The sequence below is a fragment of the Peromyscus maniculatus genome, chromosome 18 (assembly GCF_049852395.1).
Source record: "Peromyscus maniculatus bairdii isolate BWxNUB_F1_BW_parent chromosome 18, HU_Pman_BW_mat_3.1, whole genome shotgun sequence".
Lineage (NCBI taxonomy): Eukaryota > Metazoa > Chordata > Mammalia > Rodentia > Cricetidae > Peromyscus > Peromyscus maniculatus.
In genome coordinates, this window is record NC_134869.1 from 39,225,265 (window position 1) to 39,513,622 (window position 288,358).

Genomic DNA, 288,358 nt, shown 5'->3' on the forward strand with positions numbered 1-288,358 from the left:
GGAACAATCCATTCATGTTTTATTCTTGGCTTCTCTAATTGGCAAAATTATTTAGGACCAGTAACTTCCAAGTTGGTGAGGATGTAAGAAGCGGGGACTCTTAAAAAGTCACTAGCTCTTTCCATCGGCGACATACTTAGGAAGGTTTTGGAAAGCAGCATTCCGGCCATTGCCACCAAAGTCAGAAATGTGCACACTCACCGATGTTGAAACGCTACTTCCAGAAATAAGTTTACCCCGTGAAATAACCACATGTGCTCAGAAATAAAGAGATAATGTTTACTTCATAAAGGCTATTTCTGACAATAGGTGGGATAATGAAAAATTGTACATAAAGATGCCTGTGACATACAAATGGTTAATCATGGGTGATCTATTTGTACTGTAAATATGATTCAGTTGTGTAAGAGATATATAAAGTAGACTTATTCATTTGATATGAAAAATGCTTTCAAAGGTGCAATATGTATACTACAGTCCAGTCCCTTTGAGTGCAATGTGCAGCAAGCGGGCACAGAGATGAGAAACTTTTAACATGACACCTGACTCCAAACTGTGTCTCCTTAGAAATCTACACAGTTGAAAAAACAGAAAGTGTGACTGTATTGGTTACGCTTCCTATCACTGTGATAAAAATAATTGAACAGCAGCACTTTCAGGCTGACTTGTTATGGTCACAGTTTCTAAGGACAACAGTCCATCATAGCGCAGAAGGATGGCGATAGGAGTGATTTCATTTGTGGTGATGGAAATATGCAGATGATTTTCTCCTATCTTTGCAGATCAAGAAGTACTGGGTATGATGGGTAAGAGACAGGAATAACATGTCTATCCAAACCAACTCTTGTTGCTGGAGGGCTTCTCTCCAGGTTCCCCAAGCCCCGCAGTCCCACAATCCACTTATAAAATAATCACTCAGATGCTTATATCACTTATAAACTGTATGGCCATGGCAGGCTTCTTGCTAACTGTTCTTTTATCTTAAATTAACCCATTTTTATAAATCTATACTTTGCCACGTGGCTGGTGGCTTACCAGAGTCTTTACATGCTGCTTGTCCTGGCAGTGGCTGCAGTGTCTCCCTCCTCAGCCTTCCACTTCCCAAAATTCTCCTCTCTCCTTGTCCCACCTACTTCCTGCCTGGCAACCTACTTCCTACCTGGTCACTGGCCATCAGTGTTTTATTTATATAGCGCAATATCCACAGCAAACTCCCAGTGACCTACTCATCATAGAGCCGATCTTCTAAATGCTCTAAACCTCCCAAAACAGCAGCACTACTTAGGAACCAGGTGTTCAAACACGTGAGCCTGTGGGACATTTCAGACTCCAGCTCTAGCAATTACTACACAGAACGATTAATACAAAGAGAGAGGGGCTAAGAGGGGACTAAGTTTGATGGGGTGGAAGACAAAAACTCATGTTTATACTTTTTTCTCCACTCTTTGTCTCTTTGAGATCTGCCAATTTTTCAAAGGTGTGTTCATTATTAATTGTATGACAAAAAAGATAATGGAGAGATAACTATTTGTCCTTAAAAATAACACTAGGAAAGAACGATCGGAACAGTAATAGTCACTTAACATTTATTGTCTACAGAATCAGGGGGCAGACATTCAACCAAATGCTTGCCCCATATTTATCTATTCAAGAAAAGCTTGTGAGATAGTATGTGCTATTTTAAGCACTTTCACTTTAACTACAAATCCGGTTTTCTGTCGCATAAGTATGGTCGCAAGGTCCCATTTCACAGATAAAGTAGTTAAACCAAATCTTGATACCTAGTAGCTGAACTAGCTGCTCAGTTGGGTTATAATTAAATTGCTACCTCCTCTATGACAGAAGTAAAGGAACTCACACTGCACAGAAGTCTTGTTTTCCTATCCACACTTATGCTTATCACAGAGGTAGCAATTTGTCTCAACATACAGAGTACTTGCTGCTCAAACATGGGGACCTGTGTTAGGATCCTCTGCATCCACATAAAAATCATACGTGGCACACTGGCCTGTAACCCCAGCACCTGAGGGCAGAGATAAGTGGATCCCCAGGACTGACCAGCCAGACTAACCAAAATGGTGATCTCTAGTCTCAATGAGGGACCCTTGCTCAAGAGCTAAGGTGGGGAGCAGCAGAGAAAGATGTCTGAAGTCAAACTCTGGCCTACACACACACACACACACACACACACACACGCACACGCACACGCGCGTGCGCACGCACACGCACACATGCAAGCATGCACAACGAAAGAAAACATAAATCTTTAAAATAAACTAGAAGCATTTATACTCTTGCACCCCTAAAATAACGGGGCAAAAATGTGGTGGTATTATCTTTGATTACACTTGATATATAGCCATGACACTAAAAATAATGGCTATTACTCTAATCCTGAAAAAAACAAGCTAATTAATGTTAGTGTATGGTTACCTAATACACCTAATATTCCCTGGATTGAGATTGGCAATTCTAAATGATAAGCAAGGATTAGCTAGTGCAACATCTTAACCCCTTAAAAAAAGAAAAAAAAAAAAAACTAAACATGACCAAAAAGAGAAGGAAAAGCTAAACATATATCTTCTTTGAACATCATTATTCAAAGAGAGCGTTTTCCGTACAGTTGGAAGCTGCTTCCCCGAAGCACTGGTGAAGCTAACGAGTATACGTCTTTCCAAAATTAAAGGAAGCACTTGACACCACACAGACCTCTCGGGCTTCTGCGTCTGCTTTTATTGTCTACTCTGTGCAGCATGAACCAACACATCTGCAAGGTTACGATGCCCCTGGTACAAGGGTCTTAGAAAGTTTGAGACAGAAACAGGAGACAGGACCCAATTTTCCCCCACAGTAGGAGCCACAAACCCCCACCTATGTGGCATCTATCTGTGCAAAGAGGATCTGATCCGCTGCGTCAGCAACGCGTCTTAATGGAAGCTACACTGCAATAAAATCTACCTAGCTCTCAAAAGAAAGAAATACACCCCACTCCTGGGGGTGAGACAGGAATCCTGGTAGGGACATTCACTGCACACACACACACACACACACACACACACACACACACACACACACACGGGGGGGGGGGGGGGACGGGACGGGGGGGGGGACGGACCCCACAGCTATAGGGAGGAGATAAAACAGGCCCATTGTGACAGAAGAAAGAAAAACCCGAAATCCTTTCAATTACTTTTGTAGTATGTGGTAGTCTGAATAAAAATGGCCCCCCATCAGTTCATATATTCAAATACTTAGAGAGTAGCACTATTTGAAAGAATTATGAGGTGTGACGTTGTTGGAGGAAGTGTGTCACTGGGGGTGGCCTTGGAGGTTTCAAAACCTCAAGCCTGGCCTGGTGGCTCTCTCTTCCTGCTACCTGTGGATCCAGATGTAGAACTCACACCTCCTTCTCCAGAATCCTGTCTGTCTGCATGCCTCCATGCTCCCCACCATGACAATAATGGACTAAACCTCTGAAATTTAAGTAAGCCCCAGCTGATTGCTTTCCTTAGTAAGAGTTGCCATGGTCATGGTGTCTCTTCACAGCAACAGAACACTAAGACATAGTCCCTTTGAAGGTCATCATAACCCTGATCTTGGTTTCTCTTATAATGCCCCCTTTGTTTGCCAAATGAACTAAATTATACATGATACAGAACTTAAATGTCCACAAAGGGCTGGGGATATAGTTCAGCTGGTGGACTGTTCTCCTGAGATGCATAAGTACTGGGTTCAGTTTCCCGTACTTTTTAAAAAGGTAATAAAATGAACAAAATGAAGGTTTAAGAATGCAAAAAAAAAAAAACAAAGCTAAGATTGAATCAATCTTAATTATAACTCTGTCAAAATGAAGTAATCAGATACATGTCACTGTTTTAGGGTTTCTATTGCTATAAAGAAACACCATGACCATAAAGCAAGTTGGGGAGGAAAGGATTATTCAGCTGATACTTCTGTATTGCTGTTCATCACTGAAAGAAGTCAGGACAGGAACTAAATAGGGAGGATCCTGGAGCCAGGAGCTGATGCAGAGGCCACGGAAGGGTGCTGCTTACTAGCCTGTTCAACCTGCTTTCTTCTGGAACCCAGGACCTCCAGCCAGGGATGGTACCACCCACCATGAGCTGGGTCCTACCCCATTGATCACTAATTGAGAAAATGCCTGCAGCTGATCTCATGGAGGCATTTCCTCACCTGAGGCTCCTTCCTCTCTGAAGACTCTAGCTTGTGTCAAGTTGACACAAAAAACCAGCCAGTACAACTGACCCCTCGTCAACTTGACACACAAACACATCACTATTAAGCCACGACCCTCCCCTTCTTCCTCATCCCCAAGATCTCATATTAAATTCATAATTTTAAAAGTCACCCAGTCTTTACAAATTCAAACACATTAACATTTCAGTCTCCTTAAAAGAGATTGGATATTTTAAAAGTTCAAGTCTTTCATCTGGGGACTCATTTAAAAATCAAAATTAAATACCTTCTTCAAGAGGGAGAAACCAAGGTACCATCCACAATCTGAACCAAGAAAAACCAAACTCCAACAGTATAAACAACTCAATGTCCACTTATCTGGGATTTACTCAATCTTCTGGACTCCAAAGGGCTTGGGTCACTTCTCCAGCTCTACCCTCTGCAATACACACAGCTTGTCTTCTAGGCTCTGGCTGGCTCTACTCCAATGCTGCTACTACTTTTGATGGTCTTCCCATGGCACTGGCATCTCCAAAATACTGGAGTCTTCTGTTGCAGCTGGGCTGCACTTTCACCAATAGCCTCTCATACGCTCTCTTCATGGATCAAGCCTCAGCTCCTCTGCATGACCCCTTCCGTCCTGGGCCTTCAACTGCTACCGAGGCTGCACCTTCTCCAATGACCTCTCCTGGTTCCTCACAGTGCCAAGCCCCAGCAGCTCTCAGTGACCCCCCTCATGCTTTCAAACCAGTACCACCTGGGTGACTCTGACATATTACCAAGTCCTGCCGCCAGCACCTTGGCCACCTCTGGAGCACAGCTTCTCTGTGCTCTCAGGAAACATTTCCCAGAAGATTTCACCTCAGTGATGCTGCTGGTCTCTTCTTAATCACCACTAATTTCTTAGCTCCAGCTGACCAGCATCAATTGTCTCAGTAACATAAAGGTTTCGCTTTAGTAGTTCTGGTATCTTGTTCATCACAGCTGATTCTTCAGAACCACCTAACCAGAACCACGGAATCTTAAATCAAAATAACAAACAGCCCTGATAGAGTCTTTAATCTTCCCTCTGAAAGTTCACAAGCCAGGCCTCCATCCTCTGCACTGCTCTCAACATTCTTACCTTCCAAGCCCCTACATCCTACTGAAGCCTCAACACTCAATGGCTTTTCTAGCCCAAAGTTCCAAAGTCCTTCTCCAATCATCCCCAAAACAGGGTCTGTCACAATAAACCCCACTACACTGGGTATCAGTTGTCTTAGTTCGGGTTTCTAATGCTATAAAGAAACACTGTGACCAGAAAGCAAGTTGGGGATGAAAGGGTTTATTCAGCTTACACTTCTATTTTGCTGTTCACCAACAAAGAAAGTCAGGATAGGACCCCAAACAGGGCAGGAACCTGGAAAGCAGGTGCTGATAAAGAGGCCATGGAGGGGTGCTGCTTGCTGGCTTGCTTCCCATGGCTTGCTCAGTCTGCTTTATTATAGAACCCAGGACCACCAGGCCAGGGATGGCACCACCCACCATGAGCTGGGCCCTCCCCCATTGATCGCTAATTGAGAAAATACCTACAGCTGGGTCTCATGGAGGCATTTCCTCAACTGAGGCTCCTTCCTTTGATGACTCAAGCTTGTGTCAAGTTGACACACAAAACCAGCCAGTATCACCACATTTCTCCATGGCCAGCTTAGCTCTTTGGGTCAAGGAAATCCACAGGGTAAACGTTCTTGATGAGACTAGATGTTAGGATAAGAGCTCTTTCCAAAGTTTTATTTACAACAAAGACAAGAGGAAGTCGAGAATAAACCTCAAATTAAAACTGAATCCAGTTAGCGTTTCCTTCCCCTCTCAAGGTGGTTTTCTAAAAGTGAATTCTCCAGAGGAGGAAACACGGGTTGTTTTCAGACAAGTAGGAGCCACTCCATATTGCCAACAGGAAGGTGGTAAGCAGTCTCGGTTATTCCCGCCCGTACATTTCAGCCATCCTGTTTATGCAATGCAGAAGACGGACAGATAATTGCATTATCGCACTACAAACAGGCGCTGAACGTGGAGCGGAACTCGGGAGTGGGAACCTTGTCAGTTACTGTTAGCGAATCATCATACGAAACCAATTGTTCACTTTCTGCTCAGTCCATTAGCTCCAAGGATGAAAGGAACTGCTCTCCCAACACATAATATTCCAATTTCCAATTTCACTTAGCACTTCCCCTTCCTACTCGGCAAATAAGAGACATTTGTATTCTGGACTTCATTTGCTCCTTCTGCCTAGGACTTTATTTTTGTCAGAGACAACACTGAGTAATCGCTGTCTGAAATGGAGCCTTGGGGACACAGATGGGACAAGTTGGGCCTTCTATTTAGTAGGTGGTCTGGGGACTGGAACACAATGTCCAACCACCACTTAAGACTTCAGTTCTTCCATTTTAAACAATTATAAGATGGCTCCGCTCCAACTTGCCACAACTTAATAAAATTTATGTGTGCATATTTAATACACACTTATGCCCTACATGATGGCATTACAGTCAGTAACAGATCGAAGACACAACAATGGACAATTAAGATTACGATGGAGTTGAAAACTTCCTCACACCTAATGATGTTGTAGCCATCAGGATGCCTCAGCCCCATGCAGGACTCACACCTCCACGGTAGCCCTGGTGCAAGCAAACCTACCACATAACCAGCTGTATAAAACTATAACACATACAATTATGTGTGGTGTGTAGTGTTTGATAATAGCAAGTGGCTGGGCCCACGTTCAACTCTGCTTTTTATCGTTATTTTAGAAGACTAAGTTTTGTCTCTGTTCCTGTGACAGTTTGAATGAGAAATGCCCCCCTTCCCTCCCCACCAGAGGGGATGCTTAAAGTGTGGTCTTATTAAAGAAAATGAGTCACTGGAGTGGAGCATTGCTCTGACAGGTTTGACAGTGCTGTTTTTTGGAGGAATGTAGACAAATTTGTAACTTTGGACTAGAAAAGCAGTTGGACATTGTAAGTAAAGCTTAATGGGGCACACTAGTAGAAACTTGGAAGACAGTAGAGCTGAGAGCTATGTAGACTATGGAGCCCCACTCAGCTCAAGAAGTCTCAGAGAGGAACAACAGTAGCACCTGGACTTGAGACCATTCCTGTGATAGCCTGTCAAATACTGTGGCTGCTTTCTACCTACGTCCTAAGAACCTTCCTGAGGCTAAATTTTGAAGCAATGGACTAATTTCTTTAGTGGAGGAGATTCCAAGACAGCCAAATATTGACTCTGTCATATGGTTATTAATTATGCAGATCCTATAATGGAAAAGAGAAAGAGGAACAGAAAGAAATACAAAATATACAGTTTGAAGAGGAAAACAGCACTAGGAAACGTAATGGTGCTCCAAGGTTTATGCTGAAAGAGATAACAAGATTGAGATGAGGTCTGATTTGAGAGTGTAGGCAAACCTACCACAGTCAGCTATATAAAAATATAGCACATACTTTATGTACAGTATATACTATTGATAACAATAAGTAACTGTATCAGTCATGGTTCTCTAGAGTAACAGAACTGACAGAATGATATATATCAAGAGAGCAGATTTATTAGAATGGCTTACAGACTGTGGTCCAGCTAGTCCACCAATGGCTGTCTACCACCAGCAGATCCCAAAATCCAATAGTTGTTCAGTCCATGAGGCTACATGGCTCAGCTGGTCTTCAGGATACACCAGAACCCCAAAGAAGTAGGTTCTTATGCCAGTGAAGGGATGGATTTGCAAGCAAGACTGAGGGAAAGCAGGCAGAGAAAGAGCCAAGTTTCTTCTTCTGTATTGTTTATATAGGCTGCCAGCGGAAGGTGTGGCCCAGTTTAAAGGTACATCTTCTCAACTCAAAAGATCTGGGTAAAAAGTGAGTCTACCCACTCCAAATGGTTTAATTAAGAAAAATCCCTCACAGCCATACTCAGCCACTTAGGTTTTAGTTAATTCCAGATGTAGTCAAGTTGACAACCAAGAATAGCCATCACGGTGACTATGTTCACCCTCAGGGCAAGACCTAACCTAGATAAGCTTCCATATTGTGAAAGGAAAAGGCCTAAAGAACTTTCTGCTCCCACAAAGGATCAACAAACAAAAGCTGCTCCTAATGAGCTTCAAGGTGGCCAAGGCCTATGCAAAGTTTGTAGCCAGATTTGGCAACGTTCTATACCTGGTGCTGGCTTTAGAGTCATAAAGGCCTCATGAGTAAAGGGTTCCTAAAATCTTCCTCCATAGTTTCAGAGAGCAGTTGAGACCAGACAACACATGGCAGGGGTGCCCTGCATGAAGGCCTTGAGAGGACATTGTATGACGGTGTGAAGGGAAGCCTGGGTGGAGTTGAAGACCCCATGATGTTGGAGATGCCAGAGTTGGGAGACATCTGCAGAGGAGCTCTGCACACAGAGAGTGGAACCATCCCAAGAAAATGAAGGATGTTTCACACCAGACATGAAGCTACAAGATGTGGAGTTTGCCCCCTAGATTTTGGTCTTGCTTTGGTACAATATTTCCTCACTATGCCCCCATTCCTCTCTGTTGAAATGGTAATGTGTATTCTGTCCCATATACATTGGAAGTATATAATTTGCTTTTTTTTTTTATTTACAGGGAGGGGATTACAATCAAGAGACAGTTTTGATTTTCAAAAGAGACTTTGTGCTTTCAAACAGAAAGACTGAAGGACTATGGGGAACTTTCGGAGTTGGTTTAAACGCACTTTGCACTATGCTGTGGCCACAAGCCTGTGGGGGAGGGGTGGAGTGTGGTGGTTTGAACAAGAAACATCCCCCATCATCTTGGGCATTTGAATTATTGGTCCCCACTTCGTGGCGCTACTTAGGAAGACTTAGAAACTGTGCTCTTGGAAGAAGTGAGTTACTGGAAGCAGGCTTCGAGGTTTTAAAACCTTGTGACACCCCCCAGGTGCCCTCTCTGGTTTGAGCTGTGGTTCAGGATGGGAGCCCTGGACTTCTGCTCCAGCCTTGCCTTCATACTGGCACACTTCCCCGCTGAGAGGATGATGAACTCCACCCCGCTGGAGTCGTCAGCCCAAACCAACCCTTCCTCCTGTAAGGTGGCTTGGTCCTGGTATTTTATCACAGCCATAGAAGAGTAACGAATACATACCATGGCCAAAAGCAACCGGAGGGGAGGGAAAGGTTGATTCTTCTTACAGGTTACAGTCCGTCACCAACTGAAGCTTAAGCAGAAACTGAAGCAAATCCCGTGGAGGAATGCTGCTTACTGGCTTGCTCAGTTAGCCATACAGCATAGACGAAAATACCCTGCCTATGGTATATTGCCCACAGTGGGCTGGGCTTTCCTACACTAATTCACCATTCAGAAAATGCCCCCATAGACACGCCCATGGGCAATCTGATTGAGACAATCCTCCAGCTGGGACTCTTTCAGGTAACTCTGGGCTATATCAAGTTGGCAGCAAAAGCTAACTAGGAGAAGGCCATTCCCATTTTTTTTAAAAAAAAAAAAAAAAAAAAAAAAGATGTTTTCTGTGAACAGTGCATTATCACAGTGTGCTGACAGTACTTACCCATCTTGTGTTTATCACATTCCTTGATTGCACCAAGAAACCACATCAAGTTATGGACCTAGACCATTTACATTCATGTGAATACACTGTGATATTCACACAATGACAAAATTGCCCCACAAAGCATTTCTCAAAAGGAACCCCCACCATTTAGCACCCAATGACTGAATATACATTTAGTTTTCATAATTCTGCAAGCATGAGGTATGTTCATTCCCACTTTACAGAAAAGTAAATGGAAGTTTAGAAAGCGTCAATAAATCTATTACGGTCACTGAGTTAGTAACCAGACCAAAGAAGAATTTGAACTTCTGTTTACCTAGTGTTTCATGTTCCCATGTTCTATTTATCATACTCGGGGAGCGAGTTTGACGTTAGGGAAGGTGTGTGTGCATGAATATATGGAGGGTGAGAATGCACATGTGTACTCATGCATATCAAAGCCAGGCATTAATGTTGGGTATCTTCCTCAATCACTCTCTACCTTATATTTAGTGAGACAGGTCTCACTAAAGCAGGAACTCACCACTTAAACAAGGCTGACTGGAAGAGTGGGTTCCAAAGGACCCTCCTGTCTCTGTAGTACTCAGCTCTTATGTAAGTGCTAGGGAATAGAATCTGGATCCTCATGCTTAGGTAGAAAACCCTTTAGCAACTAGGCCATCTCCCCAACACCGGTAGAGAGGCTTTTCATAAGAAAAAATTGCAATGGAAAACTGCAACAATAAAAGATATACTCAGTTATTAAGGTGTCTCTCAGTTTAAAAGTTGAGTTACTTTGATATTCTCTTCCCATTGGCCAGATCAATGACCTGTACCCTGAATCTCAATTGTCACCTACAGCCCAGTTAAACCCTTCCAGTTTACAGTTTACATGCTGGCCATGTCTTACTGGAAGAAGTCTCATCTTTCTCAGAATTAGAGGAGAAGAAGCAGACCGGACTGTCCATCCTTTGATGGTACAGATCAAGCCAAAAGAACAATAGAACTTTTCAGAGAAGCTCCAGTTCCCAGAACCAGAGAGAGAAAAGTGAAGAAGGAGAGCTAAAAATCATCTATTTTGCCTCCCATGCTTTTATCCTGTGTGCTAGCACATTCTTGTTGCCAGGAACAAGAGTGAGCAGGAAAATGAGAGCAGAGGAGAAAGGACTCACAGACTTTGCAATCCCAAAAACACAGCCCAAGTGTGTCTGGGAACTTGACAGTGTCATTGAAACATTTGTTAATGGCCATCCATGAAAACATACATACAATTAACACTATACACACCAGGTAAGTTATACTTAGCAACAAACATGTATATACATACACCGTATATGCATGAATAACAATTTTTCAAAGGCTGTGAATTTGAAAGAGAAAAAAAACAGGTGAATTGGGGGTTTTGAGGAAGGAAAGAGAAAAAGAAATGTGATTATAATCCCCCAAAAAAAATCAAAGAAAAAAAAAAAGACATTTTGGCCCTTTGCTGTTAGTCCTACTTTCTCTATATGGGTGTCTGTGTAAGATACAGTCTTACTCTGCCACCCTTAAAGCACATTTCTTTCTCAAGGACTCCAGTTGGCTCAACTCAGAGGATGGCTAGCCCTGAACCAGTCACTGTAAGCAAACAAAGCTCATTAACCAAACTCTGGTCAAAAGCTAGATTTAAGCGGTGAAATCAGCCCCACCCAGGGTAGAAACTGAGTCAGGGGTGGGAATCACAAAAGGGATTCTCAAAAGCACAAAGCCAAGACGTGGCGGCATAAGCCTACAGTCAGGAGGCTGAGGCAGGAGGCATGCTGGTTAGATTTTGTCAATTTGACACAAGCTAAAGTCACTTGGAGAAACTGACTCCATCAGATTTGTCTGTGGGGTATTTTCTTGATTACCAATTATGGGGGAGATTGAAGCTCACTGGGGGACATGCCACTCGCGTGCAGCACCACCATGGACAAAGTGTCCCTGGTCGCATAAGAAAGCAAGCTGAGCAAGCAAGCCGTGGGAACAAGCCAGTAGACAGCGTTTCTTCGTGGCCTCTGTTTCAGTTCCTGCCTTGAGCTCCTGCCCTGACTTCCCTGATTAATAGATTGTGACGAGGAAGTGTAAGCCAAATAAACCCTTTCCTCCTTGAGTAGCCTTTGGTCACGGTGTTCACCGCAGCAACCATAAGCAAACTAGGACAAAGGTATTGCCACGAGTTCTAAAAAAAAAAAAAAAAAAAAAAAAAAAAAAAAAAAAAAAAAAAAAAAAAAACCACAGGGATGTAGTTACTGGACAAAGGCAAGAAGGTAGATAAACTACCATTGGGTGGTATAAGCAGAGAGATAAGCACTCAAAAACACATATTTCCAACATGGAAAAGGCCTCCATCTAGGCTAGAAATCTGCAGAAGTAATAGGGATTTTTTTTTTCTTTCTCTCTCTCTCTCTGTTTCTAGGCAGTAGCTCAAGAGGCAAACTCAGGCTGGCAATTAGCTGTCAGCTGATCACCAATTCAAATGTCCTGGAGTGGGCCGGGCTGATGATCTGCACTTGCAGTAATCATTTGGCTGGGTGAATCAAATTATACTTTCCAATGCCACTTCAAATCAGGATTGCTCTGTCTGCATTCATTTTTGGCAGTAAGTATTACCACGCAACTTATTTTCTTTGATATCGACTCTACATGGGCAAGGGAGGAATTTAGGTTTCTTTTTACAGTCTGCTCTACAGGAAAGACCAAAAAGTTTTCGAGATTTGTAAGGAGACTAATTAGGATCTATTCCATTTTAATGGCTAGGCTTTCACACTGAAATGGATAGGGAAATGTGTTCTGCTCTTGCATGGTAGAGATTTTTCTTCCCAGTAGCTATCTGATTTGGGAACCTCATTCTTTGATAATGCCATGTGCAGTGATCAATCAGATGTAATGATCAAAAGGAAGTTGGCCTCAATCAATCCCGATAAACAAATAACTGCTATAGTAGCAAACCTAATGTGTTCTTCACTTCGAATTCTGTTGCCAATAATTGGCCTCATTAACGTCTGTGAAGTTAGCTGTTCACTACACTTGGGCAAGCTGTACATTAGATGTGTTCAGTGGTTTGCAAACCTTTGGGAATAACAGACCCCTGAGTCAGCATCTTGCTAGTTCCTTGGAAGGGAAGAAGGGAAGAAGTGAGGAGCTGAAGGGACACAGGAGCGAAAGGGGATCGGGATGTTCCCATAACCCATCACCTTCCCGTAAACTAAAATTTTCCTTCTCAAACTAAATACGAGGGTTAGCTTTGCATCTTATTTTTTTTTTTTCAGATTTGATTTTGACAGAAAATGAACTTGATTTCTTTGTGCCATCTAGCTTTCAAATTACCCTGCCCACATCTGTCAGATGCCTTCATGGTTCAATTATAAAAACTGTATCCAGGCTGGATCATGAGTCTGCTGTTTGCCACAACCACAGACGCCCTTGGGTTGAACATCAGGCTCACTGCAATCTTCCCAAAGAAGGAAATATACTTCCAGCTGTTACACCAGACTCATCCTTCATGGAGAGAGGGGGAGCACAGCAAGTGAGCCCTTTGTAGAGTGCATAAAATATGCAGATGGGGAGACAGGAGGCAGCAGGAAGAGTGGAAATAGATTTACCAAAATCATGTACACTCCTGTAGAAACAGCCAGAGTGGATTGACTGTGTGGAGTATCTACTTTGCCCGGAGATAACAAATATTTTTGTCCTGAATTACCCTATGTATCAGTACCATGCATGTTTCTCAACAGTGCTCATTTTCTAATTCATATTCTCCCATCAGTGTCTTTGAATTACACAGGGAACATATCTTTTTTTTTCCAGTCTAGCTTCTCTTTCTTAGGTGCTGTCCAGGGAAATTTCAATACCATGTTGTTTTGTCAACATTTTAGGTATTTGAGAAAGGCGAAGGATCTCATTAGATGAGTGATTTTCTAGCCAAATGAGAACCAACCCAGGTACCAGTTGTTCCAATTTCCTCTGGGATTTCTCACCTGCCACCTAAGTTTAGAGCTTAGAGGCCAGCAAGATTCTGACTTTGCAGGACCCAACACTACAATGACCTCCTAATTGGTTTTCCTGTTTGGATTCTTCTTCTCACACCAGTTCATTTCCACACAGCAATGTCAGTAAGAAGTATAAAGTGCTGCTTGTCAATGTCTTCCTTCCAGCCCTCCAGTGATGACATTGCCCTAAGAGGGTTCCTGACTGCCATGGAATTCCACCTTAGCTCACCCAGGTTCCCACCTGACCCGTCATTCCACTCCAGTCCCCTGACAGCCTTGTTCCTCGTGGGATGCTCTTTTCCCAGCTTCCTCCTTCTTGGCTTCTGATATCACGGTTCTTGGTCAACGTCATCTACAAGTAAACCCATCTTACTTAGTACCCCTGCCCCATTACTTTTCTTCCCTTTGTTTTTGAGATTGGAATGTAATTACATCATTTCTCCCTTCCCTTTCCTCCCTTAGAACCCTCCCATACACTCCTCCTTGCTCTCTTTCAAATTCATGGCCTCCTTTCTTATTGATTGCTGTTACATGCATATATGTACATGCATATCTATTCCTAAATATAAATTGCTCAGTCTATATAATGTTACTTGTATGTTTTCAGGGCTGACCATTTGGTACTGGATAACCAACAAGGATGCTGTTCCCAGTGGAAGATCATTTTTCCTATTCTAATAGCCCTTAGTTGCCTATAGTTCTTTTATGTAGCAATGAGGCCCCATGGGCTTCCCCTGTCCACTTTGGTGCATCTATTGGTGTCATCCTTGTTTAGGTCATACTTCGGCAGTCATATTGGTGAGACTTCACGGATGTAGCTTCTGACATGACTAGGCAGCAGAGCCTTGCAACAAACTCCCTGATCCTCTGGGTCTTACAATCTTCTCCCCCACTCCTCCATAACGTTCCACAAGCTTTAGGTGCAGGAGTAGATGTAGCCACTGGGACTGGGATCCACAACTCTGCATTTTGATTGGTTGTGGTTTTCTGTAACAGCTATATAAGCTTCCAAAGGAGGGAAGCAACCAACAGTCTGACCCAGCTATGACACCGATGAACCACAACAACCACCAGCATGGCACAACAACCCTAAGGGTACAGGAGTGGCATGCATACCTTGGCAGTAGCCATCAGTTTTCTGCGACTTAATACCAGTTCACCAAGAGGGAAAGCATACCTGCTACTGGAAATATGGCCTGGGGCTACTGAAATAATGTGTCTCGGAGAGGAAGAAACAGACATCACTTCACTTAACCTGTACCTGACTGCACTCTAAATAATTTGCCCTTATACCCACATATCAGTATTGTTCTCACCCCTCATCAAGGAGACTTCTCTTCGCAAGACAGAGAACATTATAGAAACCCCATTACTTTTTCTCGGATCACAGTGATTACTTTCTTCATAAAATATGGCATCATTTTAAATCACACAGGTTGTTTTCTTACCTGTGTCTTTCCCACTAGAAGGAAAATTTGAAGTGGGTATAAACCTCCTCTGTCTTACTCTCTGCTCCATCCTCATATTCCAAAATATATCCTAGTATGTTCTAAGCCAATGGAAAAAAAATGTTTTGAGGTACTAAATAGTATAAAACATACCACCAGTTCATGTTTCACCAGTTATTTTCAGAATACACAAACCTAATGTTGAATACCAGTGGTCTACTGTTAAATCTCTTGTCTCTTCCTAATATGACAATCTACATAAGAATCGTTTTTTCAGACTAAGACACTGTCTGTGGAAATTGAAGAAGAAAAAGGGAAAAAGGGGAAGAAATGGGGTGGGGGATAAGTTGGAGCACACCAGAAAACTCTAGGCTGCTTTCTTTTTCATTATAAGTCAGACAAGGTTCATGAGAGTAAGCATCAGCACTCGGCACTTCAGAAGTTGAAAATTAGATCAAATGAATTGGAGGACAACTGCATCTCGTGTTAATGTTTTCCTCTTCGAATGAAGAAAATGAGATGATGTGAGCCATGACTCCATTTGAAAATGAAACTTCGTATTTCTATTTGCTTCTACATTAAAGCGCACTTTTTTTTTTTCATTTTAGACTCTTCGTTGTTGGTAAATGTTTCAATATTTTACATTTATTAGGATCAGGCCCATTTACTATTGTGCAAGTCAGACAAGCACAGATAGAGAGTCCCTCTAAAGCATAATTTCTAAATCACACAGTAAACAAATGAGACTAAGCTAGAAACCTCACAACCCTTCCATTAATGTGTTTAAAAAAAATAGTCAAAGTTTCCTACTTTTAAGAGGTAAATTTACAAATAGTCCACTGCATTTTTACTGGTTCAAGTGAACAGACTATCCAGGAATCCCAGAATATCCAGGTAGATACCCTACCTGTCTTATAACACACAAAAATGTTCAAAAATAAGCCTATAATCAGAATTTTTTTTGCCTATCTTTTGCAAATAGTAACACATAAGAAACTTGATTTTACTCTGAAATATACGTTGATTTCTGATTAGCTGATTATAGAAGTCAGGAGAAATGCCAAAATGAAGAGATGACTCACCAGGGGATGACAGTGAGCAAGTGTCTTGAAATTTATAATTGCCCTTGGATCTACTTAATTTAGCTTAAAGTCACGAGACATAATTGAGACAAATGGCTGCACAGAGCAGGTACCAGACATGACGAGAGGCTGCCTGTGATCATTTTTTTTTTTTCTTGCACTATTCCCACCCGAGGACTTTTTCAGCCAACACTTTTCCTAAAATGGCTATTAAATTTTATAGGATTTTTTCCCACCATTAGCTGTAATGGCATTTACATGTTAAATGCTTGCAACAAATGAAACCCATGATTCCATTGTTTCACGGGGTGAAGGCCATGATTACTGCTATTCTGGATGGAGAACACATCTAAAAAGCATCATCTAATTCCTCCTCCTTGCATGGTACCTATGTGAGCTCTGTGGGGGACGCCTGTTTGCTTTGCAGCTTCTTCTATTTTTGAAACAAGATAGATTCTTGCACATGCAAGAAAACTGGAGATTTTGCAATCAGCCAAGCAGAAGACACCTCAAATGTTATTTTTGTCTAGGGGACTTGTTTACAATTAGATATAATTCTCCCTCAAGTACATTTGACTGAGAAGTTGTCCTTTCACAGAGCTTCCAGCAAACAGTTCACCGGCCACTTATGGCTATGTGTTTGTTTGTCTGTTTGTTTGGTTTTTTTTTTTTTTAATGAAAAAGAATGGGACAACACTCTCCAGGATTTGTGCCTGAAGCTCTCCTCCATCACGGAAACAGCAGGGATGGCAGACATTTAAGATTTCTCAGCCAATTTTCTCCTCCAAGAAAACTCAGCAACTTACCCTAAACATTTTAGATTTTTCTGTTCCAGATTATTATTCTGGGTTATTACTTGTCGGGAGATATTCAGGGTCATTTGGATCATAGTAAAATAAGGTCTGAGAAGCTGTATCTATGGTTCTATAAAACTATTAAAACACACAGCTGTGTGATCCTTCTAGAACTTTTTGACTTCGTTTCCCGTTTCTCTGCCACCAATAACTTTCCACAGCACTGTCACCCCCACCCAGAGTAACAAACAAGCTGAGGCAATCTTCACATTCTGTAGACCAAATGTCTTCACAAGAACTCAGCTGTTCCAAGGATGCTTCCGAAATGACGGGGTTCCTGTAGTTATGAAACCAGTGTTCCAGCTTCAGAACTTTTCATTTCCTTTGTGTTTTAACTGTTTGCTGTGGGCCTTTGATGTGTTTATTTTGTTTGGGTTTTTATTTTATGGTGCTGTAGATCGAATCTAAGCCCTCACACTTCCTAGCAAACACTTGGCCAATGAGCTAAAAGATACACGCTCCGGCCCAGAATTTTCATCTTAGTCTGATCTTTCAAACTAATACACTGATATGTATTTGAACTATTTTTTGTTTCTCTTCTATATATTGATACCTAAGTTATCTGATCAATAAGGGGTCCCATATAAGAATCTGAATTGATTTTAAATTGTATGTTATGTCCTATTTTTAAAAGGACATCCTTGTAAATTGCTCAAGGCTCCATTCCAAGCAGGTTTCTAACTGTGTTGGTTTGGATGATAATGGTCCCCATAGGTTCATATGTCTGAATCTTGGTCCCCAGTTGGTGGAACTGTTTGGGAGGGAATGTGTGACCATGTCAGAGGACATGGGCCTTGGGCACAAGCTCTGAAGCCTCAAAAGCGCCCTGCCATTCCTAATGCACCCTCTGCCTCCTGCTTGCCCTTTAAGATATGAGCTCCCGGGTGTTCAACTCAGTTAAACATCTTACTGTATAAGCTGTCTTGACTTGGTATTTTTTCACCACATGGAAAAGTAACTGATACAGAAACTGGTACCAGGAGTGGGGTGTTGCTGTGACAGGTCTGACCACGCCCCCCCCTTTTTTAGGAATGTAGGCGGCTTTGGAATTTGGGATTGGAAAAGTGGTTGATGGCTGCAAGTGGAGCTTAATAGGCCTGTTATGCCCAGATCGCGGGGACCCCCAAAAGACCACCATGGAGACGGAATCCCACGTGTAAAAGCAAAGAGCCATTATTTCAAGCTCCAGAGCTTGGTCCCTCTGTCTGTTTGACACAGGGGTGAGAGCAGAGAGCCCTGAGCTCAGGTAGGGCAGAGTTTTTTATCACAGCAGAGGTTGAGGTGAGGGGATTTCCAGGGTCCAGGACCCTGATTGGCTGACAATTGTCTAGGGGTATCTGTAAACAAAAAATAGGTATGTGCTAGACTCAGGGACATCTGGCCACCTTATGTAATGGTTGGAATGTTTGGGATGTCAGGTGCTTCCTCACCCCTGGTAGATTCCCTGGATGGTATCAGCTTAAGGCTTTTCCTGGATCTGGGTGTTGCCTGCCACAGAAGCTGTGTCTACGCCCCCAAGCCTGTCATGGCTGCTGTGTGGTCAAGCTATTTGGGGCCCCTTCACAGGCCACCCAGTTAAGAGCTTAGAAGACAGTAGTGCTGATAGCTGTATGGACTGTGGAGGCCCAGCTCAAGAGGATTCAGACAGCAGCAATATTAGCAACTGGTCTAGAGACCATTCCTGTGCCCATTCTGGCAAATAACGTGGCTGCTGTCCAGCCTGTCTTAAGCACTCACCTGCGGCTAAATTTAGAAGTCCTGGACTAATTTCTGTAGTGGAGATTTCAAGCCTGGTATTGATTCTGTTATGTAGTTATTAGTAATCCCTTTGATGTGGGTAGACAACTGAAAAGAGCAAGTGGAGCAGAAATACCAAATGGACAGTTCGGAGATGACCAGGACACTGGCAAGTTTACTGCCGCAGCTAAAGCTTGTTAACAGTAAAGAGATCAACTCCATTAGTGAGAGCCAAATCTGCACTGGAATAAAGGGAAAGGTGCCCTCAGCATAACATCCAACCCAGCTAAGCTTCCAAATTGTAAAAAGAAAAAAATATATATATGGTTTAAGGAATTCTCTGCTCCTGAAAAGGAACAGCAAACAGACGCCCCTGCAAATGTGGTTCAAGGAGGGGCCAGGCTCCATCCTAGGAGGTAGCCAGACCTGTCGGTCTCATCCCTGTGGTGCTGGATTTAAAGTCATGACAGATTATATAAGTAAAAGGGATTATGAAATCTCCCAGGTCACAGAGAGTCACCGAGCCAGGAAACGTGTGTAGCAGGGATCTCCCTTCATGAAAGCCCTGAAAGGCCATTGCATGAAGGTGTGAAAGTCAAATCTGGATGGAGTTGGAGATCCCCAGATGTTGGAGCTGCCAGAACTGTGAGACATCTGCCCGGGAGAGCTGCAGACGAGGAGTAGAACCATCCTGAGAGAGAGAGAAGCATGCTGCAGGCAATAAAGCTGGATGCCTAAGCCCTCAGACACCGGAAACGGAGCTGCAGGATAGGGAGTGTGCCCTGCTGGGTTTGATCTTGCTGGATCGGTATTGTTTCACTGTGTCCTCTCCCAACCCCGCCCAGATCGTCCCTTTTGGAATGGTAATGTATATTCTGTGCCACTGTATGCTGGAAGTTTGTGATCTGCCTTATGATTTTACAGGGGGTGGCATTTAAGAGATTGCCTTGAGTCTTAGAAGAGACTTCAGAGTTGGGGGCCTTTGAATAGCGTTGAAACTAAACGACTGTGAGGGCTTCTGAAGTTGGATTAAATGAATTATAACATGGCCATGAGCATCTGGGGGCCCGGGAGTGGAATGGGGTGGTTTAGATGAGCCTGGCTCCATAGGCCCATCTATTTGAATACTCGGTCTCCAGTTGATGGAACTGTTTGGGAAGGATTAAGTAGTCTTTTTTGGTGGGAGGGGGTGTGTCACTGGGGAACAGGCTTTGTGTTTTCATAAGACTCCCACCGTTCTCTGCCTCCGGCTTGTGGTTTGAGATGTGTGTTGACAGCTGTCCCTGACACAGTTCCTTTGTTTCACCCTCATCCAGCCATCCGGAAAGTTAACCCCAGTTTAACAGTTTTCTTTCACAAGTTGCCTTGAGTGTGGTGCTTTATCGCAGTAATAGAAAAGTAACTAAGACACTAACCTAAAAGTCATTTTCCCATCTCTTTCTTCTGCACTTCTTCCCATTCCCATCCTCTCCCACTCCATCTCATCTCTGTACTACCTCCCAAACAAAGCAGAATCAGGGAGATTGTTCAGTGAGGGAACCCATCCGAAGATTAAATTAACTCAGTGGTTCTTCATTTGCTCACTTAGACACTTGTTTTGTTTATCTCTTATAGCAAGGATCACCAGAAATGTGTGGCAAACCACTAGTGTTTACCCAGAATTATCCAGACTTTGAGAAAATAAACCACTCCCCACAGACAGGGCCTGTTTTAGAGCTGTTGGAGAAATAGATGTCCTGTTGGGGGCCAAGTTTCTGTTAATTGATAAGCTTTAGTTTTTTAAACATTAGTATTCCTTCTGTGCCAATGCAAACACAAATGTATGTTACAGTGGATTTGTCAGCAGTTCAAAATCCATGAGAATGCCATGGATTATGACTGCTACACACCTCACTGTGCCAAGCTGCAGCAAATTCCTTTGCTTCTCCATAACTCAGTTTCCAAATATTTAAAATCAGAGATGGTACTACATCCCTGTGACATTCAGGAGTCTTAGTCTATAGAAATGAGTCAGATGCCTGAGATGATAATTCATTTTATTCCAACAACACATTCACAGTCCCAAGATTTTTTTCCCCTTTTGTTTAAGCTTTCTAAATAGTCTCAAAGTGGTTCCTTCCAAAACACTTCAGGAAGCTTGCCACAAATCAGTTTCAACAAGGTCAGTGCAACCTATACATCCCGTGCATAAGAAGTTTTCTTTTCTTGCACAGTATAAATACTCAGTCCAAAATCACTTCAACCACTGCGTTTCTGAACAATTTCTGAAGTAGAATACTAAACCTTTTGTTGCTGTGATGAGAAGCTTGGAGTGACTCTAGTTTGTCTGAAATAACACTGATACTATTGAAAACAGAAACTACGTCCCAACTATTTTCATTTTATCTGATGAATACAGAGGAAAAGTCTCAGGTCTAAGGAAGAAAAGGTCAGCCACTAGAATTGTGAGATGAATGTCTGCTACAAATTTTAAAGACACAGTTTAAGTTGCTGTTTGTCCACAAATCAGAGATGTCAAATCTATTTGAGACATTTAACTATATCACCATCTTCCAAACAATGAATGGTTATCTGCATGGGTTGCTTAGAGTGTTTTTGTATATTGATGCCATAAGTTACACGGAGGTATAGACATACAGAATTGCATGCTTACTAGCTAACCATGACACAGAAAGCTATTGATGTTGGAAAACACTGATTGAATTGTTGCTAAGTCCCCCAAAACCCCATGCTGACAACAACACTGGTTTCTAGGCATCAAATCCCCAGATACTGGTTCATTTTATTCAGGGCATCACACACTGTGTTCAAATCACTGCGTAGGTCCTGCACCACATTCTCAATACTTCTGGTGTCTTTCAGGATTTCGATGCTCTGTGTGTAGGGGTTGAAGTATACTGAGAAGGGACGGGTAATTGACTTTGCAAAGTCCCTGTAGAATAAATGAAAATAGAAGGATACACCGTCAGCCACCACTGGTGTAAGAAACAGATAGGAAGAAACAGCCAGAGAAATTTAAAAGTTACTTTCTGCAGAAGAAAGAAAAGTAAGTTTACCTCATCTTCTCTTTGGCTTCTTCAAAACTTTCCGAAACAAAATAGACATCCTGGAAGGTGGTGATTAGGCATTCCTGCAAGCAGGTTGTCTTTGGGTCAAAGGCTTTTATGCAAGCCTTGTCAGAAAGAGCATGCTGCAAAACATACCACAGAATCCAATCAACTCCATTCCAAAATGCTACGGCATCACACTTACTAGCCCAGTAACCCACAGAACTGCTCAGTTGCTAGTCTACCATAGAGCATAGAACCCTCCCAGTGCAGGGTAAATTGGGTATTGAGGAAGGGTTGTTTTGTTTGTTTTACTTTAGTCTCTTGGAAGTTGAGGGAGAAAATGCGCTCCTGTTATTATTTCATATAAAATCAGGCAAATTCATGCTGAAGGACAGTTCAGAGCTATCCCCTGACACAAATGGATTTTTAAATCTACACCATGAATAGAAGCAGGTACAGCAGAAATATGCTCCTAAATTTGTTGCTATAAGCAATGTACTGAAATTTCTCTTAAATGGCAGAAGTAATAATTACCTACGCAGAGAGGTAATTGAGACTCTCACTGAACTATTTGCGGACTCATTGGGAGACATTTTGAGGCCAGGTACTGCGTATCAACAGAGATTGGAGTGGGCTTATACATTGGAGGGTGCTTGCAAAGTAATCATTTACCTTCCACAAAGTACAGCAGAGTGATATACAGCAAATAAATATTGCCAGTTGGGGGGCAAAGAACCAATATTAATGGTTATATTTAAGCCCAAAGCAGGCATTAAAAAACAGGAAAGCCAGTATAATTACTCTTTGAGCCATCATTGGCTCCATTCAGCTCACTGCATTCCTGGCACTAAGAACATCAAGGAATCCTGAATGACTGTGTCTTCAAGATAAATCCAGTGATGCTAGAAGTTAGTGGTCATTCCTTACCCACCCCACCTGCCTACTTCTAGACTGTTAATGGATGGTTCTGAAACATAATGTGCAGAAGAATCGTTGAAGAGCGTATGAAACCATAGACACCCAGGCCTTCGTTCTATCCAGTAAATCTAAATGAAATCCAGAAATGAGCACTTTAAAGGCATCCAAGGTGACTCTGACATAAGTGTTTGTGAACTATACTCCTCCTATAGATTTTGTTACTAAGAGGCAGGGGTTTTGTTTGTTTGTTTGTTGTTTTGTTTTGTTTTGTTTTGGTAGAAAGGGAGATGGCAAAAATTGCCTTGAACTGAGAATTAGAAAACAGAGGCTGTAGACCACGTGCTGATGTACCTACTTGTAACCATGGTAGATCACTTGACCTATCAGAGTCTCCACTCCCTCAAGGGACACATTTAGAATGGATGGTTCTAAAGATGCTACTGAAGGCATCTCCTTGATCCTACCCAAAGCGTTTCTCTGCCTCTTTGCCTTCTCAACCAAATAGTGAGAATTTCTTGAAAACTTCCAAACCAATGCCCTCCCCATCAACATTCCCGGTGCATTCCCTCCAACAATTTCAAAGTGCACACACTTATTTACAGCCCTTGGTTATTTACAGGCTGTGGTTTTTTCCATGTCTGAAAATACAATTGAGAAGCCACACTGACATGAACAGAACAGGGCAAAGGGCTTGTGATTTGTTTTTCCACAAAATTCTGTTGTCCAGATCAATGCATATATGAATCATGGAATGTGGAGGACCTTCAGCGTGAACTCATTCTTTTTCTGGAACACAGAACAACATCATTCTGAGGCAGAAGGTCATCGCACCTCCAAATGCACTTTTGCAGAGCCCAGCACAGTGAACGTCGGGCACGTCTGGTTCCACATGACCAATAAATCCTGTCCACATTTTCCAAACAACTTCACAGTTTTACCAAACAGAATGTCTTTTGATGAGAGCTATTCCCCCTTTGCAGAGAACTGGCTTCCTGTTGGCTTGCTAGGGTTTTTCAGAACTAGAAGTTGCTTCCTTTGCAGCCATCCACTATGATTACATTTAACTGATGTGTTACTCAAATTGTTCCATTCATCCATGGGTACACACTGAAGGAAGGACACTGACTGACCCAGTGTCCTCAGTCTATCTAACCTCTCCCCCGCACTGGGAGGCAGAGGCCGACTGTTAGCAACACAGGCTACAGGCACAATTAAACCATGGGTCTTCGGGACATCTCTGCTGAGCCAAACACTTTTCACAGAGTTGAGGACAGGCGCAAAAGGAAATGAAACTCATCAGTGAAACTATCAGTCTCCGAAGTCTCTAGAAGACTTTAGCAACCAGTCAGTGTGTGTGCAGGGCACCTATGCAGTGTGTGTATTCAACATCGGTGACTGAGAACAGTGCAGGTTCTGAAACATTCATCATGGGGCTCTTGTACTGACTCTCCAGATGTCTGCATTCATTCATTTTAGTAGGGAAAGAGGATTACAGTATATCAAGAGAATTCTCAGAGGACAGGGTGCCCTGCCTTAGACTTCAAGGGGAAAAAAAAAAACCCAGTGAGTACACAGCTTACAGTTTAAGGTAAAGACTATTAGGTACTATATACAACACTTAGCCAATATAATACTTAAGTGAAAATTGGGAGTTGACTAGATTTTGTTGTCATTTGGTTGGTTGGTTAGTTGGTTAGTTGCTTTTAAAAAAAGACAGGGCCGGGCGGTGGTGGCACACGCCTTTAATCCCAGCACTTGGGAGGCAAAGGCAGGTGGATCTCTGTGAGTTCGAGGCCAGCCTGGGCTACCAAGTGAGTTCCAGGAAAGGTGCAAAGCTACACAGAGAAACCCTGTCTCGAAAAACCAAAAAAAAAAAAGAAAAAAAAAGACAGGTTTCATTGTGTAGCCCAGGCTGACCAGCACTGTCCTCCTGCCTCAGCTTCCCAAGTGTGGGGATTACAGGAAAACACCACACAGACCCAGCAGAGGAAGTTAACTGTTTTAAATGCTCAAAATTGTGATTTACTCTCAGGAACTGTATATGATATTGTGTGTGTGTGTGTGTGTGTGTGTGTGTGTGTGTGTGTGTGTGTGTGTGTTATTCTGGTTTACAAGGACCTCTCCAACCATAAAGCATGAAGCCAGGGCTAGCTGCCTCTTTTCTACTAATAAATGTGAGGACATTATTAATAGCCATGGATTAGCCTGAGTCGAAAGAGCAGCCAATGAATGAGATTGTTATAGACTATGGGGACTTTTGACTTTGAACTGAATGCATTTTTCATTATGATATGGCCAGGGAATAGAGTGTGGTAGTTTGTAAGAAAATGCCCCCCAAAGGGAGTGGCACTAATGGAGGTGTGGCTTTTTGGAGTAGGTACAGCCTTGTTGGAGGAAGTGTGTCACTGCAGGGGGTGGGCTTTGAGGTCTCATATATGTTCAAGATACCACCCAGTGAGACAGATCACTTTCTCTTACCTGCAAGATGTAGAACTCTCAGCTACTTCTCCAGCACCATGTCTGCCTGCATGCCACAATGTCCCACCATGATGATAATGGACTGAATCTCTGAACTGTAAGTGAGCCACCCCAATTAAATGTTTTCCCTTATAAGAGTTGCCGTGGAGCCGGGCGGTGGTGGCGCACGCCTTTAATCCCAGCACTCGGGAGGTAGAGCCAGGCGGATCTCTGTGAGTTCGAGGCCAGCCTGGGTGAGTTCCAGGAAAAGGCGCAAAGCTACACAGAGAAACCCTGTCTCTGGAAAAAAAAAAAAAAAAAAAAAAAAAAAAGAGTTGCCGTGGTCATGGTGTCTCTTCACAGCAATAGAAACCCTAAGACACTGATAGATAATAATACAAGATAATTCAGAGCGTACATCTTAACCTTGGAGTTTAACTTTGGTTCCTTTCCTTTCTATGCAATTTGAGGAAACTAATGGACTCTATAACCCAAGGTTGTGGTCCGAATTAAATGGAGAATATATGCAAATGGCTAACATGGGAAGTACTCAACACACTTAGTTATCATTCCTCATTCAGTCCAGACAGGATTATTAGTATCCACGTGTGCTGCCCAACAAGCTTTTCCTCCCTCTCCCCGAGGGGTCTAGAACCTGTAGGGAAAGAATGGCCCCACATATGAGACATGGAAGACCCACACTGTAATTGTGCCTGTTCTGGCTCATCAGCCTGGCATCTTCTTTCCTCTCAGACACCCCTTTATGCAGTGACACAGAGGTATTATCTCAACTACTCTAGATGTAAACCCTGTGATCCTCACTCTCTATATCAGGACTGGTTAAATTTTGAAGGGAAAAAAAAAAATCCCAAGTGTGAGGCCAGATTTATGGGTAATTTGGGTCCTAGATTCCAAATAAGGTTTTGCAAAGATTCCTATGTTCACAGCACAGTCACCTTTTCCCAGAACAACAAATAGGTGGATTTCATTATGTATATGTGCACTATGCATGCACATAGGTAATATTCTTTGAGCCTCATTTACATACTCACTAAAGCCTCCAGCAACTGAGGGACCAACATCAGGTCAACAGTTGCAACAGTATAAAATTTTTCAGTGCAGTAGATAACTTCCTTTGAAACTACAGGATGTTCACATAGGGATTATGATAATGCTATTAATTAAAGCCGTCCCTACATGGGATCGATATCCCTATTGCCAAGTTCAGCAATGTTCATCACACTTAATTTTCCTCAGTGATGCTAGGGCATTCTTGGTTTGCCTAAGCTGCATGGGTAAGGGAGCAGCCTCCTCCTTCAGCAGACACAACTGAGGAGTTTCCATTCCTCAATCCTCCAGCATTTTCTCTGTCATTCCTAACAGTGCCCACCACCACCTCCACTCCCTGCCTTCAAGAAAGGAAGGGAACAGGGAGGGAGGCTTGAGCTGCCCAAGCCAGTAAGGGCGGAGAGCTCAGCAGCTGAGTCCACTGACCTTCCAGGTAACCTCAGAAAACCTGCAAAGCCCCAGAGGCTCTCCTCCACAGCCTGGCAGTAATTCTGACCACCTCCCAGCAACAGCTGAAAGAGGCAGTAAATACAAATGATCATAATAAATAGAAAGCTGTTTGGAGAATGCTGATTAATAGCTATATAAAGGTAAAACCGGTAATTCACCATGCAAGGACATCCTAACACTAAAGCCCAAAGAACACCGGTAATCAAATTTGCTTAAACCTGAAACACAAGAGAGATGTATTTATATGTAATATTCCAGCAATTACTGTAGAGTGGATGCCGAGGCTACCTAATCTTTGCTCTGAAAGGAATAAAGAACTGGAATTCACCCTTATCCCTGGAAAAGAGAAGAAACTGCCTTTCACTTTTGAAATAGATTATTTTTTTCTTTCTTTCTTTTCTTTTTTTTTTTTTTTTTGTTTTTTGGTTTTTGGTTTTTCAAGACAGGGTTTCTTCTGTGTAGCTTTGGTACTTGTCCTGGAGCTCACTCTGTAGACCAGGCTGGCCCCGAACTCACAGAGATCCACCTGGCTCTGCCTCCTGAGTGCTGGGATTAAAGGCGTGCGCCACCACCGCTCAGCTGAAGTAGATGAATTGTTGAACGGCAAGGCTCACCCTTCACTGCCGGAAGTCATTTCCTCACCACCTATCGCCGTTTGAACGTGCAGCCTCCACAGGCACGTGTGTTTCCACACTTAGTGTCTAGTGGGTGGCACTGTTTGGGGAGGCATGGAACTTTCAGGAAGTGGAGCCTCGTTGGGAGGAAGTGAATCACTGGGTAGTAGTGTTGAAGGCTGTAGCTGAGCGGGGAGATATGAGCAAGGATCATCACCATCTCCCTCCACCATAGTCATCAGCCATTCCTACCGCCACGCCTTCCCCAGAAGACGGACAGCTTCCCCTTAAACCCGAGCCAAATGAACCCTCTCCTTCCTCAAGTTGCTTTAGCGAGGTGACAAGAAAAAGTAACTAATCCCGGTCCCAGAGTGAACAAACTTCACTGTTGGTTCCCCAACATGATAACCCCTTCCTCAGGACTTCCCTACAAGACTCTGTGTGTCACAGCTTGGGCCATCCGTTTGGGGCTTATGGAAGAAAATGAATGAATTCACAAGGAAGTAATTAATGAAAAAATAATAGACTCTACTGTTAGGTCAACTGTAGAATGGGGAGAAAAAGTGTGGCGTGACTGTTCTCTAAAATGATGAAAATGCAGAAAATCCCCCCTTCCCAGGCTTTTGGAGTTCCAACCAGTATGTCAACCATCATGGTGTGGGTAGTTTTTAATCAGATTTATGCTAGCATTCATAAGATTTTCCATATTTGATTTAGGTCTGTCTCTGAAAGAGAAATCAAGTGCTTTTTTTATGAAGAAAAAAAAATCAAGGTCCTCCTCCAAACTACAGATACCCGTCTTGGAAACACTTGGCCAGTTCTAAAGAGCAGCAACTATGCCCACAGGAAAATTACAGCACAAATCTTACAAGTTTTATGTTCCAAGAGAAAAGGTGAATTGTGTGTACTTAGATAAAAGTTATGAAGACTATACCAAAGCCTCCAGAAACTTAGAGACCATTGTTAGGGCCTCAGTTGGAGTAGTAGAAAATACTTTACTGCGATAGATAACTTCATTCAAAATTGTAAGGATATTTATACAAGAATTATGATAATGGTATTAATAAAGCCATCCCTACATTCAGGCTAGAACCATAGTATCTTTCTTCAAACAAAAAAAAAATATGATATACAGGGGAATGGAGGGGACTCAGAGTGCTTGATGCTCTTTCAGAGGATGAGAGGAAAGCTCATAACCCCCTGGGGGTCTGATACCCTCTCTGACTTCCATGAACACCTGGACTCATGTGCACATGCACACACACACATACAAGCAAACATAATTGTTTAAGTATTTAAATGAGCTGTGAAATGTTCTGAGCACTTACAGGAACGAGACAGACAGGAAAGAGAAGGGCTGCTAAGGAAAATTCCGGTGTTCTGTATTCTCTGTGAACAGTTAGAAGGTATTTCTTGTAAAAAGAACATCTGAATTGTAAAAATGGTCCAAAACAGCAATCATGGGGATGCTGGAGTGCTGAAATCTGAGACTGGAAGAATGCTAATGACCAGAGGTGATGGACCTGAACAGGATGTTGCACGCAGACAATGCCCTTTGCTATACATATTTCTAGCCGATTTCCATTTCTAGATGATTCTGTCCACACCAGTCAAAACAAAACCAACAGATTCACCCCAATGCTGCCTACACATGCCTCATTAACCAGACCAGGAGACCCTGTCAAAAGTTGGGGGCCATGAGAGAGATTTGTTTGTTTCCAGAATAATTTATAAACCCTCTGAAGAGAATGTAAATAGATGTAGCTCAGGAAGTTTTGTTTTCTGACTTTCTCAGGAGAACCAAGAAGAAGTCTTAGAGGGCATGGACTTACAGGGTATGGTGTCCTATTATTGCTGTAGGCTTTGGCCACTGTAGTAACATTAAATTTATTATTGTTGATGTTATTTTTTTTAAAGAGCCAGCAAAATGACTCAGCAAGTAAAAGGGCTTGCTCAGTGTCCCATCCAACCTGAGTATCATCCTCAGACCCGCGTGTCAGTGTCCCATCCAACCTGAGTATCATCCTCAGACCCGAGTGTCAGTGTCCCATCCAACCTGAGTATCATCCTCAGACCCGCGTGGTGGAAGGAGAGAATAAACTCCTCAAAGTTGCTTTCTGACCACACATGTACTGTGGAACACATACACATACACACATACACACACAAGTGCGCACACATACACACATGCAGGGTTTTGACTGAAGCCCGTGTGTTACACACTCCCTTGGTCCACTGCTCATGTGTGCATCCTCTCCATCCTGCTGATTCCTCAGGACTCACTGTGAGCAACAAGATTCTCATCAGGAAGCCTTTCTCAAGCATGGCCGATGATGTGCCAGACACAGTGGTCACACTTTTTCTATTATTTGCTTGGTTGTTTATCTGGCACTAATGTCAAGTCCTGGATGATAAGAGCCTCAGGCTGTTGAACCTAGAGCTCTGATACTACAGTCTGCACTTGGGTCTGGCTCTAGCACGTTCGTGTGTAGTTTAGGCAAGGGCTGTAATGGCTTTCCTCAGCTGTCTCATCTCTAACAATAATGACATCGGGTTCGTATAGGGACTGAGTTGATATGTGACAAAATCCTAAACTCTGTTTAAGAATTTGATAACTTCCGGTGTCATTTTCTTTGGATTCATGTTCTTCATCATTCTCTGTCTCTTGATTCCCAGTATCTGGCATGGTGCATGCCACCTGTAAGCATCCAGTGAAGGTTTTCAGGAGTGAATAAATTATCTAATTAATGAAGTTATAAAACTACAGACTCGATAAAACTGCAGTGAGATGGCATCTTTCGAGAATACAAATAAGCAAAACACCCCAGTAGCAACTCATTTCCCAGTCGTATTCTACAACAACAATCAATGCTGAAGAGAACACCCTAGGCTAGTCTCTAATCCTCATCTTAGACTGAATAATCAAGGAAAGATTAAGTTATTGTGAGTATAATTCTCCAGATTGTACATCATATTGCCTTCTAAATGCATCAAAACTTAACTAGAATGTTAAAATTATCAGAATGCTCCAGAACCCACCATTTCTAAATAAATGATCATTTTACTATTTAAAGAAAAGAAAAACAATTTCTAAGCATCACAAATACATGCTACATGCCTCCCTGACACTGTGCTTATTCAGCTTATTTTCTCTTAAACTGCTGATAAGCACAAGTATTTTAATTGCATTAATTTTGGAGAAGATGGAATATCCTCAAACTCCTCTTTGAGAGGTAGAAGTCCATGGAGCCATGAAGGACATGGAAACGAAAGTAGGAAAGCCAGACTTGCATCCCATGCAAGTGTCAATCAGGAGCATCCCATGCAAGTGTCAGTCAGGAGCATCCCTGTTAACTCACTGCCCACTTTCCAGCACTAAATTTAGATCAGCCATTTGTTTCCCAGCATTGGAGCATACATTATTTTGTCATTCCTGTTGATTTGGGTGCATGGCTGCTCATCCATTTGAGTCACACCACCAACCCAGAATGGCTTGACCCATTTTCAGAGGTGCAAAAAGTTAGGTCAGCACCCACATCTGAGGTGCCAGATCCTCTGTATTAAATATGTATGGAGAGCTGTGAGTAGAAATGTTCAGACCAACAAATCAATATCTTCCATGACCTTGAACCAGTTTGCTCGGGAAGGATATTCTCATTCACAGCTTCGTACCTTCAACTCTCCAATGGAGGAAAGCAGCCCTGCTCCGTATGCTCGTAGTTGACCTTCTTGCTTGCAAAGGCCAAACTCGATTGTGAAGAAATAACACTGGGGGAAAAAAAAGATGGACACACATTCAGTGAACTGGTCAACAAGTTCCTTCACAGAAGAAAATGGCACCCAAAATAAAAAGTTGCGCTGTACATAACTGCCTTACATTTTTAAATAAATTTAAATCAGGAGTATTTATTGTAATCCATTATCTTGCTGAATAACCCTGTTCTCGTTTATATACCTCAATAAACTTCTGTTTAATATCAGCACACAATTTTTGCAAGTTTTTTTATGATTAATATTTTAAATAACAATCCTGCCCTCAGCTGAAAGAATATGGGAAAATTATAAACCCCTAGGAGTCTTGGGAGTCCTGTATTCAGGAACTTTATGGATCAAAACATATCTCCTGTAATAATTTTAAAGTTATAAATTATAAAGTTGTAAATGAGTACATCTTCGTAACACGCCACAAAGAATATGGTCCTTGCACCTACCAAATTGTGTTTCCGTGGCATAAATAAGAAGATACGGAAAGATGAGTTGGCATCTAGTCATCTCAAATGTATGTATTTTTTTAATCTGTTTATTCATTCCGAAGACATGTATTCAGCTGGGGCGATAACTCAGAGAGTAGAGAGCCTCCTGAACACACACAAGCACCTGACTTTGGATCCCCAGCACTCACATAACAGCTAGGCATGGCAGCAACTTCTGTAACCCCAGAACTAGGGGAGGCAGTCAGATCCCAGGATCTCACTGGCCAGCCAGTCCAGGGAAAAGATGAACTTCAGATTCATTGAGCCCCTATCTCAAAAACAAAGGTGGGACAATAATACAGGGAAATGCCCGACATCAACTTCTGGCCCTCCTCACACAGGAGCAAGCACACCCATGTACATAATTACATACAAAACACACCAAAAAAAATATGCAAATAAACCTTTTTTAATGGCATTTGTTGAAAAGTTCCTAGGTGCCAATGCTTGGGAGATAAATAAAAGAGAGATCAAGAATACAATTATGTACTTACCAATCTATCAAAACTACAATGTATGTTTTTAGTAAAATCTTAAATGCATACTAACATATGCATATGTATATGCATGTGTGTGCATATTTTTTTTTAAAAAAGGACACAGTTCAGTGGGTTTAGAAGGAGAATCTGAGAGGAGCTGGGGAAGGGGTGAATGTAATTGAAATACATTGTACAAAATTCTCAAAGAAGTAGTAAAAAAGAGGAAAACAATAGTAGAATCTGCAGTTACTGCTGTTGTGTTCAAGAAATCAACCTGGACAGAAAAATGTCCGCTGCACAACTAAAAAAACGCACAATGCCATTGCAAGGGGCTGAAATCACACTGTTTTATTTCTCTAAGAGAAAAGTGAGAAGCTAGCAACACATAATAAGAATTGAATCAAATTAACACTGTCCTGCGTCCGTGGTGCTAGGGCAAGGAAGGTGTGGAGAAAGAGAGCTTAAACACTCCTGAAACGGGGCAGAAAATAATTAAAATTTCTAGCCCATGGCAGCTTGCTCTATTTTTATCCAAGGGTTGAGATGTCCTCTGACTCTGAAGGGTTTTGTTTGCTTTTTTAATGCAGGGGTAACCTCCGGGTTGAGTGGTCCCATGCTCTGCATAACTGAGCTGCACCCAAAGGACTGGCCACTTCCAAGCCACGGAGCGTCACCTCCAGAAGCTAAGCCTCCCTCCAGATTCAACTGCCAAAGAGGTCAAAATTATAGTCCATGCCAACCAACAACTCATCTGCGATGTCCACCGATACACCTCCTTTTACTGTCCCACATTTTCTTTGTGTTCTGATCTTCTGCTTTTTGACAACTCTGGGGTACTTTTACACATCATCTCCACACTGAAATATAAGCTCTATGCAGCAAGTATTACTTTCCATTCCTTAAAAGCAATGGAAACGCCAGCTCCTTTGACACTTTAGACTACATCGTTCTTTGTTCGGGGAGGTTGTCCTATGTGTTATAGGATGCTTAGCACCATTCTAGGTACTGATAAAATCCCCCGCCCTCAGGATTTTTAGTAGCTCCATAACGTGGCTGTTCCTCTTGGTTTTGTCAACTTGACACCAACCTTCAGATATCTCAGAAAATGGACTTTTAATTGAGAAAAAATGCCTCCATAAAGTTGCCTGGAGGCAAGTCTGTGGGGGCATTTCTTGATCGCTCCTAGGCAGGTGGCCCTGGGTGCTGTAAGAAAGCAGACTGAGCAAGCCAGATGGAGCAAGCCAGTAAGCAGAATCCCTCCATGGCTTCTACATCAGCTCCTGCCTCCAGGCTCCAGCCTTGAGTTCCTACCCTGCCTTCCTTAGAAAATAACTACAAGCTGTAAGATTAAACAAACCCCTTTTCTCCCCAAGTTGCTTTTGGTTATGATAGCAATAGAACCTCTAAGACAGTGGCTTTTTATTAAAACTTCTTTATAAAGAATTTGCAAATAAAAAAACATCGCATGTGCCAGGCGGTGGTGACGCACGCCTTTAATCCCACCCAGCACTTGGGAGGCAGAGCCAGATGGATCTCTGAGTTCGAGGGCAGCCTGGTCTACAGAGCAAGATCCAGGACAGGCCCCAAAACTACAGAGAAATCCCGTCTTGGAAAAAAAAAAATCACATGCTGAAATTAACCAGACCCAAAGTCTGTCATCTCAATGAACTTCTATACAGTTACAATAGCTGTGGAGCGTCACACTGGATTTGGCCCTTTCACTACTGGCTATATTTTTTAAAAGATTTATTTACTCATGTATTTTATGTGTATGAGTGCTCTGTCTTCACAGATTCCAATCCCATTACAGATGTGGTTGCTGGGAATTGAACTCAGGGACCTCTAGAAGAGCACTCAAGAGCTCTTAATTGCTGAGCCATCTCTCCAGCCTCTGCTATTGACTATGTTTTTATGCCCTGTTCACCATGGAATTTTAAAAGCTACATGAGAACATGTGTTTTCCAGTCAAAAAAAAAAAAAAAAACAAAAAAAAAAAAACAAAGAATGACATCCCAAATGCCCCCTGGGAATATGAATGAAACTGTCTTCAGGGCCTTTGTGCCTACTATTCCCTCTGGCAGGATGCTCTACTCCCTAGGTATTTATATAGTGGTCATTTTTATTTTTCAGTTGAAAGTTGGTTTGTTAGAAGGATTGCAACTTAAAAGTCTAGTCGTTGAGGACTTCCCTGACCACAAAAGTAGTCATGCTTCCTACCTAGACTCAGACTGACATGTTACATGATGAATGTCTTGCCCCTGACATCACCCTATCCATTGACTTCTGTTTCCCTTACTGACCATGTCACTCGGTAGCATGAGCTGTGATCAGATCAGAGACTCGCTTCCGGCTTCAAACTCTTAGCATTTAAACCAGAATCTAGCATAACATAATTGCTAGAAATATCTGTCGAGCAGGTGACTGAGTCCACGGATGGAAGTCACGGTCAGGAAGGATGCAGTCACATAGCTAAGAAGGAGTGGACTCCAGACTGAAACTCGAGTTCCCCGGTGGGTTTGTTTTCTTTTATTTCATAGAAGACACACACAGCTAACTTGTCATCCATTTGCTGATCCGTTCACTTTATACCCACCAATACTCAGCAAGCTCTTACAGTGTTTCAGGAATTAATATAAATCAATCAGGGATGGTATTGCGTCCTTAGGAACATTTTGTTTGTTAAAACTGAGCTCTGTCCTCAGAACCGCATGGTGGGGGCGGGGAGTGTGGAGGGGGAGACACACAGGACAGGATGTCAGGACATTAGAAATCGCTCTCACTGAGGTCTCCTGAGAACAACACACCTAAGAGCTGTCAACGTGTTAATGGTTAAAAATGAAACCCTCAAGTCTGTCAAACAAACAACTGTGCACAATCCTGGGCACAGGGAAGCCAAGTGCTCATATATCCACGGAGAAGCCCAGAAGACATGTGGTAATCCGGCCCTTCCATTTCACAAAAAACGGAAAATGTAAGCAGATGAGTGATTGATATCCAGGCCTCGTCTCAACAGTGACACTCACAAGATCTAGAGCTCAGTGTTTTACAGAGCTCGACACCAGCATCTGCCATCATTTAAGGCTTCTAAATAAAAAATTAGTAGGTGTAGGATTTTCCTTTATGGCCAAATGATGGGGAAATGAGAGTCCAAAGCAAGGAAACTGGAAGCTCCTGGTGCCTTCTTAGAGTGCCTTTGGTTTGCCCCCCTGATTTGTCTTGCATTTCTAGCTTGCCACATAACATCCTTGGAACCCTAATGCTGAATGTAGAATACTTTGTGGGGAAATGGGTTGCCATGTTCAAAGGCATCCCAAACACACATATGGAGCCAACTATGGGAGCATTTAGGTCAGCTATGAAGTGCATTTTTTAATTTCCCTCACATTACATCACTTGCATACATAATACATGGCCACAGTTATCATCCAAATCAAAACAGGCCAGAGAGCCTCCGAGAAAAACCTGCTGGACCAACCACAGCTTCTTCCCCCGGACTTGCCCTTCTGTCTGATGTCTGATTTTACAGCAAGAATGCAAAGGCCTGCTTTGGTTTGATGAAAGATCCAAAAGTTGAGTGATGGATGATCCAGTGTCTCTTTAGCTAATATGCTTCTAGAAGCAGAATGGCCTCCAAGGGAAGAGCCCTGTGCATCTCCCTTCCCACGGCTCTGATGCTCCCTGGCCCCTTACCTCATCTGGGAGTCTCTCCAAAAGCTCTGCCCTTACACAGCTCCATCTGTTCCTTCCCTGCCTACCTTCCCCTTTTGGCTCCCCTGAGTCCATCAGCAAAGAAAGCCCCTGGATGCAGCTGCTGCAGCCCGCTTTCCTCGGAGAACCAGACCTTTTGCTCTTTGAGACCGTTTTCCATTTTCAGCTCTGCATGTGGCCGACAGATAATAAGGAATGGTGAATTACATCCAAAACCCAAATGTTGGCAAATTGGAATTAGGGACTCGCTCGGGATGCTTCTCTGTTTCCAATAGTGGTGAATACCTCTTGTCGGATCACTGATTGAAGAAGGGACTGATCATGCAATTCTGCTTCCTGGCTTTGTATGCAAAGCCAGCTTCCAATTGAACTGGATGACCCCCGGGTAATGTCTTAGAGTTCAAGAATAACTAATTGCTTCCGGAAATTTTAAGAAAAATATTTATTTTCCTCATAGAATTCTCCAGATGTGGATCTGTAACATGGTCCCTTGAGATTTTCCAAACAAATATCCTACCTATTATCAGAAAATAAATATGCATAAGGTGAAGAAAAAACAAAAACAAAAACACCGAACCTTGTAAAAACACCTGCAAAAGAGAATTGCTGATTCTTGGCCGCTAATGTCTTTTAAACAGAAACAAAGAATAATAGTAAGACTCACACCTCCCAAATTGAAGGGTACCTTTCATCTACACTGATGCTCATGAATTCTAAATTTTATACGCTCTAGTGATATATAATTATTTGTAAATATTTTATTTGAATATAATTACATATAATCATTAGCTTAAAACCAAAACAGGAATGATAGATGGGACCTCTTCCACAGAAGAAAAGCAGAGTCATTTACATACACAGTCATTAAGCAGAAAAAGAAAGGCTGAGTGACAATTGAAATCCAAAGAGACAGCAGAACATACCTGAGTGCGCTCAGGAAACAGATAGGTCGCCCAATGCTGCCATCTTCAGATCACTACTGGTAATACACCGTTCTCAAAACACATCTGCCCAGATGGGTGATCAAAGTTTAAAAAAGACCAAATCGAGCGAGGATGTGAAATCACGCCAGCAAAATACAGAATGGTCTCATGGGATGACTGAAAAAATGACTCTCTACAACGCTATCCTTATGTTTGGTGTTAACATCCTGAAGGTCTTTCTGTAGCCATGCATTCCGGTTAAAGGGAAGTCCAGCTTCAACAAGGAATACTGAATGAAATAGACATTTTCTCTCCTTACTTCCCTGCTGAAGAGTCTCCCTGCCTTCCACCTCTAAAATCCCTTGTACACTTGGAAATAATTATGTTTCCCTTTTCTGGGAGGTACTTTGTTCTGATGAATTGCATTTAAATAGTGCCTAAGAACGTCTAGAATAAGGACACTACTCATTTCTCTCCCTCTAGGAAACAAGCTTAATTGTGTCACTTAACAAATTCCTGAGTGGATGAGAACATGAGTGATACATTTCCTGTCACCTTTCCAAAGATTTCATTCTTGCATAGTAGTCACATCTATTTTTATTTAATAATCACACACATCGTCTCAGATCTAGAATTCTACTATCCACTTATCTAGGCAAGGTATAAGAAGTTCACAAAGATTCTGAAAAGAGCCTGGCTGATGCTGTGGTCAACGCAGAAGCTGTGCAGTGAGCGAGTTCTATACACCGTTCTTATACAAGACTCCTTCTTCACACCCTTATTCCAGTCCTCGGTGGCCTTCTGCAAAATTCTAACCAAGCTTAGTTCCCGGGTTCCTAAACCCACTTAACATAAAAGAACAAGAACGAAGCACGGGAAGAGAAACCAGAAACCCCAAAGGCACAGAAGCATAGTATTCAGTGATTGGATAAGTGCTTCCAAACTTGGAGTTATCACTGGACAGTAGAATTTACCAATGACTTCAAAGCATTGACTGGGAACCTAGCCTGGCTTCCCCGAGCATTCTCATATGAGTTGTCTTCCCGCATACTAGTGAAGCAGACAGAGACGTGATTGGCTGCACGGTTTTAATGAGAAAACTGGGACCCGAGTTTCTGCAACTATTGGTTATGTTTATCAAACTCGAGTTTGATTCACACTTTAGACCCAGCAACACCGTTCCTCATTAGTGACTGAGGCTTCCATACGCAAAGCTATGGCAGCCAGTAAGAGAAACAGTATCAGACTTGGCCCAGTGTTCTGGGTGCCGGCACTAGAGCAGATCTGTAGATAAAGACTGCCACTGTACTAACAGGTCACAATTTAGACCAGACTTAAAATTTGGAAAAGAGGCCTGGGGATGTGGCTCAGAGGTAGAACATGTACCCAATATGTATAAGGCCATGGTTTCCATTCTAGCACCAAAACCAAAAAATGTGTGTGTGTGGGGGGGGGGGGTGCAGTGTGGTGTGTGGTGCGTGTATGGGGGTGTGGGGGTGGGGGTGGTACATGTGTGGCTTGTGTAGGGGGAATGTGGGGAACAGGTGAGGGGGTGTGGTGTGTGATGGGTGTGTGGAATGTGTATGTGTGCTCACACATACAAGCATGTGTGTTAAATGTTACTGTACTCCTCTTCAATTAAAATCCGGGGAAGAGATGTCCTCTGTTCTCTTGGATGGCCTAACATACTACAGATGAGGAAAGACGACCAGCAACAATCTTAAACCTTCCAGCAACAATCTTAAACCTTCCTGAATTTGATTCTCCCACAAATTTCTCGCTCTATCTTGAAATCACGGGCACTTTCCTGTCTTGGGTCTGGGAGAATTTAAAGCCTATGTTGGACTTTGATGGATGAATGGGTTCTTAGATGAGCTTTAAGGGAAGAAGCCACTGGAAAAAGGCGACCCAGTTCTTCCTGTAGAACCATGAGATTTGCAGTATCAGGAGAAGGGCTTACCAAGAACCCGAAGGTCCATCACAGGAGAGTGTATAATAAGATAAGCCAAGTCCCCAGGCCCATCTGCAACCACAGATGCTGCAGTTTGAAGAGAGAAGAGTTAACTTACTGGCATGGTGCTCACCCAGCATGCACAAAGCCCTGGATTTGATCTCCGACTCCACATTAACCGAGTACGAAAATGCACACCCCCTAATGTCAACACTGAAGAAGTAGAGGCAGAAGGATCAAGGCCAGCCTTGGCTACATAGTAAGTTCAAGACCAACCTCAGCTACATATAGTAAGTTCAAGGCCAGCCTTGCCTACATAAGACTGTCTCAAAGAGATTGGGGGCCTTGGCTACATATAGTAAGTTCAAGGCCAGCCTTGGCTACATAAGACTGTCTCAAAGAGATTGGGGGCTGGCGGGCAGAGAGGAAGAGGAGGAGGAAGAGTAAAAGAAAAAAAGTTTTTTTTCTTTTGCCAGTAGCCCTCTTCCAGCCAAAACCCCATGGAAAGAAAGAGAAAGCCTAGGATTTGAGTGCCATACTGTCAGCTACGAGTGACCCGAAGTTGTAAAAACAGCAAATGTTGTCTTAGTTGCAAGCACTTATTGAATGAATTAAAATGCAAAGTCCTAAGCTCCGAGGAAGCATTATGGCAAACCTTGTGGAAAATTGATCATCAAATATAAGAGGCACACTTAAAGATGGAAAAAGCGTCAGCAAAAAGGAAAAAAACAACAACTTTTATTGAAGAATGCGACGACACAGAGATTTTTCAGCACCCTGTGTTAGTGGGAATTTTCCTGGGTTTAAGTAACTGCTGCTCCTCAGAGCTTTTTGCTGCTTTAGGAATAAATGCACAATTTGTTAAGAGCCCTCTGGCCATTCAGTTTTACTACATCATCTTCAGCTTATCTGAGAGAATTTTCCATTTCAAAGAAGGCGACCTGACTTATTTTCATTTAGCACCTACTTTTTCCTATATGAGAATTTAATGGTATTTTTTAATGAAAAAAAGAAGAAGGAAAAGGAGGAAAAAAGGAAAGGAAGGAGGGAAGAAGAAGGGGAGAGAGAAAGGAAAGAAGGAATGAAGGAAGGGTGCTGTGGGAAGGTCTGTATGTCAAATCTGTTGCTCTGATTGGTCAATAAATAAAACACTGATTGGCGAGTGGCCAGGCAGGAGGAAGTATAGGCGGGACAAGGAGGAGAAGAATTCTGGGAAGTGGAAGGCTGAGTCAGAGAAACTGCCAGCCACCACCATGACAAGCCGCATGTGAAGACACTGGCAAGCCACAAGCCACAAGGTATAGTGGCAAGGTATAGATTTATGGAAATGGATTAATTTAAGCTATAAGAACAGTTAGCAAGAGGCCTGCCACAGCCATACAGTTTGTAAGCAATATAAGTCTCTGTGTTTACTTGGTTAGGTCTGAGTGGCTGTGGGACTGGAGGGTGACAGAGATTTGTCCTGACTGTGGGCAAGGCAGGAAAACTCTAGCTACAGAAGGGGAGAAAGAAGAGAGAGAAAGAGAGGAAGGAAGGAAGGAAGGAAGGAAGGAAGGAAGGAAGGAAGGAAGGAAGGGAGGAAGGGAGGAAGGGAGGAAGGGAGGAAGGGAGGAAGGGAGGAAGGGAGGAAGGGAGGAAGGGAGGAAGGGAGGAAGGGAGGAAGGGAGGAAGGGAGGAAGGGAGGAAGGGAGGAAGGGAGGAAGGGAGGAAGGGAGGAAGGGAGGAAGGGAGGAAGGGAGGAAGAGAGGAAGAGAGGAAGAGAGGAAGGTAGATAGATAATTGATCCCTGGCTTCTTCTTCCCATTCAAGTACTAATGGAAATACCATGTACTTATTTAACATCAGGACTACCTAAGCAATGGGACTAAGATAAGACCTATTTTAAGACACTTCCATGCATCTAGAACTCAGTGTCAAAGACCAGTGGTTCCCATAGGAATCCATACTAGGAATGTTATGTTGGAGCTATAAAGAGAGCCACCAAACCTGGAGACTAGCAGAAATTTGACAAAGGGCTGTGTGGTGGCCCAATTACACCTCTTCACTGTACCCCTGCCCTGGAGTCAAGGTCAAAACTTACTCAGGTGGCAACAGAGACTCCATGTTCCTGCCCCTGCCTTCTCCTGCCCATTACTTTGCTTCTGTCTTGATCTTTACACTTGTGTTTTCTCTGCCTGGAAATGCCCTTGGCATCACACAGCCCTTAGTCAAATCCCTGCTAGTGTCCAGGTTAGGTCGCTCTCCTTACATTCCCAACATACCTTTCCTAGTCCAGAGTCCTACTGAAACCACAGGTCTTCAGGCCTGTCCCCTCCCCGACACTAAGCTTCGTGAAGTCGGGGAACAAGATTTATCTTCCTATGGTACTGCTTCTGTTGACTGTCTGCCCTATCCCCTTAGCTGACACATAGTAGGTATTCAGCAAATATAGAAGCTAAGAAGGGAGTAAGGATAAGCAAAAAGATTTTTCCTGTTGGCTGTTGCCTAGAAAGTCAATGCCAGCCAACCTGGATCAGGAGTCGCTAATCTCAGCCAATTTTTCTAATAGTACAGGCTTGAAAACAAATGAGAACTTCTCTACAGTATCCCTCAAATAGATTTTTCACTTACAGGTTCGGAAATAGATCTGCCCACTGGTGACCTCATTCAACATTTTTCCTTCACAGTAGCCCCCATGTCGGTGAGGAAGGGAGAAGCTGGCTTCCTGGCCACAGTCAAGCCTTGCACATTGCAGGCCCTAAGCAGCATGACTAGAGGCTAATTGGCAGGCATTGCCTGCGGAAGCTGGGAAGCATGGTAGCCTGGTGTCTAAGTGGTTTCTGGCTTCCTCCTTCCAAGCCGTGACTCTGAAAAACTCGTGGATTCTGACATCTAGATCCTCATCTGAAAATGTCAGAATAAAAGTTTTTCAGTCTGCTGTTTCTGAAGGCTGTAGCCAACTGAAGCCTAGCCAGGGAAAATGCTAACGGTCTGTGGTCAGAGTGTGGAGGAGTTTATGATGTGACAGATTCAGGCACTAAAGTGCCTCCTAACCCAGACTATTCAAAATTAACAACTACAAGGAATTTCCATCAGTATCACCACCCAGACCTTCACTCAGCGGATGATAGCACACAAGATCAGACAGATACTATTTTTCTCCTGGAGATGAATCTCTAAGATGTCCATCCATCCAATTCTGCTTCCCACCACATCCATGGCTCTTTCAAAAACATATTATGAATACAGATAGGCTCCTCTTCATGCTCCATGGACTTGTAGGTTATTTTGAGTTTCACAAATCAAACACTAGTTTTATATTCGTGGCATTGCTTCTCGGACCCTAAATACACTGCATGAGCCCCATGGTAACATCTCTATAACACAGAAATTCACAGAATATGGATATGATTTTAAAGCAATCCCAACATCTTTTTCCAAAAGGCTTCACTGAACTCACTTCACAACAACTAAACTTTCCAGTGAAGACATACATACACACACACACACACACACACACACACACACACACACATACCACACACACTCACTCACTCACAATATGTGTCTCCATCATTTTCCTACCAGATGCATGGATCAGCATCCAATTTGTACATGTGCTTAATCTTCCTTGCACAGAAGACCTGCTTAAGCATATGCTACAGGTTTGGAGCTACCCAAGAACTGACTCGTAACCTAAGCAATTTTGCGCTCCTTGAAGGAGAAGAAAACTGATGAGCATATCCTCGGCCATCCATCCTTAGGCATGCCCCAAAAAATGTTCTGCATCAAATCACACATTCTCCCCAGATGTGATTTTAAAGGTCAGCTCTCCAATGCTCAGATAAAAAATGAGGTTTTTACTGACTTACAAATGAGCTGCGGGTTGCCGCTACCTTAAGAGGGTCATTTTATTTTTATCCCTACATTACCAAAAGCAACACCTTCTCAGACATTAGGGCTAACAACCTTACACTTACTGATTTCTTTCCAGGCAAGACCATGAATTCTAAAACATTGTGTGTGTGTGTGTGTGTGTGTGTGTGTGTGTGTGTGTGTGTGTGTGTGTAATAGTGTAATATTATATATATATATATATATATATATATATATATATATATATATATGTATATATATGGAAACTTGGGGGGAATGCATTTTTAACAGGAAAAAGCAGTTCTCAGCCCTCCATTGCACTAAGCCTTTTACTTTATGCTTTCAACATGAGGGCCTGTTTCTTTCCTAGTCACTAACCAATGCCTACGCCTGTCATCCTCTCTCATATTCACAACTGATACCAACCATCTGTATGTGTAAAGGGGGCTGAAAAGATGTACCCCCTGAATCTGAGTCCCTGTCCCATGATGGGTGGACAGTAACTGAAACTCCAGACAGCAGTCAAGCTCAGTTGAGCTTCCATCTCTAATAATAATCGCCACCGGTTATTGGAGCCTACACTTCACGAGACACAGGATTGAGGCTTTACATCATGCTCGCGGCAGCCCTGAGTGGAAGGCGCTATGGACGTAATGTCATGTGGATGTCTGAGCACACTGACTATAAATGAGAACCATAGTTCAAGGGCAGCCTCCATATTAATTCTGGGAAAGTTATTTTACCATTCTGTATCTTAGGGTCATTGGAGAGGGAGGGGGGAAGAGGGAGAGAGAGAGAGAGAGAGAGAGAGAGAGAGAGAGAGAGAGAGAGAATAACATAAAAAACACCTATTGAACTCTTACTATGTTTCAATGCTAAACCCCCCATTTTACAGATAGAGTTACTGAGACTCAGGTTAAGCAGCTTTGCGAATTTAAGGGACCATAAAGATGGGTTATAAGCAGATGATCATGGCCCCTAACTCTGTACAGTTTGCATTGCATTTTCAACGATGTCTTCTTTCCATTCCCAAAGTGACTGAACACTGTGGGACACTAGAATTGAGTGGAGTTCACAGCACCAGAACAGATTAAGGCCATCTTGCCTGCCCACAGCCATCCTTCTATAGACTGCTCTGGAATGGGTGCCCTCGCCATCTTGGATGGGACCCCTAGATCAGCTGGGTATCACAATACAGACCTGTTGGGAGTCAGTGAGAAGCACACACTGTAATCCAGGCATGAAAGAAACTGAGTCACCTGGGCCTCACTGAGGGGATACAGAACTGCAAAGAACATAGCTCAAGAGAGCCAAGACTGTGACAAATGAGGTTAGGTCAGAAGTATAATGCACCATTTTTATAGTTTAAAAGTCATATTGCAAAGCATAAAATAAAGTAAAACATAGCATTAAACTACAGCAATACGTGTTTGCATTTGATTTAGATGCATTATTTTACAGTCACAAGATTAATTCTAGATCATTGAGAATTCATGAGACAATAAAAAATACGATGACTTGAGATATTTCTGTTCTCCTGACAAATGATTTTGCCAATCTCTCTCTCTCTCTCTCTCTCTCTCTCTCTCTCTCTCTCTCTCTCTCTCTCTCTCTCTCTCTCTCTCTCTCTCTGGTTACTAGGAGAGCTGATGTTTTATGGCTTCCTGGGATGACTATCCCTCCACTGGCCTTCCCTTTTCCTTAATAGGTACAGGAAGGAAAACAGGTGGATGAGCGTGAAGTTAAACTTACTTAGCCCCATCTAATGGAACAAGAGCATCTCAGCTCTGGCCAGTCATCCCACTGCACAAAGGTGATTGGATTGCCACGGGGCTGCTCTTAGTGGGAAATCTGGGAATCAAGGCATTTGTGTGATACCTCCTGGTGAATAAATACAACTTTTAATTTAAACAAGATGTAAGGGTATATGTATGTGCAAGAATATAGTTACACATACACACACGCACACACACACACACACACACACACAGATTACAAATCAGCTACTTTGGGTGTACTAGAAAACCTTTGTAAAGAATCAGAATCCAGTGCCCTTTTACCAGTGATAGCCTTGACTTTTTCTTGGAAAAAAAAAAATATGACTTCTTAGGTTTGAGAAAAAGAAAAAGTAAGCAATCAAAAAAAAAATGCCTCTGTAATAAACAGCTCAGCATTAAGTGTTTCTAAAGTAAATCATTTAAAGGTACTTCCCCACTTGGTTCATTACAAAGAATTTTTTAAACCTTGCTGGTTGGGCATCAACATAGGACCCCTGTGTGCAGGTGTGGAAATGAACCCAAAGTGCGTCCAGCACCAGACAACAACCTCTTTTGGCTCTCATCCAATAGCTTCTTCATATAGTTTGATATTAAATTCAGCCATCTTCCCTCCAAACAGCAAACACCTGGATGGGGTTATCAGAAGCGGGAGCTCGTGTAGAGGAGCAGCCAAGACCTGAGACCCCAAATTTATTGCTTTGTTTGGTTATTAAGGGAGGGTTTCGTTGAGCAACAGCATCACTCCTGATCTGCCTGAGAAGTTCCGCCAGGAATTCATATTTCACGCACTCTCTCTGGCACAAACAATATTTTCTCATTTATTTGCCCAAGCTGTGTCCTGTGGCTTGCCTTTCTCTGTTTGCTCAGGGGAGGTGTGCTATTAAGTCCTAGGCAGCCCCTCCATCTCCAGGGAGAAGCTTGACATCGTTCCAGCGAGGCTTTCCTTCTATTATTTATAGATAAAAACACTTTACATTGTAAAATAGCAGAGCAGCCCACCCACCCTAAAACCCTTTTATGAAATAAACTGAACAGTCTGCATTTCTGAAAGACAAAGCTGGGGTACTGAAAGTTAGATTACCCCAAGGTCACAAGCAAAAGTGGAAACTCTCCAGGGGCCTTCCCTGTGTGTGAGTGCTGATACGGCCACCTGGATGCCTAAGAGCACAGTGATGTGAAATGGACTAGCTGGCACTATTTTAACACAACAGTGCCAAGCAGCTTCCCAGTGCATTAGCCCATCGATTTTCCAGCATCTCTATGACATTAGATAGTAGTATTAGTCTCATTTTAAAGATTATGAAATTGGAACACAGGAGATGGTATTAAGATTCTTTCCTTGGCTAGACGCTAGTCTTTCTCAGCCAGACCTTGACTTGTAGGCTTCCATGTTCATCTCTACATTCTCCGGTTTTAGCAAGAAACTCGTTAGTTCAGTGTAGCCAGATTCCCCCATTTCCAGAATCAAACAGGCTCCTCTCTTCCACCATCTCCCAGGCAACCTCAGCAACCGTCCTATAAAATCAGAAAAGCCAGAATCCCTCCTTATTCCTCAGGATTCTCTTGGGAATTTTCTATGCAGTGACCACCACCTTTCTGCTCCTTGGCTATAAATTCCCACTTCTCTTTTTTTTTGTCTTACAAGTTGAGTCTAACATCTCCTGCTCCAACGCCCATCCCAGTGCCCTATACTGACTAGGATACCAATGAGTCAGGTTTGCCTTCACATTCTCTGGCAAGGATCATAAATAATATTTGCTTTGATGATACCCAGCCTGCAACTGACAGAGCCTAGATTTGGACCATAATGCCTACACTCTGAATGGTCCACTTCACTCTACTGCCTCACTTGCTGGTCCCTAAGATGCTCAGGCTTGGGAAAGACAAAGTAGAGTTGATTTGGCTCTATAGATCCCAGGTCCCCCCTTAAGGTCTACTAGTATGAGCATCTTGGGGGGCCAATGCTATGAAGAAGCTTGAGAACTCTCATCTACTGGTGTTTATGATTGTACTCAAAAAGAGAATAGGAAGAGGTAAAGACTGTTGAATTGGACAAATTATCACCTACTGATGGGAACATGACTGATGAAAGATTGGCAAAATATGTATGGAAACCAGGTTTTTAAATAAATATGTATCTGCTCATTTTTGTTTGAAGACAAAAAAAAAGCGAAAACAAACAAAACTCATGTGACCCATGTGATGGTCACAGGAACACATTGTGACTTAGCTAGGTAAAAAGTTACAAGGCCTGGCTTCCCAGGGTTTTTCCAATTCTTTCTTCTGTAGATAGAGGAGACAGGCTTTCTCCGGGCAGCACAAGTATTTGATAAATGGATGAACACCTCGTTACTCCTTCCTCCAGAGCCAGAAGCCGCTTACATTAAGTTCTCATTCGATGTGGCAAAATGACTTCTCAGGAAAAAAAAAAAAACGTGAAGGCTATATGCCAAAATGCTAAGTGTGGTCATTGCCGCTGAGATATTACAAATGGCCTGTATTTTCTTCCCTTTCCCAGTCCATTTTTTAAAATTTTCTATAATGAGCATGTGTCACTCCTATAATAAGAAGGAGAAACTATGGCTTTCGTGAAGACTTTGCAGAAGAGGAATCATTAAGACAGCCAGCACCGGCCCCCACTTCACCGCTGAGAAAAGGGTGTTTTTATGGACATTGTAAAGGACAGACTTGCAAACCTTGGGAAGAATAATGGAGCGCCTCTTGGCGATTTATTCCTTCCCACCCTAAGTGCATTTCTCCCTTACACCTAGTCTGGATTTCAGCTTTCAAATGACAGTGTTTCCACCTCCGGTAAGACCTGTCCTGAAGTTGCCATCCACCCACCAGAATTATTCTACAGATGGCAGTCCTTACAGAGACGAGCATGTCAAACTGCCGGCGAATCGTGACATTCCTAAGAAGCAAGCAACGAGATTTGTAATCACCGCAGGTTCGGTCTCACATTGAGTGTCTTATTGTGCTACCATTCACTGCGGTGCCTCATAATGTACGGTAATACATTTTACATCTCCTAAATGTACTCTGAGTTTTTATATCACAGTTCAGAAGAAGGGCTTTGAAAATCCTTTTGACTCCTTTATTTGAAAACTACATTTGTGGAATGGGGTAATTAAATTCCTATAGTTTAATATAACATTACCTCCACTATTCTAGCTGATAAAGAAAAAAAAATCCCAACCATCTTCTTTCTCCTTTTGCTGGAAATGGAATTACACAGCAGATATTTCTGTTAATGCAAGTTAAGATCCTGAGAGCCTATAGCATTGTAGTTAAACCAGAAACCTCTTTCTCCACTCTATCTTCATGGAAATTAAAGTGACTACAGAAATCTCCTGGACTTGATGAATGCATTCACACTTTGAGAAGAAAAAGAAAGAAGTCCTCGGTGTCAAGATTTTTAAACCACAGTACGATCTGGGGAACAAGGGGGCTTGAAGTGACTTTAGAATTCTTTAACCAACACGGTGCTCCTCAGTTGGGATTTGTCAGGCAATGAAAGCCAGTGTGGCTGTGCCCAAGTAGGGTACCAATGATGTCATGGTCCCCGAGACAAGGGTAGGTTATCTTATTTGTTCTTCACCCCGCACCAAGTGACGGAACAATATTCCTTCGGAGGCATAAGGAGGTCAGAGAATTTGCGCCTAACCTGAGGACAAGTTAAGAAGTGATGAAGCTGCCACTCAAGCCCAACTGTGAAGACTTTAAGTTTGGATCCTCTGCTCTCCATGGTGCTTTGCCTCTTAGGGCACTTAGGGCTCAGAAATCAGTATTTCATATTGATACCTTGAATTTCTAGAGGTGTAGCCCACTGTTTGTGCATATTAATAAATCTGTATGATCTTGTCTTGTTAATCTCTATCATGACTGAGCAGACTCCAATGTTGAGCCTTCAAAGGGAAAGTCGGGCAGGGAGGGTAGGAATTTCATCCTTCGTTAGGGATTTAGCTCATAGAGAGCTCTTGTATGGTAAGGGCAAGGGCCTGGGTTCAATCCCCAGGACCACGGGAAAGAAAGTTAGATGAGGATAGATTTCCCCGGGCTACCCACCAGACATCCCAAATATCCTCTTCATCAAAGTCTATGGAGCACCGCAAAGTCCAGCCATTGAATGTGGGGTGGTGTGAAGACACGTTGATGTTAATATAGAATGGGTAGATTCAGTGTTCTCTCAGTGCTCAGAGAATGATGTTACCATGGCAACTCTGTTTTTTTATAAGTTTCCAAATATCTAAACTAGGCGGTCTATGTTTGTTTTCTTTTCTCGTCTCTTATATGATGGCTCTTGGAGGCCCCTGGGATATAGTTATAAATGACCGGGAAAGATCTGAGTTGCTAAAGTGTACAACTATTTCACACTACAAATAGATTTGTTCCTGAACAAGGTGGGCAATGCAGGGCTCTCATAATATGAATCAATGACGAACCCCTCATAATAGCAACAACACACATCGTAAGTAAAACACAAAGGGACAGAACAAAACAGCCTTGGCCATAATATTAAATGTTCTCAGAAGAGAATTAGTCCAAAGAAAGGACGGCCTCGGGGCATCTGGACAGAAAGAGTGATGCAGAAAGACAGTCATAAAAACCATGAAGACAAGTTAGTTAAAGAACTAAAGCATTGCTTACAAGATGATTCCACTTTTCTATATGCACAACAGATATAAAAGTGAGCGTAATGAGTTGGAATAGATATTATTAACTTTTAATTAAGTTCCTTAGTAATAACTTGCAAACTGATGGTCCACCCAAACATCTCAATTAAGGATGCAGAAAAGCACAAGCCTTCCAGCTCTTTGTCAGCTTTGTTATCAAACAACTCAAACAGCTGAACCAGTGCAAGACTCGACACAGAATAAATAAGCCTGAGGCTTAGTCGAGCTTTCTATAAAGAGACTAAAGTGGTCATTTTTAATGTCATCCGTGTTCAGGAAGAACTCCAGCTCGACACACATCTTCTAGCATCCTAAGTTTCTCCACCCACAGGCAGGTGTGTGAAGAAAAGACAGTTCAAGAAACAAGTGGGCCAGGTGGTGGTGGTGCACGCCCTTAATCCCAGCACTCGGGAGGCAGAGGCAGGTGGATCTCTGTGAGTTCGAGGCCCACCTGGGCTACAGAGTGAGTTCCAGAAAAGGCGCAAAGCTACACAGAGAAACCCTGTCTCTAAAAACCGAAGGAGGAGGAGGAGGAGGAGGAGGAGGAGGAGGAGGAGGAGGAGGAGGAGAAGAAGAAGCAGCAAGTTGGTGTACTCAGCAAACTGCAAATATCAGTAAGAACTTCATTAACTAAAACTAGCCTTGTAATGACACTTATAATGTGAACTATATTTGATTCTCAACTTAAGACTAATTATACATTTCAATGCTGCTCTCAACAGAAAAAAAAGTACAGGTTAGACTTAGAAATTCAAACAAAATTTGATAATAGTCATCAAAGCCCCAGCCAGTGCAAAACTATTTTAGAAATAAAGTATTTGTTTGATAAGGAAAGTACAAACAGAACTCAGTGTGATTAATATCAGGTTGATTTTTACTAGAAAAAAAAACTTAGCTGATGGTCAGGCCTCCGCTTAGAATGAATTCTACCATTTCAGAAGACAGTCTAGACTTTTATCTCCTAAGACTGTGCTTCTTAGAATATTAGTAGAGTGGGATACCAGTGTGCAAAGGGGGCTACTGTTCAATGCCTTTTCTCCATTCTCAAGTTCAGTTTTCCCACACTTTAACTCCTTCAACACGGACCTTCATCTTTCAATGTCAAAAAAAAAGTTTGCCAGTTGAAATCATCCCCTAAACTAACAAAATGAAACCTGCTATTAAATTGGCAGTATGTGCTACAGCCAGTGGCATCTCAGAATGAAGGAAATGTGTGGCAAACTTATAAAAATTAACTTCTTATCACTTGTGGAGACTCGCTTTGCATGTTATCTTATGATAAAAAAAAAAAAAGGTTCTAAAAAGTCCTGTCATTTAAAGCAAAGCTTTTTGTTTGCTTGGTGTTTCCCAAACTGTGCCCACAGATGTTTGTTTTGCACAAGGCTCACATTCTGGGAACACGTCCTGGGAAAAGACTGTTTATTCCCTCATCGCCCTTGGCGGCCACTCTCCTCTCATCAGCATTATCGAAACCCAGTAATAAAATCCCTTCAATCAGAAAGTGAAGGTAAACACACTTCAGGGTCAGCAGAACTGAATGGATAACCTACAACCCTATATAGATGGGAAATTCCAAATGGGCCAGAGGCCAATTTATTCTGCTTAGGAAACATCTGTGTTCAGATTGATTGCTTCTCCTACAGATGATGCACCGCTTGGTCTGTTGCAAATGCCATTATAATGTGAGGAACGAGCTGACAAAAGAAGCCTTCTGCATCATAGGGCAGGGTGCACCGTTTGCTGACAGATTCCTACCTACATATTCTAACTTTGGGTGGAAGGTGGATTTTCTAAGGCTGGTTCTTCAGTTCCCTTGATCAGTACATGACTGTTTGCACATGACTGTGCAGCTGAGTAATTGGTCTCACAGACAGAACAGTGTGGTACCAAACAGAACACCAGTGCATGGCCCTTGTCATTGTGAGGGTCCATTTTCAGGATGCACAGCAGGAAGTTTTATAACAAAGAGGATATCCTATGGTACTAGTATTTACATAATAAGGCTCCTGGATATACAAATGAGGTTGAGAGATTACTGCGTGGCTTTGGAAAGTCATACTGGAGCACTGTCTAACCAGCCTACCTTTCTTCAATGTCACTGGTTTCTTCTGCTACCAAACTGTGAAGGTGACTGGTTTCAACTTGGCAGATCTAAAAATCAACTGGAAAAATGGACTTCTGAGCATACTTGGGGAAGATTATCTAGATTAAGGTTAGCCTCTGAGAAAGTCTATACGGGAATATCTTGATTATATTAATTGATATGGGAAGGCCTGTTTAAATTGTGAGCAGGACTGGTGCCTGGGCAGAAGATCCTGAGCTAGAGAAAGACAGCTGGGCACTAGCATACATACATGCCTACTCTGCTTCTGCACTGTGGATGCTATGGGACGGCTGTCTCAACTTCCTTTTGCTTTGACTTCCCGCCATGATGAACTGTACCCTTGACCTGTGAGCTGAAATAAACACCTTCTCCCTTCCATTGTTTTTTTTTGGGGGGGGGGGTTGGTTTTTTGTGTTTTGTTTTGTTTTTTTGTTTTTTGTTTTGTCATGCTATTTGTCCACATGCATGCAAATGATCTCTGCCTGGCAGAGTAAAAGAACATTGAACCTTGAGATTGTAGCTTTGAGCAGGGCATTGTAGTGTATTCCTATAATCTCAGCAGTTCCAGAGGTAAAGACAGAAAGATCAGAGTTCATGACCAGCCATAATTATGACAGGACCAGTCCCTGGGCAGAAGATCCTGAACTGTATATGGTAGAGAATTTACTACATAGTAAATTCAAGTCTAGCCTGAGCTACATGAGACTTTGTCTTGAACAAACAAAGAAATTATGACTTTATTGCCTACAGAAACAAAGCATTTTATACCTAACTGTGGAGTTCTACCTTGTGGTGCCTATCAGGTCTCAGTATCTCAAAAGTTGCACTTGGTTCAATAACCATCCTGCTGTCCTACTTTTCCCATATTAATGAACTGAATACATTTTGGAACATGCTCAGGACATATGTATGAAAATCATGTTTACAACCATTTGGGGTTATAATTCAGAGCCTGTGGGATGGCTCAGTGGGTAGACACACTTTCCAGCTGAATTTCATCTCCAGACCCCACATGGTAGAAAGAACCAAGTCCAATGAATTGCCCTCTGACTTGCACATTTGTACTATGGCACACACACACAGACACATGCACATGCATGAACACACACACACACACACACACACACACACACACACGTAAATAAACAGATATAAACAACTTTTAAGCTATAATTCAAATCAACTTGCCTTTCAACACAATAAGATATTTTATTGTAGTAGCCATCTCTTCTCAGAAAAAAAAAAAATTCTGTTGTCTAACAAATAGAATTGTATAATTGGGGATAAATAGTATAATGCAAAGATAAATCTTACATGATCTTGTTCTTTAAATGTGGTACAGTCTAGCGTAAAATCTCACTTCCTAAACAAAGGCTGGCCACCTTGATTTTACAGTTCTGTTTCTGCTTATAGATGTGATTCATTGCCAATGGACATTTAATTTTGTTTTAATTTTGCATCTAAAGGCAGTTGGGCATACTATATTTTCTCCAGTTCTCCACAGACTCTAAGGCTTCTCATTAGTTTATATCAGGCTGTTTCATAGATGTTTGCTGCCTATCTGGTCACTGAAGGCATTTAAGTTTACAAACCCAATGTACACACTAATGTATTAAATCCACCTTAACCAGCAATGAGCAGTACTTTATCTCAAAATTATAACACGTGCCATGTAGCCCTAATTGGAAATATTTTTGCGTATCTGTCATGCACAGACCTGGGACAGTTATGCGGAGTAAGAAAAGACTCTAGCAGCCAAAACTAATGGCCTTATTCATTATCCACCAGAGGGCAAATTATTTACATGTATAACAATGCATTTGAAACACATTTTCCAAGCATCATCATCAATTTCTTTAGATACAAAAGAGGTTCATTTAAATGGTTCTCAGGGACATAAAAACCATTGCCCACAGAAAACAGCAGAGATAGCTTCATTCTCGAAACTGAGCGTTATTAACATGTCAAAATAAATACCAGGCAGAAATATAGCAAGGGGATGCAGCGTCTACAAGCAATGCAGCCTGAACCGTCTCTAAACCAGATTCACATGTCCAAAAGCAGCCTTAGCCTAAACCAAGTTTGGCAGTGCCAATTAGCCTGAGTGGATGCTGTTTTTCCCTTCAGACTGATTTGTTGACAATGCGTCCCAGAAAGTTATTAAGTGTCTCCTTTCATGAGTCATAATTCTTCTTTTATATGTGCTTAAATTCACTATAAATAAGGAAAAGCAGGCACTATATAAACACCAGCATTAATAATATAAATCTTACCTAGAGTATAGGGATAATACAGCCTGCCTCACAGTCTATATAAATAGCCATGGCTGTAGCTCCCCATCTGTCCTCTCCGTGGATTTTTCTCCTTTGGTACATCTTATCTCTCATTTTCACCTAGTGTTTCTTCAGGGGACTTGATGCAAACCAGTTTGTGGAGTGGATTAATAACCGCTCTCTTTCTCATCAAGTGTAACCAGCCACAACTCCTCCCCAGCCCTAGGACTTCCTGCCCCTGCCCGTGAGACTTGAACTCTCAAGCTCTTGGTCTTTACAAATGAGTCCATTTGCCTTCCAGCCTCAGTGTGTGGCTTGAGAGTCATTAATGTGCGTGTTATCCGGCAGACTGCTTATCCATCGTGTACTCTGAAATGATCTGCTCAAAAGCTGTGTTGTTTCCCAAAGACCTCTTTCCAGTCTTTTCCCATTCATTCCGGTTTTCACTAAGAGACTAGCAATATCTCTAGGTGTCAACAGCCACTGTATTACCCATTTCATAAAAGTCACCAGCTTTATCACAGTGTGAGCATCCTTCTCCGCATTCACCACATCACACAGAAAATTCTTTCCAGATCCTTTTGTGGTTTGCCACACTTCAAAGTAAGCAACCAATTTACGAAATTGGAAAGCATTGGAACTACAAGGCTTGTGAGAAACTGAAAGTCCGAGGGATTTGTGATGGGAGAGTCAGGCAATAGTAATAAAAGAGAAGTGAGGAAACCAAGCAAAACGGGAGGATTAATATCATAATCTAGATGTTACTAGATGTGTGGGCCTTTTTCTTTTTTTAAACAGAGTAGTCCTGGCTGTCCTACAACTCATTCTGTAGACCAGGCTGGCCTCAAACTCACAGAGATCTGCCTGCCTCTGCCTCCTAAATGCTGAGATTAAAAGCCTATGTCCAGGTCTTGAGATGGGAAGATTACCACAAAGGAAAAAGTGGACACATACACACCATACACACACACACACACACACACACACACACACACACACACACACTCACACATCTCTACTATATTGGCAGAGATTCAAAATATTTTGCACTAAAGTCCTCTGTAAGCTTACATTCTGCTTTTTACAGTTCAAAACTAGTGCAGGATTGCAAGCAGGCTGCACTCCTCAGTGGGCTCTTGACCCAATCACTTCACAGTTAGAAAAGACTGTCTTTTCCAAACGCTGCCCTCGATTATGAACCCTAGTCTCCAACACTGTCCTGGTTAGTTTTTATCAAGTTAACATGAACTAGAGTCACCTGAGGAGGAGGAACCACAGTTAAGGACCTGCCTCCATGACGCTGGCACCTGGGCATGTTCGCGGGCTATTTTCTTGATTAATGATCGATATGGTGGGACCCCGCCCATTGTGAAAGGTGCGGTTCCTGAGCAGGTGGTCCTGGTTGTATAAGCCAACTGAACAAGCCAATGGAAAGGCAGCCAGTAAGCAGGGTTTCTCTACAGTTCCTGCCCTGGCTTCCCTCAGTAGTGGACTGTGATAGGAAGTGACAGCCAAATAAAGCCTTTCTGCCCCGAGTTGCTTTTGCTTAGCATGTTTTATCAAAGAAACCCATATACAAACTAGTTGCAGTTCAGAGAAAAGACAATGGGGAGGGGGGAGGGAAAAAGAGAGAAGAAGGCAAAGGAATATAAAAAGCGGCCTAATGAACTCTACCAATTACAAGCGTTTTATTGTATGGAGCTAAGACAGCCAAGGATATTAGGAACCGAATAAGAAATTTTCTTAACAAAGAAAAGTCTTGCCTGCCCTTGTAACAAAGGTTTCAAATTATAGGTATTATATTTTCCCTAGAAAATACAAAAGTAGAAATGAAGACTCATGCTCCCAAAGCTATCCAGGCCCTAATCCTCAGAACGTGTGAACATGTACCTCTTGTAGACATTATTAGATAGATGGGTCTCTTTTATTTTTTTTTTTAAACAGGGTAGTCCTGGCTGGCCTACAACTCATTCTGTAGACCACGCTGGTCTCAAACTCACAGAGATCCAACTGCCACTGCCTCTGCCTCCCGAGTCCTGGGATTAAAAGCCTATGTCCAGGTCTTGAGATGGGAAGATTATCACAAAGCAAAAAAGTGGAGCTCCTTCTACTCTGGCTTTTCTTTGAAGAGAGAAATCTATCTCATGATTTCCACGTCGCTAACAAAAAGAAAGAGAAGCTAGATTGAAAGAGCTTGGTGGGGATTTTTTATTTTGTTTTAAAGAAAATTAGGAGCGAGCTGGGGAGACATCTCAGTCAGTAGAGTGCTTGTCTTGGAAGCACAAAAATCTGAGTTCATTCTCAGAATCTGTGTTTAAAGAAAAATAGATAAATAGTGAATAAGAAATAAAAATAAATTTAAAATAAGAGATTAAACTAATAAATAAAAACAAAAATAAATTTTTAAATAAATAATCAAAGGTCTGGGCATGGCAGTAAAGTACTTGCTTGTAATCCCAGTACTGGGGAGGTAGAAATGGGCAAACCCCGGCTAACTACTTGTTGAGTTTCAGGTCAGATAGACAATGCCTGAGGAACAAGACTTGAGGCTGTCCTCTGGATCTCTACTCACACATATAAACATACATACATACATACATACATACATACATACACATACACACACACATACATACATACATACATACATACACACACACACATATACATACATAAGGAAATGTGTTTCCACTCTTTATCTGTATATATGTGTATGCATATTGCACACATATGTGTAAGTAAGTGTGCCTGCTTGGAGGTCAAAGGTCAATGTTAGGCACCTTCCTCCAGTGCTTTCCACTTTAGTTTTGGGGACAAGGTCCCTCACTGAACCCACACCTCACTGACTGGCTAGATTTTCTGGCCAGCAAGATTCAGGGACGTCTGTCTGTCTCCCACCACCACCACCATCACAAAGCTGGGATTACGGGGACATGCCACTGCACCTAGCTGATAGCTGCGTGCTGAGGATTTGAACTCAGGTCCTCATGCTCGGTTAGCGAGCACTTAACCCACTGAGCCATGGTCCCAGCCCTGAAAAAAATATTTCTTGTTGGGAGTAAAGAGTATTCTTTCAATATATAACTGTGGCAAACACACTCAACTGAAGACTGCCTTTCCTTCCTGGGTGGCTATCCTCATTTGAGCTTTCTGTCCCTGCAGGTCGGCGAGCTTCAAAACATCTTTCTACTCCTAGACTCTGAAATAATTAAACAGTAAGGTGCGTAAGCTTCCTAGATTTGATTCTTTAACATCTTAAACACAACATCCAACCCTGCCTTTCCTCTTACATCGCTTATCTGGGGAAGACCCTTCCTGATATCATAACATCTAGTCAATCTTTTCTGGGTTTGTGCTTAAAATAACTGTTGAGCCTGAGTTTCTTAATGCTGTCTCAAATCATATCTGATTATAACCATATCAACTTGTCAAAGAAATAATACTAGCTGCAATTCCTACCATGCCACAAATGTACACCTTTTACTATGACAAATATTTCTACAGGATTCAGTAAACTACAGCTATAGTGCAAATCTAGCCCAGCTCTGGCTTTTGTGAATAAAGTTTTATTGGAATACACCCATAAGCATTCATTCATGTATTATCTATGGCTACTTTTGTTCCACAGCAGCTGAACTAATTTTGACGATGATTACCACAGCTCTCAAACCTAAAATACTGACCAATCCTTTATATCCACCCAGCCAACCTCTAAAACAGGAAGACTAAAATACATATTTTGGTAGTTAATGAACCAAGAGTTCATTATCTTTTGCAAAATGAGAATATAGCAAGGGTGAAATCATGCTCCCCCCCCCCAGAACATTTGCCTACGATTCACAGTTACTGGCCATGAGCTTTATTTCACCATACAATTAGGCATTGAACAGATTTTTAAGCTGAAAATTAACTCACCGTGGCTAGTTTCTGAACATCATCATCTGATGCTCCCAGAGATGCTAAGCCGATTTCTTGTGAAAACTGAGCAAACTTAGGATCTGCCAGCAGTGGAACGTGTCCCAAGAGTTCATGGCATGTGTCTCTGTAAGGAAAAAAAAACATGAAGGCATGTTACACAAGGAGTTTTAAACTACCACCTGTAGAACAAGACTTTTTTTTGGGGGGGGGAGGTTTAATTGGTTTACAGGTTACAGTGTACCATCAAGGGATGCCACAGCAAGAGGTCAGGGAAAGAACCTTCAGGCAGGACTTGAAGTGACATCATGGAGCGATGTTGCTTACTGACTTGCTTCCTCTGGCTTGCTTACCAGTCTTACAAGACTTAAAACCCTAAATCTAATCTTCTTCTATAAATGATTACCATTAATCATACCTAAAATGCAGATGCATCGTATGATTAATGGCGACTTAAGTTGGATGATATGTCATTCATTTGTTTGTAGGGAGGGTATGAAAGTGTGTGTGTGTGTGTGTGTGTGTGAGAGAGAGAGAGAGAGAGAGAGAGAGAGAGAGAGAGAGAGAGAGAGAGAGAGAGAGAGAACATATGTCCACCAGAGCATGTGTACATGTGCCTATGGAGGCCAGGGACAACCTTGGGTGTCATTTCTCAGGTATCATGCACCATTTTTTTTCTCTTTTAAAACAGGGTCTTCCATTGGCCGGAACTCACCTAGTAGACTCAGCGGCCTAGACAGTGAGCCCCGGGACCCAGCTCTCTCCACCTCCTCAGCACTGTAACCTGACTTTCTTCTTACATGGGTTCTGAGCTCAAATTTATGTCCTCATCCTTGAGAGCCAAGTACTTTACCAACTGAGCCATTTCCTCAGGCTAGGGTGCAAGACTTTTAATAATGCACAATAAAAGCCATTACTTTTAAAGAGACGCGGCCCTACCATATAGCTAGTGGAGGCCTGGAACTTCCACATTTCCCAGATCTGCTTCCTCAAGTGGGAAGCTTACCCAACAGGAACAAGCTACCACCTCGGGAAGCTACTTCTGTTTCTGAGTATCACTACACGCCAAGAACATGGCGTCTGTTTTGCACATGACATCTGGTCATTCTCCAGACAGCCTTAGGAAATGGAACTTCTTGGTGTGAGATCCTGCAGCTCAGGATGGGCAAGCTACTAAATCACTCCCAGTTTTGGCCACCACGATTATATACAAAGTTTGACGGAAACACAGTCATCCCCATTTATATATGTATTCTCTACGGTCATCTTTGTCTACAACAGCAGAATTGAATAGCTGTAACTGAGATTGCATTTCTGCAAATTCTAAAATAACTGCTATCTGGCCCTTTAATAGAGAAAGCTTGCTGATTTTCCACATAGGTAGTAATAAACTAAATTAAATTTAGGCCAGAGGATGCCTTTGAAATTGAGTCTTTGTGTAACAACTACGGCCTAACTTGGTAGAGAGTGACTGAAGGCCTAATTTGGGACTAAAGTCTTATAACAAATAGCTGAGTCTTAGCCAATTCCAGCAGCTCAGCTTCAATCACAGGTGGCTAGCTGATTCAAATAAGGCAATCACCCAGGTATCATCAATTAAGCTGTCCCTGTGGGCCACTTCCATTTTGTGCCCATAATTGTTCTCTGACCACCTTGCAGACTTGACTCACTGCGGTTATAAGTCCCAATTCAGAAATCACAAATAAAAGCCAATTAAGTATGTAAGAGTGTGTGTGTGTGAGTGTGTGTGTGGTGCTTATGATTGACCTACTGATAGTTTTTAAACTAAGTCTGTTGTCTTTTGACAATAGTAATAAAGCCAAAATTTGGGTTCAACTTGTCATGATGCTGAAAATCTTGTGCTCATCCTTAAATCCTTTTGTGCCCTTGTTAGGCTTCATGGGGTAGTGGGAAACACCAAAGGATCATGTTATCAAAGTCGCTGTCCACAGATAGTTGATCTGTGGGCACATGCTCACTTCCTTTGAGAAAGGCCCATAGAAGATCCTCCCAGTTCTCAGATCTGGACATGAGCCTGGACATAGCAAAAGCCTGCAATGTTCTCACTGGCTTGAGCTTCCATTTGGAGCTGAGTAAGAGGCCAAGGGGTAGGTATGTGCCACAACTAAGGCAGTTGCCCTCCTAAGTCATTGACATGAATAATAAACTGTTTCCTGAGAGCACCCTACATTGAAATTAATTTTCTCGTGACTCTCTGAGCATGGATCGAGATGCAGAAAGATTTGTGCTCATGATCAAAAAAATAATAGGGTACATAGTAACTGAATGATATTTCTGAATTCACCTGTGCTCCTCTGAAATGTATCTCTTCCTAGGTGCTATAAAACAAAAGCTTGGTGCTACTGCCATTATTACAAAAACAAAGTTGGGTGAATATAATGAATCGTGGTAAATGGTATGAGCTTGACACCCACGTGAAACAGATGATGTCACTCAAACAAATAACCTTATTCTCACAACCCAAATCACATGACCAAACATGTCATAGACCAGATTGAGTGTTTATATGTAAGTAATAACCCCACCCCTTTGTTCCGCAGGATGCAATAATGCCACCTCCCTGTCCAACTAAATAAACACACTGAGCTTCAGAGGTGCTGTAGCCTCTCCAGCTTTTGTATGTCCATGGGTGTGGGTTTTTTCTCCATGCCCTTGATGCCATAATCCCCAGAACTGTGCAAGGATGAGGCAAGAAAGAATACACTGAGGAGGCTGGGGGTGTGCTTCAGTGGCTAGGGCACTTGACTACACAAGCATAAGGACTTGAATTTGGTTTCCCAGCACCCAGGTAAAAAGCCTGGCATCTGTAATCCCAGAGCTGAGGGATGGAGGCAAGCTAGCCAGAACAGTAAGCTCCATGTTCAATAAGAGACCCTGTCCCCAAAACTCAGGTGGATAGTGACAGAGGAAAACATGCTCTATCAACTTCTGCCTTCAACACATTCATACACACACACGGACATGTGCAAACACATGCACACACACATACACACACACACACACACACACACACACACATATGCATACACACACAAAAGTGTACTAAACTGTGAATTGGATACAGTGCTTGAGGTTTTCATGTCATGTAAATGATTTAACCTTACAATGAAGCTTTATTGTGATATCCTTTTGATGAATGGGAAAACTAAAATCGAGTGAACTTAAACTTCTCCATCCTTTTAGTAAAAGACAAGACTTGAAATTCTTCTGGCTCCAAGCTGTATTCTTTCTACTCTCTGTTGTCTTAATTTACAAACAGAGCGTAAAGGAGGAGGAGGCCATGTCTCAGAGCATACACAGAGATCATAAGGAGAGTCACAGTTAGCATGAACTGACTCTCCTTTTCAGCCACTACCAGCCCCCTATGCTTCCGAATCACTTGAGGGGCTTTTTTTTTTTAAAAAAAAAAAAAAAATTATTTATTTTATTTTACAATACCATTCAGTTCTACATATCAGCCACGGGTTCCCCTATTCTCCCCCCTCCCACCCCCTCCCCTTACCCCCACCTCACCCCCCATTCCCACCTCCTCCAGGGCAAATCCTCCCCCGAGGACTGCGATCAACCTGGTAGACTCAGTCCAGGCAGGTCCAGGAGGGGCTTTTAAAAAAAAAAAAAAAAAAAACACCAAGTGTCTAGACTCCACTTATGGCCAGTTCAATCAGGCTTCCTGAGATTGACCAGGAAATCATTTTTTCAGGCTCCCTAGGTGAAAATGAGACATAGACAGAGCTGAGACCCATTCTTATGGTTAACGGCACTGGACCCTCTCCCACAAATAAATAGTGCTTAAAACTAAAGTTGAGGGTGCTTATATGGTTTGAGGATACTACCTTGATTTCCTCTAAAGCTGCATCATGATCCTGGAGAATAATGAAAAGCCATGACTGAATAACAGGTAGCTAATTATGCTTCAACCTGCATTCAATTCAGGTGTGTGCCTAACATTTCCATGCTGTGAGGACTCTGATCTCATTCCTATGGTCTACATCAATGCTGGAATTAAGGTCAAGTGGCCTGCCCTGGAAAACTCTGGGTACTCCCATTAGCCTTTGATATAAATACTAAAGCACCCCTTCTAATCTTGGGGGGGGGGGGAACATAGCAACAATAACTCCACATCAGACCAGATATCTAGCACCTGGAAAAAAAATATTGAGAATAGTATTAGCCTAGTATCAGTAAACCATGGGAACAGAAAGAAGATTAACAATTGCAGTGAATGCTGTGCTGAGCCAGGCATGGTATTGGGTGCTTTACAATGCTAACAATTAAATCATAGCTACTGTAAGGCTTGGTTATTGGGGTAACTTCAAATAAACCTGAAAGCTTGCTTTACTGTAAATTTATGTATTGTAAATTTAAAAAGCCTGACACAGAACAGTCTTCCCTGTTAGACTGTAAGAACGGAGGTCAAAAAGTTGTTTTAGAGTAAAAGTTGGCAGCTACAAAGGAAAAAAAAAAAAAAAAGCACAAGATGGCCAAGAACACAAAGGAATCAGTTCTCAGTGGAAAAGGGCTGTGACTTGGATTGTCAGAAGTCAGTAATACACTATCCAACTTAAAAATCTCCACGGTCCTCACAATGGCAAGGTAAGCAAACTGTACCTAGGTTAAAAGAAATTATGAATTTGGAAGAAGCAAGGCATGCAATGTAACAGAGTGAGTTATATTGTTCCATTAAAGATGAAAGCCTGAAGCAAGATGTCTAACAGAATCCTTAACAGAATGTTAGGGATGCCCTTTGCTCTGTTATGGGTAGAAATGATTGTGCCATATTTCACTAGATTGTGCTCTCTTCCTAGTTCCTCCATGCAGGAGCCCTGAGAAAGATTCCTAAAGAACATCTGGATGCAGACTACATAAGAGCCTTACTTCTCATGGGCCAATGCTACCAGGTCCCCTCTTTCAAGGCCAGGAACAAGATCATTCTCCTTTAGGGCTGGTGGAACATTGAAATAAACACTGTACAGTTCTGTCTCCATTGCCTTTGACAAAGGCATGTGCAGACAAAGAAGGAAGCATCCAGAAACACTGAAACCAATGAGCAAAGAAAGATGTTCAACATTTCTGATTTTAAAAAAAAAAAAACAAAACAATCCATTAGGAACTGGAGACGTGGCTCCGCAGCTAAGAGCCTTTGTTTTTCTTCCAGATGGTCTCGGTTCAATACCCAGCACCCACATGACGACTCACAGCCATCTGTAACTCCAGTTTGAGGGGATCTGGTTCCCTCTTCTGGCCTCTGTGAGCACCAGACACGCGTGTTGTGCATTTAGACACGCACATTGTGCATTTAGCATGCAGATAAAGCACTCAAACACATGCAATGAACAAACCCGAAGCCATTTTTTAAAGAACCCACTAATTATGAAAAGTTCTATTTCCTTTCGTTTCTCTCTAAAGGACACAGGGCTGAATTTGATCATCGTTTTAGGACTCTGAGATGTTCCAGGGTGTCGCACTTGAGAGTGTCCTCTCCAGCCTTCTTGCCTATCAAAGACTGTGGGACTGAAGATGTACAACTTCACCCTGGTCTGCTGCTGCTGTGCCCTGATGTACACCTGAACAAGGCACCTGTGGTAGCTGAATTCTCCGCAGCTGTACTCCTTGGTATCTAATGAACAGGCTCCCATTGGGAGACAACTACTGCTTCATTTCATCTTATCTCTCCTAAAAGATTCAATTATTTGGTCATAATTGCGCCTGCCAGCACAGGCTGCCTCCAATCTCTACATCAGCAAACTTTCCTTTTTTTTTTTTTTTTTTTTTCTTCTATTCCCTTTGATGCATTTTCTCCTGAATAATGCTTTTCAGGGCCCTTCACACAAAAGCGCTCTGTTCCCCGCAAACGTGGGACCTTTTCAAAACTGTTTGCACTGTAAAACATCATGTCTCTTTAAAAAAATAAAAAATAAAAAATAAAAAAACCACGCTTGCACTGATATCAGACCCTAGACTTTTGCTGCTCTAAATTGGAATCTTCTCTGATAAGCCCAGTGAGGAGGATTCTAAAGCCACTGAGATAGGCCCACAAAGGGGCCCGGGCGAAGTGTCTCCGGGGAATTCTTAAATCATTCTAAGAAAGTTGTGATCATTTTGCCGCAGGGAAATAAGGGTCTTGGTTGTTAAGTTCAAATTCAAAATGAGTCTGGCATTTTTCTCCTCTTATCAGTTTTCAAAGCCGACTCCCCTTGTTCAATGTTGAACAACTGCTTTTTATTTTTGCCGTAAATTAAAGCCTTTAAGAGGTGGTGAGTGAGCGTGTGGCATTCGCTCTCCAACCCACATCAGCGGGTCTGGTCTTTTTAAATGCTTCTCCACGGGTTCTGTTTGCTCTTAGTGACAGAAGCCAACATACTCGCTAAATCATAAGAAAGAAGAGAAAGGAGATAAGGAGGAGTAGGAGTCGGCCTTGATGAAAAGAAGGAGGGGGAGCCGGGAGCCAGAATTGAGTATTTCTTCAGCTTTCACACATTTGGTGGGGGGAAAGCAAGTGATGTGGGAGGACATATGGGGGGCGGGGGGCGAACCAGCAGCCGGCAGGCGAGTTGCTTTGTTTCACGGCGCTAGGATGATAACGGGAATTAATTTAGTATTGAGGCGATTTGTCCTCAGTGCTTGCTTGGGAGCCATAGAGTTTCTTAAGTTTAGATTTAAAACAGCATACTGTAAGCCAGACTCGGTGGCACACACATGGAGCCCAGCACTTGAGAAGTAGAAGCAGGAAGATCAGGAGTTCAAGACCAGCCTCTGCTAGAAAGCAAGTTCAAGACTAGCTTTGGGCTGCACACGACTATCTCGAGATAAAGCCCCACATAAGCTTTTTGGTGGCTCTTATGACCTCTTCCTGTATACCTCCATCACAGCATATACCACCAAAACGTGGCCCTCCTTCTGCAAAGTCGCACGCACGCACGCACGTTGCCTGTGAGGAAATCTTTACTTTCTTCTCCGAGGAATCATACAGGTATAGACAAATTTCTAAACCGTCTTATAATTAAATAAGAAACACAGAGCCAAATACAGAGGTAATAGCCAAAGAGATCAGAGAACTAGCGAAGAGCCACGACTACCTTTTCTTACCACCTTGCCGCCGTTGCTTCCCCAGAGAGAGCTTCTTCCCATCTAACCTATGTATTTATTGCCTTCCTGTTCTGCCTTCTCACTGGCTCTAAGCCCAGCCACATGACTTCCTTGTCACTGCCTGTCTATACAGACCTCCAGGTCTCTATGGTTGGTACTGGGATTAAAGGCTCGTGTTACCTCGCTTGGCTGTGTCCTTGACCACACAGAGACTCTGCCTGCTATGTGGTCGGATTAACGGTGTGTGCTTCCACCGCCTGACTTCTGCTTATGGCTGGCTATGACCTCTGATCTCTAGGCAAACTTTATTTATTAACATACAAATAAAATCACATTTCAGCACAATTTAAATATCACCACATACAGGAATCGAAAAATCCTATTCTTCGCCATTATTCTTTTAAGAGTGGAGAATATTTCAGAGATTTTGTGTGTGTGCGTGTGCGTGTGTGTGTGTGTGTGTGTGTGTGTGTGTGTGTGTAAGTGTCTGTGTGGGTGTCTCTCTGTGTGTAGGTGTCTCTGTGTGTGTGCAGGTGTGTGTCTGTGTGCAGGTCTGTGTGTGTGTGTGTGTGTAGGTCTCTGTGGGCATAGGTGTCTCTGTGTGTATCTGTGTATGTGTGTATGGGTGTCTCTCTGTGTGTGTATATGGATCTCTGTGTATGGATGTATCTCCTCATGTGTATATGGGTGTCTCTGTGTGTAGGAGTGTAGGTGTGTGTGTGTGTGTGTGTGTGTATGTGTATGTGTGTATAGGTCTCTGTGCATGCACGTCTGTATGTAGATGTCTGTGTGTTTAAGTGTCTGTGTGTGTGTGTAGGTCTGGGGGAGGTATCTGTGTGCAGGTGACTGTGAGTATGTGTGTATGGTGTCTGTGTGCGCATGTGTGTAGGTGTCTGTGTGTGTCTCTGTATGCATGTGTGTGCATACATATGTGACTCTCAGGGGTGCGTGTGTAAGTGTGTGTGTGTGTAGCTGTCTGCGTTTATGTAGGTGTCTTTGTGTGTGTACGTGTCTTGTGTGTGCAGGTCTGTGTGTGTGCACGTCTGTCCAAGTGTGTCAGTATGTGTGCCTGTGTATATGTGTGTGATCTATGTATTCGTCTGTGTTATGTGTATGGGTAGTACAATTATGTCAATGCACATGCACAGAGGCCCAAGGGGACATCTGTTGCCATGCTCTAACACTCTCTACCACCTACTTCCTCAAGGCAGGGTCTTTCACTAAACTTTGCTAGCTATCAGCAAGCCTCAGGGACCCTCCTCTCTGCCCCTCACAGTGCTGGGTTTATACACAGCCATGCCTCACTTTCAAACAGGTATTGGAGATTGGAACTCAGGTCCTCACACTTGAACCCCAAGTACTCTGACCCGCTGAGCCATCATCCTCCAGCTCTTCCTTAAAACTTAAAAATATTTCTATACTAGGTACTATTTTAGGAACCAAGTTTTTAAAGTAAATAAGGCATAATATTTTGGCAAAAGACCTTGAGGAGGTTATCTTATGGTAATTATCCAATAAGGGCAGTGACCAGAAAGCACTAACTCTCTTCTAACAAAAGAAATAGGTTCCAGCTCTGACAAAGACTAGAGGACTGTAATGAAAATTCATCTATGCCACTAATCCCCATCTCTTTCTAGAACATTTCATGTTCCTCGTAAAAGCAAGGGAGATTTAAAATCCCCGCCCATTTCACTAAAACTAAGACAGTAATAAAATACACTGTGTTAAAGCATGTACTCCGGAAGTTGGAAGTGGGAGAGCCCTTGCAGCATGAATAAGACCATGAGTTTGATCTACCGCAAAAACAAATGTCGTCTTGGTTACTTGGTTTTGCATTGCCATAGCAAAGCACCATGACAGAGGCAACTCCTAACAAAAAGCATACAACTGAGGAGCTCATGGTTCCATGATCATCATAGCAAGCAAGGAACATGGCAGCAGGCAGGCATGGTGCTGGAGCAGCAGCTGAGAGTTTGCATCTGATCCACAGGTACAAGGCAGAGAGGGAGAGCACTAACTAGGAATGAGATAGGTTTTTGAAACCTCCAAGGCCACCCCCAGTGACACGCCTCCTTCCACGAGACCACACCTCCTAATCCTCCCCAAACAGTTCCACCAACTGGAGACCAAGTATTCTAACACGAGCCTATAACACAATTCTCATTCAAACCACCACATTGTTGGTGGTGGATATTTAAAATAAATATATTTTAAAAGGCATGTGCTCTGGAGACATATTATAGACCAAGTCCCCACATTCCCATGAAGGCAAATGATTTAGACAGCCCTATCCAGTAGGACACTCTGCTAGTGACAGGCAGGTCCTCTACGCTGTCCAGTGAAATGGCCGCTTGGCACTACAGCTACAGAACATTTGAAATGTGGCTAATGCAACTGAATATTTGACTCACGGCCTTAATTAATTTCACTTAAGTATCAGTAAGCACATTTTACCATACTGGTCAACAGGAAGCTAATATTTTCTCATCTAGAAAAATGGAGGTTATGAGTCATTTTCACCATACAGCTTTTAAAAATGTAGAAATATAACGTGTTGAAAGCGCAAGTTTCCCTAAGTTAAATATTATTGCTCATATTGCATTAAATTGAGTTTATGTCTCAGTTTTCAGACTTGAATGGGTTTTGCTCTCTCGGTAAATCATCACTAAGGAACTGCAAGCATATCCAGGAGAGAGGTCGTGTCACATTCCTTTTGAGTTGCTAGTGCTTGGAAAAGCCTGGCATATGAGAAATGCCCAACTCGACTGAATACAGCAGCTGCTGAAGAGACCCCGCCGCTCCACACCAGGATGAATCCAAGTGGAACACTCGCCATTCCTAATTTCCAGTCACATTAGGGCTCCGAACCAAATCGCGGTTCTGCTCTTTTCTAGCTGAACGACCTTAGGGAAATTACCTGACTTCTGTGAACCTTAGAATTGCCATCTGTAAAATGGTGAAGGTCTTGCAGACCTCTCCAAAAAACGAGCCGACTGATGCCAGGCAGACTGAGTGGGGGAGGGGCAGGGGGCGTCAGCTTCTGTTTCTTTCTCTCTAATGGTGGTGTCTGTGACCGGACCTACCCAGGGATGTCGTTCTTCACACAGCAATGAAGAGGCTGGGGTGGCAATTACCTCTCTTTTCCTAGAATTCAATCATTTTGACTTTCTTCTACTGAACTTTCAATTTAAAAATGCAAATATTTCTGGGGGGGGGGGAGATTGCTCCCTGGTCATCACTATCCTCCACACCTGAAGATGCGTAATGAACTTCTCCAGCTTGCTGGGGGAATACCAATTTTCATCCAGCTGTGGGTGTCTGTGAGTGCCCCCACTTTGGATCCTGGGCACCACAGACTTAAGTCAATCTTGGGTGTCGGGGCAGGGGACACGGGAAGATTGCTGCTTAGAATCAGCTTTAAAAGCAGGATAAAGGGAGGGGTTGAGACTAGAGGGTTTAATCCCAAGTCACTGTAGATAGATAGCTTCAAAGAGCAAAACCAGGTTCCTGTGAGCACAAATTTTAGGCACAAATTTGGTTTCACAATGCACGGGCGCTTTAAATAATGTAGAGGACTTTTTAAATAGAATGTAGTACTGTGATGTGTGCTCAATGCTCCTGAGACAACAGGCTCTATAAAAAGTCTTGGGGAACGCCGGGCGGTGGTGGCGCACGCCTTTAATCCCAGCACTCGGGAGGCAGAGCCAGGCGGATCGCTGTGAGTTCGAGGCCAGCCTGGGCTACCAAGTGAGCTCCAGGAAAGGCGCAAAGCTATGTAGAGAAACCCTGTCTCGAACAGAGGTGGGGGGTGGGGGGTGGGGGAGTTCCTGTCTAGGAATGCTGCCCTGTCACTGAAAAATGTTCTGGCATTTGATGAGAAGCATCAGTCTCCACGTGAGCTTAAGAGGCACAGAGGATAAGTGGACCTACTTGGTATTTATGTCAAGCTTGCTCCTCTCCAAAGATCAAAGCATTATTTCATCATCCTGCACACAGGGAGGTTAAGTGGCTTGCCAGCATCACACTGAGAGCTGATGGTAGGCCTTGGATGTCAGGGCATGGAGTCCTGTATGCTGCTGCCTGAGGACAGAGCTCAGCTGGCTCCTATGGCTTAAGTATGCTGTCCCGAGGTGCTGTGCCCTTCTCTTTTCCCAGTGACATGGGAGATTTGCCTCCTTGTGATAAATGAGAGCATTGAGCAGCTTCAACCCCATGAAGATCAAAGGGGAGAGCCACCTTCTAGCAAGCCTGGTAATTGGGTCAAGGACGGGACAGAAAAACAGAACTAGTCTTTCCAAAGGCAGAGAGTGTATTTATAACCAAAAAAAAAAAAGTCATTTCTGAGTCCTGTGCAAACTGTGTAATTAAAATTTGAGAAAACTATTCAATTTAACCTATGTGGGAATTTTGAGTTTTTGTATCTATTTATCAAAAAGTAGTGTTTAAATCCACATCATCACCAGTTCAGATCCTGGCTTTCCTATTTACCAACTCTGTTACCACAGGAACATTATTTAACACTTCCCTGCCTCATTTCCCCATTCATAAATTCAAAACAGCTCGGGTAGTTTTGAGTTTTCAATGGGTTCCTTTACATTCAATACTCAGAGTTCCTGGTACTCTAATAAGAGACTATAATTAATAGACACATAAAATGTATTATATTTGCTACCTCTGAAAAAAAAAGTGTCATTGCTGATGGCAGTGATGATGGCTGTTTAAATCACTCAGCTTCAAGGACAGAAGCGATGACAACATTTTCAAGGCTCTACCATCTTCACTGGGTCGTGGGTATACCCCAAACCAAATTTCTCCTGAGGGAGAAGATGGAAACAGACTGACATGTGAGCTCTGGGTTAAAAAGCAGTCAGAGGAGGAAAGATGAATCGGGCTTTCTGAAAACACACCATCATCTCAGAATCACTGCTGCATCCTTGAATGGCTAGAGTGACAAATGGCACAAAGAAAGGAGCCAGATGGCTGGGCAGGCTTGGTGCTGAGCTCACGTGTCCTCTGGGAAAGAGGAAGCTGCAGAACAAGACCATCGATGCACCTCTTCCATTGAGATCAGGCCCAGACTTCACTTCAGGAAGAGCCTGTCCTGAAAACATGGTGGCCAGGACTCATGCTGGACCAGTGTGAAGACCCAGAGTTCCCAACAGAGAAAAATGGGAAAGGTGAGATGGTATCTGTGGTCTTGTTACAGACCTAGCAAGAGGCATCTCTTCAATCAATGGGGACCAGCCAACCTTTGTGAATGTGAAAGCCTGTGTCCTCATCTCCTGCTGTTCTCACTTAACAAACAAGGATTCATGTCTGAGCCCCCAAGGAAAGGAAACAGACCATGTCTCCTGCCAGCCCTGGGAGCATTCTGTTGTAATAAGCAAGGGTTAAGTTTAAAATGCACTCACTTCCCTGAGACACAGTGGAAAGTATGATCTGAGGTAATTCACTTTTATTTTTCCTGTAAAGTAGAAACACAGCAGTGATTACAAGGGGGGGAAATGGACCTAACTGCAAAGCCTTTTTTAAACTCTGAAACAGTTATATTTAAAACTAGCATTAATTGCACCTAAACTGCCCAAACGTGAGCAAGGAAGATTGTACTTAATGCACATGCATTTAAGTGTATTATGGCAGTAAATGCTGCAGGATCCATCTATGGTGCATGACTTTCTCCTCACGGTCAAAGGCTGCTTTTGATTTGACAAGCGATGCCACCAGGACAGAAGCTATGCCCCATGAGTATGTCCCAAAGGAGCAATCACCCCAACACAGCAGTACACCTAGCTCCTTGAGCATATGCTGTGCTGCATTCGGTATATCTGTATTACCAATATGCTAAACACAGCATCTAAAATGTAAAATAAAATGCATACTTTCTAATGCTTTCATTAGGATTTTTTTAAAGGAAATTTCTGGTGCAACTATGCTCATCTTTTTTCCACTCCACAATGCCTCTTTGTCCTGGTTAGAATTTTGTCAACTTGACATGAGCTAGAGTTGTCTAAGAAGAACCTTGTTTGAAAAAAAAAAAAAAAATCTCCATTAGATTGCCTGGAGGCAAGTTTGTAAGGCATGTTCTTGATGAATGATTGATGTGGAAAGGCCAAGTTCACCGAGGGACAATGTCATCCCTGGGCTGGTATTCCTGGATGGTATAAGAAATCAAAGTGAACAAAGCCATGACGATCAAGCCAGTATCACTCCTCCATGGCCTCTGCTTCAGTTCCTGTCTCCAGGTTCCTGCTTTGAGGTCCTGCCCTGACTTCCCTCAATAACAAACTGAGATCCTCAAGGCAAAAATAATAAATAATAATAATAATAATAATAATAATAATAAACCTTTCCTCTCCAGGATGTGTTCAGTGGGTATTTTATCATAGCAATAGAAAGCAAATAAAGATACCTCTTATGGAAAGGTACACTGTACAGGCTTGAACTCAAACAATGATGGTGAAAGTGTATATATTTTAAATTCTGGCTGCCCCTCTCTGAAAAATGGAAACTACTTAAGGAGGTCAGTCTATGGGTGTGATTTCCCCCTCTATTGTGAGGAATGTCTATATTCTAGAGGGCACAAGGCATTGAACCCTGAGACATTTGGACACCTCTAGTTCCATTCAGAAACCAAGGCCAGGGCAGGCTTAGCCTATATTGAAAAGAATAAGACTACATTATTACCTAGATCTGTAGTAATAATTTGGAAAAATAAGACCACCTTTCCCTGACCTCCTCAGTCAATTCATGCAGCATCTCAAAAAGGATATTGTAGTGATTTGAACAGTAATTGTCACCCATAGTCTTGGGTATTTGAACACTTGGTCCCCAGTTGGTGGCACTGTTTTGGGAGGTTTAGGTGTTATAGCCTTGTTGGAGATAGTCTGTCACTTGAGGTAGACTTTCAGAGTTTAAAGACTCACACCATTTCCAGTTTGCTCTCTTCTTCATGCTTATGGCAAAAGATGTGCGCCCTTAGCATTCTGTTCTAGCCACCATGCCTACTGCTTGCTGCCCCCAACTGCCCACCATGACAGAATTCTCCCTCTGGAACCTTAAGCCAAAATAAACTTTCTTTTATGTTGCCACAATAACAGAAAAGTAACTAATGCAAGCATAGGTTATGAGTCCAGGAGAAGATGTTTCCTTCAACTGTCTTTCTTCCTAAAGAAGTCTGCATTTTCTAGTGTCATTGGCTACAGTGACCCTAGTAGATTGCAAACCACAGATACATGTAAATGTACACATGCAAATGAAATTACCAGCATTCAACATCAGCTTAGCTTAGGACACATTAAAGAAAACTACGGGAACGTAGCCAAAGGATCAGGACCACCATCGCACCAGAAGGAATGACCCTGGCAAGGAAGCCAAATGAACTGAAATAGACACTAGGGAGAAGAATCAACAGAGCAACTGAAAAGCTAAATGTCTCTCTAAGAACCAGAAACTTGATTCAGAAACCACACCCAACTAAGCTGCTTGGGCAAGGGGGAGGGGGAGGACTCCTCCCTCCAACTTCCATTGTTTGCACATGTGAGAATTTCTTCAACTGAATCAACTCCCAATTCCACCTCCTGCCCCCATAAGCATCTAGATACAAATCCAGATTGTCTCTACCTCCCTAGTTCAGTCTCCTTGGGGAAAAAGCCCCCACCTACTCCAGTGTCGTCCACTGTGGTGGTTTGAATGAGAATAGCCTCCACAGGCTCATTTGTTTAAATGCTTGGTTCCTAACCCAATTAGCGCAACTGTTTGAGAAGGATTAGGAGGTGTGGTTTTGTTGAGTAGGTATGGCCTTGTTAGAGGAGGTGAGTCAGTAAGGGTGGGCTTTGAGGTTTCAAAAGCCCATGCCAGGCCCAATCTCTCTTTTCTTTGTCTTTCTCTTCCTCCATACTCTGTGTGTCTGTCTGCCTCCTCCTGTCTGTCTGTCTGACTGTCTCCAACTTTTGGATAAGCTCTCAGCTACTGCTCCAGCACCACACCAGCCTGCTGCCATGTTCTCCACCATGATAGTCATAAACTAAACCTCTGAAACTATGAACCAGCCCCCAAGTAAATGCTTCCTCTTATAAGTTGCCTTGGTCGTGGTGTCTCTTCACAGCAATATAACAGTAACCAAGACACCCACACACATACTGATATCACAGCCCCTTAGACACCTGCACCAAAATGCTTGGCAGAAATTGCCATTATCATAGACTTTGTTCTAAATTTTTATCGTAATATTTAATATAGCTCAGATATAACTTTGAACATAGCATGAGGTGAATTAGTGAGGTGGGCAAAGCTCTTTTCTACATTCTAGGTACAATAATAAAATACTTTAGCACCCTGCAATATATGGCTAGGTCTCTCTCTGCTTACCCTGCCTCCCTCTCTTTGTCTTTAAGGGGAAATAGAAGCGACCTTCACATCTTTAGCTCCTCTTCTTGGGCTCCACAATAGCTACCTTTGTTCTAAGACTATCATCCTAAAAGCAAAGCCAACAGACATAATGGGTTGTTCCTTAGTAGGTGTGATTTAAAGAGAAGGCTATTCTGATTCAAATGACCTACCTTCATAGCCTCTATTGGTATTGAAAACTCCACCATTAAAGCTTCATAGGTTTTCTCCAATGAAAGCATGAAATTTGCAGGCAAATGGATGGAACTAGAAAAAAATCATCCTGAGTGAGGTAACCCAAACCCAGAAAGACAGTCATGGTATGTACTCACTCATAAGTGGATTCTAGATATAAAATAAAGAACAATCAGACCACAACCCGTAGAACCATGGAGGCTATACATATAGCATGGAAGTCCCTAGGACCACTGTGGCTTATAATAAATTTCGGTTTTACTCAATTATTGAAAAAAATAGCCAAATGAATGGAAACACATGAACTATGAACCAAAGGCTGAGGGGCCCCCAGCTGGATCAGGCCCTCTGAATAGGTGAGACAATTGATTGGCTTGATCAGTTTGGGAGGCAACTAGGCAGTGGGACCAAGTCCTGTGCTCATTGCATGAGTTGGCTGTTTGAAACCTGGAGCCTATGCAGGGACACTTGGCTCAGTCTGGGAGGAGGGGACTGGACCTGCCTGGACTGAGTCTACCAGGTTGATCGCAGTCCTCGGGGGAGGACTTGTCCTGGAGGAGGTGGGAATGGGGGGTAGGCTGGGGGTAAGGGGAGGGGTGGGAAGGGGGAGAATAGGGGAACCCATGACTGATATGTAGAACTGAATGGTATTGTAAAATAAAATAAAATTTAAAAATTAAAAAAAAAAAAGCTTCATAAGTTTTCTCATTCGTGGCAGAATGGCCAGTATCAGCCTCTGAAGTCAGTAAAGCTGTGGAGGTGCATGGAGGACACATCGGCATGGACTGCAGCCAGAGTACCCGAGATTCATCTGGACCTGCAACCTTGACTTCTCTACAGAGCTCAGACCAGGTCTGAGACTCTAGGTATATCTCAAATCTGGCATCTCCTGGAGGCCCTGCCACCCATGGCTCCGAGCACTCTCCACTCAGTTTTCCCTGTCTATGCCATGTTTAGAGACCCACTCCACATTAAGTCTGACTCTCCCCATCTCTGAATGACCTTTGCCAACTGGTCTTAAGGTCATGCCCATCTCACAGAACAAATGGTACATGAACAAATAATTATCAGGCAACATTGTAAAGGCCAGCATAGAAGTAAGGCGGGGTGCTGTAGACACATCTAACTCTGACTGGAAAAGGCTTCAAAGGAGGCTGGAACTGAGCTAAATCCAAAAGGATTTCAACAGAATTGCGCCAGGCAGAATGGACCACCTGCGTGCACCTCAAGGAAGGTTGAGACTCTTTCTCTGTCTCTCTCTCTCTGTACGTTTCCTATATCTGTCACTGTACCTCTGTCTCTGTCTCTCGATCCCTCTCGATCTCTGTCTCCCTGTCTGTTTCCCTCTCTCCCATCCTTTCCCACTTCCTCCCCATCCCCGCTCTCTTTGCTGATATGGAGAATCTTGTAGGGGCTGGTTAATGGTTTCATAAGATCAGACTTTCTTATCTATATGTAAGAGGGGACTAACCAACATTAAATGAAGAAATGCTAGTGTTTTTATGTCAGGAAGAAGACAAGGATCTACAGGTGGCTTCTGAAGGGAAAGCTCTGTCATTGGCAGAAGTCAGATTTCTTACTCCCTTGCAGTGTCTCTTAACCCAAGTTAATGTTGTCCTCTGGGGAACAACTTAGGTTTCTGCAAATAGGATGGGCGTCCAATAAAGATACTCTTGACAGCTAACGGGTGGTGGCTACCAATGCTCCTAGATGCCTTATAATGCACAGGACATTTTCCTATATACAACAACAACAGCAGCCAAGAAGTACCAAGAAAGTCTGTCCTAAAAGAAGATAGAGTGGCCAAGGGTACAACATGGCAAAGCCCACAGAGAAACCAAACCGGGAAGCTTTAAGTATGTCACAAATCTTGCTATCAGCATACACACCGGATTATGCTCAGATGTCCCTATAGCCTGGCAATTTGAACTCTTCTTACTCATTCTACTGTGTGAGATGAATGATCTTATTAAAATAATTTGGAACTGACCAGTTGATATTTTGTAGAGGAAATCATTCGTTGGAATTGATACTTGACTAATCACGGCATTATTTGGGATCACGGCTAATCAAAGCATTCAACTAGCCTACACTGAGGTGCAGAATCATAGCCTTGGGCACCACTCCAGGAATAAACAGCAAGCAGCTTCTGCTTCTTATATATCAGTGGCCTTCAATCCAGGCATAAACACATGGAAAAGTATCTCCTGCAACCAGAAAAGCCAGGAATCACCAACTCACTAGACTTCTCCACAGTGCTACAGGCTACAAAGATTTCTCCCAAGGAAGCAATCCAATGTGCCCTCACTTTTTAAATTCAAGTCTTACTTGAAGTTCAAAGAAGCCAGAGTCCTTAAAATGCAAAGTCTGGGGCTGAGTATATCGCTCAGTTGGTGGACTAGCATACATGAGGCGCTGGGTTTGATCCCCAGCATCACATAAATCAGGCAAAGTAATGCATGTCTGTAATTCCAACACTTGACAGGTGAAGACAGAAGTATTAGATATTCAAGGTCACTCTGAGCTATAACGTGAGTTTAAGGCCAGCAGCCTAGGTTACATGAGACTCAAATAAACAATTACTCAGCCTTTGGCAGGGAAACAGGAGGATTGGGAGTTCAAGGCCATCTTTGGCTACATGAGAAGTTCAAAACCACCCTGGGCTACATGAAAACCAGTCTCAAAAAAAGGGGGGGCCAGGGGCTCAATATGTATGCTACAATGCATATAAACCACAGAGGTTAGGTACCCAGTAAGGGATGAGAGGGAAGGAGAGGATATTCTAAGGAAGGGGAAATAGAATTGTTATGGAGAGACAGAGGCATGGGGAGACTAGAGTGAGAGGATTAAATGGGGCAAAGATGGAAGGGAGGTATAAGGGCATATGGAAAGGGACAAGTAACAATAAGAGCCATTGGAGAGCCCATATGGAAACCTGTTACTGAATAAGCTTCCTACAATGCATACATGTCTGATAGAAATCTCAATAGAGTCAACGAATAATGGGAAGACAATGACCAAACTGGACATCTTATGCCACCAAGCAAAACCCCCAGTGCCAGGAATGGGTCATATATAGTTGAGTTTTTGGCCAAAGAGGCCCCATGGAAACCCCCAAACATCTCAGGCTATTGCCAAGGCTATTAGTTGCTCTCCACAAACTGATGTTAAGTCCTTATTACTGAAGGCAACACTTATACAACTCATTGAATACAGAATAGAAGATTCACCCCCCTACTGACTAGCATTAGTGGTAGTGGAATGCACTCTTCATGCTACCAGAGGAGAAATCTAATCATCAACCCACCTACAAACTTTGTAGCCTACAGTGGTGACATGCCCAGGAGATATGCTCAACAGTGCAATAGTGATGCAAACATTGTAGGTAACTAGCCACTCTCTGAATGGATTTAAGGCCCACTCCATGAGATGGAACTTATGCCTGACACTACCAGAAAAGCCAAGAACCAGAAGCTAGATAGGCCATGGTCCTAGGGGAAAATCTGCTATTATTATTCTGCTACAGAAATTTAGCAACAAAAGGACTCATAATGACATGCAGCTATACCCATAAAGCAGTGCCTTGCTCAACCATCATCATAAAAGCTTCTTCTTGCACCAGATGGGAAGCAATACACAACTGAACAATATGAAGAGAGTGAGAGATAGTGGAGTCATCAGTCTTAAATGGGATGTCTTAATCAAGCTCTCCGCTCAGGGCTTAGGGAGCAATGAGGAAGAGGAGGTGGAAAGATTCCAAGAGGCGGGGGACATGGATGACTCCGAAGAAAGTGTCCTCCAGACATAATAGGACTGATTGACATATAAACTCACAAGGCCTGCCCAAGTTCAAGCCAGACTGATTCCCAGTGTTGAAAGATAGAAGCTGGTATGGGCTCCCAGCCCTAACCAAGAAGTGGTCTGCAATTGGTACCCACTTGCGAAGGAAAATGCAGTCTTCTCCCATGGGGTCTCACTGGCTGTATTAACCACACTCCAGGGCAGGCTCCATGCCCAGGAGTAGATGGCCGACATAAAATCAACTCAGTGATATTTTTATAAAATGCTTGGGCATGTTTTTTTCTTTTCTTACTGGTCTTTTTATTGTAAATTTTGGTTTCTGATTTTGTGTTGTGGGTGTTTCTTGTTTTTTATACTTGTTCATCTTTTATTATTTGTTTTTTGAGAGAAAAAGAAGGGCATGGAATTGGGTAGGTAGGGAGGATCTAGGAGAAGTTGAGAATGGGAGAAAGTGCAATCAGGATATATTATATGAAAACAATTTTTCAATAAAATAAAAAATAGAAGCTGAGAAAAAAAGGCAGAGGAGGACTAGTGTGGCTCAGTGGTTAAGAGCACTTGTTCCTCTTGCAGAGGATTCCCAGCACCCACATGGTGGCTCACAACCATCTGTAACTCCAGTTCCAAAGGAACTGATGCCCTCTGCTGGCCTCTGCAGACACCAGGCACACAAGTGGCATATAGACGTATGTGCAGGCAAAACACCCATACCCATAAAATAAAATAATATTTCAAAAATTCATAAAAGTATTTTAAAGAGGAAAAATATATAAACAGGCCAAAAACATGTTTTAAAAAAAATCAATAGATGTTGAAATTTGTGATAGCAAAATGTGCTCCAGCTAGACTGGGAGAGAAAATGGTCCCTTTTTCAGATAACGTCCTTTCGTTGCTTTCATTTCTGCCCAGGTCGTCACAGCTCACCTTTGTCTTATTAGTGCCGCCTCCACCACCACAGTTCAGCAACTGGGGGCTGTGAATTAGAGGCAAAGACTAGGCACCAACCCCAGGAGCCAAGCTGAACCTCACAAATTGGAGAACCTGCCCTCTCGACGGTTTTCAATTGAGAAAATGGGATTTCATCATAAAGACAATACCTGTGCAAGCTGTTGGGCAGGAAAGGGCACTTGTAAGTACAGTGTTTTATGGGTTCAAACTGTGGGCCTCAGAAGAGACTGGATTTTGTGATCTGCAAGGATTAAAAGGATCTCTACAGAGAATTTTTTTTCTGCAAAGTCTATTTCTGGAAGGACATAATAGAAACCAGTGTCAGGAGTGCCCCCTGGAGAGGGTGATTCAAGAAGTCAAGAGGAAGAAAAAGAACTGTTTATAGTATACCCTTTGAATTCTGGGCCCTATGTGTGCATCAATTGTTACAAACTAATTTTAAATAAATATTAATAAAATTAAGGCTGAGGAGACTAATCCCCCAGTCTTGCTACACGAGCCTTAGAACCGCAAGGTAGAGGACAGCTGAGGAGGAATAGTACTCAAGGACATCCTTCGCACATGTACATCTACACATACCCACAAACACGAATATAGAGACTACACAATCAAAAATGTGAGTTGATAAAAACAACACCAAATTAGTGAATTCCCAGGTCCTCTACTGTGACTCAGTCTCCTCTTGTCTGCCTGTCCCATGGGACTCCCAGAATTTGAAAGTTCTCCAGGAGTCAGGAAAGACAGAGGTGAAACAGTATCTTCTGGACATTGACAGAACTGCAGTGCTCATGAGCTCATGGCACCTGGGGTTACATGCACAAAATGTCAAGTCAATCAGCATTCTCACATGGAGGGGGAAGGAGTCATGAATCATCTTCAGCTATGGGTAGGGATTCACTCATTAACTGAGGATCTTTGGATAGCCGATGGCTTCCAGAGAAGGGAAAGTCAGTTTTCTTTAGGGGTGTGGCCTCTGGTATATCAATCATGCTCTGGTGGATAACCCCCAGACCGAGAAATAACTAGGCAGCACAAATTGGACTCCGGAGGTTATAAATACAAAGAACCAAAGAGAGGTAAAGGGATGGGAGTGGATTTGAGAGGAGTTATGGGGAGGAATGGGGGTGAATATAATCAAAATACATTATACTAAATCCTCAAATAATAAAACATTCACGTTCTCAATTCTTTACAGTACAATCTTCATGCTTACTTCTGAACTCCAGAACTAAGGTCTTCTTTATCAGGAAATCCCAACCCCGAGTATCTCAAACACAGCATATTCCAACCCAAATCCTCCATCTCCTCATCCCCCCAAGCTCTGCCTTCTTCCAGTAGTCTTAATAATTACTATAAATAACCAGCCATTTATTTTCTCAATAAAAACTTTACCATTTCCTTAGTGGCCCTCCTCCCTCTCCTTGTCTTTAACTACTGTCATAAAATATTATTAAATCTTTTCCTATAGGGTTAAGAGAGTATTAAATAGACACCCCCACTACTGCGCTGCTTCTCCCTAGCTCAACACCTGATAGAGAGCATGCGAGCAGCGTAGCTAACTTTCCATATTGATTATTCTCCACACTTTTGCAGCGCCCACCCGCCCTTCCCCCTTGTCATCTTTCTCAAACACAAATATACCTGAGTTGATCGGGATCATGCTTCAGAACCTCGGACAGTTCCCTAGCGCCTACCCAAAAAAACAAAACTCATTTGTCCTACATTGACAAATGATGATCGATCGATCGTGTGCTGTGATGACTTCCACCTCTGATGTAAGCTGTCCCATAGCCACTCTGGTCTATGAGACCTGCTACTAGAACCTGCTGCGTGCCTCCACAACTTCGTGTTTTCTCTTCCTTCGACTTGGAAAACCGCCTTTTCTCTTTCCACCAGACCTTGTCCAAAAATGAGCTCTCTGCTCCCCATTCCCAACTTCTATTCTGGTTCTGTTCTCTCTGAATGATTCCGTCCTCTGGGATCTTCTAATGCTTTGCATATACCCAAGCAATAGCCCTAAACAAACTCTTTTCTGATTATTTGTGATTCTATCTCCCCTGCCAGATGTCAACTGCTCTAAAAAAATAAATAAATAAATAAAAATAAAAAAGCAAACTATATTTTATTCATCTCTAAATCGGCTGTACTTCCCTGCTAACACTGCACATAAATATTGCTGAATGAATTGGCTGAAAGTACTTTTGTAAAAATGTAACACATTATCCCAAAATTTTATAGACTTCTGTGGCTAAAATCTCATTTCTTGGCCCTCTCTTTCTGCATACCTATTGGCACGCTATCACGGGTCTCAGGAGGGCCAGTTCCTCAAAGAGGGCTAACAAAGTGCCTGCTTTTTGTAAACAGGGCCATTTGTAAACCCTCTGGGCTAGATTTAGAGATTGCCTTTCTAACTCTGACAACGCTCCTCTGAGCACTTCACTCTAAGAAGCATTTCTTTTCCAAATGTCTGGAGTCCTATAAGTAACCTTTGTTTACCCTGAAACACTTTCAGAGCAGCTGAACAAAGCTAAAAAAAACCAATGTAGTGACCCTACAGGGACCCACCTGGCCAGCAGCTCGTGCCAGCCTAGGAGGGGGATGGGGGCGCCAGAAGTTCAGCTCTAATCCCTCCCCACCTCGGTGTGGCTATCAGCCACTTAACTGCTTGCTCCTTGAGGGCTCTCTGCTCCCCAGTGAAGACCTTGGCAGCCCATTAATCATGTGCTTATTCAAGGCAAACAGCATCATAAGCAAAGTGATAACTTGAGTGCCTTGAAGAACAGCGGGCAAGAAATTAGCCTAAGATTGGGGTGAGGCATTCATTCGAATGGAGCCCAGGGAGGCAGAAACCCCTGGCAGCTCCCAGCCTCAGGGTCTTTCTTTACCCTGCTCTTCTGACTTGTTAATATATATAATGGAGTTTTTATCTGAATCTGCCAAATGTTAATGGACTGGACATCATTAATGTAATTTTTGGCTGTATATATTGTATATACTTATTGGATTATTAAGATAGTTTTTCTTGTATTAGTTATAAGCTTTCTTTAATTTTAGACAAAAAGAGAGGAAATGTGGTGGTATTGTGTTCCCCAAAATATTGTGTACCTTAATAAACTTATTCTCTACCTGAAATATTTGCATTCGGATCTCTGTTCTAATGTCGCCTGCCAAGGAGCACCCTGGGGACCCATAGCAAAAGGTAAAACAATTGATTCTCCATATCCTCCTCCTGCTCCATTTGCCTTCACAGTACCTACCAGCACCTGTTGATGTGACTAACAACTGACGTCATATTCCATCTATTTCTGCACTAACCATTGCTCTCTCCATCCTGTCAGCCCAGGGCAGCAAGATGTTGTCTCTTCCCCCAAACTACCCAAGCATATAGGTGTTTCCCAATAAGTATGACACTTTTAAGTATGGTAAATAGAATACAGGGCATCTGGCACTTGTAGAGTGTACAATCCCACTTATGATAGGGCTAACTGTTGAACAGTTAAGGGTTCACAGTTCACCATCCCCACCGCCGCCGATGCTCACCCACAGCATCTTTAAATGACTAAATCTTGTGGCTTCTCAGTCTACTCTCAGCCCTCCCATGGGCAAGGAGAGAATGGATATAAGGGCCACAAGATGAGTCTTTTGAGGAAATCTGGCAGACAAAAAAAGAAGCAAATGCTTCGTTGCTACCTGGAAGTGATGAACAGAATGGAAGAATATTCAAGAAGCTAAGATTGTTAGGTGGTGGTGGCGCACGCCTTTAATCCCAATCCTCGGGAGGCAGAGGCAGGTAGATCTCTGAGTTCAAGGCCAGCCTGGTATACAGAATGAGTTCCAGGACATCCAGGGCTACACAGAGAAACCCTATCTTGAAAAACCAAAGAAAAAGAAGAGGAAGAGGAGGAGGAGGAGGAAGCTAAAATCTGCAGAAGGAACATAACATAGATTTCTGAGCTTGATGAAAATGATGAGAGAAGAGCTTAATAATAAGGCACTATGATGCATGCATATGAACCTCAACCTCCTGAACCCATTGGGAGCCTCCCAATGAAAGGATCATGGGTCCTAGCTATGTGCCAATGTTTCCCTTCCTTTTCTCACCAGGAATGAAGATTCCTAGTAATGGAGGATACAGAGGCTAAACCAGCCATCTTCTGTAACCAGGCAAGGCTTCCAGTGGAGGGATTGGGATACTAACCCAACCACAAAACTTTCAACCTAGTTGTCCTGTCTGTAAAATGTGCTAGGGTAAAGGTATCTCAGAACTAGTTAAGAGTGGTCAGCCAATGACTGGTCCAATTTGAGAATCATGACACAAGAGGGAACCCATGCCTGACACTGTCTGGAGAGCCAGGCACCAGAGGCTTAATAGCCCAGATAGGCCCAATCATCATCAGAGAGGCTTCATCCAGCAACTGATGGGAGCAGATACCCACAGCCAAATAATTAGGAAGAACTCGGGGAACCCTCAGAAGAGGGAGGGAAGAATTGTAGGTGCCAGAGGGGTCAAAGACACCACAAGAAAACCGACCACAGAATCAATCAACCAGGGCTTATAGGAACTCGCAGAGACTGAACCAACAATCAGAGAGCCTGTATGGGTCTGAGCTAGGTCCTCTACATATATGTTATGGGTGTACAACTTGATGTTCTTGTGGGACCCCTAACAGTGAGAGTGAGTGGGTGCTGTCTCTGACTCTTTCGTCTGCTTTGGGGACCCTTTTCCTAGTACTGGGTTCCCTCATCCAGCCTTAATATGAGGAAAGGTACCTAGTCTTATTGCAACTTGATATGCCATGTTTGGTTGATACCCCTGGGAGGCCTGCCTGTTTCTGAAGAGAAATCGAGGAAGAGTGGAGAGCAGGGCAGAGGGAAGAGGGGGGGACTGCAATCAGGGTGTAATATAGGAAGGAAGGAAGGGAGGGAGGGAGGGAGGGAGGGAGGGAGGGAGGGAGGGAGGGAGGGAGGGAGGGAAAGAGAGAAAAGAAAGAAAAAAGAAAGAAAGGGAGAGAGGGAAGGAGGGAGAGAGAAAGAGAGAGGGAGGAGGGAGGGAAAGAGAGAAAAGAAAGGAAGGGAGAGAGGGAGAGACTGGCCCAAGCAGAACATTAAATATTTCAGTAAAGTGAGAGAGATGACCCAAGCTAGATTATCAGAGGCCAGAGGTACCAGCTGAAGAGCATCTCCAGCCTGCTCTCCCTTCTCCAGAGAAGTGCTGGGGTTCTCACGGCTAAATATGAAATCAATTCAAGTGAGCATTGACCATCTTACCCTGCTGTGACCTTCATGTAGCTTAGTTCTGAATACAGTACTCACGGTTCTGGGGTGTAGAGAGGGTCAGAGCCATGCCGCACGTACTGAGTACAGTGGAATACTCTATAGGCCAGGCCAGCCAGGAAGTCTCTTGGGCTCAGGTAGCCAGCCACTGGTCTCACTGTGAAGCCAGACCGCTCTAAAGAGACAAGAGGAAGAACCAACTAAATTCGAACCTCGGGACCTGAGTGTCTACCCATGGGTTGTTAGCACAAAGGTGTTTGGTTTTTGGGTGAAGCTCCTTTACCATTTCTGCCACTTGCTGTGCGTGCCTTCACCCTTTGGGGTTGCAAGGATGTTTCAGAAACAAAGTCATACAGGTTTTAAAACTCCTGACGAATGAATGACATCTCCTATTAACAGACATCGTGTTTGTGGACTCTGGTGACTAAAATACTACGCTGATGCCCGCGAATGACGGTTTCCAGGGGAACAAGACGCTCGTTAAAAAGGAAGGGTAAAGGTATTTTTAGGGACTTAAATTCAGAAGCCAAATTAGGATTAAAAAACTCAAATATGTAGGAGGAGATTAAAGTCTAGCATGGCGCTTGCTACACACTCTCAGCTTCTTCCCTTGGGGATCCACTCTGCATGCCAGTGTTGGGTAACACACAGCCCAGGCTCTCCCTCCACCAGCATCTTGGAATCATTTCCTTTGTGGCTTTTTGTGTAAGTCCCTCCTACCATCATGCTGTATTGTTGCTCTCTATGCTATTCCACAAAGAGTCACTGTGATTTGAAGTGGTACCGGAGCACCACATACTATATTGCTTTATGGTAAAGAACGAAAATAAGAATACCATAGAATCTGAAGTTACCACTAGCTAAATAAACCTACAGCTCACCAAGGGTCCCAGTTTTATTTCCAAGGTGTTTTATTGAAATATTGTGTTTTAAAGTGGTTATTTCATATTCACTGTCCTCTTCTTGGGAGTACGATTGTTTTTTAGTTAAAACATATATATTTAAAATGTCAAACATGTTTTTTATAAACATACACATAGTCAAATGATTGCAACAGTCAGCCTAATATACTTCTCTCTGCATAGGTCCATGTGTATGGTAAGGGCACCATAAAAATCAACTCTCAGCAAATTGCCATTATATAACAGCATGCCCAGCCATAGTCATTATGTTAGTTAGTTCTCTAGATTTACTCATTGTACATAATGGCAACTTTGTATCCTTTGACTAACATCTCTGGTTTCTTTCATTCCCCCACCTCAGTAACCACTGATCTATTATTGCCTGGTTCTGTATATCTCATGGATTTAGATTTCATGCACAACTGGACCATCTGCTCTTTGTCTTTCTGGCTTTGGCTTCTCTCTCTTAGCGATGTATCCAGGAGGGCTTTCCCCAGCTGCGAGCATTGTACAGGCCCCCATTCTGAGAACTTCAGCTTATCAGAGAGTATAGCTCAGGGTGGTTGGAAACAACAATAAAAGGCAAAGTCAACTAAGTTTATAAAGCAAGTCCATCCTGGGATTCTGGTATCAACATAGAAATAACACTGTTTCCAAGCCTCCTCCCTAGAGCCATACCTCTAGCAGCATTATGTTAATGTCAAGAATTTCCAACTTGGATTGTTCCCCTGAGTATCAAAAGGATAAGTGTATTTTCTTCTTTTTCTATATTACATCAATATGGCAGCATATCCCATATGTGGGGCATGAGTTGATATACCAAGGAACATTTTTATTTTAATAGTTTTGTACTTTATTCCATGTAAATTAGAAACATACAAAATTTTGCCATTGAGAACTTTGTATAAATTACTGGCTTAGAAGTTTCTGCTTTATATAAAGAGGGGTTTTTTTTTTTTTTTTAATGAGTCAATTAAAAGAAACTCGAACCCACGCACTTGAACTTGCCTTGTTTCTGCTGTGTGCCAGTGAGTGATTCAAACGGAACTCTACGCTGATTTGCATGAAAATAGCAACTTGGGAGAAAGATCCGGCAAAGGCTGTGGGATAGTATTCTAATGACTAAGGCTGAGAAACAAGATAGCAAAATGTGAATCCTATGTGTGAGAAATGGATCCCATTATAAACATACAGCTTGCACACATCTCTGTGGGAAGCAGAAATGGTGAGCTGCAGGGTTGTCAGGAGAACAGAGTCTAGCTAAGCTGCAGCAGAACTCACAATGTAACGAGGTGCTAATTAAGGGAGGCTGATCAGTGGCTTTCTGTCTCTCCTCAGGAACAAATGCAGTGTGGTAGACAGTGTCCCCACCTTCGGGCTCCTCCTCCATGATCAGGGCTAGCTGTGGCTCTCAGAGACCCAGCTATAGGGCTATCGAGGCTGAGCAGTTCAGACTCCTCCAAATTCAGCTCCCGGTCTATGCCTGTGTGTCCTGGTGTTCAGTAGGTAGGGAGATATTAGCAAGCTTGGGGGACATGGGGCTCAGACACCTCCCTCTCAGTCAACGGTCTATACAGCAAGAACTGGAAGCGCAGGAGTCTAATTTCTTATCAAAGGAATGTGATTTGAGTCATCTCTCTGTTCCTGGGAGGAGATATAAAGACCCTAAAACACCCCAGATGGTCATTAATAGATAACTACCCAACCTGGCTCCAGGAGGCCACAACCTTGCAGATCTCTCTCTAGGAGGAGGCATTCTTTTACAGAACAAAGACACACATCATTGTCCCCTCCTGTAAGAGTCTATCCAAACAAGCCTGTCAATCACCTAGACAGGACAAAGTCCCACAGGAAAAGCTATTTGTTCTAAAGAATTTGGAAATAATCTAAAACCTACCTACAACATAGGTTGGAACAATGGATTCTTTGGCCATTATCTACTCTCACCCCTCGAGGGTGTACTTCGCTTTACTATATAATAAATTCTCTTTGCTACACAACTCGCCATGTGTCTCATTATGTGAATTCTTTGGATGGATATCACATTCACCCAAACAAAGGGGGAGTCCAGACTGAGATCCTGATGATGTTAGAATCGTTTTTATACTTTTTAATGTACACATTAAAATGACTATGTGAGTGCCCACATAATTCCCTTGTTTTTTTTTTCATCTTAGACCACAAAACTGAAAATATTTATCAGTCTGTCCCTACCCTTAACAACTTTATCAATCCCAGTTGTTTCTATTTTTTTTTTAAGTAGAGGGAGCCTCTGATTGCTTCTACACCAATATGTGAGGTGAAAAGCAATATTTTAGGTCCTGTTTCAGAGAGGGATGTTTGGGTGGAAGTAATGGGCAGGATGGTGAATAGAAAGAAGCTTAGGGGCCGGGTGGTGGTGGCACACGCCTTTAATCCCAGCACTCGGGAGGCAGAGCCAGGCAGATCTCTGTGAGTTCGAGGCCAGCCTGGTCTACCAAGTGAGTTCCAGGAAAGGCGCAAAGCTACACAGAGAAAGCCTGTCTCAAAAAAAAAGAAAGAAAGAAAGAAAGAAAGAAAGAAAGAAAGAAAGAAAGAAAGAAAGAAAGAAAGAAAGAAAGAAAGAAAGAAGCTTAGGAATAGAGGTGGCAAAATGGTGGGGACTTTAATGTGGGTAATAGAAGTGGAATGAAAGAAAAGCCCAGGCATTTGGAGTGTCACAAAGCCAGAAGTGGAAGTCCGGCAGATTCCCGGTAGAAACAACGAAAGCTACATAACAGCCCTCCAAAGATGCCCACACCTTAACCACCAGAGTCTGCAAATATTGTCTAACTTGGAAAAATAAACTTTAGAGATGTGATCTAACACTGCTTCTTGAGATGAGGATATTATCATCCAGGTGGGGATTTAAAAAATCATAAAGGTCTGTGTAAGAAGGAAGCAGAAGCCAGGCAGTAGTAGTGCTCACACCTTTAATCCCTGAACTCCCGAGGCAGAGGCAGGAGGATCTCTGTGAGTCTGAGGCCAGCTTGGTCTACAGAGCAAGTTCTACAACAGCCAGAGCTATTACACAGAGAAACCCTGCCTCAAAAAACAACATAGAGCCGGGCAGTGGAGGTGCATGCCTTTAATCCCAGCACTCGGGAGGCAGAAGCAGGTGGATCTCTGTGAGTTCAAGGCCAGCCTGGACTACAGAGTGAGTTCCAGGAAAGGTGCAGAGCTACACAGAGAAACCCTGTCTCAAAAAGCCAAAAAAAAAAAAAAAAGAAAAGAAAAGAAAAGAAAAGAAAAGAAAGAAAGAAAGAAAGGAAGAAAAGAAAAGAAAAGAAAAGAAAAGAAAAGAGAAAAGAAAAGAAAAGAAAAGAAAAGAAAAGAAAAGAAAAGAAAAGAAAAGAAAAGAAAAGAAAAGAAAAGAAAAGAAAAGGCATGGTAACAGCGGAGGTAAAAGGCTGGAGTGGTATAAAGCAGCAGCCATGGGGTGGACTCCAACAATTGGAAGGGCAAGGGAACAGAAGCCCCCAAAAGGAATATCACCCCTTCAACTCCTTGATCATAAAGATATGACCTCCAATAATAAGTAATAGTTTGTACTCAGAAGATGCTCAAAGCTGGTATTTTTTGCAGGTATCCTTTGGGGCTTACAATTTATAACAAGCCGCAAAGAAAGACCGTAGCAAGCCCATAGCTGCACAGATAGCCAAATCCATTTCTCCAGCCAAGAGTCCACTGTGGAATCAGTGCTCCTGTTTTTAAGTCTCTACTTTTCCCTCTTAGAAAGGGGGCTATCGGTGTGCCATTGTGTCCTTGAAAAATGAACGGGCATGGGGGATAGGGAAGGGCAGCCTGCACAGTCTTACCTTTCAGAAACACGGAGACATCTTCCAGTTGAGGGACATTGTCTTCTCTATAGCCACAGTACTTGGTCAGCAGGGGGAAGTTCTTCAGGTACTCTCGGCAGGCGTGGGTGGGGTAGAGTTTGGAGAGCTCCCGGAACACAGTGCCCCAAGTTTTAGTTTCTTCTTCTGTGTACTCCACCCTGGGAATGGGCTGGCCACTAGGCAAGCAGGAAGAGAGACCAGTGAACCTAGCTTTATAACACTATTATAACACTAGGTCAAAGAGTCTGACGTTAATGCAAGCCAAGTTTCTTTCTCTCTCTCTCTCTCTCTCTCTCTCTCTCTCTCTCTCTCTCTCTCTCTCTCTCTCTCTCTCTCTCTCTCTCCCTCTCTCTCTCTCTCCCTCTCTCTCTTCCTCTCTCTCTCTCTCTCTCTCTCTCTCTCTCTCTCTCTCTCTCCCTCTCTCTCTCCCTCTCTCTCTCCCTCTCTCTCTTCCTCTCTCTCTTCCTCTCTCTCTCCTCTCTCTCTCTCTCCTCTCTCTCTCTCTCTCTCTCTCTCTCTCTCTCTCTCGTGCGCACACGCACACATACACATGCACACTAAGTGTTCAAAAGGATTCCATTAAGTACTGAAATAAATGCCAGACTCCACTTCCATGTGCATATTTGGATCCTTGTAAGAGTTTTTAATTGTTACATCTTCACGTCTCCTCCTAGAAACTTCATGAGACATGTAGTCTTTGTGTATGTCTGTCTTTGTGGTGGTATGTGGATGTATGTATATTCATGTGTGAAGTGGTATGCACATACATGCCGAGTATAGAAGAGGACCTTCAGTATCCTACTCTAGCATGCTTCACCTTCTTCCCTTTAGGCAGGATCTTTCACTGTACCTGGAACTCAGTATGTCAACTAGCCCGGCTGGATCGCCCATCCCCAGGCATCTTCCTCTCTCCCCGCATCATGCCAAGTACTGAGGTTACAGGCATTGCAGTCACACCCAGCTTTTCACACAGGTGCTGGGGATCCAAACCCACATCCTCGTGCTTGCCCAGCAAGTGCTCTGTCCCCCTGAGCCATCTCCCCAGTTCCAAGATTTATGTTCCTAAGCTGAGATGGGTTCACCAGTAATTTGTCCCTCTTGGGAGGGGGTGGTTTGGCTTTTCTGCACCCGCAAGACAACAATAATAAACGGATGTGCGCTGTTGAAAATAAAATTGCTTCCTGAGCTTTCTTTGTTCTTTGCCCAGACTCACCCCAATTTCCAAGTGTAATTTTGTGATTATTTGTTCAGTGCCCAAAATGCCTGGCAAATACTAAAAGTCCATGCTGAATTTAAAAGAGTTTTCATAAGCTACAAAATGAGAAACATTTATCGCAGGCCATACTGAAAGGCGGACAGTGAGGCCCTCTTAGCTCAAGATGAGTGTTAACGAACTTCCTCTGGGAAAGGAACAGAAAGTAAATAATGTCAGCTTTTGGGTCATGTGATTTCTGTCACAATTCTGCTATAGTACCTCAAAAACAGCCATAGACAAAATGGATAAAGAAGATCTGGCTGTGTCCTAATAAGCTGCTCTTTATGGGCCCGGAAGCAGCAGGGTGCTGGTGACAGGGTTTGAGTGACAGAGCATCTTGATCAGAGCAGTCATGGAAAGCTCCCTGGAGGAGGCACAGATTGAGCTGACCCATGAAGACCATGTAGTACCCAGAGCCCCCTGGTAAAATGGTAACAAGAAGTGCTGATTTAACAGTCAATAGCAGCTACAAGCTAAGAACATGGATCCCAATGTCAACCGAGACCCGTAAGAGAATGGGGCCATTGCTGTGTACTTTTGCAAGCTATTGAGTAAGAGACTTAAATGTGAATGTAGCATTTGACTATGAGATCTCTCTGAATCCAGGTCTGTCCATAATCCCGGTACTTGGAAAGCTGAGGCAGGGAAAAGTTCAAGGACAGCCTAGGTGCATAGCGACTTTAAGGCTAGCCTGGGTTACATATGTACTTTGAATTAAGTTTGAGAAAAATCTATTGTGATGTGCTGAACAGCATACCCCAGAATACCTACCTTGTCCCTTAAAACAGCAATCCTGTTCCTACAGTTAGCAAACACGAAAACACACACACACACACACACACACACACACACACACACACACACACACCTAGCAGTTCAAATGCAATCTACTGCTGCAGGTGGTCACCACAGGAGCCAACCCTCAGACAAGACGGCCCCCACTACTCAGGTCACTGAAGCAGCAGGGCACTGTCAAGGAGCTGGAACATTCTGGAGAACCCCTGAGGTCATAACAAAGAGGAATAGGATAAGAAGAACAGACTTCCAAGATCTCCTCACTGGCTCCCAAAACCCAGCCCTCTCCATATATTTTATGTTCCTATCAAAATACATTCTGTTTAACATTCAAGTCCAAATGGAGTTCCTACTGACCCCAAATTGTTTATTTTTTAATTAAAAATGCATGAGAAATGGGGGAATAACACCTATCAAAGAAAGGACTGGAAATTAACAATTACTTTCTCTAAGTACCAAGAATAGGGTTTATGCAGACCAAATTAGAATAAGATTGGCCTTGTTTAAATTTGGCTGTTGACAACAAATAAAAAAAAATTACAACCTGGCAAATATTTGCTGGGGAGATCAAGAGTGCTAAGTCTTAATACCCGTGGTGCATTTAGAATGAAGGCTTGATATGGAAAAATTAGAAAAGATACAAGAAATAAATGTATAAGTTGGCTGCCTCTGGATCCAGAAATTCATCTAAATCAATCTGAGTAGAGAAGGCCAATAAACCTAATAAGAGCTGTGCATGATCAGAAGGGAGAAAAGCGCTGAGGCCGAAACAATAAATGAAATATTGAAAAGCCATTTGAGGAGAATCGTTAGGTCAAACTTTTCCTTTTTGTATCAATCTGCAGACACGCAGCACTTCAAAGGCAAGCTGAATGTAGCCAACAGGGTACAAAAGAAGAATAAGTATGAATTAGGGCAGGAAGAGAGAATTGCACAGGTCTCTTACTTGATGAATTTCCCACAGCGCAATCTTGGGACTATGGATGGCTGCGGATATTCTCATCTGTTTCTGCATGCCTGCCCCGCTGGGGGAGCTCATTCACCTGCTCTCTGAAATGATGACTACTTAACGTACAGCTGGTAAGCCGAGCCCAGGTGAGTCACCACTAGTCTTGAGGGGTGATTTCTCACACCACTTGGACCTCTGCTCTGGACAACTCTTTAAATGGTTTAAAACTTCATCAAAAAGAAAAGGCTAGTTTAATCCATTTCCTATCTATTGAAAAATATCCAAAATATAGGAAACCATTTTCTATGTAGTACCAACAAGTAAGTACATTATTAAAATCAACTATTTGTGAGATGACTACACACCACACACTCTTTTAAGGTTAACTATTTGTACATGAACTAATCCATTTGATTTTCACAGCTCCATAGATAGATACTATTATTATCTATATTTCATACACAAGGAAAGTGAGACTCCCACAGATTGTCTAAAATCTCAAAGCCAGGCTTATTATATGGTATAAAATGGTGGTCTTCCTTGATTTGCTTATACCAGTGAGATTAAAAATGCACTCTAGACATTAACTCATGTCACATACCAAACTAAGGTGTTTAGGTGCATATGTGTGTGTGTTTGAATATATCTATATTTATGCCTACAATATTAGCATTTGTGTTCTCGTAGATCACAAAAGGCATTTCCACAAATTTAAGTTTCTTAATGAGACTAGAGGTAGGACTGGGTTCCTCAACAGAATAAACATGCAGTTTGGGGCACCGGGAATATAAAGCCATCCATATGGGTTTTTCAAATTTTTTAAATTATATCATTATTTAAATGGCATACGGATGCTCTGCCTGAATGTATGTCTGTGCACCTCATGCGCTGAGGAGGCCAGGAGAGGGCGGCAGATACCCTGGAGCTGAATTTACAGGCAGTTGTGAGCTGTCAAGTGGGTACTGGGACTCTAACCCGAGTTCTCCAGGAGAACAGACAGTGCTCTTACTCTTTGGCCTATTCTGTGTTCCGCGTGCCTTTTAAAGCCTCAAAAACTCGACAATCAGAAAAATAAAGATGGGAATGAGAAAAATTCAAATTGTCGAACTTCTTTGCATTTGCTGTGGGCTAGCGGACAGCTCTTGGTTTGGGTTTATTTAATAATTCCACCTGAGAAAAGCGTCAGAGGAGTGCCATGACTTTTGGAGGTCTGGGATCTAATATAGATCCATATATTCTTGTACATCTCTCGGTGGGTACACATTAGAGTGAGGGCATAACAGACTCAGATCTCAGCATCCTGAAACGGTGTCGTGGACTAGCAAAAAAGTGACTTAAACATTCTACATTCTACAGAGAACAGCCAGCATTTGAAATCAGGCCTGCCTTACAGGTTCTCTCCACCAACCAGCTCCCCCCAACACCATCCTCTTCCGTAGCCAGACTACAGACCTCACCTGCCCGTGCTATGGGGAATCAGAGATGGTTAGGATTGTAGCCGAAGCCTGATTTTTGATGGAAAAGGGGCAGGCTCTTTCCTCTTCCCTCTGTCGGAAAGTTAGGCCATTTCATGTGACCATCTCTAAAGACTGTAGACTCTTGTCGAGTTTTTCTAACTTTCCCAGGTGAACCTTTTCAGAACAGTAAGCCCACACCCACCATGGCACCACCACCCAAAAGTGAACTGTCCCTGGGGCATCATTTGGAAGCCTGGGGATATGGTACCCTCTTGATATGTGTCCTCTGGGATGTAAGGTTAATATGAATTTATAACCTAATGCCCAGCAAAGCGCAGAGATTTCTGAGAGGTCCAGTGTGTTGCTCATGGGAAGAAGCTAGGAGAGTTATCCAGTTCCCATCCAGTCCTCTTCAGTTCTCTGCAGCCACAAGACCCTCCTGGATGCTTTCACCTCTTGTGAAAAGGCACCACAGGGTCCCAAGCAATGGTGTGCCCGATCCAGAGGAAGGATCAGGGATGTGAAGGCTGAAAAGGCCAAGGGAGCAAATCGTGTTTCTGCATGCAAAGCAATGGACAGAGTGACAGTGCCTTCAGAAAACAATGTTAACATGGTGCGGAGACCAGCACTTTACCAGAGAGGAGCTGTGTGAACCAGGGTGAATATAGCCTAAGATCCACCCTGGGCATTCTAACAATCTTATGAGAAAAAATATATATATATGTTCACTTCCTGCCTCCTACCTGACAGACAATAATACAATTATTATTAATAACAGACAATAATAGGATCTAGAGTCAAAGGAAAAGAGATTTTTCAGAACTCTGGCTCAAAGACGCCTCCAAACCAGTAAAAAATCACGCACATATTTAATCCAAGTAACTGTGGGGGAGAGAGGATGCTCTTTGAATCAAGTTTGAGATTAATCTTTTTTAAATGCACAGGACCAGGTCTTAAATACCCAAATGAGACTTTCCTAATAATTGAAGATGACAGGAAATTAGATGTTGCTAAGGAACTTGCTTCCCTGCAGGTAAATGGGACTCAACACGATGCAGTTGAAAGGGATGGGTAGGAAAACAAAAGGATTTTGTGTTGCTATAAATCCCAACAATATGATACTCAACAGGCTAATTCCACATAAATATTTAATTGGATATCTAGGGAGTCGCCTCCACTTTCATAGAATTAGCTGGGATTGTGGAATTTTCAACAACCACCACAATTATTATTCACGGCTTCCTAGTGCTCTGCAGAAAAGCTGATGTGACTTTTGATGGTTTCTAGTCACTGTAGATTCTACACTCTTGTCACGCAATGACAAGCTACGGCGTTTTCAGCATTGAGGGGACAGGACAGGAAAAGAGCCGATGATCAGCGCGGAGACTTAGGTTTGACAGTGGGAAGAAGATAAGCCCTGATAGATGACTCAGATGACAAACTCCCTCTGGAGACACCAAAAGCTGCAAGAGGGACCTTTCTTGTGTGTTTAAACCTCCAGGTGCACTAAGGAGATGTTTAGTCAGTGAAATGACTGCCATGCAAGCATGGTGACCTGAGTCTAAACGTCTAGGACCCAGGTAAAAAAACAGGCACAGTGGACATATCTACCTCAGCCCCGAGGGAGGGGAAGACAGAGACAGGCATGTCCCTGGAGTTCATTGACCAGCCAGTCTAGACAATGAGAGGGTCAGTGAGAGAACGTGTCTCAAAAATAAGTGAAAAGTGATGGTGACATCTGACACCAAGCTCTGCCCGCCGCATTCATGCATGCATTCACACATGTGCACATTCACACAAACACACACAAGTCCACCCATAAAACACACCTGCACAAGCATGCACACGCGCGCACACATACACTCAAAACACCCACACAAATAAGCATGTTCACACAGGCACACAAACACACACACATGCATACACGAAACACACACACATGTTCACATGTATGCACACAAACACACATACATGCATACAGGAAATACCCGCGCACACACACTCATTTGCATATACACACCCCCACTCAAACACACATGCATACACAAAACACCCACACACACATGCACACATACACACACACATGCACACATACACACATGAAAAAAATGGGTGTCTGGGAATGAGTACTTGATAGCATGCATGAAGCCCCGGACTCAGTCCCTCCCTATCATAGAAAAGACTGGGAAGAAAGTATGGAGGAAGGGGAGAAAGGAAGAAAAGAGGAAGAAAAAAGAAAGAAATCCCATTCTTCCCGGAAACCAGGGGATGACCCTGGAAGTCCTACCTGTCTCTGCAGAAAGGTGATTGAAAGGGACACAGACAAACCTAGGTGTGGGCAGGTACGGACAATAACTCTATGCAAGTTCTGAGCTTGTTAGAGCAAAGTTGCTCACCAAATACATTTTGGCACAGATGTCTAGGGACGCACACCCCACGGAGACTATGACTAAAGGGACTCTCTACAACCAGACCAATAAACAGCAAGGTTTTCCTTTCACTTAACTCTTTGTCTGATCTTCTCCAGCCTTACAAAAAGCAATGTATTTTTCTTACACAGTTTTAATTCGGAGCACTGTTTGTGTGCAGTAACACTTCCAGGCCACCTTCTAGAGGCCCTTCTGCTAGAATTTCCGACACAAGATGTCATTTCTCTGCCTGCACTAACTATCTTATAGGAGCTCCGGTGTGGAGAAGCGATTCAGTCAGTCAATGGTGGAAGACACGCAGGCTGCAATTGATGGTATTTATACTGAGATGGCGAGACGGGGCGAAACACAGCACAAATCTCATTCTTTGAAAACAGTTGGGCTTTCTCAGGAGCAAGGACCAAACAGAGGAGAAGGGAAATGGAGAATTAGTTAAGGAGATGAGTGAATATGATTTAAAAAAAAAAAAAAAGCAAAGAATTCATTTTTCTAATTTCATTCCATCCCACATTCCTTAGGGCAGGAAGTGTCTCACCTAATCGCACCTAATTCAAGACCTGTTTATCTACCTGGAATAGACTCTGCCTCTTAACTTTTCCTCATCTTTTCTCTTTCCCCATCTTAGCCTGGCTCTGTTGATTGACACTTCTACCTGGGGTTGTAGAAGGGAAATGAGAAGAGATGAAATGGAAAATGCATCAACTCTGCAGCTCATTAGCAATTAGTCATCCTCTAAGGGTTTGGAGGGGCCCGTGGAGAAAGTTTACAGGAACTTCAAGGCTAGCAGTCTCCATCTTTGTTCTTCTGGACTCTTGAGAGGCGTTTGCTCCACAGCCTGATTGCTATCTACTCCCCCGGGGGCCATCTCTAATGTAGCTCCTCCCTTCCTATCCCAGAAAACACACGACAATATGCAACACTAAGACTATCATTTCCAAATCTTAATAGCCTGCTTCCGACCAAATATAATTTTTAATTTGGCATTAATTATGTTCACTTTTAATTGTTATTAAACATTTATTATACTTCTCAGAATCGAGGTGATACCAGTATACAGAATTTTCAGCAGCACATGAAGACCCTCCCTGACAGCCAGTGATCGATCATAACGTTTTGTGAAATCAAATCACCTGCATCCAGGCAATGTAGAAAAATATGGATGTGCAATAAAAGTTTATGCAAGTGAGACTAAAAAAAAATAATGTTGGCAGAAAAAAAAATATCCCGAGTGGGTCAGATGAAATCCATTAAGATTTGGCAAAATAGAAAATGTTATTTTTCATACCGATTTCCAAGGATATATAAGAAATGTCCAGGGTTCTTTTGTTTGGTAAAATTATACTTCAAGAATTCATGAGGTTGGAAAGATGGCTCAGCCATGAAAAGAATTTGTGCTCTTGCAGAGGACCCAGGTTCGAATCCTAGCACCCACATGGTGGCTCACAACTATCCACAGTTCCAGTCCAAGGAGATCCAGCACCCTCTTCTGACCTCCATGGACACTGCATGCATATCCACACATGCAAACAAGGTGTTCACACACATAAAATAAATTACTTGAATGTAAGGAAAAACTGAAAGACAAGATATTAAGTGAAAACCACAAATTCCCTATCATATGTGGAAGTTTAAAAAAAAAAAAAGTCAACCTGGAAGTAGAGAAGACTGGATAAAGAGACAATGGATTTTACCAGGACACACAATGTACATGTTTGGAAAAATCACACTGAACCCAACTAATGTGCACAACGCATAATCAATAATTTTAAAATAATCACAGTAATATATATACATATTAGTATTCTAAATCTTTCCTTCATGAGAATTTATGCTTCTTCAATGTAAGAATTTTTATTTGCTTTGTTAATTCTTAATTTAATTTTTTTGTTTTTTTATAATTTCATAAATAAATACTGTATGCACACTATTTCTATCCCTTCTTCTCCCTCCTCCAACAATATATATTTATAAATGTACACACTGACACTCATACACACACACACACACACACACACACAAGAAACACTAAATGGAATCATCATGTTGTGTGTGAGTGTGTGTGTGTGTGTGTGTGTGTGTGTGTGTGTGTGTGTGTGAGTGTGTATATAAGGCTGACCACTTGGATTGGTGATTTGTTCATTTTTATACCTCTGACATCTAGATGGAAAGCTGCAATATACTGGTGTTCAATAAATAATATTTACTAAATAAATAAATCAACCAATCAGCATAAAGCAAGCTGTAATTTTAAGTTATGAAAAAGATTATGGTTGTGCTCCAGGAAGTCACAGAGAGAAGTATTTGTTTTGCCTTGTGTATTCTGAGCTATGGAAAATGCAACCTGCCACCCAGGTACACCCAGGTAGGCATAATTTTCACCAAAGAAGAAAAGATGTAAAAACTCCAAAAGACACAGAAGTCTAAACACGACTAAATACCAGAGATGCTTCTCTGGCTAGATAACCTGATAGGCTGAAATGTTTTCAAAGACACGGGACACAGCGATGTGGTGACATCTCCCATGGAAGGAAACTGATCAGTGTTTGCAGCAACTCAACCTCCAGCTGAGTTATGCCAGGATCGCTATAGGTCCAAGTGGTCTGGCATAAGGTAACGTGGGAGGGAGAGAGCATGATCGCTAAGCCACCCCAGAGAATGAATATAAAGGCACAGACATTTTCAATGACCCCCCTTAGGCCTGTCAGGTAAAGAGCATTTGTGATCACATATTTTATTTGCTTTTGCAAATGGGTTTTGCGCACATGAATTTTCGTAAATGAGTCTGTGGACCCTAAGGAACTTTTATACGATTGCAAACAAAATTGTTGGTTTTGTTTTGTTCACATTGTTATTATTGGCGCTTCCGTTAAAGGAACGTAATGAAAATAAACCACTGTACCTCAGGAGCCTGGGGAGAGGGAAGATTTAACTCCTGGAAATGGGGTGCGGGGTGGGGGAGCATGGGGGTGGGGTGTGTTTTGTTTTGTCCTGTGCACCATAGGCCAGGGCTTCCTGCCATTTTCTCCCCCTGCAGAAGGGCCTCTTCCCAGTACAGAGGAGAGATGTTCATCTACAAAAACGACCACGGGATTAAATATCAACAAGCAACAACTACAGACTTAGCATCCATCAATATGCTCACGTTCAACATGCACACAGAGGTTAAGCCCAAAAGTTCCAACACAGAAAAGAACCAGAAGTCCCAAGTCACCAATGGCAGGCAACCACCGAGACCACTAAAACGAAGGTATGCAGAGCTAGATTTCCTCAGAGCTCTAAATTCAATCTGGTTTGTTTTGTAACTTAGCTAGCATAAATAAATAAATAAATAAATAAATAAATAAATAAATAAATAAATAAATAAATAAATAAGTGGGTGGGTGGATGAATGAATAAATAAATAAATAAGTGGGTGGGTGAATGAATAAATAAATAAATAAATAAATAAATAAATAAATAAATAAATAAATAAATAAATAAATAAGTGTTGCCAACTTGTGGCCCTGGCCCTTTTTTCATAGATGATAGGAGAATGGTTAATTTGACAGTTCATAGCCTTAACCAAGTTTATCATAGCAATCATCCCTTATCTGCCCGTTTAACTGAAAGAGTAACGATAACATGGCGACTCGTTACATAAACTATGCTCGTTTTATAGGAAACTATTAATATCCCCATTATATGGTTGAGAAAACTGAGGCCAAACAACTCTTAGGTGGCACAGCAAGGACTCAGAACTGGCAAACCCAGCTCTATAGACCTCATTATCTCTCCCCACTAGTTTTCCCCCCATCTGTCGCTACCTCTCCCTCCTCCTCTTGGGTCTCATGAACTCCAGGCCAGTATCAAACCCCCTCTACAGCTGAGGATAAACTTCAACTTCTGATCCTCCTTCCTACGACTACTATGTGCAATGTATGCGGTGCTGAGATTCAAACCCAGGGCTTCGTACATGGTAGGCAAGCACCCTACCAGCTGAGCTACATGACCAGCCCCAGGACTCGATCTTTTAACGATTTATTATTCTACGTATGTGTGTGTCCCTGAGTATATGTATATGTATCACATATGTACAAGTACCTGGCAAGGACAGAAGAGGGCATCAGGATCCCCTGGAACTGAAGTTGCAGGTGGTTGTGAGCTGCCTAGTGTCGCTGCTAGGCACTAAAGCTGAAGACTCCCCCCCCCCCCCCCCCCCCCCGCCCTTAATCAATGCAACTCAGTGCAAGGTTACGTGTCCAAAACTGGGGTTCGGCTTTCTGTCTCCACGTTGCAAAACTGAAGCCTGAACAGAATGCTGTTTGAAAAGCACAGGCGCCATGGCCTAGTACCTAATAGATACTCGGCGCTAGCCGACTCCCCGCCTCCGGGTATATAAAATGAATAAAATTTCATCACTTCCCTGCCGGGTTGGGAATAGGTCTGGAGATGACAAGACAGCTCCATTCCATATAAATCCTTTCAACTCTCGGACAGGACTTGTGGAAGCAATTTGAATCCTTCGTGTTCACAGAAATCATTTTCAAGTAAAAAAATATCCCTGCCTCTTTCTGTACGAAACACATTGGAATCTGGTGCACCCCTGTCCCTGCCAGTGAGTGATAGAAGGGCCACACTGGGTTAATGTTTTCCACAGCTGAGGGAGCCATTCTATAACCAGACAACATCCCACCGCGGCGTTCACACACACCTAAAAACCCACCAAGCCCCCAAAATGGAAAAGCAAAACCTTTCTTTCCCCCAAATCAATCTCCTCTTTTGTCTTTCCTTGCAATTCTCAGTCTCCCTTCCTTTTAGTCATTTAGCTAAACTTCGGGTAGTGGGAAGCATTTGGCATGAAAATAACTCTCCCATAAAGCCTACCATCGTTTAAATACTTGCAGGAAGCATGCGTTTGAAATAGGCTGAGGCGTCTGTAAAGAGCCGACTTTTTGCTCTGTGCCGTGGAGAGTTTAAAAGCCTGGGTCATTTCTTCGCACTGCTCTTCTCAGCCTGCATGAGGTACCACCTAAGTCAAATAGAAGTCACCATGCAGTTTTAAAAGGGGAAAAAGGGGGGTGGGTGGCCTTGTGGGCAAAGACACTGAGATTCTATGAAAGAGGAATTCTTGAGCCTCTAATGTGACCCTCCCTCAGAAAACGAGCCTTGTCATCAGGGAAATGACCCCAGAACTACAAATATTTGGGTTTGTTCTACTTTTCAATTTACCGCTCCATTTCAGAGAAATTAAAGCGTCAACAACTAGTGTTTATGCAGGAGGCAAAAGCAGCCAAACAGCCACATATATCTCAGTTTCATTCAAAACCTGGGAAGGCAAATCAATGAAGGATAATGGAAAAGGATAAAATTAGCCCACGCAGGAAAGAAGCATATATTTGCTCCTAAGGTGACTCTTCTCAAATAAAAAAAAAAAAAAGAAAGAAAGAAAGAAAGAAAGAAAGAAAGAAAGAAAGAAAGAAAAGAAAAACAAACAAACATTAAAACTTTCACATTAAAGGACAACCCCACGGTTCATCAAGGTGACCGTCTGCCAGGAAAACTGACGAAGAAAACATCATTATTTATTTAAACAAAAACTTGCAACCCCCAAATCAAGTCTGTCCCTGTTGAGAAAGCTTAACGCTCCCTTCCATTCTTCCCACCGTCTATTTGTTATGTTTCCAATTAAGATTCGCCTACCTAAAAATAGGTAAAGTGGCACTCCAGTTCATAATGTATTTTCTTTAAGCTACGTTCTGAAACCAAGCAGGATCCATAAATCATGTCTCTTCTCGCATGAAATGAGAAATGCTAGGGTCAACTAAAATTTCTGGGAAAGGTGGCGGGGAAAAGCCACCCCAGTTATGTTTCTGAAAGTTGCAATAATTTCAGGTGCCTCTTAGGAAAGGCATCAGGAATTCTCCAGGGCAAACACAAAGCTCCGCTGTCAGAGCTACCGGGGAGGAGAAACCCCAGTATGTACAGTCCTCAGTCCCCGAGGTGACTCTCTGCTGCTCCTAGCCCGTAGACAGCCTTCCTCTGCCTCCGCTCATCTTTCCTTTAGAAACTGCGGGCTGCCCCCTGCTGAACTGTGCAGTGAATGAGAAGATTTCAGAGACCTGAGAAAGGAAAGGAAAAGCTAGCTTGGAAGTCCGGGATGTTCATTCCGGAGCACACCCCTCGGGATTTACGTACTCATTCAAACACTCACCACTGCCTGTATATTACTGAGCTTCCCTTCGACATCCCTTAGTATCGGGTGATGTGGGTCAGGAAGAGGGTGTAGTGGATAGCTGTTCTATCTATGACCTTGAAGCACCACCCCTAGAGATGTAGCAGGTAACTGCCCTACCTACCTATGACCTTGAAGTACCTGCCCCTGGTTTGTGGCTTGGGGCTACCCTTAAGACCTGAGATGCAGGTAGGCTCTCCCTTCTCTCCCTCATGGGCTTGGACTGCCTCGGACTGACTCGGGCGGCAGAAACAGCATTCCAGAACCTGCAACACTTCTGTTCTGTACAGTGAGTTTTTCTCCCCTAATAAATCCCTTTGCCCTTTAAGTAGACTCAGTGGATTTCTCGCTTTAAGAGGGAATAGTGAATATTTCCCCTCTGCTTTGCTAATCCCAGCACTTGGTAGACAGAGGCAGGCGGATCTCTGTGAGTTTGAGGCCAGCCTGGGCTACAGAGTGAGTTCCAGGAAAGGTGCAAAGCTACACAGAGAACCCCTGTCTTGAAAAGCCAAAAGAAAGGAAGGAAGGGAGGGAGGGAGGGGAAGGGGAGGGAGGGAGGGAAAGAAGGAAGGAAGGAAGGAAGGAAGGAAGGAAGGAAGGAAGGAAGGAAGGAAGGAAGGAAGGAAGGAAGGAAAGAAAGAAAGAAAGAAAGAAAGAAAGAAAGAAAGAAAGAAAGAAAGAAAGAAAGAAAGAAAGAAAGAAAGAAAGAAAGAAAGAAAGAAAGTTAGAATCCACACACCTCATGTTAAAAAAAGAAGCCCTTTCCTCGCTCTCCCCGGTTGAGCCACATACCATGTGCACAGGCTCACCCAAATTGAATGTGCCTGATGGGTTGGTGACTACACTTTTCAAATACGCTAGCTCCATTTGGGGCTGTTTTTGTTTTAGGGTCTGTTTTACCGGATAACTAGATGCAGAGCCAATCACAAAGGGTGCCGTTTTATAAATCAAAAAAAATCATGAAATAAATAGGATAGAAATTAGTGAAGAAAACACGTGACAATCCCTGACAATTTTTTCGGCTGTGTTTATTTCTACTCATTCTCTATTCAGGGGGGTTGGACATTGGGTGGGAGGGGACAATCTCACAATCTAAAACAGCTGAGGAAAGCCACTACACAGGATTGACTCCTAGGCTAAAGCCAGATAGATGTCCTCCAGCTACCTACGAAAGACCAGGTAGGTAGCCTTGAAGTCACAAGGAACTGACTGGAACACTGACTACAGAAAGCTCCAAGTGAATTAAATTCTGACCAGAACTGTGCATTTCAACTATGCTGAGACTTTTGTAGAGAACGGAGTAATTTTTTTTTAAATGCCAGACCACTTGGTTCGGTTGGTGCTATTTTCAACACGTGCTAAGTCCAGTGGAAGTGGCCACAGACACCTCAAAACAAAATGAAAGAAAGTAAAAGGTGTGGCGTTCTGAGCAAAGATAGACATTTAAATTCTACAAAATAGTCTCCAAGAGGGTTGACCCTTTTTTGAAGTCATTCCAAACAGCCAGGGAATCGTCCCACTGGTACTAACACTTGCTCTAAGTTCTGCTGTAAAATTTAGTGCTCTATTTCTGAGGAATCCAAGCATCAGCAACTGGTACTTGAGCAGGTGATAGGTCTTTTGTTTCTTGGTGTCTCAGAACATGAGTTCCCCCTCATCTTCAGGAAGTACAATGATGACGTCTACCTCAAAGGCTGCTTGAAACGTTAAATGACAGAATGCCAGTGGACTTGCTTGGCACAACGCCCAGCTCTTGGTGGGAACTGAATAAAAGGACCCTGAAGATTCCTGACTATGTGAGCCGAGAAACCAACCTATAACAAACATCTGCCCATCATTAGCCAATCAGTAATGAGTACAATATGGTCTAGTCCCAAGCCAAACCCTCCAGCCTTAGCCTAGCTTTGACTCGCAGCCTGATAGTGAAGAGGGTCTTCTTCAGACTGAAGAATTATGTGTTTATTTTAAAGAAGCTAAAAAACTGTTCCTGCATGCAATTATTTTTTTCACAACCTCCAAAAATCTAGGGAAGCTAAAGCATAGATTTCTTTTTTTTCCTTTCCTTCTTTTTTTTTTTTTTGTTTTTTTTGTTGTTGTTTTTTGTTTCTTTGAGACAGGGTTTCTCTGTGTAGTTTTGGTGCCTGTCCTGGATCTCCCTCTGTAGACCAGGCTGGCCTCGAACTCACAGAGATCCACCTAGCTCTGCCTCCCAAGTGCTGGGATTAAAGGTGTGCACCACCACCACATGGCTAGATTTCTTAACTCAATCACTTCAGAGGTCATTTCTTCATTTAGATGAGCCTTAAAATTGATTATGTAGAACCAAGGAACCATTGGCAATTTAACATGTGATGATAATAACAATATCTATCACAGAATAATATTCTTTGAAGCCTGCTAACAATTGATAGCTCTCTCAACTATACAAGACAGCGATCATGCCCAATTTTTAAGGTAAGAGCACTGGAACTGAGAGATCATGGCTCATGGCCACAGTACTTGTAAGTGTTGGGTGGGAATACAAACCCGGTTCCAAGGAACTCTGAAGTCTACACAATCTGACGCACTCTCGGTGACATTGCTCTACCTCCACTGTCTCTGGGATTCTTTCTGCCCATAGAACATTCTAATAATCCTGTACCACTCACCATGGCAGAGCAATTGAAGGAGGTCCTGAAGAAATGGGTTATAAGCTAAATGGATGTGGTACCAACCCCCAAAATGGTCCACAAGAACCTGACACCTCGCCATCCCACGTTCAAGGTTGATTTGTGAGGCCAAAAGGAACCTTGCCAGAATGATACTATGTCATTCTCAAGACTAGATTATAAAAGGCATCCTGGAACCGGGATGTGGTTCAGCTGGTGCAGACTTACCTAGTAGCCCATACTCCTAAATTCTATCCCCAGAAAGCATATTAGCATATACCCATAATCCCAGGGAAGCAGCATCAGGAGGTTCTAAATTTGAAGACCAGGTTAAGGCATTTGCTATTAAGCCAGACACCCTGAATTTGATCCCTGTGACCCACATGGTAGAAGGAGAGAACTGATTCCTACAAGTTGTCCTTTGACCTCTCCATACACGCTATAGCACACCTATGCCATACATAATTATCACACATGGATAGCACAGATACACACAAAATAAATATAAAATTTTTTAATTAAAAAGGTCACCCTCAGCTACATAGTGAGCTCAAGGCTAACCTGGGCTTCATGAGACCCTGATGGTCTAAAGAAAAACAATAATTTTTAAAAGACGTTGCACATGCTGGCTTGCTCTCCTGCTTGTAGCACTTGATTTGGGGGATGTCAACTGAGATAGCATGAAGATGTCTAGGCAGCCCTGTGGGCAGGTCACATTGCGAGAAACTGAGGCCTCATTCCAACTGCCCTCTGGCAAACACCCTGGAGGCAGAGCCTCTAGCCCCACCCCGGGCTTGGGATGCCTGTAGCCTTGCCGAACTCTGTTTCAACTCCTGATCCAGAACCACCCAGCTAAGCTGCTTCCCAATTCCTAGCACTTACATACCATGCAGAACAAGAAATATCTGTTGTTTCAAGCCACTAAATTTGGGGGGAGTTTGTCGTGCGGAAATGAATCGCTAACACGGCATAAAAAAATCAAACAGAGGTCAAGACAAAGGAAACCTTAGTCAAGGGAAAGAGAGCAAACAAAAGGTAATAAAAGGGTTTGGCATGAAGGCAGAGAATTGTTGTAGTGAGACACAAGTATCACTTGTACGGGCTTCCATAGTGCCCTTCTACGTGTTGAGTCTACGTTAACTTGTATAAGCAGTCCAACAATCCTATAAAGTAGCTCCAGAATTCTCTCCATTTTGCAGAAAGCAAATTGAACAGGAAACATCCTAAACAACGTGTCCAGACTGTGATACCTCAGTAAACCACCCCCCCACTCTATCCCCTACAGACAAAGAGAAGCTTAAACCAGGATTCCTAAGTGTGGATAAGAACTTAGACCCCTTTTCCCCAGGTGGCTTTATCTGCTACAGGGACTTTGGAAAACACAGAGTCAGGATATTTGACCAAAAGACTAAAAAAAGGGAGGCGGGTTAAAATAAATTATATGATCTGTGCCTTTAAGAACTAGCCTCACGGCCGGGCGGTGGTGGCGCACGCCTTTAATCCCAGCACTCGGGAGGCAGAGCCAGGCGGATCTCTGTGAGTTCGAGGCCAGCCTGGGCTACCAAGTGAGCTCCAGGAAAGGCGCAAAGCTACAGAGAAACCCTGTCTCGAAAAACCAAAAAAAAAAAAAAAAAAAAAAAAAAAGAACTAGCCTCACAAAGAAAGGGGAGCGCTCCTTCCAACCTCCCTGCTGTGAGTGAGAGATTTGGAAGAGCCTCCCTGGAGGCTTGTAAACTTAGAATACACCTTACTTTTGCATTCTGTACCTAAAGTCTCCAGTGGCGACTTTGGGGACACGATCTAGGCACAACAAGACCCTCACTCTATTGTCTCAAAAAGGGGGCCTTAGACAAAGATATCTCAATATAGATAGACCCAGGCCAGTTTCAAGTCCCCAGAAATGATGGCGCCAGCCCCAGGATGTCTGAATGTCTGCTGGTAACCAATTAACCACGAGATGCCCCTCTCCAGAGATAACATGACCAGACCCCGGAGATGGGTTGTAAAACTCCCGACAGGGCAAACAGATAAGCTAGAATAAGATAAAGTCCAGGCCCGGGAAAAACTGGACCAATCAAGGATGGACCCGTACGAACCCCCTCCCCTCTAAGAAATTTTATGGGTTTTGCCTATAAAAACTAACTTCCCCAAGAAAGAGTAACTCTTCCCTGCCTCACTTGAGATGGCTTGAGATGAGTTCCCTGTCATGACTTGCAGCAGAAGTAAACCTTGCTTTTGCATTCTGGTATACTCGTCCTTGGTGGTCTCTCTGGGGGTTACGATCTGGGCACTACACAGACTGGTCAATAGATGAACAGGAAAGCTGGGATTTCCTGCCCGGGTAGGAAAAGAAGTGTGGGAATACAGCCAGGGCCCCCAGGGTCGCGTCTGTGTAAAGTCCCAAGACTTCGGTGGGGTTCGCAGACCATTCTAATGATGAGGCTCATTATACAGCAATGCCCTATTTGTTTCATTTAATCATCAAAATACTCCCAGAAGAGGATCAGTGAAGTTTTTTTTTTCATCTCCATTTTACAGAGGAGAAAATTAAACCTAAGAAATTTAAGAAACTGGGTGGTGGCGGCGCGCGCGGCAGTTGGATCTCTATGAGTTTGAGGCCAGCCTGGTCTACAGAGTAAGATCTAGGACAGTCAGGACTACACAGAGAAATCCTGTCTTGAAAAAATAAAAATAGAGCTGGGCGGTGGTGGCACACGCCTTTCATCCCAGCACTCGGGAGGCAGAGGCAGGCGGATCTCTGTGAGTTCAAGGCCAGCCTGGTCTACAGAGGGAGTTCCAGGACAGGCACCAAAACTACACAGAGAAACCCTGTCTCGAAAAACCAAAAGAAAAAAGAAAAATAGGAAGGGAGGGAGGGAGGGAGAAAGAAAAGAAAGAAGCCGCACGTGGGTCCCTGAATTTGTTACCAAGAGTCTTATTGGGAAATGGGGTGGGGGTTCCAATCCTAAATTAGGTCTGCAACTCTGGCATGCTGAACCCCTCCCTACAAACCTCCCCTGGGAACCAATTTACCTCTCAGATTCCTGGGGTGTGCATGGGGGAAGTGTTAAAAAGGAGACAGCCTGAGCCCGGTGTGCCACCTTAATTTCAACCAGGAGAAATCACATTTATATCAAGGCAGAATCATACCACTGTTGGAGATAAAGTTAAGCAAACAACAGTGGTATAATTAAAGTCAGAGCTTGAGGCCTCCTTCCAAGAGAATAAAATTGAAATAGCTACCATTAGCCCCAACCAAAAATATGATTTAATTAAATATGCATGCACATTGTTGAAGAGGAATCATTAAACCAGCCTCCAAGGGGGGAAAATGTATTTGCTGGTTAATTTAAAAATAAATAAATAAAAACTGTGTTACTGATTTCCCCCCCAATCTCGCTCCCCAACAATTCAGTGTAGAAATTCAGCCGGGTTAAAATATGACGGTACCGATGACAGAAAACCCAGAGGTTCTGACTCGCCTAGGAGCTGCACTCCTAAAGAAAGCGACCCTTTCTTCCTCTACATGCAGTCTGCCCTACACACACACACACACACACACACACACACACACACACACACACACACACCACTTCCATTTCTGTGGAACTACAAGTCTACGTTCCCATCACATCATTGAGGGAACCACCCCCACCCTTAGTTGAGTTTTTATTTAAGATGGAGAGAACAAGGTGTGATCTGCATGTCAGAGGTTAGTTAGTACAGTGCCCTCCTGGTCTGGGTGTTCGTCCTCAGGTCTGCTGTGAGGACTAACGTTTGCACTAATGACTGTTTCCAATGCTATTATTGGTGAGGCAATTAAGCCTTGCAGACACTGAGCGGAGGGGCCGGTCTGCAGGCGGCGGCGGGCCTCTGGGTAATCAATCAAGTTTCTCAGCTGCACTGTCAATCAGAATGGAGCCTGAGTGGCATCTATTGACGCTTCTCAGCATGCGGGCGCTTTTCCGCTCCCTCACCTCTTTGGAGTTCACGGTAATATGGACTCTGAGCCTGCTGCTTTTTCCATCATAGAGTGGAATTTTTTCATTTTTCTCTGCTTGTGTTGATTCTCCCCCCCCCTGTTTTATCCTTTCAAGACTATCATAAAAAAAATATAGTATTCAACACAAATCCCCCAGAGGGCTTCTTGGCTATGGTTTCAATATATATTATTCTGTATCTCATTTCTCTTCCGACCCCCTCACACTACAACCGGGATCCTTCAACGACCTCAAAACACCTGTACTCCATCTCTTTCAATGTTTCTGACCAAGTACCTACCACAGATCCACAGGGTCCAGGATGGCCTGCCTGATCACCAACAGCAAATTGATCTCTCCATGTCAGACAGTACCTATTTTTATTTTGTATTGAACATTGACAAATTATAATTGTGTGTGTTTATGAGGTATAAGGCAATGCTCTAAGTCATGTTTGGGTACTTTTCCTTTATTCCTTCAATCAGAAACCACATCCCCCCTATTGGCCAGTATTTCCCCATCTCCACTCCATCCCCCCCAAAAAGGTTCTCATTGTGTCATCAAACTTAGGCAGGTACCTCGTGTGCTGAGTTTTCAATACTACCCTAATTTCAGATAATCTGATCCTCAGACCAGGACTCCCAGTTTGGGCTTGCAAAATCTGGTCAAAGCACACTAAAAGATTATTTTAAGTAACTGGAGTACCAGTGCATTTCAACAATGTACACTCACAAAATCAGCAGCACCCAAAAGCACCTAGCTCAATGAGAAATCGCACCTTCATGTTCCGTAAACAAAAAAAGGAATCTTCGGCTCATTTGGAATTTCTTAGTATCTGTGCCTCTCCTCCACCTGGCTATAGTAGCTGTGGGAGCCCAAAAGCATGAGCTTGTAAGTGCATGCACACGTGTGTGCGCACACCTACACACACACACACACACACACACACACACACACACACACACACCACACACACACACACACACACACGCATATGCACATGAGTGGGCTTGTCCCTTCCCCATCCTCAGACTCAGGCAAACCTTGGCTATACTAGTATGGGGAAATGCAGTATTAAAGTGAAATCTTTTGCTCTCTACTCTGCACAAGTCCCGGGGTCGCGTTCTCCTGGCTTAACAACTCATAAGTAACTTCTTCACTCTATCCATTCACAAGCAGCACCCACGACAACTGCCAATTTGTTACCAGTCTCTTGACAGCTTCTTTCACACATGAAAAATGGGAGTATAATCTCTTTTTATGAAATCTCTCCGTGAAAAGGACTGTTGTCAGCACAAAAAATAATCAGTTTACCCAACAGTATCTTAATGAGCAAGCAAAGCGGAGCAGCAAGACAGTAATAACACCTGACACACTGAGCCCTGATCAGGGTCCAGGCATGGTGCCAAGCACAGCACCTACATCCTCTTTTTACATCCCTACTACACCCTGTCAGATGGGGCCCTGCTGATAGACACACTGTGCCGACGAAGGAGCTTGAGGATAGAGCAGAGCCAGCTCTCCATCCCAGATCAGCGGGCTCCAGTTTCAATATACTTTGTTACTCTGCTTATACAGTCTAGCCTCGGCACTCTCCGAGGAGCAGGTTTTGATGTTCCTGGATTACAAACTCTCTGGGGTAAACACTCTTGGACTGGCTCTCTGCCTTACCAAGCAGTGTTCAGATAGAGCATGCTCTCCCCTGCGATAGGAGAGAAGAGCCCTTCTCATTCTCCGGGATGGCAGAGAGGATTCTGGGAGTCTGGTCTCTGTAAAGTGGTGAATCGGCAGCTTCCTGCCTAGCTCAGGCTCCTGTGTGCTCAGTTGTTGTAAGAGTTCAAGTCCTTTGGGCCTGGACTCATCACCCAGCACCCCCGGACTCCTCATGCTAGGTTCTGAGTACCCAGCTTCTGCCAGTCCTTCTCCAATCAGCATGAAACTTCCACCTGCTCCAGACCCCGAGTTCTGCTTGAGACACAGATCAGTGCCACCCTTTAGCTGTGGGAGGTGACGGAAGCTAAATGTTGTTTCACTTTGACCATCTCACCCCCCCACCCCAACCCTTGCCCTCTCTTCTCCATGTAAATACACTTCCTTCAAGCCAATGTCTCCGTTATCAGTCTTCCTTGGGAACATATCCCCACCAAATCTGCTCATCTTTGCCCAGTGTAGGGCTCTCCAAAGAAGTAGTAACATTTAAACTAATCCTTTCATCATTATGCCCACAAAATGCTGGGTTTAAATCACATATGACAATATGTATAATATATTACACATAGCATCTATTATAAAATATTTTTATTTTTTGTTTTATATGCATGGTTATTTTGCCTGAGTGTATGTCTGCATACCATGTGTGTGTGGTGCCTGTAGAAGCCAGAATGTTTTTTTAGCCACCTATTTTCTCTAAGAGAAAAGACTGCCTGGCACTGAGCTTTGACCATCTCCCAGACAGACCATGCCCCCAAAGGAATACCTTCCTAGGCCTCCTCAAAGATCTGTGATCCTATTCCACAGACAGTCTATAAGCCAGAGAAAACCCATCTAAGGACCAACAACCACTCCTTGGGGCTTCCTCTGGACAGTGACCTCAGGCCACCAGATCCTCTCCCGGCTGACTAGGATACTCTGGGACACAGGATTGGAGAGCAATGTCAGGGTAACAGGGGCCGTGAGACTGGGCTTTGGCCACGGCAAGTCATGCGTTGATGTAGAAGGTCGGTCACAGCATGGGGGAAGACACTGCCTGGAGGCAGAGTAGACACTGTAGAAAAGCATGGGCCGTGCAGGTCTAGTTTTTATAAATAAGATTTTTTAATGGGAAGAGGATGAAGGTTGCCTGGGCCTTAGGAGTAGAGAGGGACGTGTTTCAGAGTAGGAAGGGAAGTTAGATGTGAATAAACTGTTCGCCCAATGAGAGAAAGGAGGGAGAGAAGAGGGGGTACAGAGAAGAAATAGGAAGAGGAGGGGAGAAAAGCAGGCAACGCTGATGTCCTCTAGAGTAGGCATGACATCCTAAATCCTCATCAATGATAAATTTGCCCTCTGAAGTCAGTTAAACTCCTTAACTAGTCTCAACTAAAGTAAGAAAAAAACAATCTTTCCCCTGCCAGGCATGGATTTACATTTTGTTCCAAAGGCAAATTGTATAATGCTGATGGTAGAAAAAAAAAAAAGAGGAAAGTGGCGGTCTCAGAGTCCTACCATTGAGGGTGGCATGAACAAAAGGGTCCAGCGCTCATTCTGTTGTTCCAAGCAAAGCAAACAGTAAACATGCACCTCGCTGCCAATCACACACTCAGCCCGTCACTACCGCTGATCACCATTTGCAATACAGTCCTCACTCCAACTTCATCCCAACCCCGCTGTCCCTGATGTGTGATTATTAAACTCTTCCATAAGCCATCCCGTTTGCAGGATAGTTTCCTTTCCACGGAAAGCAAACACGTTTTAGTTCCATGCTGGCTGTTTGTGGGGGTCTTTTGCCCATTCTGTTTGCCTAATTCTCTCCTTTGATCGGGAAAGCTGGGCACTGAAATGAGTTATTGAAAAGTCAAAGTCAACCGCGAGCACCGTTTTGTTCCAGCCTTTGCGGAGTGAACGGCAATGGCTCCTTGCCTTGACGAAACTGCAAATACAGTAGTGTCAATGTAGCGCTTGGCATGTGGACCACAGGTGTCTTATCACAATTATACCCGGATGGCAAACATCGGCGTTGGTATTGAAAGCCCAGGGAGTTGGAGAGGGTTTAAGATGGGTCGTGTCTGTCTTCTGCAAGAGTTCAAGTGAAGCAGCACTATGTTAACCCAGCAGGGGTTGTTCCTAACTAGCCATTGACAAGAGAGAGTTATGCAGGTACTTACTATTTATAACCCATGGCCACATCCACAAAATACTTCCTCCTCTGTCGATAGACATTGTCCTTAAATCCCTTGAACAGAAAAGAGATTAAGTTATTTAACAAAGTGCCGGAAAATTTAGCCACAGAAGGCCTAAAAGAAAATCACTGTGGTGTTTATTGACTGTTCAATTCAAATGTAAATCTTATCCTCAGATGACCGACTTGATGACACAGGCAAATGCAAACTGTGCTTACAATAAAACCTCTTTCCGTTTGGATCTACTGATTTGGGACCTGTGGGAATTCAGGCCAGAGTTTACCTTTCCACTAGGCAAGGAGCATGGCTTAGTTAAGTAAATGAATATTTTGCACAGCATCTTTAGGTTTGCAAGTATCATTTGCAAGTAATTGATCTTAGCAACAAGTTAATCTTAGCCTATTCGTTAAAATGGGTTTAACAGGTTTAACCAAATTTTAATTGCTGTGTGTAAATAACTAATAAACCTAACATTTATTAAAGACTCAGTCACTCTGAGTGCTTATCAAATCCCCAAATTAGCTCAAATTAAAGAGGTTTTGTTGTACTTTATGATCACACCATGTAACACTAGGAAGAGCCTCATGCACAAGGGAGGTTAGCTCTATCCATTCCACCCAGGGGCTCTCAGTCACGAATGCGTCTTAGCCAATTGCAAGGTTTTTATCAAAACTCTAAAATAGTAACTTGAAAAATACTTTTATCTAACCTCATCCACTTGGGAAATTAAACACTGAGTCTGTCATTTCTCAGTCAAGTGGACTCCTAAGAAGACTTCCTGTTCCACTTCCTGGTCTGCTCAGCCCATCTCCCCTCACATGGGCGGACTTCTCATTTTTTCCTTTTCACACAGAGACAACCAATTCTTTCCAGACTTGTTTCTTTGCGGTGTCAAAAAGTCCTGGAGGAACTGTGTCTATTTCTTACTTGTATTAAGCCTGTACCACCAAGACAAGCTGTGGGAGGCCAGTCCCCACATTTATTTACCCCAGGGACTCTTGAGGAGTGAGGGATAAGAGATTTAGATAGAAATAAAGAGGGGAGAGAAACAGATAGAAACTCAGGGTAGCCTCAGGTGGACCTGGATCCTTATCCACCAGCCCAGAACTTTATTCCAAAGGGCTTTTTATAACAATGCCAAGGGAAGGGGCAAAGGACCTTCCCCTTGATAGACACAGCCAAGTGTAGACCCTACCAAACACCTGGTACCCAGGCCCGTGGTCCAATCAACCTCTTAAGCAGCCCTGCTGGGTACGGCCACTAGGAAACCTAGGTGAGCTCCGACAACAAGCAAGAGTGTAGTCGGCAGGGACCATAAGATTCAACGGTAAAAGAGGTACCCACAAGGGCTTAGGCTACTGAAGTAACAATGTAGACACTTCTGCAAGGTGGGATGCTCAAAAGGAACACAAACTCATTTAAAACAGCCCAGTTCTCTTGTCTAGCTGAAAGAGAATGGGCCTCAGGGCCAGGAATCTTCCTGGGGCTGTATGCTGGACACAGCTGAAGAATTACCTTACTTTTGGAACAATAAGAGTTAGTAATGGAAGAGGGAGAGAAGTGCCTCCTCAGATCACTCTAAGACCCTGTAAAAATGAGGTATCCCGCCGGGCGGTGGTGGCGCACACCTTTCATCCCAGCATTCGGGAGGCAGAGCCAGGTGGATCTCTGTGAGTTCGAGGCCAGCCCGGTCTACAGAGCGAGTTCCAGGACAGGCACCAAAACTACACAGAGGTATCCCACACACAGTAACCAGCATTTTCCTCCTCCTTGAGCTTAGAATTCAGGCTGTTTAAACAAAGGCTCTTAAGCAAGCTTATAAAACCCTAAAATGTCTATAGACAAAGCTTGTGACTATAGTTACCACATTTACAAATGGGTCTTTGGCCTAAATAAAAGATCTCCTCCTGCAGAGGGGAGACAGAATCCTGCTGGAAAGTGGGTTCTTCACTCACTAGTAAAACAAGCTACCTGGGGTGGGAAAACCAAAGAATTCCAAGCACATTTATGATTCAAAATGAAAGTAGGCCATGAAAAGAGGAAAAAGTCCCATGAAAAGCATAGCATCTGTCCCCTGGTTCCTGCCAGGATAGACACCATGGCAACTGCATCATAATCTGCTGGCTTCCAGGAGAATCTCAACGCTCTCCTCAGCAAACACCTGCACCTTTTCCAGGGACGCGCGAGAGAGATTTCCTCATCATGCCTCATTAGCCTAGAGTGGCAGTGATTACACAAATGTGGTGAGGGATCCAGAGCCTCCTGGATTCATCCATGGACTGGCAAAGTAAGAGATGCTAGCTAGCTGAACCAGCCATTCCAGACACAGCATTTTTGGCCACCCACTCTGAACTGAAGCCAGGGATAGGGTACCGGATAAAATACAAGATGCCCAGTTAAATTTCAATTTCAGATAAATGACAAGTTTTTCCAATTTTACTGGGCAACCTTATCTATTTATTTATATAAAAAAAAAATCTGGCGACACTGGTACCCAGAGAGAGCCTCCTATACAACCCCACCCCCAAATTAAATCAAAGGGAACTGAAGACTCATCCTGAACCCTAATGTGCCCACTTTAATTTATGCTGCCACTCAAGCATCTCCAGCAACTCGACCCTGGTGTGATATTAGAACCATTTGGGGAATTTTAATAATACTTCAAACCTGGCCCTTTCCCCAGAGGTTCTGATTTAAGCTCTGAAGAGTGAGGACATAATAGTCCTCCTTTTTTTTTTTTTTTTTTTTTTTAATTTCCCACAGGTGATTGAAGTGGGACTCGAGGGCTGAGACTCACTGAGCTAGGACATTAATTCTCACCCTTTGATCACATCGGAGTCTGCTACAGATCATGTTCCACACAAATGCCCCAATCCGTTGGTGGAAAGCCTCCCTCCCTGGGCTCCTTGCTGGGGTGTCTTGAGGTTTCATTTATCTCAAGAGTGGAGATGTCTTGAACCACACCTTGGAAGACCCTTCCTGTCTAAGCCCTGGCAAGTCAAAAACGTGGACCCATATCCCCAGTGTGAGCCTCAACTGGGAACTCTCAAGAAATACAGACTCTTACGCCCTAGGAAGGCATGTCTACATTTCAAAATTCCCAGGCAATTGCTTTGTCTATTAAAATTTGAGAGCCATGGGCCCATACATTTAACACTTTCGCAAAGCAGCATTGAAGCAGGCTTTTTCTTTTGGGCCACCAATCAGTTCCCAAATCACAATACAGCGTCTTCTTATTAGTTTCAAATGCTCGGCCTAGTTTAAGCACATTTCTGGCTAGCTCTTTTAACTTGGATTAACCTGTTTCTCTTTATCTACTTTTTGCCTCGGGGCTTCTTGCCTTTCTGACTTCTGTATATCTTACTTTCACAGCTTCTCTGGCAGCTGGCTGGTGTCTGCCTGGCTTCTTTCCCCGGGCATGTCCCTCCTCCTCTCCTTCTTCTCTCTCATTCCTCTTGTTCTTCTTCTAGATTTCTCCTCCTATTGATTCTCTCTGCCTGCCAGCCCCACCTATCCTTCTCTGCCTAGTAACTGATCTTTCAGCTCTTTATTAGACCAATCAGGTGCCTTAGGCAGGCATGGTGAAACAGATGCAACACATCCTTACATCACTAAACACACATCTTTACATCATTAAACAAATGCAGTGTAAACAAAAGTAACCCACCTTTACACGGGTAAAGTAATAGTCTGTAGCCTAAACCAATGTAACACATCTTTGCCTAGTTAAAATAATATTCCACAACACAGCATGATTCATATTCCAAGCCCTCCCTGAACTGTCCCACGGCAAGAGTCCCTGTGTCTATCTTAGAACTGTAGTCATCCTTAGATGTAAAAAAGTGCTTAGACAACTCGGCCCATCTACATCAAATACAAACTCACAAAAGCACCAACTTACCAATATCAGATTTTGCACATTATGAACATTTGGTGTGCTTATAAAAGCGCGTATATGTGGTTTAAAAATGACAAGAGACGTAGGGGATTGCTAAGTACTTGCAATTATTTAGAGTGGCTGCACAGAAAATAAGTGGTGGTATCATAAAGCAGGTGTAATTGGGAGCGATGAAATAAAATTAAGCACAGAAAAATTTCCTCTTGACATGCAACACATTTTGTTCCCAGCAAGGTCAGTGGCTCCTGTGGTGGTTTCGTTCAAATGGCTGTACTCCTTCCTCCAGGTTAAATAGTTTTGAAAACTTCACTAAGGGAGCTTTTAGAAATGGGAGGTTCTCCAAAGCCCCTCCACTGTCTATGTATTGATCTGCATGGTTTAATACAGCATCTCCTTACTGAATTTAAGCATTTCCTGTTGCCAAATTGCCTTTCGGTAGCTTTATTAACTAGGCTTTTCAAGCGCACCTTTGAGAGCAATAAGAATTTTCATGTCCACTTTTTACATTAAAGAACCCTAAGGTGCAGAGAGGTCCATGGACCTCACCAAGGTCATGCTGCCAGTTAGCAGCTGGCATCCATGCAGTCTAGATCCTCTGAATCATTTAAATCAGCTTGCACTAATCCCAGCTCCCCTGGGATTGGGAGAGGGGAGATAACTAAGTCTTTAGTAAAGATCACTAAAGTCGCTATTTAACGGGTTTTCTGTGGTGGGTGTATGAATTGCTGGGAATTTTTATGCTACGCTGCAAATATAACACACTGTGCCTGCATTACTTCAGCTTTTCACAAGTAATGCAATGCTATTAGGTGTGCTGAACCACTTATTTGAACTGGTTTGAATTGGTATGTTATGCCAAATAACTACTCTGAGTTAAATTTCGTTCACGTCGAACTTGTCGTGGACCCCGAATTGAAGAAGTGTGGATTGGTGAAAGCAGGTCCCAGGTGCTGTTGATGCTGCCAATGCTATGCCCAGACTTAGGTACCACTATTCAGGGTACAGTGATACAAGCACATTCTCTTTAGATTTTCTCTGCTTAACTCGTGTGAGTTTCTGTAAGCCATTACTCTCATAAGACATAACATAACATGCATCCACTAAGCATGATGGATCTGCTAAGATTTCAGTGTTCTAACCGCCCACTTCTAGATGCTGGGGGAGGGAAAAAATGCTCATAATGAATGTGTATATTGCTTACTTCACTGTACTTCATTCTGGCCATAAAGAAGTTCCAGGTCTCTTGTGTTAAATAAAAACTGATATAAAATGGGGCGGGGGAGAAAAATGGGAAATGCTTACCCAAGCGTCATATTTCTCTGAAGATGGTCACTTTTATTGGAGTAGAGGAGGAAATGGTGGTAGATAGATTCAGAGTAGATGTGGGAAAGGATGCCTCGTCCATCAGAGCCTTATTTTAAAGCCCTTCTGCCTTTCCATTGAGACTGAAGTCAAGCACATAACTCTACTCTTAACTACCTCCAGTCAAGGAAAATGGCAAGAATTTTATTCTCTCACCGAGCCCCATCACATCTAGTCTTCTCTAGTTTCCCAAAGGTGTGATCAATTTCAGTTCGTCGTTCTTCCAAGGGTCACCATCTGCAAGTATATTTTAGGCTGTCTAATTCCCACAGAAATATTCTCCAAGGCATACAGTTTCCTCCTCTACCCAACCATTTTATAAATAAACTCTATGTGGAAATGCCATCTTTCTAGCCTCCTTCCAACCAACACATGTACAGGGAAGCTTAATCATCTGAAGGTCTGCGCTCAGTCATGGGGGATAAATACAAAGCTGCTCTATATGAAAGCGCTGCAGCACAGACCACGCATGGCACGGCACGAACTTGGCAGAGTTGGGAGAGAACAGGTGAAAGGGATCCAGCTAGATACTTACTGGGTGGTCTGCATCAAGCTCGGACCCGTACATGAGAACTCTTCGAGAGCACCTGTCTAACTCGGAGATCTTCCGAGGGAACCACAGCACATCCTCCAGGTCTGTTGAAAACAGTGCAGGTTCAGTCATATCAGATCATAGGCTCTGCTTTCCCCCTTGGCAACATTTGTCAGATTGCAAAATCACACAGCAAGCAAAAAAAAAAAAAAAAAATCACCCTTGCCTTCTTCCTCTGTCCAAATGTTCTCAGGCGGATTCAATGTCACAATGGTGGTCTGAAATTTCAGCAACTGAATGAGCTCATTGAATTCTGTTTTGCCACATTCGCAGTCCACGAAGATTTCAACTTCAGAACTTCTTCGCCGGGATTTCCTGGATTCAATATGAACCATGTTGACATGTTTTTCCTGTGGACACATGAGTAATAGCTCTGAATCGCCCTCAGGTCACAGCGAATGAAATGCTAGTCTTGTGCAGTTATCAAAGAGTGTTTAGTACCTACAGAAGAGGATTCACTATGCTTTGGTTGATTAACAGGTGAGAAGGTTGCCAGCTACTATTTTTATTAATAAGGAAGACTAGTTGCCATGTCTCCGAGTGGGTTGTCCGGTCTCATAATAAAGACCTATAAAAGACCTATAAAATACATCCTGATTGTCAGCCTCATTTCTCAGAGGGGTCCACGTCCCCCTGCTACTGAGTGATGATTGACAAAGACATTAGACTGCCTATTACATTACCATAATGTAATATCCTAAAATTTGTATTTTCTTACCCTTGAACAACACAAAACTCCACATCGCCATCTTACAATCATGAAAGGCTTACTTTGAAAGTTTAGGAATAAAGCCTCATCTAGAGCCAGACATAATGACTCAGACCTAAAATCCCAACACTGGGATGGCAGAGGTGAGAGGATTGCAAATTTCTCTAGGCCACATAGTGAGACCCTTTTACATATAATGATCATTTAAAAACAAAAAATAAAGCAACCCTTTTTTTTAAAAAAGTGAATAATAGAAATGACAGGTAGAAAACAGGAGGGGTGTGCAAAAAATGCCTAGGGCTTGGAAAACATTGAGCAAAGCAAAACCCAAATTTTAGGAAAACAGAGGGAAACAGGGAAGCATTCAATGAAGAGGCGGGGCACTGTAATAATACCCACTAAATAGGACCACATAGTAACCCCCTTTGGCATCCGCCAGGCTAGCTTCACCTGGAGATATATTCCATAGCTGTCCTTTTGTGAGTCTCCTTATAACAAGCTATTCTGGGAAGAACAGTAACTTGAATGCTTAAAGATGTGGTTTACAGACTATGACCCACAGCTCCAGAGAAGCTAGCTAACAAGGAGGATCCTAAGAGGGACACTGAGGAGGATCCAAGAGTAAACTGGGGATGGAAGGCAGGCAATGGAGGGTAGGGCATGGGGGATGAGAACATAAGGGAACGGGATTGTCAAGCTGGAACAGGGACAGAGTGGGAGAGCAATGAAAGAGATACCATGATAGAGGGAGACATCATGGGGACAGGGAGAAACCGGGTGCTAGGAAAGTTCCTGGGAATCTACAAGGATGACTCTAGCTTAGAATACTAGCAAGAGTGGAGAGGATGCCTGAGCTGGTTTACCACAGTAGTCAGATCAGTGAATACCCTAACTGTCATCATAGAGCCTTTCTCCAGTAAGTGATGGAAGAAGATGCAGAGATCCACAGCCAAACAAGCTCCAGGAGTCCGGTCAAAGAGAGAGAAGAGGTATTTTATGAGCAACGGGCACCAAGATCATGATGGGGCAACCTACAGAGACAACCAAACCAAACTAGTGGGAACTCATCAACTTTAGACCAACACCTGTGGAGCTTCCATGGGACTGGCCTAGGCCCTCTGTGTAAGTCACACAGGTGTGTAGCTTGATCTGCTTAAGGGACCCCCTGGCAGTAGGATCAGGATCCATCTCTGGTGCATGAGCTGGCTTTCTGGAGCCCACTACCTATGGTAGGACATGTCGCACAGCCTTGATGCAGGGAGAGGGGCCTGGACCTGCCTCTATCGAATGTACCAGGCTCTGCTGACTCCCCATGGGAGGCCTTACCTTCTTGTAGGACGGGATGGGGCGTGGGTTTGAGGGAGGCTGGAGGGGCAGGAGGAGGGAAGAGAGAGATCTGTGATTGGTTTGTAAAATGAATTTAAAAATTTCTTGATAAATATACACATATATATGATTTAAGAAAAAAATGTAGTTTAACAGGCTACAATCCACAACCCCAGAGAAACTAGGTAAAAAGGTTGATTCTAAGAGGGATACACATGGAGGACCCCAGGAAGGGAAAATAGTTAAGCTCTCCTGGGTAAACTGGGATGGGGTAGAAGGGAAGGGATGGGGGATAGGAACAAGAAGGACTGAGATGGCCAGGTGGAGGGAGGGACAGAGAGGGAGAGCAATGAAAGAGATATCTGGGTAGAGGGAACCATTAGGGGGTTAGGGAGAAACCTGGTGCTAGGGAAAACCCCAGGAATCCACAAGGATGATACCAGCTAAGACTTAGCAATAGTGGAGAGGGTGCCTGAACTTACCTTCCCCTATAATCAGATCAGTGACTACCCTAATCATCATCATAGAACCTACATCCAGTAACCAATAGAAGCAGATGCAGTGATCCACAACCAAGCACTGGGCTGAGCTCCTAGACTTCAGTTGAAGAGAGGGAGGAGGGATCACAGGAGCCAGTGAGGTCAAGATCATGATGGGGAAAACCACAGAGACAGCTGACCCAAGCTGAGAACTCATGGACTCTGGCCTGTCAGCTGGGGAACATGCATGGGACCGAACTAGGCCCTCTGAATGTGGGTGACAGTTATGTGGCTAAATCTGTTTGGGGAGCCCCTGCCAGTGGGACCAGGACTTATCCCAGGTGCATGAAATGGCTTTTTGGAACACATTCCCTAGGGTGGGAGACCTTGCTCGGCCTTGACACAGGGGGGAGAGGATTGGTCCTGCCTCAAATGAGTATGCCAGACTTTGTTGACTACCCAAGGGAGGCCTTACCCTCTCTGAGGAGTGGATGGGAGGGGGTTTGGGAGAGGTGGGGGTGGAGAGAGCGGGAGAAGGTGAGGGAGGGGGAACTGAGATTGGGGTGCAAAATAAAAAGAAAAAACTTTTTTGAAAAAAAATAAGTAATTTTTTTAAAAAGTGGTCTAAGTTTCCCATTGGTACGCGTTTCTCCCACGATGATTGTAAACTAAGGTCCTCTCCATGCCCTGCCCCATCCCTCCAGAGGCCACCCTCTGGATCTCAGCCCAGTTCCAGATACAAGCCGAGGTGTTCTAGCTCTCGCTCTTTTTTTTTTTTTTATTAAGCTTCGCAATAATGCTCTATTTTATAAATTGGCTAATGTAATAAAAGTGGGGTTAATATTAAGTTCAAGGCCCAAGAGACTCCGCGTTCATTGTGCCATCTGGGGCTTGTAATGTTTGGTTGAATCCGAGTAGATCATTTTAGACCAGGACACTGAGGTCCCAGTGGGTTAAGAGTTTATCTAAGGCCTGGTGAGTAGCTATGGCAGAGTGCAAATTCAAAGAGCAGACCCTTTCTCCGGGGACTTCTCCACGGCACCCAGCTGTCTAATTGAATTGGCTCGCCTTTGGGCATTGTGTGGACACAGCCCCCACGTGGCATAATTATGTGTAAAATACTACTCCAGCTTTCCATTAACACTGCTAATGGTACCTGATCCTTTCTTTAAGGCCAGAAGGGAACGAGAAAACATTTTCTGAATCAGGTTAATTCCCCATCTGTGATCATCTAGAGGCGTCACGAATAATGCCTCCTGTCTGCATTTAGCAAACACTCTCCTATTATTTCACCCCCCAACAACCCGGTTAGGTAGGAATTATCATTATTGCTATTTTACAAACGAGGAAATTGAACTGAGGAGGAAGTAACGGCTCGACCACCAAGCCCAGCACAGGTCCAAATTCCCTAACTGTGTGTCTACTGTACAACCGCCCAAGGCACCAGGAAGAGTCAAACTCTTCATCTTACAATTCTGGCTACCAGCCATTGCACTCAGCACATGCGTAAGGGTTTTTACTTAAGGTGTGTTGGAGCCCACAGAGGTTTCCTGGTGAGATCTGAGCTTGCTCTGCACAGCAGGGCTGCATAAGAGAATGGACTGACCACGTGCGTGCGTGCGTGCGTGCGTGCGTGCGTGCGTGCGTGCGGTTACCAGGTGTTTGGAAGGGTCTGCACTGGGCTGTGTTAGGGGGAGGTCTTTTGCTCCACCCCTTGGCATTCCTATAAATAGCCCTTTAGAAGTGACAGAAGGGGCTGGTGGGTTTTGACCCAGACCTTTCAGAGGCTATCCTGTGTTTCTATCTGTCTCTTTCCTCTATAGGTCTATCTAATTATTTCTCAATTCTCCCTGCTCAAGAGTACCCTGCGGGGGGCAGGGGGGTGGGGGCAGGTCCCCCGCAAAGATGGAGGAAACACCATCTTTCAAGGTATTCTTCTTCACCCAAGTTCTTTATTTAGGACTTAAAACAAGGACTTACGCCGGAAACCATGCCAGACCTTTCTCTAAGACACTCCTTCAATATATAGCTGGACAGTAATTCTGCTTTACATGACACACATTATTAAGTAAGTACCTGTGTTCACATATCCCACTTTATGCAATAAATATGCCCTCATTACATGAGTACAGTTCAAATTTGGTAAACCAAAGCAGGGTAAAGACTCTTGATATTTTGAAGCACCTTTGACGTGTGTGTGTGTGTGTGTGTGTGTGTGTGTGTGTGTGTGTGTGTCTGTCTGTCTGTCTGTCTGTCTGTGTGTTTGCATTTTCAACTGCAAAGCTTGCATTTTTGAATTACAGGCTTTCTCACCTGGCAACAGTGAACAGGGTTCCTGGTAGGCCAACTCGGAATTAATAAATCACAGTTCACATGAACCTGCTTGTTTCACTGTTGGGCAGAGCAAACTTCCCCTTGTAAAGCCTGGTGACAATTTGTTCCTCTGACTTCCCCCCCATCCACCCCCCCCCCCCCCCGGTATTATCCAGAACTGGATTCGGGAATGTCTTCAGAGCAGGTGACAGGTCTGTCGCCAGGCACACAGCCGCCTGAAAGTCACATAAGGGCGTCCCGCCCTTACCTGAAAGAGCCTCAGAGCTTTCACCAGCCCGCCGACCTCGTTCTTCAAGGAGAACACCACGGCTGTCTTGCCACTCTCCGTACCATCGCCTCCTTTCCTGTCCTCACTTCTGCTGGCCAGAGCTTTATTTAGCTTCAAGAAAGAAGAACAAAAGCCATTTGGATTCCAGAGGTTTCCATGATATAATTCTTCTAGAGATTCAGAAGCCCCACCCATCACAGAAGCTCAAAGTGGAGTCCTTATGGTGCTCAACTGTCTTAAATACTAGTCTGATTATGGTGAGATCCTCTTTGCACTGTTTCAAGGTCGTGTCTAGAGAATTAACTTAAGGGAAGGCCAGGTTTCCTTTGGTTTGATGGTGACAAAAATCTGATTATTAGTAAGGTTAGTGGATCGCCACCTTCCTAGTGCTGTGACCCTTTAATACAGTTCTTCATGTTGTAGTGACCCCCAACCATAAAATTATTACCATTGCTACTTCGTAACTGTAATTTTGCTACTGTTATGAATTGTGGTGTGAATATCTGATAGTTCTGGGGGTCTTAGGCAACTCCTGTGAAGAATTATTGGACCCTCCAACCCCCAGGGGGTCATGACCCCAGGTTGAGAACCACTGAGATAGACTAAAGTAATATATGGATAATTCCTGCCTTTCTTTTCAGGCTAGTTTTGCAGCATAAAATCTGATTCTTTATCTTAGTTGGCTCATATGTAAACCATATTGATTAGCAAATATACCAAGCATAACACCAAACATAGTTTTGGCAAGAACAAATGTAGCTTCAATGAAGTCTCTAACACAAAAGTATTCATTGCATTCTGAAACACATCAGTATATGTATAGAAAAGGATTGGAGCCACATTACTATCACAAACCATCCATCTGAACCTGCCTGCCCACTAAAGAAGTCCATGACAAGAACAGTGTGCCCAACCAATCCCTCTGTGGGAAATTGATCCTGCAAGTAAACTAGTACATTTCAGTCACAAATAAAACAGGCAGTTGGAAAGGCAGAAGAGAGAAAAAGAACCAGCTAGCTAATCATTAGGAACAAACAAGAGAATCTGAGTAATATCTAAGTTCTTCTGGCTAAAGATAAAAAGAACAGATTCTAGCAATTCAGAGCACATCACAGAGTATGAAAAACAAAGCTGGAAACTTTTCATTTGACAGACGATGTAAAATTATGATGGTCTGTTTTGTACTCATTACATATGAATGCAGAGTTGGGCAAACAGAGAGAGAACTGTCTCCCTGGCTAATGGCAGGATAACAATCACACCAATCTGCTAGTCCTCGTGGAACTGAGACCCCCGCATTCATATGGAACGCCGTGAAAAGGGATTTGCCTTTGTCTTCCTTCAATTTCTCTACTGGCTTTATTTTCACACATTAAGATTGCCTCCCTTGCTGAATTTATATATAATAGGAATGGATATTTTATTATTTACGACTTGAGGGAGCGACGGAGTGTATGCCGACATTGGCACTTGACAGTATGTTTTGTCATTAAAAGCTCAAACGTCTTCATATTCTCAACATCTGCTTCAGTCTCTCCGCACAATCCCCAGATCTCTTATGTCTAAGGAGCACTTTTATGTGAAAGGGTCATACATTACCCATAACTGAGGGCTGTGTGTGTGTGTGTGTGTGTGTGTGTGTGTGTGTGTGTGTGTTTCCCCTCCTTACAGTCTGTTATGACTGCAGAATTCCTCAATGTAACATCTCATCCAAATATTCATGATGCCTGAGTGTTAGAAAATCTATTTTACATTTTGGCCTCATTTCCACAAATTGATTTAAATAGTGCTAAGAAAGTTGCTGGGACTATTTTTCAACATTTGTGAGGTAATAAGTAGAAGGCACATATTTGGAACTGTGGCATTAAACTTGATTTTTTTTTTTCTCTGACAAGCTGAATTTGGAATCTGTCAACAAACAGGAAAGACAACAGTGAACCATCCCCTAAAAATTTTAATGACAGAAGCCTGGATGTATTTTTATTGCATGTTAGTAAAACAAAAGCACTGTTTTTATTAAATCTCATGACTATTGCTCATGTTAGGATCTAAACCTTTGTAAGGACCGTATCTTTACAGATACCGTTCTCTAATGTCAATATTTTAAACACAAAAATATCTTAAAACACAAAATATTGAAACAAGCCTTTCATTATTTCATCAATTAAACTATAAAGGGGCAGTAATGTGGCATGCAGGAAACCTCTGAAGGGCAATGGTTCCTCTTTTATTCCAAAACCTGCATTTAAACTCAAGAATACACATTCTATGTTTATGGACAAGTCTTGTGTGGAGGGGGGGGAGGCATATAGGTGACAGTATTGTCTTGTAGAAACCATAGAAATACATTTAATTTTTTTCTCCCAAATCTTCCCATTGGCCTTTCAATGTTCTATACTTTAGGAGTGAATTTGGGACAATGGCTCACATAATCTTTCATTCTTCCCGATAGGGAACTTCACTTTCTAATTGAGGAAAGTTTATCTCCCAGCAATTCGCCCACTTGCTTTAAATTAACTTTGAGAAGAGCTAAGGTAGACAGAAGGGAGGTCGTGAGACAAGACTAAAGAGGAGGAGGGAGTCGAACTGCATGCTTACTGTACAGCAGGTGTCCATATGGTGAGGTTAAAACAATTGCTGCCCTAGAGAACACTGGAGAGTGCCAGATACTCACCGTTGAGCTGATGCTTAGCTGATGCTCTTCCGGCACCGCTGAATCCAGGGACAACCCTCTCCTGGCCCAGTATTTACTGGAAAACATCATCATTGCGGGCTGCATGGATCTCAGCAGCAGGGGGGGACCAGCAGGGCCGCCTTGGCAGAGATGAAGAAGGAAGAGGCCAGAGGCAGCAGCCTGCTCAGGGCGCTGTCCAGAAGCTCTGGTGCTGAAGAGCAGTGCGCTTCCTTCCTCCCTGTGTTCTTTATATGAGTGACTGGGGACTGATGGAAAGCTGATTAGAAAAAACTCATTTCTGGTTGCTGATGGCCACTGTCAGATTACAGATCTGGAGCCTGGGGTTATCTTCACTCATGATGAGATTTGTTTGTTTCAGAGGTCGAGTAGCTCTTTGGGAGGAGATGATGGAGAACAATACATCAGGGTTATTTTTTTTTTTTTCTTGCAATAAAACACCAGTGCGCTAATGTTAACTCTCAAGCATGGAAAGTTACCCTCAGCCTTTAAGTAACTATGAATTGAAGGACTTTGTGCTTTCTAATGGTAATAAAGACCATTTCTAAAAGGTTTTTCTGAAACCTGACATGTTATGATGTGCGATGGCTTTCATAAGAGGTCTGTTTCCAAAACTTACGGTGTCTCTATGTAGAAGGATACTCAGGCTATTGTGCTGAAGAAATGAGAGGCTTGGACTTAGCTTAGACACTAACCCTCTAGAATGCTCTTCACCAAGAAAGGAATATATGGAAACAAAATGTCCATAGACATGCCATTCCTTTGATACTTTCCGTGAATGTTCCTCTCTATCTGTGACTTGATCAGATCCTGTGATTTGACAGGCATAGATACAATTATATTCTGACTTTTCCAACTTTGGAAAGCCTGCCAATCCTTTGGAGAATGGAAAATTCTTCACTGAGTTTGTTTGTTTAACTGAAGAAGTAAACAAAATATGGGCTTGTACAGCTTGTTTATGTAGAAAACAAAATGAGGATTCTTTGAAACAAAACTGTGTGTATTAACATTGATTGGCTTTTAATTGTTTCTGGAGACGTGGGGGTCTATAATTATTATTTGATCCAACTCTGGAAATAATCATTCAGCTTGTATTTCCACTGAAGACCAATGCTGAAAGGCTCATAGGAAAAACAAGCACTAATAAATTAACTGATAAACTGTAATCATAAAAATCACAGTTGACATTGCTAAGTGCCAGTTTCTATTCTGAACACTTTCTATGCACTTTTATAGGTCAAAACATGATCAGTTATCATAACACTTGCAGAGAGTTACTGACATCTGTGTGTGTGTGTGTGTGTGTGTGTGTGTGTGTGTGTGTGTGTGTGTGATCTAAATTCAGGTGATTTGGTTCCAGGATGCTTGTTCTCCACCATGACATTGCACAGTCTCGAGTACTCCAAAAAAGAAGCACGTAAACAAAAGCGAGCTCAACAGACCACGGATTATAGAGCCATATATAGAACAGATGTATAACTCAACACAAATTTGCTGAGCTCTGGGTTTGTATTGAGTAATGAAACTGAACCCTGTGGATGCAAAGAAGCATGAGACACAACACTGACCCACAAGGAGATCACAGTCCAGCTGAGAGAATCCAGTGTACAATAACCAAGGAGAACGAGGGATATTGACTTCCCTTCAGAAGACATCAAAAGCACAAGACACAGGGTGGTCAGTAATACACGGGGAATCCGGAGACTCTGGCAGGAGTTGTCTAAACTGAATCTTTAAAAGTCAATTTGGCAGTGTCATAGGAAACCGCAAGGAGATGGTTTAAAGTGGAGGAAACAACCTAACAAAATGTGTAGGGAACCGTTACTACTGTTACCGTTCCAGAATGATGTAATCTGGGTGTAGGGCAAGGATATCCCATAAGACAAAACTAGAAAGAAAATCTCCTCTAGATTATGAGGACATTTCCGTGACACCGTGTAGCTTGGCAGTTTCTACTTTTCCTGTAAGTAAAAGTCAACTGGAAGGGCTTTCTGCAGTGCAGTCATGGAAACAGTGGCATTTTAAAACAGTAGTAGTTTGGAAGAGGACTTCATGATTGAAGATAGAAAATGGAACTTCAAATAATCCAGCCAGAAAAACAACAGCCTAGATTTAAGTTGGTATATAAACAGTGCAATGAAAAGAACCAGAAATGTCAAAGTCCAGAGGATACTGTCCCTGTATAGGTGTGGGAGCCAGTAAAAATAAAATAAAATACTGGTAACCACAGATCAGCGACTCACTCAGTCCTCCCCAGAGAAGCTTCTTCTTGTGGTAGATGGTAATTAAGCCAGAATCAAAACTGGACAATGTGCCGAGAATGAGGAACTGGGCGTGCTCAAGCCTAAATGGAATGTCTTTATCAAACATTTCCCTTCAGGGTATCAATGCAGAAGAAGCAGTAGAAAGCGTGTAGAGCTAGAGGTGATGGGTGTCTCCAAGGAAACAGTGTCATCCAGACACTAGAGGACCAATGCCCATATGAACCCACAGAGATTATGACAGTATGCACAAGACCTGCACAAATCCAAGCCAGACAAAAGTCCCAGCCCAGTGAAGGGAAGTGGTCACAAAGTTCCACCCCTAGCCAAGAAGCCATTTGCAACTGATAATTGCTAGGAAATAACTGATAAAGGGAAAATCTGTCTTCTCCAATCAAGTGTCATTGGGTACATCAATCATACTCCAGAACAGGCCTCATACCCAGACACAGTTGTTGTTGTTGTTGTTGTTGGTGGTGGTGGTGGTGGTGGTGGTGTGTGTGTGTGTGTGTGTGTACACATGTGTGCTCATGCTTTTTGTCTTTTTTTGTTTACCTTATTGTTTTTCTGCTTGTTTGTTTGGTTCTTTGTTTTTGTTTCTTGGGGTTTTTTTTGGGGGGGGGTTGTTCTTGAGTAAGAGAGGGAGGAAGAGAGAGAACATGAAGTGGAATGGATAAAGGAATGGGGAGGATCTGGGATAAGCTAGGGAAGAAGAAAAATATGAACAAAGTAAATTATATGGAAAAGAATACATAAAAATGCCCCCCCCAAAAAAAGAATATTGAAATTCATATCAGGCAGTGGTGACACACGCCTTTAATCCCACTTGGGAGGCAGAGACAGGTGGATCTCTGTGAGTTCCAGAACAGGCTCCAAAGCTACAGAAAAACCCTGTCTCAAAAAACCAAACCAAAACAAAACAAAAAGAACATTGAAATTCATTTAAAGTATCTATTGAGGCTTTTAAAATTTTTAACCACTTTTGTTCATTTAAAAAATATATGGAAGCAACATAAAGGTTTTCCTTTTCTTTTTACCGTGTACAGAATAATAAAAGTTCACAAGCAACAGCAACAAAAACTAAAAGCTTAATGGGATATAAAAGAGCGATTAAAGACTTTGCAACATGAGAAAACTGCATTATCAAATAAAGACTGAGAAGCAACTTGTTTACACTTGAGGGTCCCCTACATGCTCTGTATTTCCCTAACTGTGGGTAAATAGAGAGGTCTGTAAAAAAAAAAAAAAAAGTTGTCTGAAATCTGCAAGCAGTAGTCAGACAATTCCAAACTCTATAAGAAATTTAGTCATCAATAGAGTGCGGTACTTCATAAGGACAGACATGTAGATAAATGGCCTAGAACTGATCGCCTATAAGTAATCCACTATATTTGTAATCAATAATTTTCAAAGAAAGGCTCCAAGATAATACAATGGGAAAATAAGAATCTAAACAACTAATCATAAAGAGCCCAATCCCTATGATACGTCTATAATCGACCCTTAAATCTAAAGCTCAGGGAAAGTCCTGGAAGTGAACAGAAAAATGTTAGAGCCAGAGGAGCAGGACACCTGCCGCTGAATAGTATCTTCTAGTCTTGAAAGGGAAGCTGCTTCCATGAAACTTCAGCAGTAATGGCTGCCTACACAAATCTGCAGAATGAAACATGCCAATGTGGATGGAGGAAAATTCATAAGGCCCCACTCCAAGATGAAGAACTACAGGCAACCAATGGCTGCTGAGATTAGCCCTCCAATGTTATTCAATTCCAATGGGTCAGCTCTAATCGCACATAAAGACAAGCAACAATAAACGAACTCAGTAGGTTTTGCATGCCTGTGTGCGTGTGCGTGTGCGTGTGCGTGTGTGTGTGTGTGTGTAAAACAGTAATTAAAGAAGCAGCAGCCATGAATTTGGCAGGGAGTGGAGGAGGCATGAGAGGCTGGAGGGGGAGATGATGTAAATATAGTACTCATATATGAAACTATCAAAAAAATAAAAATTTAAAGAAAACAGCCTATACTATAGGGGAAAATGTCTGTTGTATCTCATCCTGAATAAAGAACTCTTACAATTCAGTAACATTAAGAGTTCAGATTGAATAGAAATATCTCCAAAGATATGGTTAATAAGCATATGGAAAAATGCAATGCATCATTAATAATTGGAGAAATACAAATCAAATAAAAATGAGATACTACTTCAGACTCAGAGGGGTAGTTAGAATCAAAATAACAGATGATATCTAACACTGATGAAGAGACAGAAAGCCTGGGCTTTTCCTACATTACTTGTGGTACTGTAAAGTGATGTAGTCACTCCAAGTGATAGTGTGGTGGTTCCTCAATATATGATAGAGTTATCATGTGACTTATAAATTTTTAGCCCAGGTATGTGGAAAATAATGGAGTTGTTTTGAAAAGACAATCTGGCAGTTTCTCAAGACTAGGGTTAGCCAGAACTCAACAACCCAACTCTTGGGTATACATCCCCCAAAAGTGAAAACATAACCACAAAAGGACTGTATGAGATTGTTCACAGCAACATTATTCATAAAAGAGAAAGTAATTCAAATATCGCCAAATGATGAGGAGACACGCAAAAAAAAATTATGTATTGTAAGTTGACAATCACTTGGTGGTGCAAAGGAATGAAATACGCAATCCCCTAAATTCATGAAAGACCATGGTATGGGCGAATCTTGAAAACATTGTGCTGTGCTAAAAAAAGAAGTGAGACACAAAAGAATCACGAGTCTGCATGATTTTGTTGATATGGAATGCTTAGATGCGAAAATAAACAATAAAAAAAGAGAAAGGCAAGGCAGATTCCTGATTGCCAGAGGATACAAGGGCAGGGATGGAGAATTGCCACAGGGTTTCTTTAAAAGCCATCTAAGCCGGGCGGTGGTGGCGCACGCCTTTAATCCCAGCACTCGGGAGGCAGAGGCAGGCGGATCTCTGTGAGTTCAAGGCCAGCCTGGGCTACCAAGTGAGTCCCAGGAAAGGCGCAAAGCTACACAGAGAAACCTTGTCTCGAGAAAAAAAAAAAAGCCATCTAAAAAATATAATCTAAAAATTGGTGATAATTGCTGTCTTAAGTGTTTCATCTGTTGATAAAATACTCTTGGAAAAAATTTAAAGAGTGTATGAGTTTATTCTAACGGACTCTTCAAAGGTATAGACTATGATAGCAGAGATGTCAGGGCAGCCATAGCTGGAAGCAGCTGATGACATTTTATTCACAAGCAGGAAAAAGACAGAGATAAATGCAGGCATACAAGCAGTCAGCTTCCCGTCTCCATTTTACACAGTTCAGGATGCACCCACTAGGGAATGGTTTCATTCACAATTAAGATAGATCTCCAATATAAGATCCTACAAGTGGAACAGAACCATGTGACCATGACCATGGTAGTGATTGGCTGAGACATGGCAGGGTCTACAGCTTTTAGGTTAAGTATCTCGTGCCTTTCAACATGGGTATCTTTTGTCATTAAGGATAACAATGAAAGCAGGAGAAACACCATCAACCAGTCCTTAAGTCCTTGTAAAATAGAAATGGATCTTGGCAGCAGCAGGCTATGGGGGTAAAGACATGGAAAATGTAGCTGTAAATACTAAAGGTAACATTTCTAAACTGAGAGAACCAAGGAGATGTGGAACACAACAGGAATTTTCCCATCTTACCAATTTCTGTTTTGTAGATAAAATATAAGAACTAAGAACTTCATATTCTTCCTTTGCATGCCACTCACCATCACTATCCTGGCTAAACAAGAAACTGACTGGAAACACCGGGCCACCAAGAGAAAGATAGGCTGGGTGTGTAAGCCACTAGAAGATAAGGGGCCTAGCATGCATAATGACCTGAGCTGAGCCACTAGGGTAATGACTTAATTAGAAATTTGCCTTGCAACTCCCCAGTAAGAATAGAGAGCAGGCATGAAATGTGGGAGTGGGATGCAGTCTGAGCGAGGATATATTTGAAAGGGAAGCAGTAGTGACTGTTCAGAGGCTGGGATGCCACAAAACGTCTGATCATTTTTTCTTGAGTAACTTGTCATCTTGATTTTAAAACCTCATTCCAGTATTTCACATTTGTGTCTCTAAACTCGACGTTGAACAAGGCGATAGAAAGGGTTGAATTTTCTAATACACACCAACTCAATCATCAGTGTGTCCGGATGGTTTCCACTGACATCTGACTCCTGGATCCCATGGGGCACGTACTTCAGGCTCCTCAGCAGGAACAAACAGCTCAATATTCATACCATCCACTCCTAACTTCTCTATCCACTTACTTTAATAGAGCAACTTTCTAGCCTATTTCGCATGATTTAGTATTGTAAGAGCATATTAACAATAGGAAATGAAGTAAACCTGCAATGATTTCCTTTAAAAAAAAAAAAAAAACGCACACGAGTTTCTATACAGCATCATTTTGTTTGCCAGACATTTCCCAGCTAACACGTGTATAGTTAATGAAGTAAGTATCTGAGATTTGTTAGAACATAGCAGCTTACCAGTAATGTCACAGAACAGTGGACACACACAGCAATCGAGGACCTGCATTTTTGCACCTAAGCAATGAGAAGAGATGCTTTGTACATGTATAGCTTTAAATGGTTATCTCCCTCTATCAACATGAAAATGCTTGAAATGCAACTGGGAACAGCCAATCCTCATGACACCTGCACTTCCAATACACATTCTGCCTTTTCCTTCTACTTCCTTAATTCTCTCCTTTGAAAAGCCCTTGCTGACCCTAGGAAGACGGGCTTCTCGCTCACTCGCTTCAGATAATCACAGTCCTTACCTCTCTCAATTTAGCCAGCCTATCATGGGGCAAACCACTGAAGCTGGATTTGGAAACTTAAGTACAGTGGATGTGATGGCTGTTCTTGGTTGTCAACTTGACTACATCTGGAATTAAAACCTGAGCAGCTGGGCACAACTGTGAGGGACTTTTCCGGATTGGCTCATTCGAATACAGAATACCCACTCTAAATCTGGGCCACACCTTCTGGACACGGAAGAGAGCAGCTTTGCCTTTGCCTGCTTGCCCCCACTCTTGCTGACAAGTTCATATACCCTGCTGCTAAGGCATTTCTTACAGCCTACTTCTCCAGGATTCCAACATGCAAGATGACCAGCTGAGACATCCAGCCTCACGGACTCTATTGATTCTTGGACTTTCCTTCAGGAGACGGCCATTGTTGGGCTAGCCAGACCACAACAATCTTCCCGGGATACTGATCTGCACCACGTTGGAGCTGTCTTGGATACACTCACTGCTGTGCTGTGGTGGAAACAGGCTCGCTCTGATTTCCAGGGAGTATGGTTTTCCCATCTTGCAACTCAAAGAATAAATCCAGTGCGTCACCAATGTACTCTCTAACCCTGAATGTGAGGAACTTTTGACTGTGAATTAAAAAGTAGAAATATTTGGCAAAAGTCCATCTTTGTGATAGAAAACCCAATCACCAAAGGAGATGAATGCTTGCATTAAGATGTAAGCGATATTATGTTAAAAATGCGAATGGGTGAGTTCAGTAATCTCATTTGTTTAATGTTGGTTTCCACACAGAGCCCTGCAATTCCCATTTCCTAGACTCCCAAAGACTACCAGAAAATCGGGCAGGACCAGGTGAAAGACGACAACACTCTTTTCCGCAGCTGGAAGTGGGAACCAACTGATCAGCTGCTGTGATGAGAATCCCTGTGGGCAGCTCTGGTCTTATTCACATGCATTTTATTCAATAATAATGGGAGAGAAATCCCCTGTGATGAAGTCTTAAGGAGTATACATGTTGTTGGTTCTGAGTCTTGATGTGATCGGAGAAAAGCACAAAAAGCATATACCCTGTCCGGGAGGAGGGAATGAAAAACCAGGCAGGGCAAAGAGTTGTCATGGGCCGTTTGGAAGAAACCACCACAGCTGGTCAATGGTCACTGAGAAGGGAAATGAGAGCCACTCACAGGCAGACAGGAGACATCCAAAGGGCCAGAAGGATGTCTTCTGTGTGCTTCTAGCTGAGGAATGATCATAGTAAGGCAGGCTGTGAGCAAGCTCTATCCATCCAATGTATATATGAACTCTATATTCATGGGGATGACAGACAGGCTGTGAGCAAGTTTTATACATCCAATGTACATATGCCCTCCATATTCATGGGGATGACAACCTGGCTGTGGTCCAATAAGTAGCTGACTTCCTGCCCAAGAATAGATACCATGGAGACCAAGCAGAAACCCAGGCCATGAGAGCTGAAATCAGACATGTTAGGACAAATTTAAAAGCATGAACGACAGGGAAGAAATGGAAGCAGAGGCAGAACTGGAAATTGACAGAAGTCTGTTTGAAATCACAACAGGGGCTTTGGGCAAAACAGTAAAATGACTGATACCTCCTGTACCTTAACTTCCAGGAGTGACGGCTGTCGGAGGAGGAGGAGGAGGAGGAGGAGGAGGAGGAGGAGGAGGAGGAGGAGGAGGAGGAGGAGGAGGAGGAGGAGGAGGGAGATGATCAGAAAGCCATGCAGTCCCCACTGGCCCCACTCCAGAGGTAGGGCACCTGGGTGGGCCCTCAGGCTCTCCCATAGTCCTCCTGTTAGTGTATGCACATTCCTCCGTGAGTTGACATCTATCTCATGCACCCTTGCACTACACCTGCTGTGAGGCATTGCACTTTGGAGAATGCTCCATGCTAGTGTTTCTTCACTCTTGCAGAGATTTGGGGATCACAAAAGTATTCTTATGAAGGTGGTGTAATTATACACACCATTTTCAGAAATATAAATTTAGATATCTTTCCACTTTTTCATGAATCAATTCTTAGATGACTGAATGCTGGAGACTCTATATATGAGTGTAAAATACTATTAGGTATACTTTAATACATTTCTACTTTTAAAAAAAATCAAGGGGAAAAACCTCCATAAAATAGGCTGTCACTTCTTACTAAAAACAAGGCAAGCATAACTAGAACACATCTACTTTAGAATTTCAATTGCCTTTTTAAAACTTAAGAATATGCCTGACCATCAATCCCAATGTTGAAGAAATACAACATATTAGTAGTACTTAACTTCCAGGGAACTCAGGAAATTGCTTGGATGCCCATTGTTAGCATTACTTTCAAAGATTCTGATTCAGTAGGTCTGAAGAAACGGAACATGCAATTTGATAATGCAGACCAAGGAACTACAGAGGAACACTCAATATTTTGAAGTTCGGGACATAAAATTAGCATGAATCATAAATTATATTATTACTATGTTAAGTAATTTACAATGCTTCTCAGCTTTAGAGAAAAAAACAAAATACTTTTGAGAAATCATGATTTCTCTATAAAATTACACACGCACCCAAGGCTTCATATACTCAGTGGCTCTCAACCTTCCTAACACTGCAACCCTTTATTAAGTTCCTCATGTTGTTTGTGGTGACCCCCAACTATAAAATTATTTTCGTTGCTGCTTCATGACTGTAATTTTGCTGTTGTGAACTGTAATATAAGTATCTGTGTTTTCTGATGGTCTTAGGCAATCTCTGAGAAAGGGGTCGTGACCCACAGGTTGAGAATTGTTGCTCTAAGATCTTTATACACCCTCTAAAAACTCAAAAGTGAAAATGCCAGGGACATTGATGCACACAAGGTAAACCCATAAAGACCACGTTATGTTATTCAAACTATGCTGGGGTTCAGTCAGGACCCATCCCAACTCTCAGTACTTTCAAGCTCAATAACAACTACTTTCCCAAAGGGACTCCTGAAAAAGATTGTCTCTATTGACCAACACTAAAGTTTTCTGCATATAGAGAGATGAAAAATCTAGAAACATAAACAAAACAGGTTCTTAAATATAAATGTTTCCCATACACTCAGAAAAATTGAAAATATGCACAGTTCAAGTTAGAAACTTTCTAAATTTTAACATTCTTATGTATCACATATTACACATTTTCTGCATGCTAAAAGGGTATAAGCAGAACATTTTGTGAACACTGAAATTATCTTTTCCAAAGTTACACCAAGAAATTTACCTGAACTATATATTCTAACAATCCCAATAGAACAAGTTTACATTGTGTTCCTAACCGGATTTTGTCGGCTGATTAAGACGTAACCCAACTCTAATGCATTATCACTCCTATATAAAAAAACAATGCGCTTCACAGAAATGCAGTTTAGTAAAAATATTTTTAACAAGCAGTCTCCTAACAAAACTTGACAAAAGTTCAACTTATGAAACATATTAAATTTTCTTTAATCTGAAGTCGATATCGCATTACGTAGGAAAAAGTCCGAACACCCAGTGTCCAGGAAGAACAAGGAGGACATCAAGATGTTCTGAGCAATTTCCTGAACAGCAGGAAATGAAAGGCTGGGGATGCTGGCTTGGGACCCGCTTACTTCTCCTAGACAGGCTTACTCATTATTAACTGATAAGAGATAACACGATATTAAAAACTTAAATCTAATGGTCCTAGGGCCATGACTCAACTGGGGGAGAGTTCCTTTGGTGCCCTTCCTTTCTGGGAAGAAGCAAGTCAGTCTCTCTGCACTACCATTGTAGAGCAGCTGCTTCCCTGCCTCAGATAACTGTCCTTCAAGACACAGTGTTCACACTGATGAAGTGCTTCCAAGGATAAAAGGAGTCGTTGCTTTATTACTTCTACAACTCACTGAAATGACGACGTCCATAAGGAAAACTGTGATACGTGGAGGTCCACCTGGAGTTATTCCGATGAAGAACCAAGTTTCCAAGTGTAATTTAACTGAAAACACTACTTCAGCTTTGAATTTATTTTAATGATATGTACAAGAGTTTAGCAAATTACAATTAAAACGGAATCAGTTATGTTAATTCCACATAACTTAAAATCATGCAATAGTGCATGGTAAAAACAGCTTCATTCATATACAAAAAATATTACCTTGAGACTCATGACAGTGCCTGGAAATTTTTGACATAAGCTTTCTGAAAAGAATACTTTATAAAAATTTAAAGATCTGATTAACCAATTAATGCATTATTAGGAAAGATAATAAACATTATTAGTAAAGTGAGGTTACAGTGATTAATTTTAAAATTATACCAGGTATAGATAGGGCTGAATGTAGTCTCATTAAATAAATGTTCAGTTAAGAAAATAGTTTTGAAAAAGATCTTATATTGAAGCCATGTATTAATTTTGTTGAATCAGCTTATATAAATCAATAGTCAAGTTTATTCAGTTAAAGAAAATAGGACTATGCTTTCTTATACTCATAAATAGTACTTATATATAGTCTATATACAGGTGAAGAAAAATTCTTTGTAAAAAACATACTGCCAATCCACTTGCTAAGGTTGAAGTAGTTCTTTATCCACACAGTAACTACATTGGTGAAAATGTCTAATTTAAATCACATTCAACCAGCATAAATATGTAAGCTGAGTATTGTTGTAAACAATAGAAAAATCAAATTTGTTTGCATTTTTAAATCTCATCACTGAGTAACAATCTCCTCAGCTTAGAATGCTTTATAAAGGCTCAACATTTAATTTTATCAAGTCCAAAGCCCACTAAAGAGTAAACAGTGAATGCTTTTCAAAGTGCGTAATTTCCAAAGCATCCACTTGTAGTATTTATCCAATCCCAGTTCATCAGCAACAAAATAAAATGCACTTAGCTATAAAAATACTAAGGAATGTTATTGAAAAGGAAAGGCTATTTGGTAGAAGTAACTACAAAAATAATTAGTTTAAAACTTTGTAAAGCTTTAATGCAAGAACATCAGTACACTGTCTTTCCATAAAACTTAAAGCATGATCAATACCAAGACTGTAAATGTCTACCTTGCATGTACTTAAAAAAGAATTGCAACAAAGTATCTCTTAAGAATGTAAGACAGATGATCATGCAGGTGTTAATCTGCAGGCCTTTGGGGATGATACTGTCTGTGCTGGGCTGGCGTCTTTGGCTTCACTGGCAGCAGCGAGGATGGGCAAGGTGTTACTCGGAGGTGCAGATGTGGGACAAGGGGTGCCAACATTTTCATCTTCACCAGTGTCTGAATCTGGCGTTGTAACTTCACTGTCCTGAAGCCCCAGGATCTCACAAACTGCTTGTGGCAATTCCTACGTACAAAAAAAAAAAAAAGTCAAAGATAAAACCATTTCTTTACTACTGAGGAAAAATATTCACAAAGTAAGCCTTTAATACTACATCATTTCGGAGTCTGAGCATTTATTTCAACAGTGTAAGTGCCACACATTCTTCTCTCATCATCTATATGAAATTCTAGCCATCTCATCCATTTTCCTAGTTAGCTTTAAATGTCAACACGACACAGCCTAGAGCCGTCTGAGAAGATTCTCGATTGAGGGACTGCCCAGATCAGACTGGCCTGCAGCCATGTCTGTAGGGATTGTCTGGATTGCTAGCGGACACAGTAGCAGGCCTGGCCCGCCACACCATTCCCTAAACAAATGGTGCTGGGATGGGCTGCAAAAGAAAGCTGGGCAGGGCCGGAGAAATGGCTCGGGTAGCTCACAGATGCCGGAAACCCCAGCTAGGGGACCAACATCTCTGACCTTCAAGGACATATTCTCTCACATGCTCATACACACACAGAACAGAAAGACAGTCAAGTCAGACACACACACACACACACACCAAATCTGTGAAAAGCACTAGCTAACAAGCATAAGCCTGAGTGAGCCACGAAACAGCCCTCTTCCCTCTGGCTCTGACTTCCCTCCATGATGGGACAGGACCTATATACCTATAGGTGGAAACAAACCCAGGCCTCTCCCAGTGAGCTCTGGGTCGGTGTTCTGTCACACAGCGGAATGGAGTCAGAACAGAAGCAGTTCCTGGACCTCACCCAGACTCCTCACTCTCCCAGCATCTCCCGGAGCTGCTTCTCGCTGCTGTCTGCTTGCTTGCTATGGCCTTTACAGTTCATTAAATTGTACAGGGGTTCATGTAGCCCAGGCTAGACTCAAACTCATTACACAGCTGAGGCTGGCCTTAAACTCAAGATCCTCATAACTCCACCTCTCCAATGGCGGGACTGTAAGGACACACCAACCAAACCCCATTTAGTTTTCTAACATTTAGAATTTACCGCTTTCCTCTCCTGTTCGTAGTCAGTCTATCTCCCCAGGAAACACTAGCTCCTTAAAGATTCAAAGTAAGGGTTTTTTTTTTTGTTTGTTTGTTTTTTTCGAGACAGAGTTTCTCTGTGTAGCTTTGCGCCTTTCCTGGAACTCGCTTTGGAGACCAGGCTGGCCTTGAACTCACAAGAGATCCACCTGGCTCTGCCTCCCAAGTGCTGGGATTAAAGGCTAGCGCCACCACTGCCCGGCCAAAGTAAGGTTTTGAACAGAGAAGCTATCCAACAAACTTCCCTGCAACTAAACTAAGTAACTATTTGGACCCATGGAGGATAAGGAAATGATACAAAGCTGAAACAAAAACTCTAAAACTGAAAAAGCCATCAGTTCCTATGAATTATGGGGTTTAGCTGGGTCTGCTTGTGTTTCTGAGCTTTGAACAGAAAGGTGTGAGACTTTTCCTCCCTGCCCCCCCCCCTCTCTCTTTTCCATCCTGATGTTGGCAGGGACCCAAGTCTGCTTTTCTGATTCTCTGGGATTCCTTCTTGTCTCCACACCCACCACCATCTCTCTCTCCCTCTCCCTTTCTTTCTTTCTTTCTTTCTCTCTCTCTCTCTCTCTCTCTCTCTCTCTCTCTCTCTCTCTCTCTCTCACACACACACACACACACACACACACACACACACACACACACACACACACACCTAGGGCTGCTATGCTGGTCCAAACAGAACTAGTTTTCTTCCTTTCTCCCTCATCCCCTCCTCTGAGCAGCTACTGAGACTTGCAACTTGCTTGCCCTGGAGTTTTTCTTTAACTTTATTATAATTTTAAAATAAAAATCTCTGAGTTTTAAAGTAAAACAAGGGGGGGCTCTATAATGATTTGGTTTAAATTCAGATAAAACCTTAAATTTATCTTTGTTTTAACAAACAAGAGCCTGGTGAACAATGTAGTGAGATGAACTACCATCCACATGCTTCTTTCTGGTCATCACCTATCTTTGGTGCTGGATGTTGCATATTTAATAAGAGATCCTATTCTATATTCATTAAGTTGGATAATGTATTGCCACTTAAAATCTACAGCCTCCAGTTGTAGAAATATTTTCATTACTTTTGCCATATTGCCAATTAAATGTTCCCAATCTGGCATAATTAGTCAACTGTGTTCAATTAAGTGAGGTAAACTTATTGTAAGAAACTAAACAAAAGCCTTGTGTTTGCCCTCCATCTGCTGACTGCTGTCCATTTTCTTTATAAGAAAATCCTTCCTTAGCTGATAAAAAGAGGGAGAAAAAATTGCAATCATTTGCAACCCTATATACCTTGCATTGTGCCATCTGTAGGGAAATTGCTTCGGCTTTACATAGTATATCTTCCACATCAATTTTCATGGACAATTCATTGATGTGCTAAAAAATCAACAGAAGAGAACGATAATCAAAACAGAAAGCTCTATTATGTTCTAAAACATAAGCAATTTATTACCAATTATACTGCACTGCAGATATTACCCATAATATAAAAATATTCACATATTACAAATCCACAGAAAATCCAATACCTCTTTCATTAGATTCTTTTAGGTTTTAAAGCCAAAGAATAACTAATAAGCTTACAGAACATTAAAACTGCAGCCATCTCAAGTCTTCTAGCTCAGTTATAAGAAAAGACTCAACTACATCAAAAACCATTTGCTGAATTTACTCTCCTTCCTAAACAGCCACCTGATAATAACCAAGCAATATTATTTACTAAAGTGTCACTCTCAGAAATCCAGGGGTTAGGGAGACAGGACGAGTTACTCATAAGGTTCAACAACACTCCAAAGTGATGTTCTGTGCATGAGGACCACCGGAGAGAAGCACCAGAATACCATCATCTAGTGAGAGAAGAGCCACCTTAAGTATTTCATTGAAGCCATAATGCCTTTCCATGATCTGCTGCTTTTCTGATTCCAGGATAGCACAACAGAGAAGAAGATGGAAGTTCTTACAGGGCAGTTCCGTCCACATTACCTATAAAACATGGAAGTCACTTAGTAAACAAAATCCATTCTAAATTGTTTCTTCAAAGATACATGCTAATTTTGAAGCAATAAACATGCCGTTGGGATAGTCCACTGTTTCTACCCAACAGATGCAAACTGAAATGGTTACATAGGAATTAAAATCAAGTTAATATCTGATCTACTTCCAATGTGACTCTTCAAATAACTACAGTGAGCAGCTAATAATCAAAAGCACTGCTGACTAGTGGCACACTCATAAGGTCAGCCTTAAAATATAAAGATTAGATCTTTTCCAATATATTTCTGAACTTTGACTTTCTCACAAATCTTCAGTACTTAGAAAAATTAAGGAGGATTAAATCCTACAAATTAAAAAAGACCTAATTATAGTCCATAAGAGCAGAAACAACCAGAGATATTTCTGCACCATATACAGTAAAAACCCTGTATTACCTCCTACAACTCAAGATCAAGAGTATCCCTGATTCCAACAAAAACCGAAGGGACTACACAAAATTAACACCCCAACTACAAACACATTTGAGCAATGCCTACATTTTATCCTAAATATGGGTTGATGCCAACAAACTCAAGACAAGGCCTTTGTCACCCGCTGGTAACGCACTTAAGGACGTCTTTTCTGGGAAGAAAAAGGAACCACACAAACCATGCCGGTGGAGCACAGCTGGAACGCCTTCCCTTTCATAAGGAATACATCAAGTTAATCCAGCTTCAGAAATTTAATTACAAGGCAATTAACCTCAAAGTTTCCGGCTACTTGGTAAACACAGACTCAGGAGTTGGTCCAGCTAAGCGGTAACAGTATTTTTAATTCATCTTTAAAGAGTTCAGGTTCTTCCAGGGCAGGCCCCATGCCCAGGAGTAGCAGCCACCACAAACAACTCCATGCTTCGTTGTTTTGGGGTTTGTGTACATTATTGTTTGTTTGTTTGTATGTATGTATGTGTGCACTCATGTGTGTTTTAAGAGAGAATGAAAAAGGAAATAAAGCTGGGTGGGTGGGGAGGGGGAGGATCTGGGAGGAGTTGTGGGAGGGGAAAACATGATCAAAGTATATTATATGAAAACAAACTGTAAAAAAAAAAAAAGTCCAGGTTCTAATTATACATATCTGATACACATTTAAGTAGGAACCCATGCAGAACACAGCAGCACAAAGCAATACCTTCAACTAGCACACAGCCTTCCTACTGGAAGTGCAGGAACCAATTCCCAGCTGTAAAAGGAGTTCGCTACGTATGTATTACCTAGTCTTTCCTTGGTAGAAATTCTGTCATTCTTAGTTTTTATAAAGATATGACAATAATAAGACATTACACTAGTACTGCACTTTTTAAAACCATGCTAAATCTGTTATTAACAGATACTCAACAAGAGCAATAAAAAGGTCATTTTCTGTTTTTCATTGAAAGTTACTCTAAGTAGAAAATGGAATAAAGGGATACACACCCAAAACAGAAAAATGAATCCCCTTTATAGAAAAAAGAAAGAGAAATGGAACAGGGGTACTAATTAAAGAGAACTATACCTTTTTTGAAAATAAAGAAAAAGTAGCAGCATGGGAAGGGAGACAAGATATGCTTGTTATTTATTATTACCAGTGTGTTGTAACTTAAATTCATTGAGAAAGGAAAACACAAGCTATCTCTTTTGTAATGTCTCAGCCTATAAACCAAAACTTCCTGGAATGTTAAAAAAAAAAAAATGTATACCAAAATGTAACCATCCTCACAAAACCAAGCCTTACATTCAATCAGAAAGTGGTTGATTATTCCCATGCTGTCCGAGCCTCTATTACACCAGAGGGCATGTCCTGCTAGACAGCATTTACAGATGAGTATGGTTGATGAATGCTCTTCACTCTCACTGGCAAGTTCATCTAGTCTGCTGCTAAGGCATTCTTTTAATAGAAATAGAATATACTTCTTAGGGATTCCAGCACAGAAGAATTATTGAGACTTCCAGCCTTATGAACTGAATAACTACTGTATTCTTGGCCTTTCTATTGGGAACTAGACTGCTGTAAGCTACTATAATAAATTCTCTTTTTTTATTCACAAATAACCCCCCCTCCCATTTCATTTTCATTCTATCAGTTCTATTCCTATACAGAACCCTGACTAACCCTGACTAACTCAAGAAAGTCATAGCTGGGTCATATGGTAGATCTATTTTTGGCTTTTTGAAAAACCTCCACAAGATGAAGCCCATACCTAGCACATTATTGGGCCAAGAAACTGCAGAGAGATGGGTCATAGGCCCATACTACTATTAGTCTACTGAATGGACATAGTATAAAACCAACTCCTAATGACTTATTTTTATACCTATAGAGACACATATGTATCAGAGAGGCTTCTATTTGCAGTAAATGGTGACTGACATAAAGACACACACAACTGGCCAAGGTATTGAGAATGAACCAGGAGAATACTCAGCCCTAAAGGGGGACATATACACTACATCCCTTCCACAGGGTGGATCACTGTGGAAGAGGGTGTGAAAAGAGTGTAGAAGCCAGAGATGGTGGCTGATTACAAAGAAACAGTCTCTTATGGACACAGCAGGGAAGGTGAACATCTGAACTTACACTGGTTGTGACAGCACACATAAGACCTGTGCAAGCCCAGGCTAGACCAAATCCCAGCAGGGAGAGAAGAGCTAAGCACACAATATGACCCTGAGCTGTGGAGCTATCAGCAACTGTTAGCTGCTGGAAAAGGAGAGTTTCCTCTAAGAGTGCACCCTAGTAGCTGACCATCCTCCAGTGATCTGAGAGTGCACCCTAGTAGCTGACCACCCTCCAGTGATCTAAGAGTGCACCCTAGTAGCTGACCACCCTCCATTGAAAGCTATTTGGGCAACACAAATCAGTCTTGTAAGGTTCTAAAGGGGGAGAGGGGAGTATGAAAGTGGGTGGGTAGGGAGGGGGGAGGGAGGGGGGAGTGTGAAAGTGGGTGGATAGGGAGGGGGGAGAGAGAGGGGAGTGTGAAAGTGGGTGGATAGGGAAGGGAGAGTGGACTTGGAAAGAATTGGGGAAGGGGTGAATACAATTAAAACTTATAAAGCTCTCAAAAGAATAAAAATCTAAAAATAAAAAATAATAAAGTCAAATCTACCAAATACAGGCTATAGGTAGCAATGATCTAAGAGAACTCTTTCTTGGATCCTTGGCTTCAAATCTAGTGCTGTGCTCTGAAGAGACAGTCCAGGAACCAAGAGTTGTTAGAGAAGACCACAAACGCATTTTCAAACCCATTTGCCTTAGAAATTTCAGTGAAGCTATGAGAATATACTTATAACTCTACACAGAATAAATTGTTTCTTTCCATAATAAATGTAAGAACTTACCTCCCATAATCGGAGAATATCTAGAAAACTAAATTCCCTTTTAAATCTGATTAAAAGCCATCTGAAGCAAAAATATAGATATCCAGAGTCCTGGGATTCTATATAGAAGGAAAAAAAATAGGGCTTATTCTTACGCTAATATGTCAGAACCGAGGAACCTTCATTAAACTCCAATTTAGCTATGCATTCTATGTATGTCTGACTATATTCTGTCCATTCATGGAAACAACTGAAATGTACAGATTAACTTATTTTTTAAAAACCACTAAACAAATGAGTCAGTGTATGACAACATGATACCAAGTAATCTTACCCTTCTTAAAAACTTAGCAACAGCAGTGGGGCACTGTTGTCTTTAAGAGTTCCTTTATGATGGACACGGTGGCACACGCCTTTAATCCCAGCACTTGGGAGGCAGAGGCAGAAGGATCTCTTGAGTTTAAGGCCAGCCTGGGCTACAGAGTGAGCTCCAGGAAGGCAGGGCCGTTACACAGAGAAACCATGTCTCGAAGAATCAAAAAAGAGAGAGAGAGAAAGAAAGAAAGAGTTCCTTTACCAGGCCTGGAGAGCTCAGCAGTTAAAAGTACTTGCTGCTCTTGCAGAGGATTTGGGTTCAATTCCCAGCACTCACATGGTGGCTCATAACCATTCATAACCCCAGTTACAGGGAATCAGACAGGCGCACACATGGAATATATACATCCACGCAGGCCAAATATTCATACACATAAAATAAATATTTTTTTAAAGTTGAAAAAAAAAATTCCTTTACATTTTTACCCTACAACCTGCTGTATGTACTTGTATTCACCCAACTTACCTAAATAGCTACAAAATCCACTGTCTAATAATCTCAGTAAGGTGCTCAGCTGGATTAACTGGGTCTTCATGCCTTGCATTTGTTCTTCAAAATTTTGATGCTTTAAAAGAAAAATAATTATTACCACATAATATTTAGTATTTCAAAATACATTATTACTGATAATTAAATATAGGATCCCTAGCGATAAATGCAGGACTTCTACTGTACTGATTATGATAAATAAACAACTGATTGAAAAGCTAAAGCATCACTAAAGGGAAGGGCAAAAAAGAAAAAAAATACCCTTGTTCTCAAACAAGGTTTATTTTCTCCCTCTATTTATTTGATTTAGATCAAGAAGAACACAGGGATGGTGGCAGGAGACTGACCAATAGCAACATCCCTTTCTTATGCTGCAGAAAATGTTTAGAAAAGGGAGCACATGTTCTGAGACATAAACAGTTATCAAATTGTTTCCATTATTAAACATTCCTTCAAATAAGCATATGAAACAAAATTCATTTTAGCTTAACATAAACCTCATTTAAAGAACAAATAACTTTTTAGATTTGCTAAGAAGAGGGCACTTGGGAAGTCAGAGCCATGAGCATGACCATATGAAATACTACCTGACTTGCACACAGCTTTCTCACAAGTGCAAAGGTTATATTGTGATACTGCCATAGACTGAACACAGGAGCAGATACGGAAATCCGTACTGTATTAAACAGACATTCTGAAATGTCATTGCAGAAGATGATTTCTTGGAAAAAAAATATATGTAAGGTGTACATGGAGCTGTATAAGGCATCTAGCTATCTAAGTATTTATAAATGTTGCGGTATTAACTTTTCCAATGATCAAACATGAACAGTTCTTGAAGTAAAGGCTGTGAACTGCTGTGGTTTACGTACTCAAACAGTCTTCAATGTTGACGAGGTTCCCTGTCAACACTGAGACAAACAACCAAAGATGCCAGCACAAGTACTCTAAAAGTCCTGCAGGCATTCCGACCCTAACTCCGAAGTCTCTACTTCTTTATGCTGCCCTACCTCCCCCGCCTTTGTGGAAAGCCTTAAACAACTTCTTCACACCATCCCCTCACACTTTTTCAATAGTACTATAAGAGTACTTTAGCAAAACTATCAGTTTAGAAGACATTCTTGATTGTTAACATTTTCTCTTCAATGAATTAAGGAATCAGCTTAATAAACTCACGCCTCCAGAATATAGTTCCTCAGTTACCAGAGGAACTATTGGGAAGAACAAAATGAATTCGCCAATCGACAGGATTTCTGCTTTCACAGTCAAAAATTACAGTTGGTTTGGAGTACCAAGATGACTAAGTCATGCTATAAAAAAGCATCTAGAAAACAATGGAAATCTACTCTGAGAGAGCAACAGGTAATAAAGGACTTCCAACTGTGTCTTGGGAACACAGGGATGAGAAGATGAAAGTAGACCTATATGGTAAAACAGATGATGAACACAGCAAAGTGCATTATGTTCCTTATAGTCTCAGCCTTCAACTACACTTTATAAACTAAAATAATCTGTCAGCATTAGGTTCAGCAATCACAAAACGAGAGAACCAGTTACATGGAGGAAAGCCAAATAAAGACCAAGTCAGAAGCAAGGTCGAGTGAAAGTGCAGGAAGCAGTACTAACATAACCCAACAGCCAGGCAGGTGCTGACTGCCCCACACTGCCTTCCACAGGAATGCCACATGGTAAACGTGTTAGCAGACTAAAAAGAGACCCTTTACAATAAAGACTACAACAGTTCCCAGACTCTTCTATAGAAGAGAGAAGCATAGACGTTCTTGGTACACAAAATGAGAAGACTGTAAATTATAAATGTACAGAGAGAATAGTCTTTATGTATAAGACCTAAATACATGCACATGTGCATATTTTGGCATCAGAAATTATATGTCCATAAATTTGAGTATGATAATGCTGGTTCTTTTGTTGAAAATTATTACAAGTAAGAAAATAAACACAGTATGTTCACATTAATTGGAGGATATATACTGTAAGTAGAGGTTTGAACTAAATACCAGCAAAAGATTCATGTGTTCATTCTACAAAAATCTGCTGCACCACTTCATGTAGAGCATTAGGAAAATTCTGCATTCTACAAATATATGATCCTGTAACAAGGAACACATAAGTTCTAGTGAACAAAAGATAAACAACAAAACCATAAGGAGGATAGACAATTTTTATGAAATCATCATCAGTTGTACAGACCTTCATAACAAATGCCTCGGGTTTCTAGAGCACTTGGGAGTAATTCGAACTAAGAAGGTAGGCAAATCAACCAATCAAAAAGATAAGGAGAGAACTATATGACCAGGTTACTGCAACACTGACAACCTTTCCAAATGATCCCCAAACAATTCACTACAAAGGACTAATTTAAACATGCACTGATTTAACAATAAAAACATTTAAAAACTATAAATCTTATTGAATACATTTTAAAAGGAACTAAGAGAAATGAGGATAAATTCAAAATATAGACACTAGATTTAAGAAAACAGACGAAGAAAAAATTGATCAAGAAAAATAGGTAAACAAGAGAATCCAGAACAAGAGATACATACTTTGCAAGGCTTCACAGGTGAAGCCTTGAATTAAACTCTATTACAGAGAACTACTATCGGTGACCACAGATTCAGAGTCTTTATCCCCATTTCGGTATGGACCATAAAGACTTAGCATCAAGTTTAGTTACTGTGCTTTTTAAACAATACAGGGCCCTGTGTGGTCAGGGCTTTCGATTTCATATAAGCCGTGGTTTACTCGTACTCCCTCCACCCACTCCCCTACACCAAATCATTTTCTAACCAATTGCTTGACGAGACTTTTCTCCTTATCTCTGTTAACAGTGGCTCTGTCCTACTATCCTAGAACTCTGTCTCAAAGATGTATTAACAATGACAGATAAAATGTTGCTGTGCAATATGTATACTTAGACATTCTAGTGATCACATCCTCCTTGGAAAATCACAAGGAATGGAGTCTAAGAAAGTGTCAGACACCAACATTTTAAGACACATGTGGAGTAAGTCAGGTATTAGAACGACAAAATCCAAGACATTCAGTGAAGGTCAGAAGACTACTACAAAGCACAGCACTAGCTTTGTATCTGAAACTACTATGAAGTTCACAAAAATGAACTCATCTATTCATCAATATTCTATGATGACACATGGCTCTCCTACAGAACATAAGCATTTACTGATACTAAACCCAATAATTTCTGTACTACCAACAGATAGTATCAATCTTTTCATATTAAAAACAATTCTAGTATTTCCCCAGCCTCTTGAAAGCTTGTTAAAAAGAAGTAAAACAAGAATATGCAGTAATGATTTCAAGCTCCATCATAGTAACTAGATATTAAAATCAATCTCATACACTAATAAAACTGGATTTTTCAGATTCAGTCTGAATAGAGGAAGGAATCCCTCTGCTTACCATTTGATCCATGTAAGAGGCAAAGCACCAAAAGGCATCCACTTCATTCTCCATCACATATAAAAGAGGGGAAAGTAAGTCGCTCATTCCTTGTATATATCCTGAGAAAAGGAAGGGGAAAGTCTCTGAAAACCTAAATTTTGTGAATCCCTTTGTGCATATCACCACCATATAGCTCAAACGTACTTTCCTATGAGTAAAAACTGACAGATGCTGACAGATGCTCACATTCACAAAGGAAGGAAAACAAAAAGATGGGAAGATCAGTTGTTTCTGATTGACACATTAATCAAGTCTATGTGTTTTAACTAGAATGTGTTTTAACACAGATGTCACCATCAAGAATGTTTAGCAGCCTCACTCTCACAGACAGGTGCAGCTCTCACCCCTCACCAAAGCAGCTTCTTTCTCCAGCAGACAGAGACCATAACAGAAATCCTCAACTTGACCAAATGCAGAGAACTGACGGTGAGGTGTCCAGCACCAAGTGATAGACAACACAATCCCTACTTAAGGCTCAAGGAACATCACTGAAGAGAGGACCAAAAGGTTCAAAGAGCCAGACGACCAGGAAGTCTGCTGCAAGAGGATGTCTTCTAGATATGAAAGGAAAGCTGTACTCATGAAATCTCTACAATACGGCTACTTAAACAACATCTCAAGAATGACACCATCAGCTGACATGGTAACATGGAAGGAGGAAGTATCACGGGGCTCCATCCCTAGGCAAAGAAATACAGGCAACTAATGACTGCTGAGAGATAGAGAATTAGACTTCTGAGGGCTCTCCCCTTCATTGGTTATCCAATACCATGTAGTCAGCCCCAAAAACTGCACACATCCAACACTGAATGGACTCAGTAGGAGGCTACATATTCATTCATACACACCTATGCATACCATGCACATATTGTAGTATAGTTAAAGAAAAACAGGCCATAAGTTTTAGAGAGAGCAAGGGGGAACACCGGGTTGGAGTGAGTAGAGAGAAGGGAAATAACATAATTATATTTTAATTAAAAATAATTTTTAAAGAGATGTGCAAAAGCATCACAAGAAAGAAGAGATGAAGAAATAACCCGAAGAAAGTGAAATGCACATGCTCGAACAGATGCTACAAAAGAAACAGGCAAGGAGGCAATGAGAACACTGAAGGAAGAGAAGGACTGAAATATCAGGAAGAAAAGTTCAAGTCCAGAGTGACCAGGGCCAGGGTACCATGAACACACTAGCAAAGCAAAACACGAACTGGAAGAGGCCCACCGCCTCAGCACGCGCTGCACTGGCTGACTCACACCAACAGAACCACAAAACCGCGTCCCACCTTTAAACAGTAATCAACGCTAGCCTTTCCCTTCCCCTGGTATCTTACGCTGACCAAGGCTAGCAACTGTGCATCATCCTGTTAGCATCCTTGCGGCCAACGCTGTCTCTTGAACTACCTTTTCCTTGCTACCACAGTAATTTCTCAGTTATGACCCTACAGTCCTTGATTATGCGAAAAAGCAGCAAGTTAAGAAATCACACCCTTCACTTAAAACAAAGTGTTAATTTTGCTTTTCACCTGTATGTCAAGTTTAAGTTTCTGGTTTTACAAGTGGTTTTCAGACACCAGACTCTTTTACTTATTATTTTCTGGTTTTGGTGTTTTGCCTGCATGTATGTCTGTATACCACTGGTGTGCCTGGTATCCAGAGGCACGAATTTGATGCCCTAGAACTGGAGTTATAGAAAGTTAGAAGCCACCATGCGGTGCTAGGAACGGAATCTGGGACATTTGTAGGTGCTGGGAATGAAGTCTGGATTACCGAAGAGCCACCAGCAGTACTTAACGGCTAAATCCCTCTCTCCAGCCCTAGACATCAAAGTTTTCATCAAAAAGGAACTGTTGTATCAAAGTGCCTGGTCACCTGCACTGTGGTACCTTTTGTACAGTTGTCAAAATGAGCAACATTTTTCTTTCCTTCTTTTTTTGTTTTGGCAATGGTGTTGAGGGTAAACACATGACAGCAAACATTCTACCACTGCATTATATCTTCATTTTTTTTCCCATTTCTATTTTGAAACAAGTCTCACTTAGTAGAACAGGCTGACTTTGAACTTGTCTTATCAGTTTCCTGAGCAAAGTTGAAAGAGATAGTGCCTGTGTTTTGTAGTCCTGGTAGGCTTTGAACTTGCAATTCTGCTTTCTGCCTACCCCAAGAACAGCTTCAACTTTATAGTCAGGGCCATTTAGGCTCATCACAAAGTGATCCTAACTAGTACCTTGAAATGTCTGTGCAACATACAGCCTTTCATTTGCAAATCCAAAACTTGCATTTCGGCTCAGCAAAAATCTTTCTTAGGGAGGCCATTTAAAGAGTGTGTCTTTAAAAAGGAAACAAGGACAGTATTGCTACAAGTTACAAACAAGTGTCCATCGCTCATTCCTGTTTATTTTTACCAGGAATAGAGGTAAGCCAAAGTCCGTTTAGAAAATTCAGATCAAATGTGTAATACAGAAAGGCACTGAGATCACCTCACAGTTCCTTATAGTAAAAGTGAAGCTCTATTTGCCATGAGTCTATACTCGGTCACCCAGCACTATTCCTTTCCACACAATCTTATTACATCACCAAGAGCCTGGGCTCTGTCATCCACCATGATGCCCTTCCACACAATCTTCCTGCCGTGTTATGTCTAATCTCTACCTGTGGAAAAATATGATGCCACTCATATTAGCATAAGAGAACACCTAATTTCTAAGAAGACAACCAATTCTCACAGTTCCAAGCAAGAAATTTAGAGAAAAGAATATCGTATTTAAATATAAACGTGTCTACAGATTTATGTAGATGTTTCAGGACAGGAATAACTAAGAAGATGAAATGGTTATCATCAGAATTTTCCCAATCTGGCACTGACAATGAACTAAAGGACACTATTAACCTAAACCAGTTAAAATATGAAGGAAATTAATCTGACCTGAACAAAGTGCAAAAGAGTAGGATTCTACTGTCCCTGACAGTGCACACTCTATGCTAGAAAAATTCAACGTGTGCTATTCAAAAGATTTACACTGTACCTTTCCTCTGGGTAGGGAGAGCTTTGTTATTAAGTTATAAAGAATAAAATTTTCTAGAAAGCTAATTTAATCCTTTAAGTCTTCAGCTCTCATGAGATCACCACCCTGTTTCTTCTGTAAGTCTTAGCTGAGGCAAGCTGTCAAATTATTCTTTATCTTCAGATAGCCTTTAAACCATTGCATTCTTTTAGATCATGTTCTTTAGTTGTGGGGCAGAACGAATGTATGAATTATTATTCATTGAGGCATGGTAAAGCTGGTTACCACTGTATTCACCTGCACTTGGATTCTATACTACTGCTGGCTGTACATCTTAATCAGCAGCACCTCACTTTCTAAAGTATTTCCAAAATTATTTTCATAGCTGGAAACGTGGGAGAAATAACATTTCTTATAACCCTAGTATACACTTTCTTATATTGAAAATAAAACTTCAGTCTACTTGCTGGTCAATTTTTCAGGTAACTAAAACTTATCTACTGGAGTATAAAATTTTAAAAATCTTAGGTTTTGTTTTGCTTTTTTATTTGTTTTTGTTTTTTGAGACAGAATTTCTGTGTAGCCCTGGCTGTCCTGGAACTCACTTTGTAGACCAGGCTGGCCTCCAACTCACAGAGATCAGCCTGCCTCTGCCTCCCAAGTGCAGAGATTAAAGGTGTGTTGCACCACCACCCAGAAAAATTATTTTTAAAAACACTAGACACTGCAGCACTTTCTTGCACACAGTATTTTGAACAGAATTTAACTTGTTATTGAACATTCAGGGTCATCCTTGTGAACATCCACAGCACTGTGCGGGACCAGCCCCCACATTTATTTACCCCAGGGACTCTTGGGGAATAAGGAATAAGAGACTTAGTTAGAAATAAAGAGGAGAAACAGATAGAAACAGGATACCCTCAGGTGGGCCTGGATCCTTATCAACCAGCCCAGAACTTTATTCCAAAGGGCTTTTTATAACAATGCCGAGGGGAGGAGCAAAAAAGACCTCCCCCGCAGCACAGCCAAGTGCAGACCATCTCAGACACCTGCACTCAGGCCCATGGTCTAATCATCCTCTTTATGCAGACCTGCTGGGTAAAGCCGCTAGGAAAAATGGGTTCCAACACAGTACAAAACAAAACTGAAGGCCCATAGACACTTCCTGAAGCACAGCATCTGAGTTCTCTAAGTTACTCTTCCTTAAGTTTTCTGTATGCTTTGCACCATTTTGATCTATTTTCTCAACAGCAAGACTGAGTTCCAGGAAAATGTATCTTACTCATCACTCATGTGTGAGCAAAGAAAACAAGTCAACAGGATGGAGTCATCAGAAGACTAAATTTACCACCTGGGTTAAGTATGAGTGAAGGACAGAAAATGTGGCCCAATGATTGTAGAAACAGCTATTTCTGCTTCTAATAAATCCAGTTACTCATGGGAAACTTAACTATGTTTCAGACACCTCAAGTGTCTGATTAGAAAGTCTGGAGTTAGTGTAGACATATAGAGATGGCAAACTGATATACTTCTCTTCACAGCCATATGTGAATTCTTGTTTCAAAATTATCATCGGCAAGACTGCATAATGCCACCTGTTCTCAAAAAACAATGCTCCTATTCTCTACAATACTAAAATGTTAAAATGGCAATGGACTGGAGTGCTGAAGGTATAGATAGAGCAGTGATTTGCAATGGTGATTCCCAGCCATAAAATTAATTTCATTTTTATAACTTAATTTGCTACTGGTATGGATTATAATTTAAATATCTGATATGCAACCCCAAAGGAGTCATGAGCCATAGGTTGAGAACCGCTGGTATAAAGGTAAGAATGCCAGCTAGTAACAAAGATTAGAATCTCTAACCCTGGATCAATTATCTTCTTATTCAACCTGGAGTCACTTTTTGAACCAATACACTTTTTTTTTTTTTTTTTTTTTTTTTCTTTTTTTTTTTTTTGTTTTTTTTTTTTAAGCCACTTCTTTTTTTAATTATTTATTATTCATTCATTCATTTATTTATTTTGTATACAGTGTTCTGCCTGCATGTATGACTGCAGGCCAGAAGAGGACACCAGATCTCATTACAGATGGTTGTGAGCCACCATGTGAACCAATACACTTTAACTGATAAAGTGGGACTAACAGCCTCACTTCTTCAAGCAGCTATTATTATAATATAAAATTAAAATCAAATCAAGTATGACAGCACTCTATAATCTGAAAGTCATTCCATATGCTTTCAATGATCCAGTATGAAGTTCACTACAGGTATGGCAGATAGGACTGGCTACATTTTTTTTTACTTTAATGAGAGCTCTGTAATTTTCAATATATTGTCATTAAAAAGGCTGATACCTTGAGAACAATAACTGAGAGAATTAATAAAATATAAATGATGAAGAAAATGTTATTTATACTTTAAGGTTCATTTGAGTTTAAATGGGCTGAGTATCCAATCAGCTGCTCCAAAAGACGCCCAGAGCACTCCTGAAATAATCTGGAACACACTATTTCTGACAGTTTCTAGCTGGGAGCCATTCGAGTGGTAGGAACTCAGGAATATGCATTACTTATTATTTATAATGGGCTGATGCTTAGGAAGAGAAACAGCTCAAGGTCTCTTGCTACTTAAAAAATCGGTTCCCTTGAGCCCAGTACTCAGGAGACAAAGGTAGGCAGATCGCTGTGAGTTCAAGGCTAAGGCTAGCCTGATCTACATATCAAGTTCTAAGCCAGGCTGGGCTACAGAGTAAGACCAACCCAAACACTATTGTTTTGTTAACTTTTCTCCCCCCTTGTGTCCCTTCCCTATGATTTCCCATTTCACATGCCAGTCCTAATAACTCATTTTGGTAGGGCTCACAAAACACTCCACTCTACAATCTCAGAGCTCCAATCAAGATTTTTCTTCCATAAGAAGGAAGTATAAACAATGGTTCTCAGACTTTCTCCACAAATGCATTTTTAATGCCTCCCTAATCTTCAAGAAATTACCAACAGCTCCATTTATTATACACCTATTCCAAACAGCTCATCAAGGGCTGAGAGGTTCAGGTTTTGATGCATTTCAGAATACCAGATGAGGGATGCCCAAAGTGAAGTCTATGCACACACTCCAATTCCAAAGTTTGATGTGAGGGAGACCTGGCTACCTTTGTTACCCACTGACCACCACAGTTGACTACTCAGCTGGTCTGGCTGGCTGCAAGGTGTCTGCTTCCTCCATTAGCACTCCTCAGGAGTCATTCCTGAAGTTTTGCATTTCGAGGATGACCTTCTCCAAACAGAGGAAACAGTCTCCAGTCCAGCAGATCTGAGTAGCTTCCCTCCCCAGCTAGAACCTCCAAATAAACTCTCAAAATCCAAAAAGCCATGAAATCTGAAACACTGGTTCAAACCATTCAGGTAAGAGATGCTCAGCCTGTGTTTCTGTCCATTGAACTAATGAGCACTGTTGAGCATTATACAGTCCTCCAAGCTGGAAGTTAATAGAAGATCACCGTCTTCACCCATATTCCTCACTTGTTTTTACACAGCACGGCCAACTATCCAGCCTTACAAATAAGTAGTTTCATCAAAAGAAATGGAACAAGCTACTGTTAAATTCCTAAAACTACTTCAGTTAGTTCAGTAACGTCCTGAAGATATCACTACAACTCTCCCAAAAAAATTACAAGAGTCCCGCAGTGCCTCTGTGACTTGCTGTGACAACCTAGGGCTCTCCTGTGGAGTCATAGCCTCATAAGCTTCTAAGGCAATTACCATTTCCAAACCAGCCAATCTATTTAAATTCTAAAATAAACACAGAGTCTTTATTTAAATCAAAACTTTACAGAACTCACCTAAATCAAAATCATACATACAGTAGGTCATCAAAATGTCATGAAGCAAAATCAGTCCTGGGTTATCTTGACCTTCATAAAACTTGTTTGTTCGATCCGTTCTGTTGACATCTTTTTCTAAAGAAGAAAATCATATATTTCAAAAAAACAGATTCTTATATAAAGTTTTTATCTAACAAGCATAGAATTTCTTACTAATTTCACTTCTTGACAAGCTTTAATTAATAAAGAAAAATTCCTTGAGAACTGACTCCCATAAAGTTGTCCTCCGACCTCCACACATACATTGTGGCGACATGTGCGCGAAAACACACACACAAACACACACACACACACACACACACACACACACACACACACACACACACACAATTTTAAAAACAAAAAAGTAATCAGCCTGCATGGGAATTCAGTCTCACTCATCCCCCATCTTGATGGATGAGCTTCCCTGACAGTGACTAAGGCAGCCTGTCTTCCTACAAATGAGTTCCAGCACCAGCAGCCACTAGAATTCTCTGGCTGCTCTAGGAACTCTTTGTCCATCCTCCTCCTCTTCAGTTTGGTCAACTTTTCTTCACTGAACTACACAGCACTCCACTGTGTGCTGCTCTTCTCAGCACAGAAATCTTCTCAACCCCTCTTCCCTGTCTGCTGCCGCGATCTCCATCTGTTGAGAGAAAGGCTCGCAAAAGCTGCATGCACCACGTCCAAGTTCTTTCCTCTTCCTCCTCCTCCCTTCTGAACTGTACCACGTCCAAGTTCTTTCCTCTTCCTCTTCCTCCTTTCTGAACTCAGGCTAACCATCTTGTCACACCCAACAACCCACAGGCACTCCTTAAAATCAGACTCTGGGGATCTCAGCACTGCCCACATCGTGAGCCCTTGCCCTCCTGACATCACAGCATCTCTCCTGAGCCATGTTCATTAGTCTTTTAGGAAACCATGGTCTCCTCTCTCGCCTGTTTTTTTTTTTTTTTTTTCCTGGCTTCTCCATGATGTCCCCAGTTGTAAATGAAAGTGCCTTCGTTTCTGAGGCCTCTTCCAATCACACTGTCTGCTTGTCAAATCTTCATCTAGTTTCCTAAATCACTGTTTCACACAGTCTCTTAACTAGTAAGTTAGTGACCTTAAATTTATCTCCAGCTACTAACGCACTCAAGAACCTGAGGGCCCTCATTCTGACATATTAATTAGTGAATACCCAAAATTATTATCCAAAACTGAATTCTAAACAGCCCTTTACAAACCTATCTCTTCTGGCTTGTCCCACCTTGTCAATAAAGCACAGCAACTCCATTTCTCCAGCTGCTCACCCTACAATTGTGACATCCATCCTTCCTTCCCTTGACTGACATTGTACACTAATGAAATCTTTAAAATACATAGAGAAGGGCTGGAGAGATGGCTCAGAGGTTAAGAGCACTGGCCACTCTTCCAGAGGTCCTGAGTTCAATTCCAGCAACCACATGGTGGCTCACAACCATCAGCAATGAGATCTGGTTCCCTCCTCTGGCCTGCAGGGCTAAGTGCAAACAGAACACTGTATACACAATAAACAAATTAAAATTAAAAAAAAAAAATACATAGAGAAGCCAAAATTCTCATCGCCCACCCAACACATTGACTCCCTACCTAACTACCTCCATTCTGGCCATGGTGTTGTCTTTGCTCTTCTCAAACATTCAGAGGCCCTGAAGAAATAAATAATCTAGACGTTGCTGTTGTTGCCTCTGCTCCAATCCCCCCTCACCAGGGAGCTGCCAGATGCACACTGCAGCTTCAAGTCTCCATACAAGTCTGTCTGTTAGTCTCCTACGTCCAGCAGCCGTCGCCCTGCATCTGGACTTGAGCAGTGCCTCAAATGTCTTCCTCCCACCACTTCTGCTCCTCTAGACCCATTCTGCAGGCATCCAAGTGTGCTGCTAAGTCATAACTCTGGTCATGTTACTCTTCTGCTCAAAATCTCTCAGCTGAGGAACTGGCAATACGGAGCACCTAGGTTCTCAAGTCATCACGAAAACAAGTCTATTCCACTCAATATTCAATATACCAAAAATTCTTGTAAATTCTATCAACAACATGGGTCCTCTAACTCTGCACTACCACCACCTCTTACTTAGACTTCTACCTCCCTCGGTAGCTTCCTTAACCCTATTTATATCTTCGACAGCCTTCTTATTCCTACTTACAACTTGATAGGACCCATTTTCACACAGCAGCAAAAACAATTAAAATATAAATAGCGTACTCTTACAACATACTCTTATTCCAACAGCCTTCCATCATACTTAAATCCATCTTCTTCATGTGATCCACAAGACCTACAGCCTCCTGAGCAAAGATGAGCATAAATACATTTTGTATGTGTTCATGGAGGTTTGAGTGTGTATGATGCTGTGGGACGGTCTGTATGTCAAATTGCTCTGATTGGTCAATAAATAAAACACTGATTGGCCAGTGGTCAGGCAGGAAGTAGGTGGGACAAGGAGAGAGGAGAATTCTGGGAAGCGGAAGGCTGAGGAGAGAGACACTGCAGCCGCCGCCATGACCAGCAGCATGTGAAGACGCTGGTAAGCCACCAGCCACGTGGCAAGGTATAGATTTATGGAAATGGATTAACTTAAGATAAAAGAACAGTTAGCAAGAAGCCTGCCACGGCCATACAGTTTGTAAGCAATATAAGTCTCTGTGTTTACTTGGTTGGGTCTGAGCGGCTGTGGGACTGGCGGGTGACAAAGATTTGTCCTGACTGTGGGCAAAGCAGGAAAACTCTAGCTACAGTATGACCCCGAAAGTCAATCTTTGGTGTCTTTAACCATTGCTCCACCCCACCCTTTTTGAAGCAGTGTTTCTCACTGAACCCAGGCTCACTAAATCGTGAGGATAGCTGGCCAATAAACCCGTCATCCACCTATCTCACCCACAGCGTGTGTGAGAGTGTGTGTGTGTGTGTGTGTGTGTGTGTGTGTGTGTGTGTGTGTGTGTGTGCGCGCGCGCACGCGCGCGCACACGTGCATAGCCACTGGAAAACTCTAGACGAATTAAACAACTTAGTAACCTTTATTTTTGTCTAAAAATGAGCAAACTGAATAGGTATGTCTCAATTCAGATCATACAGAGATTTAAGCCGGGTGGGAGGTAGAGACAGGAGGATCAGGAGTTCAAGGCTAGCCTGAACTACATGAGACTCTGTTTTTGTTGTTGGTGGTGGTGGTGGTGTTTTTAAAGAGATTTGAAGCATCTAGATTTTCCCCACCAGATGCCTGCAACAAATGAGTGAGGCACAAAGGAGACAGAAGATGAGTCATTACAGCTTAAAATATAGGGGGTGCTACAACGTGTATAAGAAATGGCCCTTCAAACACTCAACCACTTAACGTCTGGACTCCTTTCTAGTTTGGGCATTTAATGTCCAGTAAAAGGGGAAGGCAAACGTAGTTCACCATCTTCTCTTCTATGAAACGGCAAACAGTAGATGCCTTCAGATGGAATCCTTAAACAAGCTATGACACAGTAACCAGAGTTTTAAGTAGCTTACTTTCCAGGGAACATGTGCTTTCCAGTCAAAAGCACTAATGCCAACAGATGGCAGTAGTTGTCTGCATATCACAAAGGTTCTGAATCACTTCTGCATAAAGCTTTCTAGGTATAATAATAGCTTTCTAGAGTTAGACAGCCTTTTGCTTTTTTTTTTCCTTTTTCTAAGACAGAGTTTTGCTATGTAGTTCTAGCTGGCTGGTATTATTGCCCTATGTTGCCCAGTTTGAGCCTGAACTCTAATCAACTTGCCTGCCTATGTTTCCCAAGTTCTGGGATTATATACATACACCACCACACTGGCTAAATTAGAGTTCTCCCTTCCATACGTGGGTGGTGGTGGCCAGAGCAATGACAAAATATCTCTATGTATTTATGATCCTATAAGCATCCATATACAAATTCAATACAAAACAACTGAAACTAAGTTCTGTGCAAAAATCATATAAACAGGATGTGAAGGGACGGTTAAAGAGGACTAAAACTGAACTCTATGCTTATTGGTGACAATGTACACGCCACTCATGTTCTCAATGCTTCCGTTTTCTCATCTGTAAAACCAATTGTGAAGTGACGCTTGCCAAGCAGGAGTGTATAGTACAAAATAAGCAGCCTTTAGTAACTCAGACATCCCAGAACTAAGTCTAACGATTGCCATGGTAACAGTGCATTCACACCTCTTTTCTTAGAGAATAGTTGTTCCCTAGGAAATAGTCTAGCTTCAAATTTGAAATTTTTCCATTTAAAATCACTTAATTAAAAATAAAATATGATTCAGCATGATAGTGCACACCAGCACTCAGGAGGCAGAGGCAGGAGAATCTCTGCGAGTTTCAGGCCAATCTGGTCTACATAGCGAGCTCCAGGACAGTCAAGACTACATAGAGAGACCTGGTCTCAAAACATATAGGTAGGTAGGTAGACAGACAGACAGACAAAAGGTATATGTATGTTAAAGTTATATAAACCAAAGCCCCATTAACCATAAGTATCTCTAAGTAGCAGAAACACAATTTTTATTTTCTTCTTTTTGGTCATCTATAGTTTCTAATTTTTCCAATAGTTAAGTACAACATCACTTTTCATAGAGAATACAAAAATGTAAATCTTTTAAAATAAGCAAATAATCTTTTCTTAATTTACATTATGAAATAAAGCACATCAGTACTTAACCATGCAAAGGCTGAATTTACAGGCCTGCTACACTAACTAACCGCATCCCCACACACTTCCCAATTCAGACTTCTTTTGAGCCCCAGTATCTCATCATGCTTTTTGCTTCTTTGTCTTATCAAGATCTCTTGTGTCTCCAAAGTTACTAAGGAAACATACCGATCAGACTTCTGTAATCTCTCAACCTTGAGTTTCTCTTCTCTTGCTCCTCGCTGACAGACTTCCACTGCAGCTTCATCCTGAAGTACTCATCACTGTGGAGACAACGCACACCAAGAACGCCATTGAGACTCGAGTTGTGACACTGTTTCCTCGAGTCCTCTATACACGGTGGACCAGAGTATTTGTGATGCTAGTGGTGTCTAAGTTCATAAGCATGACAGTGAAATGTTTAGTTAGACATACATGAAAACAGAAGAAATGGACACGATAAACTTTAACTGCTAGAATTTCAGGTACACATTAAAAGAAAACAATTCTTGAAATGATTTCTAAACTTATTCCACTCATCAAACATTATTTAGTCACTAAAGCTTTTGAATAATTAGAAGTAAGAATTCAAATAACTTTTTAAACCCAACTTTAAAACTCTGTTTCCCCATCATTTTTACTGGAAAACTGCTAATAAAAGATACAGGAAAGGCTGAGACTGGCAAAGAATCTGGACATGCACGTATGGCTCAGAAGGGTTTCAAGTCAGACTACTGAAGACTGGACATAAAAACCACCTAGGAAGTGTAGGGAATAAAACACTCTTTCTTCCATGTGACCAGTGCATGAGCATGACAAAAATAACTTAAAGGTAATCTAAAGAGCCAATATATGTATAACCCAGTTTTATATTTTTATAATTAAATTACAAAAACCAAAAGAGATGAATGATATACTTTAACATGTATCTACATAGTTGTCTTTAAGTATCCAAAGGCTGACACAAAGTTAGCACAGGAAGCTAGGACATTCTACCATAGTTTACATATTCACTCACAAGCATAGCTATAATAAGATCCTTCTAAACAAGTGTTTCTGGTATAAAATAATTACACTGCTTCTAATTTTTAAATTGAAACGATGAAATCTAATTGTTCTACCATTTCCTGGTCTATTCCAAATCCTCACATAAACTTAATTTGTATGGGTAGGTTACTTCAATTTCTCTGATAAACATACAAAAGCATCATTTACTTACGTTTTTTGTTTTTGTAATTGAGTTCTTTCCTCTTTGGTACTATCCCAAGGAAAATAACCCAGAAGAAATTTCCATGCTTGCTTTCTTAATGAATGACTAAGACCCTAAAGAAAGTATTCATATTAATCACATTAGTTTAAAAAGAAAAAGAATACCCTAAGTTCATAAAACTTGAATATAAATAAATGGGAAACTTAATACTTAAGTTTTCAACCCCAAAATAATTCAACTCAATAAATACTATCTTGATTCTTATGTCCAGACCCTGAAGACAAAAGTAAGCTGCCGAGAGCAGGAGTATAGTAGACCGTACAGTGGATCTTACTGGGTAAGAGGAACGCCACTGTTAGAAGCCTCTTCATGTAACCCACAGAACAAAACAAGAAAAACTATCTTCTCCTAGACTTATCGACATCCCAAAGTCAGCACACAGGGGAACACCCCATTCTTCCTCTCAATACAGAAACTTTAATCTAGCTTTCATTTAAGAAATGAGAGTCAATTCGTCCTGGAAAAGAAATCAAAACAACCCAACAGACAACTGATACAATCAGGATCAGAGATGCAGTACCCCTCTGAATATCATCTGCTTCATGCTCTCCACATTTAAGAGTCTTCCTTCAGAGTCAACACTCTTGGTCCATTCTTCCAGAGACACAGGCTCTCTCCTCTGAACGACAGGTCGCTCTCCCAAATCAATCTACAACAGGAAGAGAAATAAAAGAACTGTTCACACGGCTGTAAGAGGAAATGGAGGCATATTCTAAAACTCCTAGGACACTGTTTCTCAAGCCTGAGCTCTAACGTTCCCAGCATCTTTCCTCATTCTCCAGTGTTAAGTTATCTAGCTTTATTAGCCAGGATTCCCCTCCTATGGAACATAATCAACTGGAATACAAATTCAGAGACTCCAAGTATTTGTTGTTAAAAAGGTTCTGCCATTAGATTTTCAATTACATTAGTAAAAGCACTCAACATCAATTCTATGAAACCTTCAAATCAAATGGTACATTATTAGGAAGAGACAGAATATATAATTATTCCACTAATCACACTCTTAAAATAGCTTTTCTTCCAAACTGAAGTTTGCAATTCTCAAAATTGATTCATGATTCATTAGTTTCACTTGGCAATTTCTACTGGTTTTATTCAATTAATAGATGCTGGTAATTTAAAAATACTATTTAAAGATAAAGCCTTTAATTAAGTCCCACAACTTAGAAATGTACAATTCTATAATTATGAGCAAGCCTAGACTTGCAGCAAACTCAAAGCTTTGTTCAACATTGCATGAAGATTTGCCTTAATGCAGGGCACAAACCCATCAATCTCAGTCAAGACTTCTAAGGACACACAAGGCCTGTGTCACGTCGGAGCTGCCTCTGGTGCCTACACAACAATGGGCAAACAACACACAACACAGACGAGCTCAGCACTCCTTTCACTTCTCTGCACTCCACAAAACAGCTTCTTCGTTATGACCAAAACCAACCCCAGGAGACGCAACAGTAATGAAGAGACGGTACAGGAGAGTGAGTCAAGAATCTGGCGGCACGCCAGCATTGTCAGATATACTTATTAGTCAGCAGGACTACTATGAATGGACTACAGGGAAGAGGCATGAGGAGTGAGTTTCTTTTCTGCAGTACTCAGACTGCATTCTCCTATTAAACGTTACGAACTAGATTACTTAAAATCTCCACTCACTCTTGTGATGACTTCAAATCCCGGTTCTTCTTGCTGATTTATCTTTAGACCTGGAATAGCATCACTTAGAAAATCTGCCATTTCTGAAGGTGGTCGTTGATGTGTAGAGGGATCACTTCCTCTCAAACTATCAAAAATGTAGTTTGTAACTTTGGAAAATCCTACCATAGTTGCTGTATAAGGATCCTTTTTAATTTTCTACGTAACAGAAAGAAAAACAATAGCATTATTAATTAAAATAAGGAACAAAGCTATCCCATGAGTGGCAAAAAGGCAAAGCTTTAAAAGGAGGGAAATCAGAGCTAAAACAGAGTATTCTATGATTATCTTAAGGGTTTTTTCTAGAAAGAAAAATTTAAACTTAAGCCATTTGGTTAAAATTGCATAATAAATGACAACTTGATGCTACTGATTGAATTGCAGATCAACAGATGCTTCGCAGGCTTCATTCAGTCTGTATACACAACTGTACACAGTGCTTACTTTCCAGTGGTGAATGGCCCACAACAGCTTTCTTCTGTCTAGCAGTCCTGCCTTCACAAAAAAAATACACAGATTGTATTTCTTGAAGTGTGCACTACCACACTAACACAGAATATTTGATAGATAAGAGCTGATGTCTTAATCTAATGTCAAGAATCAGTTCTTCTAGAGCAGAGCTGTCCCAGAAAGAGCCAAGTCTTTTCTGTGTCTAATTCTAGTATTATTTCTAAAGCCAAAAGTGCCTGTGACTTTACATTTACTAACAACAGTTACTTATTCCATAACAACTCTCCAAAGGACTTAAGGAGCCAATCCTCTGTCCTACTCCTTTCTGAGGTCTCCATCTTGTGTTGTTAATCTTTACATTCCCAAAGTCAAGAGAAAGTGCCAGAAACATAGTAAGCACTCAAGCATGTGCTAAGTGAATAAAGGAATGAAGACAATCAGGATTCTGCATATGTTCAGTGCACAATTTTAGCCAAAAAGCAAAACCATACCTAAACATATTTAGAGCAATAAGATACATGCTAATACCCACAACAATCTACTGAGATGAGAAACAAAAACTCAGATTATTTCTTTTTCTAAACTAATCATTCATTTGAAATAGCTTACTCTGTGACCCTTCAGATCAATGAAAAGCATAATTTAAATCTGCTGCTGCCCTATTTCAGCATTATGATAAAAGAAAGACCTGGCTTAAGAGTAATTAAGGATCAAGGGAGTATCTGGGGTTTCCAAGTACTCTAGATCATATTACTCTATAAGATTACACAGCACAGTGCCATAAAGAACACACACACGCCTGCTCATTTTGTGCTCTGAGAAGGCTGGGGGAATGAGAAACACAAATGACAGAATCCAAATGATATATAAATAAAAGGTATATTTAAGGACTAGAAAAGCATACTTGTATTAAGCCATATGCTGGTTCATCAAGAAGATTTTCAAAAGACTGTGAAAGACTCTTATTCTGACAATTGACAAGAAGTATTCTATTATCTTGTGATGACCTGTAAAAATTTAAAAAAAAAAAATTAGAGAATACTACAATACTTGAATTAATCTCCTGAATAATTATTACTGCATACTTTTCCTAACAAAAAAAAAAGACTCGCTCTAGAAGTTTCCTAGTAACCTATTAGCAAATACCTAGTACTGTAAGTAAGCTTGAAAACTTCATGAAATGTTAAATTTTAAAATGTAATCTAACAAATATATATATAACATATATAATTTTATATTTTTATTCTAGGGAATGCCAAGGTGTTTATGTTGCAATGAAGCTGAATTCTTGGATAGAATTTACAATAGAAAAGTCTATAATATATATGTCATTATCATCATAAAAATGGGTGAAACTAAACAACTCCAGGATTCAAGTATATAATATGTATAAAATAGGTATTTTGAAATAGTTTCCAAATTTGTTTTACAGCTTTTTAGTATTACAACACAAAATGTTTAAAAATACAAGATATGAAGGTTCTTCGGTAATGATGCTAACCATAATAATAAATGCATACATACAAAAGTATTTAAAATGATTATACACATTACATACACATTCATTCTCATTCTCTCTCTCTCTCTCTCTCTCTCTCTCTCTCTCTCTCTCTCTCTCTCTCTCTCTCTCTCTCTCTCTCTCTCTCTCTTTCAGTGACCATATGCTTTTAGTTTTCTCACTAAAGCTCCAGGAACAGGTAGGTATCTTTCCATACTTCTTAGTAACCACAGAATAAACAGTGTGCTTTCCAGACAGACAGCTAATTCTACAGAATCAGACAAAGTTAACCACTCTCTTTTCTGTTGTTTTATGACTTAGTCAGCTGTAATAAATCTATAAATGTTCTATGTTTAAAATAAAACCTAAGTATGTTTTCAGCTGCAATCCATCTCTAGTTCATTACAAATGTTTGAGATAAGATCTTTAATTACAGTTATCTATCTCGTCTCAATTCTAACACAACAGAATAAAGCAGCAATGGTAGAGGGGATATGAAATCCAAAACAGGATCTTTTCCTTACATGGTCACAAACAACACTGGATCTATAAAGACAATAGAAGCTAACAAACTTCTTGACTTAAAAAAAATAAAAATTAAAAAAGCTGTGGTCCAATCATTTGACATGGGGGTGCAGCACAATGAAAACATTACATTTTCAATGTTTTTCTAAAATTAGGATGAGTATTTAAAATGCAGAGCTATGGATTCTCTTCTCACAAGTCATCTTTACAACAGGCCAACTTTTAAATATGCACCAAAAAGCAGGTAATGCAGGAATTGGTTTTCTAGCACAGCACCACTGGTGCTGGGGTTATTTGGTTTTCTAACAATGAATAACATCAAGTTGCTTAAAATCTAAATTAATAATGAAAGTAAAAGCACTGTCCATCGGGTAGAAAGGGAACAAAATGTACACAATACATACATGCATGCAAAACACCTTTACATAAGGTTTCAAATCCATGACATAGAATAGTCACAACAATACAACTTTATGTATAGAAACTAATCTTGTAAATGGTTAGTGTAAGAAGATGATCCATCCAACTTGGCTTTTTTAGAAAAAACGTTTTACTGCTTGGAGACTCATGCATTAATGGGAAGAAAAAAAAAAAACAAAACAAAACCACAGTCTAAACCAGAAAACAATTCAACAGAGTTAAAATGCCTCACTCACATCCTAACCAACACTTTCATTTCTAGGGAAGTTTTTGTGGTTACATGTTGTATTGTGGTGATTTCTTATCTGCAGTTTAGCAATCACATTCTTTTCTCCAAGTGAATATGGCACTGTAAATGATGATAATAAATAAAAGAATACTTGCTACATCAATTAATGCAACACTGGTTATCTAGGATAAGAAAACCATTTAAGAAATAAGTACCCAGAAGCTGGCAAGTGAAACGGAAATGGTAAATTATACACCGCTGGTCTAGCATCCTTGGCTTTTACAAAGCATTCTCTGCTCATCCATATGGAAGACCGGCTCAGTGTGAAGAAAAAGAATCTTGAAAGGGTTAATATACGGTAGGAAGATGAGATGGTAAATCTGCTGTGGAACAACCCTTCTGTACAGCAATGGTGAATACAAATGTGAATATGTATTACTCTCATTGGTGAATAAAGAAGCTGACTGGCCTATAGCAAGATAGGATAAGGTTGGGAGGGACAATCAAACTGAGGCTACTGGGATGAAGAGCAGAGTCAGAAGAGACGCCAGCTGGCCGAGGAAGGAGGACATGTAGAAAATGTCCACATGGCAAAGCATAGCTAAGAAATATGGGTTAATTTAAGTGTAAGAGTTAGCTAGTAACAAGCCTGAGCTATTGGTCAAGCATTTATAAGTAATGTTAAGCCTCTGTATCAGTTATATATAGGTGGCTGGAACAAGAAAACTCTGCCTATATAAATCTTGTTTGTATCACAAATCATCCAGGAGACAAGCCCCTGGCCATGGCAGAGAAATTATCTAGATTTATTTAACTGAGGTGGGAGGAGCCATCTTAAATGTGGGCAGGACCACTGCCTGGGCTAGAGTACTGGAGTGATTAAGAAGGAAAGCAAGCTGAGCTCAAGGACCCCCTCCCATTTTTCTGACTTCAGAGACAACGTCACCAGCTACTCAGGCTTCAGCTACCATGACCTATCCACATGGTTGACTGCACTCCAGCTATGAGCCCCAGGAAACCCCTCCTTCCTTCTCAAACTGCTTCTGTCTGGGATTTTGTCCCAGCAATGGGAAGTGAACAAAGCAGATGGTCTCTACGAAGTTAGAAAAGCAGGAGCCATGCTTCTTCTGCACCGCTATCTTTCTAGCAAGGAGCAGCGCTACACCCAGGACACCATTTCCATGGCTTCCCATTTTCTTTTTCTTTTTTTTTTTTTTTTGGGGGGGGGGTTTCGAGACAGGGTTTCTCTGTGTAGCTTTGCGCCTTTCCTGGAACTCACTTGGTAGCCCAGGCTGGCCTCGAACTCACAGAGATCCGCCTGGCTCTGCCTCCCGAGTGCTGGGATTAAAGGCGTGCGCCACCACCGCCCGGCTATGGCTTCCCATTTTCAAACAGCAGTGAGCTCTTCTACAGAAACTCTCCTTCCTGGAGACCTGTGTGCTGAGATGAGGAGAGTACGGTGCATGGTTGGTGTAACCCTTTCCAGGCCCCTCCTAATTCGTGGATCTTCTTACCAAAAGAGAAAGTGTTTTTTCTGTACCCAGTTACATGGCAAGTGATCTGGCCTCAAACGGGGCATAAGAACAATGCTGACATACACTGTAAGGTCACACATGTTCTTAAATCTCACTATCAATGGCATTTTAACACCACCTCTGCCCCTATGTTTACTTACCACTTGTTTAAAAATTCAGAAAATAGGTTTTATATCCTACATAACAAGGCCACTGATACACATTCAATTGCCTAAGTTGCTATTTTTTTCTTTTGTTTTGTTTTCAAGACAGATTTCTCTAACACTCCTGGCTGTCCTGAAACTCACTTTATAGACCAGGCTGGCCTCCAACTCACAGAGATCCACCTGCCTCTGCCTCCTCAGTGCTGGGATTAAAGGTGTGCACCACAATTGTTCGGCAGTTGTTATATTTTTAAGATTTATTTATTTATTATATACACAACATTCTGCCTCCATGTATGCCTAGAGACCACAAGAGGGCACCAGATCTCATTACAGATGGCTGTAAGCCACCATGTGGTTGCTGGGAATTGAACTTAGGACCTCTAGAAAAGCAGTCAGTGCTCTTAACCACTGAGTCATGTCTCCAGCCCCCAGTAGTTACTATTTTTAAACTTACCCCATATTTAAAAAACAAAAATTGCTGGGTGCATGCCTTTCATCCCAGCACTCGGGAGGCAGAAGCAGACAGATCTCTGAGTTCTAGGCCAGCCTGTTCTACATTAGTGAGTTCCAGGACAGCCAAGGTTTCTACACAGAGAAACCCAGTCTCATAGTAAGCCACACACACACACACACACACACACACACACACACACACACACACAAATCTATCTCGAGACTGTACCAATCTCCCAGTTTCTCTTCAAAATCATACAAAACTAATTTAGAATTTACTTCTCATAGCACTTCAAACGTACGTATTTAACTGACAACTATTGTGTCATTTATTCATTCAACTTCAATTGAATATCTATAATGTACTAGCCATTGTAGGTAGGAACCAGGAAAAACAAAAACAAGATACCATCTCTATCCTTATGAAGTTGACTTTTCAAGAGTACAACATGAAAGAAGTAATAGATGTCTTAGGGTTTCTGTTGCTGTCATAAAACACCAGGGAAACAAGCAACTTGGGGAAAAAAGAAGTCAGAGCAAAATAGGAGGCCAGGGAAGGGTGATGCTTGCTCCAGCCTGCTTTCTTATACAACCCAAAACCACAAGCCCAGGGATGGCCCCACCCACACTGAGCTGGACCCCCTCACATCAATTATCAATCAAGAAAATGTACCACAGGCCAATCTGGTAGGGGCATTTCCTCAGTCGAGGGTCCCTATTCCTTGAAGCTTGTGTCAAGATGACATAAAACTAGCCAGCACAATAGACAAAATTATACTTTTTTTTTTTTTTTTTTTTTTGGTTTTTCGAGACAGGGTTTCTTCTCTGTGCAGCTTTGTGCCTTTCCTGGAACTCATTTTGTAGCCCAGGCTGGCCTTGAACTCACAGAGATCAGTCTGCCTCTGCCTCCCAAGTGCTGGGATTAAAGGCGTGCGCCACCACCACCCAGCCAAAATTATACTCTTAAGTGACATGAGAAAAGCAATCAAGAAAATGAGATAGGGAGGAGTAGAGACAGAAATGTACATTAGATGGAGAGGAAGTATTCAGAAAAGTCCCTATGGGGAAGTATTGAGACCTCAGAAACTTCAAAAGGAGACTGATCCAAATAGAAGCAATAGTATATATAAATGAGCCATGGCATGCATCCACATGTGTGCACAGATGCATAACAATAAATGTAACATATAAAAAATGTAAAAAGTTAGCCGGGCGGTGGTGGCGCACGCCTTTAATCCCAGCACTCGGGAGGCAGAGCCAGGCGGATCTCTGTGAGTTCGAGGCCAGCCTGGGCTACCAAGTGAGTTCCAGGAAAGGCACAAAGCTACACAGAGAAACCCTGTCTCGAAAAAAAAAAAAAAAAAAAAATGTAAAAAGCTAGTAAGTTAATAGAATTTTTAGTTTCAAAATACTAAAATGTTATTCAACCACTAATCCAAAAAATAACTAGCAAAAAGTTAAGATGCTGATGCTCTTGTTTACACAGGTCACTGATGCTCAGTGACAAAGACAAACAGCTTGCTCTGGGATTAACACCATAATCCTGTTTCAGTCAGTAGAAAATAATTGGGTACTTACTCACACAACACCACGTATTTTTCAAGAGACTCGATCAGTAGTCTGCTATCTCCTTGGTGAAAGTGCAGAGCAGGGAGGACGACGTCATCCTTTAGACAGAACACCAAGTACGACCAGCCCATGCCCTCTTTGCTTTGCTTGATTGACTTCAGGTCTGCCAAACTGAACAGGAATGACCATTTGCTTTTCCCATTTCTATGACCTGGAGCATCTTAGGAACAAGAAAGTGGGCAAAATATTTGTGTTCTTTTTTTTAAAAGGTCGGCAATGTTCTTCACATTTACCTAACAGCTACTTGTTTAACCCTGGGATGCACTCTACCACTCCTAAAACACAGTTTCCACCCATGTTTAATGAAGATCCCTAAACGTCTGATCCACCTCCTCTATCTCTGGAAAGCTAAAATTACAAGCATGTGCCACATGCCCAGTAGATCTGGTGCTAAGGATTAAGCTTGGGACACTGCGTACTGTGCATGGTAGATAAGTATTCTTCTATTAAACCACATAACCATCCCCACTAAGTTTTTACTATATCAGGAATGCAATTCAACCAGTTATATAAAATGCAGTATCTTCTGAATGTGTGTACATTTGCAGAAAATGAAACCTTAGGCCCATGAACAACATCAAAACTGTTAACAAGCAACTTAAAGATTTCTTTAAAAAAATCATAAAACTAAGCCGGGCGGTGGTGGCGCACGCCTTTAATCCCAGCACTCGGGAGGCAGAGCCAGGTGGATCTCTGTGAGTTCGAGGCCAGCCTGGTCTACCAAGTGAGCTCCAGGAAAGGCGCAAAGCTACACAGAGAAACCCTGTCTCGAAAAAAACCAAAAAAAAAAAAAAAAAAAAAAAAAAAAATCATAAAACTATTTAAAAAGCATTTTCTTACAGGAAGTATTTTCTACTACTTAAAAGCAGTATTTCCTACTACTTATAATTTCTAATATAAAATGTTACTTTGCTTTCATAATTTAACTCAGAAACGTGATTATCTCTGAAATCTAAAAAAAATATACTTTTTAAAATGTTATTTCATAAAATATCATACTGTCTTATTATTCAAGACCTTTATGAATTCCATCCCACTTATCATACACAGAATAATGCTTACAAAACTTGTTCAAAGGAGATTAATTGGTGCTGATCTGCATGTTGTCACCTTCCTATGTAATTAGAGACATTACAGTTCTGTCTCCACTAAGATTTCCTAGTAGGTAATGAAAGATAAACGACACTGGCTGTGGCGCTGGTTACCGTGTGGAAAGGTCATGGTCACGCCAGAACACAATGTTAGTTTTTAGAGCTTTATTAGGAGGGAAAGGGGAGAGGAGAAAGAAGAGAGCCAGGCCTGGAGAGAGATGGTGGGGGGGAGCAGAACAGAGCAGGGAAAAAAGAGAGAGCAGAGCGAGAGGGTGGGGTCTACGTCCGGCTTTTTAAGGCGCATACTCAGTAGCCTGCGCCCCCTAATGATGTAAAACACAGACCCCGAGCTGCGCATGTACAGGAATAAGAGCCCGAGCCTAACAGGTACCGCTTGAAAACCGTCACAAAGGCTACAGTAACTGTCCGCACACACTGACCGCATGGCTACAGTAGCTGTCCGCACACACTGACCGCATCGGCTACAGTAACTGTCCGCACACACTGACCGCATGGCTACAGTAACTGTCCACACACACTGACCACATCGGCTACAGTAACTGTCCGCACACACTGACCGCATGGCTACAGTAACTGTCCGCACACACTGACCGCATGGCTACAGTAACTGTCCACACACACTGACCACATCGGCTACAGTAACTGTCCGCACACACTGACCGCATGGCCTGCACACTGGTCTGAACGGTGAACCCACAGCTAAAGCTGACACTGGATTAAGTGCCTCACCCGTGTGCTGTGTATTTCAACAGCACAGAGCCCAGAACAGCACAAACTCGATGGAGAGTGAGGGCATTTCTAAGAACTCCAACTTACCCCATCTAACCCTGTGTGTACACACATGAACTGCCAAGAAAAGTACATGCTACTAGATTATTTGCAAAATCTAAAAATATTTCATAGAAAAACAGCAATGACAAATTCAATACACGATAAAAGAAAAATAAAAACAACCCAATTGTATTCAATTGCACTGAACTGAAGCTGTAATAAAACCTTACGAAGAATATTACATAATATATGCACTTTGTGCATTTTAAAAACAAACACTTTACACAGATTCCCCCTTAATGAGATATAAGATGAAACATAAAAAGGAAGGGACCTCACACATTTCCCCATTTAAAGCTCTGACAAAGATGACAACTATTGCAAGTTCAATTCTACAAGTCTTCCATTAAAATACAAACTTAGAGAGAATATGAACTTACACAAAATATTAAAAATGTTGTGTAAAAATATGTAGGAAATTCAATTATTTTCTTATGCCAGGCATGGTAGCACACGCCTTTACAGAGGCAGGTGGATCTGAGTGTTCAAGGCCACCACAGTCTAGACAGCAAGTTCCAGGAAGGCAAGGATGAGGGGTGGGGTTTGAGAAGCGGGTCGGGGGAAAGAAGAGGAGAGAGAGGGAAGAGAGAGATGCCTGTCTCAAAAAATAAAAATAAGGGGAAGGTGGTACATCTTGTTTCCAGGTACATCTCCAGTACTAGAGAAGGCTAAAACATATGAGGTAACCAAAAGCATGCTCAGTAAATGCAAGTCGATAGGACCCCACGTCAGCATATAGTAATCGGCAAGTAAATCTGCACAGACAGGACTACAAAAGAAAACCTGAGCAGCCAAGACTTAATCTGGAGCGTCCTTTCTCTTTAAAGCACAGGTTCAACAACGAGAAAAACAAACATGAGTTCTAATGAACATGGGAAGTACCTCCAACATACTGAGAAGGGAAAGTGTATAGCCAAAAAGTACAATGAGAAATCACACAGCTGACTGAATCTATGTCTTGAATAGAATTAACAGCAAGAACATGACATTTTATTGGGTTGGAATTCTAGCCAGAATATGAAAATGTGTTTTTCTGGAAGTAAACAGTTTCAAAACACTAATCTGCTATAAAAGCAAAGTATTTGAAGTATAACATTACATGTTCTTAAGAAATACCAAGGGGTTGGGGATTTAGCTCAGTGGTAGAGTGCTTGCCTAGAGGCCCTGGGTTTGGTCCTCAGCTCCGGAAAAAAAAAAAAAGAAATTCCAAGTTAAATGAGCTTGATAACCCATTTTTAAAGGTGTACCTTAATTTTCCTTTATAAATAATGGGGGAAAATACAAAGTAAAAAATGTAAAAGCTAAGTGTGAAACGAGTAAAATAAAAATTTCAAAAAGCACTTACATAAAATATTAAAATGTTTCAAGAAATTCAACTTCTTAGAAATCATTTCCTTAGACAGGCATGGTAGCACACACCTTTAATCTCAGTGCTGAGGAGGCAGAGGCAGGCAGATCTCTCCGAGTGCCAGGCCAGCCAGGGCTACATAATGAGACATACGCTAGCTCAAGACGGACAAAGAAAAGGAAGGAAAAGAAGGTGTTTCCCTAGGACTATCAGAAAAAAGGAAAGAGGGAAAGGAGGTGAAACCACATACTTGGATCAAACTGTCCCAAGAAAACTCGGCTTGCATAATTAGATGCATTGATCCAAGTTATTTCCCTAACATTTCACAGTTGCAACAAAGCCTCCTCACTTCACAAGCCACTGTGAACAAGTCACAAGTGGCTTCTGGCTCCGCTACACAACTACTAATTCTCAACTCTGACCACACATTAAAACCACCTGAAGACATTCTGGAAAATACTGATGCCCAAGCTCCAGCTGCCCCAGAGTCAATCTGCCCACAAAGGAATCAATACTGTAAAACAAAAAGTACCTAACATTATAACTATATAAATACTCAACTTTTGCCGGGCGGTGGTGGCGCACGCCTTTAATCCCAGCACTCGGGAGGCAGAGCCAGGAGGATCTCAGTGAGTTCGAGGCCAGCCTGGGCTACCAAGTGAGTCCCAGGAAAGGCGCAAAGCTACACAGAGAAACCCTGTCTCGAAAAAAAAAAAAAAAAAAAAAAAAAAAAAAAAAAAAAATACTCAACTTTTTAACAAGTGATCACAAATAAATTGGCCATATCATATGAACTAGTTAGATCATATTTGGTATAATACATGAATTCTATGGAATACATGCTATTTTTCTGATGTGAACTAGCATGTATAATATTAAGCTGTTATCTTGGCTCTTCCTATAATCACCACATAGTAAATATAGATTTAAATATACAAAGGGGAACAGTAACTAAACATATGCAAGCGACAGAAATGAGCTACAAAAAAATCATAATAAAGACTGAAGGCCGCTTAGTAAAGTTTAGCAGTATACTCCGTCTCCCCCTGGTGCCTCAGGATGAAATAACAGGATTTTTAAAATACTAGATTAAGAAAAGCATGGTGGGGGTGCTTTCTTTTGTTTTGTTTTTGAGACAGGGTCTTGCTATGCTGTCCCAGCTGGCCTGGAACTAAAGATGGAGCCAGGCTGCCCCTGAACGCAGGATCCTCCCGGCTCAGCCTCCCAGTGCTGAGCTCCAGTGTGCACTCACCACATAGGGTTTACCAGAGTTACCTTTTTAAGTGTTTCTTATTTTGCTATTAGTAACTAAATCCTCTTTCAAGTCACAGCAATGAAATAGCAAAAAAATAAAAACAGGACAAAATTAGTTATGCATACATATTGAAGTAAAGATCATCTTTCCTGACGGAGGAACATTACAGCATTTCTTTGCACTTCTGTTCAGATTAAGATTGCAAAGACTTAACTCATACCTCCATTGGTATGTGGTTTCTTTTTAAACGACACTGCATTAACCATGTCCCACTCTGCTTCATAACTGTTCTGGTGTTCCGATCCTCGATGAGCTCTTTCTTTGGGGGCCTGGGTCCACTCTACAACTGAACTGGAGTCCTGAAACAATAACAAATATTTAAGTCTGAAGCTGGTACATGCCGGTGAGTAACATCTGAGCCCGGGAAAGACGCCCGAAAGCCGGGGCGGACAGCACGATGCCAGTTTTCCCCTTGCCCTCTTTACCACCCTCTTTGCAGCGAGGGTTGCCAACAACTAGGTGGAGGAGCCAACTCGGGGCTTCTGCAGCGCTTGCCTTCCACAGTAAGTTTCACCTCAGCTCCTCACTGTCCAGTTTTGCATGCAGTTGTGATGTCTGAAACTACAGCAGCCATCTCACGAAAAGAGAAAAGAAAGTAAAAGGCAAAAAGTATCTAATTTCCAGATTTTAAGATTTATGGAAAATAACTAACTACAGTGATTTACTTGAGCCAAAATTAATTATGTGTTTTCTGACAATAAAAATTAGCTAAAAGCAACATATCTATGCTGTATAGCTCCACAGAACATTTGACTTTAAAGAGAATAAAACCAAACATCTACTCCTTTACAAAGGACAATGTATTCAAGTTGAAGTGAGACTGAGATTCTAAGTACCACAAGCAAAAGAGAAATACCTAGACTACAAACAGCTCCTACCAACTTCACGCCAGAGAGCAAAGCAAGCAAATGGGAGTGCTGAGATGCAGGAGTATGGGAAGGCTCTTGCTGCCAAGCCTGGCAATTCCTGGAATGCATAGGGTCAATGAACAGAACTTACTCCCACAGGTTGTCCTCTGACCTCCACACGCACATGCACGCAGACAGACACACAGGCAGGCAGGCAGACAGACACAGACACACACACTCACTCTCGCTCTCACACACACATAAAAATAAATTCTAAAGTTTTTCTAAGTCGGGAAATTAACAAAACCCCAGAAGACTAGTTTTGTGCTTCGTATTGGTCTTTCAGACTCGGAGGGTGCCACGACTATCATGTCCATGCACTGTGCACACAGGAGGCTGGAGAACAGCTTCTGGGAGCCAGCTCTTTCTCCCACCATGTAGGTTTCAGGAGATCAAATTCAGGTCCTCAGGCGTGGCAGGAAGTACCCGTACCTACTGAGCTATCCTGCCAGCCCCATGGCTAAAGCTCTACTCATTAGAAGATGTAAAACGGTGTCTTTGGACTATGGGAAACCAAGTGCACTGATTGAAAACAGGAGGCTTAACTGGGAGTCCACATAGATAGCAAAGGCCAAGACTCCCAGGTCTCCTGTCCAGTTGAGTTGTACAATCACTAACGTCCCAGCTTGACCTTTCTGGGCAGGAATCTCTAACTTCCAGTCTGATAAAGTGAGCTAGTCCCAATAAAAATAATGGGAACTTGACATCAGGGATTCCCACCTGAGAAAAGACTAGCCACGCACACAGAGAAGAATCAATCCCACCATTAGAAGGCCTAGCCATAATGAAAGAGAACATAATCTCGTTGGGGCACCTGCTATTAAATATGAGCCTAACAGTACAAAACCCTCCAAATACCAAGACAAGTGTCTAAACAAAAGATGGAGTCCGAATGAAACACAGAGGGCAAACAGATTATACACAAATGAAAATAAAGATCATTTTATGTTGGGTGTGGTGGCAAGAAGCCTGAGATCCCAGCACTTCAGAAGCAGAAGGACTGTGCAAGTTCAAGACTAGCCTGGTCTACATAGCAAATCCTATGTGTGACTAGAGAAGAGATCGGGGGTAGGGGCTCTTGAGGGATGGAGAGGGGGGAGGAAAATGCATGTGACTGACACATGGAAAAAGAGACTGCCGTAGGGAAGAAAAAGTACCAGCAAAAGGGGGAGGGCATTAGGGCAGGGTGGGAAACAAGACGCTGCCTACATGCTTACATATACACACACAAAGACAACATACATCATTCTCTTAGTCGTATTTTTAAAATACCTTTCCAGCACACAGAATACTAGAAGAATCTAATGCGTCATCCAATGGTCTCCAGTCCACTATTACTTCAGCATCCTACATAAAGAAATCATGAAATATAATTCATCAATATAACTTGAGCATCCTGAAGAAAGAAACCATGAATTATATTTAGAATTTATCAATATATTACATTCTTAATCCATTTTTTATTTCTAAATGCAAAATAAAATTTAGGCCCTTAAATATTAGTATTTTACACATGCTGACATTACCATTATTTAGCAATAATTGGTATGAAAATTTAATTCTAATTATTCATTATGAAAAAATTATATTACTATAATGTCTACATGCCTTTTTTTCTTTCCTTTTTGGCAAGACAGGATCTCTCTGGTATCGCAGCTATCTTGGAACTCACTATATAGACCAGGCTGGCCCTAAAATCACTAAGATCCACCTGCCTCTGCTTCCCAAGTGCTGGGTTAAGATTAAAGGCGTGCACGAACATGCCCACATTTACATACACATTTAAAATATTTCAGGATTTTTATTGGTGTACTTAAGGTATTTTGTTTCTAACATTATTTCCATATTAAATTTACAACCATTGTTCAAATATACAGTGTCTTACATATGACTCTCCTTCAAAGCCCCAGAGAGAACACTATCATAAACTATTATTAAATAAGTCATTTACCAGAAACTTACCTTTTCTAAAACACGTAATATTCCTGAAATTAAGCTGTCTTGGTCACTGGCCTTTCCGCAAGATGAGTGAATATATACCCCTTCTTGTTCATATATAATCTGGAACAGCAAAACATGATTATAATTATATGTGTGTGTGTGTGCGCGCGCACGCATGTGTCTTCTCTCCTTCCTCAGAACTGATTCACAGCTCTCCAACGCAGGTTCACCTCAAGTGGGAGCTGGAGATCTGAACTCACGCTTACATGACAAGTACTTCACGAAATGAGCCCCAGATCCAGTCACACTTTTTATCCCAACAGTTCTCAAAATTAACTGAGATGTTTTCTTCTTTTTCACTTTTTAAATTTCTTATGTGTGTGGGTGTTTGCCGGCATGTGTGTCTTGTTCTATTTGCATGGCTGGTGCCTGTGGAGGCCACAAGATGGCATCAGACTCCCTGGAACTGGGATTATAGACAATTGTAAACTATGAGCATGCTGGGAATTGAATCTGAGTGCTCTAGAAGAACAGCCAGTGGTCTTAACTGCTAGGCCATCTCTCAGGCCCCAAAGTGTTTTCTTATACCTGTTCAAGGTCTGATCAGCTCATATACAAATGTATCACAGGTCGACTGGGACAAGAAGGAGTTCAGACTCATGAAAACTCAGGTATTCATTGTGTTCTATGTGTGCCTTACACACAGCCTAAAGATAACGTCACAGGTTTAGAGTGACTGTGCCTTGACCTGTGCCCAGACAGGTGAAGTCGGGGTGTAGAACTTTCTGCTTGTAGTGTTGTTACCTCAGCACTGAAAACGTTTTACATTTTGGGGACACTTCAGATTCTGGATTTTCAGATTAGGAATGTTCAAAACATACCATACAGACTTAAAGAAACTTCAAACATGGCTAAATTAAAAGGAAATTTGCTTCAATACACATGGATAATTATTTTTCAGATTAGTAAAAATCACACTTTTATCCATCTCTATAATAATGATGTTGAACTAACTGCCATGTGTCTAATATATAAATTCAACTCTCTACAGTCTGGAGCTGGGGTAGTTAACCATCAATGATAGAACACTTGCCTAGCAGGCACAAAGCCCTGGGTTCTATTTCCAGCCACACAAGACTAATAACACCAATATTTTAATATTTTAAGTAAACATTGAGCTCAAGCTGAAAATCCATATGAACATATCCAAAAGAACAAACAATAAAATAGAAGAAACAGGTACATCCCACGTATTCCTACAGTGCCATATTCTTATAAAAGATCACGCTGATACACTTTTATAACAGAGGCACAGAATTACAAGGAAGGGTATGGGAATTTTAAAGAGTACTTCCAGGCCTTACCCTGTCCCCGTCTCCAGCTAATCACACAGATCTTCCCCCCTCCTCCCCTACACACACCCATAGCTTTGTCCTAGTCCCCCACTTCAGCAGGCACTGCCTGGAAACTTTCCCACAGGCCACTCTGACCAGGGAAGCAAGTAGACTGAGTGCAGATCTTCATCTCTCCCTCCATTCCTCCAAATCCAATCTTCCAGCCTCATCCCAGCTCTGCAGCAGGCCTCTCTGGGGCCTCTCCTCTCTGTCCCATTCCCAGGGGACTAAGCAGATCCTGGTGGAACATCCTGCTTTCCTCCCTCCTAGGGACCCCCTCAGCACCACCCCCAGCCTACCCCCATTCCTAAGTGTCAGCTCCCAATACCCAGGAACACATTTTACCTGGAACACCCAATGGTCACATCTATCAGGATCCCAGAAAATTTTCCCACCAGGCAAAACACAGCCACCAGAGTCTTAAGAACCAGAGAGAAAACAGAGACAAAGGAACAAAATTCCCACCCAACAAAGATAAGATCGATATCAGCACCTAGAATTATAATCTTCCCAAACCCAAATGCCTAGACAACAGTGTAAAAACACAATCAATAACAACGAGGTCAATATGTCTCCACTAGAGCCCAGCACCCCACCATAGCAGGCCCTGAGTATTCCAACATAGCTGAAGCAGAAGAAAAATACCTTAAAACAACCTTCATGAATGTGACAGAGGTCCTTAAGGAGGAAATGAATAAATCCCTTAAAGAAATCTATAAAAGCACCAACAGTGGAAAGATATGAGTAAAACAGTTCAAGACCTGAATGTGGAAACAGAATCACTAAAGACAACCCAACTGAGAGAAATCTGGAAATGAAGACTTTAGGAACCCGAACAGGAACCTCAGAGGCAAGCCTCCCCAACAGATACAAGAGGTGGAAGACAGAATCTTAGGCACTGAAAACACAATAATACAAGAAATGGATACGTCAGTCAAAGAAAATAGTAAATTCACAAAAACTCCAGGCACAAAACATCCAGGAAATTGGGACACTATGAAAAGACCAAGTCTAAGAATAATAGGAATAAAGGAAGGGAGGGGGGACCCAGGTCAAACACACAGAAAATATTTTCAACAAAATCATAAAAAAAAATTTCCCTAACTTAAAGAAGGAAATGTCTATTAAGGTACAAGAAGCATACAGAACACCAAACAGACCGGACCAGAAAACAAAGTCCCCCTAAGCCCATAAATCAGAACACTAAACAGAACAAAGAAAAAATATTAAAAGCTACAAGGGAGAAAGACCAAGAAAGGCAGACCCATTAGAATACCTCACTTCTCAGGAGACTCTAAAAGCCAGAAGGGCCAGGACAGATGTGCTCCAGACACAGATGCCAGCCCAGACTACTACTATATCCAGCAAAACTTTTACTCATTGTAGCTGGAGAAAATAAGACACTCCGTGAAAATCTGCCTCTACCTCCCAGGGGCTCAGCCACAAGTACAACCTCCATGCTCAGCTCCTCTGCAGTGCTTTTTTGAGAGAAAAACTACATGTCCCAAAACTCAGAATTCTAAACTATATTTGTACTGTCTGTGGAAGGCAGTCTCGTTTAGTTCTCTAAATTCAAAGGTATAACTTTAACTTCTAGAAATGAGTTAAGTCTGACTGAAATGGCAAACAGAATGAAGTACGTGACTGATTTGCATCAGCTATAAATTTGATGAAGCCCCCATCTCTGTGGATTCTATATCCTCTAAATTCAACCCAACCAGATTAAAAAATATTTAATACAAAAAGATGCATCTGGATTAAATATGTGCACATTTTCCTTACTACCCCTAAACAATACAGCACAGCTGCAATTCCATTGTAGAGGTATTATAATAAAGTATAGGAGAAGATAAGCACAGATTACATGCAAATTCTACATGGTGTTTCATATAAGGAACCTGAGTATCCTTAAACTTGGATATCCACAGGGTATCCATTTCCCACCAAATTATAAAAAGCACTATGTTTGGTAGACTGCACAGAATTATTTGCATGCAGGATGCAATTTACTTCACATAAAAAAAAAAACAGGTAATAGCAGTTTTAATTGAAAAGTACTTTGTTTTCTAAATATTCTGATCTCACACTCCCACAGTCAACCCCCATTAGTCATAAAAGATACTATTATTTCCATCTCCATTCTATAAACAAACTGAAGGCACAAACTGCTTGGCAATTGTACTTGGGATCACATGCACACCAAAAGTAGTAACTTTCAGATATCCTGATGCCTTCCCTCCACCAAGCTCAATCACTATTACCTAAAGAAAACCACTGGAGGGCTGGACAGACAGCTTGGCAGTTAAAAGCACCTGTTGCTCTTGAAAGGATGGCAGCTCATAACAATCTGTAACTCCAGTCCCAGGGAATCTGACACCTTCCGTCCTCTGAGGGCACTAAGCACACACAGGGTACATACACACTCCCTCATACTCATAAACTAAGTAAACCTTAAGAAAAACTACTAGAAATGTTCCATGTCGCTTCCCTACAGGAAACCAGTCTCTGGAACCACACACACTAGCTCGACTCATCTTGTTTTATACACTGATAAGTTGAAGTCCAAAAAGTTTCTAATTGTATTTAACTTGAATGTGTGGCTGCTGGAAACCAAACCAAGGTCCTATGTTAAGAACATCAAGTGCTCTTAACTGCTGAACCATCACCCCAGCTCCCACCCCAGGAAGTCTGTAACTTTCAACTCTCAGAACCCCTTTTTTAATATTACGGTTGGAAATTATTCTTATTCAAATAAAGTCAGTGATTCCAGATGCAGAAATGATGCTGCTCCAGACTGAAACTCAACTTCTAAATGTGTTTAGATTTATAGTCAAGGCAGCAGCGACTGAGCGTCTGGCCTAATCACTCCATCCAAACTTTTAACATCCTACACAAGCACAGTCCTTTACACATCATCCTTGGGTTAATCATTCCTTTGACTATTTAGTGTTTCAATGTGCTTTTAATGGAATGATAATTAATTATTTAGAGCACAGGTTTACCACTTCAATCTCTTAGTACATATGTATATTATATACAAAATTCTACAAATTTTAACTACTTGAGATCAAAAGTGGCCCCTAAAATGACAGAAACAAAATTAAGAGGGAATGATATTAAAAGTAATATTATAAATGCATTCCATATGCTCAAAATACTATAAAAACTCACTAGGACAACATCATAAATAAACTAAGATTCCAATGAACTTATATCAAAAGGAGTTGTATTCAGAATATAAAAAGAACTCTCAAAACTCAAGAACAAGAAAATGAACAAAGTTTAAAATAAAATAACACAAAGATTTTTGTGCAAATAAGCACAAGGAAAAAAATAGTCAACAACATTTTTGATCACTATAATGCAAACTAAAACCACAGATGAAATATTCTGTGTGTCTATCAGAACAGCTGTAATTAAAAAGAATGAGTAAGTGTTAGGAAGCCGTGGAGCACCAGGAACGTCCTTCCTACCTGGAGGTGTGTAAAAGATTGGCAATGCTTTCAAACACTAACAGACAACTAGCACATACAGTCCACTCACTCTACTCCTAGGTACTTCTCAAGAAAATGAAAGCATACATTTATAAAGAAGGACAGACTCCACGTTCCGAGCATATTTATTTGTAACAGATAAAGGAAATAATCCAAACATTCATAAACTGGTGTAAACAATATACAGTATACAGTGTAATATTACACAGCAATAAAAAGAAATTAAGGACACAAATACTACAAACGAATTTTCACACAACTGTTGTGAACAAAGCAAGCAACACCAAACAAAAATGAAGTACATATCACATTGTTTTATTCATATAAAGTCCTAGAAAATGCAAGCCTATCAAAAATGGCAAAAAGCAGTTCAGATGTCATCTGCGGGCAGATGAACAAAGTGACAGACTATGATGAATTACTAGTAACTGTACAGATGGAAAAAATGACACTATCTTGATTAATGTCCAGAGATTCACAGTGTACACCTACCCAAAGTTACTAAACTGCACACCCTAAATACACAAAGCCTGGTATTTGTCGACTACACCTCATATACGTGTATGTGTATTGTGTATGTATGTATATATATTCATAAAATACACACACACACACACACACACACATAGCACAACAACAGGTTAAAGACTATTGTTTTTATACTATAAAAACCAATATAAGGATACATACACGGCATATGTAGAGATACTTTCAGTGAAGAGGCAAAGGCTACAGAGATAGTTCAATGGTTAAGAGATTTTGTTGCTTACAGAGGACCAGAGTTCAGCTCCCAGGACTGACATAGTGGCTCACAACCATCCTCACTCAACTCTAGCTCCAAAGGATCTGATACCCTCTTCCAATTTCATGGCACTAGGCATGCATGTGGTGCATACACACACATGCAGGTAATACATTCACGCACATAAATAAAATTTTTAAATCTTTTTAAAAAAATCTTAAAGATCTGATCCACACTCAAAAAATGGTGGGTTTTGTTTTGTTTCTTTCTTTCTTTTTTAATGAAGCTGAAGACCACACCCCCAAGTAACTGGGAACTAGGTGTCTCCACTGAGAGCTAAATAAGGATCAGGGCATTCAGATTTACCACTTTTAGGGGCTATACTGACTGCAAACTCAGTTCAATACACTTATCAAGCATTTGTGCCAGAGAAGTGAGCAGGAAGATAAACAATGTAACAGGCATGCCAAAATTTTCTCTAGAATTTGGAGAATTCGTTTCGAGTTTTTGGTTTGGTGTGTGTGTGTGTGTGTGTGTGTGTGTGTGTGTGTGTGTATGTATGTATGTATGTGTGTACTAGTACCTTACAACATGACACACCAGGGCATCTTAAACTGTTTCCTTTTTCAATGCTTTTTCACTCAAGAAATCTTACACAGCTCCAGGTACAAAGGCATCAAACATTTACTAATAAGAAATCATAAAGAAATTCATTCCAAAAAACTTTGATATGCACTTAATTTTACCATTTGTTAAAAATGAAAGTAATTTGCATACTAATGAAATAAAGGTGCATGTTTATTTACATAAAGAGTGCAATCGTAGGCAAATGAAATAGCTCAGCAGGTAAAGGCACTTGACACCAAACCTGATAACCAAGTTCATTAACTAAAACCCAGAGAGTAAAAGGAAAGAACTCTCAAATGTCCTCTGACCTCCACCCAAGTGCCACGGCATGCATCCCTTCCAATACACACACACACACACACACACACCCCTACACAACAAATAAATAAATCTCATAATATGGGCCAATGAGATGGCTTATTGAGTTAAACTACTTGCTGCCAAGCCTGACAATCCAAGTTCAGCCCCCAGGACCCACACCGCTGAAGGACAGAATGAACTCTAAAAATTGTTCTGAAACCTCCACAGGTCTGCCGTGCAAGCTTGCACTCCTACAGAACTTCTAATGGTGTCCTACTAACACTAATAGCAAAGCAGCTAAGTCAGATCATTAAAATAACTCTAAAACCAGGAATTGTAGCACACGCCTATAATCCCAGCACTTGGGAGGCTGAGGCAGAAGGACCGAGTTAAAGGTCCTCCTCAGCCATAACAAGTTCAGGGCCAAGCCTGGTTTTCATGAGCTGCTGCTGCTCAAATGATGCTGAGAAGAAGGACAATGGTAATAATAATTAAACAAAAGAGCTGAGGGGCAATAGCAATGCTTTATAACAAATTTGCTGACCTCCATCCAACAACAAAAGTTAAAATTAAAGAGCAAAAATTAGACAACAAGGCAACTACATTCAACTTGGCAGACAGAAATAGATGCCCTTCTGCATTCTGGAATGTAAAGCCATGCTCTAGCAAAGCTGAAACGAGAACATGCACAGCACGGTGGTGGGCTTTTGTAGTTTCCATACTGATGTGAAACTGAGCTATTTATATTGCCACCAACCACTTTCAAAAACTAAAGATAAATGGAGAGCATTCAACTAAAATACTCATTAGTAAGATTAAGGTAAAATTCTTGCCCTAAATCTCTCCAAATATGGAAACTCAGTAGCTACTGAATAACATTCACTTAGTCGTGTGAATTTTATCAAGTAATCTACAGAAAACAATCTAAGCTTTTAGTTACAGAAAGTATCCCCAAGGAAAGCCACCATGAGCTCAAACATGTTGCTGGGCTCCACAGCATCTAAGCCCCTCACTGCTATTCCCACCTCCATAGCCACATGCATCTTAAACTATTCTGTTCTCATAAACTTGCTCTTCATATATTACCATCTCAACCAGTCAATCACCCTAAGGCCTTTCCCCATCCCGACCCGATACACTATAATCTGTCAGCCTTTCTGTGACACTGGTCCCTCACCTTATCTGGAGTCATTTGCTCTCATACATTCTTCCAATCTGTCATCTAATTCTTTATGTAAGGTGTGTAATAAGTAGCTCTACAATTCATTTGTATAAACTATACATCTGATTACATCATAACAATTCCAGTTCCTTTGGACTCCACCCTTCACCTCTATGGTGACATTACACCTCCTGACACAATCTTTCTGCCTGTGCCCACTGAGTCTACCTGTTCCCTGAAAATCTCATGTGTTTTCTATGTGAATACAGTTCCTCAAACATGACTCCCCTCCTCTCTACAAACAATTTCTGCCAATCCTCCAAAAGAGCACAAGACTGTCAGACTCTTCTTTCTTTCTACCCACTGCCCATTCCACCTCACCTAATTTACAAGAGCCTGATCTTCAGTTTCTGGAGGAAGAAGACATTTTCAGTTATTTCTCCAACTCCAGCTAAGGAACTTAGGAGTTTGAAGTTTATCCTGAAGACAAAGACCACTAGAGTTCTGACAGGGGAATGGCTGTGGTCTGCCTTGCCTTTTCTAAGACAGTATGTTGTCTAAGGGGCCAATAATGAACAGCTGCAATAATCCAAGTGGAGGGATTCGGAACAGCATCAACTAAGTCAGTGGGGGTAGAAATAAGGGAAGGTAGATGGCTAGGAGATATTTAGAAAGTCAAAATAATAGGACTTTGTGATTTAATTTTGGGAGGTGAAGGGAAGAAGAGTCAAAGATACAGCTGAGACATGGAGAGGTTATTTACTGAGGTACGGCTGGAAATTCTGAGAGAGCCATTGAGACACAGAAGCGTAGCAATACTCAATGAAAGGCAGGTCTGTGGCTTCTTACGGACATCAGTATGCACAACAAAAATGTCAGCCATGAGAGAGAGAAAAACAACTTAGCAGCCTGAGGAGTCATCAAACGACTCAATGAATGGCCTCTCTTAAATTGGCAATGACATATACATTGGAGCACAAAAAAACGAAAGGCACAAAAAGCAGGCAGGGCAACCAGTTCAACCCCAGAGGCTCCCATGTGGGCGAGGACCATGCCTTTACGTTGTGACTCCTGAAAGCTGTTATCTGACCTCCACACACATGCTGTATCATGCCCCATATGCACAATAATAAATATTATTAAAATTTTTAAACAATACAATCTGAAGTCCAGTGTGAGAAACAACAGTAATTCCAGCACCAGGAGGTGAAAGCAGGCTAGCACTGGGCTCCATAGTAAGTTCAAGACCAGACTGTAGTATGAGATCAGGTCTCAATAAACCAAGGAGACGAAACAAAGCAAAATCCATATTTAATCACCCTTACATACAAAGAACCCAGCATAATAACTGGTATCCAAATTTTGGCTTTGTTAAGCCAAAGAATACCATAAAAAATTTAAAGAGCATATTCTTCTAGGACCCTAGTTAACTACCACAGTATACAATTTCATCTAAGGGAAATAAAGGTCTCCAGGAAAATCTACTAGATACAAGAATATTCTTGGGGTGCTGATAGAGTGCCCAGTATACACAAAGCAAAGGATTCTGTCCCAGAACCAAGAAAACCCAGTACGGTGGAGGGGGCCTGTAATCCCAGAATCTGGGACGTGAAGCTGGGGAAATCCAATGTTCAAAGACACCCTCAGCTACCTAGCAAGTTCAAGGCCAACTAAACTACGATAGACCCTGCCTCAAAAAAATGAACAAAGCATTTTTTCCCACTCAACAAGAGGGAAATCACTTGGCCTGGTACTGGAAACCTAGCCAACTACCCAGGGCTAGTAAAGTCACTGATCTTGAAGAACCTACACACACCATTTGACTAAAGCAGCACAATCCTAACAACAATACAACATCTGTCCTTACACCCACCCTAAGTACAGTCTTCACCTCTCACCAAGGACACTTCTCTTCACAACAGAGACCACTACAGAAAACCGCAACCAACCAAAATACAGAGTTGGAGCCCAGTCCCAGTGGATACATCTACAAAACCCTCTCGCCGCACCTATGTCCAATGGACCATTTTTGAAGAGGGTACAGAAAAACTGTAAGAGCTAAAGTCCAGGGAGTTTCCTGTGAGAGTGTATTTCCTACGAGTGTCAGAAACTACACACTCATTAAGTCTCACCAAGATGACTGCCCAAACATGAGCTGAATACGGACAATAGACATGCTAAAATGTATGGAGGAAAGCTCACTAGGTCTCCACTCTAGACCCAAAACTGAAGCAACTAAGGAAGGCTGAGAGCAGGAGAAACAGTCTTCTCCAGGAAGAGCACACCCATTGGTTATCCTATACCAAATGGTCAGCCCTAAGAACGGATATATACACATGCCAAAATTCTTTCAAGCTATCTTTTTTCCTTTCTTTCATTCAGCTAATTCAGTTCTGTTCATCTGTAGAAACTGAAGCAGAATGGTTGTTACAATGTTTCTCCTTCTTATCTCAACATCCACAGGAGCATGTCACCCTCCCTATTTGGTCCCCTTTCCATAATGTGGTTCTGTAAGTACACAGCAAGGCAGATAAGCTAACTTCTAAGAACTAAACAGGGTTGTCAATCGAACTCAATCCCACTTTCAAAAATTCCAAGAAAATGCAATATATTCAAGAATGGACCCATCCACATTGTGTTGGTCGGGTTTTTGTTTGTTCGTTTGTTTTTTGTTTTTTTGTCAAGTTGACAAAAGCAGAGTCATTCAAAAGAGAAAACTCTTAATTGAGAAGACTGTCCTGTAGGCAAACCTGTAACGTATTTTCTTGATTAGTGATTGATGCCGAAGGGACCAGGCCACTGTGCAGGTGGACCTGGGGTTTTTAGGAAAAGCAAACTGAGCAAACCAGAGGCGCAAGCAGTGTTCTTCTGTGGTCTCTGCTTCAGTTCCTGCCCGGACTTCCTTTGTGTTGGACTGTGACCTGGGAGTTCTAAACTAAACTAAGCTCTTTCCTCCCCAGGTCACTTTTGGTCATGGCGGTTCATCACAGCAATAGAAACCTAAGACATACAAACTGACCAACCATCAGAGAACCCAATACATAATATTGGTGCTCCGTATTTACTAAACTATGCACTGGCATGCATTACAGGATGTTTGGGGGTGGTTCTGCTTTGGATTTCCGTTCACCAAAAGGACACAGGCACACTATGTAATCACACTTCCATTACACAGTACAAAAGAGTCACAGGAGACCAAGTGTTGTGGTCTAATCTCCAGAAACCAGTTTGTTTGTTTGGAGGGAGGTCTTTTATTCTATCATAAGTCCCAAATTCTTACAATTGAACAGATTTCTCTCTACTTTGGCTGATAGAAAACACAGCCAAATAGTAGCTCACTAGAGCTTAACTAAATAACCAACAGCATTTAGTCCCCAACATTATATACTTTCCTCTATTTCATAACTATATTATTTACATATTATGTACTGTAGAAAATTGTCAGCATGAATAAATAACTATCCAAAACCAATACTAACCTTAAAATCTTGAAAAAAAAACCTGAAAGATGTTCCTTAGCAGCAAATAGCAGCTAATGTTTATTGAGCACAGGCTTGAGGCAAAGAACTACTGTACACATTCTGCAGTATTAACTTTTAATCCACCAACAGCTCCATAATGGAAGTATATTGATACCACTTTATGAAAGTGGGTAATGGACACAGGAAAGCTAAATAATTTTCCCAAAGTCATACAACTACAAGCACTTGAACCCAGTTTGATCCTAAGCAATGAGGACTATCTCCTCAACCACTGCCATAGCATAATGACATTTACTCATCATCAAACCATCTACGACCTTTTGCCATGCACAGATGGCTCAGGTCTTATAGGCGAGGCTCACAACCGAAGTGGTAACACTTCTGAAACATGATATTTTTCAATTCCTAAAACAATAAGGATGAAAAAGAGATAACTGAAAATAAAGCCCACCCCCACATCAAAAAATATATGAGTTTTAAAATTCTGCCATATCCAACCAATCAATTTCAAGGAAACTGAGACAAAGAGTAACACTTGCCCAGCATCTACTAAAGTCTGGCCACATTCCAATATAGTTAGTCATTAATCCCCAAAACCCTACTGTAAAGTAGGTACTGTGTTACAGACAAGGAGACGGAAGCAGGGAGATGAGTTTGGCTGAAGTCCCTACTATGTGGTTTATTTCTGACGCAAAGTTGGCTCCACTCTCAGCTTTTAACCTTTACCTTTCTTTCCTACTCTGATAAAAACGGTTAACTGCCTTCATCCCCCCCACCCCCCAGGCCCTCACAGCAAAGGAAATCAGGGTTCTACAGTTACTCTACATGCTAGATGTCAACACTGACATTTAGAGCTGGCAACCTAGCGTCTGCTCCTTTAACATGGGGCTTGTCTTGTCCTTTCTAACTATCACAACTGAATCTTTTGTGACTTTGTTATAACATCCACAACTGTAATTCTGAACTAAACAATAGTCAAGGCTGAACTCTGGAAGAGACGGGAAAGAGATTAAAAACTGGCCTACTCACATCTACCACATTCCCTCTGTCTGAACAAAAAGACAGCTAAGTGGGAAATCATAAGGCATGTGTCTTTTCATGGCAAGGTCATCAGTTTGGATTCTTTAACAAAGTAAAGATGTCTCATCCGTTTTGATAAAACAAAGGACAGTTTTGCATAAAAAATAAAAGAAAAAGAAAAATACAGCGCAGAATGCCGTGAAGTCGGTTTTACAGGCAGCTAGAAGAATGAAGACACCAGAATGATTAAGACAGAACATATCTTACTAAGGAAAGACTCCATACATTTTGCTGATCAAGACGGCCTATGAAAAGGAGAGCCTATTTTAGTATAGGAAGGACAGTTTCAGTGGCCTGATGGGAATAGACATGAATGTTCATTCAAATAAGGTGATGAAGCAGTTACAAAATACAAGACATTCTTTGGTTTTTCGAGACAGGGTTTCTCTCTGTAGCCCAGGCTGGCCTCCAACTAGCAGAGATCCACCTGCCTCTGCCTTCTGAGTGCTGGGATTAAAGGCATGCCCCACCACCCAGCTGATATTCTTAAATTTTAAGAAGTCCATGAACAGTAACATCAGCTGTAGCAGGGGGAGAGCACCATATGTTTCACAACTGCTTTATCAAAGGTTCTATCGGAAACAATGCAACCTGGAAAAGAAGAGTGTAATTTAAATTGTAAAGATGTCTCAGAAAGGGCTGGGCCAGATTAGCGTGGTCGTGGTCGTGGTGGTGGTGGTGCACACCTTTGATTCCAGCACTTGGGAGGCAGGGGCAAGCGGATCTCTGTTGAGTTCAAGGCCAATCTGGTGATTTCCAGGATAGCCAGTGCTACAGAGAAAGCCTGTCTGGAAAAACAAAACAAATAAACAATGACAGAAAAGTGCCAGATTAGATCTGCCCAAATGAAAACATCAACAGGGTAACTTTCTAATTTGCAACGAGTCAAGAGATGATTAGCATTCACCTCAAATACAAAAAAAAGGCTAAAACTGACAAGGATATAAGTAATCCCAAAAGGATGCCCAACTTATTATTTGAAAGAGCAAGAAGATGTACACATATACATTCTTGTCTGTTCAGTACTCCTAAGCGCTCCAGTACCACACGCCTCCCTTCCATTCTGCAGATAAAAAAGAAACAGAGAAGGCTTCATTCTCCAGTTTTCCAAGGTCACAATTCAGATCAACAGCGAAGATAAGGTCGTTATTTGTTACTCCACAGCCCAATCTGCTACTCCACAAACGTGTTGAAATCATTCAAACTTTGGGGTGAAATGCAGCCAGGAGAATATCTGTGGAGCTGAAGGAAGAGTGAAAGCTATCCGCAACCAGTAAAGAGTCCTTAGTGTTCTCTGAGTCATTACCAGTCTGTCACGGACGTTTGCGAAATAACTCTGCCCTGGGAAATCACGCCAGGTGCATGTCAAGAAGCAGATAACCCTAGATAGGCAAAAGCCCTCCCTCTGAATGTAAACTGGCAATATATATTTTAAAAAGAAAAAAATATCTCCTCCGCACCTAATGCTAGCTCCCAACCCACCAGGAGGGTGTCACTGACAACCCTCCGCAAAACAGCCCTGACAGACACCCCCACAGAAACGCCCCCCCCCCCGGGAGACGTCTAGGAAAGACAGGTTTTCACAAAAGCCTTTTGACTAGCTAGCTAAGCCTGGGCCGGTGTCGATCGCCCAGGCTCGCCCTCCGTGGAAACGCGCCTTGCTGCTCCCAGCCATCAACCACCCGGGTCGCTGGCCAAGAGGCCCCCAAGCTCCGGGGAGCACAGCGCTGCCGAGCTCGGCTCCTCGAGATGGGGACGAGATAGACGCTTCAGCCAAGGCAGGGTGGCGCCTCCAAGGCTTGGACAACCAGAAAAAGGGTGGGCTCTGGCATCGGAAGAGCAAGAATCACGGGGTGCGGGCAGGCGCGGATTCGCGCTCCGGGGCAGAGCCGGGCGAGAAGCGCCGAGGCCCGCGCGGCCTGGCCGCAGGAACTGTCCACCCCTCGGGCGGGCGGAACAGCTGACAGCCCCCGCCGAGCCCGGCCGCCCGGGCCGTCCCGGACGCCGACGCCGCCCGCTACCCCACGGCGGCGGCCGAGCCCCAGCCGCCAGGGCGACCCCGCTCCCCGACTCCACCCAGTCCCCAACTCTCCCGCCGCCCGCCCCGGCGCCGTTAACTCACCTTCCCGCTCACGACGCCCGCCGCCGCCATGTTCGCCCGCGCGTGCCTGGTGATGACGTAGCGCAGCCGCCTCACGTGTCTCTCGGGCTCACAACAACATCCGGCCGATGGCTGGGGGGGGGGGGGGAGAAAAAAAAATGATGACATCCGGGCGGGAAAGGGGCGGGGAGAAGCGGGAACGGGAGGGGGCGGGGACGGGGGCAGGGGCGGGGCAGGCCTCCGGACGCATGCGTGGTGAGGATGCTAAGAGGGTGGAGCAGCTCTGGTATCGCACTGCGCATGTCTTTTTTCTTCCCCCGCCCCCACTTTCCTTTTTTTTTTTTTTTCATTTAATTGAAGGCTGGTAAATTGCAGCCTAAGGATGTTGACGTTTGCTTGAGCGTGACACTTCCACCTCGAGGGACGCCGCATCTTTTTTGGGGGGTGTCATGGAAGGAGCCCCTTGTTTAGACCCAGGACACGCTGCCCCCCCCCCCAGGCTTTCTTGCTTTAAACCGGTCACGGTAAAATTGGGTTTGGCGTTGATCTCCAGACCCTCCAGCTGGGGCACCCACTTTCCCCCTTCATATTTAGAGGTTTCTGAACGTGAGGAATTGTTGCGGCCACTCACGCATGACCTTGGGCATTACCAGTTTTTATGGGAACTGTGGTTCCTTACCACGCCCTTCACCGTTGCAGAGTCCAAGGCACATAGTTTAGAGCTCCGACTCAGCTCAGTGGTTGTGATTTCAATTCCTGAATTCACCCAAGCTACAGCATGTTAAGGAGGGCTTGTGCGTGTAGTGGTTGTAGGGATCTCCCCAAAACAATGTGTGGAAACAGATTGGTAAAAATATCAAGACCAATTTTTAATTCCTTCTCAGTAATGTGAAATGTCCGAGTCTACTCGTGGAGAGCTCTGAGACTTACCCAGCTCCAGTACAGAAGTAAAAGCCCCTTGGACCCACTGAAGTAATCCTGTGTTCACACCTCAAGAGCAGTTATAGCAGGGGTTCTCAACCTGTGAGTGGCAACCACTTTGAGGGTCAACAACCCTTTCCCACGGGTCGCCTAAGACCATCGGGAATATCACATATTTACATTATAATTCATAACGGCAACAAAGTTACAGTAAGTAGCAACGAAAATACTATGGTTGGGGGTCAGCACAACATGCGGAACTATGTAAAAGGTTCAGAGCGTCAGGAAGGTTGAGCACCATTGAGTTAAAGACTTTTGAGGCTACTTGAGGTAAGTGGCAACCAAATGGAACAGCGGGAAACGTGATTTGCAGGGTTTTCGAATATCAGGAATCAAATCAGTGAGGGAGGTGCTTAAACGAGAATGCCTGCTTAGCCCTGTTAGGGATTCTGAACACTTAAGCATCAGAGATTCGAAGAAAGAAAGAGATTCCTCATGAACTATTCCTGTCTTACAATATTAGCTTCATCTCTCAGTTCTCCCTGTTCAGAACCAATTTTCTATCTGTAACCTAAATCTGATGACCTCTAAATGCACTACACTTTGTTAGGAAATTCATTCTGAGTAGTAGACATGGTGACCTTCTGGGATGCTGAGGCAAGAGGATTGATATGAGTTCAAATCCATCCTTTGCTACCTACTGAGTTAAAGGCCAGCCTGGGTGACAAAGTAAGACATTGTAAAATTGCTTCTGACTGTAACGGATTGGATTGGATTGGCCGATGGCTTCTGTCCTTGAGCCAATGGCTGTAAGCCCCAGGATATGACATTCTAATTGACAAGGTAGGAAATCATGTAGCACAGCGCCACTCAAAATTTGATGAGCTAGGCATGGTGGTGCATACCTTTATTTCCAGAACATGGGAAATAAAGATAGGTGGATCTCTGTGAGTTCAAGGCCAGCTTGATGTACATAGTGAGTTCCAGGCTGAAATACATGTAATATATATATATATATATATATATATATATATATATATATATATATATATATATATATATATAATGAAAGATCCAAAGAAGAATCCAGGGACTACTTCAAAACAGGTGTTGATAGGCAACCCAAAGAGACATCAGTTCCAGATCAGTTTCCCAGTTCCCATGTATCACATTGTCAAATACTGGCTTCCTACTATGCTGTGTACTACTGGAAGGCAGGAACTATGCTTTTTATTTCTACAATGACTAGACTGACCCTTAACCAGACACTAAGTGTGTATGTAACTAAAGCTGGCCCCTCATTTTGGAACAGCACAGTTATGTATTAACACAAGGTAAAGAGAATCAGCTTTCCTTCTCCGGTGATACCTCTGTCTGTAAAGAGAAGACACAGGCTAGCATTTCAACATGATTTCTTTCAGGATCTAGCTGTTTACTGGGCTAGAGTAGAAATATGTGCATACATACAGCAATGAGCGTTCTTTAAAAATAGCATGCAATATACATTTTAATTGTTTCCCCAAAAATGAGTAGTTTCAAAATTCCTGAGCTTGTCCCTATGAGCTACATAGTCATTCTCTAAATAGTCAACATATGCTGCAAAATAATCTGAACGGTAAACACCTTAAAGAAACTTTAGACCAGGGGCTAGAGAGATGGCTCAGATGGTTAAGAGCATTGACTGTTCTTCCACAGGACCAGGGTTCAATTCCCAGCACCCACATGGCAGCTCACAACTGTCTGTAACTCCAGTTCCAGGGGACCTGACACCCATGGCAAAAACACCAATGCACATACAATAAAAATAAATAATTTTTTAAATTAATCTTTATTTTTTAAAAAAGAAACTTTAGACCTAGGAGGGCACTTAGAGATGCCTCTCCATGTTTGTCAGTTGAGGAGATTAAATCTCCTAGAGGTTAATGACCTACAAAAGTCACAAGCTACTTTATGGCTGAGTAGAAATGTAATTCCAGATACATATCTTAGTCAGTTGTGCCAAAGTGATGACTAACCGGGCCAAACCTTGCCCTTTAATTACCATTCCAGTCTCTCTCACCTTAGTTTCTGGTTGGACCATGGACCTCGGAACTTGTCCCATGTTTCTTCCATCAAGAGCCCACCAGCCTTTCCACTGAGCACTTCATTTCCCGAACCCTTAACAACAAACTCCATTACATACACATTTTTCTTAGGGCTTAATCAATGGAGGACCACGGGGAGAACATGGGTTTTGCGGACAAACCAAAGATTACAGGATTCCTCTCTGAGGACTTGATCGAGGAACCAGACCTCTAAGTGTTACTAGGATCGGTACCGATTGACATGACCCAATTAAATCCTCTCACCGTAAAGACCAAAGATCAACAAGCCATCCTCCATTTTTAGAATTCTAGCCAGCTTAAAAAACAAACAACAACATGCCGGGCGGTGGTGGCGCACGCCTTCAATCCCAGCACTCAGGAGGCAGAGGCAGGCGGATCTCTGTGAGTTCGAGGCCAGCTTGGTCTAAAAAGCGAGTTCCAGGAAAGGCGCAAACCTACACAGAGAAACCCTGTCTCGGAAAAAAAAGAAAAAAAAAACCCACAAACATTTATGTAGTGTTTGTATACATGTGAATAAAAGCAGCATCCACAGCATGTGTGCAAATATCAGAGGACAACCTCCTAGATCGGGTCTCTCCTCCCTTTGTAAGAATGGAACGTCAGAGCCAGGCGGCGGCGGCGGCGGCGGCGGCGGCGGCGGCGGCGGCGGCGGCGGCGGCGGCGGCGGCGGCGGCGGCGGCGGCGGCGGCGGCGGCGGCGGCGGCGGCGGCGGCGCACGCCTTTAATCCCAGCACTTGGGAGGCAGAGGCAGACGGATCTCTGTGAGTTCGAGGCCACCCTGGTCTACGGAGTGAGTTTTAGGACAGACTCCAGAGCTACAAAAAGAAACCCTGTCTTGAAAAGCCAAAAAAAAAAAAAAAAAAAAGAATGGAATGTCAGAATCTAGCCTCTGCTCAGGCTGCAATGTCTGCAGCAACGTACGCTAACAGATATCTAGCTAACAGATATCCCAGATCTCTCACCTGGGAAGTGAGTTAACATCAAAGAGGATTTGTGGCGACAAACCCTTCTCCAGACTCCTCTCCCTGCCTCCAACATGGGGATCAGAGGGCCTGACCGCAGGCTTGTACTGTGAAAATTCCCCCATCCTCAAAAAACTGGAAGAACAGAAGCCATGCCTGCCACCTGGGTTCTGATTTCTGTCCTCAGAGACACCACTATGCTGTCTTTCTTGGGTGCCGAGTCCTGAACTCTTCTCCGAGACCTCACTGTTGGGGAATATTATTGTAAGATGTGTTGTTGCAGTAACGCCTGCATTACTGATACCCATTCACCATGTCTGAGCTAGGGGCTGCAGATTAGAAAATAAGAGACAAGAGACAGCGAGACATTTGCCACAGCTGAGTGCCAAATGCCAAATGCCATTTATTGAAAGAGGGAGGAAACCTTAAATACAGGCTTACAGCACAATGGAGGATCCCCGGAGGGCAGAAGGTCGCTACTGAACATTCTTGCATCTAAGCTGTTTACACCAAATGCAGGATACAGGAACAAAGAACCTCCGGTGATCTCTCCAGTGATAGTTAGGTGAGAAGGAAACCGGCAGTGAATCTGAATAGGGAGGACATCTGGTCAAGGTCAGCAAACAAGGCAACAGCTTTACTCAATATGGGAGGAGACCAGGGTCCTACAGTGTGTTACTTTTGTTGATGTTGCGTTTAACTTTGTGGAGCTGTGTTAGTTGCTGTGCCTATCTAAAACACCTGATGGTCTAATAAAGAACTGGCCAATAGCAAGGCAGGAGAAAGGATAGGCGGGGCTGGCAGGCAGACAGAATATATAGAAGGAAAAAATCTGGGGGTTAGATCAAGGAGCTAGCCACCCAGCGACACAGCCAGCAACTATGTAAGAAAGATACACAGAAGTAGAAAAAAGGTAAAAGCCCAGAGACAAAAGGTACATGGGGATAATTTAAAGTTAAGAAAAGGCTGGCAAGAAACAAGCCAAGCTAAGGCCGGACATTTATAATTAAGAATGAGCCTCTGTGTGTGATTTATTTGGGAGCTGGGTGTCGGGCTCCCAAAAAGAGTAAAAACAAACAACACCTCACATACGTTGCTTTTCTGTCCATGGCATTAATAGGTTTTCTAATAAATCCCATTCTCTCCAGTGTTCCTATTAGATCCTTGTGCTGACAGATAAAACATTTTGCCTACCATATGGGTTCTCGAGATTGAACTTAGGTCATCAAGTTTTTCAACAAGCGCCTTTATCCTCTGAGCCATCACGCCAGTCCTCAGCCTGTTTTTAATGTCATTCGCTTAAATAGGAATGGACAGCTATTGCACAGTTGAAGCAAACCTTTAATCCGGACCTTAAAAACTTGTTTGGAAGTTTTAGCAGAGGAGCACAGCTACATTATCACAGGAGGAAGAACTGTCCTCCTTTATTGGGGAAGGTTGTCCTCTTTTACCAAATTCAGGAGGGATGCTCATGGAGTGGTGAGGAAAGAGGGGGGCACACTTGTAGTCAGCCAAATGAGCATAACCAATCCTGATGATCAGTGGAGTGGCAGATGTCATAGCCAGATCACCCTCTTCAGTGGTTTGACAGAAAATGGTCCCCAAAGGGAGTGGCACCATTAGGAGGTGTGGCCTTGTTGGAGTAGGTGTGGTCTTGTTGGAGGAAGTGTGCCACTGTGGAGGCGGGCTTTGAGGTCTCATATTTGCTCAAGCCACGCCCAGTGAGACAGACCACTTCTTGTTGCCTGCCTCTCAGGATGTAGAACTCTCAACTCCAGCACCATGATGATAATGGACTAAACCTCTGAAACTGTAAGCCACCCCAATTAAATATTTTTCCTTTATAAGAGTTCCTGTGGTCATGGTGTCTCTTCACAGCAATAGAAACACTAAGTAAGATATCCTCAAACCTGGAAATCTTTAATCTGGAAGGTAGGGATCAAGACAAAAATAACCAAAAAGCAATCTAAGACAAATGATGGACAGAACAACAGGCCATTTCGTTATAACAAATGTCTTTGGAGGAAAAGTGTTGTAGAGTATTAATTTAAGATATGTTATTCATTTATGTTATAGAATATTTGTTTAATGATGCAAAGATGTGTTGCATTATTTTGTTGCATTTAACTCTGTAAAGCTGTTACTTTCCCTGTCTAAAACATCTGATTGTTCTAATAAAGAGCTGAACAGCCAATAGCTAGGTAGGAGAGAGAAATAGGCAGGGCTGGCAGGCAGAGAGAATAAATAGGAGAAATCTAGGCTCAAAGGAAGAAGGGATACAAGAATATTCAGGAAACCAAACTGAGCTCTCAGGACTTAAAAATGAATATATATATATCTCAATGTAAACTGAGGATATGATTTGGAACCTAAAGTCAGAAGACAAAGATGTGGAAATCAGAGGGGAAAGTAAGTAGATTTTATGGATTGAATCTGAACTCCTTCTGCATAGAGGACAAGGGCAGAGGTATTGTCTAAGTGACAGTTCTGCATCCACCAATGAAAGAAGCCAAGCTGAACTGAAACCAATGTGAAGGACTCCAAGAAAGGTATTACCAGGAGAAAATACTGACTTGGGTGGCTCTTTTTAAATCCTGGAGTTGCAATGCTCACATGTAACCCCAGCTTTGGGGAGGCTGAAGTTCACAAACTTGAGGGGATCCTGAGCTACAAAGTGAGAAATTACATCAGTATATCTTTGTACACATATATAGTGATGTCACTTAGAAATCTAAATAAAAGTAACATGAAAATTTGAAAATGGCTGAATTTGAGGAGCAAGAATAAAGACTAAAAATCAGTGAGAGCTGGGGACTGTCTTTGTAACATTGACTTACTGCTGTGAAATAATCCTCTTGTGCACTGTAAACATTTGTCACTTGAATTGGTTTAATAAAATGCTGATTGGCCAGTAGCCAGACAGGAAGTATAGGCGGGCAACCAAACTAAGAAACAGGAAGAGTGGAGTCAGGAGTGACCAGACAGACACAGAGGAAGCAAGATGAGAATGTCATACTGAGAAAAGGTACCAAGCCACATGGCTAAACATAGACAATTATGTGTTGGTTTAAGTGTAAGAGCTAGTTAGTAATAAGCCTGAGCTACCAGCCAAGCATTTATAAGTAATATTAAGCCTCAGAGTCAATTATCTGGGAAGCAGCTGCTTTGAGACTTGCTGGCAGGAGAGAAACTTCCACCTACAACTTATCAAATCTAAGATACTGTCAATAGGAAGTTGCATTTTTTTAAATTTAGGATTTGTTTATTTTATGGGTATGAGTATTCTGTCTTCATGGATGTCTGTGTACCATGTGCATGCGTGGTTCCCACAGAGGTCAGAAGAGACAATCAGATACCCCAGAACTGGAGTTAGAGATGGTTGTGGGCCACCATCTGTATGCTAAGAACCAAACCTGAGTCCTCTGCAAGAATAAGTGCTCTTAACTGTTGAGCTATGACTCCAGCCCCAGAAGTTACATTATTGCATACCACTAAGAAAGAATATTCTAACAATTAAGTAAAAACATTTTCATTTTAACTATAAAACACATTCTAGCTTCAAATATAATAATGTGAAAATGTATTATTAAAATGTATACACTCACACACATTGATAAAGATCAAAATTTAATTTAGAAAGAAGCTGATTCAATCAACTATTATTGCACTTTAAGTCAAACTAAACCCAAAGATATTAGAATGAAATAAATAGAGATTAAAACAGTGAAAAATAGAAAAATCAATGAAACCAGAAGTTGGCTCTTAAAAAAATTTTTTTTTTAATTAACAAGTGGTTCTAATTTGGTTTCTGTTGCTGTGATAAGCACTGTCTTAGTGTTTTTATTGCTGTGAAGAGATACCATGACCACAGCAATTCTTACAAAGGAAAACATTTAATTGAGGGGACTCAGAGTTTCAGAGGTTCAGTCCATTATCATCCTGGAGGGGAGCATGGTGGCATGCAGGCAGACGTGGTGCTGGCTACATCTTGACAAGAAGACAGGAGACAGTCATACTGAGGTAGTCACACTGAGGGAAGCTTGAGCAAAAGAGACCTTAAAGCTTCCCCCACAGTGACACACTTCCTCTAACATGACCACACCTTCTAATAGTGCCACTTCCTTTGGAGGACATTTTCTTTCAAACCACCACAAGCACCGTGACCAAAAACAATAGAAAGGGGTATATTCGGCTTTTATGTCTAGGTCATAGTCCATAATTAAGGAAGGTCAAGGCAGGTGTCCAAATGATATGCCGTGGGATGGTCTGTATGTCAAATTACTCTGATTGGTCAATAAATAAAACACTGGCCAGTGGCTAGGCAGGAAGTATAGGAGGTACTAAAAGAGAGGAGAAAAGAAAGAACAGGAAGGCGGAAGGAGACACTGCCAGCCGCCGCCGTGACAAGAAGCATGTGAAGATGCTGGTAAGCCATGAGCCATGTGGCAAGGTATAGATTTATGGAAATGGATTAATTTAAGATATAAGAACAGTTAGCAAGAAGCCTGCCATGGCCATACAGTTTGTAAGCAATATAAGTCTCTGTGTTTACTTGGTTGGGTCTGAGTGGCTGTGGGACTGGCGGATGACAAAGATTTGTCCTGACTGTGGGCAAGGCAGGAAAACTCTAGCTACAATGGGAACTGAAGCAGAAACCATTGATGAACCCAACTTCTAACTTACTCTCTGGCTGGCTGGCTGACCTGTGCCCCACTAGCTTTATTATGCAGTCCAGGGCCACCTCCAAGGGGTGGTAACACCCACAGTAAACCTGGCCCTCCAACATCAATTATCTGTCAAGACAACCCCTCACAGACATGGCTAGAGGCCAGGCTGATCTAGGCAATCCCTCAATGGAAACTCCCTCCCAGGTGATTATTCTTTTTGTCAAATGGGCAATAAAAGCTAACCAGGACACACCCCTTAGCTTGACTAAGAAACAAAACAGAGAAGATTCAATATAATAGAAGTTAAACATAAATGGAGGAATATTATTGATTTCACAGAAACAAAAAGGATTATCCAAGAGCCATATGAATAACTGCATGCCCAAATGTTGGTTTGCGTAGATGAAATGGCCAAATTCTTAGAAAAACAGAAATTGCCCTTTCTAAATACAGAAGTAAAAAAAAAAAAAAATCTGAAAAGACGTAATTAATGAAGAGATTGCATCTGAGGGTGGGGTGAGGGGGACCAAGAGTGGAAAGCCCCAGAGCCAGATGTCATCTCTGGTGAGTGCTACCAAACACCAAAAGAAGAACTGACACCCATTCTCAAAGCCTTAAAAGAAACAAGAGACCCGAAAGAGGATTTGTGCCTCCCAGCTCATCCCACAAAGTCAACACTCCCCTGACACCAAAGCAAAAAGAGAGAGTTTTATTATAAACTAGAGACCAGCCACATCTGTGTGCACTTTGAGGCAAAACTGCACAAGATGCTAACAAATTGACCTAGGCAACAAAACGCATGGATTATGCACTGTAACAAATGGGATTCCCCCCCCTGCAGTGCAAGGATGTAAATCTCCAAAATGAGGCTGCTGCATTCGGTTGTAATTCTATTTTGGGGTTTCTGAAGAACTGTCATAGCTTTCTAAAGAAAGTGTCATTTCTACTCCTGTACTAGTTTATGTTGTCACCAATAGTGTACAGGAATCTCCCCTCCCCACGCCCCATCTTCATTAACCTTCACTTTTTAACTTTTGTTTTTGGAGACAGTGTGTCACAAAACCCAGGCTGACCTCAAACTCACTATGCAGTGGAAGATGACCTTGAACTCTTGATCCTCCTGCCTCCACTTACCAAGAGCTGAGGTTATAGGCATGCCTGGCTTCTTCAATCATTTTTTTTTTCCTTTTTCTGACAACTCTAAGATTGAATTTACCATTTTGTTCATGCCAGGCAAGTGTTCCACCACTGAGCTACAGCCCTGGCCTTTTTTCTTTTATAAAAAAAAATAATAATAATTTGTTTAAGCCAGTATGAAATAACATTTCATTGTATTTTAAACTCCCCCACCCCCACCCCCCACTCCTACTCTTCTGGTGGGGTGGGGGCAATTGAAAGAGGGTTTTTCTGTGTAACAGTCCTAGCTGTCCTGGAACTATCTCTGTAGCCCAGGCTGGCCTCGAACTCACAGGGAGGCCTCTGCCTCCCAAGTGCTGGGATTAAAGGGCTGCGCCACCATGCTGGGCAACTTGCCTCTCTTAATGATTAGTGATGTTGACATTTTTTTTTTTTTTTTGATGGTACTGCAAATTCAACCCAGGGTAGTATGCAAACTGTCAAGCATTTCTCATCTTGTTTGGGGAAATATTTATTACATTCCTTTGCATATTTCTTAATCAAATTTATTTATTTTCTCAATGGCTAGAGTTTCCTGACCTTACAAATGACTGAAATAAAACCACTGTTTTTCAAAAATTAAATTATCTCTTCAAATGAGAATGAGATGATTCTAGTAGATTGCAATACAGAAAATGAATGGATTAGAATAAGGTGTGCCATTAAGAATATGGTTTGGGGGGGTGTAAATCTCTGCACATCTCCATTCCTTTTCTTTAAAAAGAAGTTCATTCTACACAATCCTTCCAATATAATAGTGACACACAAGAGTCTCTACTGACAGAACTGTAAGACATAAAACAAAATAAACAACATACTATTGGATTGTTTTAAAAGTTTAAACTTGCCGGGCGGTGGTGGCGCACGCCTTTAATCCCAGCACTCGGGAGGCAGAGGCAGGCGGATCTCTGTGAGTTCGAGGCCAGCCTGGGCTACCAAGTGAGCTCCAGGAAAGGCGCAAAGCTACACAGAGAAACCCTGTCTTGAAAAAAAAAAGAAAAAAAAAAAAAGTTTAAACTTGCCAGGCAGTGTTGTCGAATGCCTTTAATCCCAGCACTTGGGAGGCAGAGCAGATCTCTGTGAACTGGAGGCCAGCCTGGTCTACAGAGCGAGAGAGATCCCAGACAGGAAAACTTGTCATGGTTATTATGTAGGGAATTTTGAGAAAATACTTTTTTATTTAAAAGTTTTCATACAATATATTTTGATCATATTCTTTCCCTCCCCCCAGCTTCTCCCAGATCCTCCCCACCTCCTTCCCAACCCAACTTCATGTTCTTTCTCTAAAGGTGAAAACAAACAAATAAAAATAAGACAAAATGCCAAACCAAACTGAAACACACACACACACACACACACACACACACACACACACACACACACACATTCTGTTTTATGTTGGCCAATTACTCCTGAGCATGGAGCCCACCCTGGAGTGTAGTTGACATACTCAATGTCACCACATTGGAGAACACTAATTCTCCCTTCCCAGCAGGTATCAATTGCAAATAGCTTCTTGGTTAGTGCTGGGACTTTGTGTCCAGGGCCCCTTCTCAGTGCTGGGATGTTTGTGTGGTTAGAATGTGTACAGGTTGAATGGAAATATTTTTAATGACAGCCTTCATATACAGTATTTTTCTCCGATGCTGTATATTTAGAGATAAAAGTCTATTGGGAAAATCACAAAAAAAAACGGTTAATTATTCATGAAATGTTTCCATTTCTCTCTGAAACATAGCATATATAACTGTTGAGAAACAGAGGTATTTTATTTTTCACCACCAAGTGTAGAGATCCCTAGGGTCAGCTAATTCCTTTTTTTTTTTTTTTTTTTTTTTTTTTTTTTTTTTTTTTTTGGTTTTTTGAGACAGGGTTTCTCTGTGTAGCTTTGCGCCTTTCCTGGAGCTCACTTGGTAGCCCAGGCTGGCCTCGAACTCACAGAGATCCGCCTGGCTCTGCCTCCCGAGTGCTGGGATTAAAGGCGTGCGCCACCACCGCCCGGCTCAGCTAATTCCTTTTGATCTTTATTGTTAACCCACTCACATTTTTCTCTCCTCCAATGTCATCAAGCTCTATTCTAAATGCCTTTTTAAGCTTTTTATAAGCAAAGAAAAAAAAAAAAAGAAATGTATAAGCTATTCAAAGTCCAAAGGAAATATCTATGTAAATACTTAAAAGTACATTGGCATGATTCTATAGCATTTTTGCCCTAGTGGAAGATAAAATGAAAATATTTGCATAAACCGAATCCTTGAAAACTACTGCAGCTCCGATCTAATCACTCCATCCAACATTTGGCAGCTTTTGTTTCCCTACAGAAGCTGTTTTATGCATGATATGTGAACATTCTCTACCCACCAAAGACTGCATGCATAATTAATGTGGTTCTCCCTAATCATGTATTTAACCTTGAGTCAATATCACGCATTAAGAAAGGAGGTATAATACACACAAAAACCCATTCCATTAGCCGACAGGATACACAGCATATAAGAACCCAATCCATAGTTATTTAATAGATAGAGCAATCACACCTTTTCATTCTGTTACTGGAGTTTAAGAATGCTTTGGAACCAACCATTTGAGTGAAACAGTTTATTTTCCTACCTACCAGATTTTCTTATGTGGGAAAGGCAAAATAATGTAATAGAGGTACAGGTGGAAAACCCAAGGATCTACAGTGTAGACTATACCAAACTCCAAACTTACAGGACTAAAGGAATTCCGTTGCTACTTTTAGCAATTTATATTATTTGAAACTTTAATGCAATTGATATTGCTTCCCCCAGTCCTACTTCTTGCTAGAAAGTTCTTCCTTGTATCAATTATACTGATACCATATTTCTTGTTAATAGTGGTAGGGTGGCCAAGAACAGTATCTAGGAAATCTTGGGTGAATCTTACTACAAGTAAAACTATGGATAAATGACTTACCTTCATGACACTGGAATTCAAGGTGACATTTTGCTTCCAAACACGTGTTCCTAGGAGTCAGTAGGCCAGCAGTCTAATTCATAATAAGGTGGTACCATTAAGAAGTCCCAACCAGAAGCCTTGATGAATCCCTGGGAAGCAGGCATGTTGTGTGCTACTGTACCACTCCTAACGGCTATGGCCATAGTGGAGATTTTTTCCCGAACCCTTATGGTTTTCCTACAAGAAAACCACCATATCTGTTGAGCCCTGACCCCCGTCCCTTGGGTGGCTGTTGCCTTGCTTGCTGACCTTGATCAGATGTCCTCCCTATGCTAATTCCCTGCCGGTTTCCTTCCTCCTAAACAGCTTACCACGGGAAGTTTCTTGTTCCTTGTTTGCGTATCCTGCATATTGGTGTAAACAGCTAGGATGCAAGTATGTAAAACATCTGTAGTGAACTTCTGCCCTCCGGGGTTCTCCCACTGTACTGTAAGCCTGTATTTAAGACCTCTTCCCTCCTTCAATAAATGGCATTCTACTGAGATGAATGACTTGCTGTCTTGTTTCTGTTTTAATCCATAGCCCCTCACTCGGACATGGTGAATGGGTAGTAGCGTGAGTGCTACACACATCCTCTAGTATTATAAATTGGAAAGAATTTTCAAATAGGCTTAATATATTCCATTACTTTCAAAGTCATCCAGCAATAGCATGTATTTAAAACATTATTCAGTGGTTTTGCCGGTATCTTTTTTTATGAGGCACATGTAGAGTCTGAAGTACCCAAACACTTAGACCACTTATTCCAGCCAACATTTGACAGGCTAGCTCTTGGTATCTTACTCAGAAAGTAGGAATGCACAGTAATCTATTACAGTTTATTTATCTCTGTGTCATTGAAATACAGTTACTCCTTGTGTAATAGTGGCATGACTATTAGGGGATAACCACCCACTTCCTACTTTAATTTGAGGTCTGCTCAACTGAAGGGGTCCCAGGCCTGCTATTGTGAATCTAGTCAAAAGCTCATGACTGCAAAGATCATAGACTCTACAGGAGAACTACCTACCATTGTTTTGCTAAGTGGATATGTTATCAAGCTGCTGTCTATACATTTATGTTTATACCCACAGATTAGTGCTACTCTAAGCCTTGGTTAGAGAAGCTTATTTTTGTAGTAAGAAAAACTTATAGCCCGGCGGTGGTGGCGCACACCTTTAATTCCAGCACTTGGGAGGCAGAGCCAGGTGGATCTCTGTGAGTTCGAGGCCAGCCTGGTCTCCAAAGTGAGTTCCAGGAAAGGTGCAAAACTACACAGAGAAATCCTGTCTCGAAAAACCAAAAAGAAAAAAGAAAAACTTAGAACTGGTCAAAGTGCTTAGAAGAAGTGATTTTTGAGTCCTCAGCCTTAAGAGAGACATCCAAATCAGCAAGGCCCAGGGAACATCAGATATAGAAAGACCGCAATAGCCAGAGGATAGGGAGGAGTCCCGTGAAATGCTGTCTTTGGAACATGACATGGGTGTTGGGACTCATGAACTCACAGCAGTTGTGGTTACCTGAACAAGACTTACACCAAGTCAAGCCGGTCAACATCCCAGCATGGATAGAAGGTCATGAGGCCCCACCCCCAGCTTAGAAGCTATTGGCTGTTGAGGGAGTCATTTCTCTTCAGGAGTGTAGAATACTGTGTTCCAATGGATGACCCCAACCCATGCTTATGCAGGAGGCACTAATTGAACTCAGAAAGTTAGAAAAGAAGAAAAAGGTCTTGGAATTTGAAGGGAAAGAAATGTAGAGAATGTCCAAGAGGAGTAGGGGGTGGGTTGGGAGTGAATATGATCAAAGTCCATTGTGTACATGTATGAAATTATCAACAAACAAATTAAAAATATTCCATATGAATACATATAGAGACATACACATAGATACACAGTTGTTCATTAGCCCTGTATTTATTAGTGCCCACTGTGTTAGTACACTGTGATGGCCATGTTGGAAATCACAAATGTCTGGAAGAAACATTGAGTGGCACAAGTTAACAACTTAGCAGCCATTCTCGCGTGAGCGAAGAGGCACAGACAGCATGAAGGAGGGGGAGCATCGGGAGGCTACTTGTTTTCATATCCGATCATTGAATTCGATAAAAAAAAAAGTGTGTGTGCACATGTGTGTGTATGTGCGCACATGTGTGTATGTGTGTGTGCGCTCGTGTGTATGTGTGTCTGTGTGTGTGCACGTGTGCGTGCATGTGTGCATGTGTGTATGTGTGTGTATGCGCGCGTGCGCGTGTATGTCTGTGTGTCTGTGTGTGTGTCTGTGTGTGTGTCTGTGTGTGTGTATGTGTGTGTGTCTGTGTGTGTGTCTCTGTGTGTGTGTATGTGTGTGCACACGTGTGTGTCTGTGTGTGTCTGTGTGTGCATGTGTGCACGTGTGTGTGTGTGTGTGTGTGTGTGTTTAAAGCCTTGTTAGATACATTGCTTTCAACTGGTAAAATACTGACACCATTTTTTAAAAGATTTGTCCCAAATTTAAACATACAAACGAAGCACAATATTCTTTTCAGTTACTGTGGTTTGATTTTTTTTTTCTCACTCCATCAGGGAATGTTGCTCCCATGTAGAAGACACTAAGAATAATATGCCTTGGCTATAATGAATTAATGATCCGATAAGGAAACAATTAAAATGAGCTGTTTAAAAAAAAAGATTTTTGACCTAATCTTATTTAAATGAAGTCTCATTTTTCCATGACCTGATCTCATTCCTTCACTACCGTCTCTAGAAGAGTCCAATGGTAAAGTCGTGGTGGGGTTTGTTTGTCTGTATTTACTGACTTGCATGTTAATCAACCTCTTTTAGTACTCATCTAATATAGGTTATATACTGTGCTCGGTGGTGAGAGGAATAAGAAAGACAAGAAAAGCAGATGTGTTGCCATCAGTTTTGAAAGTTAATTTCTTCTCTACTCCATTATCTAAATGTCTTCAAAGTTAAAACATGTAAACACTCAGAAAATGTAATTACAAAAGGAAAAGAAGTCAATCTTTGTAAAACATTGGGAGCAAATTAACGATGGAGAGAAATAGAATTTCTCTGTGGGTCATTTGTTTCTATTCCTAGAGTAATACATATTGATGATAAGAAAATTTGAAAAATGTAGAAATGAATACAAAGGAAATAAAATCACCCAGAGATAAACAATATTAAGATGGTGATTATTAAAGTCATGTATTATTATTCCTCATTACAATAGTAGACATTAATTTAACCTGTCTTCCACTTTTGACTCTGAACTTTTATTCTCCATTTGCTAAGAAAAGACCTCTTTATGCATACACACCAAAATGTAAGCATTTCTTCTCTCCAAGAAGACTTGAAGTCCTCCCTGCCTTGGAGAGAGAAGAACCTGTATTTATGATTTCTGAGGGTTTGGACAGGAAACAGTTGTCTGTGACCTACTTCTTAATAGGATTAAGGACTAACACGGGACAACAGGCTACTCAGCAAAGCCATATCTTGGGACAAAGAGTTGCTTGACCGGGCAAACCTCTCATTTGCCAGCTTTTTAAGACTTAACTTCTTCCTATGCTGTATCCACCAATAATAAGCTATTACAACATGAATTTTGCTCAATCCTATTCAGGACTCTGATAACCCTATCAAATTAATAACATGCGCCTGTAGCCACTCCATCCCAAGGTCAGATCATTACTCCTTCAAGGTTACCTTCCTTACTGAACTAGGCAATTAACTTGGCTTTTCTTAGTCTACCAGCTATCCTGAAAATGAGGGGGAGGTGAGCCTGACAGTTTTGGTGGATATATAATTTCTATAGTAAAACTGAGGATGAAGAGATGGCTCAGTGGTTAAGAACATTAGCGACTCTTCCAGAGGACCCAGGTTTGATTCCCAGCACCCACATGATGGCTCGCAACTATCCATAACTCTAGTTCCAGGGGATCTGACTCCCTCTTGTGGGCTTTGAAGAAACCAGACGTGCAGGTGGTACACAGACATACATGCAGGAAATACATACACAAGATTTAAAAATAATTAACTAATACAGTTTGAAAAGAGATCTATAGTAAAATAAAAGAACATGGTTTTGTGTTGTAGGATTAAGAGATAAGGAAGTTTGGGGACAAGCACTCAGAAAATATATGGGTGAGAGAACTTGTGGTTTGTGTCTTAGGGTTTCTATTGCTGTGAAGAGAAACCATGACCATGGCAACTCTTATAAAGGAAAACATTTAATTGAGGTGGCTGCTTACATTTCAGAGGTTCAATCCATTATCATTATGGTGGTAAGCATGGCAACATGCAGGCAGACATGGTGCTGGAGCTAAAAATGCTGCATCTTGCAGGCAACAGGAAGTGGACTCAATGCCACACTGAGGGAAGCTTGAGCAAAAGAGACATCAAAGCCCTCCTCCACAGTGACACACTTCCTCCAAGAAGGCCACACCTACTGTAACAAAGCCACATCTCTTAATAGTGCCACTCCCTGTGAGATTGGGGGGGGGCAATTTTATTCAAACTACCACACTCCAATCCCTGGCCCCCATAAGAATGTAACAATATCATAATGCAATATGCATTTAGTACAACTTCAAAAGTCTCCATAGTCTATAATAGTCTCAACAATGTTTAAAAGTCCAAAGTCTCTTCTGAGATTCATGCAATATCTTAAATGTAATCCCCTATAAAATAAAATAAAAAAAACAGATCACATACTTTCGATATATAATGGCACAAAATGTACATTACCATTCCAAAACATAGGGAAGCAAAAGTGGTGAGGAAATACTGGACCAAAGCAAGTTGTTGGAGTAGGTGTGACCTTGTTGGAAGTGTATCACCTTGGAGGCAGGCTTTGAGGATTCATATATGTTCAAGCCACACTCAAGTGAGACAGATCACTTCCTGTTGCTTTCTGATAAAGATGGGTACGTCTGCCTGTGTACTGCCATGCTCCCTGCCATGATGATAATGGACTAAACCTCTGAAACTAAACCGCCACCTCAATTAAATGTTTTATAAGAGTTGTCACCCAGAAGTCTCCACAGTGAATTAATGTGCCCAATTTGTTTGGATATGTTGAAGAACACCATGACTACAAAGGAGTGTTTACATCAATTCTGTGCAGATTGCATTATCACAGCCCTTAGAAGTGGCAACAAAGAATGCCCTACCTGTAGGAAAAAATTAGTTTCTAAAAGATCACTAAGGCCGGACCCAAACTTTGATGCACTCGTCAGCAATTATCCAAGTCGTGATGAGTACGAAGCCCATCAAGAGAGAGTGTTAGCCAGGATCAACAAGCACAACAACCAGCAGGCGCTCAGCCACAGCATTGAGGAAGGCCTGAAGATCCAGGCCATGAACAGGTTACAGCGAGGCAAGAAGCAGCAGATTGAAAACGGCAGCGGGGCGGAGGACAACGGGGACAGTTCCCACTGTAGCAACGCATCCACACACAGCAACCAGGAGGCGGGGCCTAGCAACAAGCGGACCAAAACCTCGGACGACTCCGGCCTTGAACTTGATAATAACAATGCAACGGTGGCAATTGATCCAGTGATGGATGGAGCTAGTGAAATTGAATTAGTGTTCAGGCCCCATCCAACACTTATGGAAAAGGATGACAGTGCACAGACAAGATACATAAAGACTTCAGGTAATGCTACTGTTGATCACTTATCCAAGTATCTGGCTGTGAGGTTAGCTTTAGAAGAACTTCGAAGCAAAGGAGAATCCAACCAGATGAACCTCGATACAGCCAGCGAGAAGCAATACACCATTTACATAGCGACAGCCAGTGGCCAGTTCACTGTATTAAATGGCTCTTTTTCTTTGGAATTGGTCAGTGAGAAATACTGGAAAGTGAACAAGCCCATGGAACTTTATTACGCACCCACCAAGGAGCACAAATGAGCTTTGAAAAATCATTTCTGAGACTGAACTTTTTATAACCTATTTCTTTAATGCTAAAGATGCACCATCATTACTTTCATGGACAGATCTGGGAGATGTTCAGTTTTCTTTCTGAGCCAGACTTGTTTACACTATGAGGTTCATTTTCCCTTATTTAAGACTCTAGTAATTCAGTACTCCCCTGCCCCTTAATAGTATAAATAAGTTATATGCCACAGAAAGGATAGTTCCTTTGGGGAGGACACTTGGACCTAGGAGGTTTTTGTGGTTTTGTGTTCTTTTCCCCCTTTTTTTCCCTTCCAGTTTTTGATCTTTTGAGACAGGGTCTCATTTTATATCCCTGGCTAGCCTGGAACTTGCTGAGTAGTCCAGGGTGGCCTTGAATTTGGAGTGATACTCCTGCCCAAGTACTGGGATTATAGGTGTGCATTACCACACCTGGCTTAAGATGCAGTTGGCCATCAGCCATCTTTCCCCCTTTCAAAAGTTTTGTAGCCTGAAAAATGTTAGACAATATGTATTCTGACTTTTTTCCCTTGGAGTCTTGTATATTTATAGTTTTCTATATAAACTGTAGTATCGTCATGAAGACCGGGGCTCAAATTTACTGTGCTTAAACAATTCTCATAGGATTATTATTTTCATGGTATTTTCTTACATAATATCTCATTTAAAAAGAGGTTCTTTATGAACTTGGTGTCCATTGTCATGCAATGTTTTTGGGGTTTTTTGTTGTTGTTTTTTCTTATTTGTTTTCCCTATAAGTTTAGAATTTCTGGTCATGGGGAGAGAATCAAACAGAGTTCTTTGAGAACATGGTTCATTTACAGATTTCACCGAAGAAAGCAAAGTTTAGATTGGTGATAAAATGTATTCCTCAGTTGTACATTGAAGAGTTTTTCTTCTGTATTAGTTTTACTGTTCAGTTTCTTTATTGTATATGTTCGATGTTTCTCCCTATTAAAATACCAGAGATACGGAAAAAAAAAAAAAAAAAAAAGAGTTGTCATGGTCATGGTGTCTCTTCACAGCATTAGAGGCCCTAAGACAGAAGTTGGTAGCAAGGACTGAGGTATTGCTGTGATAGGTCCAAGAAGACAAAGCTAGCTCTGTCATAACTTTGCTCCAAATTAAAACCTAATAATAATAAGCAAGCTTCTCTATGTTTTCTACCGATAGTATAATATTCTGACAAATTGTAAGTATGCAAATATTCTGGATCATAAGAGAGGGTTCCCCTAATGAGATAGACTAAATCAGAAGGAGCAAGACCAAAAACCAGCTAGGCAAACTCCAAACTCTGCATCTCCATGTCTGATGGCAAAATGCTCTTCAGATCTCCAACTCATTTCAGCTTTGTTGACCTCAACACACTTCTCTCTCTTGGGCGGGTTCCACTCCCTGCTAGCAGCTCTCCTCAGCAGGTATCTCGCGACTCTGGCATCTCTAACATCTTGGGTTCTCCAAGGCAATCCAGGATTCAACTTCACAGCGTCACACAAAGGCCTCTCTAGGCCTCCATTCAGGGACATCCCTGACACATACCTGGCCTCAGCAGCTTTCCTTAGTCTTGGGGGCAAACTCCATAACCCACTTCTTCTATACTTAACTCTATACCCAGAACCACATGGCTGAAGCTGCCAAGTTCTGCTGCTTGCTGGGGCTGGAACACGGCCCCTTGTTCAACTACATCTTCACCAGCTTTCTGTTTTTGATGGTTACCTTTACTGTCTAAACTTGGCTGTTCTAGAACTTGCTCTGTAGATCTTCAAACTCAGAGATCTGTGAGCCTCTGCCTTCAGAGTGCTGGGATTAAAGGCATGCACCACCACACTCAGCTCTAAACTTTTCCTGAATCCCTTTTCACGAATTGGAAACTTAGCTGGGTGGGATCTTGCCCTGACGTCACCACTTCCTTTATTCCATTTTTTTTAATCCTTTATCTCCTTGAACACAGGACTTAGTTTCATTTCACTTCCTGGTGCTCCTTTTCTCCTCAAGTTTTACATTTTCCTGCTGCTTTTCTTTATAAACCTTCATCAGAGTTACCATTAATAACCCACACAACAGAGTCTATGCTAGGCTGATTTGATGTTCCCTCTGCCAACAGAATTAATCCAAATCTCTTTACTTTAACCTCAGGCAGACTCTTCAGACAAGGGCAAAAAGCAGCCACATTCTTCACCAAAATATCACAAGAACAATCTCTATGCAACATATTAAAATTCTTCTCCTCTGAAGCCTCTTGAACCATCCCCCTACAGCTCAAATCACTCTTAGTACCTTTGTCTTCCTTGCTCATTAAGCAGTGGTTAAAGCATTCCACTGCTTTCTTAAGCCAAAGTACCAAAGTCCAAGTTCCTCCAAAACATGGCCAGACCTATCACAGCAATACCCCAGTCCTTGCTACCAACCTCTGTCTTAGGGCCTCTAATGCTGTGAAGAGACACCATGACCATGACAACTCTTATAAAATATTTCATTGAGGTGGCGGTTTAGTTTCAGAGGTTTAGTCCATTATCATCACGGCACGGAGCATGGCAGTATGTACATATCTTTATCAGAAAGCAACAGGAAGTAGCCTGCCTCAGTGGGTGTGGCTTGAGCTTATATGAATCCTCAAAGCCTGCCTCCACAGTGATACACTTCCAACAAGGCCACAACTACCCCAACAAGTCCACACCTTCTAATAGTGCCACTCCCTTTGGAGGGCATTTTCTTTCAAACCACCACAGTGGATAAGCTTTCATTTGAGTAAAAGATTGCCATTGCTGTATCAAGAGCCTTGGACAGTTGGTCTTCAGCCCATACACTGTAGAAAGTTCATTCCACTTAAAGGATTGTGTGTGGGGCCCGGCAATGTTGGCACACGCCTTTAATCCCAGCACTTGGGAGGCTGAAGCAGGCGGATCTCTGTGAGTTCGAGGCCAGCCTGGGCTACCAAGTGAGTTCCAGGAAAGGCGCAAAGCTACGCAGAGAAACCTTGTCTCGAAAAACCAAAGGGAAAAAAAAAAAAAAAAGGATTGTGTGTGACTAGCTCATTGCTGAGTAGGATGGAAGGATCTTGCTCCTTCTGATTCAGTCTGTTTCCATCAGGGGAACCCTCTCTTATGATCCAGAATATTTGCATACTTACAATTTGTCAGAATATTGTACTGTTGGTAGAAAACATAGAGGTTTGCTTATAATTAGGTTCTAATTTGGAGCAAAGTTGTGCCAGAGCTAGCTTTGTCTTCTATTTTCCTCTCTTCTCTCCCCCCCCTCACCCCTCTCTCCCAGAGAAATTACTTCATCACTGATTGTCATTTTACTTGTTCTTTCTTCATCACTTGATAGCCGAACTCTTTTTTTTTTCAGAGCTGAGGACCGAACCCAGGGCCTTGCACTTGCTAGGCAAGCGCTTTACCACTGAGCTAAATCTCCAACCCCGATAGCCAAACTCTTCAAAATAAAACTCACCTTGCTGACTATTTAGATCTCTTCCTCCTCCTCCTTCTTCCTTTTTCTTCTTCCTCCTCCTCTTCCTTTCTTCCTTTTTCTCTTCTTCCTTCTCTTCTTCCTTCTTCCTTCTTCCTCTTCTTCCTCCTTCCTCTTCTTCCTCCTCCTCTTCCTCTTCCTCCTCCTCCACTTCATCTACTATTACTTCTCTTCCATATCTTCCTCCTCTTCTTCTAATTTCCTCCCCTCTCTCCCTCCCCTTCACCCTTCTTTCTTAGAAACAGAGTTTTAAGTACCGCAGGTTAACCTTGAACTCACTGTGGAGCCAAAGATTACCTTGAGCTCCTGATCTTCCTGCCCTCATATCCACTGTACTGGGTATACTGGTGTGCACCCCCATGCTTTGTTTATTCAGCCTTTAATCTCAGCACTTGGGAGGCAGAGGCAGATGGATCTCTGTGAATTCCAAGTCAACCTGGTCTATCTACTGAGTGAGTTCCGGGATAGCCAGGATTACAGAGAAAAGCCATGTCTCAAAAGACCCCCGCCCCTGAAAATGTCAGACAGGCAAGATGGCACAACTGTTAAAGACCCTGGCCAGCAGGACTAACTGCCTGAGTTCTGTCTCCAAAATACAAATGGTCAAAGAAGAGAGTCAAGTAAGATGTCATCAGACCCAGAAATTTGATCATGCACTGCTCACCCCCATGCCAATAAATAAACTAATCTTTTGTTTTTGTTTTTCGAGACAGGGTTTCTCTGTGTAGTTTTGGTGCCTGTCCTGGATCTCGCTCTGTAGACCAGGCTGGCCTCAAACTCACAGAGATCCACCTGACTCTGCCTCCTGTGTGCTGGGATTAAAGGTGTGCACCACCGCCGCCACCTGGCACAAATATAAACAAATCTTTTCATTGTTTTCCAAAGATTAAAAACAAACAGGTTTTTTGCATCACTTAGTTTTTGCATTCTATAAAACTGAAATCTTTTTTGTGGCTTTTACACCCTTAAATGAACTTTCTTTTTACCATTTTACCATCTCTCCTATTCATCTGTTAGGAAATAATTTTCTGCCGCTATTATAGACAAGAATAATACTTGTCTCTTGGCTTGTTACAAGACTGTGTTTCCATTCTCAAATTCGTCACGGTATATTAACACACAAATGAGGTAGCTATGATCAATAGCAACAGAACTGCAAACCACAACTGCAATGCGTCTCCATTTGACTGGAGATGACAGATTGCAGTTTGGATTACAGAGTATCACAATTCACGCTAACTTGCCAGCAGCGAACATGTTCAAACCTTCTTCGCACTTGTCTTCAGGGAAGCATGAGAGAAAGCACATCGAGGAACACAGATTCTGGCAGAACATGCAGGCACTTGTGAAAGAGATGCAACATCCATTTCTGTTCAAACCGACTTTCATTTCATCCTTCTGTTTTGGAATTTCAAAGGCAATTCTTGTAGCACATTGTTTCATCAATTTATTTACATGGAACCTGTTAATTTGAAGGGAACAATTGCGATAAAGCCTATGAAGATAATACTACTATTTACAAGGAACAAGCTTAAAATATGTCCTTCTTGGACAAACATGGTATGTACTCACTCATAAGTGGATATTAGATGTAAAACAAAGGATAACCATACTACAACCCACAGCTCTAGAGAAGCTAGCTAACAAGGAGAACCCTAAGAGAGACGCATGGATCACCCTGGGAAGGGGAAGTAGATGAGATCTCCATGAGTAAACAAGGTGGGGAGAGGGGGCAATGGCGGGTAGGGGATGGAGGATAAGAACATAATGGAACGGGATGGTTGAGCTGGAACAGGGACAGAGTGGGAGAGCAATGAAAGAGATACCATGATAGAGGGAGACATCATGGAAATAGGGAGAAACGGGGTGCTAGGGAAGTTCCCAGGAATCCACAAGGATGACCCCACCTTAGACTACTAGCAGTAGTAGAGAGGGTGCCTGAACTAGCCTACCCTGGTAATCAGATTACCAAATACCCTAATTGTCATCATAGAGCCTTCATCAAGTAACTGATGGAAGCAGATGCAGAGATCCACAACCAAGCACCAGGCCGAGCTCTAGGAGTCCAGTCGAAGAGAGAGAAGAGGGATTATAGTAGCAAGGGGCATAAAGATCATGATGGGGAACCATACAGAGACAACCAAACCAAACTAGTGGGAACTCATGAACTGTGGACCAATAGCTATGAATCCTCCATGGGACTGGACTAGGCCCTCTGCATAGGTGAGACAGTTGTGTAGTTTGATCTGCTTAAGGGCCCCCTGGCAATGGGATCAGTATCCATCCCCAGCGTGAGCCAGCTTTTTGGAGCCCAGTGCCTATGGTGGGACACCTTACACAGCCTTGGTTCAGGTGGAGGGGCTTGGACCTGTGTAGCTGGAGAGTATTCTCTCCGGGTCCCGCAAGCCCGGGCAGTCTGACAGCCCACTTATAAAATAAACACACAGACCCTTATATTATTCACAAACTGTATGGCCATGGCAGGCTTCTTGCTAACTGTTCTTATATCTTAAATTAACCCATTTCTATAAATCTATACCTTTCCACGTGGCTCGTGGCTTACTGGCATCTTCACATGCTGCTTCTCATGGCGATGGCTGGCAGTGTCTCCTTCGGCCTTCCTGTTCTCTCAATTCTCCTTTCTGTTAGTCCCGCCTATACTTCCTGCCTGGCCACTGGCCAATCAGTGTTTTCTTTAATGACCAATCAGAGTAATTTGACATACAGACCATCCCACAGCAGACCTGCCTCAACTGAATGTACCAGGCTCTGCTGATTCCCCATGGGAAGCTTTGCCTTAGAGGAGGTGGGGTGGGGGTTGAGTTGGGGGAAAGGCTAGGGAGGGGGAAGACAGAGAAGAAGGGGATCTGTGGTTGGTATGTAAAATGAATAGAAACTTTTTTCTTGAGACAGAGTTTTTCTGTGTAGCTTTGGTGCATATCCTGGAACTCACTCTGTAGCCCAGGCTGACCTAGATCTCACAGTGATCCACCTACCTCTGCCTCCCAAGTGCTAGGATTAAAGGCATTCGCCACCACTGCCCAGCTAGAAACTTTCTTAATAATAAAAAAGAAAACAAAAACAAAAAAGCATGCCCTTCTCTACATGAGTTTTTGTACTTGAAATGTATTGTTCATAAAGAGAATATTAAAAACAAATGAAGTGCCTATGACCAAAATTATATAATCTTTGATTAACCATACTTATCTTTTAGCAGGCAAAATAAAGCTACATTTGTTCATATGCCTCAGGTAGTATCAATAGTATGTATGTATTTATCCTGAATTATTATGGAATCAGAGAATACTGGAGGTGTCCTTTGGGAAACATAATACGATACCATGAAACTCATATACTCTCTTCTAAGGTACCAAACTTTATGAATTTCAAGAATGAATTTTTCTCTGCATTGGTTTGCGGCTCTTATAAAGGTTATCATTCTACATGCAATTATCCAAAATTGCCCAATATGCAAGCGCAGAAGGAGGATTAAGTTAGCCTTTTGGTGGTTAAAAATGAACAATGGGGTGCCATTTAATAAGGAGAATTCATCTACAGTGGTACTGCAATCTCCTAATGGAATTCATGCCCTCTTTCTAATTTACTCTCAGAAAGCAATTTAAGGGTTGAGAGAACGGGTTGATAATTAACCTTTTAGAGAACTTCAAGGAAGAAGGATGTTTCTTTGATTTTTTTAGTTGTTATTCGAGCCCCATAAACTAACCATTAAGTATGTAGGTCTTCCCCTCATGTCCCTTCAAGTGTCTTGATCCAATTACTGGTTATGGCTACAAAAAAAAAAAAAAACAAAAAAAAAAAACCAGCAACAATGGCTGTCAATGGCCCCATATTACTAAAGAGAGCCTTTGGCAATTATCTGGGACACTCACTTCTCTCACCAGATTTGCTTTTGTTTTATAATGTAGCCTACCCAATTTCTTTTTTGTTTTTGTTTTTGTTTTTTGAGACAGCGTTTCTCTGTGTAGCTTTGCGCCTTTCCTGGAACTCGCTTTGTAGCCTAGGCTGGCCTCGAACTCACAAGAGATCCACCTGCCTCTGCCTCCCGAGTGCTGAGATTAAAGGCGGGTGCCACCACCGCCCGGCTTACCTATCCAATTTCTTATGGATTACTTATTCCACTTTTCTTCAACCCTGGCTGCAAATTGGGACCATCTGAAAAATTTAAAACTGTATTTCTAGTCCTAAGCAGTACTTCTAGGAGTGGGGCACCAATATCAGCACAGAAACTCTAAATGACTCTAGAAGCCCAATGTGCTGTCCAGTGCTCCACAGAGCTACCTGGTCCAAATGACTCTAACTACGATCAGCATTGAGAACTATGCCCTGTGTGTTCTTTGTATTTTTTCCATTCACTATTTTTGTCTTGATTGCCATTTGGAACTTATTTTAGCGGTAGAGCTCTCTTGAAACCCCCCACCCACCCAAAATGATAGAAGTTGGATTAATCATGACTTTAGACATCTTAAACCCTCATTGCTATCAAATCCTATTGTTAGGCTCTTGGGAACTCTGGAGTTGCACAGAACTTAAAAATCACTCTTTATGCCCTTCAAGTTATTAAAAAAGCAGTGTGTGATGGCCAGTCTTGCTTGCCACCTTTACTACTTCTGAAATTAGCTAAAACCCAATTGGCTGGGCACACCTGTGAGGGTTTTTTCTTTTTTTCTTTTTTTTTTTTTTTTTTTTTTTTTCAAGACAGCGTTTCTCTGTGTAGCTTTGAGCCTGTCCTGGAATTCACTCTGTAGCCCAGGCTGGCCTGGAACTCACAGAGATCCACCTGCCTCTGCCTCCCGAGTGCTAGGATTAAAGGTGTGTGCCACCACCACTGGGCAAGGGTTTTTTTCTTAATGAAATCATTTGACATGGGAAGACCCACTTCTAGTCTGGATCTTTGAGGTGGGAAGATCCACCTTTAATCCAGCTCTTTTTTTTTTTTTTTTTTTTTTTTTTTTTTTTTTGGTTTTTTGAGACAGGGTTTCTCTGTGTAGCTTTGCGCCTTTCCTGGGACTCACTTGGTAGCCCAGGCTGGCCTCGAACTCACAGAGATCCGCCTGCCTCTGCCTCCTGAGTGCTGGGATTAAAGGCGTGCGCCACCACCTCCCGGCAATCCAGCTCTTTTGGAGTAGAAAGATCCACCTCTAATCTGGGCTGACTGCCTATGTAAAGGATACAGAAAAAGGAACCTTGCTCTCTCTTTCCCTGCTTACTCTCACTCTCGATAGCAAGTCCATTCCTTCACCAGCATTAAAGCCTACTTCTTCAGGATTCCAACATATACTGAAGACCAGCTGAGATGTCCAGCCTTGTGGATTGAAAAACTACTGGATTCTTAGATCTTCTGTTGGTAGACAACCATTGTTGGACTAGTTAGACCACAGCCTGTAAGCGCTAAGAAATCACATATATAATATTCATTCTACAAGTTCTATTTCTCTAGAGAACCCAGACTAAATACAGATATTTTGTGCCAGAAGTGGTTCTAGAGCGACAGAAATATAAGGATGAATTTTCTTTCGTTCTTTTTTTTTTGGGGGGGGGTATTTTTTAGTATCTGGAATAGGCTTTCCAATTTGCCAACACCTACAGTTACTGAAGCCTCTCCTAGGAGCTTGGAGAGTATTGGAAGCCCATGGTGTGAACTATTTTCCAAACTTAAGGAGACAAATATATTTGATTACCCTAATTGACCAATTGTGAGAGGCAACAGATTTGGCAATTCTGTATGCAAAACTTTTGACAGATTGTAGAAAAGTAAGGAAAATGATGGCCCCAACTGGTTGCTGCTCCTAGCATCTCTAGGTAAGTGGACAAAGGGAAAGAATTGGCCCCGTGGTAAAATTAAGCAACTTCTAGCAACTCAGAACACGGTGAAGGACAGTGAACTTAGTGTAAAGATGACCAGCTCCAGATGTGCAAACACAGATTACAGTTTCTTAGCATGCCCTGGAAGAGAATCTTCTCTCGTGCAGCCATAGAGCTGAGGTTGCCGAAACTCAAACTGAAGCCCTCATTACGAGGTTGGCTGAATTACAGCAAAAATTCAAGTCCCCGCCGCGGAGGGTGTTGGTAGTTAAAAACGAGGGCACTCATTGCTAAAGAGTGGGATCCTGTCACTTGGGATGGGGATATGCTGAGAACTTCTCCAGGGTTTACCTCACTTGAGGAAGGGGTCTCTCCACCAGGAGAAGTAATCCCACTCCACCCTCTGAAATATTGCCTTTTCTGCCTCTGAATGAGGATATTAATCCTTCATTGTCTATTAAACCATCAGTGACTTTCTCTGAAGGAGATGCAGGGCAATACAATGCTGATGCCCCCTCTCAAGGCCCACCAACAGTTGCTTCTAGACCTATCACCAGACTTAAGGCATCCATCTTTAAAAACCTAAGAAAGACTCTTAGGTTCTGCTTTGATAAATCAGATGCTTATCCTCCAAGTCATATTCAACTGTCATCAAAGTTGTAACATCTACACCTTCTTCAAACAATGAGTAAAAGCTGGATGGAAATTCAAGGCAGTCCAGACAAAAAGCAACTGCTCAAAGTGTCCAGAAGAATGGCTAACTATGTGTAGATTCTGCTGCCACCTGTCCCCGATGCTGGGAGGCACCATCCTCCAGGGCAACATAAGGCCGCCCTCAAGCTTCACCGTTCATGTCCTTCCCTTTTTCTAACATCAGCAACTCATTCTTCCTTGCCCCTTATGGTCCTTGAATTTTGTATTGGCTGTATGCCACCTTCAACTCCTTGCCCCACCCCACCCCACCCCAAGAGACAGGGTTTCTCTGTGTAACCGTTCTGGCTGTCCCGGAACTCTGTCTGTAAACCAGGCTGGATTGAACTCAGAGATCCGCCTGCCTCTGCCCCTCGAGGGCTGGGATTAGAGGCATATGCCACTACATTGGGCCTCACTTCCAACTCTTAAAAGAGGCATACATTTCCAAATGCACTGATTTGAAGATTAAAACCATCCCATCCAGGAGAGAGAACTGAGATTTGGAGGACTGACTGATGAGTTCACAACCTTCAATATGGTCTGAAACAAAACATGTAGCAGAAAGTCTCAGCTGTTTATTTAAAGTACATGTCTACCCACAGCATTCAGTATCTGGGATTATGACTCAATGTGATTTTGCTGCTAAGCCTGTTTTCTTGCCAGCCCTGTTTAACCTGAGGTTCTTTTGAGCATTTCTGTTTGTATATTGAAATGTCTTAAAAGTTCATTTGAGTTTACATGTATTATGATTTGCCTTAAGTATCCTATTAAAAGCGTCATATTATAGATGTCCCATTTAGAGCTGAGTTCTCCAGTTGTGGATCTTTGTATTCATCATCTACTGCAAAAAGAAGTTTCTCTGGTGTGAGTTGAGTGATGGACTAATCTGTGGGTATAAAAACGTAGTAGGGAAACTAGGCATGATGGCACACACCTTTAGTGTCTTGGGAGGCAGAGGCAGGAAGAACTCTGTGAGCTCAAGGCTAGCCTGGTCTACATGGTGAGTTCCAGGCCAGGCAGGGCTACAAAGTGAGAGATCCTATCTCAGAAAAGGAAACAACACTTAGGGGGCAGTTTACTAATGTCTATTTAGCAGAATAATAGTATTAGGTTCTCTCATGACTTATGACAGGTCGTGGCCCCGTTAACAATAGGAGGCATGAGTCCCATCGTGTGTAGCAGGTCTTAAATCCAACCAGGAGAGTAGATGGTTACTCCCATGTCACTTGTGCCACAATTGCACCGCTGGGCACATCTGGCCAGGGCACTCATTATGTACCTCACAGGGTCACAACTGGGTTTGGGTGTTGATTACTCTTCTCCCCTGGTAGCATGCACAGAACATTCCAGCTCTATGAAAGCTAGCTAGTGAAGATGAAGATTGCAGGCGAGCACCAGCTTGACTTTTCCATGTTCTATCTCTCCTGTGTGGTCTTCAGCAATAGGTACTTACCATCAAGTTCCAGAGAGTAACCAAAAGTAGTGACAATAGTCTGCAATGTTTGGGGAGGGGGGTCTGAGACCTCATTGACCAACAACTTGAACAGATGTTGAACAGCTCACACCTGGCACTAGCTTTAAACTTGCTATATAGCCAAAACCTAACTTAAACAACAAAACAACAACAAAACCAATAGTCAGCCTTAAGCAGCATACGAAAGATAAACAATCTAACCTTCCTTAGCCTAGAACTTAAAAACAGAACATGCCCTATGTCCTTTAACAATGACGTAATTGACAGCTTTCAGTAAAGCTCATGTCCTTCCTTTTTTTTTTTTTTGAGACAGGGTTTCTCTGTGTAGCTTTGGAGCCTTTCATGGAACTCACTCTGTAGCCCAGGCTGGCCTTGAACTCACAGAGATCAGCCTACCTCTGCCTCTCAAATGTTGGGATTAAAGGCGCATGCCACCACCGCCTGGCTTCTCATGTCTTTCTTAAATGTTGTGCCTTTACTATTGGATAAAATCTTCTAATGCTGAGGAATTATTCATACTAAATTCCCAGTTAAGGAACATATTCAGGTTGTAAACGAGCAATATGGATTCAATATAGAGTTGTAGTCCAGCTTTTGACAAAACATTTCCTAGCCTAGGAGATAGCCACAGGTCTTCTAAAGGCTCTATTTTCAAGTACTTGATGAGATCATTATATTTACCTTTTGCCAATTAATAAGAATGAAGATGATGGCTTCTCAATAACTACCTCCTAGAAAGCATTTTCAAACAAACAAACAAACAAACAAACAAACAAACAAAAAAACATTTTACTGTAGTTCCTTCCCCAAAGAGCAAACACTTGCATTCTTGTGGCAAGTATTTTATGCACTGAGCTATCTCCCTGGCTCCTTAAGGGTATTTTTTATGTTACAGTATAATAAAGTTAAATCATATAAGGTGCTGAATGGGTAAGTTCTGGGTAAGAGAGAGACTCTATCATGTGTGAGGAGTGATTGTGGAAGGTACCCAATGTCAACCTCAGGCCTCCACATACCCACACACAATGTCCACACACATGTAAACATGCATAGACACAAAAATCATTTTAAAATATGAACAGAAAAATCCAAGGATTTGCTAAACTATTTCTGACTATACCTTCCATTTTGGTAGAAAAGAAAGATATCCACATTTTAAATTAGAGAATAAATTTAGAGTAAACAAACTCTCCCATGTTGCAATCTCCAAAAAGGCCTACTGGATTCAGGAGTGGATTGTGTTGTGTTCTGGGTTACTGTGTGGAAATAACAAGGAAACATCTCTTAAAATAGAAATAAAAAACAAAACCCAAGATTGCTTTTGTTGTTGAAACATGGTCTCATGCAGTCCAAATTGGCCTTGAACACTAAATAGCCAAGAATGACTGAAATTCCCATCCTGTCTGGCAAGATGACTCTGGGCGACTTACAATGGCTGCCAAGTCTGATGACCTGAGTTCAATCCCCAGGACTCATAAGTGGTCAATGGAGAGCACTGACTGCTGCTGGTCATTCTCTGACCTCCACATGGGCACTGTGGTGTGCAGATATGTGTGTGCACACTTGCACAAAATACACAAATTCTGATCCTCCTGCCACCACAAGTGTGCTAGGATGTGAACCACCACGCCTAGTTTAAATAACACTGGGGATCAAATCCAGGGCTTGGTATATGTTAAGTGCTCTACTGAACAACTCTACTGAGCCGCATGTTTTTCTCCATCCACATAACTCCACTTTTTTTTTGTCTTTTGAGACAGGCTGGTCTTGGACTAACAGCAGTCTTCCCGTATCCTGCTGTGATTTCATGTGTGTAGCACCATGCCTGGCTGGGTTTTTAAGTGTTTCTTCTAGGCTTAAAAAGAACCCATAAACTTAAAAACATTTTTAAACAAGCAAAAAATACCTGTTTCCTTACTGTAACGACAAAATTTGGAAATGCAATTTGAACTGAGGGTAAGCACCCTCTTGAGCCTAGAAAATAACTTTATTTTAATCTGTCTTGAGACGGTGTCATCTACAAGACTTTAACACTCTTCCCAGAGCTGAGTGTTGGGGTGTACACCTGCAATCCCAGCACTGAGGAAGGGAAACACAGGTGTGAGTACAACTTTGGCTATACAGAGACCATATCAAAACAAAACAAAACCTGTCTATCTTTGCCTCAAAATGATTTATTATCATTCTATTTACTCCCATCCCCCAAATCTGGTACATTTTCAGCACACAGAATGGGACTACAGGTGCATGGATGATCTCATATCCAGACATACTTGTATAACTCAGATCGTGAACAAAATGGTTCGTAGTTCCCATCTAAAACTACTAGAAAGAAAAGCACTTTGGCCATCTGATTCCCTTGTATGTACTTGCAAACGGGGCAGGCATTCAAATGGAAGGGACAGAAGTCAGATGAGCTGGATCTTTCAACACCTTTACAAGAATACAAGGAAACAGCCATTGGGCACGTACCTGCTCCTGGAATTTCCACTAAAACAATGCATTTGATTACTCTCCAGCACATGCATTTGTGTGAGCACCAGCCTTGACAACGCAGAGAAGCACCTGCCAAGTGATCACGGGGCAAGGCAGCACTCCCCAGGAAGGAAAAGCAAGCCTAGCCCAGACTGACACAGGCATAAGCTCAAAGACGTACACTCTTCTTACCCACCCGTTTCTACCGAGAATGATACCAAGTCTGACTTGGTTTTCCCAGAATAGTTCTTTTAAAAACTCTTACATAAAACAGCCTGAGAGCCGGGTGGCGGTGGCGCACACCTTTGACCCCAGCACTTGGGAGGCAGAGGCAGGCGATCTCTGTGAGTTCGAGGCCAGCCTGGTCTACAGAGTGAGTTCCAGGACAGGCACCAAAACTACAGAGAAAGCCTGTCTCGGAAAAAACAAACAAACAAACAAACAAAAAACCACACCAGCCTGAGAATTGGGTAAGTAGACTTCGAATTCCTTAACGTCACCACGAATAACTCTCTTCCAAAAGCGTGCCTCTAGTTTGTCTTCGGGAAGCTGGTAGGGTGAGAACGGAGCTAGATATAAGGTAGAAACTGCACTCAGCATAAACAAACTCCAGTACACAAAGTACACAGTTTGGCAGGTGAGGTAAACAAAGCAAACTGTCAGTTACTTCTAAGAGCTAAGAGGGGACAGCGGGAAGGGGAAATCTTGAAACGGAAGTTGAAACCTGGGGTAGCATGAAGTCCTACTTCATGAGTACTAAGAATCATACACTTGTTTTTCTTTACCCTCTACCTTTCCCCCATCAGCTACTCTTTCCTTTTACACTCCCCTCCCCCAATAAAACCGCATTCCACGTAAGCCCTAGGCACCAAGTGATAACCACCATGGTGCAGAGAGAGAACTGACTCCCATACATGTGCTGTGAGGCTCACAGGTATCCACACAGACATATACAAAATAAGTAAAGAAATGCAAAAATTATGAGAAAAGAACAGCTTTAAAGGTGTGAGGTATGGTATTAACTTGTGGTCTCTCCAGAAAAGAAAAGGATGTATGATCACCCAGGCTTTCAGCAAAGATGATACCCACGTCCTGGGTAAGGAAAGCAGTGGTCAGGGTCTATCGATGGAGGAGTATCTGTTTAGACAAGAAGCATTTCTGCTCCAAACAGGAACCTCTTGAAAGAACTCAATTTGGGGGTTGGGAGGAAGCTCAGTTGAAGTGTTAGCCTAGCATGCAGAGAGCTCTAGGTCTGACGCCCCAGGACCCCACAAACAGTGTGTGGTACACAGCATCAAGAGGTTGAGGCAGGAGGATCAGGAGGAATTCAAGGTCATCTTCAGCTACATAGCAAGTTGAAGGCCAGCCTTCCCCTCCTTCTATATTATAATGCTAAAATGCAATTGGAAAATTATGCTAAAATTGAAATTGGTTTTCTTGAAAAGAGAAAGGCCATCAAAGTCAAGACATAAATGTAGCATGAACTGTGGTCCATAGTACAAAATGTATTCTCTGTTCCAGGTGTTAATGGACAACAGCAACATAGTGGCCTATGATGAAGCTCAGGGAGTATCAGCTTCAATTATGAAAACCCGGGCAATGAATCTTGTAATTTAGGAAAGTATGTAAAGTCTCTTTATATATGATTGTGAGCTTCCTATTGGTCACTACTATCTACATACACCCTTTCCTGGAGAATCTTAAGATTCAAAATGGTCATAAAGATGTCAAAAGATAATCTGGAAGTTAAAAGGAACAAATTAAACCATATCAAGAGATAATATCATTTATCTTTGCAAATGCCACCTACACTATCTTCAAATAAATAGTGAAGGTCCATGGTGTAGAAGCCCGATAGTATTTATAAAACAGAAAAAATTTAAACTATATACTAAAAGAAATAAACAGTATCACGGTCTATTTCAAATGCTCTAATTATTTGGCACATAATGTGTGTCTTGCCTTATCTAGAAACTATTCGGTGATAAAAAGCAATGTATTTGTCAAAGTGATGATAAACATTGTTGAGTTAGAGAGTTTTATATTTATGTAACTTCTATCTCCTTCTATTTCCTCAACTTTATCTTTTATTACTGGAAACCAAAAAAAAAAAATCATTGTTCTCTAACACCAAAGAAAAATAATAATTTAGAGCTAATATGTAAAAAAAAAGACTTCAATACAGTAACAATCATAACCTTGGGGTATTCTTAGGAGACACAAGCATGTACATTTCATATAACATGATGCTCTTTTCTTTTCAGATTACTGTGGACTCCCAACTGTTGCAGAATACATTTTTAAAAACATTCTTCCATAATCATAAAGCAAAACAAGCAGCAAGTTACTCAATACAGAAATGGTGACTGTATCCTTTAACATAATAATGAAATTAATGACTGTCTTAAGCCAACTTTAGGGTATGTGACATGTATACACTTGTGGAGAGTCCCATCTAGCATCTGCTTTCAATACACACCACCATGCCTTGTGCCTGCTCCTAACAGCACAATTATTAGGGTAGGAACACAGAACAGGAAGGAGACAGTTCCAGGAAACCCTTGCTAGCCTCAGTCCATCGTCACTTTATCTTTCCCTCATACACATGCAGCTGACAGACCGCCCATTCTTCTTGCACGTCGTTCAACTGAAGGTCTTTCCTGCTTCGGAGCACAGCAGGCAGACCGTTATCACCTATCTCTGCTATTGAATTAGCACGGATAACAGGCTTAAAGAGAGAGAGAGTGGAATGTGTGAGACGGCAAAGGACAATACAGAAGGTAGTTTCTACTCCAGGAATAATTACCTGCAACTCCAGAGCAGAGGCTCCTGATACAACTGAGAGGGAAAAACTCAAGCACAGCTTTCCAATGATCAAGTTGAACTTACTTTAATTTCATCTCTAGTTAAAAAACAGTATTCTGCGCAAAGCTACACAGAGAAACCCTGTCTCGAAAAACCAAAAAAAAAAAAAAAAAAAAAAAAAAAAAAAAAACAGTATTCTACTCCATGGAGGAAAGTCTATTTCCTATCTACAATAGCAGCAGGATTGGCAGCAGTCTTTACTATTGAAAAGCCAGAGTGTGGGAACAAATTCTCCAGTGGCCCATGTTTCTGCTGTCCCTTCTGCTCCTGCACAAACACCAACTCCCCAGGAAGCCCGGGATGGCAGGCACAGCACAGGCACCCTGCAGTGGGACACAAATGGAGCTCATTCTCTGCATCTTCCCAGATCTTCAGGCACACAGCAGAGTCAGTGGTTTGAGTATGGTAATGTCACTAAGTAAATAATCTAAAGAGAGGGCTCAGAGAACATAATGCTAAGTTAAATTCCTATTATTTAGATGATAAGGTGTCAAGTCATTCAACTTTCAGCCTATTTGGGAAGGTTTAAGCTATTCTTAAGAATATGGTAGTCTTCGCTCAGTGACCACCACCTCCTTGTATCTTCAGAAATGCTTACGAACTGCGTTACTATATCCTAGAAGTAAATCCAGGGACCATTCCATCTTATCTTACACACAACATTTACTAGTTTTCCAAGCATGACAGAAATGGGAAAATATATATATATATATATTAGAACAAGAACAATTTATGTTAATTTCCACAATCTCGTTCTTCTGTGAGCAGTGCCTGATTCTTTTTTAAATGAACAAACTTCAGTCCAATGCTAAAGAAAAAGAAATCCAATGTGGGACTAATTACAAAATAAACAAGAATATGATTTCATAATAAATCTTTCCAGTGTTGCTCTAACTGCATTACAAAATGCTTCTTCCCACAGAAACTCAGATAACTCTTCTAAAATGAAAAACAACTTTCTATATTCATTTCTGACAAGCAATGACTAATTAAACATCCTCGTGAGGGATCCAGAAGTGCTGCCTCAGGAGCATAACTTACCACTCACCATCCTTATAAATAAGCCCTCGTCAGTGGCTACTACCTGGGACCCCTCTTCTCAGGCTAGTGACCATCTCATGGAAAGCCCGATAGAAAACCAATGCTGCAGAAGTGAACTTGGCATGTTCCACTCAGATCCTTCTAAGGTAACTGTTCTAAAACAAAATTGGCAGATCTTGTTTAATAATAATAATAAAAAGCAAATGCTGCTTTTTGATCTTACAGAGGCAAAAAAATAAAAAATAAAAAGGGAAAAAGTGACAAGAGTAATAATTCAAGTAAAGTATGTGTAAATTGAAACACGCCACTTTCACGTTAAGACAAAGTGAAGGAGGGTAAGGATCGTTATAACAGAGTCAAAAAGCCTAGGTATTATCACCAACAGTTAATTCACTTTACAGTCACCAATAAGACAATTGTATATATTTTTGCACCTTGCGCTTGTAAAAGCAGATAAAATATTTAATATGTAATTTACAATGTATTTTACCAGCTCAGCATACAGGATGTTTATAGATTATATCAAAGTAGTAGACAGTTAGGGGCCTGTGCAAACCCTGCAAAAATAGAACTTCAGGTATCTGCTAATCAAAAACAAGAACAAAAACAGTATGCTGTTTAGAAGTGATACAATTCAAACTACCACAAAATACAAAGGACTGCAAAAATGTATACCATTCCAACATCATATATAAGTTATTAAATAAAGATCTGATTTAAAAGAATATAAATGAAGCCTTTAAGTAGGTCTTTTCTACATGCATATTATTCCTCATTAAAGAAAAAAATATGTAAAAAGGCCATTGGTAATTGCTTTGTTAACATTTGTAGAAAATGCCAATTCTCTGGTCACAAACTCCACTAAGTTTAGCACTTAAGGTCTCTGCAGTGTTATAAACGTAATTTAAAATACTGTTAATTCTAGAACTCCATTGGTAAAATGATGTGACTTGGAATATGGCAGTCTTCATGTTGAGGGCAATGATCCACAGTTCTGTTTTGAGTTTCGTAGGCGTGAGCAGTTATCCAGAAGAACAGCATCCTCCACTGCCGCTCTGGGCTTGAGGTTCGTCGTCGATGATCTGCACGCCTCGCCTGGCAGCCCCCGCTTGACTAGAGCCATTGCCTTTCGCCCTCTCATCCACCTGCGCCGTCTCTATCATTCCTGGAAGCAGACAAGCAGACGTGAGCACAGCCCAGGCTATGGAGTTTCCTCTTTCTGCAACTTCAATACTCTGCTGTGATAACTATTCCCGACCTTCCAGCAACAGACATGGTACACAGCAACTACTATGTCAACTCAAGACAACTCTTTAAAAACCAGCATGTGGAAAGTGTAACAGCTGGTATTACAATGGCCACAAAGTAACAGAGGAAAACAGCTATTTTTATGTTTGAATAATATACTGTGCACTACTGTAAGTATAATCTCAAGATTTTTTCAAATGTATCAGAAACAGGTTAAAGTTCAAGTTATTCCTAGCATAAGAGATTAAAATTAGGGCACAGGACTTATCTGGAAGCTAAGAACACCTCTGACTTCCTCCAACACCCATGTGCACATACCCACACATGGACACACACTCAAACACATGTGTAATAAAAATATATATTAAAGTAAATGATATCTGAAAGAGTGAAAAGAACTTAGGGGGTGGAGAGAGGTTCAGCAGTTAAGAGTGCTTGTTCCAAAATCCTGAGGACTGGGGTTTGGATCCCAGCACCCATGGAAGGAAGTGGGTATCCCAACAGAAGCCTGCCGGCTTTGAGGGGGACAGAGACAAGAGGATGGCTTGGCCTTGCTGCTTCTCACCCTAGCCAAGAAAATGCAGTTTCAGTTCAGAGAGAGACTCCTGACTACCAAGAAAAGGGGGGAGGGTGACAGGAAAGAGGACACCCATTGTCCTCTCCTGGTCTCCTTGTGCATACACATACTGACACAGACACACACACACAAATGAACCTTTAAAAAGAAAAGGATGAATGAGCTTCACTGACCGTTGAAGTAACTTATACACATATATGTATATTTGTGAGAGAGAGAGGAGAGAAATATTCATGTGCATGATACCTAGTATTAAACTACATGAACTGCGTGTAGTGGTACAAGCCTTGAATTCCAGCACTTAAGAGACAAAGGCAGGAAGGTCTCTGTGAGTCCTAGGCCAGCCAGAGTTACATGGTGAGAAATAAACAGACAAAACAACACATCAAAACCCACGAGTCCTAATGGTGAAAGCTGGATGCTGGTAGCATGTGCCTGTAATCCCACTACTTGGGAGGTTCCGACAATAGGATTAGGAGTTCAATGACAGTCTCTGCTACATAGAATTCAAGGCTGATCTAAGTGAGATTTTATCTCACAGAAGGGGACCAAGGTGGAGGGGAGGAATTTTTGTGATTTGGCTTAGACAGGTATTTCCTATAGAAGACAAGAGTCACAAATTCATAAAATAAATAATTTTTAAAAACCTGACAAATTGAACCTTATTGAAAAGTAAAACATCTCCTTTTTGAGAAACGGTTACAGGAATGAAAAGTCAGGACACTGACTGGGAGGAAACTTCTGCAGAACACTTAGTCAACAGGATGAAGGAAGAAGAGAGGGAGTCCTTGAAACAGAAAGCGTCCTAAAGCCTGTGTCTGGGGGCAGCTCATCAAGAACAGTTCTCAAGTGGGGTGTGCCAGACATTGTAGTGAGATGACAGACAGTACAGATTCTGCTTCTACTTACTTATTCAGCCTTTTCAAGTTGTTCATTTCTAGGCATGTTTCACAATGGATGAAATGGATTCATGTTAGCAGTCCTGTGTTACAGGACTTGTAATGAACACATGGAGAATAGATATCCCTAAAGCATGAGGTTTATCCCAATCTTCTGTCTCAAGTATGGTCTGAGAACTGCAAGCTTCACCACTCGTGTGCTTGTAGAACGGGAACTTGAGGACACGACAAACCTCCATCAAACGTGTTGATTTACGCAGATCCCCGTGGTCGTACACAGCAACTGTCACGCAGTTCGCTGGTTCTCAGGCTGAGTGTGCAGCCGAGTCACATGGTGGCTTCCTACAGCACAGACTGCCTGCTCCAGACGTTCTCGTCCAGCAGGTTTGGGACTGGAAGCTGCCTTTCTAGTAACCTCAAGCAATGCTATCACTGCTGACTAGCAGGAGACCTCATTATTCTAAAGGAATTATGAATGACTTCAGAGTCTTGAGTAAAATCTACCCCAAAGTTTGTGTATACTTATTTTTTAGAAAGCAAAACCAGTGTCATCAAATCCTCAAGAGAATGGGCTCCACAGATTTAAAGACTGCGATTTGACAATCCTGCACTATTATTCCATAGGCTAGCATTCTCCTAAATATAAGCATTGTAGTGGCAACATGAGAAATGGACTTCAGGCTATATTTATAAAGAAACTTGTTTTTCTTTCTCTAAGAAAACATTTCAACATGAAAATTTCAAGTATGTAAAAAAGAGAAAAAGAGCCTAATAAAAACCCATCCCCTCATTTTACCCACATTCTATGTGTCTCTACCACTATTTTGAATCAAGTCCCAGACATATTTTATTCATGGATTCCTTTAATATGTATCTCTAAAAGAGACCTTTTAAAAACTTAACTACATCCTAATGACACCTAAAAAGACTAACCTTTATATTTTATTTTTTATTTATTTTTTGATTTTTTGGTTTTTCGAGACAGGGTTTCTCTGTGTAGCTTTGCGCCTTTCCTGGATCTCGCTCTGTAGACCAGGCTGGCCTCGAACTCACAGAGATCCGCCTGGCTCTGCTTCCTAAGTGCTGGGATTAAAGGTGTGCGCCACCACTGCCCAGTTTTTTTTTTTTTTTTTTTTGAGGGGGGGGTATATTTTAATAACTTCAGTGCACATTCACGGACTGATTGTTTCCAAAATATTTTTCTTCACTAATCTGTCAATTAAGATCCAAATATGGCCCACCACTACAACAAATTGTTATGGATGTTAAATGTGGGTTCTTCTTTTTCATTAAAAAAAAAATGTAGAACAGAAATCAACCTCAGATGCCATCCACCTTATCATTTGAGAAAGGTTTTTCACTAGGTTCTGAACTTGCTGATTTGGTTAAGCTAACTGGCCAATGAGCCCCAAGGATCCAACTCCACAGCTTGGGGTGGGGAGGGCTGAGAAACACGTGCTACTATGTCTGTGGGTGTTGGGAATCAAACTCAGGCCTTACAGCTGAGCTATTGCCTCAGCCCCTTGAATGTGTTTTAATACATATATTCTCCTTTCTTTTTAAAAAATAATCATACACGCATATTTTAAATACATTTAGCATACATCAAACAAGTGATTTCAAAACCATTAGTTATTGCTTAAAACAGATAAAAGTGCGTAAGATTTTAAAACATGAACTGAATAAATACCAGGTAAAAACAGTACATATAGATCTAAAAAATTTCCTGTTTATATTACAGAAATTGGCAAAATATCACTTTAGAAAAATTAACAATGCTTTTTTTTTTTTTTTTTTTTTTTTAAAGGCAGGGTCTGGGGCTCATTTTGTGGACCAGGCTAACCTCAAACTCAGAGACCCACCTGCCTCAGTCTTTGGAATGCTAGGATTAAAGATGTGCACCACTACTCCTGGCTGGAAACATTAACAACAGTTTGTAAAAGCCATTTGTAAACGTGCTAATGTGAGTATACGTACTTTTACAAAGGTCAAGGAAGAGTTCCTCAATTCCTTTGTTTTGTTTAGCGGAAGTATGATAATGTTTAGCTCCCACAGAATCTGCATACCTTAAAAAAGAAAAAAATATCGTTCACTGACAAAATCCTTCAAGCTTTCTACAATAGCAATTTTAGTGACTAAATTTACCTTTATTGACTTACTAACTTACCCAATTTTCATTACATCAAGATTATTTAGATATTTAATTTCTCTATATTCAGAGAACCAAATTTAGAAAGAAAAAAAAAAACACAAGATTTGAATTTTTTTTTTTATTTCGAGACAGAATTTCTTTGTGTAGTTTTGGTGCCTGTCCTGGATCTCGCTCTCTAGACCAGGCTGGCCTCAAACTTACCAAGATCCACCTGGCTCTGCCTCCTGAGTGCTGGGATTAAAGGCATGCCCCACCGCCGCCGCCGCCGCCACCACCACCTGGCTAGATTTGAAATTTTTATACACTAACTTGGACTGAAATACTTTAAAAGGTTTTGTGATCTCCTGACATTTAATCTTGATAGCATTCTTTCATTTTTAGTGAAATCAAAAGAGAAATGGAAAGTGAACTATCTTACTCTTGACAGATGTCTAGCACATCACAGTGCAAACATGCTTCCTGAGAACAAGAGTGGACTGCAAGAGGTTTGTGTACACATTCTGAGGAGGTTACATCAGCTAACTTGTCAAAGCCTACATGAAGCGGCTGCTGTCACTGGGGAGCAATGGGAGGTGGGGGAGCATGACACTTACGATTCTGCTTCTTGGATGGAAACATGTCTCTCCTTTTCCAAGTCTATTTTATTACCTAATGTGAAAAAAAGTAAACATTGATCTTAATACTGATTTATTTTTAATAAAATTAGACAGTACTAAATATATAACTGTGATTATTTGAAAAAATAACAGGAATGCTCATCAGATTTCTAAATGTCTTAATCACAAAGATGTGAGGGCTGTTCATGATCACTGGGCCTATGCTTCACCCTCCTGCAACAGGTCAGTGTAGACACGCTTGAACTTTCAACCTGTCAGAGGCAAAGAAATCTCTCTTCCAAAGAGAAGGGCGTTGAGTCTTGTATATGGGCACAGCAGGCCTGAGACGCACTAGGAAGTAGAGTGATGTTTTATTAAAGTATATATGCATGGTTTATAAACGCAAAAGAGGCTCTAGCCCCAGTCAACTTAAAACCAATCAATAAGTAAGTGTAACTATTGATTTACTAAAATATAGCAAGCTTGTGTCTTGGGCACTAAAAGGGAACTCTTTCCCTTGATGGCATGAACTAGTTAAAGTAAAAATTTTAATTTTGAATTTTTAAGTACTCCTCCACCACAGAGAGACTAAGTATACTGTTTATGAAGCAACTTTAATGAACTTTCAGAACTTAATATATACATGTCATGTAGATTTAAAATTACCAAAATAAGTTTAGTCTTCTTTAAACAATATAGTTAAGCCAAGATTTCCCTAAAAAGCAAGCAGAACCAAAATCAAAATACTCCAAAAACAGACTCCTCCTTGAGTACTGGACAGGAGTTAAAATGACCTGGGCAGATCAGAGTAAAGGTTAGAGAAACAACAAACGAATGGGGGGGGGGGACACAAATGGTTTAATTTCTTCCATTTTATCTTGCAGACAGAATAAAGCAAAGCATCCAAGGAAAGATGAAATGTTTATCACCAAGAAGTACAAGTCAAGAGGTGCTATATATTGAAGACTGAAAAATAATCTGAGCCCTTAACTGCCGGCAGCTGTGGCAAACTATCTGCCCGCACTGCCCAAGGGCGAGGGTGTGAGAGGCAACACTAAGTCAGTGAGCTCCGACCGATGCAGCAATGAGCCTGATTAGCTCAACAGACATGCTCCAAGTCCTACATTAATCTCACTTTCTACCGTTATAGCTTGTCAGTATAAATTCAATCCAGTAAATGTTATAGCCGGTACACTGAGCAGTAATCAGATAAAGCAAGATGCTTTATTCTACAAATGCAAGCACCACCACCTGGTGTCAGGTGTCTCCTATAAAACTTCATACAGGGCTGCAGAGATAGCTCAGAGGTTAAGAGGGCAGCATACTGCTCTCCCAGAGGACCCCAGTTCAGTTCTTGCACCCACATTTAACTCCACCTCCAGAAGGTAAAGGGCCCGTAGGTACCTGCACTCACATGTACACACACACACAGAGAATTAAAAATAATAAATCCAGCTAGATGTGGTAGCATATGCCTTTAATCCCAAAATTCAGAAGGCAGAAGCAGGTGGATCTCTTCTGAGTTCCAGGCTAGGCAAAGCTACATAATGAGTGTTATTTGTCTCTCTGTTTCTCTTGCTCTACATATGTGTATATATTATATATATAGTGGTGCAATAGATCGTATATGTTATATATATTTTATATGTGGTATATTAATATAGTACATATATGGTTTATATATTACATTATGTAACATATATAATAATATATGTGCACGTATTTTAAATATTATATATGTATACATGCATATTTAACTAACTTCATTCTATTAAAACAAACTTGGGAAAAGATGACTGACCATTAAGTTAACTATATAAAAAGTGATGCGTTAACAAGACTGTTAAAATATGTAACCTTGAGCTGGGCACATTTAGGACTATAATCTCTATAATTCCAGCATTTGTGGGAGTCTAGCGTTGTACCTCATGATGAACCTACAGCCTTTGAAAGCCTCAAAAACAGTTGTGGATTTCAGTGCGACAGTGATTCCTCCGGAGAAGTGGAGAGCAGTGGAGAAGCACCCCACTTATCACAATGCAGGACTCAGAGGGCAAGGGTAGGCACCATTTTGAAAGAACCTGTCTGAGAACCAACCGAGAATGGGAAACATCCACAAGATAAGAAGCTAAACTGACTCTATGATCGCCCACGGCAACAGAGCCCCCTCGAAGGCACTGCAGCAAGAAGGGCCAGTACCCAAGGCGGGAGGCTCAGTCCAGGAAGGAAAGTTCCCAGGAAAAAGCAAGCCCACCCTCAGTGGCCAGAACAGATCTCACGTGCCGAGAAGACGCCCTCAGTTTCACAGAGCCCAAGGAGCCAAGGGTGGTGGGCAGACCAGCCTCGGGAGCCCCTATCTGCAGCACGGCTACAGTCTGAAACGGGAGCTCCGCTGGGCTGGCTGACACCCATGCTGCATCCTGCCAGCCCATCAGTGATGCTTAAGATGGACACACAGGTGCTCAGACTTTGCAGATCTCAGTGTTGTAGCTGCTTCCTATGATCCCAACACACTTGGGCGACAGTCCTCTGCTAAGACAGCCACCCTGGGGACTTTGTGTTGGAGAGCCAAGAGATCCTGACCAACGCACAGAATGCAAAGCTAAGTGTTGTTAGCTGAGGGCCATCATACACAGAGACCATGCAGGTTGACATCAGCACCAGTGAACATCAGACACTTGTCAGTACAGGCTCAACACCAGCCTAAAGAGCAGGAAAGACAAGAGCCCGTAAGCTCGACTCAAGTCCCTCCTCCCTTTAGAAATGCAATTATTTACTTTTTGAGAACCAACAAAGAAGCCGCTCCAACGTTTTGTTGCCATTCATACCTTTGTTTTATTACATCTTTTGAAAAGATTTAATTATTTATTATGTGTATACAGGTGTGGCTGTATTAGTTCATGTGCAGCCTGTGTGCAGGTGGCCGATGCCCACGGAGGCCATTGGAACCTCTGGAACTGGAGTTACAGGTGGTTTTGAGCTACTGAGATGGATGCTGGGAACCAAACCTGCATTCTCTTCAAGAGCTGTTAAGTATTCTTAACCACTGGGCCATTTCTCCAGGTCCTCTTTTTATTACATCATAAGCAGTGTTTTTGCTGTCATATTTCTAAAAACTTTTACATTTTATTCTCTTCTACACGTCATCTATTTTGATTCATTCATTCATTCATCACTATTGGCAACATTGCTCCACCCCTTTCTGCTCCACCCCGCCCTACTCTCCCCCAACACACGCTTTTTCTCTCTACTATACTTTTAGTAGCATTTTGGCTTCATCTTATTGGGGGTTTTATGGTTTTACTTTATTTTATTGTTGGTTTTTGCTTTACAGAAAAACTAATGCTTTTACCTAATTAAACAAAATTTTCTATCATATGTGTATAACGCATGTGTGTGAGGAAATGTACATGCTCCAGCAGACATGTGGCAGCCAGAAGACAATGTTGTGGAGTTGAACATGGGTCCCAGGGTTGAACTCAGGTTGTGAGGATTGTGTGGCAAACACTTTTATCTGCTAAGCCATCTCAATAGCTCATGTTTTCACTTTTTATTCCCCTTCTCACACTATTCAAATTTGCTTCCACACTTTTTCATTATTGGGAAGCTTTTTGTTGTTCTTATCTTTCTTGCACTTTTCTCTTCCCTGACACTACATTTTTCTCCTTTTCCTTTCACTTTTTTTTGTTTGTTTGTTTTGTTTTTCGAGACAGGGTTTCTCTGTGTAGCTTTGCGCCTTTCCTGGGACTCACTTGGTAGTCCAGGCTGGCCTCGAACTCACAGAGATCCGCCTGCCTCTGCCTCCCGAGTGCTGGTATTAAAGGCGTGCGTCACCACCGCCCGGCCTTCCTTTCACTTTTATATTAGCACACTCTTAGATTAATTTTCTTATTTTCTGGTTTATGATCACTGCTGAAATGCTAGTGGACTTTTACATATATTTTAATATCTTGCACAGTTTGATGCTGTGGCTATAATAGTTTGTTTCATCAAATAGTGGTCCTCAGAACTGAACCCTTATGGACAGGCTGCTCAGTAAGATCCCAAAGCAAATGACATGCAAACTGCATTACAGAACACAGACAATAAGACATGACCCCTACAGAATACTGACCTTCTACATGACTTCTACAAAATACTGAAGCAGGTAAACACTGGATAAAGGTTGTAAAGTTTACTAGTAAACACGATCAATGACCTCAGAGGATACAAATAAGCCAATAATTCAATCCAGGATTTGAGAAGAAAATGAGCAACACCGAGGACCGAGTTAAATTAGCAATAAAGATGAAAAGGCTCCACCATGGAAGAAAGACAGCACAAGGGAACAGAGAAGAAAAGAAATGAAACTGTATCAAATAAAAACCACCAGGGAAGACCACCAAGAGATTCAACCAGGCATATGAAGGAGTGTCCGAGGTGACGACAAGGACAAAGAAGTGTGACGCTCACACCCCAGCCAGAGAAGAGGAAACAAGCATCATCACAATATGATCAAAAACCCAAAGCTAGGGCACATGGGGTAGAAAAGCAGTGAGACAGAAACCACAGGAGGAGGAACTACCACTACCATTACAGTAGAAGCCTTCAAAAATCTTAATGGACTTCCAAATTCAAGAGGTATTGAGAACCCCAAATAGACAAGGCAATGAAAGAGTTAAAGGACAATGAGCGGGGAGCAGCTCTCCAGTCAGGGGCCGAGGAGAAAAACGAGGAAGTAGTTATATATGACACGAAAGCTCCAGTGGGGACATGCACATGGGGAGCAGCAAGGAGACAGCAGCAGCGGGGAGGGGGAAATGGGTAAGGCCGTGAAGGAAGAACAGGAACACGGTGCAGAATCACATACACAGGAAACACCACTACGAGCCCCACGACTGTGCACGCCAGCCTCCAAAACATACACGAACTTGAAAACGAAGTTCCCGTAAAAAGAAGTGGGGGCGCACATCTGCATCGCTGGCCGTCAGCAGGCCGAGGCAGGAGGACCACGTTACGTTCAAGGCAAGCCTGGGCTATCCAGCTAGACTTGGTCTCTCAAAGCCTGAACAGGCAGGAAGCACGGGTCCCAGGGATAAGGAGGTACATGGAAGAACACAGCAGCGTCTGCAGGAGAGTGGAGATGATGGAGGGAGGATTCTGCCACTGTGTCAGGTCGGACGGTGCTGCAAGGATAGAGCATCCTCAGACTAGAGAAGTGCAGTGCACGGCCTGCCACAAGAAACCACTGGAAACATCTGGGGACAGTATGGAGAAGGATGGAGGACCAGTTAACCAAGTCCTGTCATGAGCATCTGATTTAATATACCCTCCCAACCCCCTTTCAATCTTTTCAAGTTCTCCTCCTACAGACAAGAAACCACAGGAATAAAATGGGAAATGCATCCTTAAAATTATTCTCAATTTTATGTCTAACTTGCCAGCAGATAGGAAGACTTCTATTTCATGTTCTACATTAATAAGCTCTACGTTATATAAAGGTTACTCAACTTCCGTAACTTCAATGTATATGAAAATAATTTTGCTCTTCAGAGAGTAACAAAATATCAAAAAAAAAAAAAAATTAACCTTCAGTTACTTACTTACTGTGGTCACTCTAAACATGGTAAACTCCATATACTACAGAAAGCCACACAAATCTCATTAATAACTAGCTGCAACTTGGGCCTTCTTTGTGATCTATTACTCTAGCGTTCCTTTCTCAGATATCCGTGCTGGACTAATTCCTCCTATCTAAAATAAAAAGGAGCAAGTCATTTCCCTACTCTCTTTCCTCAGACTCATACTTTGGTATGAGACCAAACAGTTACCAATCTAATAGGAACATGCATGAATGGTAAGTTCCAGTTATGAATAAATTCCCAGGGCTAAGAGCAGCGTTTTCCCACACACATCATTCCACTGCTTCAATCCCCCAAACAATCATCACTTCCATCCTCCACTAACCTACCATGCCTTCAGGGTGGCAAGATGACTCAGTGGTTAAGAGCCACTTCTTCCAGAGAACCTGGGTTCAACTCCCAGCATCCACGTGGTGGCTCATAACCACCTGTAACTCCAGTTCTAGGGGATCCTATGACATGTTCTTATTTCATGGGTGCCAGGCATGCATGTGGTGCACAGACACACATGTAGCGTATAGGCACACATGCCGGCAAACACCCAGAGACATACATTTTTAAAAAGAAAGAGTTAAGAAAAAAAGGTTTGTGCCACTGTGCCTGGCCTTGTCACTTAAAAAAAGAAAGAAAAACAAACTATTCTGATTTTTCTCCAAGCTCAGTCTTATTATTATCAGCCACAAAAGCAGGCAGCAGCATCCCTGACAGCTGTTTGGTGCCAGGTAAGAACATAGGTATGCCCAGGACTTTCCTTCCTGCACTTCCCTGTGATGCCCAGGACTCTCCTTCCTGCACTTCCCTGTGATGTCCAGGACTCTCCTTCCTGCACTTCCCTGTGATGCCCAGGACTCTCCTTCCTGCACACTTCCCTGTGATGTCCAGGACTCTCCTTCCTGCACACTTCCCTGTGATGCCCAGGACTCTCCTTCCCTGCACACTTCCCTGTGATGCCCAGGACTCTCCTTCCTGCACTTCCCTGTGATGCCCAGGACTCTCCTTCCTGTACTTCCCTGTGATGCCAGGACTCTCCTTCTTGCACACTTCCCTGTGATGCCCAGGACTCTCCTTCCTGCACACTTCCCTGTGATGCCCAGGACTCTCCTTCCTGCACACTTCCCTGTGATGCCCAGGACTCTCCTTCCTGCACACTTCCCTGTGATGCCCAGGACTCTCCTTCCTGCACACTTCCCTGTGATGCCCAGGACTCTCCTTCCTGCACACTTCCCTGTGATGCCCAGGACTCTCCTTCCTGCACACTTCCCTGTGATGCCCAGGACTCTCCTTCCTGCACTTCCCTGTGATGCCCAGGACTCTCCTTCCCTGCACACTTCCCTGTGATGCCCAGGACTCCGCTTACCTACACACTTCCCTGTGATGCCCAGGACTCTCCTTCCTGCACTTCCCTGTGATGCCCAGGACTCTCCTTCCCTGCACACTTCCCTGTGATGCCCAGGACTCTCCTTCCCTGCACACTTCCCTGTGATGCCCAGGACTCTCCTTCCTGCACTTCCCTGTGATGCCCAGGACTCTCCTTCCTACACTTCCCTGTGATGTCCAGGACTCCACTTCCCTGCACACCCGCAGGGTTATAAGAATTTTATAACGCTGTCTACTGAGTACACATCACTATTTCTAGTATACATTCCCTGCTCAGTAACTGTCAAATTGGAGATACACTTTTTTAAAAAGTGATCTGAAGAGAAAGTCTAGAAGTCTGTGACTGGTCTTAGAGGTCTTTATTTTACCACCCCAGAGTCATGAACTACTTGTATCCTTGAAGTCAAAACTGTTCTCAACTAAAAAAAAAATGGGTACAGTTAAGTGTACACAAAAGGACACTGGCTTACTTAAAGCAGTTTTATACTCTACCCTTTTTCCTTTTTAAAGAGCTAAAACTTCTAGTGAAAAGGCAAAAGTTGAGGCAAGCCTGGGACCCTCACTGGTTCCTAGGGGTATCCCTTGAAATACAGGGCTTGAGTCTGCTGGAAAGTCAACCCCAAGTCTGAAAGAGCAGTACTATAATGTCATAATTCTCCCTTCCTGCTCTCTCTCTTAAAAAGAAGTACTTGTTTATTTTGTCTTTAGCAATCAGGAGAAAAAGAAAGGACTTTAAAATAAACCAGTGCTAATACTTACCAACTATACACAAACAGATTTCATTTCCCAACATTTTCCGAAGCTCTTTGACCCAGTTTTTGACCTGTACACACAAAAGAGCAAACATTATCGGCGTTGGTCCCACAACACCCAAAACCTATGGGATATAAAAATGCACCTCTAATTACACATTTTTATCATTTTTTTTTTTTCATATATCCAAGCAAAGCTATTTGCCAGAACAAAACTTTGTCAAGTCCCGATCTGGTATTAAGATACTTGTAACAGAGTTACTTTGGATTAAGGAAGGAATGGCCGTACTCTTTTTTTTTTTGGTTTTTCGAGACAGAGTTTCTCTGTGTAGCTTTGTGCCTTTCCTGGAACTCGCTTTGTAGACCAGGCTGGCCTCGAACTCACAGAGATCCGCCTGCCTCTGCCTCCCGAGTGCTGGGATTAAAGGCGTGCGCCACCACCGCCCGGCCATACTCTTTTTGATCAAGCCCTAATTGATTCCTAATAGATAATTCTACGTTACAGACTTGAGGAGAAAAAAATAAAAGTATATGGGTACTAAAATGGTCTTTGTTGTGAGGCCAGTCATGTGTAATACATGACCATTTAGCAAAATCTCTGGCCTCTCCCAAGTGAAGCCAGCATCATTCTCTTATGGTGTCAGCTAAAGATGTCTCCAGATTTTTGTCATCCCATGGTGAGAACCTCTGGCATAGGATAACCATCTACTAAGGAAGAAGCTCAGCCCTGGACATAGTTGGACATACACTGGAATTAACGATACTAATCTTTTAAGTATTGTAATACAATAATGGGATCACAATCAAACAGCATAATAAGGAGCAAACCAGGACACCTGCTTTCAATTCTTTCAGTGAAATTTAATTTATATGCAATCAAGTCTCATAAGCATATATAACCTCCATAAAAACTACATGTTTGTAAGTTAGATAAATTCCATTAGTATGTGGTAAGCACTTACTGTGCATCTGGACCTATGAAATGAATATTCTACACTGCTATTCTCTACAAGATTGCAGAGAAACTGTCTTGATTAATCCTTATAAAAGCAAAGGTAGACTGGGCGGTGGTGGCGCACGCCTTTAATCCCAGCACTCGGGAGGCAGAGCCAGGCGGATCTCTGTGAGTTCGAGGCCAGCCTGGGCTACCAAGTGAGTTCCAGGAAAGGCGCAAAGCTACACAGAGAAACCCTGTCTCGAAAAACCCAAAAAAAAAAAAAAAAAAAAAAAAAAAAAGCAAAGGTAATTATTTTCATCTTATAATAAACCACAGTTTTCTCAGTACAGTTCAATTTAGTTGATTTCACATGAGGAATATATGACAGAATGGTAAATGTACATCTTCAATATGAACTAAATATTTTGGTAATTCATGGTCACCATTTATGCTCCATTCACCATTTATACTGTTTAAAAACTAGTCATTAGTGAATGCAAGCATATTAATAGAGACCCCCAAACAAACAAAAAACCCAGGATGGTTCTTCTAATTCAGTCATCTACCCAAAGAATACCTTCTGAAAAGAGTCTTCATCCGTTATATCATAAACTAAAATAGCTCCGTTTGAATCTCGGTAGTAAATTGGACCCAATGCATGGAATCTCTCTTGACCTGCTGTATCCTAAAGAAGAACAAATGCTTATCAGATCAAAGGAAAAAGATATGGCTGCTATTTTAACTACAGTGAACTTTAATTAATTGGAAAGCAGGGCATATACCCACAGATAACTCCAAAAACAGTATTAAAAGTAACAAAACAAGTTACAGAAAAACCAAGTGTTCCTGTGATGCTTTACTGTTGTACTCTTCCTCCTGAGATCTCCCATCCCCATTAAAGATCAGCTCAGTTGCTATTAAGGCAGTGGGAACAGTTCCTGCCCTAACCTGAGTATGTTCACAATGCAGAAGGAACAGAAGAGGGCACATATCAGGACTCCTGTACATGCCTGGTCTCCTCCAGGAAAGAGGCTACAGCCAGACTGCCCCATCAACCCTGTCCCTTCTGCAACTGAAAAAAGTATAACAGCAATATTTAGCTAGAAAGCTGTATTCCAAATTATTAATTAGATCTTTAGGAAGGTTTTAATTAAGAAAATGGCTTTTGCTAACTAGTTAATTTATTTATGATGTCAATGGCAGCAGGAGCAGCAGGTGGGAATGTGAAGTTCAAGGTGTCAGCCCACCAAGAGGAAACTCCCTGATGGGTGAATGAATCTCTGTTAGGTAAGGCCCTGAGACCATAGACTCCAGAATGTCTTTTGCTTCTGATGTGACTTTAGTTTGCTGCTGTCATCTTTCTCTGGTATCTGGCATGATGTGAATGGATGTGGGGAGATCGCCACTGCCTGTAATGTAGTGTGTTTATCTCATGGAGACATCCTGACTACTGGGCATTATCATTACCTGTGGATTATTATGAAGATGATTCCTCCCTAAATTTTACTGTCTAACTGATAATAATAATGTTTGCCTATACAGAGTTTTGATGAATAAAAATAAATACAAGGAAATGTTACATAGTTAGGGCCTATGGGTTTCACCTAAGGAGCTGCATTAGATCACAGCTCAGGTTAATGATTAAGAAAAACAATTGAGTCTCAAAAGCCAGGCTGGCTCTCAGATTTCTTTAATCTTAATGCAGTCACAGGTTTCAGTGTGCATCATTAGCTGAAACAAAGCTTTAAAAAACTTCAGGTTAGATCAGATGCTTTGATAATACCTTTAAAATGAAAAACCCCAGAAAACAACCTAAAGCTCACAAGGACACATAGCCAAGGTCAAAAGTATGAAGCAGCCCAACAGTTACTAGCTGACATACTTTCTTGCTAGGGTTGGTTGATGATCAAAGGTGATGATTAATTCCTTGTACCCATTCCTGCTCTCAATTGCCTGATATAAGAAACTACTGAAGAGTAGGTATACACCCTAAAGATTTAAAGTACAGCTGACTGATTGTTTTTATGTATAAAAAGTTTAGGTTTGTGATTCCTTTAAGCTTCCTTATAAGATTACCTTTCAAGTTAAATAATAAAATGATTCTTTCTTTGTAACTGCAATATGCAGCCTGCCAACAAAAGAGGTGGCTCGGAAAAAATACTTTCTGCTTGCTCACGTTCTGTTAATCTGTAACAAGTTACTTAGATGTAAATAAATGTATGTGGGTTATCAGGGTGCCTTTGTTTTTAATGACATAATGGAGATAACAAAAAAAAAATGTTTTTACCTGTACTCATTATAATCATCCATTTGAAAAATAGAATGTTTTTCATTGCATTGCAAATCCTATATTGCCTGAAAAATTTTGTTGGGGTATGTAAGCTGTAGAAAAAAAAGTTTACAGTAAAAAAAAACAAAACAAAAAAACAGAAAGAATACAGAAGAATAAAAAGTAAAGAATAAAGAAGGAAACCATCAAGAGAGAGTGTGAGTGTCTTTTTCCCTAACCCTTCAGATAGAAAAGTCTAGTACACATTGACTCTGTGCTGCTGGAGGCTGGCCCACAAGACAGCAATAACTTTTAAAAAACAAATTCTGAAGTCCAAATTCCTGTTCCTCTAGTCAGTTAATTCTGCAGCCAGGCACAGTGGTGCACACTTTTAATCCCAGCACTCGGGAGGCAGAGGCAGGTAGATTTCTGTGAGTTCGAGGCCAGCTTGGTCTACAGAGTGAATTCAGGACAGCCAGAGCTGCACAGTGAGACCCTGTATCCAAACAAACAAACAAACAAACAAACAAACAAACAAAACATTTCTGAATACTTACCCATATGGCGAGGTTTACTCTTTTCCCACCAATATTTAACTTCTTTGTTAAGAAAGATGCCTAAAATAAGAGAAGTACATGTTAAATAGTGCTTCATATAAAATAATGCCCCTCACTCTAACCACACATGAATGAAAGAATCATCTTCATGTTAAAGTTAGGTTGTCTGAAAAAAAAAGACAATTTCTGAATATTTAATTTATGGCCAACTATTATTGTTGTTAAAGACAAAATATTATTCATATTCTAAGAAAAACATATCTTGTTTTATGAACACAAATTATTAAAACTGTAAGAGACCACAAGAAACGCTGAGGATGCAGCCTGGTGACAGATGAACAGTAAGAATCACCGGGAGACAGCTCAGCAGGTAAAGCACTTCTCATGCAAATGTGAGAACCTGGCATGACTGGATTCTCCTTCCCAGAACCCACTTAACCACCTGCACAAGCAGCAGCATGCAGATCTACAATCAAGGCACCACTGAGGTAAGACGGGCCGCACCAACAGGAAAAGCCCAGCCTCTCTGTGTGGCTGGTCTGGCCTGCACAGTAAATACTGACAAATACGATTTCAAAATGAGGTGAAGTCAAGGACTGACAAGTTTGTCTACGCTTGTCCTCTGACTTCCACACATACATTGCGCTACACACACATGCATGCACACAACAAACACATATTCTAAAAAAAAAATTGAAATAGCATCTCGCTGGATAGCCTTAGCTGACCTAAAACTCATTATGTGGACCAGGCTAGCCTTTAACTCACAGAGATCTTCCTGCTTCTCCCTCCCAAGTGCTGGAATTTAAGGCATATACCACCATACCCAGACACACACACACATTTTACAAAATAATAAAACACCCATAAACACACTAAATGAAAATGGTGCCTGCTTTCCCTCACGCTTTTTCCTCTCTATATATGCAACAAATTTTTCCTAGAACATTAAATTTAATGCAGTCTTCCTTATTTACTGATTAAAAAGAGTATCTAGAAAATTTCTGAGATACTCAACATTGCTCAACATGGTTCTGTGCCTATAATTCAACTGTTTAACATGCATCTCTGTCACAGAAATGAAAGCCCCAAGCTTTCCAGGGGAGCTTAGTCTACTAGGGAATGAATGTACAGAGCATACAGTTTTTGTCATACTGACTGAAACAGAGGATCCTGTCAAATACACTCTAAGGGGCATGCTGAGAAAGGAGGTTCAGTGCTTGCCTGGAAGAGTTAAGGTAATGAATGATCATTCCATTAGGTGTAGTTGGAATTTTTCCTAACCATAAACAAAGCCACTGAAACCTAAAACAAATGAAGTCACCCTCGGGAGAGCTTCAAGTTGGTATGGTTAATGTCAGAGTGTGACCACATACATGAACAAGGGCTAAGTCAAAAGACCCTAGGCTCATGGCTCAGAGCAGTCTCAGCAAATCAGAGTAACAAAGGACAACCTGATTCAATCCCCAAGACTACATGTTAGTTTTTTTTTAAGATCCTATGAAGGAGCTGGAGAGATGGCTAGTGGTTCTTGCAGAGGACCTGGGTTCAATTCCCAGCATCCACATGGTAGCTTAAAATCATCTGTGACTCCCATTCTAAGGGATATGACACCCTCTTTCGACCTCCATGGGCACCAGGATTGCATGTGGTACATACATATACCTATGAGTAAAACACCCATAGACATAAATAAATCTAAAAAACAAAAAAAGAAAACCTTTTTAAATACCCCGAGTATGAACTTTACCTAGTAAACCTTCCTTTTTCTCTTTGGAGACAAAGGCTCACATATTCCAAGCTGGCCTCAAACTCACTATTGTAGACAAGGATGACCCTAAACTCCTGATCCTCCCGCCTCTATCCCCCATGTGTTGAGATTACACATGTATGCAACAATCACCCTGGCTTACACAGTGCTGATTATCAAACCTCAGGTGTCAAGCACTCTACCAAATGAACCACATCCTAACTCCCCTATTGATCTTAATAAAACCTGTCCCCAAAATACTGGACCCCCCCCCCAAAAACACACGTCAGGTACATTTGGAAAATGGTATATAATGCTTTCTGAATAGTCAAATATACACAAGCATATTACAATTCTGTCAAAAGGAAGGCTGGCTGGCTGCATTCACATAGCATTCCCCTGTATCAACTGCCTTCTCTCACTCGAGTTTCTTCTATGGAGAACTAAACTAAACCTAGGAAGTATCTACCGATCCTAAGAAGCACCTGTTAAGACAGAGTCCCAAGCGCATGGAGAACCACTGAAGAATGTAAGACCTGGGAAACACGTTTATCTTTCCAGAGAATGACTGTGGGGTTGGGGGTTGCATTAAGGACGGGACCAGACTGGAAAACAGAACTCTACTATAGAGTCAAAGACAAAACCACGCAGAGCTCAGACAACGAAGGTGACACAGGTCAGAATCAAGAAGAAATGACCACAACGGATAAATAGGAGCACGGGCCTGTAACCTTGGTTCCTGACAAGGCTGAGGCAAGTCAGCCTGGCTACACAGTGAGAGCCTGTCTCAAATAGAACAACTTATCAAACAGGAACTATACCCAGAGTCCAATTTAAATGTCTTTAAAAGGAAGAGACCGGCATTCAGAGCTGTGGCAAAGCAATCACATGCAAGTTTATCTAGAGAGGAAAATGCAGAAGGCCAAACAGGAGCACAGCAAATTTCTGGCAAGGAGAAGAAACGTGTATTCCAAGTGTGCTGTGGCACACCAAGGAAGACCGGAACCCAGAAGAGCCTTTGAATTCAGTGACTGGTGTGTCCATAGATAGGACAAATGGCAGAGCTGAGGTAAACAGGAATAGCTGCCTCCAAGAGACAAGCTACAGTATTGCAGATAGTTTAAGTGAAACAGATTATACTGAGAAGGATAAAAAAAAGAAAAAAGAAAAAAAAAAACCTTAAATGGCAAAATAGCAAAACTTGGAACATGAGAAGACCATAAGTTAAAATAAAACAAATAAAAGATTTCTCCCATTTTGTAGTAGAGAAGCTAAGAAAATGACTTTTTGGAATCTCACTTTGCTCCTTACTCGCGATATAATTCACTTGAATTCAATCCTTCCCAATATGGTTTAAATATCAGTGCCTTGTAGAAGAAATGTCAACTCTGAATTCTAGACAAATTCTGTTATTCTTTTTCAAATATATCTAAAACTAAATTAATTGATCTTCCCTGCAAACCTGGCTTTCCAACTTCAATATTTTGATCACATTTTCCAAGTCACTAAGGCTAATCCCCCAGCCCCCAGTCCTGGTACACATGTGTGCATGTGTACACGTGTGTGCACGAGTGTACATGTCTGAAGATAGGGTCTTACTCTACTGCACAGGTTGGTACTGATTTCTGACATCATCCTTAATCCTGAGTTCTGACATTATCTGCTCCTCAGTTTCCTTAGAGGCAGTGACTACAAGCGCACACCACTGTGCCCAGCTATCTCTAAGGTTTAGAATCTTAAAATCATCTTCCTTCCAGTCAATATCCCTCCCCCAAACTTCCCAAGTCTAGTCTTCCTATTTTCTGTGGAGTTCTGACACCTTGGCCTCATAGCAAGTCCTTTGGTCTCCCCTTATAAACTGACACTGCCCTGCATGTAAAATTATCTTCCCCACGTCTCCATATATGATTCACGTATTTCTCAGTGGATTCCTCTATTCTGTACTTTTTGGGAACCTAAGTTGTGGCAAGTGGAATAGAGTGTCTTGCACCACAACTTATCTCTTTATGATATAAGAGTTCTACTAGCTAGGTTACATCCTTTATTCAGTGTAGCTGGAGAGTTTTTTCTCCGGGTCCCACCAAGCTCCAGCAGTCTGACAGCCCACTTATAAAATAAACACACAGACGCTTATACTATTTACAAACTGTATGGCCTAATGGCTCAGGCTTCTAGCTATCTAGTTCTTACATCTTAAATTAACCCATTTCTATAAATCTATACCTTGCCACGCGGCTCGTGGCTTACCGGCATCTTTACATGCTGCTTGTCATTGTGGCTGCTGGCAGTGTCTCCCTGACTCAGCCTTCCACTTCCCGGAATTCTCCTCTCTCCTTGTCCCGCCTACTTCCTGCCTGGCTACTGGTCAATCAGTGTTTTATTTATACAGAATGATATCCACAGCAATTCAGTCTTTTTAGACTAAAATAAAATAGGCAACATTTTAATAGCTCTCCAAATTATTACCTTACTTAATTTTCAAAACACGCCGTGAGTCATAGATAATTACTACCCAAATATTACAGGCATGGAAATTAAGACTTAAGGAGAGTGTCTTGCCCAAGGTCACACAACAAGTACCAAGTAGGAGCTATAGTCCGGAAGTCTTACAACCACCGGACCGTGGTACCTCCTGGGCTGCCATCTGAACTGACACTGCTCCAGTACAAGGGTTAGAGGGAGACATCTAACCAACCCCTGCTCCTAACAAACACTCGGGGAGATGAACACCTCCGCAAACATGCCCAGAAAACTGGAGGAGCTAGACCACAATATGTGCAAGAAATGTGTTCCTAAAAGTTTCTTTATAAACTAAAATTTAAAGTGTTTTTTTTTTTTTTAATTTAAAACTTTTGGTTATTTTTGTATTTTTTTGAGACAGTTTCTCTGTGTGGCTTGGATGTCCTGGAACTTGCTCTGTAACCCAGGCTGGCCTCAAACTCACAGAGATCTGCCTGCCTCTGCCTCCCAAGTGCTGGGATTAAGGCATGGACCACCATGCCTAGCAAATTTAAAAGTTTTTTTGTAATTTATTTTTACTGTGTGTATACATGATATGTGTGGGGGCCGGCATGCCAGGCCTCAGTACCTTTAAATGGTCCTCCTATAAAGGCCTCACAGGTTCTCGGGATCAAATTCAGGTTGCCAGGCTTGGATAGCAAGTGCCTTTAGCTGCTGAGTCACCTCACCGACCCATGAACTAAATTATCTTACTCCAAATAGGAGATGCACTTGTAAAGCATATTACCAAAGTAACCTTTTTCCCTTCGAGTTAGCCCTCATTTGTGGAAAAATTCCTTCTGTAATATAAGTCATCTCATTTTACCACATTCTCAGTTTTCAATATTCTATATGTATTGTTAAGAGCAAACACTTTTTAAAATGCAATTACAGGCTTACTGTAACATCAAAATAGCAGCAAATAATCAAAGGCCTGACATTTGTCTGCTTAAATCAGCTCCACAAAAGCATACACTTAATTTGGCCAGATTATTAAACTACCCTTTGTGGCTGTAAAATACTGGGGCAGCATATTTCTTACTTCTGTTACACGGTAGGAAAGGTGGATCGAAGAACCATGCCTATGCTGAAAACAGTCTCCACGTTTCCAGGGGATTACACATGACTGGCAACTCCTCCTCACAGAGCCAGCAGCACCGGCCAGCACCGTCGGCCACACCAGCACGGGGAGGAGCAGGCAACAGTAGTCATTCAGAAGGCTCCAAGCCTGGGGGTGGGCCTTCCAGACTCTGCATAAAGCTGTGCGCGTCCAAGTTCTCATTAATGCTTACAGCAACCCTGGGAGGTGGACAATGAGCCCTATTTCAGTTATAAATCTGAGATTTACAGAGATACCATGGCTCAGCCAAGGTCAGATCATTAAGGTGGATGCGGCAGCAGGCGGGATCCTGTCTCACTGCACAGCGCCCTTCCCATTGCACAAAGCTGTCCAGCCAAGAAAACACACATCTCTTAACCTGGCAGTCCTCCACTGGGACAGTAATGTTCCCGGACACCAAGTCACCTCCCCAAATCCTCTCAGGGTAGGAAAAACATAGCAAAGACCAAAGTAACGGCATATTTTCCACCCGCTTCCTCCATATTCCACGTCTCTTCTAGTACCAACTATTTCATCTTCCAAACTTTAGGAGTACTAAAAATTAACAATCTTATTATTAGCTCGGATTGTTACTTTTACCTGGTGCCTACTACCCCACATCTTATCCAAAACCTAGTAAATGAAGAAAAAAACATGGACTATTGCAGGGGTTGGGTGGTAGAGGGTGTGGGGGACTGGCGGGGGGAGGGGGCGGTGAAGAACAAATAAAATGCCCAGTGAAAATCTTTCCATGACTTGTCAATCAGTGTTTGGTTCTTTACTAGGTTCACTGACTTCTGGAGAGCCCTACAATAAGCATACACAGTCTGTGAAAACATGGTACTGAATCACGAACCAACACGACCCAGTTTCTATCTGCTGACTATGCTAGACACAGAACTAGTCACATTATTTTGCTAATCCCTAATATAGCTGTAGACCTCAGTATAAACTATCTATTACCACTTCCAGACTTGAGATAGGACAGAATTCAATTTATGTAATTTTATAATTTATATAATTACCCTTCTGTAGCAAAAGGATAAAAATTACTTATCAGAAAAGTCACCTGGGCTCTTTAGTATTTTTTACAGTCCTTTTTTTTTCCAGAGAGAGAGAGAGAATGGATACTGATTGAGATTTTGGTACCTGTTAGGTCTCAGAAACCCAGGACAAATCACATATAGCAAATTAAGAGTACCAAGCGGGCTTTCACAGGGAAAGTCGGTCATTTCTGCGGGATATCACGGTGCACGCCTCTAATCCCAGCACTGGGGAAGCTGAAGTAGGTCTGTACATCTGAGGTGGGCCTTGACTACACAGCAAGACTGTTTCAAAACAACAGAAGAATCTAAAAACAACTTAAAAAAAAAAGTAACGTCTAAGAAGCAGATTAAAGCACAAAGGAGAAAATGATAGATATGAAACCCTTTCATGCTTCAAATTTCTGACCAGAGGTCAGAAGAAACTTGTTAAAAATAGGTATTTCACTTTATGTGTATGAGGTTTTGCCTGCACACATGCACATACTCTATTTGTGTGTGGTGGCCTTGGAGGCTGTCAGAGCCTGGAATGCGTTATGGATGGTTGTGAGCCATCGTGTGGGTGCTGGGAACCAAAGCAGAGTACTCTGAAGAGCAGCCAATGCTCTAATCTCTCTAGCTCCAGAAACTATTTTCTTTGAAAAGAAAACAAACAAAAATCAACCTGAGCATGGTCACACACATTTAATCCCAGCATTCAGGAGGCCAAACCAGGGCCACCACGAGTTCGAGGCGTCTATGGGTTGCTATCCGAGACAGTGCCTCACACATGAATGAATGAATGAATGAATGAATGAATGAATGAATGCCCCCCAATCTCCTCTGGCCTTCCTGGGGCTAGCCGTAAACTAGTAAGGAAGTAAGGACTTTAAATACTGTAGCTACTGTGTAGATAAGATAGATAGACGGCTAAACAGCCACATGGTATCCAGAGCTCCTTAGTAGCTTCCATGGATTCAAAACCATCTCACAAACAAGAAAAGTAGGCTTCCTGGAAGAGGACCATGATAGAAAGCAGAAAACTGCAGAACCTGAATACCACGTTTACTGAAAAAGTTTACAAGCTTTGGCTTAACAAAAGTGGCACACCGTGTTTTCTATTTGCGAGACATTGGAAATCTAATTAAATCTTAGTTGTCTCAGGTGCTTAACGAACTATCAGGATCAGTCTCTGATCAGCCAACCCACCAGCCTTAACTTACTAGTCAAAAGCCAGGACTAACCCAGGCTGCAGGGGTGGACAGGTGGAATTCCACAGTCACCCCCCAGAAGGAAAGACGATGGCTCTGATATAAATACAAACATTGCTCCTTTTCAAGAGATTAGTTAAAAGCGATCGAAGTCACCTAAATTGCAGTGCATAATCTTTGATAAGTACCTTCAGTGAGGACACACAGAGCACAGCTAAAGAAAGGAAATGGTCACCAAGGAGCGCGGATACAAAGACCACACAAAGGCAGAAGTAATAACCGCAGAGACGGGTAATCACCGCAGAAATGGCGAAATCCTTTCAAAGGCGGGAAAGCTGCCTGATGGTATAGCACCTTCTCATCTATCTCCAGCTAGTACGGTGTTTTAACACACAGTAGGTACAAATAAGAATATCTCTTGAGCTGACGACATGATGGTTCAGAAGGTAAAGGCACATGCTGCCGAGTCTGATGGCCTGAGTGTGTGTGTGTGTGTGTGAGAGAGACAGAGACAGAGAGACAGAGAGACAGAGACTCATTCTGTGCCCAGGCTGGCTTTGAACTTATTCCTACCTTAGCTTCTAGCATCCTGAGATGCAGATGTGTGCCACCACAATCAGCTTTTAACACACTGTGGGGTTGTGTTTATATTCTGGGGGCAGGGGGTACATGTTTGTGCATGCTGTAGAGGCCAGGGATTAATTTTGGGTGTCTTCCTCTATCTCTACCTTTTTAAAGGTGTGTGTGTGTGTGTGTGTGTGTGTGTGTGTGTGTGTGTGTGGTGAAGGTACCCATAGAGACCAGAAAAGGGTGTCAGATCCCTTAGAGCTGGGGTTACAAGCAGTTGTGAGATACCCAACATGGATGCTGAGTACTGAACTCCACCCTCTGCAAGGCCAGGAAGTGCTCCTAACACCTGAGCTATCTCTTTAGTCTCCTTTACCTTACTTTTTGAGGCAGGATCTTGCACTGAGCCTGGAGATTGCCAATTTAGCTAGAGTAGCTGCCCAACAAGCCCCAGAGACCCTCTTGTGTCCGACTCCCCAGCACTGGGATTATAGGCATGCGCCAGGAGGGTGTTAGGATCCAAACTCAGGAACTCATGCCTGACTAACGCCCCCTTCCCAGACCCTATAAATGTAGTGACTGCTCAAAGACAACATGGGTTCTCAACATATTCCAAGTCCAGTGATTCCCATTACCTTTTCTGACTATCATTAAAGCAACAGAGATGAAGTGGTATTCTTAATGAATGAATAAGTTTTCATTCAACAGCACGTAACATTTATTAACATTTCAACATTTATTAAACAAACATGCACCAGGGATGGGGCTCTAACTCAGTAACCGCCTAGTACAGCCCTGGTCTGAGCCCAGAACCAAACAGTGTTTGAGACACTGTGTTAGGAGCTCCGTATGATACGGCTGTGCGCCATGTAATCCATGTTAAAGGATCTATGAAGGAAGCATCCCCATGTTATAGGTGGGACAGTTGATTGCCACAACCATTCTCTAATTCAGTCTAACTTCAAAGTCCTATTATTTCTTTCCATTGTATCACACGACTCCCTGATAGAATTGGGTGCTGCTCAAACACAGTGTATTTTGTTATCTACATCTGACAAAGATCTCGTGACAAGCCTTATGGGCAAGGCTACCATAGGGAGGGCAAAAAGTTAGAGCATCAGTGCTGAAGTAACTGGTGAAACTTCACTGAAGGACTTGTGTCTACTGTATGTAGTAGCCCATAAAGGAAAACTCCATTACCAACTGATTCCCACTCCAGGAGAAGAGGAGGGGAGATATTGGATGTTCTGTGGAAAAAAAAAAAAATCCAATCCTAAGACACTGCATGGCTAAAGAAAAACCCCTCTCTGGCCATGCATCACCAGAGTGTACTGGAGCTGGCTACCAAGCTTTGCATGTGCCCCTCACTCTATGAACTGAAGAGAACACTGAACGGATTTTTTTGTTTGTTTGCTTGTTTGTTTGTTTGTTTGTTTTAAGACAGGCTTCTTCTATATAGTCCTGGCTGTCCTGGAACTCACTCTGTAGACCAGGTTGGCCTCGAACTCAAGAGATCCACCTGCCTCTGCCTCCCAAACGCTGGGATTAAAGGCGTGCGCCACCACTGCCCGGCTCATTGAAGGTAATCTTACCAAATCCCCAGGTTAGAAAATTTAAAAAAGCAGCTAATCTAGACAGTAGGTTCCACATTCTATTCTTCTTTGCAGAACCCAGTCCAGAACACTGGCTTAAAATAATGTGCGCGCACATATGTGTGTGTGTGGGGGGGGGGGGGGTTAAATCAAGACCAAAAGGATATACATTAACAACACGTCTGTCTGTTTCCTGACCGTAGGTGCGATGTGGGCAGCTGCTTCTGCATGTTCCCGTCACCATTCTCCCAGCCATAACTGTACCACCAAACTATGAACTGAAACTTTTCCATCCTTAAAAAACAGTGAAATAAAATGAAAACCGACAAGCCTTAAGGACTGGTGCGAATCCAAGCCAACCTTTAACAGGCCAAGCACACTGTGGGGGAGAAAAGCTTTATTATAAAGTCAACGAATAGAGAATCTGAAGGACATACACTTTTCTTGAGACATAAGGCAGATACTTAGCGGACAGCAAATGCCGCAGTGTTATCAATGTCAGAACTAGCCCACTCACTCACAGAATCTGTGGACTCTGGCGTTAGAAAAAGAAGGGGAGGTGACAAGCTGTCCCGACCTCTCTGTTCAGTCCAAGCCAGCCTGGAAGCACAACCGTTTCTACAGCTCAAATCATCTCAAAGAAGAGGGGGACATCACCGGGCACCAGGGTGGACATCTGTGCTCCCAGCTACTCTGGAGACTGAGGCAGGAGGATCGCGAGTTTCAGGCCAGCTTAAGCAACAATGGAAGAGGTGTGGGAAAGAAAGGAAGGAAAAGAAGAGTGCACTGACGGCACAATAGGGAAGAGGATGGATCTTAAATGCCACTCGAGATCCAGTTAAAGGACTAGAGCTGTTTACTAGACAAGACGCAAGAGGTCATGATATCCATCTCTAGCTACCTCAAGGAATGTCATATGAGACCAAGATTCAGGGGGCAGAACTGAGACCAAAACAGATTCTGGCTCTCCAGAGAGGAAAAACTTGTTGGACATGAGACATAAAAGGGCATGGAACCCCTCCAGGCATAGTAAGCTTTCTGTTTTCAATGGTATCAGTTCATTTTACCTCCAAGTGAACCCGGGCTTTGGGCGTGTTAAACACTCAGTTGTATGCCCAGCCTGTGACCTCCAAGATGTCTGCAACAGGCATGGGGGTGCGGATCAACAAATGGCCGAACAGCGAACCACTCTCTATGGTTCCTGTCAGTCCCGCAATTTTTTTTTTTAATGTTTCTCGCACACCTTTCAAAACACTAAAGTGTTTTGAAAACGCAGTACTTTGAAGGGTACTTTAAACACTGTACTTTAAACACAAAGTACTTTACGAGGGTAAGTAGTTTGTGACGTTATTCCTCTCCTACCTTCTGATGCCTAATCGCCTCCTTTTGGAAATTAAAACAACACAAGGTTGTGTTTTACAGATGATACAAGGCAAACTTCTCGGGGACAGAGTGTTGAGGAAGAGGAGATGAACTGCTACCCAGGAGGAAGGGATGAGAGTGGTGTTTCCTTGCGTTAGTACACAAGAAGCCCTTCAGTTCTGTAATGAAATCCAGACGCGGTTTCCAGCGAGTTACATAAAAATCTAAGCTGGGATGTTCTTGGTACTGAGGTCCGCCAGAGCTTCACCTTTCCTGCGTAGTTCACAGTGGCTTCTTTCACAACGTAAAAATCTTTCATCACTGTTAGTTCTGAGGCTATCTTAGAAATATATAATCTAAGTGCAACTTCTTGTTTATCCGTTTGAGACAAGGTCTCACTGGGTGCTCTAAGGGCCTGAAACTCGCAGAGACTTGCTCGCTCTGCTTCCTGAGTGCTGGGATTAAAGAAGTGTGTCACAGCACTGGACTCCAAAGTGCCATTTTTAGGTTGAAGAGCTAAATTCATTTTTCATTTAAGATTTCAACTGTGATCATTTTCTCTTACATCGAGAAAAAAGGAAAGTGTAGAATAAAATGTTTTTGGCTCTCCAGAGGCAGAGCAGAGATAACGGCTCAAAATCTAAAGTCAGGCCTGAGCAGGGGCTCCACTGAATCACTAGCTTGGGCATTATCCCCTGACATTCCCTTCTTCAGATGGTTTGCTTTATATAGACTTGAAAACAGAGGAGTAAAAATGAGACATGGATCAGAACCAGGGCATCTTTGTAAACTCTACACTCAGGAGTTTAATAATAGCACCCAGCATCAAATGTCACACCCATTAGATTATGCATTCCAGCAGCATCCGTGTTCTTCACAATTACTAATTAAGATCTATTGTACAAGCTGGAGCAGTAATAAGTAATAGGACTGTTCACCCCATTTCAGGTCCTAAGTGCTTCTCCGTATCTACCTTGACAACCCTGTGTGCTAGATATAATCATTATGGCTACTGCAGCTGGAGAAACCTAGGGACACACAACACAGGTGAAGGAATTTACCCAAGATCACGGTCTGGTTATAGAAATAAATGGAAGTAGGATGTGAATCCAGATGACCAAACTCAAGTCCACTAGCCTTTTCAGTCTCTGGACAATCTGATCAAACCACATTGATAGATTAATTTCCTCTAACACGTGCAAACTGATGATTTTTTTTTTTTTTTTTTAAGAGAACAGGGAGACCGCAGCTCTTTCTAGCGCCTGGTTTCACTCTGAATTACATTGTAACACTCTTCCAATATAACTGTAAAAGAAAGCCAGCCTTTTATGACCGTAAAGAAAATGTGTAGCAGCAGTCCTTCGGGTTTTAGTTTGAAGACCAATCGCTGGCCAATCAATATACAACATGATGTTTCAACGTGGGTAGACGAACCTCACAGAATAAGCGACCCACAGGTCAGACTCAAGAAGGCTGCCATGAAACTGCGTAACCGGCACCAGCAAGCGGTCGTTCCAAAAACCCTTCCAGAGACCAGTGTTTTGTTTTGTTTGTTTTTTAAACCACTCCATTTACTTAAAAACAGGACAAAATGGAACTTGCATAAACACTTAGTCATCAGGACGCTCTGAAGTTACAAACCACCTCGTTCGCAAATTCTAATCCGCAGCTAAGTTCCTACTTCTCAAGGGGGAAAAAAAAAAAGGAGCTGACACTCAAGACCAGAGAGTGCAAACACCTGGGTACCCCAGCGGAAGCGACTCGAAGGGGAAAACGAGCCCACAGACGGGAACTCCCCGACCTGCACGGCCTCCACCGGGAACTGGGGGGGGGGGACTTTTCCGGGTCCCTCCCCTCCCTTCTCCTTTCCCACTGTCGGGTCTTGACATCTACAGGCTGCCGGGACCCCGCGTGGTCCGCAACACCCCCCAAAAAAAAAAACAAGCAATCGGCGGGGGTGGGGGGGGTGGAGGGAGGAGAAAAGGCCATGGGGAGGGGACGGGGGTGGAGGCGGGGTGTCAGGCCCGAAGGCAGAGGAGCGGGGCGCAGGTCCCCAAGCCGCGCATCCCCCGGGGTCTGCACCTGCAGGGTGGTGATGTGCTTGTCGTTGAACTTGTTCTCGCAGTAGCGCAGCACCAGCGACGTCTTCCCCACGCAGCCTTCCCCGAGCAGCACCACCTTGAAGGAGTAGGCTCGCCCTGCCGCCGCCCCGCCGCCGCCGCCACCACCACCACCGCCGCCGCCGGCCGCAGCCATCCCGCCGCTGCCCCGCACCGCCGCCGCCGCTACCGCCGCGGCGCCCGCTCCGCCCCGGGAGGGGGGCCCCGGCTCTGCACGCCCCCTCGCCGAGCCCGGGACCCGCCGCGTCCTCCGGAGGCCCGAGAGGAGGAAAACGTCCCAGCGAGGATGGATGGGGTCCCCGGCGACCACGTCAGGCACCCGAGGGCCAAGGCGAGCGAGCCCTCTCCTCCCTCTAATGGCGTCTCCTTCCTCCTACGTCACCGCCCCGCGTCACGTGGCCGCGGAGGGGCGGGGCCGGGCCGGCGGCGGTGGCGGCGGCGGCGGAGGACCCAGCCTGGCTTGGGGCCTTGTTCCGGCGGCCGCCGCCACCGAGGCGGGGTTCGGGGCTCCTCCGGGGAAGCTGACGGCGGCGGTGGTGGGGAGGAGCTGATCTTTGGAAGCCGACCCGACTCCGGTGGGATTGAAGGCTGGAGGACGTGGGCGCCTTGACCCCGAGGAAGGTTCACCAAGCAGGGGTCATCCTTCCCCAGCAGGGGTCATGTCCAGCCAAGTCCAGCCAAGGTGCCCTTGAGTCTCTTTTTTTGTTGGTTTGTTTTTTTCCTCCGGGATCTCAGATCCCGGCTATGGCACGTTGGTTTCAGTTGTCCACACGGCCGGGCTTCTTCTGCTCGTCTTGCAGGTCTCAGCTTAAACCGGAAAGGCTTCCCTGACCACCCAGTCCTTCCCACATCCTTCCATCCCTCCTACTTAACTTCCCCCACTAAGATATTTCCTAACAATGGTGTGCCTGCTTTATCGGCGCTTACCACACTCGGTGGAATTCCGATGAGGCTGGAGGTTTAAGGGCAAGGATTGCGGAAGACTTAACCTCCCTCTCTATTCCCAGCTCTAAAAGCCAGGCTGAGAATGAATGGTGTTTCCTAAGGGATTAAGCCCTGCCTCCCCGGTATTTCTGTTTTCTATGCTCAGTCCACGTTGATGGGTCTGGTTTATTTGACGACTGCTTATTTTATTTCATGTGCCTCCACTTTATTACATGAAATACACTTTCCCCAGAAAGCAGCCTGGTATTTCTGAAATTTTGTAATTTGGTGTCATTGAAGAGAAATTTGTTTTACTTCATCAGACTTATTTTACACTTCAACTTAAAAAAAAATAATAAAAGGCAGGCCGGGAGGTGGTGGCGCAGGCCTTTAATCTCAGCACTCGGAAGGCAGAGAGAGGCAGGAGGATCGTTGTTTCGACGCCAGCCTGGCACCTGAGGCTGTTACACAGTGAAATCTTGTCTCGAAAAAAATAAAAATAAAAGGCAGCTTAGCCTATTCATTCATTGAAGGAGTATGTGACTACAGCTACTACTTGCCATTCTCTGCATGAGATACAATGTTTCCGTCTTCAGCTTTTTATCCAAGGAAATAAGACAGTTATACAGTGAATATTTCTAACTTGAAGCAGTTCAGAATAGTTTGCAAACATACATAGGAAGCTAGCTGAGTTAACATACTAGAAAAGCTTCCTGGAGAAAAGCTGCCTTTTGTTAGGAATATTTTAGGCAAAAAAAGAGAGGCGGGAAGAAGGAAGAAGCATCTAACGTTGAGCCAGAAATCAGACAAGAAACCACAGTCAGGAACATCACCTTAAGTTCAAGGCCAGCCTGTTTTGCATTGTGAGTTCCAAGCTGGTTGGAGCTACATAGCAAGATCCCGTTCCAATAATGATGATGATAATCAGGAAAAGAACTTATGATGAAACGCCCAAGGAATCGAGGGGACAATTCAAAAACAGCCTTTCATCAGGTGCAAAATGTTACCAGGTCTTTCTTTTTACAAAATTACTCTGGCTATAATTAGGAAAGTGGATTACTTATTATTACTTGTTATTTATCTAGAGCCAACCATTTACAGGATTGTCTTGTAAATTATTTTCATAGCTGTATCTGAGATTATATTATTTACCTTACTTCTTGTGTTGGTTGTGTCAACCAGACACACACTAGAGTTATCTGAAAGGAGGGAACCTTAATTGAGAAAAGGCCTCCTTTAAGACCGGGCTGTAGAGCATTTTCTTTATTAGTGATGGATGGGGGAGGGACCAGCCCATTGTGGGTGGGGCCATCCCTGCGCTGGTGGTCCTGGGTGCTATAAGAAAGCAGGATAAAAAAAACATGTCAAGCAAGCACTCCTCTGTGACCTGTGCATCAGCTCCTGCCTCCAGATTCCTGCCCTGTTTGAGTTCCTGTCCTGACTTCCTTGGATGATGAACAGTGATATGGAAGTGTAAGTCAAATAAACCCTTTCCTCCCCAACTTGCTTTGTGGTCATGGTGTTTCGGCACAGCAATAGAAACCCTGACTAGGACACTCCTTTACTTACCTCCCACTAGGTCTTTCCACAGTCATTTCCAGAATTAGAAACAACAACAACAACAATAACTTTCTTTGGGAAGTATTCTTCTGCAGTCCATTCTGCATTATTCCTTATAATGTGTTGAAATTTGTATTTCTCAGCCTACACTTTGTTATTCGAGAATCAAGTTACACAGCATGCATTTAATCCTTACTCTCCGTGACACATCTTTATACAGAAAGCTACATGAACTTTCTTTTTTTTTTTTTTTTCTAGACTGGCTTTCTCTGTGTAGCCCCGGCTATCCTGGAACTCACTTTCTAGACCAGGCTGGCCTCGAACTCACAGAGATCTGCCTGGCTTTGCCTCCCGAGTGCTGGGGTTAAAGGCGTGCGCCGCCGCCGCCGCCACCACCACCGCCCAGCTACATGATCTTTCTCTCTTCCTTCAGCCAGCCATTCAAATGTCAGGTATCCCAAATGGTTTAACAGTGTGGACTTCTTAAAGCTTCATATGTAGCACTTTGCATTTGCCAACAAATCAAAATTATTTAAACACTCCTATAATAAAATAAAACTTAATGCCAAGATAATTGTTCCGATTTAGCTTACAGTGTGACTTAAGGCGTGCATATAAATTTTCATGGACTTCAATAAGTAGGTTGTCATACTTTTGAATTCACATTGGCAAATATAGATGTGAACTGCTGTTTGGTATTGACCTCAAAGATATTAGACCCTGGTTCCTAGGGCCTGTGAGAGCCTCTTTAGGTTTAATTAAAGACAATGAAGTGGGGAGATTGCCTGGTATTTGCAGTGGGCCTACACACAATCAGGAATATGAGAGGCAGATTCTACACACCCAGAAGGAAAGGCAATGTGACCCCAGAGACAGAGATTGGAGTAATAGCACCACAAGAGCCACCAAGAACTGGAAAAGACACGTGTAACCCTAGATCCTGCGTGCGAGTGCAGCCCTGCCAACAAACTAATTTGGGACTCCTGATTTTTAGAATTGGGAGAGAATTAATGTATGTTGCTTCAAGCTACCATGTTTATAATTTGTTACAGAGCCGTAACACTGATACATAGGAATACTGGAGAAGAGAATATTATCTTGATGTGCTGCATTTGTTTTTATTAATGATGTCTTTATATCATTAACCTTTAATGATACAAAGGTGTTTTACATTTGTTTGATTAAATAAAAATTAACCTGGGGCTGGAGAGCAGTTAAGGGCACTGATTGCTCTTCAAGAGGTCCTGAGTTCAATTCCCAGCAACCACATGGTGGCTCACAACCAACCATAATGAGATCTGGTGCCCACACCTGGTGTGCAGGCATATATGCAGACAGAGCACTGTATGCATAATAAATAAATGATTTTTTAAAATAAATAAATAAATAAAATTAACTTGCAGTCAGGAGGCTGAGTCAGCAACCAGCTGACCTGAAGTGGTGGGGAGGAACCAGGTGGGGCAAGGGCTTTTAACTGGGGACTGAAAGAAGGACGCAGGGTTTTTTGAAAGACGCCAGCAAAGGGAGAAGGTTAGCTACTTTCTATTCAGACTCTCTGAATGAGAAGAATTCAATTTCAACCTTTGAATCTTGAGTTTTTTTTAGAGGGATAGGGATTTAGCTAAGTTCCCTTAGGAGCTTTGAAAAAGTCGGTGCCCACGGGAACAGAATTCCCTCAGGCTGCTGCCCTTGTGGCCAGACCACGTCTGGTAGCGGAGTTGCAGCTGCTGATTAGGACAGCCATGGCTTAAGAAGCAGCCACAATAATAAAGAAAAATAATAACAGGTGATTAAATAGTTACAATAAAGTGGGGTAAATGAGACCATAGATCACATACATGGCAAGTCTAGAACATCATAGGAGCCATTCCAGGAAAACATACATCAGGTAAAATGAATGCACTTCTTTATTCCCAATCTTCTTACCATTTCAGCAGTGTAGGCTCGTCATATGGTCTCCTAACTTCCAAGCCATCAACATTTTGTTCTTCTTTCCTGCTTCCTGAGCTGCTTCCTTTTCAACTCTTCTGATTTCCTCCTCCATTTTCAACCCCTAACTGTTGAGACTCGGGTTTCAGGTCTCCAAATAAGTAACTTTCCCTGGTGATTCAGTTCACTCCCGTGGCTTCACATACTCTCTGCAGGTGAACAACGTCCACATTTATGCCTTACCCCTGATGTCACTCTTAAGCACTGGATGGATGTCAGTCACTGGCCAGATATTGAGTAGACATTCCAAATGTATGTTTAAAATGCACCTCCAGATTTCTAAATGTTGTTCCTCCCCTGGTTTTTCTTGACTTAGTAATAGTTCCATTGTACATGCATTTACGAAAGATAAAATGCAGCCAATGTCTTTTTGTTCTAGAGATCAAACCAAGGTTTGCACATGCTAAGAAACTTTGATATGACTGTACTTAAGTGCCAACCCCTATGGCAAGTACTATATGTTGTCCAAACATGTCAACCTCTCCTGCTTTACCTTTCTCTAATATAGAAATAAAAAAAAAAAACCCTTGAATTCATATTCTTAGAGTTACAGAAACAATTTGTAATGCAGGAAGGGAGGGAGGGAGAAAGAGAGAACAGACGAGATATGCTTGGAGATGGCTCAGTAGTTTAGGTGCATGTTTTCAAGTGTGAGGACAGGGGTTTAGATTCCCAGAATCCCTTGTCAATGCTTGGTGGGGATAGTGGCCTGCCTGGAATTCCAGCATAGGAAGGTAAAGACAAGATTCCTCAGAACAAGCTGGCTAGCCAAACGAGCCATATCTGTGAGCTCTGGGGTTCACTGAGGGACCCTGTCTCAATGAATAAGGTAGAGGAGCAATGGAGGACAGTTCCTGACATCCCTGCCCACCACACAGGAACATGGGAAAAGAAAAGAGATGCAGTCACACAAAGATGGTATTGTATGTAAGGGAGGGGTTCAGGGGGGCCTAGGATAGGGCCCTTGAAAACTCAGACTTCTTAGAAATAGCCAGAGGACGAGGAGCTGAGAAGAAGGGCCCATGCTGATCAAAGGAACACTAGAAGTTAGTTATTGCTGCCATGAGGACCAGCCTCCAGCAGCTCAGGGGTTGAGGGGGAGTCTGTGGAGTTGGGGGGCTATCAATCAACTTGACTTTTCTATGCGAGTGAGTGAGTAAAATTTAACTCTCTGGGGCCACTGGACAAGGGAAACACACACACACACACACACACACACACACACACACACCTCTATCCAGATGTATCCCTCTATCTCTCTTGATTACAATGACAGCATGTTTTCCATATCTCTTACATGATTGAACATTTTATGTATTACAGGTGAAAATCAAATTATTCCCAAGAACCCATTTATACCCAAACAACTTGTTTTAGATTAACAGAGTGTAAGCAAGCAAGGTGTTTGTTTGTTTTTGTTTTTCAAGACAGCGTTTCTCTGTGTAACAATTCCTAGATGTCCTGGAACTCAATTCATAGACTAGGCTGGCCTTGTATTCACACTGCCTCCCAAGTGCTGGGATTAAAGCCATGCACCACCACAGCAGGGCTCACACGCAAGTTATTTTTCTTAGACAGTTCTTTTACTGGCAGGCTGAACTTTGCTGTTACAAAGAAAGGACCCATCATTTTATTATTTATCTCAAAAGGTAATCTTAAAAGAAATCGTAGAAGAATCACAAATCTAAACTTTTATGTATGAAGGAGAACCAGTCAGCTCCATTTTAAATCCTCGGGGTGCATACCCACTCATCAACAGTTTTTCGTTTTTTAATATCAGGAAGCTGAGGGCAGAAATGGGTTCAAGGAATTAATCATCATCTTTGATCATCAAACAATTCTAGCAAGAAAGGCACGTCAGCTAGTAATAATCGGACTGCTTTGTTCTTGTTCCCTGACCTTAACGAGTCCCTCACTCAACTATGTGCCTTTCTAAAACTTTAGATGGTTTCCTTGGGTTTTTCACCTCAAAGTTATTAACAAAAACATCTTAATCTAACCTTAAGCCATTTTGTTTGTTTGTTTGTTTGTTTTGTTTTGTTTTTCAAGACAGGGTTTCTCTGTGTAGTTTCGGTGCCTATCCTGGAACTCACTCTGTAGCTCAGGCTGGCCTTGAACTCGCAGAGATCCTCCTGCCTCTGCCTCCCGAGTGCTGGGAAGAAGGGTGTGCGCCACCACCATCCAGCTAGCCATTATTTAAAGCTCTGTTTTAGCTAAGATGCACACCAAAACCTGTGAACACATTCTCCCAACATTAAGATGAAAAGAACCTGAGCTAACTTAACTTCTGGGACTCAGTTCTTTCTCTTAATCACTAATTTAAGCCACAGTCCAAACTGCTCCTCGACAGAAACTCATGTGTTCTAGCTGTGTGATAGTTTCTTGTTTTATTTTTTTATTCTCTGCAGCCTCTGCTGTATCAGGGACAGGGGCAACATTTTATCTTACCTTTACCTATGTTAATTTTCCATTAAATTAACCTCTATCATAATCCCTTACTATATTTGTTAAAAACCCTCAAGCATCAAAATCCTATGTAGGCTAACACTATTATTGTATAAAATCATTGCTTCAGTTCAACAGTGCAGTGTAGGAGGAAATCATCTTCATAACAATCCACAGGTAAAATAACCAATAGAACAGGACATTTCCATAAGATAATCATACTGCATTAAAGGCAGTGGGGAGCTTGCCACACCCATTCACACCATGCCAGATCCTAGAGAAAAGGGGCAGCAGCGGCCAATATGCAAAAACTCAGCAGTAGCAAGAGACATCCCGGGGCCGAAGCTCTCAGGGAGCTTTGCCTGTCTGAGATTCATCCATCAGAGCTTTGCTTCCTGATGGGCCTGTTCCCCTGAAGTCAGTTGCTATCTCCTGCTCCTCTGACATGGCCACCAGCATTTAGTGTCAAGGGATAGACAAAGGAAAGCCAGGCATGGTGGCACATGCCTTTAATCCTAGCACTCAGGAGGTGAAAGCAGGAGGATCTCGGTGAAGATCTCAATCTGGTCTATATAGCAAGTTCCAGTCCAGCCAGGGCTACGTAGTGACGCTCTGTCCCTCCAACTCCTGAAAAAAAAAAAAAAATACAGCAAACAGCCCAATCCAAAATGTGGATGACAAAATTAAGAAACCCTGCTTCCAGGCTGCAGAGAAGGCTCAGTGGTTAAGAGGGTGCACTGTTCTTTCCAGCACCCGAGTTCAGTTCCCAGCACCCATGTGGGCAGCTCACAGCTTCCTGTAACTTCAGCTCCAGAGGATCTGATATCTTCTCCTGGTACCTGCACTCATGAGAACATACCCCCTCCCCCCCAATAATTAAAAATAAGAAATCTTTAAAAAAAAGAATCCTTGCTTCTGCCCAAGGAAGTATGGAGTATGCATGTTTCCCAGTTCATCACAGTTATAAACCTCACGGAAATATTAGAGACAAGCAGAAGAGAGTCGATTCTACGCTACCATTCTACAAACAGTAGAGAGAATGGGGAATTCAAGAATTTAAGGCTCTAGTTCCAACTTTGGCGTTGATTTCTGTGCATGCACTGGGTGCTTTCTCATCTCTCTCTGTGTAGAACCATCCTCTACTCGCATGCATTTTTTAAAAATTGAAAATAGATTCTTCTCTCATACTATACATTTTGACTACAGTTTCCCCTCCTCCTAACACCACTACCCACCCCTTGCCTCCCCCAGATCCACACACCCCCTCCTCCGTTTCCTCTTCAGAACAGAGCAGGCCTCCAAAGGCAGCCCAACAGGACAAAACAAGATACAGTAAGACAAGGCATGCCAAGCGGCGCCGGCGGTGGCGGCGGCGGTGGCGCACGCCTTTAATCCCAGCACTCGGGAGGCAGAGGCAGGCGGATCTCTGTGAGTTCGAGGCCAGCCTGGGCTACAGAGTGAGATCCAGGAAAGAAAGGCACAAAGCTACACAGAGAAACCCTGTCTCAAAAAACCAAAAAAAAAAAAAAAAAAAAAAGAAAGAAAAATAAAGACAAGGCAAAAGCCCTCAATCGCGGCTGGACAAGGCAACCCAACAGGAGGAAAAGAGTCCCAAGAGCAGGCAAAAGGGTAAGAGAAGCAGGAGTCCCACAAAAACACCCAGCTAACAGCTAGAACATATACGCAGGGGACCGGCTGCGGACCCACGCAGGATCTGTGTCTGCCATTTCAGTCTCCTCTCATGGCATTTTTAATTCTCCATGGAACACTGGTTCCTGTCAGCAATGTTACAGGAAAAACATTTTATCCTAATTAGGCTTTTTCCTAAGGGAACACAGGAGAATTCAAAACATTTCTATAATTCCTTAAGAGAGAGAGAGTACTTACAGATGCCCCGTTTCTGTGGAGGTTTTCTACAAATTCAAGAAGTTTGGGCTAACAAACTGTAACAAGCAACCACTTAGAAAATAATAAACTGAATAGTAGGGAATGTGGTGGAATGTTAAAACAGGCGTACATTAAGAGAAAAAGGAACCCGAAAAAAAACAACAAACAAAACATAATTCCTATAGCTGCCGAAGGGGGCGCTGAAGTTTAGTGGTTACCAAAAAGGCACAGAATTTGACTATAAACCAATTTGTCTTCCTTTAAGAACTTGTATAACTTCTCGGGAGCCATGGAAAATGTCTTTCCACCCCATATAGGGCACTAACAGCAGACTAAAGAAATGAGTCTGCCGAAGTCTAGCTGGGGAGCCACTGAGGTTGCTGTGGTTACTTACGGCAGCATGGATGAGGGTTACTTGCAGGAGGGTGGCGATTTGGCAGGCAGACGGATCCCTGATGGGTTCCAGCATGGACTGCGGCCTTGTGGAAGCTGCATTCCTGAAGCTTTCTCCCAGCTCTGTGAAATGTACTCCATCAATTACTCATTGCTTATATAACCGCTCAAGAGATCTCATGGCTCTTGGAACTTTCTGAACGTTCTGTGTCCTGTAAGTTTCCTAAACTTGATAATTTTTATTGGCTGCCCCAGTCCTACGAGGCCCACCTCCAAAAAGGAATTATCTATCTTTGTGACAGGCTCTCATTGTATAGTCCTGGCCGGCCTGGAACTAGCTGCGTCGACCACACTGGCTTCAAAATCATTGCGATCCACCTGCTTTGCCTCCTGAGTGCTGGGATGAAAAGCATGCACCACCACACCCAGCAGGGATTTTTTTTGGGAAAATAACTACATATCAGTGTTAGCACTGTGTCTATCATATATTTGCATCCTTGATTTCTGTAATGTATTGAGTTCTGTAATGTAGGGCTCTATTAGTATGGGTTAATTGAAGCAACTGAATGAAGGCTCAGTCTATAAAAGACCCTGTATTGGACATGAAATTTCAGAAACGGGCTTGGGCATATGGGGTTTTGACATAAAATCTTCTCAAAGTATTTTCCATTGAAAGTACATAATTAAGAGTAACAATTGACAATAATAGTTGTGGATGAATGTGAACTCTACAGACTTCAATATTTTACTTGTACTGACTTCTCTTTTTTCTTTTATAAGTGCATACTCTGGCGTGGGAGGCAATAGGTAAAGAATTGGAATAAGATGTGGTGGCGGTGTTTGATGGCAACCCAGAATACACATCTGTGGTAGTTTAAGCGTAATTGGCCCCCAGAAGCTCATTGGAGGTGATGCTATTAGGAGGTGTGGCCTTGTTGGAGTAGGTGTGGCCTTGTTGGAGGAAGTGCGTCACTGTGGGGGTGGGCTTTGAGGCCTCTCAAGCTGCACCCAGTGATACAGTTCACTTCCTGCTGTCTGGGCGTCAAGATGTAGAACTCTCAGCTCCTTCTCCTCTACCATGTCTGCCTGCACGCCGCCATGTTTTCTGCCATGATAATGGGCTGAACCTCTGAAACTGTAAGCCACCCCAATTAAATGTTTTTCTTTATGGGAGTTGCCATGGTCATGGTGTCTCTTCACAGCAACAGAAACCCTAAGACAGCGTCCTTTCGTCTTTCAATGAGAATCAAGTACTTGTCTGTATTTTCCCTTATAGTGCAGCTCAGAAAACTATAGCTTCTAGTCTAGTGGAGTCTCCTCACATCCCTGAAGGTCTTCCTGGCTTTCAAAAGCCACAATTCCTCCACCTTTTCCACCACAGCTTAACTAGCAACATAATTAAGCTGCAAGTGTGAGGACTGGCCACAAGAGGGCACCAGCAGCTCAGTGAAATTTACCAGGTTAGCGTGAATTCTACGTTCTCACTTCCGTGGTTCTTCAACAGTAAAATTAAGGAAACCACCAAAGATTTTCCTCTGAGTTTTAGAAATAAGACTATTCTAAGAGCCATAGGCATAGAAGAAGGAAGAAAGTACAGTTCATAAGCCCTTTACCTCTAAGATGTTCACAACAAATGGTCCGAGAAATTTCAAGTATTCTTCTCAAAGAAGGAATTTAACTTAACATTAAAATGCTCAGCCCTTACCAATTTTTTACTAAAAATATGCCAGCAACTAATAATTTAAATCTATTTTGAAATAACCAGAGAATTAAACCTGTCTATTAGGGGCTGGAGAGATGGCTCAGTGGTTATGAGCAGTGGCTGCTCTTCCAGAGGACCTGAGTTCAATTCCCAGCACCCACATAGCAGCTCACAACTGTCTGTAACTCTAGTTCCAGGGGATCTGACACCCTCACACAGTTGTACACGCAGGCAAAACACCAATGCACATTAAATAAAAAAAAAATAAAGAAAAACCAAAAAAAGAAAAAAAAAACCTGTGTATCAGATGGAAACATTGTATTGCCTATTTAATATGTTGCCAAATTATTGGCAACATTGTTGCATGTTGGCTGGTTCTAAATTACTAAACTCAGTTCAGAAGTCAGTCTCACTGAGGTAGTCTGTAGCACGGCCATTTCCTGTTGCTCAATGACACTAGAAATTCTAAAGAGATCTCTGTAAACTAAGCCTGAATGATTATTGCGGTGGTTAATATTGATTGGCTAGGAGACAAAAATCTCTGAGCATGTCCGTGGGGACGTTTTTAAGAATTTACAGGGGTAGGAAGATCCACCCTAAATGTGGGTGGTACCGTTCCAGGTGCTAGAGTCCCAGATGGGCTAAAAAAGGAGCTGAGTGATACTTTTCTCTCTCTGCTTCCGGACAGTGGATATGAGGGGACCAGCTGCCCTGTACTCTCGGCTCTGGGGCTTCTCCACCATGATGGACTGTATTCTCTATGGACTGAAATAAACCAGATCTTCCTGGAGTTGCTTTTGTCACAGCCAGGAGAAAAGCAGCTAACACACCTCCCTTTTCTAAAGAGAGATCCTATTTGATTTCTTTCCTATGAATGTCTTGTCTGCATTATGAACGAGTACCACATGCATGTCTATTACCTGCAGAGTCCAGGAAGCATCATCAGTACCTTAACTACCAGAGTTACAGACAATAGTGAGCCACCGCTCGGGTCCTGGGAACCCAAACCAGGTAGGTCCTCTGCAAAAATAAGCAAGTACTCTTCACCCTGAGCCACCAACCCAGATCCAATTTTCCATTTTCTTTTGGAAATAAATCAGTATAGAGAATGTAGACTCTCAACAGAGATATGCTTAGGCCTGGTGAAACAATTTGGCTGAGAGTTCTTTTACTTTGTGAACACTAATGAAACAGTGTATTTTTGCACGTGCAGTGTGTGTGTGTGTGTGTGTGTGTGTGTGTGTGTGTGTGTGTGTGTAACCTAGAGGACAATATGTAGGAGTCCGTTCTTTTTACCATATAGTGTAGTAGAATATTATTTTAAGGTGTGTTACTTTATGTTACCTTTGTTTAACTCTGTGAAGCTGTGTTACTTTGCCTGTCTAAAACACTTGATGGTCTAATAAAGAGCTGAGCAGCCAACAGTGAGGCAGGAGAGAGAAATCGGCGGGGCTGTTAGACAGAGAGGATAAATAGGAGAAATCTAGGAAGGAAGAAAGAAGGAGCCAGAGAAGGAAGAAGACATCCAGGGTCAACCACCCAGCTACACAGCAAGCCATGGAGTAAGAGTAAGATTTACAGAAGTAAGAGAACGGGAAAAGCCCAGAGGCAAAAGGTAGATGGGATTTTTTTTTTTTTTTTTTGAGACAGGGTTTCTCTGTGTAGTTTTGGTACCTGTCCTGGATCTCACTCTGTAGATCAGGCTGCCCTCAAACTCACAGAGATCCGCCTGCCTCTGCCTCCCAAGTGCTGGGATTAAAGGCGTGCGCCACCACAGCCGCCTTAGATGGGATAATTTAAGTAAAGAAAAGCTGGCAAGAGACAAGCCATGCTAAGGCCGGGCATTCTTATGTAAGAATAAGCCTCCGTGTGTGATTTATTTGGGAGCCAGGTGGCGGGCCCCCCAAAAGAGTAAAAAAAAACAAACAACGTGGGTTCTCCAGATCAAGCTCAGGTCCTCAGATTTGGCCACAAGTGCCCTTATCCGCTAAGCCATCTCACCAGCCCAGTTTTGATGATGGCATCGAGAGCCTTTCCATGGCTATGGTCTAGTGGGAAATTTCTAAGTACAGGTAAGTACTGACTGAGGATATATTAGCTCCAGCACAACTTGAGTGTTTCCTTGTGTTGACTACTCATCCCTACCTGGCAAAGGTCTGTCCAAATCTAACCGTTCTTCTGTGCTATTGAGAAGTCTTTCCTACCAGTCATAGTTAGCTATTTGCCAGGGCAAAAGCTGCAAGCTTTATCCTCGCAGGGATCTCTGCCTTGCTTCACAGACAACACACAGAGTGACTGGAATATTATAGAGGCAAACTAAATGAACTTTCTAAGGACCAGCTTTGTCATGACTTCATTTCTACAAACTGTCCGTCCCTTAAACCTTGGAGCATGGTCTTCCTCAGTCCGGCTATTTCTCCTACTTCCAGTTCCCTTGTGTCCCCGCACTTAGATGCTATTGAACATCCCAAACCTCTCTTTCTAGCATCTCTGATTTTTTTTTCCCTCTTCTGTGTAGATATGTGTATTTGTTTCATCCGTGTGCACACTTGTGTGTGCATGTATACGTCCACTCATGTGGAGACGAGAGGTTGACTCTGAGCGTCTTCCTCAACCGTTTTATCTTTGGGACTGGGCCTCTGAACCCGGAGTTCCTTATAAGCCACAGGGATCCTCCTGTCCCTGGCTTCCCTGTACGCAGATTATGGGTACATAATGTAGGTGCTGGGGATTGAATTCAGGGCCTCATACTTGTGTGGTAAGTATTTGACTCATTGACTCATCTACTTAGCTTCCTGTGATTATATATGTGTGTGTGATTATATTTCATATATATATATATATACACACACATATATATGTATATATATATGTACACACACACATATGATATATATATACTTGTATTTCCACTCTTGTCGTAAAACATTGACCACAAATGAACTTTCAGAAAAATTCTCTGAGCCACCTGGATTTTGTGCAAAGTACAAATAAGTACAAATCCATGGCCATCAACTCCTTAACCTTGACTGTCCACTTTGTGGGATCTGAAGACACCACGAAACGAGCCTCTGGGCATCGTCTAGGTTAACATCATCATCTTGACTGTGGGTGGCACCGTTCCAGGGCTGGGGTCCTCCTAGACAGGATGATAAAGAGGAAGGGTGCTGGGTGAGCGCATTCACCTCCCTCTGCTTCCCTATGGCAGACTCCACGTGACCAGCCGCCTCCTGCTCCTGCTCCAAGACCTCCAACCTCGATGGACTTCCCCTCGAGTTTAAGACAAAGTCCCTTCTGGCACTAAGTTGCTCCCCTCACATATTTTGTTGCGGCAAATAAGGAAAGTCATTAAGACAGGGCTACATGTCAGTGCTTTTATTCTTCCGGCCTAAACTTCGTCTGTTTCCTTTCTCGATATTATAAGCTTTGCTCACTATACTTCTGGTCCTATTTAGAGTGTTTATAATGTTCCTTTATTAGCCTTTAATGTTTATAGTGATTTATCTTTTGTGCTGATATTAATTAATTAATTAATTATATATTTTTTTTTTGCATTCTCTTGTTTTTGGCTAGCATGGCTGGAGAGTGTAGTCAAATATTTTTCTGGGAATCATTTTGTTTTATTAATTTTTTCTCCCTTATTTTTTAATTCTTTATGGATTTTTCAGTATTTATTACTTTTTGTCTTTGGCTTGTTTGGGGTTCCATTACCTCTTCTTTCCACAATCTCTTAAGGAACAAGCTCAGATAACTGATTTAAGATCTCCATTTTTGTTTGTTAAATGTATTTACTGTTGCACATTTCCCTCTAAGAATTCGTGATTTTGGCGTCATGTATTTTCATTTCCATTCCATTTGTGACACTTTTTTCTTAAAGATTTATTTATTTATGATGTATACAGTATTCTGTCTGTATATACACCTGCAGGCCAGAAGAGGGCACCAGATCTCATTACGGATGGTTGTGAGCCACCATGGGGTTGCTGGGAATTGAACTCAGGACCTCTGGAAGAACAGCCAGTGCTCATAACCTCTGAGCTGTCTCTCCAGTCCTTTGTAACACATTTTACATTTCCCCGGAGACTTTGTTTTTGACCTACAAGTTGTGAAAGCAGCATTAACACCGCTCCCTATCTGTTCCCAAAGATTTGCATCCGATTCCAGAAACCTGTGAATTCTGGATTACATAATAGAACTAAAGCTGCAGATGGAATTAAGGCTACTAATGATTGGACTTAAAAGAGAGCTATTAGCCAGGAGGGCCCAAAGTAAGCAGGAGGATACTTAGAGGAGGGGGTGAGAGCCAGAGATGTCAGTGGGTAAAAGCCAAGACAGAGCAGTGTGGTCCATGGTTGCCAGAAAAGGAACCATGAAACAAGAAGTGTGGGTAGCCCCTCAGAGCTAGAAAAGGATGGTTCTGTGGGTCTTCCGGATTGGCACGCAGCCAGGCAGATTCATGTGGATGCTTACAGAACTGTGAGAGAGCAAATCTGTATTTTAGGCCATGAAAATAAAGGTATTCATTACAGAAGCAGAAACGGACCAAGGTAAGAGGTTTGTTTGCCTGCTGCGTCCTACATGCTCACACCAGCACCTGATGCCTCCTTAGTTTTGTTAGCCGGCATCTATTATAGTACCTTTTGCATACTGGAAGCATCAAAAATTGTTTGTTAAGCCAGTAAATAATTGAAAGCCATTTGCTGAGAGTGGATCTATTATTTGTTGTCACTTCCTAGGACAAACAAACACTCTTAAAAACACAGATTTTGTGTACTGTGTGATTTATTATGGCTGAATTAGATATTAAGCTCGGCTAAAACTCAACCATTCTTCTCTTCTCCAGTGGAAGCCCTCGGGCTACCCTGTGTTGGGGAGGGGAGGAGGAAATCAGCTCATTTGTCTCCTTTATGGCCTTATAAAAAATATCCCCGGTGTGGCTTTCATTAGGAGAAGCATCTTTCTGTGAACTATGGGCCCGACCACACTGGCAGGAATTTTACCATCTTCATGTTCCCAAGCTTGCCTGGGGGGAGTTTTCATCACCCGTTTTCAGACACTGCTCTGCAGGTTCAAGAAGACCAGGGATTGCTGCACCACATCCATTTGGTGATTAAATAAAACTGGGGCTTCTGCTTCTACACATGAAGGATATTAACCACTCTTGGGCATCAACTCCCAACCACCACCCCATCCCCAGCTACAAACGCTAGAACCCAACCCTGCCTCTGAAGGGGGTTCCCATCAAGTTCAGTAGCAGCCAACGTTCTATCCAGGGGCAGTTTCTCCCTAGACTATCCACAGAGACAATCCGAAGGGAAACTGAGGCCCAGGGATTCTAAGGGTGTGACAGTCTGTGGGGAGGGGGTGAGGGAAGAACTCCAGAAGTTCATGCAGGGGTTCCCTTTCTCTCAAATTTTTGAGACTAAATTCCAATCTGTGTGTGGGGAGAGAGAAACGCTGTCGTAGCGTGAATTCTAATTGGTCTTAATAATAAAAACCCAGAGTCAGATATCGGGGTAAATGCTGAGAGATCAGAGAAGTAAAGGAGCCAGCCACTAAAGAGACTTCTTACCTCTACTGAATCCTCAGACTGAAGAGGGGCTGAGCTCCTGTCTCTTCTTGCCTTATATTCCTCTCTCTGCCCAGCCATATCACTTCCTGTCTCCACCTCCCAAGTCCTGGGATTAAAGGCAGGGCTCTGTTTCTCTTTTAGACTGGTTCAATCAGTGTGTAGCCTAGGGTGGCCTTGAACTCCTGATCTTCCTGCTTCCTCCTCCCAAATCCAAATGGGATTAAAGGTATGCGCCACCACTGCCTGGCCACTGTGGTTAACTAGTGGCTAGCTCTGCACTCTGATCTCCAGGCAAGCTTTAGTTGTTGGAGCACAAGCAAAATGTCACCACACTGCAACGCGCCGAGCAGAGAACAACTTGCTGGGTCAGGAATGTTCATAGAGGAGTTGGCTCACAAAAGCTACGGCATCACGCTAATCCCATGAGACAGCATGGAGAGACCTCACCGAGTAAACCGGTCACTCAGTAAACATCTCGTGCACCTAGATGGCTGCTATGGTGCAGAATTACCTAACCTCGACTTCAACACTTCAAACCAAACCGTCAAGACATGAAGTTGATCCACCTAGTGCTTAACCACCCCTAAGAACAAAGTGTGACTCTTTAGGAATACTGTTAAAAAAAAAAACAATACCAAAAAGCTTTTGGCGCATGAAATGGCTCAGCAGGTAGAAGTATCTGCTGCCAAGCCTTGTGGCCTGAGTTTGATCTCCAGACCCCACATGGTGGATGGAGAGGGGTGACTCTAGCAAATTGTCCTTGATTCTACATGTAGTATGTCACAGTCTGCATGCACATGTACACACACACACACACACACACACACACACAAATATCAAAAACAAATACACTTTAAAGTTGAGGGTATAATTCAGTGATAAAGCATTTGCGTAGTACATATACGAGGCTCTGAGAGTGAGCCTTGGACAAACAAAAGGAACACACAAAAGATGTGTGTGTAGCCAGGCAGTGGTGGCGCACGCCTTTAATGCCAATACTCATGAGGCAGAGGCACAAGGATCTCTCTGAGTTCGAGGCCAGCCTGGTCTATAGAGAGAATTCTAGGATAGCCAGGGCTACACAGAGAAAGTCTGCCTCAAAAAAAAAAAGTGTGTGTGTGTGTGTGTGTGTGTGTGTGTCAGAGTCGAGGGAGACTGAGGCTGCTAGAAATAGTGAGACAGAATTGGAGCACAGGGCATAGCATAGACTTGTACAGAGCTGTAGAAGGGCCCTCTCTGTGGGAGCCCGTTCTGGGGTTCCTCGTGGCTTTACCCAGCAGGTCCGAATAGAGGATGATCAGGACCACGGGCCTGAGGGCAGGTGTCTGAGATGGCCTGCACTTGGCTGTGCTGGGGGAGGAGGTCTTTTGCTCCACCCCTTGGCGTCTCTATAAAAACCCTGGACCAGAGACAGTCCGGGCCCGTTGGAATAGGTTCCAGGCCCTCTCGAGGCTATCCTTTATTTTCTATCTGTTTATCTCCGCAACATTCTCCGCTATAAATCCTTCTATCTAATATTTCCTGCTGCTCGCACTCAAGAAAACTCTGGGAAGCTGTGGGGGTGGTGGGTAAACGCCCCACAGAATGGCGCCCGAACAGGGACTAAAGAAAAAAAGGGAACAAAAAAAGGGGTGACTAAAGACAAATGAACAGGGACTTAAGACAAAGTAATAGGGACTAAAGATAAAGGAAAATAATAGTTTTATTACAGAGTTTTTGGTGAAAGTGCTGAGTCAGCCCTGCCAGTGGAAAGGCATGCCGGTGTTATGAAAAAAATATATATATTTTATATATATATTTTTTGGTGAGGCAGGGGTTTTATCCTCGAGAGAAAAGGAAAGCGGACTGGAAGGATGTCCGATGCTGCAGCGAAATTCTCTTCTGTCAAAATTTTCTATCTTCTATCCCTTTCTCAATTTCTATCTGTGATAAGTATAAGATATAGGGTAGTAATATAGTTAGGAAAAACTTAGAAGTGTAAGATTGTGTAGGAAAAAATAAGTAAGGCAACTAGACAGAAAAACTCTTCAATTTTCTAACTTTGGGGGCTTTGAAAGCAAACTGGGGAAAAAATCTTTCTTTGGGCTTTACGGGTAGTAAAAAAGCTCTTCTTTGAGCTTATGGGGAAGAAAAAGTTTCCTATGGAAGCTTTTGACCTGGGGACAGCTGAAATGCCAAGTCCAAGCGGCAGGAGAAAGTAATTTCTCCCTGAGGCAAAAATGGGGGTGTAAGAAGTCAAAGTTTAAAGTTGGGAAGTTTTGGGAAAAGTTGGTCTTTCTCCTGGGGAAAAAAAACCTTTCTCTTAAACTATAAAGCTTTTCTTGGAAAACTTGAGGGGAAAATCTCTCTAAAAAGCCTTAATCTTTCTCTCTTAAGAAACTTAGAAACTAAAGCCTTTAACTTTCTCAGAAGGACAAAAATTAGAATCACCTGAAGATATTAGTATGGGGACCACCTGTGATTAGCTCTAAGGGAAAACAACAAACTTAAGACAGCAAAACCTCTAAGTTCTCTTTCGAGCTTTAAAAATCCTCCCTGCAATGCAGGAGGCAGGGACAAGTTCCTAAAAACCTCTTTTAAGCTCTGTCTCTTCAAGCTAGTAAAAGACAGTGGGTCAGAGTATCCTGAGGGAAACACTTGGGGAGAGCAAGGGTGAACAGCTACAGAGAGCCCAAAAGGGCAGCAAACTTTACCTGAGAAAAGCAAAAAGCCAAGCTTTTCAGTTACAGCTGAGCTGAGGCAGCAAAGGTTTTGAGTGAGCATTTCAGAATGAAAAGGTGCTCCTAATCCTCCTAATACAAAGATCCCCTGAAGCAATGCAAACTGTTAGCATTGAATCCTCGCTTCTGACCAAAAACCCAGAGGTGACTGGCCAGCATCTGAGTTGGAGTGCATTTCGGGGATACTAGGGTTCCTGCAGTTGTAAACTTCCTGGAGCACAGAGCTGAGGCAGGAAGGTGCAGGACCCAGGGGAAGATTGCTAATGAACAACCAAAGCTAAAGCCGGTGGGAACGGCACAGTTGTCCACTTTCCTACAAGTCCCGGGTTGAAAGGTCCACAGCTGCAAAAAGAAATCTGAGAAAAGCTTTCCTATCAGAGTATGGACCTTTCTGGGAAAACAGTAAAGCTGAACTGTGTCTGAAGCAGTTGTGCTGCCGAGTCAGAACGCTGTCTGGGGAAAGAGCCCAGCCAGGGCAGAACAGAACTGTCCAGGAAGTAAAGCTTTCTTTTCTGTCAGAGAAAGCATCTTTTTGAGAAAAGCTTTGTTTTAACTGACTTCCGTGAGATGAGGGAGTGTAGCCCTGAGGGGTAATTGCCTCTGGCATAAACTCTGTCCTTGAGCACCCAGACAAGCAAATGCAACCCACTGGGGGACTGGGCCAGGTGAAGGCCTGATGAGGCAAAGCACCTGTCCTAATGGGAGTTTAGAAACAGCAAAAAACCTCTCTTGTTAGATTTTCAGTCTGTACGCAAACCACACAGACCCCGAAAACAGAAACGGACAAAAATCCCCTACCTTCAGGAGCAGGGAAAGCCGCCGCTGTAGTGTCGGAAACTGTTTCTGGGGTAGATGGGATAATCTGAGACCAAACTGAGAACTGTCTGGGAGAAAGACTCTGAAGAAACAGAGGGGACAGATTCCTCCCCAGAAAATGCATGACCTGACAAAGCTGCTAGAGTTTGAGGCTGATTAGGGGGAGAAAAAAAAGCCCCTACCTCGAAAGGCAGCTAGCAGAGGAACAGAGCTGCAGACAGATAGCTGAAGCTCTGCATCTGGGGGGGAGGAACAAGCAAAATGAGATAAATCAGTGGGAAAAAATCTCTAAAGGAGCTATGAAAAAGCTCTGTTGCAAATGATCTTGTTTTTCACTGACTGGCTAAGGCAAGCACAAGCCCCGAGGAAAGTTGCTATCAGAAATGCCAGCCTCAATGCCGGCTAACGAGGCAGGTGTAGTTCTGATTCGGGGGCCAATGTCTGATGAAGTTAAAACACCTGTTAAAGCCAGTTGAGAGAATAGAAATCTCCCAATGTGCCATAGCTGAAAATGTAAAATGCTTGTTCAAATCTCCCATTGCAAAAGCAAAAAACTTTGTTCAAACCTCCCAGGCAAGAATTTGTAAGCAAGTCTGGTAAAAGAGAACCAGTTGACTCTCAGACCCAAAAAGAACTATGGGAAATGATATATGGGAAATGATATAAGGGACTGATATGGAACTGATATTATTATGGACTGATATAAGGGAAATGCATTCTGGGAAAGGTAGTTTTTCCGCTAAAGATGGCGACATTCATTGCCCTGAAACACTTTTGTCAGCTCGAAAATACGTTCATGGTAAACTTAAAATACAGCTTTTAAAAGAATGAGTAGGAAAATCGTCTAAGAGTTTGGGTGTCAGTTCCAATGAAAAATTGAAAGAATATGGAACTAGGTGCTTCGCGGTTTGGGGCTCCGTTGGTAAAATGCCTTATTTAGCCTAATAGCTGTGCAAAGTTTTTACGGTAATTGGATGACAAAAAAGCTACCTATAAGAGCAAACAAGTCACTTTAAAATCCTTAAAATATCACCTAATAGCTGTGCAGTATTGACTAAGAGCTTTACAGAAGCTAAATAAGATAATTTCACCCTCAGCGTAAAGTTTTTCAGTAGGACAAACCAAAAGTACTGCTGTGATAGAAACGTTTGTTTGAATTGAAGCATTTAGGGGAACTACTATGAATTTGGGTGAAGGGACAGCCTCTAGTTAAAAACCGTTTACCGCTGACAGTGCATCTCTGCCGGTCCGGAACGGCTGAGAGAACTGGCAACTTTGGAGTGTGGCTTCATCCCGAGAAGGTTACAAACCCCTAGCAACAAGTATCACAACTCTATAATGACAACACTCACTAAATCCCAGTGCTTTATAACAAAGCTGACTATGAACTCTAAACTTTAGAAATGATGTACGTACTTCCTGTCTAGTTAAGAGAATCTTTATAATAGAGATAGTGATGATAATTAAGAGTAAGAAGTAGAGAGACGAATAAAATTCTGTCTTGTTATATCTGTGTTAAGAAATCTTTAGGTGTTTGCTAAGTTAGATATATGCTAATGGTAGCCTATATAAGTTTGTAAAATAGATCTATAGAGTTCCTTTAAGAATATAAGCTTGCAAAAAGTAGCTAAGGTAGTCTTAAGACATGTAGTAATAAGCTTGTAAGATGCTAGTTGTAAATGTAAGTTTAAATAAGAAATAAGATGGAATGAATATAAGTATATAAGAATTAATAGGAAATATATTTGCTAAAGTAGTTCTATAAAGTATAAATAAGTAGATGTTAATATGTTGTATGTGAGTTTGTAAAAACGTGTAAATGTTGAATATGAGTCTAAATGCTTTGCAAGGCAAAAAATGTTATATGTGAGTTTGTGAAAAAGTGTAAATGTTAAGTGTGAGTCTATTAATGTATATGGTGAAAACACCTGAGACACAGGAGATAGTGTCCTAGTAGACTGCAAGGTAGGCAGTCTGAATGGTTTCAAAAGCTCCAGAAGCCGCTAAGAAGCTAAGAATAGCGGACGCCAGAACCAGCACAAGGCATCCGCAGCTGAGATCCGTGGAATATCAACGCAGCACAGAAAAACCTGAGCTAACAGCAAAAACGGTGCGGTTTAAAATCTTACTATAACTAAAAAGGTCTGTCTGTGAGAACAAAAGTTGCAGAGACGCTTGTTTGAACAAAGATTGTTAACAGCAAAAAGTTTTGGTTGTAAAACATCTCTTCATATTTGGAAGTGAAAGCCTGATACCAGAATTTATTTCTTGTTTGAACTTTTTGAACTTAAAATGAGATAAAATTACAAAAACATTTTGGTTATGGATTTCTTCAAATTTGGAAGACTAGTACCAATATTTATCATTTGAATTTTGGTACTTAAATGGAATGAACAATAGAGATTTCATTGCAATGGGACAATTTTGAGCTTACTTATAGTAATGACCTAGGAACGGTTTTCTGGAATTGGGTTAAAAATGAAACTGTTTAAATGAAGAAATGTATTTCTACTTAGAATCAAGATGCAATTTTGTGTATGCGTGTATGCTTTATTAACTGGAGATTTATGAATTGTTTTGTGGAACTGTTTATGTAAAAATGGAATTACTTATGGAACTGGTTTTGTGTTACAAATGGAACTGTTCAAACAGATAAGTTTGGGTTCCTCTAACTAGGTTTGAGACTTTGTTTAAAAAATTATAAAGAAAAGGAGGAGTTATGAGATTGAATTATGTTCGCAGAAACCTATTGATATTAATGCACCCTGGTTTTGTGGAGTTAAGAAAATGTTTAAGTTTGATGTGAATACATCGAAGTTTTTCCTATGTTCTGTTAACAAGAAAATTCGAATGAGTGAGTTAAAGTTGTAAGACGGAGAAAATTGTTAACTATATATAGCACCATATATGCTAATTCTAATGGTTCTGTTAAGAGTTTGCTTTGAGTTGTAAGATTGAGAGAATTGTGACTATGTATAGCAATATTTATGTTAACCTGTTAATGGTAATGATGAAGCTAAGGGATTCTTTAAGTTTGTAGTTGCCTTAAGAGTTTTGGTTTAGAAAGGGCTTGAGACAGCTAAGACAGCTGTGGTCACCTTGGACCTAATTCAAAAGAGAAATGCCATTTATATCATCCTCTACTTCCATACTGGGAGGTGTAACAGCTATGGAGATTGCTGTAAGCCATTAATAGTTATTTTTTTATATATTAAGAAGGGGGGACCTGTGGGAGCCCGTTCTGGGGTTCCTCGTGGCTTTACCCAGCAGGTCCGAATAGAGGATGATCAGGACCACGGGCCTGAGGGCAGGTGTCTGAGATGGCCTGCACTTGGCTGTGCTGGGGGAGGAGGTCTTTTGCTCCACCCCTTGGCGTCTCTATAAAAACCCTGGACCAGAGACAGTCCGGGCCCGTTGGAATAGGTTCCAGGCCCTCTCGAGGCTATCCTTTATTTTCTATCTGTTTATCTCCGCAACATTCTCCGCTATAAATCCTTCTATCTAATATTTCCTGCTGCTCGCACTCAAGAAAACTCTGGGAAGCTGTGGGGGTGGTGGGTAAACGCCCCACACCTCTCCAAACACGTGACGACATAATTGTGCTTTGTCCGTGAATCTTGGACATCCACACTGTAAACAAGAACAGTGCCTGGCAGGGAACAGCGTGTGTTCTCACTGGTCAGGCCTTCTCCGCTCAAGGCACTGGGAGCTGGACGCAGCCCTCAGAGGAACTGCAGATCAAGAGTCCAGAGCGGAGCCTTCTCTGGATCCAGCAGAACAAGGCTCACGGAGACTGGGCTGACCCTTCCGGGTATTTAACTGAGCATTAGAACAAGATTCCACACTCCTCTCCAATGTGAAGCCAGCAATGTCCAGGACCAAAAATTGTGACCTGTAATGGGGGAAAAGTAGATAATAGAAATGATAAAGAGGATGAAATTGGCAGACAAAGATGTTAAAGTATATATTATGAATTAAAGAAAAATATGATTAAAAGGAGAAAATAGGAAGATATTAAAATATATTAGTACGGGCAAAGGATGCAGCTCAGATGGCAGTGTCTAGCATACACAGGATCTGGGTTCGATTCCCGGCACTGCATGAAATGGGAGTGGAACTTCCCTGGAGTATTAGCAGTTGGGAGGTGGAGGCAGGAGCATTGGAAGGTCAAGGTCAGGGTTAGAGAGATGACTCAGCAGTTAAGAGCACTGACTGCTCTTCCAGAGGACCCAGGTTCAATTCCCAGGACCCACATGACAGCTCACAACTATCTGTAACTCTAGTTCCGGGGGATCTGATTCCCACAGACACACTTGCAGGTAAAACACCAATGTATATAAAATAAAAATAAAAATTTTTTTTTTTTGTTTTTTCGAGACAGGGTTTCCTTGTGTAGCTTTGCACCTTTCCTGGAACTCGCTTTGGAGACCAGGCTGGCCTCGAACTCACAGAGATCCGCCTGGCTCTGCCTCCCGAGTGCTGGGATTAAAGGCGTGCGCCACCACCGCCTGGCAAATTTTTTTTTTTTAAAAAGGTCAAGGTTAGTCTCACAGCAAGGTTGAGACTGTATGAGAACCTGTCTCAATAACAGCAATCAATAAATATGTAGTGCTGATTTTGGGGGTATAAAAATACAATAAATTAAAGATACACTGAATGGGATTAGTAATTTATTAAAAATGCAGCCAGTAAACTGGGAAGCAAAGGCGGAGCCGTAGCAACTATCCAAGATAGAGGGAAAAGGGATGAAAAGTAAACTGAGTCACAGGACAATATCCAGTGGTCTAATGTATATTTATGGAGTCCTAAACCATATGAGATGGCCCGATCTATGATCCCAGCACTCAGAAGGCAGAGGCAGGAGATTGTGAGTCCATCTAAGACAGACTGGACCACATCAAGAGATTCAATGTAATTAACCTAACAAGCCAACCAATAGGCAAACAGGATCTCAGAGAACAGAGGAGTAAAAATGCTAGAAAAAACGATTAAGCGTTTTCTGCAGTTCATAAAATGATTAATCTACAGATCTAAAAATTCCATATGGGGGGGTTTAATATGATCAAAATACATTGTACAAAATTCCCAAGGAAGTAATAAAAAAATTGAGGGAGAAAAAAACCTGAAAAACAAAAACAAAACCAACAACAACAACAAAACAACCCTCAAATCCAAAGTCGAAGCAGCATAAACAAAACTATGTAAAGACTGGTTTCAAAGTGTGTGAAAACAGATGGATAAGAGAAAGCATCCAGAGGGAATATGATTGGTTTTAATGTTAAAATTGCATGTGTGGGGGTGCCCATGTGTGTGCACCAGTCCACGTGTGCACACGCTACAGCGTGCATGTTGGGGGCAGAGAACAGCTGGAATTAGTCCGTTCTCACCTCTTACCATGTGGGTTTGGGGATGTGAACTCAAGTTATGAGGATCGAGGGCAGGCAACATTACCCACAAAGCCATCTTCCCCGCCTAAGAGCTTTTTTTTGTTTGTTTGTTTTTGTTTTTTCGAGACAGGGTTTCTCTGTGTAGCTTTGCACCTTTCCTGGAACTCACTCTCTAGACCAGGCTGGCCTTGAACTCACAGAGATCCGCCTGCCTCTGCCTCCCCAGTACTGGGATTAAAGGCGTGCGCCACCATTGCCTGGCAATTTTTTTTTTTAAGTGACAGTTTTCTTATGAGAAACTATGCAGGCGATAAAACAATGGGATCATGTATTTCAAGTGCTGAAAGCAAAGCCATTCGGTTTATAGATTCTTGTGCTATAATTGGGGCTTGATTGGGTCTAAGATCACGAGGGAGGAGACAAGCTTCAAGGCGCGCCTGTGGAGGGTGAGCTTCTTTATGTTGTTCAGGAACATTCCCTCTGCTGGGGATCTGGAACTGCAGGAAACAGAGAAAGCCAGCAAGGCACTAGCATGCATGCATTGCTCTTCGTGTTCTGATTGTGGGTATCACGTGACCAGCTGCTTCAGGTTCCTGCTGTCTTGAATTGGCACCACGACGGGCTGTTGTACCTTGACCCTGTCAGCCAGAATACACCCTTACTCCCTCGGGTTGCTGCTGTCAGAATATTCGCTCACAGCAACGGGAAAAGAAACCAAGACAGTTCTCAACTGTGAAAAGACGTTTTTCAGAAATTAAAGCTAGGTATATGTCCCTAGTCCCAATGCTTAAGATGTAGACCGCAGGGCAGCAGCCTGGGTTGCATAGCAAGACTCTGCCACCATAAAAGAGAAAATAAAGGAACAGAAAAAGGAGAGACAGAGAGATAAAGAGACAGAGACAGAGATAAAGAGACAGAAAGGGAGGCACAGAGAGGGGGACGTAGAGAGAGACAGACATAGAGAGAGACAGAGGCAAAGTGTTGGTTTTATGTGGCGTTTTTACCCTTCGAGGAAAAGTCATGAGGCACAACAAAACCAAACTCACTAAGAGATTTTTGATAGGAGAAGGGACAGAAAAGACTGTCATCATCGGATTCGCCTTTTATGGACTACCCCCCTGTGCAAGCACATATGGGCCCATGTGGCTATGCCACGCATGCGCACAGATAACGTGATCACAGAGTACACCGAATAGGTAGGATGTACGGCCCCAGAAATGACTAGGCAGAAATAACTAGGTGTCTCGCCAGGGCGTGCTCGGCCATGGGGGCATGGTTATAACTGCTCATGTCACAAAGCAGATATAATTCGTGGCAAGCAGAGTTGCTCCTACAAGGAGGGTTGTTTCAGGCAGGAGAAATAGAAAACTTTAAATTTTCTTTCTAAGATTTATTTTATTTTTAATTATGAGTCTGTGTTTGCGTATGGATGAGGACATCAGTGACACTGGAGTTGGAGTTGAGAGCTACCTGACCTGGGTGCTGAGAACTGAACTCAGGACCTCTGGGAGAGCAGAACATACTCTTAACTGCTGAGCCATCTCTCCAGCCTGGGAAAATTCTCTTAATGATACAAATTAGAACTAACTCAAAAAGAAAATGTGTATGAACAGCCTTATAGCAGATAAACGAAATTAACTTCATTTGTAAACTTTAAGCAAAGAAAATTTAAGGCCCAGATTGCTTCACTGGTTAAATTTTTACCAAATTTTAAAGAATAAGTAATACCAATTTTACACAATCTGTTAGAAAATTAAGAAGGGGGATCATCTCTTACTTTATGGTATCTGTATTACACTAATACTTACACTAGGCAGATATATGAGAAACAAAACACACAGTTCAACATTGGTGCAATATTCAATCACACCCGTGAAAATGTGTCTCTGTCCTTCCTTGCCTGCCTAAGGCACCTTCTGATTGGTTTAATAAAGAGCTGAATGACCAATAGCTAGGCAAGAGAGGATAGTCGGGACTTCCGGGGGAAAGAGGAACTGGGGGGCGGGGCTTAGAGAATCAGAAAGGGGACTTAATGCCAGCAAGATTTGGAAGTTGGACAGACAGTAAGGAGGAGAGTTAACAAGTCATGTGGCAGAATGTAGATTAATATAAATGGGTTATTTTAAATTATAAGAGTTAGTTGGGAACAAGCCTAAGTTAAGGCCAAGCTTTCATAATTAATAAGAAGTCTCAGTGTCACTATTTGGGAGCTGGCAGTCCAAAGAAAGTCCAACTAGATGACATCACTCAGAATATCAGACATAAAAATGATTTTCATATTGTCAAATTAAATGAAGTAATATTTTAAAATGATGGCCAGGCGGTGGTGGCACATACCTGTAATCCCAGCACTCGGGAGGCAGAGGACGGCTGATCTCTGAGCTTGAGGCCAGCCTGGGCTACAGAGCTAGTCTAGGACAGGCTCCAAAGCTACAGAGGAACCCTGTCTCGAAAAACCCAAATAAAATAAAATAAAACGATGGTACATCATAATTAAGGGGACTTTATTTCATTAGTGCAAAGTAGACTTCTACTCATATCCAACCCAGGGCCTTTGCTTGGCAAGCTTCTTATCACTGTATTTCCACTTATCTTCCACTTCCTCTTATCACTAGATAAGCTATATTTCCACCCCTAAAATAGGTATGCTATTAAAAAAAACACCTGTGATTTATTAAACTATAATAACAGGATCAAGGGGAAAGTAATATAATTTCAGTGGGTTCAGGAGAAAGCCAAACTTAAAACCTAACGTACATTCATGATTAAAATTCTAATCAAACTATGAATAACAGGCAACTTCTTCGATCTGCAGAAGAGGAAAGCTCTAGGTAGTTGAGGTGGGTGGTGTACAGCCGTGGAAGTAATCCTGGCACCTGGCAGACTCAGTGGAAGAGGATCAAAGGTTCCATGTTCCGGGCTGGCCCAGAACTACATAGTGAAATCTGCTTGTTTAAAAAGGGGGGAGGGGCACTAAGATAAATGATAATGAATAAGTAAACATTTTTTTTTCCTTTCAAGATGGGAATCAAGGGCCAGCAAGATGGCTTACCTTTTATGGATTGTTCTCTGGCCTTCACACATGAATGCAGTACACACACACACACACACACACACACACACACACACACACCTCACACACCAAATAGATAATTTTAGAAAAAGTTTATCTCAGGACTCAGGAGGCAGAGGCAGGCAGACCTCTGAGTTTGAGGCCAGCCTGGTTTATATAGCCAGTTCCAGACCAGCCAGACATAGAGTGAAAACCTGTCTTTCACAAACAACAAAACAAACCCAAAATGTTTAAAAATAAATAACAATATTGATTTTGTTGTTGTCAGTTTTTGTTTGTTTGTTTTCCCAAGATATGGTTTCTCTGTGTAGGTCCACCTGTCCTGCAACTCACTCTGTAGACCAGGCTGGCCTCAAGCTCAGAGATCAGCCTACCTCTGCCTCCCAAGTGCTGGGTTCAAAGGTGTGCACCACCCATGGCCAGCTTTAACAATATTGATTTATTAATTTTTTTAAAAAAGAGAATAAGCCGGGTGGTGGTGGCGCACGCCTTTAATCCCAGCACTCGGGAGGCAGAGGCAGGTGGATCTCTGTGAGTTCGAGGCCAGCCTGGTCTACAGAGTGAGTTCTAGGAAAGGCGCAAAGCTACACAGAGAAACCCTGTCTCAGGGAAAAAAAAAAAAAAAACTAAAAAAGAGAATAATATTTATTTTGGGGACTGTGAGATGGCTCTGTGGGTAAGCATACTTGCCACTAAGCCTGATGACCTGAATTGCATTCCCAGGATCCAACAGTGGAGAGAACTGGTTCCTTCAGGTTGTCCTCTGACTGCCCCTTGTATACAGACACACAGAGCTACAAGTCAATGAAAATTCCATTTAAAAGAACAGAAACAGGGAACTGGAGAGATGGCTCCTCTTGGTTTGTGTTTTTATTGCTGTGAAGAGACACCATGACCATGGTAACTCTTATAAGTGAAAATATTTACTTGTGGTGACTGGATTATAGTTTCAGAGGTTCAGTCCATTATCACCATGGCAGGGAGAATGGTGGCCTATGGTGATATTTTATTTGTGCTGAAATGTGATTTTATTTGTATGTTAATAAATAAAGTTGCCCGGGGGTCAGAGCTAATAGCAAGCCATAGCAGAAGTCTGGCAGTGGTAGAACATGCCCTTAATCCGATCACATGGCAGGCAGAGTCTGTGTGTTCAAGGATACAGCCAGTTTGGTGACACATGCCTTTAATCTCAATACCAACCATAGAGACCTGGAGGTCTGTATAGACAGGCAGTGATGAAGAAGTCATGTGGTTGGGTTTAGAACCAATGAGAAGGCAGAACAGCAGCGGCTGGTAAGCTAAAGGCTATTCGCTAGTGCTCTGACCTCTTGGGCTTTTAACTCTTTATTTGGCTCTGTGTTTCTTATTTAATAAGACCGTTTAGAATTACATCTACAGTGGCCTGTAGGTAGATGTGGTGCTGGAGCTGAGGATCCCACATCTTGACTCAGAGGCAACAGGAATTTGACTGACTGTCACCCTGTGTGAAAGCTTGAGAAAAGAGACCTCAAAGTCTGCCCCCCCCACAGTGACACACTTCCTCCAACAAGACCACGCCCACTCCAACAAGGCCACGCCTCCTCATAGTGCCACTCCCTTTGGGGGCCATTTTCCTTCAAACCACCACATGGCTCAGTAGGTAAAGGCGCATGCCACACAAGCCTCATGATCTGAATTCCATCTCTGGGACCCACAGTGGGAAAAGAACCGACTCTGAAAAGTCCCTGGCCTCCACATACACACTGTAGCCTGTGTCTCTCTCCT

At 42.2% G+C, this 288,358-nt stretch overlaps 4 protein-coding genes across 5 annotated transcripts; 1 reads left to right on the plus strand and 3 right to left on the minus strand.

The window, feature by feature from the left end:
* Nucleotides 1–20,899: 20,899 nt before the first annotated feature.
* On the minus strand, nt 20,900–125,460 carry Tph2 (tryptophan hydroxylase 2). The gene is made up of 11 exons (XM_006988965.4): nt 125,069–125,460; nt 122,374–122,505; nt 117,445–117,628; nt 117,222–117,322; nt 111,412–111,479; nt 87,804–88,000; nt 83,105–83,240; nt 57,356–57,482; nt 31,113–31,208; nt 21,940–22,073; nt 20,900–21,815 (listed from the first exon to the last, which is right to left on the minus strand). Exons 1-11 carry the CDS (start codon nt 125,171–125,173, stop codon nt 21,641–21,643), a joined length of 1,455 nt encoding a protein of 484 aa, XP_006989027.1. The 5' UTR covers nt 125,174–125,460; the 3' UTR covers nt 20,900–21,640.
* A 10,684-nt stretch (nt 125,461–136,144) lies between these two features.
* Nucleotides 136,145–191,517, minus strand: Tbc1d15 (TBC1 domain family member 15). Of its 2 annotated transcripts, XM_076553921.1 has the most exons (18): nt 191,410–191,517; nt 177,028–177,126; nt 176,338–176,412; nt 174,318–174,456; nt 169,501–169,711; nt 164,021–164,123; nt 163,111–163,161; nt 162,628–162,825; nt 161,492–161,620; nt 160,921–161,024; nt 159,891–159,985; nt 155,022–155,138; nt 148,132–148,232; nt 144,664–144,763; nt 143,844–143,941; nt 140,362–140,478; nt 139,786–139,872; nt 136,145–137,477 (listed from the first exon to the last, which is right to left on the minus strand). In XM_076553921.1, the coding sequence occupies exons 1-18, from the start codon at nt 191,437–191,439 to the stop codon at nt 137,256–137,258; spliced, it is 2,076 nt and encodes a 691-aa protein (XP_076410036.1). In that variant the 5' UTR covers nt 191,440–191,517; the 3' UTR covers nt 136,145–137,255. The 2 variants fall into 2 exon arrangements, with proteins under 2 accessions (XP_076410036.1, XP_076410037.1); XM_076553922.1 differs by lacking the exon at nt 163,111–163,161.
* Nucleotides 191,518–209,189: 17,672 nt separating this feature from the next.
* LOC102910277 (E3 ubiquitin-protein ligase RING2) lies at nt 209,190–211,017 on the plus strand. Its single transcript, XM_006988999.4, has one exon. The coding sequence runs from the start codon at nt 209,211–209,213 to the stop codon at nt 210,069–210,071; it is 861 nt and encodes a 286-aa protein (XP_006989061.2). The 5' UTR covers nt 209,190–209,210; the 3' UTR covers nt 210,072–211,017.
* Nucleotides 211,018–227,523: 16,506 nt separating this feature from the next.
* On the minus strand, nt 227,524–258,498 carry Rab21 (RAB21, member RAS oncogene family). The gene is made up of 7 exons (XM_042263105.2): nt 258,089–258,498; nt 244,905–244,964; nt 242,656–242,763; nt 241,149–241,212; nt 233,389–233,443; nt 232,621–232,709; nt 227,524–229,084 (listed from the first exon to the last, which is right to left on the minus strand). Exons 1-7 carry the CDS (start codon nt 258,260–258,262, stop codon nt 228,942–228,944), a joined length of 693 nt encoding a protein of 230 aa, XP_042119039.2. The 5' UTR covers nt 258,263–258,498; the 3' UTR covers nt 227,524–228,941.
* Between the last annotated feature and the right edge of the window lie 29,860 nt (nt 258,499–288,358).

Coding starts and splice junctions, on each gene's coding strand:
- Tph2 (XM_006988965.4), bottom strand. CDS start 125,173: ATGCAGCCCGCAATGATGATGTTTTCCAGTAAATACTGGGCCAGGAGA. Junction 117,629..122,373: donor AAGCTCTGAGGCTCTTTCAG/GTAAGGGCGGGA, acceptor ATGTGTCCACAG/GAAAAACATGTCAACATGGT. Junction 21,816..21,939: donor GAAGCCAAAGAGAAGATGAG/GTAAACTTACTT, acceptor TTTATTCTACAG/GGACTTTGCAAAGTCAATTA.
- Tbc1d15 (XM_076553921.1), bottom strand. CDS start 191,439: ATGGCGGCGGCGGGCGTCGTGAGCGGGAAG. Junction 162,826..163,110: donor GGGCCATTCACCACTGGAAA/GTAAGCACTGTG, acceptor TCTGTTACGTAG/AAAATTAAAAAGGATCCTTA. Junction 161,621..162,627: donor GATTTGAAGTCATCACAAGA/GTGAGTGGAGAT, acceptor TTCCTGTTGTAG/ATTGATTTGGGAGAGCGACC.
- LOC102910277 (XM_006988999.4), top strand. CDS start 209,211: ATGTGCCCAATTTGTTTGGATATGTTGAAGAACACCATGACTACAAAG.
- Rab21 (XM_042263105.2), bottom strand. CDS start 258,262: ATGGCTGCGGCCGGCGGCGGCGGTGGTGGTGGTGGCGGCGGCGGCGGG. Junction 241,213..242,655: donor ATGAAGACTCTTTTCAGAAG/GTATTCTTTGGG, acceptor TTGTGTGTACAG/GTCAAAAACTGGGTCAAAGA. Junction 232,710..233,388: donor TCCATCCAAGAAGCAGAATC/GTAAGTGTCATG, acceptor TTCTTTTTTAAG/GTATGCAGATTCTGTGGGAG.